At 43.3% G+C, this 288358-nt stretch overlaps 2 protein-coding genes, 1 non-coding gene and 2 pseudogenes across 4 annotated transcripts; 2 read left to right on the top strand and 3 right to left on the bottom strand.

The window, feature by feature from the left end:
- Positions 1 to 1373: 1373 nt before the first annotated feature.
- Positions 1374 to 1508, bottom strand: LOC112630862. Its single transcript, XR_003120991.1, has one exon. It is a non-coding gene; the product is annotated as a small nucleolar RNA SNORA70 (small nucleolar RNA).
- Positions 1509 to 67402: 65894 nt separating this feature from the next.
- LOC112630833 lies at positions 67403 to 67501 on the bottom strand (annotated as a pseudogene).
- A 2197-nt stretch (positions 67502 to 69698) lies between these two features.
- MFHAS1 (malignant fibrous histiocytoma amplified sequence 1) lies at positions 69699 to 178643 on the top strand. Of its 2 annotated transcripts, XM_025394513.1 has the most exons (4): positions 70174 to 73244; positions 165184 to 165310; positions 171935 to 172046; positions 175967 to 178643. In XM_025394513.1, exons 1-3 carry the CDS (start codon positions 70247 to 70249, stop codon positions 171960 to 171962), a joined length of 3153 nt encoding a protein of 1050 aa, XP_025250298.1. In that variant the 5' UTR covers positions 70174 to 70246; the 3' UTR covers positions 171963 to 172046; positions 175967 to 178643. The 2 variants fall into 2 exon arrangements, with proteins under 2 accessions (XP_025250297.1, XP_025250298.1); XM_025394512.1 differs by lacking the exon at positions 171935 to 172046 and having other exon boundaries at positions 69699 to 73244.
- A 10905-nt stretch (positions 178644 to 189548) lies between these two features.
- Positions 189549 to 190109, top strand: LOC112630650 (annotated as a pseudogene).
- Positions 190110 to 258791: 68682 nt separating this feature from the next.
- CLDN23 (claudin 23) lies at positions 258792 to 260739 on the bottom strand. The gene has a single exon (XM_025394485.1). It carries the CDS (start codon positions 260500 to 260502, stop codon positions 259633 to 259635), a length of 870 nt encoding a protein of 289 aa, XP_025250270.1. The 5' UTR covers positions 260503 to 260739; the 3' UTR covers positions 258792 to 259632.
- Positions 260740 to 288358: the final 27619 nt, after the last annotated feature.

Genomic DNA, 288358 nt, shown 5'->3' on the forward strand with positions numbered 1-288358 from the left:
CTTAATTTGGGTTTTAGTTTTTGGGGGCAGCTTTAGGTTTGCAGAAAAACTGAGCAGAAAGTCCAGAGAGCTCTCCCATGCATCCTCTCTCTGCCCAACAGTTAGGCTGTTACCATCTTGCGTTAATGTAGTACATTTGTTACAATTGACAAACCAATATGGATACATTATTATTAATTGAATCCGTCGTATACATTAAAATTCACTCTCTGTATTGTACAGTTCTATGGATTTTGATAAATGCATAAAGTCCTATATCCATCATTACAGTTTCATACAGAACTAGCTCCATTGGGCTAAAATCCCCCTGTTCTCCACCGATTCATCCTACTCTTTCACCCCTTCCCCAGCCTTTGGCAACCACTGATCTTTTTACTGTCTCCGTGGTTTTGCCTTTTCCAGAATGTCATATAGTTGGAATTGTATATCTGCAGCCATTGCTGACTGGCTTCTTTCATTGAGTAATATGGCTGTAATACCCTCCACATCTTTTCATGGCTGATAGCTCATTTCTTTTTAGCACTGAGTAATATTCTGTTATCTAAATGCACCATAGTTGCTTATCCATTCACACACTGAAGGACACCTTGCTTGCTTCCAATTTGGGGTGATTCATGACTGGTCTTTTGTGTGTATCTGTAATTAAGAGATTACAAATCACAAGTAATCTTCATACAGTATTTATTAGCCAAACATGATAAGTAATGGCTTTCTGCAGTCCAACACACTGGGACTCTGGTGTTCCTTGCATGTGGCTCTAATGCCTCCCTCCTCTGCATTCTCCCCTTGCACAGATTAGGCACACAGTGAAATATTTTTTGAAATTTAATTATTATAAAAATGATACCCATTTTGGAACAGTTTTTCAAACTTGGAATATGTCAAGTGAGAAGTAAAAACTCACTTCCACACCAGCCCTATTCTCATTCCCAAGAGGTGACTACCCTTTATCATTTGTTTTTAAGGTGGACAGGAAGTAGGATTTATTGGTGGGCATTAGGAGAGGGCAGCACAGTAGAAGCCGTCATGAGTGCAGGGCCCACCATTTGTCCAGAGGATCAGGATTGGGGGTGTACTTGACCCCACAGCTATCTGGGATAAGCTGCTTCTCAGCCATCATGTCTTCAAATTCATCCACATTGAACTTGGTAAAGTCCCACTTCTTTGAGAAGTGGATATTCTGGTGGCCAGGGAACTTGAACTTGGCCCTGCATAGGGCCTCAGTCACATGCTCCTCGTTCTGCAGTTTGGTGCGGATGGGCATGATGACTTGGCCACGGCACCCTGGGGCTTTCCAAAGGCACCTCGAATACCTATTTGGAGCCTGCACTGAGAGTAGTGCAAGGTCAGAGACATGAACATCCATCTGAAAGACCTGTCTCCAAGGTCCCTTGGAGCAACCCATACAAGAAACAGGCTGCATACACTACCAAGGAAGCTGCTGTCTGCAGCTATTGTACACTGGGCCCCCATGAGGAAAGGAACTCCATTAGCTCAATTAGCTGCAGCCCTTTATCATTTTTACATGTAGCCTACTATCTGTTTCTTCTTCGTTTACACCATATGTATATATTACCTTTTTATGGTAACAAAATATATATGCCAATTGGAATATGTGTAAATAATTTCTTTGAAAAGCATCTTGTATTTGTTTTTAAGAAAATGCGTTTGAAAATAAAATCTGATATGGTTTGGTCCTGTACCCCCTCCCAAATCTCATCTTGTAGCTCCCACAATCCCCATGCATTGTGGGAAGAACCCAGTGGAAGGTAATTGAATCTTGGGGGTGGGATCTTTCCCATGCTGTTCTCATGATAGTGAATAAGTCTCACGAGATCTGATAAAATAGGAGTTTACCTGCACAAGCTCTCTGGCCATCCATGTAAGATGTGACTTGCTCCTCCTTGCCTTTCACCATGATTGTGAGGCATCCCCAGTCATGTAGAACTGTGAGTTCTCCATTAAACCCCTTCCCTTTGTAAATTGCCCATTCTCGGGTATGTCTTTATCAGCAGTGTGAAAACAGACTAATACAGTAAACTAGTACCAGTAGAGTGGGGTGTTGCTGAAAAGATACTCGAAAATGTGAAAATGACTTTAGACCTGGGTAACAGGCAGAGGATGGGACAGTTTAGAGGGCTCAGAAGAAGACAGGAAAATGTGGGAAAGTTTAGAACTTCCTAGAGACTTGTTGAATGGTTTTGACAAAAATGCTGATAGTGATATGAACAATAAGATCCAGACTGAGGTGGCCTCAGATGGAGGTGAGGAACTTGTTGGGAACTGGACCAAAGGTGACTTTTGTTATGTTTTAGCAAAGAGACTTGATGGCATTTTGTCTCTGCCCTAGAGATTGTGGAACTTTGAACTTGAGAGTGATGATTTAGAGTATCTGGGGGAAGAAATTTCTAAGCAGCAAAGCATTCAAGAGGACACTTGGGTGTTGATAAAGGCATTTAGATTTAAAAGGGAAACAGAGCATAAAAGTTGGGAAAATTTGCAGCCTGACAATGCTGCAATGCTGCAATAAGAAAATAAAATCTTATTGTCTGAGGAGAAACTCAAGCCAGCTGCAGAAATTTGCATAAGTAATGAGGAGCCGAATGTTAATCTCCAAGACAATGGGGAAGATATATCCAGAGCATGTCAGAGGTTTTCACAGCAGCCCATTCCATCACAGCCCCAGAGGCCTAGCAGAAAAAGTAGTTTCATGTGCCAGGCCCAGGGTCCCTATGCTGTGTGCAGCCTAGGGTCTTAGTGCCTTGCGTCCCAGCCACTTCAACCATGGCTGAAAGGGGGCAATGTGGAGCTCAGGCTGTGGCTTCAGAGGGTGCAAGCCTCAAGCCTTGGCAGCTTCCATGTGGTGTTGAGCCTGCCAGTGCACAGAAGTCAAGAACTGAGGTTTGGGAACCTCCTCCTAGATTTCAGAGGATGTACAAAAATGCCTGGATGCCCAGGTGGTGGGGCTCTCATGGAGAACCTCTGCTAGGGCAGTGCAGAAGGGAGATGTGGGGTCGGAGCCCCCACACAGAGTCCCTACTGGGGCACTGCCTAGTGGAGCTGTGAGAAGAGGGCCACCCTCTTCCAGACCCCAGGATGGTAGATCCACCGATAGCTTGTGCCATGTACCTCAAAAATCTGCAAACACTCAATGCCAGTCTGTGAAACAGCTGGGAGGGAGGCTGTACTCTGCTAAGCCACAGAGGCAGAGCTGCCCAAGAGCATGGGAACCCACCTCTTGCATCAGCGTGAGCTGGATGTGAGACATGGAGTCAAAGGAGGTCATTTTGGAGCTTTAAGATTTGACTGCCCCACTGGATTTTGGACTTGCATGGGGCCTGTAGCCACTTTGTTTTGGCCAATTTCTCCCATTTGGAATGGTTGTATTTACCCAATTCCTGTACCTCCATTATGTCTAGGAAGTAACTAGCTTGCTTTTGATTTTACAGGCTCATAGGCAGAAGGGACTTGCCTTATCTGGATAAGACTTTGGACTGTACTTTTGAGTTAATACTGAAATGAGTTAAGACTTCGTGGGACTGTTGGGAAGGCATGATTGGTTTTGAAATGTGAAGACATGAGTTTTGGGAGGGGCCGGGGCAGAATGATATGGTTTGGTTCTGTGTCCCCACCCAAATCTCACCTTGTAACTCCCATAATTTCCATGCGTTGTGGGAGGAACCTGACGGGAAGTAATTGAATCACGGGGCGGGTTTTTCCCAAGCTGTTCTTGTGATACTGAGTAAGTCTCACGAGAACTAATGGCTTTAAAATCAGGAGTTTGCCTGCACAAGCTCTCTTTGCATGCTGCCATGCGTGTAAAATGTGACTTGCTCCTCCATGCCTTCCACCATGATGGTGAGGCATCCCCAGTCACCTGGAACTGTAGTTCTCCATTAAACCTCTTTCCTTTGTAAATTGCCCAGGCCCAAGTATGTCTTCATCAGCAGCATGAAAATGGATCAACATAAAGTCAAATATAATATGTATTTTAAATGATCTTTTTGATATCTTCAATGAGAGAGAGAGAGACTTTTGATTCCTTTTCTCCAAAATACAACTCAGTTTCACGATTCCTAGAGCTTCACTAAATTAATAAGACGTTGGTATCACTCCTGAGCAGTGGGAGAGTTGGGAAGGTGGCTTGGTTTGTCTCAACTTCAATTGCAAATTCTTAGGTCAACCATTATTTGTATTCTCTCATTCTATCTTCTTGGTAAAATCCCCCCATCCCAGGAAGCAGCTTGTCTCTTCTGTAACCAAAGTTCCACTCAGAGTTGCTCACTTTGTTTTTATAGAATAAACTCTTTTGGGGAGGGTTCCTTTACCTTTTCCCATGCACTGGTAGCATAAAGGCTGGCTTTTTTTGAAAGCCTAGGCACTTCCCTCAGCTGTCTGTCTTAACAAGAACTTTTGCAATTCTTTGGGAAATGGGAATAGGAAATAATATAAGTTCCTAAATTCCATTAGGGTAATGATGACCATAGAAGAGGTTCAAAGCATAACCAGTGTTCATCAATTTCATATGGAAGGCCTGGTTAAAAAACAGAAACAAAAAGACACTCCTTCTTACAAACCATTGCTTTTGCGGTAATAATTTTACAAAAAAAAATTTCTTGTGGAATAAAATATTAGTGTTTTTACATTGGATCTTTAAACTACTAGGAGGATGATTTTTTTTTTCTTTTAAAAGGCATCTTGATTACTCAGTTTGGATATCACTATAGTATCAGCAGGGAAAGAATCTTTTCTTGATCAATGCTCTGTAAATGAACAAGCACACTCGCTGGTGCTTGCGTTGAGTCCACTGGCAGACTCTTTCAGAGGGGACTTTGCTGGCTCTATGTTTTGGATATGAGCAAAACCATGGCTTAGTGATAAACCCTTTTGTATATTAATAGAAAATTCCTACCTGAGAAACTCTATTTGGTTCTTGTTAGTCTGTCTCACTAGGCTTTTGAGCATTTACTAAAGACAAACAAACAACAACAACAACAACAGCAAAACTAGAGAGAAGAGTGAGAAAAAGCCCCGTAACCAGTTAATCAGCTCTAGGAAATGGAAGCTCTCCAGGGACTGCACAATAAGCATAAGAATGACGGGCTTCATCTGCTGCATAGGGAATGTCACTAACTCATTTATTTAAATTGTATTTAAATGTGCATTGATAGGAGCTGGGGTAATCTATTTTTCCCCGAATTATCTAACACTGTTACCAGCAAATAATCCCATTTGTTCTGTTTCCAACCTGAAAGGTGTAACATAAGAGAACAAAAGTGGGCAAAAATACCAAGATGGTCCATCTTCTATCTGTAAAATCCCTAAACCCACATGTGCTGCAAGATTTGAGCCAATGGAAGTGATGAGGTGACAGAGTAGAACAGGCATGGCATATGCCAAATCAATACATCATCACATGGTCTTCTTAGAGTCCTAAATTCCTAAAATCACGTAGATTCGAGTCAACCATTTCCCAGGGCCAAGTCCTCTATAGGTAAATTACTAAACACTATGAATGACTTGGCCAAATGCTGTGTTACCTGTTTAGGTTATGCTTTGACATAATAGTTAAACAAGCACCTAGATCACTGAACAACTTATAAATAAGTACCTGCAGGCTATTCATTGGCATAGAAGATATTCTCCAATCCTGAGATTTAGGATAACATTGAGTTTCCCCAGGATGTCCACCCACTTGGTAGAGGCTGTCTAAAGTAGCCACCTACTCAGACAGCCCAGAGCAACACCGCAATTCAACCTAACAAGCATAAGTAACTTGAAGATTTGTTGCTATTTCTTATTTTTAAATATCTTCCGGTTCAAGAGCTCTAGCACTCCTGGATTCACCCAAGGTCATATTAACAAAATCAAACTCCTCGCTTCAACAGGTCAACAGGGTGCCATAACCAAATGTGCGTTCCACTTTTTGTGTCCGTTAAGAGGACATAGACTAGTAGGTAGAGGATATTCCCAATTTTATTTTATTTTTCTACTTATGTTTTTGTTTTGTCAGGAGAGAAAATGAGTTTAAAAAAAGTTTGGTTTTGATAGCTGAACTCAAAGCTAACTAAAAAAAATTAGAAAGGAAAAAACATTTTTAAAAAGTTTGGTTTGATTTTTGGTTTTTCAAGGAGACTTTACATATCTAGTTATGGCAATATACTATTATTTGTATAAAGTTATGTTGTATTTTCTATGTGGCTATTTATTTATTCATTTGTTACTAATATTCCATTCAGCATCAAAGATGTGACACATACTGTTCTAATTGAATTCAGGTATATTTTCTGATGATCATATTTCAACCATGTAATTGTTTTATTAAGCTATATATATGTGTGTGTATATATAGCTTAACCAATATATATGGATATATATATTTTGTTGTTGTTGTTGTTGTTGTTGTTGTTGTTTTGAGACGGAGTCTTGCTCTGTCGCCCGGGCTGGAGTGCGGTGGCCGGATCTCAGCTCACTGCAAGCTCCGCCTCCCAGGTTTACGCCATTCTCCTGCCTCAGCCTCCCGTGTAGCTGGGACTACAGGCGCCCGCCACTTCGCCCAGCTAGTTTTTTGTATTTTTTAGTAGAGACGGGGTTTCACCGTGTTAGCCAAGATGGTCTCGATCTCCTGACCTCGTGATCCGCCTGTCTCGGCCTCCCAAAGTGCTGGGATTACAGGCTTGAGCCACCGCACCCGGCCGTGTTATTTTTGTTTATTTGTTTGAAATGGAGTTTTTGCTCTGTTGCCCAGGTTGGAGTGCAATGGTGCGATCTCGGCTCACTGCAACCTCCTCCTCCTGGGTTCAAGCGATTCTCCTGTCTCAGCCTCCCAGATAGGTGGGATTACAGGCGCCTGCCACCATGCCCAGCTAATTTTTGTATTTTTAGTAGAGATGACGTTTCACCATGTTGGCCAGGTTGGTCTCGAACTCTTTACCTCAGGCGATCCACCCGCCTCAGCCTCCCAAAGTGCTAGGGTTACAGGCATGAGCCACTGTGCTCGGCCTTTTTGTTTGTTTTTTGTTTTGAGACAGAGTCTCATTCTGTCTCCCAGGTTGGAGTGCAGTGGTGCTCACTGCAGCCTCGACCTCCTGGGCTCAAGCAATCCTCCCACCTCAGCCACCTGAATAGCTAAGACTATACGTGGGCTTCACTATACCTGACTAATTTTTAAATTTTTTGTAGAGATGGGTCTCCCTATGTTGCCCAGGCTAGTCTTGAATGCCTGGGCTCAAGCAGTGCTCCCACCTCGGCCTCCTCAAATGCTGGGATTACAGGTGTGAGCCACCACGCTCAGCCACCTTAACATTCTCTACAATAATCTGGTAATTTCCCTTTGGACTTGGCAATACAATTGCAGAAAGGGGTTGGATATTAACAGAAACTATTTCAAGTAATTGGGAACAATTGGCACTTGCACATCTTCACACTTTTCATTTGCAAGGAGAGTAATAAAACCCCAAGTAATTACACTCAAATGGCCCTCCAGCTGTGTTCTTCTGCACATATCAATCACAGCCTTTCAGTGTTCTGTCAGTCAGACGGGCCAAATTGCCCATCTGACAATATGGCAGTTTGGGAACAGAGAACATGAAGAAGTAAATCTGATAAAGTTCTTTTTATGCAAATAGGATTTATTTTCAAAAAGATAAATAAGAATTCCAATAAAGATAGAAAAAGCTTGTTTCTTGTGACCCATTCTGTTGGCAGTCAGAGAGAAGACAGGTCACTTCGGTTTTCTTATGACTAGGCTGGACGGTCCCCTGATTTTGCTTGCAAGGCTTAAGGGAGAGGAGCCAATAATTCATTCTTTTTTCTTTTTCTTTTTTTTCTTTAGACAGAGTCTGGCTCTATCACTCAGGCTGGAGTGCAATGGCACAATTTCGACTCACTGTAACCTCTGTCTCCTAGGTTCAAGTGATTCTCCTGTCTCAGCCTCCTGAGTAGCTGGGATTATAGGCACCTGCCACCATGCCCAGCTAATTTTTGTATTTTAAGTAGAGGCAGGGTTTCACCATTTTGGCCAGGCTGGTCTCGAACTTCTGACCTCAGGTGATCCACCTGCCTCGGCCTCCCAAAGTGCTGGGATTAGAGGCATGAGCCACTGCACACGGCCTTTTTTATTTTGTTAAGACAGAGTCTCACTCTGTCGCCCAGGATGGAGTGCAGTGGCAACATCTCTGCTCACTGCAACTTCCGCCTCCTGGGTTCAAGCAACTCTCACACCTCAGCCTCCTGAGCAGCTGGAATTACAGGTGTGCACCACCATAACTGGCTAATTTTTAAATTTTTAGTAGAGATGGGGTTTCACCATGCAGGCCAGGCTGGTCTCAAATTCCTGACCTCAAGTGATCTGCCCGACTTGGCCTCCCAAAGTGCTGGGATTACAAGTGTGAGCCACTGTGCCCAGCCAGTTTTCTTATATGAGTAAGTTCTCTACTTAGAACTGTTTGAGAGAGGAGTCACTTGTTCACTGCCATAGCTACCAGTGTCTCTTCCCTAACACACTTCTTTACTCGCTACATTCTCCATGCTGCAAATCTTCTCATACACTGAATGGCACAGGTTTCCATTTGGTCCTCCCTGCTGCATGGTCAAGCTGTGTGACCACAGAAAAATGAGAAAGCCCCCCTCTCCCTGGTGCTCTATGCCCCAGTCTGAACCCCAAAACTGTGCTTATGTCTTGAGGCTCCCCAGTTAACACTTAGAGCAGCTTCTGTCTCTAACTCATTGTCTTAGTCTGCTTTCTGTTGCGATCACAGAATACCACAGACTGGGTAATTTATAAACAATAGAAGTTTATTTAGCTCACAGTTCTGCAGACTGGGTAGTCCAGGAGCATGGCACCGGTGTCTAGTGAGGGCCTTCTTGCTGTGTCATAACATGGCAAAAGGCAAGAGCCTGCCACTTCAACTCTGTCTTCTCTTCTTGTAAAGCCACTAGTCTCATCATGGGGGCCCTGTCTTGATGACTTTATCTAGTTCCAATTACTTCCCAAAGGCCCCACCTCCAATCAACATATTAAGTTGCAGATTAGGTTTCCAATACATGGAATTTGGGGGGCACTTTCAAACTATAGCTCCCATTTAACCACAGAGGCTCAAAACTAGTCCCAGAACCTCCATTGTCTTAATTTCTCTGGACTTTGGCACAGAAAACTAGGTCCAGTGGCATACTGTATCTAAAACACAGCAGCAAATATGGCAGCTTATTCAAATAAAAATTTGGAGTAAGGCTAAAGATGGCTAGATCCTCATTCCAAAATCTTAATTAGACTCACCCAAGATAAACTGATCATGATTCTAAAATCTGGTATTCTTCCAGGAAGCTTCGGTTCACAGTAAGTACTGACAGTGCTTTTTCTATTTCTTGTACAAATAACTAGCTGATCCAGCTACTGTTATTTATTAATGCCCCATCTGGGCAGTTCAGAATAATCTGTCAGAATATGCTGGACATCCAGGTGGTCAAGGAGTCATCTTTGGGGTGATGGGATATGAAGGAGTGGAGCACAAGAGGGGCTGGACCCCAGGAGAAGGGCAGCTAGAGGAGCTATAAATGCTTCTTCTATACCCTTCAGGCTTTCTTTTGTAAAGACCTGTGAATTTTGTGCCTGAAAAACATATATTCAAGACCTAACCACTGGTACATGTGAATCACTCGTACACAACCTTATTTGGAAACAGGGTCTTTGCAGATATAATCAAGTTGAGATGGAGGTCCTGCTGGATTTAGGTAGGCTTTTCCTATGGCTGGCATCTTCATAAGAGAAAGGAGAATGAAATTTGGATACAGAGACACAGGCACACAGAGGGGAAGGTCATGAGACAGCAGGCAGAATTTGGAGTGATACAAATATAAGCTAAAGAATGCCAAGGGCCAGGCTCGGTGGCTCACACCTGCAGTCCCAGCTACTCAGAAAGCTGAGAAGGGAGATCGCTTGAGCTCAGGAGTTTGAGACCAGCCTGGACAACATGGCAAAACCCTGTCTTTACAAAAAATACAAAAAAAAAAAAAAAAGAAAGAAAGAAAGCCAGGCGTGGTGGTGCATGCCGGTAATTCCAGCTACTTGGAGGCTGAGGCAGGAGGATTGCTTGTGCCCAAGGAGGAGGCTACAGTGAGCCGAGATCATGCCACTGCACTCCAGCCTGGGCAACAGAAAGAGACCCCATCTCAAACAAACAAACAAACAAACAAACAGAATACCAAGGATTGCCAGCAGCCAACAGAAGCTGGGAGGTCATGCTGGGACAGCCTCAGCATCCCCCAAAAGAATCTGTCAACACCTCGATTTCAGACTTCCATCCTCCTAAACTGTGAGAGAATACATTTCTATTGTTCTGAGCCACCCAGTTTGTGCTAATTTTCTATGGCAGCCCTAGAAATCTGATTTTAAAAACCCATGGGAGAAGATTTTCTCAGAACAAGGATCTAGAAAAGCTTTTCTGTGGCTTGCCATTTTACACACGATTTGAGTTTAGTAACTAGTCAAGTTTTCTTTTCTACTTGGGCCACCGCAAAGTTTTGCATAGATGTGGACCCAATTACAGGACATTAGGGAATAAATGTGTGGTGTTCATCTCTTTTCTCTTCCTCTGGTTTTAAAGTATCAGTATATATTTCTGTGTTACTATATTCATTTATGTTCATATGCTGCCACAAACTCTTTTATTTTTTAGACTGAGGAGAGGGGGAAAAAGTAGCAACTGGATATACCTGTTTTTTCCTTCCTTCCCCAGGGAAAAGAGCTGAAATGTGATTAGCCCAGATTATTAGCTCTGAAATAAGCCATACTACTTTTTCAACTGATATGACCTTCTCATTTCAGAGTTCAGAGTTCAACTTTTCATTTCAGAATCGAGAAAATGGAAGCCTAAGGTCATATGATTAGAAGCTAGTACAGGTCACCATCTGTGTCCCTGGTTATTCAAAGAACTTTTATCAACTGAGTACCAGGTGCAGAGATAGAAAGACAGTGCTAGTTGGAATTGCATACAGTGTTACAGATAATGATGCCAACTGAAATGATTTATCTTGTTGACTATTAATAATAAACATTTATTCTTTAATAAAATTAAGCAACCACTCACCTTTATTTTTATCAGCAGATTCTCAAAGCAAAAAACTTTTGAGTGATTCTACCTTTTGTTAATTACAAAGTTCAACATTTCTAGCAGAATACTTCTTTTTTTCCATAAAAGGAGGGCTAGGTTATTTGAATTGCCTTTAAAAACTGAAAAGCAGAAAAAGGTTGACAAGTGAGGACTCAATAGCCAGTTTTGGGATAAAGCCTGTTTTCAGAATAATATATTGAATGGGGTTGGGGGAGATCTAAGCTACATATTTCCTGAGGGAATTGGGGGCAACACCCAGTTGGCTAAGGTTGTTAGCCCTGTGGAGTGAGGGGGACAGAAGTGCAGCACAGGGGGACAGTTCCAAAAGTGTCCCTATAGCCCTTAACCACAGGTGCAACCCCAACAGCATAAGAGTTAAGCAGAACTAAACATGCTCTTCTGCCTCATAACCACAAGAGACTAGAAAGCGCTACCTTGGAACTGAGCAAAACAGGAGAAAAAAAGAAAAGGAAAAAAATCCTTAGAAATATTGGCCACAGACCAGCTCTCACATGTATTTGCATTCTAAGCATACAGAGTCTGAGGGAGCCAGAGAGCCTCATTTGGTTTGAGATGGTTCCCAGGCAGCAGTGTGTCTAAGCATCTGACAGCAGCACACGCACAGCCTCCCAGGGGAAGGCATATTCATTCTGAGCCTCAGGAAATCCTCATGTGTAACTTTCAAGAGCAGTGTCAAACATACAGTTAAAGAGACTCACACTTACATGAAAGCAAAAGCACTTGAGGGAGAATCAGCAGAAACAACAGATAATAGAAAAAGGCCACATGGACTTCAGGGATCAGAATTTTCAGACTCAGATGATAAACCCACTCTGCTTACCAGGTTTAAATAAGTAAATGACAAACCTGAAAATATTTTCAGAAAAGAAGAAACTATAAAAATAACATATAATTATATTCTATTTTATAATTTCATAAATTATATAATTTCAAAGTTACATAAACATGACTTGAATGTGTATGACCGGATGAATGTGATCTGAACATCACCTGTCTAGAGGGTCTCTGAGGATCAAGGGTAGATAATGAAAAGGGAAGTGGAAGAGAAATTTTTTCAAATAGAATTTCTAGCCATGTAGGTTTCATCGTTTTGTTCCCTCCCCGAATCTAGTCCTCCTCCTGTAGTCTTTGTTGTTGTTGTTGTTGTTGTTGTTGAGATGGGGTCTCACTATGTAGCCCAGACTGGAGTGCAGTGGTGGGATCTCAGCTCGCTGCAATCTCAGCCTCCCGGGTTCAAGCGATTTTCCTGCGTCAGCCTTTCTCATAGCTGGGACTACAGGCACAAGCCACCATGCCCAGCTAATTTTTGTATTTTTTAGCGGAGACAGGGTTTCACAATGTTGGCCAGGTCGGTCTGGAACTTCTGACCTCAGGTGATCCACATGCCTCGGCCTCCCAAAGTGCTGGGATTATAGGTATGAGCCACCACTCCTGTTCCTTCTCCTGTAGTCTTTATCACTAAGAGTCATCCTTGCCTCTCTTCGACCTCCTACATCCAGTTACTAATTCCTGCTGATTTCACTTTGTAAACATTTCTCAGATAAGTTCCCTCTGCCTTATCCTGCTCTCATTGCCATGTTGGGGTCTCATTCAATTCACTACCTGGACTATTGCATTAGCTTCAGGACTGATGTCCCACATAGCTCCCAAAATGATTTATAAGAGATATATATCTGGTAGTGTTATTTCCAAGCTTTCATCCAGTTCCACAAATACTTATTTAGTACCATTTAGGTGCTAGGTACCATTTTAGGTATTAAAGATCCATTAGTGAGCAAGATAGATCAGGTTCCTACACTGAAGGAGCTTAAACTCTAATAGGAATAAATAATTCAAAGCCATGCTTGAAAGCCTCTTCTAAGCCCTGACCTCCATGACTTTTATGATAGTTTCTGTATATACCCCTCCAGCCGCCACAGCCCAGTGTTTCCTGCCTCATGCTTTATGTTCAAACAGTAATCATTGTTTTGTGGTTCAACTTAGGTATCATTTTCCCCCTGAAAACCTTCATGAGCTTTGCATTTGCCTCAGTGGCCCTTCTCTGTGCTCCCATAGCATCCTATGTATAATTGTATCATAGCACTTTCCCCCCGCCTTTTGTCGTTGTTGTTATTGTTTTTTGTTTTGTTTTGTTTTTTGAGATAGAGTCTCACTCTGTCACCCAGGCTGGAGTGCAGTGACACGATCTCAGCTCACTGCAACCTCCGCCCCCCAGGTTCAAGCAGTGCTTCTGCTTTAGCCTCCCGAGTAGCTGGGATTATAAGCACGCACCACCATGCCCAGCTAGTTTTTGTGTTTTTAGTAGAGACGGGGTTTCGCCATGTTGGCCAGGCTGGTCTTGAACTCCTGACCTTATGTGATCCACTCGCCTCAGCCTCCCAAGGTGCTGGCAATACAGGCATGAGCCACTGTGCCCAGCCTGTTGTTATTTTTGAGACAGAATCTCACTCTGCCTCCAAGGCTGGAGTGCAGGGGTGCGGTCATGGCTCACTGCAGCCAAGAATTCTGGAGCTCAATTGATCCTCCCACCTCAGCCTCCCAAGGAGCTGGGACTACAGGTGCGTGCCACTACACCCGGCTAATTTTTTATATTTTTTGTAGAGATGGGGTCTTGCCATGTTGCCCAGGGTAGTCTCAAACTCTTGGGCTCAAGCTATCCTCCCGCCTTGGCATCTCAAAGTGCTGGGGTTACAGGCATGAGCCACTGTGCCTGGCTAAACACATTTTATTAAAATTAAATGTATATGTATTTGTCTCTTTCACAAGGCTGCAAGATCTTTGAGGAAGGAGACTTTGTCTTAATCATTTTTGTCCTTCCAAAACTCCATGCAATGGAGGTAGAAAAGATAGAAATCAGGATTAGTAGATTAAAAAGAGTTGGCTGTGATATTGGTTTTGCACACATAAGCTGAGGGAGTAGGTGGCATAGGAAGGCTTCCCTAGGCGGACGGTAGAAAGTCATGAGGAAGGCTGATTCAAAAAGAAAGAGCTTGCTCATGAGTGATTCTGGCACTTTCTCAACATTTGTTTGCTTATGACTATGAGGAGGGTGTGACTGTAAAAACAAGAGGCTGTTTGCTTTAAAGAGACAAAGCTCTGCAAATGACAAGAGTAAACCCCTTTGTTGTCCCACTGACTCTTGTCATTTGCCTCCAGGTCTCTTGGTCCCTGTGAAAGTTATGGGGACAGGGGAGGTAAATGCTTTCATATGGCCATAGAGAAATACGACACCCACAAAAGTTAAGGATGAGGTGCTCCTGTCCAAGTTTACGTTTTTTCTTACCTTAAACTATTACTAAAACTATTTGGCTGTTAGGCTCTTTAGTAAGTAACTAAGAAACATTAGGTAATTCACTAGGAGCAGCAGAAACCCAATGGTAATTATACTCAATCCCTAAATGGAGAGGCATTTGCAATAAAATACATTATAATTTTAGTGAATGAAGGAAACAGGTAAAGTGTCTAACCACAATTGCTGGTTAGGCCGCTAACCAAACAAAATCCATTCTCCCTTAGCAGGGTGACATTGAATGCCTGAAATGAGCTGAATCAAATAAGCATCAACAACACAACTAAAGGCCAGGTGCCCTGGCTCACGCTTGTAATCCCAGCACTTTGGGAGGCTGAAGTGGGTCAATTACTGGAGGTCAAGAGTTCGAGACCAGCCTGGCCAACATGGTGAAACCTCGTCTCTACTAAAAATACTAAAATTAGCCAGGCGTGGTGGTGTGCGCCTGTAATCCCAGCTACTCGGGAGGCTGAGGCAGGAAAATCGCTTGAACCCTGGGAGGCAGAGGATGCAGTGAGCCGAGATCACACCACTGCACTCCAGCCTGGACGACTGAGTGAGACTCTGTCTCAATAAATAAATAAACAAACAAACAAACAAAAGAAGGACCAAAGTGGCTCAGCAGTCTAGAGAACACTATGGGATAGACATGTGACCTGGTTACTTGGCTTAGGAGTGTTAGGGAAGAGAAATACCTTACCTTCCTATCTTAGGTTTGAGGTTCAGGGCTTAGACTCCTATAACAAAAGAAACATGAGAAAAGAAGCCAAAAAAAGCATACAAATTGAATATAAGTTTTACGTGACACGGGAGCCTTGATAAGGAAATGAAGCCCTGAAGAAGAGGGTAAACCCGTGTACTTTCACTCATGGATGGCCATGCAAAACTATGATTGGACAAAGCCGTATGATCTAATGGCAGTAAACTGGAGAGAATGTAGCCAGGCCTGTTTGTTCAGGTCCTTCTCTGGGTCCCTGTGTGGTCGGAGATTAGGATGTTCCTCTCCTCTGGGTATAGGGAGGGCACCTCTGGAATGAAGGCCTTATGACCTGCTTTAGAGCAACATCGGAAAAATCCTTCCTAAGTTTATGACCTGCTTCAGGGAAGAAGGGTAGGGGGAAGGTGAGAGCCACCTTCTTGTTTTCCCATTTTCTCAAGTTCTTTCAGCCTAAAACATTTTGGGATCGTGTGTCCTGAACCCCATTAGCAGCCACTGAGCCCTGTGAAGGAAGCAGGAGCCCAATCCTGGCAAGCCAATGTCACAGCTGAAAAGCGGAAAGGGACAGTAGTGACCCTGGACTTCATGCTGAGCACCTGGCCTTGGGTTCCTTCGATTCTCCTGAGCCTCAGAACATGATGAAATCCATGGGGAAGAGTGGTCCCAGGCTAAACTATTAAGGGGCTGCAGAGGCTGGAAAGAGAGAAGTTGGCAGGCTTAATATTCCACTATCTTCCATGAGTGATGTAGAGATTTAGTCTAGGAAACAGACATATACATTTTCTCACTAAAAACGCCAAAACTTGGTGGGGCACAGTGGCTCACGCGTGTAATTCCACACTGTGGGAGGCTGAGGCAGGTCTATCACTTGAGGTCAGGAGTTCAAGGCTAGTCTAGGCAACATGGTGAAACCCTGTCTCCACCAAAAAATACAAAAATTAGCCGGGCATGGTGGCGTGTGCCTGTAGTCCCAGCTACTTGGGAAGCTGGGGCAGGAGAATTGCTTGAACCCAGGAGGTGGAAGTTGCAGCTAGCCGAGATTGAGCCACTGCACTCCAGCCTGGGCGAGAAAGCAAGACTCGGTCTCAAAAAAAAATAAAAAATAAAAAATAAACACCAAAACTCTATCATTCTGGGATGACAGACTTTGAGACGACTGTTTCTTCCTCAGTACATTTATTCGGCTTATTAGTGACAAAGAACATTTCTAATCGCAAATGAAGGCCAAGCACGATGGCTCATGCCTGTAATCCCAGTGCCTTGGGAGGCTGAGGCAGGAGGATGGCTTGAGCCTAGGAGTTCGAGGCTGCAGTAAGGTATGTTTGCACCACTGTACTCCAGCCTGAGTGACAGAGTAAGAACCTCTTAAAAACAAACAAACAAACAAAAAAACGGATGGCACCTTTTGGCCTAGCTAAAGCAGATATGTCTATAATCCCTTCTATCACACAAAAACATAAGGATTTTGTGAGATTTTTATTTGTTTTGAGTCTCACACTCCTTGATTTTGTGAGATTTTTATTCGTTTTGAGTATGCTTTGTTTCTCCGGCTCACGTTATCCAAATGCACTCCGGACCTTCAGATTGCCCCTGTTCCAGTTTTACGTCTGGGATTTTGCTGTCATTGATGTGGGGAAAGAAAGTTCAGGAACATTTTCCTATAATGTTAAAAGTGCTTTGAAATTGAGAGCATAGTCCCAAAACACATCTTGCTTTCTGGCCAAACCCGTTCCGTAGTGATGTTTCCCCCGCTTCACTCACAGCCAGGCTGGGTGATGACAGCCAGGGGAAGTGGGCGGGACAAGGGGCAGACAGAAAGGAGGCAGGAGGGGAAGAAGAGAATAGTGGGCTTTGTTCTCTCCTCTCACCTCTCCAAGCCAGAGGAGCTGCAAATAAAGATCAGTATCTTTTAACCCTAGCAAACCTGGGTCCGCCCAGCTCACAACAAGGCATCAACTCAACACTCTTTTTTTTGAGACAGAGTCTCACTTGTGGTCCAAGCTGGAGTGCAGTGGCATGATCTTGGCTCACTGCAACCTCTGACTCTGAGGTTCAAGTGATTCCCCTGCCTCAGCCTCCCGAGTAGCTGAAATTAGAGGCACCCACCACCACACAGGGCTAATGTTTGTATTTTTAGTAGAGAAGGGGTTTCGTCATGTTGGCTGGGCTGATCTTAAACTTCTGACCTCAAGTGATCCACCTGCCTTGGCCTCCCAAAGTGCTGGGATTACAGGCATGAGCCACTTGGCCTCAACATACATTTATTTAGGGCTTACTATATGCCAGGCTCTGTTGTTGTATAAAGCATATTCCCAGTGAGAGGACCAAACTGTGGAAACAATTTAAATATCATTCAAGAATTATATAATGAATATTGGACAACCACAGAATTATTTTTTAAAAAACAGAATTGTTTGTAAAAGATGAGCTGGAACCCTCTGTATTGACAGGAGAAGGTATCCAAGATGCATAGCTGAAGGGAAAAAGTTTACAGAAAAATGTGCATACTATGAACACTGTTTTGATTGTTTTTAAAGTATAAATAATGATCAGAGGTAGATTTACGGAGCTAATGAAATTTAAGGCTCAGAAGCTCTCACTTGCATAAGTTTCTTTGATGACCTTGAACTTAATTTGATATTTTAAAAATCTGAATCATTCCATGGTATTTACATACATGACAAACATTATGGCCAACCCATATGTCTATGGGTTATCATAGACAGTTGGAGTATACTATTTTTTTTTTTTGAGACGGAGTCTCACTCTGTTGCTCAGGCTGGAGTGCAGTGGCATGATCTCGGCTCACTGCAACCTCCACCTCCTGGTTCAAGCGATTCTCCTGTCTCAGCCTCCCGAGTAGCTGGGATTACAGGTGCATGCCACCAATTCCTGCTAATTTTAGTATTTTTAGTCGAGATGGCGTTTCACCATGTTGTCCAGGCTGGTCTCGAACTCCTGACCACCTTGGCCTCCCAAAGTGCTGAGATTATAGGCCTGAGTCACCGTGCCCGGTCACTTTATACTTTTTTATTATCCAAAAAAAACAAAAAACAAAAAACCTTCTCATGATATTCCTTTATAGTCATCACTTCCCTCACCCATAACCCCTGGCAATCCAACCTGTTTCCTAAGTCTTATCTCTGAGTCAGATAATGTGTGGGCTTTGTAAATAGAAATCTATTACTCAAATAGTGGATATTATTACTACTCCTTCTACTGGAAAGGGGTCCTGATCCAGATCCCAAGAGAGGGTTCTGGGACCTCACAAAAGAAAGAATTCAGGGTGAATCCATCGAATAAAGTGAAAGCAAATTTATTAAGAAAGTAAAGGAATAAAAGAATAGCTACTCCATAGGCAGATCAGCAGGTTGGCTATTTTTGTGGTTATTTCTTGATTATATGCTAAACAAGGGGCAGATTATTCATGAGTTTTCTGGGAAACAGGTGGGCGATTCCCGGAACTAAGGGTTCCTCCCCTTTTTAGACCATATAGGGTAACTTCCTGATGTTGCCATGGCGTTTGTAAACTGTCAGGGTGCTGGTGGGAGTGTCTTTTAGCATGCTAATTCATTATAATTCGCATATAATGAGCAGAGAGGACAACTAGAGGTCACTTAGAGGTCACTTTTGTCGCTGTCTTGGTTTTGGTGGGGTTTTGGCAGGCGTCTTTCCCACATCCTTTTATCAGCAAGGTCTTTGTGACCTGTACCTTGTGCCAACCTCCTGTCTCATCCTGTGACTTAGAATGCCTAACCTCCTGGAAATGCAGCCCACTAGGTCTCAGCCTTGGCTTACCCAGGCCCTATTCAAGGTGGAGTTGCTCTAGTTCAAATGCCTCTGACATTCCTATATCTGAGCCAATCTGTAGGACAACCTCTGTCATTATTTTCCTCTAACTTATATTTTTCCCAGTTTTCCTACCTCTTTCTCATTGTGCTCATGTTTCATTCATAAACAAAGACTGAAAAATTACATCTATGTGTTTCTAGGACAAAGATTTTTTTTTCTTACTCGTGATAAAAAATTCTCTAGCACAATAAATGTGTCTAAAATCTATTTAAAACTTAAGACACATAAAAATAGCTAGTAAAATCCATAAAACCAAAGGCACTGCTTTTTCTTTCAGCAGATTATGGTGGTTTTTTTGGGGGGGTTTTTTTTGGGCATATGTTTTCCTGAAGGGGTAATCTTTGGTGCCTAGAGAAACATACGGCCTATTTATTGATCGTTGTCTAAAACTGACTTTTTGGGTCAACTGTATTTTCTTAAGCATCTTAATATTGTTGTTTCACATTATAATCAAAATGCTACATTCAGCCAGCACTTCAGAACAATTAGTAGGCTATAAACTATTTGGTCATCATAGAACTAATGCATTAATTGTCTCTAATTAAACTCATTCCTAAGAATGGAATATGAACAAAGTATAATTTAGCTACAACTTGTATCGGTTCAAATTAGGTTCAGCTTGGTATAACACTTGGTTGCTTTCTCTTGCAAAGGGATTTTGTAAGTAGGCAGTTTGGGGTGAGTGTGGCAACTTACCCCAAATTAATTAAGGACTCAATTTCCTCTGGCTGTCAGCTCTACGGTCTCTAGCGTGTGGTCCTTATACTCATGGTCCTTATATTCATCGTCCAAGGTGTCTGGTGCTCCAGTAATCTCTCCCATGGTTCAGGCTGGCAGCAAAAGAGAAAGAATAAACACAGAACAGTTTCAGAGCCTTGCTCTATCGACCAGGCTGGAGTGCAGTAGCACAATCTTGGCTCATTGCAGCTCCTGTCTTCTGGGTTAGAGTAATTCTCCTGCCTCTGCCTCCTGAGTAGCTGGAATTACAAGTGCCCACCACCATGCCCAGCTAATTTTTGTAGTTTTAGTGGAGACGGGGTTTCACCATGTTGCCCAGGCTGGTCTCGAGCTCCTGACCTCAGGAGATCCGCCTACCTTGGCCTCCCAAAGTGCTGGGATTATAGGCATGAGCCACCACACCCTGCCGGAACACGTTCTTTATAAGACTTCTCAGAAGACTATGCAGTATTTTGACTCACATCTCTATGACAAGTACTTAGATACCTCACTGAGTCAACTTCAAATGATTCTAGGAAATGTCATCTCTTGACTGGACTGCAATGCACCCACTAAAAATTAGAGATATGCTACTACAGAAAAGAGAGAGACTAAATAGGGAAAAGAAATTCGTATTTCTCGCCACTGTCTTAACATAAATAATATCACAATGATTGAAAGATGCTACAGCTCTTTTGTAACACTGAATTCTGTTAAAAATAAAGCAGATAAAAATCTGATTTAAAAATACAAACCCTTTTCAATCCATACGGTATATCTTCAGAATTTCAAAAATATAGTTTGATAGAAGAAATAAGACCCAGTTAGTGTTTGACATATCAGTAGGGTGACTATCATTTACAATAACCTATCGTATATTTTTAAATAGCTAGAAGAGAATAATTCAAATGTCTCACCTACGAAGAAATCACAACTATTTAAGGTGATAGAGATGCCAATTATACTGATTTGGTCTTTACAAACTATATGAATGTATTAAATTATGACACATCCCTGAAAATATGTACATCGATTATGTATTAATAAAAAATCATAAAATAATAGCTAGAAATAAATAAGCAATTCGTTGTATCACCAGTGATTGGGCTGCATTTTAAGAGTATTTGCATGGAGGGATGAAGACTATTTCGGGAGCAACCATTGTTCCTCATCTGAGCTATTACACTTACTGAGATCAAGATGGTTCATGCCACAACTGTGCCTGACTGCAAAATTCTGTGCTAAAGAACAGCAAGAAGCAGGAATTAGTGTCAGAGGCCTCAGAACCAGAGGGACTCTATCTTGAATAGGGGCTGGGTAAAATGAGGCTGAGACCTGCTGGGCTGCATTCCCAGGAGGTTAGGAATTCTTAGTCACAGGATGAGACAGGAGGTCAGCTACACGACACAGGTCAGAAAGGCACTGCTGACAAAACAAGATACAGTAAAGAAGCTGGCCAAAATCCGCCAAAACCAATCCAAGATGGTGACAAAAGTGACCTCTGGTTATCCTCACTGCTGATTATACACTAATAAAAAATGCATTTGAACGCTAAAAGACTCTCCACCAGCACCACGGCAGTTTACAAATGCCGTAGCAACACCCGGAAATAACCCTATATGGTCTAAAAGGGGAGGGACCTTAGTTCCGGGAAATCCTCACTCCTTTTCTGGAAAACTCCTGAATAATCTACCCTTTGTTTAGCATGTGATCAAGAAATAACCATAAAATTAGCCAACCAGCAGCCCTGACAGCTTTACTTCTCTAATAAACTTGGTTTCACTGTATTCTGTGGGCTCACCCTGAATTCTTTTTTGCTCGAGATCCAAGAACCCTTTCTTGGGGTCTGGATCAGGACCCCTTTCTGGTAAAAGCCTCCTGTCTCCAAAAGTATTTTCATTTGTGCTGAGGAATAAGTTAAATAAATTCTTCAGCTTTTAATATATTCACAGTACAAGCACTCTCAATACAATGATAAAAGAAAATTTACAAGACAGTATGTGATTTTTTTCTCGGCCTATCAAATATTATAAACAATAAGTGTTTTAAGTGATTGCATGTGGTTCCAGTGACGAGGAGGTAATGGCTAAGCTGTAACTAAAGGAACAAAAAGTGTGAGAAAGAATGGGTAAGAAAATCTAGACTGCAGATTGAGGAGTTAACATTCCTCAAACGCTGCTATGCAGCAGGCACTCTACTAGGCGCTTGGCATAGTACGTGAGAGAAAGACCATCTTGTTTTCAGATGAGGAAGCTGAAGCTCACGTAAGTAATTTCCCACTGTTGAACAGCCAGCTAATAGAGGAAGCAGAACTTGTCTTCAATAGTGTTCCAAAATCTATGCTGTTTCCACTACAGAATTCTACAGGGGGAGCTGCATAAACACATTGTAATCCAAGCCTCACCAGCTGGGACGTTCTGGATGAGGTAACATTTATATGCAGATTTCACTAGTTCAATGAACCTATCACTCACTCATTGAAGAATTCTAATTTATTTATTTATTTTTGCGATGAAGTCTCACTGTCGCCCAGGTTGGAGTGCAGTGGTGCAATCTCAGCTCACCGCAACCTCTGCCTCCCGGGTTCAAGCAATTCTCCTGCCTCAGCCTCCCAAGTAGCTGGGATTAGTAGGCACTCATCACTGCACTGGGCTAATTTTTTTTTTTTTCAGTAGAAACGGGGTTTTACCATGTTGTCCAGGTTGGTCTTGAACTCCTCACCTCAGGTAATCCCCTGCCAGTGCTGCTTCCCTACACTGGTCTCTACCACCTGAGAACACTGGGCCGCCACTACCCTTGACAGTTCCCTGTGGGCTTTAGCGCACAGCCTGTCGGCCATACTTCTTTCAATCCCGACAGTGCAGCAGTTTGTTTTAAGACGACTGCTTCTCCCTTTCTATATGATGTCAGCTGGTTTGGGGCCACAAGGGGGGCAGTGATTCCATGGCATAGCAAAGTTGATTGGTACCTCGGTTGATTGAGTACTATGTGTGTTTCATTCATTCAAATATTTATCAGGGGCCTCTGTGTGAGGAGGAGGTGAACAAGACCTACGAACCTTGTTTTTATACACAGACAGTTAGCTATTATTTTAATGAGAGGAGGCAGACAATGAGCATAATAATTGCTAATTGTGGTAAATGCTATTAGGAAAATAAACAGAGGGCTGCGATAGGAAATAATGGCAGGCAATAGGGAAGAGGTGGTAGGGATTGTTTGCATGGAAAGCATTAGAACATCAAATAAGATAGCAATTTCTTTTTGCAAACACAGCTTTGTTGGTTGGTTTAAACTCCCCAGGGCAATCACTCATACCAGGAGAGCTGAGCAGATTATAAAATAAAGCAGCAGCTCTGAGGCCTTACCCGGCACCATTATTTTCCTCTAATGCCCATGTGTGGTTGCAGAATCCGTTTCATCCTACCAACCTCCTTCCTCTCTGCAGATCAGTGGTTCTGAAACCTGACTGAGGTGCGGCGCAGTGGCTCATGCCTGTAATCCCAGCACATTGGGAGGCTGAGGCCAGTGGATCATTTGAGGCCAGGAGTTCACGACCAGCCTGGCCAACATGGTAAAAATCTTCCATCTCTGCTAAAATTAAAAAAAGAAAAAAAAATTAGCCAGGCGTAGTGGTGCGCGCCAGCAGTCCCAGCTACTCAGAAGGCTGAGGCACAAGAATTGCTTGAACTTGGGAGGAGGATATTGCAGGAGGTGAGAATACGCCACTGAACTCCAGCCTGAGAAACAGAGTGAGACTGTTAAAAAAAAAAAAAAAAAAAAGAAATAAAGAAAAAAGAAATCTGACTGAGTAATCAGAATCCCTGGGAGATGTTTTAAAAATTTAGTTGCCTTGGCCCTGCCTCTAGAGATTAGAGTTAGTGGATTTTGGAGGGGTCTTAGGCATGAAAATGTTTGGAGGGTTCCCAGGTGATTCTAATATGTAGATTGAGTTATAAATCACTGCTGGATAGCAGTGATTGTCACACTGGAGCATGCATCAGAATTTTCTAGTGGATTTGCTATTGTTCTGCTCACTGGTTTCCCTAATCTTGCCCTAAGGAAATGGCCTGGTCGCCTCGCTAAGCCCACTGCTGGCTCCTGATTTTGTTATCTGTGGTTTTCATACTTAGGGCAGGGCTTCTTCATCTTTAATGGGCATAAGAATATCCTGGGAATCTTGTAAAATGCAGATTCTGGGTGGTTGCCAGAGGCTGTGGGAGTAAGACATGGGGGTTGTTTAATGGGTATAGAGTTTCAGTTCTGCAAGATGAAAAGATTTCTGGAGATAGGTTACACAATGATGTGAATGCACTTAACACTCCTGAACTGTCCACTTAAAGATGGTAAATTGTATGTTATGTATATTACATGTTACTAGGATGTTTTAAAAATGCAGATTCAGTAGGTTTGGGACTGGGCCTGAGATTCTGAAGTTCTTGTAAGTGCCCAGTGACGCCCTTGCTGTTGTCCCAGGGACCACACTTGAAGGAGCGAGGGTATAAGGTGCACCAGGACTACCTGGGGGAACGTGGTTGAATGAAGACTCTCCGTCCCCATCTCAGAGATTTGATTCAACAAGTCTGAGCTCTCGGGAGTAGGTGCTCTGAATTCACTTTGAGAAACAATCTTCCCTGGGCTTCACTTCCAAGGTCAGACAGGGAGATAGATCATTTACAGATGGGAATTGATTCTGATATTTACTTTCTTTTTCAACACTCAAAGTTTCTGTGTTTACTGCTCTATGGAGTCAGTGGCCCACCCTCGTTCAGCGAGCTAGAAATAGAAAAAATTCTCCACTGGAGAAGGAAGTAGGTGTCAGAATCGAATCACCCAGGGCTCACTTTCGCAGGCTGTGGGTTTAGAGTTGCCCTGGAACTCCTGGAATACCATATCCCACAGCAGATCGACCCCAGGGGTCCGCAGTGTGCCACACCTCACCAGGTATCCCCCAGGCCCCCTGTGCTGTTACCAACCCACCCCCAACACCATCTCCAGTTCATAACAAGACCCAATAACCAACCAATCCAAACCTACTCCTGGCAAGTCTCAGAGCCCCAGAGTCACTCAAAGACACACAAAGTACTCTGTATATGCACCTGCTACATGACCAGACCTCAGCCCTCTCGTCTCATTTGCCAACAACTGTGAGGCATGTATTGTTATCACCGTTTTATGGGTGAGAAAACAGGGGCTCTGCTAAGATAGGTAACATTTCCCCAGTCATAGAGCCCGTGGGTGACAGAGCCAGGATTTGAAAGTAGCTTTTCCTGGCAAGAATGCCCAGGCTCTTTACACTGTGGAGACCTGTTTCCACGGGCCAGGAACCTGGGCCAACAGTGGATTGCAGCCCAGGAGCACTGATTAGCATTTGAGCTGTGGTCCGGATGCCAGGAAAGGGTACTCCATTCAAAGTCACATCTCTGGTGCTCACTGTCCCCAGCGAGGAACTCTTGGAGGAGGATCTCTATGTGGAATAATTTGCATCAAGGGATAAACGAGGCTTAGCCTTCCTAACAAGTTTTTAAAAGAGAAACTTGAGCCCGTGGTTGCTGGAATGTGAGGGAAATCCATGGGCCTATGTGTGGGGAATGGGGTCTTCAGGGGTGTTCAGGGACTCTCCTCTTACATAACATCTTAGAAACTGAAAGGAACCCTTTTTTGGTTCTCCTTTTCTTTGTTTCAGGAGAGGTCTCCATAAAGCAAGTTGAAGTATAAACATGGTTTAATATAAATTCCCACATGTCAGTTTACAAATTTCTTTTTCATTTAACACCTTCCCTCACCTTGTTCTAAGTAGGAATTGAAGATGAGATTGTTAGAACACAGATCTATGTATTTATACAGCGTTTACTGGGCACCTTTTTACCAGATTCTGAGCTCAAGCTTCAAAGCTTGAAATATAAAAATGAAAATAAAATGTTTGGCTCCAAGAAACTCAGACCCTTGTGGATATATACAGTTGACCCTTGATCAACACAGGTTTGAACGTGAGTCAAAATCTACTTATATGTGGATTTTTTTTCCAATAAAATTTACACTGAGGGTTGGTCATGGTGGCTTACGCCTATAATCCCAGCACTTTGGGAGGCCGAGGCGGGCGGATCACTTGAGGTCAGGAGTTTGAGACCAGACTGGCCAACATGGTGAAACCCCATCTCTACTAAAAATACAAAAAGTAGCCGGGCATAGTGGCACGCGCCTGTAATCCCAGCTACTTGGGAGGCAGAGGCTCGAGAATCACCTGAACCCGGGGAGATGGAGGTTGCAGTGGGCCGAGATTGCACTGCTGCACTCCAGCCTGGGTGACAGGCTGTCTCAAAAAAAATAAAAAATAAAAAAATAAAAACGTACACTGAGTGTGCCTGCCTCTCTTGCTCCCCCTTCCTTCCACCTCTTCCACTTCTTCTGCCGCTGCTACCCACCCACCCCAGTGCACGACCAACCCCTCCTCTTCCTCGGCCTACTCAACATGAAGACAACAAGGATGAAGACTTTTATGATGATCTCCTTCCACTTAATGAATAGTAAATACATTTTCTCTTCCTTATGATTTTCTTAATAACATTTTCTTTTCTCTAGCTAGCTTACTTTACTGTAAAAATATAGTATGTAATACATGTAACAAACAAAATACGGAGTTGATCAACTGTGGGTGCCATCAGTAAGGCTTCTGGTCAATTGGACGCAATTGCTAGTTACATTTTGGAGGAGTTAAGTTATATGCAGATTTTTGACTGTGCAGGGGCTTGACGTCCCTAACCCTTGAGTTTTTCAAGGGTCAGCTGGAATTGTCCTGGGTGCTGAGGTAGCTTGCAAGAGGAAACAATAAAATATCAGGAGGAGACATTTTAGCTGAGACTTGAAGTGTTACTGGAAAGGGGTCCCCATAAAGACCCCAAGAGAAGTTTCTTGGATCTCACACAAGAAAGAATTCAGGGCAAGTCCATAGAGTAAAGTGAAAGCAAGTTTATTAAAAAAGTAAAGGAGTAAAGAATGGCTCTTCCATAGGCAGAGCAGCAGCTTGAGCTACTCAACCAAGGATACTTAAGTATAGTTACTTCTTGATTATATGCTAAACAAGGAGTGGATCATTCAAGAGTTTTCTGGCAAAGAGGTGGGCAATTCCGGGAACTGTGGGTTCCTCCCCTTTTTAGACAAGGGTAACCTCCTAACGTTGCCATGGCATTTGTAAACTGTCCGTGCACTGGTGGTAGTGTCTTGTAGCACCCCGATTCATTATAATTACTGCATAATGAGCAGTGAGGACAACCAGACGTCAGTTTGTTTGCCATCTTGGTTTTGGTGGATTTTGGCCGGCTTCTTTACCAGGTGCTGTTTTATCAGCAAGGTCTTTGTGACCTGTATATTGTGCTGACCTCCTATCTCATGGTATGACTCAGAGTGCCTGACCTCTTGGGAATGCAGCCCAGTAGGTCTCAAGCCTTATTTTACCCAGTCCCTGTTCAAGGTGGCACAGCTCTGGTTGGAACGCCTCTGACCAAAGGATGGAAAATCTAGGCCAGCAGGCAGGGGCGAGAACCTTCTGGGAGGAAGGTCAGGGGAGGGCACTTGAAAGCCCATGGCAAACGGCTTTCCATGGAGCTAGGGGCTGCGTGAAGAGGCAGCAGGGTGTAGAACTAGACCAGCAGGCAGTGTCAGATTGAACCCCTAGCGAGGTTTCAGTAAAAAATTAAAGTATCGAGGTCAGGAGATCGAGACCATCCTGGTTAACACGGTGAAACCCCGTCTCTACTAAACAAAATACAAAAAATTAGCCGGGCGCGGTGGCGGAGCCTGTAGTCCCAGCTACCTGGAGGCTGAGGCAGGAGAACGGCGTGAACCCGGGAGGCGGAGCTTGCAGTGAGCCGAGAAGACACCACCGCATTCCAGCCTGGGCGACAGAGCAAGACTCCGTCTCAAAAAAAAAAAAAAAAAAAAAAAAAGTATCATCATACAGAGGTTATTAGCAGAGGTGAGCAGACCGGGTGAGACTAAGGCCCTTCAGATGGCCAGGCAACACTCCGGGTCCGGGACGGCGAGGACCCGAAGGGGAAGGGAGCCTCCTGGAGTCACACAAGACCCTGGGGTTTGCTTTCACTTCGCCCTCATAATACACCTCGTAGAAGCCGATCCTCCAGTGTGGGATCTGAGGCTCAACAGCAATGTCAAAGAAATACCAAAGGAATATGTCAACAAGGAAATGCAGAATTTGAGTCTAAAGAATAATGATGCCTTAACGACAAGTGGAAAGACTACAGTTTAGGTTTTAAAAGTATTAATGCACCTGAAGTAATATTGGAGTAAGTTAAAGGTTTTGGTGTTTTTATTTTTATTTTTAACCACCTCTCTAAATAGCTTTGCTGGCTATTTCTGAAAGTGCTAATAATGACACTAAGGGGTGTTAACTCAGCACATAATACATGCTGCGCGTTTGCCAAGTGCCGTGCTCACCCCTTTTTGGGCAGGAACTCCCGGTACGGCTCCTTTCAGCTTCTTTTCAGCTCTGCCAAAGATTCTGTCTCAGCAGCTTTGGATGGAGTTTTCGGACTTCCTGGCAGCGTCCGTGGGACCATGAGGTCAGGGTGGCCTGATTCCTGTTTGCCCAAACACAGGAGAGCACTGTATTTTTTTCAACCTGTTTTTTAACTGTTGCTGTAGACAGTAGGAATTTACTTCCACCCACGTTTCCCCGCCCGGCACCCACACAGGCAGCGCAGCAACAATCACACGACATTTGCAAAAGAGTCTTTAAGTCATTTGGCCTTCAGAAGATTACTTGTGTCATGGAGAAAGGCTTTTGCTCCAGATGAAATCACAGAGTGTTGGAACTGGACTAGACCTTAGATTCCACTTTGTACTTGAGAAAACTCAGGCCGAAATGGGTTAAGTAAGTTGGATCTGGTCAGCCAGTTAGTTAGTGGCAAAGCAGCACTCATGAATCAAATGTAACTTTCAGCCAAGGCTTTCCCGTTATTCCTCCTCTTAACTTCCCATCAAGCCATTTAAAAGAGAAGTGACTGGAGAAACAAAAGAAGGACAATAGAGCTAATCACTTAATAATCAATCATCCTGATCCCTTGGTAAGTGGTGTAAGTCAAATTCTTCTGAAATGTTTCATAGGGAAAGTTTCTACTGAACCATGCTAGTTTGGTCAGATATTTCTTCTTTGATTCCGCAATCATCTCTAAAGAAATGCCCAGAGAGAAGCAAAATTTCAATCCAAAAAGGCAGAAGCCTCTTGCCAATCTGAGAATTTAAGGCTACAAAAATGGTGTCAGATCATAGATGTTAAGAGCACTTATACTCCAGAAGTCTGGGAATCTGCATATACTTAAAAAAACTTTTTAAATGGGGTTTTGCCCTGTTATCCAGGCTAGAACGCAGTGGCAGGATCATAGCTCACTGCAGCCTCGACTTACCAGGCTCAAGTGACCCTCCTGCCTCAGTGTCCCGAGTAGCTGGGATTACAGGTATGTGCCACCATGCCCAGCTAATTTTCTTTCTTTCTTTTTTTTTTTTTTTTTCAGAGATAGAGTGTTATGTTGCCTAGGCTGGTCTTGAATTCCTGGTCTCAAGTGATCCTCCGACCTTAGCCTCCCAAAGTGCTGGGATTACAGATGTGAGCCACCACGCCTGGCCTGCATATACTTTTAAAATATTAATCTTTCTGGCTGGGTGCAGTGGCTCACGCCTATAATCCTAGCACTGTGGGAGGCCGAGGCGGACAGATGGCCTGAGGTCAGGAGTTCGAGACCAGCTTGACCAACATGGAAAAAACCTGTCTCTACTAAAAATACAAAAAATTAGCTGGGCATGGTGGTGCATGCCTGTAAACCCAGCTACTAGGGAGGCTGAGGCAGGAGAATCACTTGAGCCTGGGAGGTGGAGGTTGTGGTGAGCCAAGATCATGCCATTTGCACTCCAGCCTGGGCAATAAGAGCAAAGCTCCATCTCAAAAAAAAATAATAATAAAATAACTGATCTTTTCCAGAAAACTGGAACCACATCATGGAGAATACATTTTTGTATTTTATATACCTGCTGCACAAAATTCATCTCCTCGATTTTAATCTAAAATCCATGTAGCGAACTGTCCTTTACTAAAATGACTTTGCTCTGAATCAAAACCAACTGATGCCAAGGAGCTGGAAGCCTCACACGGGAAGGAACTGATCCTTTAAAAACCAGGTCTCCTGTAAAAAGAGGATGCTAAAACTGTAAAAGAAGGCTACTGAGTTAAGTCTTTGCATTTCATACTGTATTCTGCCACATTCCAAAAAAAGGATTTCACGCCATCAGGAGACATGTTCCATAATCAAAGAAACTATTCGCCTTTTGAAAATTATGATGATATGGTTTTATATATACCGGCTTGCTAACACCACCAGAATTAGTTTTAGTTTCTTAATTTGCCTGAATTATGGTACAGCATAATGAGCTAGTTTTTTGTTGGTACTAAGATGTATATCATCTAAGAAAGAATGTCTCAACTACCATTCGAACTCATTTATTCCACTTCCAGGAATTCCTCCTAAAGAAATATTTCAAAAGAGAAGAAAATGCAAACCATGCAGAGATGTTTATAATCAACTTTATTTATGACAGCAAAAAGAAAGAATGAGTAACAAGTAGACTACGGTTAAACAAACTATGACAGCAACTCAGAATAATATGCAACTGTTACAAGTAATACATAGAAAAACATAACAGAAGCAATTACATGTAACTATTATGTCTCATAATTGTATACTTTAGAGTTTACGAGTTTTTTTTTGTTTGTTTGTTTTTTTTTTTTTTTTTTTTGAGACGGAGTCTCGCTCTGCCGCCCAGGCTGGAGTGCAGTGGCCGGATCTCAGCTCACTGCAAGCTCCGCCTCCCGGGTTCACGCCATTCTCCTGCCTCAGCCTCCTGAGTAGCTGGGACTACAGGCGCCCGCCACCGCGCCCGGCTAGTTTTTTGTATTTTTTAGTAGAGACGGGGTTTCACCGTGTTAGCCAGGATGGTCTCGATCTCCTGACCTCGTTATTTTTGTATTACCTTACTTCGCTTGTTTTTCACAACAGCCCTGTGAAATAAAAGCAGTTATCTCCATTTGCTGGTAAGAAAATAGACAAGTGGAGGTGAAGTGGTTTGTCTGGGGTCACTCATGAAATATTCAACACGTGGACCACAACAATCTAAAACCATAGGTACATAGATCAAGATTGGAAATAGCATAACAATTTGCAACTAGTTACTCCATTAAATCAGTGTTTTTCTCCATGAGTACATGTGTATGTGTTATTTGTAAAACTTCTTTAAATACTGAATAGGTCTAAGATTATTTATCCTAATCATTGAAGTTCTTCAGCTTTCTTATGAAACATCAAAATCTTGAGATTACCTATGATATAAGTTCTCCTTGCTTTGCAGATACAAACAAATCATATTATTTCAGGGCCTGCATTCCCATGAAGGAAGGAAGATTCTCAGGGTGCCCAAACGGCAAGTGGCTTTTACATCTGGCCTGCCCACTGTCTCCCCAATTCCAACACTGCTATGGCCACAAAGGAGCCCTCCTCACTCAGTCTTGCTGGAGTCATTCACTTGTATACCCACTAAAGAGATTCCTCTCTGAAAATTAAGGCCTTGGAGTCCTTTGCCGCTGGATGTTTCCAGAGATGCTTTCAGGACAAGTGTCCTGCAGTAACCAGAATGATTTGATGGGTATATGTGATAAAGCTCTTGGCTTGTGCTCCTGTTGTATTGTGACAAATCTACCCTCACCGGTATGTTGCTCCCTCTGTGATATGGTTTGGTTCCCACCCAAATCTCATCTTGAATTGTAGCTCCCATAATCCTCCTGTGTTGTGGGAGGAACCCAGTGCGAGGTAATTGAATCATGGGGATGGGTTTTTCTCATGCTGTTCTCGTGATAGTGAATAAGTCTCACGAGATCCGATGGTTTTATAAAGGGCGGTTCCCCTGCACACGCACACGCTATCTTGCCTGCCGCTGTGTTAGACATGCCTTTGCTCCTCTGCCTTCTGCCATGATTGTGAAGCCCCCCAGCCATGTGGAACTGTGAGTCCATTAAACCTGTTTTTCTTTATAAATTACCCAGTCTCCGGTATGTTTTTATTAGCAGTGTGAGAATGAACTAATACACTGCTTCTCCTTTTTCTCTTTGAGCCTCGATTTCTTTTTTTGAGATAGAGTCTTGCTCTGTCTGTCACCCAGGCTGGAGCACAGTGGTATGATCTCAGCTCACTTCAACCTCTGCCTTCTGGGTTCAAGCAACTCTCCTGCCTCAGCCTCCCTAGTAGCTAGGATTATAGGTGCATGCCACCACACCTGGCTAATTATTTTTGCATTTTTAGTAGAGACAGGGTTTACCATGTTGGCCAGGCTGGTCTCGAACTCCTGACTTCAGGTGACCCACTCACCTTGGCCTCCCAAAGTGCTGAGATTACAGGCATGAGCCCCCATGCCCGGCCCTCAATGTCTTTTCTAGGGCACAAGCATCCCCCATGGGGAACACTCATTCTAATTCAAACACCTCTAAAGCTGGAACCACCAGAGCAGAAGGCAGTGCTCTGTTCCTTCTTGTCAACACAGAAACTGACGTTCACGCTCATCCAGATCATACCTTCTCCATGACAGCATGAACAATTTCTGTTTGAAAATGATCTTTAGGCCACGAGCAGAGGCTCATGCCTGTAATCCCAGCACTTTGGGAGGCCGAGGGGGCAGATCACCTGAGGTTGGGAGTTCAAGACCAGCCTGACCAACATGGGGAAACCCCATCTCTGCTAAAAATACAAAAAAAATTAGCCGGGCATGGTGGCCCATGCTTGTAATCCCAGCTACTCAGGAGGCTGGGGCAGGACAATCGCTTGAACCCAGGAGGTGGAGGTTGCAGTGAGTGGAGATTGCGCCATTGCACTCCAGCCTGGGCAACAAGAGTGAAACTCTGTCTCAAAAAAAAGAAAAGAGAAGGAAGGAAGGAAGGAAGGAAGGAAGGAAGGAAGGAAGGAAGGAAGGAAGGAAGGAAGGAAGGAAGGAAGGAAGGAAAGAAAAAAAGAAAAAAAGATCTTTAAAGGATTACTGCCTAGCTACAACTTGATTGTAAACACAAATATAAACAGAGGAACTGAAACTTGGAAGCAATATTCACTTAGAAGTGGGCATCCAAGGGACACTGTGTGTGTGTGTGTGTGTGTGTGTGTGTGTGTCTTTTAAAATTCTCAGGTCTTACGGACTGAGAATCTGTCAAGGATCCCAGTTGGAAAAGCATTGCTCTAACCTCACAACCTTTTGGCTACAGCCTTCTTTCTCTCCTTCCTTTCAGAATCAAGCATTGTGAAGAACTGGCTGGGTATGGTGGCTCATGCCTGTAATCCCAGCACTTTGGGAGGCTGAGACCAGCCCGGCCAACATGGTGAAATCCCGCCTGTACTAAAAACACAAAAATTAGCTAGGCTTGGTGGCACATGCCACCTACTCAGGAGGCTGAGACAGGAGAATAGCTTGAACCTGGGAGGCAGAGGTTGCAGTGAGCCGAGATCAGACCACAACACTACAGCCTGGGTAACAGAGTGAGACTTCGTTTAAAAAAAAAAAAAAAGTTGTCCCCACACATGATCTCTACTTCTGACTCTGAAGTATTCTGGCTTCAGTTCCTGTCGTTCCACTGAAATGGTCCATCCAGCTACTCCTTTTGAGAAATTGATGGGCACAGTTCAGTACTTGCTTACAGCATTATTGTGTAGCTTTTTGACCCTCTTGACCATTCCCTATTTTTCTCTTGTCTTCATGTCCCAATAGGTGGTCCCCTCGACCATCTGCCCTGTAACTCCTCAGACCTCACATTTCATGTGCACCATCCCAGGGTAAGTCCTCAGCCGATGACAGATGGGAAGTGGTGATAAATACTGGGACTTCCCCACTCTCAAGTGGGACAGCTCACAGGTCCATGTTCCTTACTATTTCCAAGATCTCGCCAGAAATTAAACTCCAATTGCCCACAAGGGTAAGTTGCTGGGTAACAACCATTTGTTTGGTTTCTTCTCTTTTCTGTTTCACTTCCTCATTTCCCTACTACACTTTCTTGGGATCATTTCCCAAATAAACTGCTTGCATTCAAATTATTCTTTCAAGTTCTGCTTTTGGGGGAACTCCAAAATTCTTGCTGGGAATTCTTTCTTCTGAATTTTTTCCGAGAAGTTGCTACTCCTTTGGGATGCCCAACCAGAAGGACCTGGGTGATACAGCAGGCAAGGGCCAACCGTAAGGGGATAGAGCATCACAGAGAAGGTTGGAAGGATGGATCTGGGGGAAATGGGCTGTAGATGATGGACATATTGTGCCGGCATCTTTAGAGGTTGACGTGCTACCCTGCCACACTTCTTTGGTAGAACTATGTGTGGCCATTTGTCCATGTGTGCCCCTAGGATTTATTCGGTCTGCGTGCGTTTTCTGATTTTTCTATAATGGCCAGGTTTTGCTTTTGCAATAGGAAATAACATTATGGTCAGTCACAGTGGCTCACATCTGTGATCCCAGCACTTTGGGAGGCCAAGGTGGCAGGATCACTTGAGCCTAGGAGTTGAAGACCAGCCTGGGCAACATAGACTCCCATCTCTACAAAGAAATAAAAAAATTAGCCAAGAATGGTGGTGTGTGCCTGTAGTCCCAGCTACTCAGGAGGCCGAGGCAGGAGAATTGCTTGAGCCCAAGGGCTCAAGGCTGGAGTGACCATAATCTCACCACTGCACTCCAGCATGGGTGACAGAGCAATACCCTGTCCCCCAAAAAATAAATAAATAAAAAAGAAAAGAAAAAAACAGCAAGACAAAAATGAAAGAAAAAAATATATAAAGATAAAAATCATACTTTTAAAATGAAGTCAGTCTTCTTTTGTTTTTGAGACCAAGTTTCCTTCTTATCGCCCAGGCTAGAGTGCAATGGCGTGATCTCGGCTCACTGCAAACTCCGCCTCCTGGGTTCAAGCGATTCTCCTGCCTCAGCCTCCTGAGTAGCTGGGATTACAGGCACCCACCAACATGCCAAGCTAATTTTTGTATTTTTAGTAGAGATAGGGTTTCACCATGTTGCCCAGGCTGGTCTCGAACTCCTGACCTCAGGTGATCCGCTCACCTCGGCCTCCCAAAGCACTGGGATTACAGGTGTGAGTAACTGCGCCCGGCCAGGATTTTGCTTTTTAGACACTGTGGTTCATTTTTCAGTACATGGGTGCACATTACACAATCTCCATAGCAGATTTTTCTTTTAGTATTGTAATGATCTCCCACTAGCTATGTGGCAAAATACTGGAACACGAGGGAAAATCAGAGCATTGTTAAAATTTGTCTGGACCAAATAAGCACATTTGTTTTTTTTTTAAGCTATGTAAGACATACATAGCATAAAATTGTCCGTTTTAACCATTTTTAGGTGTATAGTTGACTGCCATTAAGTACATTCATATCGTTTTGCAACCACCACCACCAGCCATGTCCAAAATTTTGCAGGAACAGAAAACCAAATACCACATATTCTCACTTATAAGTGGGAGCTAAATGCGTCTTCCCAGACTGAAAATCTGTACGCATTAAACAGTTACGTCCCATCGCACGATGCTACTTTCTGTCTCTGTGAATTTGACTCCCCTGGTTATCTCACGTAAGTGAAAGTGTACAGTATTTGTTCTTTCGCGTCTGACTTATTTCACTTAGCATAATGTCTTCAAGGTTCATCTATATTGTAGCATGTGTCAAAATTTTATTCCTTTTAAGGGCTGAATAATATTCCATAGTGTGCATACGTCACGTTTTGCCATCCACGAACAGATAGGTTGATTCCACCTTTTGGCTATCACACACAATGCTGCTATAAACTTTGGTGTATGAACATCTGTTTGAGTCCTTGTGAATATGATTTTTAGTAGATATCCCATTTCTACACATTCAGCATATGTGACATGTATTTATTTATTTATTATTATTAAAAAATTTTTTTTAAAGTCTCACTCTGTTGCCCAGGCGGGAGTGCAGTGGCACGATCTAAGCTCACTGCAACCTCTTCCTCCCGGGTTCAAGTGATTCTCCTGCCTCAGCTTCCTGAGTAGCTGAAATTACATGTGTGTGCCACCATGCCCGGCTAATTTTTGTATGTTAATTAGAGATGGGATCTCACCGTGTTGAACAGGCTGGTTTCGAACTCCTGCCTTCAAGTGATCTGCCCACCTCAGCCTCCCAACATGCTGGGATTACAGGCATGAGCCACCCATGCTCAGGCCCGGCCTCAGCATGTGTGATGTGTGTTTAAACCATATTGAGTGACTGCCCTTTGAGAGGTTAGAGCTCAAAAGACTTTACAAAGAAACTACATAGATGAAATATTCATTATGTTTTCGAAATACAGATAGAAAACAGGTATAAATAAGAATAGAGGTTTAACACAAAGGAAATAAGGCACAGCTTAATGACAAGATATAAAAATCAAGCACCACAAGCACTATAAAACATCCTGTGTTTCTTCTTCTTCTTCTTTTTTTTTTTTTTTTGAGACGGAATCTCACTCTGTTGCCCAGGCTGGAGTGCAGTGGGGAGATCTCGGCTCACTGCAAGCTCTGCCTCCTGGGTTCACGCCATTCTCCTGCCTCAGCCTCCCAAGTAGCTGGGACTCGCCACCACACCCAGCTATTTTTTTTGTATTTTTAGTAGAGACGGGGTTTCACCATGTTAGCCAGGATGGTCTTGATCTCCTGACCTTGTGATCCACCCGCCTCAGCCTCCCAAAGTGCTGGGATTACAGGTGTGAGCCACCGCGCCTGGCCCATGTTTCTCCTTTTATGGATACTTGTCTTAGTTTCCTGAAATTGAACATGAAGAGATTAAAACTTAAGAGGCAAGGGGTAGAGTGATCTTAGAATGATATTTAACTTTTGTGAAAATTATTTAACACTGACTTGAACTCTTCAAATGCATTCTGTGGGCCTAAGTAAACGATTAATACTCTTACTTAAAAGTAGACTTAAAAAAATTGTGACAGGTTCTCACTACGTTGCCCAGGTTGTTCTTGAACTCCTGGGCTCAAGTAATCCTCCTGCCTCAGCCTCCCAAGTAGCTGGGATATATTTTATTTATTAATATTTAAAAAATTTATTTGGGAATTTACATAGTTGCTATCACTTGACACCTAGGAGCTTTGAGAGACATTTTGTTTTGGCTCCAAATACTGTCTGATTTTTTTTTCACAACTTATTTTATTTTATTTTATTTTTGAGGCGGCATTTCACTCTTGTTGCTCAGGCTGGAGTGCAATGGGGTGGTCTCGGCTCACTGCAACCTCTGCCTCCCGGGTTTAAGCAATTCTCCTGCCTCAGCCTCCCAAGTAGCTGGGATTACAGGCGCCGGTGACCACCCCTGGCTAATTTTTTTGTATTTTTAGTAGAGACGGGGTTTCATCATATTGGCCAGGCTAGTCTCGAACTCCTGATCTCAGATGGTCAGCCCGTCTCGGCCTCTCAAAGTGCTGGGATTACAGGTGTGAGCCACCGCATGCGGCCGGGTTTTTTTTTTTTTTTCTTTTATAAACACAACAAGCACATTCATCTTGTCAAGGAATGGGACAAGACAAATAAAACAGATGGCCAGCTGAAGCATCAGCCCATATAACCCCAAAAGGTGATTCTTATTTGAAAATCACACAAATAAGATATTTAGCAGAGCAACTATGTAGCGCAAGCCGGCTTAACCATGAGCAGCTGGAGCTACTCCTAGCAGCTACCGCCTGGAACTGTTGCTAGGTAACCATTTGGAAATGGACACCGAGCAACTACTAACTGCCATCTTCCTTTTCTCTTTCTATTAACAGAAATCTTAATTCCTAAATCCAGTACTACATCAACGAGGAAGGGTGGCAGGGAAGAGACAGAGATGGAGAGATATTAGTGCCTATGTGTTAAAATGCTTAAATGATAAACAACATGCCATTCATAAGTAACTATTTTGTCAATATTTTCATTGTTTTAGACCCTGATATGGTTTGGCTGTGCTCCCACTCAAATCTTAACTTGAATTGTATCTCCCAGAATTCCCCAGGATGTGGGAGGGACCCAGGGAGAGGTAATTGCATCATGGCGGACGGTCTTTCCCATGCTATTCTGTGATAGTAAGTCTCACCGGATCTGATGGGTTTATCAGGGGTTTCCACTTTCGCTTCTTCCTCATTCACTCTTGCTGCTGCCATGAAAGAAGTGCCATTTGCCTCCCGCTGTGATTCTGCGCCCTCCCCAGCCATGTGAAACTAACTGTAAGTTCGATTAAGCCTCTCTTTCTTCCCAGTCTCTGGTATGTTTTTGTCAGCAACGTGAAAACAGGTTAATACAGTAAATTGGTACCAGTAGAGTAGGGTGTTGCTGAAAATATACCCAAAAATGAGGAAGCAACTTTGGAACTGGGTAACAGGCAGAGAATGGAACAGTTTGGAGGGCTCAGAAGAAGACAGGAAGATGTGGGAAAGTTGGGAACTTCCTAGAGATTTGTAGAATGGCTTTGATGAAAATGCTGATAATGATATGAACAGTAAAGTCCAGGCTGAGGTGGTCTCAGATGGAGATAAGGAACTTGTTGGGAACTGGAGTAAAGGTGATTTTTGTTACGTTTTAACAAAGAGACTGGCAGCATTTTGCCCCTGCCCTAGAGATTTGTGGAACTTTGAGCTTGAGAGTGATGATTTAGGGTATCTGGCAGAGAAAAGTTCCAAGAAGCAAAGCATTCAAGAGGTGACGTGGGTGCCGTTAAAAGCATTCGGTTTTAAAAAGGAAACACAGCATAGAAGTTTGGAAAGTTTGCAGCCTGACAATGCAATAGAAAGGAAAACCCCATTTTCTGGGGAGAAATTCAAACCAGCTGCAGAAATTTGCATAAGTAGCAAGGAGCCTAGTGTTAATCCCCAAGACCAAGGGGAAAATGTCTCCAGGCCATGTCAGAGACTTTCTCAGCAGCCCCTCCCATCACAGGCCCGGAGGCCCAGAAGGAAAAAGTGATTTTGTGGGGTAGGCTAAGGGCCCTCGCGCTGTGTGTAGCCTAAGGACTTGGTGCCCTGTGTCCTAGTTGCTCCAGCAGTGACTGAAAGGGGCCAACATAGAACTCAGGCTGTGGCTTCAGAGGGTGGAAGCCCCAAGCCTTGGCAACTTCTACATGGTGTTGAGCCTGTGGGTGCACAGAAGTCAAGGACTGAGGTTTGGGAACCTCCACCTAGATTTCAGAGGATGTATGGAAACATCTGGATGCCCAGGCAGAAGTTTGCTGCAGGGCAGGGCCCTCATGGAGAACCTCTGCTAGGGCAGCGCGGAAGGGAAATGTGGGGTGGGAGCCCCCACACAGAGTCTATTGGGGTACTGTCTAGTGGAGCTGTGAGAAGAGGGCCACTGTCCTTCAGACCCCAAATGGTAGGTCCACTGACAACTTGCACCGTGTGCCTGGAAAAGCTGCAGACACTCAATGCCAGCCCGTGGAAACAGCCGGGAGGGAGACTGTACCCTGCAAAGCCAAAGGAGTGGAGCTGCCCAAGACCATGGGAACCCACCTCTTGCATCAGTGTGACCTGAATGTGAGACCTGGAGTCAAAGGAGATCCTTTTGGAGCCCTAAGATTTGACTGCCCTGCTGGATTTCAGACTTGCATGGACTCTATAACCCCTTTGTTTTAGCCAATTTCTCCCATTTGGAATGGATGTATTTTACCCAGTACCTACATTCCAATTGTATCTAGGAAGTAACTAGCTTGCTTTTGATTTTACAGGCTCATAGGCGGAAGGGACTTGCCTTGTCTGGATGAGACTTTGGACTGTGTACTTTTGGGTTAATGCTGAAATGAATTCAGACTTTGGGGGACTGTTGGGAACACATGATTGGTATTTAAATTTGAGGACATGAGTTTTGGAGGGGCCAGGAGCAGAATGATATGGGTTGGCTATCCCCCTACCCAAATCTCAACTTGAATTGTATCTCCCAGAATTCCCATATGTTGTGGGAGGGACCTAGGGGGAGGTAATTGAATCATGGGGGCTAGTCTTTCCTGCGCTATTCTTGTGATAGTGAATAAGTCTCATGAGATCTGATGGGTTTTTCCGGGGTTTCTACTCTTTCTTTCTCATTATTTTCTCTAACTGCCGTCACTTAATAAGTGCCTTTCGCCTTCTGCCATGATTCTGAGGCCTCCCCAGCCATGGGGAACTGTAAGTCCAATTAAACCTCTTTTTCCTCCCAGTCTCGGGTATGTCTTTGTCAGCAGCGTGAAAATGGACTAATTCAAACCCCGTACTTGCCACCTTCTAAACCAAAGCAATTTGTGTTCCTTTACATTTTAATAGGTCATACTTCTTGGCATTTCTCCCAAAATTCAGTAAGTGTGTAATTTTTATATAAAGGAAACAAAAGCTAAATTTATACTGTTGCTTGAAAGCTCATTAAAAAATTCTCTTTTGTAAAGATGATGAGTTTATAAAAATTATGCTACTTATTATCAATTATTATTCCATGTAAGGGCATAATCTTTTTGCGAGGGAGAGTCGGCTTCATGCCCTGCTTTATTGACTAGAATTAGGTGCTTAAGAATACCTTAGGATATCCCACAAGGAGAGTTATATCATGAACAGTTATGTAGCCTCATTTTTTAAGGGATGCAGGAGTTGTTAGAGAGATAAAAGGCAGGGAGAAAAAGACGTAACTAAAATTTATATCAGTTAGGATTAGATTGATCTGTGAGTGACAGAAAACCGCAAATCAGAGTGGGTTAAACAAGGGAGAAGTTTACTTTTTGTTCCACATAGATTCAGCTGGCATAATGGCACCACCATCATGAGAAGAAGATAGGCGTCTTCCATCTTCTTGTTCCATCGTCTTCAGCCCTTGCGTTTCACTCCATGTAGTCCAAGATGGATGCTCCTTCCATGTCAGGCACCTGTCCTTGTATTAGTCAGTTTTCTGACTGCTATAAAGAAACACCTGGCTGGGCACGGTGGCTCACGTCTGTAATCCCAGCACTGTGGGAGGCTGAGGCGGGCAGATCACCTGAGGTCAGGAGTTCGAGACCAGCCTGGCCAACATGGCAAAACCCCTCCTCTACTAAAAATACAAAAATTAGTGGGGCGTGGTGGCGCATGCCTGTAATCCCAGCCACTCAGGAGGCTGAGGCAGGAGAATTGCTTGAACCCAGGAGGTGGAGGTTGTAGTGAGCCAAGATTTTGCCATTGCACTCCAGCCTAGGGAACAGAGCAATCAAAAGAAAAAAAAAGAAAGAAAAAGAAAAAGAAGAAGAAATACCTGAGACTGGGTAATTTATAAAGGAAAGAAGTTTAATTAGCTCACTGTTCTGCATGGCTGGGGAGGCCTCAAGAAACTTACAATCATAGCAGAAGGTGAAGGAGAAGCAAATACCTTCTCCACAAGGTGGCAGGAAAGAGAGAGAGTGAGGGAGTAACTGCCAAACACTTATAAAACCATCAGATCTTGTTAGAACTCACTATCATGAGAACAGCATGGGGGAAACCACCACCATGATCCAATCACCTGCCACCAGGTCCCTACCTTGACACGTGGGGATTACAATTCAAGATGAGATTTGGGTGGGCACACAGAGCCAAGTTATATGAGTTCTCCTTCTACCCAGTAGGAAAGGAGAGAGATGAGGAGAAAGGTACCCCTCCTTTACAGATACTTGGTGGAAGTCTCATATTCCACTTCTGACTACAGCAGTGTTTATGGACAATTTCTTTTGCTTTAGTCTGTCAGACTCCGCTCATTTCCAGAGTTACTTAGGTTAACATCTCTTCCCTCCACCTCTTCAGTGAGGTAGTTTCATACTTTTGTAATACAGTTAGATTGTTTTACTGCAGTCCACATTCCATCCTGGGATCTTTTGACCTCATGAATGATTTGTAAATGTGCGTTCATTCAGGTTTACTCTTGGTGCTATCACATTGTATGAGTTTTGTCATATATCATTTAAAATATTAATAGAGAATGTCATTTATGTATGATTTTAATAAATTATATTTAATACTTTAACATTTTAATATCAATTTAATATAAATAACAGCAATTAATTTGCCCACGGTCACATAGCTATTAAGTGGCAGAGCTAGGATCCAAATTCAGATGAATGAGTTTGCAAAACCCCCTTTCCTTTCACCGTGCCATTTTCTTCTTTCAAGAATCTTAAACTCTTGATCAGCTCATATTTTAGGGAAATCTTTAGCTTTATTATTATTATTATTTTGAGATCAAGTCTCATTCTGCTGTCCAGGCGGGAGTACAGTGACGTGATCGCGGCTCACTGCAACCTCCACCTCCCGGGTTCAAGCAATTCTCCTGCCTCAGCCTCTCAAGTAGCTGGGATTACAGGTGTGTGCCACCACACCCGGCTAATTTTTGTATTTTTCGTAGAGATGGGGTTTTACTGTGTTGGCCAGGCTGGTCTTGAACTCATGACCTCAGGTGATCTGCCCATCCTGGCCTCCCAAAGTACTGGGATTACAGGTGTGAGCCATCGCACCCAGCCTAGATGTTAATGAAAGTTATTTTTTAGGGCAGTTTTAGGTTCATAGCAAAATTGAGTGGAAAGTGCAGAGAGTTCCCATGTACTCCTTTTCCCCACACATGCCATAGCCTTTCCTGCTATCAACATCCAACACCACAATAATACTACATTTATCACAATCAATGAACTTACATTGAGATGTCATTATGACTACAATTTACTCTTGATATTGCACAATGTATGGGTTTTTGTTTTGTTTTTTATTAGTAGTAGAGATGGAATTTCACCATGTTACCCAGGCTGGTCTTGAACTCCTGGACTCAAGCAATCTGCCTGCCTCGGCCTTCCAAAGTGCTGGGTTTACGGATATAAGCCACTGCACTCAGCCCAGTCTATGAGTTTTGACAAATATATGATGACACACATCCACTATTGTGCAGACATCAGGTCAGATTTGGAAAGTGGACATGGGTTTGTTTTTAAATTGCCAACTGTCACTGGATGACAATATCATGCTGATGATTGATTTGTTCATAGCTCAATGAAAAGGCACAGACTAGTCAGAGATGTGTAATCTGTATCCCAACTGATATAAATGACAGTTGACTAATGGTCACCTGTAAATCCTGTCCATCATCCACGTTTCTTTCCCCTTGCTGTATTAGTATCTTGGATGAGTCAGCACCTATTTACTGATACATTTTTTTGTCCATCTATCCACCATCCATCCATCCATCCCTCCCTTCCTCCCTCCCTCCCTCCCTCTCTCCATCACCACTTGGCTACCCAGCTGTGCCCTCCCACCTCATAATGTCTAATGAAGTTGCTAAGGCTTCTCCCCTTACTTATGTTAGCGATGGCTGGCAGCTGTGGAGGCTGAAAAAAGATGGAGGCGATAAAGCAGCAAAGGAAGTGGCAAAGGAAGGAAATGAGCTTTGTGTCAAAAGTACCAAGAAGACAAAACCAACCCTTTCATAGAAACTCAGCTAAAATTCAGGTCAGGCATAGTGGTTCACGCCTGTAATCCCAGCACTTTGGGAGGCTGAGTTGGGCAGATCACTTGAGGCCAGGAGGTCTTAAGTAAATGATGATTGATGGTCAGAGTCAGACTTCTCACTGTTGGTAGAAGGGAAAGAGGCTAGAATGATCCATGAGGTAATGAGGTAATGGAATAGAGCTAGGACATCCCTATGAATGCGTATTTAGCTTGATATAGTTATAAATGGTCACACACAGAAATGTTTATGGATATATGTAAATACATGGGTTAGTATATGCACATATATTTCCTTTCTCTTTCAGCTGAGAAGCAAAGACTTCCCAACAGCAACAACCATATCTACCACCTAGATCTTGCTATTTAGTACCATTTTGCAATAAAAGGAACCAGGGCTTCTTGGAGAAATGGCTGATTCTACGAGTGGAGGAGAAAATATACAAGATGTCTGAAATATCCCATAGAGCCAGAAATTAAGGAAGTGCTCAAACACACACACACACACACACACACACACGCACAAAGGAGTATGTCATAGGTACAGAGAAGTCAACTGAAAGAGCTTACAGCATGGCCAAAGCTGGAAAATAAAGCAAGAAAACAAGAGAAAGAAAGAGAGAGAGAGAGAGAGAGAGAGGCAGAGCAAGGAAGGAAGGAAAGGGAAGGGAATTAAATTATAACTCAAAGCATTAAAAAAAATCCTTGAGTCCACGTTGATATAAATAAATGACTAAATAAGATCTTCCAATAATTTATGTAAATCCTCTGTCTTAAAGAGAAGGGCTGTAAGTCCCACCTCCTTAAGTGTGGGCCATACGTAGCAACTTCCTTCCAAAGAGCACAGAACAGAAGGGTTGGCGGGGGAGGAGGTCACTTTACAGCGGAGAAACCTGACTAACGCTATCTCAGCTGGGTGATCAAGGTAACAGCAGCAGTTATAAGCCATGTTGATAGTCTGTACCCTTGGCAGGATGTGATGAAAATGGCATTCGGCCTCTGTGGTCTTGCTCCCACCAACACTTAACTCCAGTCTAATGGGAAACACATTAGACAAATGTCAATGAGGGACATGCTACAAAATACCTGTCCAATATTCCTCACAACTGTCCAGCTTACGAAAAAGAAATAACTCTGAGAATCTGTCACAGCCAAGAAGAACCTAAGGATATGGATGACAAGAATGTCATGTTGTGTCTGGGATGGATTCCAGAACAGAAAAAGGACAACAGGTAAAAAATAAGGCAATAAAAATGAAGTGTAGATGTTAGTTAATCATAACATATCAATATTCATATAGCATTGCATTAATTGTAACAAATATATCATACTAATGTAGGAGGTTAATAATGGGGAACTTGAGTGTGGCATATATGGAAACTCTGTACTGTCTTCCCAATTTTTCTGTAAACCTAAAACTGCAGTAACATATACTGCATATAGTGCTTTTTTTTTTTTAGACGAAGTCTTGCTCTGTTGCCCAGGCTGGAGTGCAGTGGCATGATCTCAGCTCACTGCAGCCTCCACCTCCCAGGTTCAAGCGATTCTCCTGCCTCAGCCTCCTGAGTAGCTGGAACTACAGGTGCCTGCCATCACGCCCAGTCAATTTTTGTATTTTTAGTAGAGATGGGGTTTCGCCATGTTGGCAAGGCTGGTCTCGAACTCCAGATCTCCTGTGATTCACCAGCCTCGGCCTCCCAAAGTGCTGGGATTACAGGTGTGAGCCACTGCACCTGGCCATATATTGCTTATTTTTAATAGAATAATATATGAAAGTACCTGGCACATTGTAAACTTTTAACACGTGCATGCTGACTTAAACAACTTGTGTTCTTGATACAATTCCTCAGAGAACAGCGTCTTTCTTGTCCTGGCCATTCTGTGTATGGGCTGGAATTATCAGAATTTTCCCAAATTCCTGTGAAGTTAGCTCCATGCTTGGAAGGGAATACAGAATATGTTTTTAGAAAGAAAACAAACAGGTTAAATAAAACAGAGTCTGGAACCAACATAGACTTGAACATCAGAGAGCAGGGAGTGACACATGAGCACAAAGCCAAAGTTGAAACTGACTCACTTCACAGGAGATAACAAGAGATGCAGTGAACTGACTGATTAGTCATGCTGCCTGCTCTAATTTTGATTACAAAAGCCAAACTGTTTTTATGGGCAACACCCAATGAGCCAGACGAAACAGGAGGAATTATTAAGGGAGTGTTTGAATAGGGGTGCTGAATGATGACACCAGCCTCCTTGCTTCTGAGAACTTATACCGAATGTAAGCCCAACAGCCTGGAGCAAGGATGGGGAAAGCAACACTTTAAAGGAGCTTAAGTAATCAAGTGACAAGGACCCAACACCCACTGCCAGTCAAGGAAGGGATTCAGGCGATCAGGGTTCTGGAAGCATCCAGCAAGATGCAAAGGTTGAACTACGGCATCTTGCTATGTTGTCCAGGCTGGCCTCAAACTCCTGGGCTCAAGTGATCCTCATGTCTCAGCCTCCCAAACTGCTGGGATCATAGGCATGAGCCACTGTGCCCGGCCTAATATAAAAGTTTTCCTTATTTTGACATCCTTTTCATCTTAGCCCAATTTAACTTAAATCCTAGATTCTGAAAACTAGATCCTTTTGAGAAATAGCCCCAGCAGTGAAGAATACAGTAAGATATTACTAATGGCGTTCTTGAAAATTGTTTACAACACCTAGAATTAAGAGAAATCTAGAAACCATTATATTCAGGGTTCTCTGGCTTTGGGTCCTTCTTAGATTCCATTCTCAGGTCTTGTGTAGGGATTTCCATGGACTGAGCCTCTTCTTCAAGGGTCTCCATCTTGGTTGCATTTCGGATGCTGCCTTAAAAAATCACAATGCCCAGGCCACTCCTCAGATCAAATAAACTCACGTCTTTGCGGGTAGAATCCAGGAATCACTATTTATAAAGTTTCCAGGTGATTCCAAAGTGCAGCCATAGTTGAGAACCACTGTCCTCATATTATGATGATGATGATTATTACTATTACTATTTTTTTATACAGAGTCTCACCCCGTCACCCAGGCTGGAGTGTAGTGCCATGATCTTGGCTCACTGCAGACTCCACCTCCTGGGTTCAAGCTATTCTCCTGCCTCAGCCTCCTGAGTAGCTGGGATTACAGGAAAGCATCACTACACCCAGCTAATTTTTGTGTTTTTAGTACAGACAGGGTTTTGCCAGGTTGACCAGGCTGGCCTCGAACTCCTGACCTCCAGTGATCGGCCCGCCTAGGCCGCCCAGAGTGTTGGGATTACAGGTATCAGCCATGGTGCCCAGCTCCCACGCCCTGCCTTTTTTTTTGAGATGTCTGCATTTTAAAAGGGAATTCCTAATGAAAAATGAGATTGCATACAGAATTCTGGGGTCATACTTTCTAGTAACATTTGAATAATTAAAAATTAAATTAGACTTTGAGAATCTCTCTTGCAGACACGACACAAAGGGTTTCCCCTACATTTGCAGTAGATGCGGGGTGGCACAATCCATTTTAAAACAAAATGAGGAATGAACATTAATGAAACTTAACTGCTAAATTATTTACAGACCGTATATTTCTGCTAAAACAGTAACTTACTTTTTTTTTTTGAGACAGAGTCTTGCTCTGTCGGCCAGGGTGGAGTGCAGTGGCATGATCTGGGCTCCCTGTAACCTCTCAGGGTCAAGCAATTCTCCTGCCTCATGCAGTGGCATGATCTGGGCTCCCTGTAATCTCCCAGGCTCAAGCAATTCTCCTGCCTCAATCTCCTGAGTAGCTGGGATTATAGGTGTGTGCCACTACGCCCGGCTAATTTTTGTATTTTCAGTAGAGACAGGGTTTCACCATGTTGGACAGTCTGGTCTCGAACTCCTGACCTCTGGTAATCTCTCTGCCTCAGCCTCCCAAAGTGCTGGGATTACAGGCATGAGCCACCATACCCAGCTGCAACTTACTATTTTTAAAAATTCACATTTTATTCACTTAAGTTTACTTGCTCTTTTATCCTTATATAAATAAGTAACAAGATAATTTAATTCAGTGAGATTAGTGAGGTGACTATAGCTCTTTCAAATGAATTCAATAAAATGTTAATTTTGTGATGCTATTTATTTTGCTAAAGTTTCTACATGATAGGAAGCAAATGCAAATTTTGACCTATTATCATTCCTTAGTATTTCCAGTAGCAGAAAAACGAATCTATTAGAGTACCTGAATTTTACAAGCAAATTCAACATATTTTATACAGACAAACATAATAATGCCTTGGATGTAGTTATTCATAGTCCTAGATATTTACTGAGCTCTCACTCAGCATTTATTCATTTCATTTCTACGGAGTCAATTTTCTTGACACATTTTACCTTCTAAAGGAAGAACTCTGCTTCTGTTAACCCTTTATGCAACTTTTACACACATGTGTTTAGAGTGTGGCACAGTCAGATTGGGATTTTTTTATTTTTATTTTTATTTTTTTTGAGACAGGGTCTTGCTCTGTCACCCAACCTGGAGTATAGTGGTCCTATCTTGATTCACTACAATTTCTGCCTCCCGGGCCAAACAATCCTCCCGCCTCAGCCTCCCGAGTAGCTGGGATCACAGGTGCATGCCGCCACACCCAGCTGTGGTTTTTTTTTTTGTATTATTAGCAGAGATGAGGTTTCACCATGTTGCCCAGGCTGGTCCCAAACTTCTGGCCTGGATTGACCCACCCACTTTGGCCTCCCAGAGCGCTAGAATTATAGGCATGAGTCACCCTGCCTGGCCTGATTTGGGATTTAGAAAGACATTCTTGTCTTTCCAAAGGATGCCTGGCAAAACAAAGGACTGGAGGCAGAGAGATTAGTAGGAGAGCATTAGCTTGCTTTGTGAATTACTGTATCCAGATTGAGGAATGAGTTCCTGAATGAGCGTTTACAGCAACTGAATCACCTGCTGTCACAACAAACCAATTCCTCACTTGAAAGGCTTTTAAATTGGGGAATCGTAAATGCTTTTAAATGAGTTGTAACAAGCACAAAATATAGCTAAATGACTTTGGGGAATCAGTTGCTCAGAATTAAATATCCCAAATTCTCCTATTCATCTGGCTCTGACATTGACTCACTCATTGATCTTTAGGGATTTAGTTAGTCTATGCTTTAGTTTTCCCAACTATAAAATGCAGCATTAGCGTCTGTGTCATGGAGTAAAATAATTAATCATTTACATGCACTTTGAAGATGAAAAGTACAAGTAATTAAATTCCATGAAAGTTCCCAAGGAGGAGGTTGCTAAAGATATGAGTGAAGTTCATTGTTCTAGCTAGAAGTTAGAATTTCTTTAATGTTAGTGCCTTTTTAACACTTTATTCATTGACGCAACAAATATTCATTTGTGACCTACCATATGCCATGGCCTAGGTTAAAAGTCAGTGGTGAATAAAACAGTCAAATTTCCTTCCTCATGAGGTTATAGTCTTGTAGGGGAAGAAGACAACAAACAAACATACCAGGCAGTGGTAAGTGCATGGAGGGAGGAGATAGGAGATGGGTAAAGAAATAGAGAGGTAGACAAAGTAAGAGTAGGGATCCTATTGATCCCTGGTACCAATTTTCCATATTAGCTGGTTCTCGTATTGCTATAAAGAAATACTTGAGACTGGGGTAATTTACAAAGAAAAGAGGTTTAGTTGACTCATTCCCCAGGTTGTACAGGAAACATGATTCTGGCATCTGTTCAGCTTCTGGGGAGACCTCAGGAAACAATCATGGTGGAAGGGGAAGAGGAAGCAGGCACCTACCTCTTACATGGCCATAGCGGGAGCAAGAGAGCGAGGTGCTATACAATCTTTAAACAGCCAGATCTCACGAGAACTCACTCACTATCACAAGAAGAGCACCAAGGGGGAAATCTACCTCCATGGTCTAATCACCTCCCACCAAGCCCCACCTTGAACATGGTCAATTACAATTGAACATGAGATTTGGGTGGGGACACAGATGCAATCCATACTGGGGTGGCTAGAGCAGGACTCTAGGGAAGGTTACAAGAAAAAGCAGGGAGAGGAGGTTCTTGCAAACATCTTAAGAGAGCTTTCCAAACAAAGGGGGTCATAAGTAGAATGTGTGGGGCCTATAAGGTACAATACAAAGGCTTGGCAGCTGGGATGGCGTGAGTGGGGAGCTTGCGTTAAGTGAATATCAACCTGTGTGTCCTAAGAGTGAGAGTAATATAGGCAGACTTCTTTTCCAAGTAAACAATGATGGTGTACAGGGCAGCATAGGAATTCCAAAAATAGATAGAGTCCATTGTTTCTTCATCAAATATTTATTAGTGCCCTTTATTTTCTGGACTTTTTTTTAAAGATAAAACAACAAACTTGGTTCTCAAGAAGTATACAGTTTAGAGAATACATACACACATTCACTCTTAGTTTGGGCAAGCAAACTAAAGTTTAGATTCCAGTAGGTAACACATTTTGGTTAAAAATCATAGCTTCTGGTTTTATTTATGTAAGGTTAACAGCAATATGTGTTTATAGGTGTGCTTTTTTTCCCCTCTCTTTTTAAATTTAACTGACTCATGGTCGACACTGTTTCATCTCTACTCCCTTTGTTAGCCCTCACCAGATTTTTCTCAAGCAAATGACGGCATTATTTCATCCGTAAAGATTTCACTAAGTAGCTCTAAAAGAGAGTCTTTAAAAGAGATCAAAATTAATAATAATTCCTCTATATCATTGCACATCTAGTTAGTATTCAAATTTCCTTCACTATCTCACAATTTATTTATTTATGTTCCTTTTATTTTCTTGTGAGTCAGAGTCTCACTCTATTGCCCAGGAGTGCAGTGGCGAGTTCTCAACTCACTGCAACCTCTGACTCCTGGTTCGAACAATTCTCGTGCTTCACCCTCCCTAGTCGATGGGACTACAGGCATGTGCTACGACACCCAGCTAATTTTTGTATTTTTAGTACAGATGGAGTTTCACCATGTTGGGCAGGCTGATGTCGAACTCCTGACCTCAAGCTGTCTCCCTGCCTCGGCTTCCCAAACTGCGGGGATTGCAGGCGTACACCACCATGCCTAGCCTTTTGTTTGTTTGTTTGTTTTACAATTCAGTGGATTTTAAAAATTGTGATAAAATATACACAACATAAGAGTTACCATTTTAACCATTGTTAAATGTAAAGTTCAGTGACATTAATTTCATTCATATTGTCATGCAATCATCACCACCATCCATCACCAGAGTCTTCATCTTCCCAAACTGAAACTCTGCACGCATTAAACAGTAACTCCCCATTCCCCCACCCACCCAACTCCCTCAGCGGTGCGACAGTCAACATTCTGCTTTCTGGCTCTGAATTTGACTCCTCTAGGCATCTCGCATTAGTGAACTCATACAATATTTGACAATATTTGATCTTTTGTGACTGGCTTGTTTCACTTAGCATCACATCTTTAAGATCCCCCCACATTATAGCACATATCAGAATTTCCCTCCGTTTTATGGCTGAATAATATCCCATTGCATGAATATACTGGATTTTGTTTTTATCCAATCGTCTCATTGTTTTTTTTGTTTTGTTTTTTTTTTTTTTGAGACTGAGTCTCACTCTGCCACCCACGCTGGAGTGTAGTGGTGCTATCTCGGCTCACTGCAACCTCCGCCTCCCAGGTTCAAATGATTCTCATGCCTCAGCCTCCCCAGTATCTGTGATTACAGGCTCACGCCCCCACACCTGGCTAATTTTTGTATTTTTAGTCGAGACAGGGTTACACCATGTTGGACAGGCGGGTCTCGAGCTCCTGACCTCAAGTGATCCACCAACCGCGGCCTTGCAATGTCTTATTCTTTTTACTTGTTTTATTTTCATCTTAATTTGCAAATTGACTAAATTTGGGGGGGACAAAACTACATAAAAATACATGGTAGCAATATTTTTCAAAAAGCTAAAGAGATGAGCAATGTAAAGATTAGAAGACCAAATTTCACCTTTTGTAAGACTTTTATAAGAGCTCTAACAATCCAAGGTTAACCACTTTAAAATAAAAATGGACTGTGGTCCACAGTTGCAGGGCTGGTCTATTGTTTCGTTCTGTGGATGTGGTGTCTCTGTTGCACACTGACGTCATTGCAGATCACCCAGAACCTGGGAGATCAGCTCTGCATGCTCAGCGAGGCTGGTCAAAAAACAGGGTTGTTATCTAGCATCATGCTTCAGTGGCCCCTGGCAAAGACGCTCCCAGAGTGCTCCTTCCATACAGAATTTCCCAGCACATCTCTAGCTGGCTTCTAAAGTCGCAAGATGTTAAACGTCTGTATCATCATTTAGTTGCTTTTAATGTGGTCTCTTGAAAGAATAGGTAAATGTCAGAGAGACCGATGTGAATAGATACGTTACATGATTAATGTCAAGCAGGGAATGAAAATCCGGAGATTCTGAATTCATTATAGCTATATTATTTACATATTGATGAGGTTAGGGATCTTGGAATTACAGTTCTGTAACATTCCCCCACATCTTCCCAACCTATTCTTTTCTTGAGACAGGGTCTTCTCTGTAGCACAACCTACTCTGTAAAAATACTATGCTGAGGCCAGACGTGGTGGCTCATGCTTGTAATCCCAGCACTTTGGGAGGCTGAGGTAGGCAGATCATGAGGTCAGGAGTTCGAGACCAGCATGGTCAACATCGTGAAACCCCGTCTCTACTAAAAATACAAAAAAAATTAGCCAGGCATGGTGGCACACACCTGTAGTCCCAACTACTAGGGAGGCTGAAGCAGGAGAATTGCTTGAACCTGGGAGGTGGAGGTTGCAGTGAGCTGAGATCACGCCACTGCACTCCAGCCTGCATGACAGTGCAAGACTCTGTCTCAAAAAAGAAAAAAAAAATACTATGCTGGCCAGGTGTGGTGGCTCACAATTGTAATTCCAATAATTTGGGAGGCTGAGGCAGGTGGATTGTTCGAGACCAGCCAACCCCATCTCTACAAAAAAATACAAAATTTAGCCAGGCATGGTGGTGTGCATGTGTAGTCCCAGCTACCCAGGAGGCTGAAGTAGGAAAATCATGTGAGCCTGGGGTGGTTGAGGATACAGTGAGCTTTGATGGAGCCACTGCACTCCAGCCTGGGCAACAGAGTGAGACTCTGTTTCAAAAATACTATGCCAAGGTCGGCATCAGGATCATATAACTTTTGTATTTTTTGTACAGATGGGATTTCGCCATGTTGCCCAGTCTGGGCTTGAACTCTTGAACTCAGGTGATCCACACACCTTGGCCTCTCAAAGTGCTGGGATTACAGGCATTGGCCACCGTGACTGGCCCTTATAGATGCTTTTTAGATTAACTTTGAGCAAGATTAGATAGCTGGCTGTGATCAGAAAGGCTTCTGGTATGTAACTGTATTCTTACTCTATTTTCCTTCATCTTCTTTCAGCGAGGCAAGCTTTCCCTGAAGTCTCTCTCTTTCTGGCTCTTACTGTACTTCCTTGAAAGTCTGCAAGAACTGGTAACACTGTGTATAACTATCCTTAACGCACATTAAATTTAGAATTTTTTTTTTTTTTTTTTTTTTTTTTTTGAGACGGAGTCTTGCTCTGTCGCCTGGGCTGGAGTGCAGTGGCCGGATCTCAGCTCACTGCAAGCTCCGCCTCCCAGGTTTACGCCATTCTCCTGCCTCAGCCTTCCGAGTAGCTGGGACTACAGGCGCCCGCCAACTCGTCCAGCTAGTTTTTTGTATTTTTTAGTAGAGACAGGGTTTCACCGTGTTAGCCAGGCTGGTCTCGATCTCCTGACCTCGTGATCCGCCCGTCTCGGCCTCCCAAAGTGCTGGGATTACAGGCTTGAGCCACCGCGCCCGGCAAATTTAGAATATTTTAATTGGATGAACAAAAGCAGCAAACTGTGTCTAATTTCCCACAATTGCAAAATATCCTTCACTGACATGAAATACAACAGATGTTTAACTCTTTTAATACATTTTCCGTGTTTTGTAGCTCTTGTGTACCCATACATTTTCAAACCCTTTTTGTAGCAAAATTCCTTATAGATGAGAGAGGAAATACAATTTTCACTTCCCCCTGGAGTCTGGCCTCACCTGTTTGAAGTCTGAGTAAACCTAAACATGGCATAAAATAAAGCTTTCTATTTATTTATTTATTTTATTTAAAAAGGTTTTGTTATCCAGAAAGCTGAGATACAATCAAATAAAGTTTTCTAATCAAGTAAAAGTTCTACCCAAAATATGCATCAGTGGAGAATCCTGGAATGTTGATCTCGAATAGAATTTGAAGGTGCTGTAATTCAGTGGGTCATAGTCTCTCTTGGGTTCATGAATTGAGAATCTGATATAAGCTATGAATCTTTTTCCTAGAAAAATGCATATTATTTTCTGATAATTTTACCTGTTCATGGACCTTCTGATGCCCATCGTCAGACTGCACATTAAGAATCTGATGTGCATCTGTAATCCCAGCACTTTGGGAGACCAAGGCACTTGAGGTCAGGAGTTTGAGACCAGCCTGGCCAACATGGTGAAACATCATCTGTACTAAAAATACAAAAATTAGCCGGGCATGGTGGTGGGTGCCTGTAGTCCCAGCTACGCGGGAGGCTGAGGCAGGAGAATTGCTTGAACCCGGGAGGTGGAGGTTGCATTGAGCCAAGATCGCACCACTTCACTCCAGCCTGGACGACAGAGTGAGACTCCATCTACAAAAAAAAGAGAGCCTGATGTAATTCAACTCCTTCCTTTTATAGTTGGTGGAATTGACAGTCATGGTGGCTATGCAACTTGCCCATGGCCACAGAGTGAGGGAGGGTAGAGATTTCACTGTAATTACAATGTGGCTTTTTCTATCACTTGATTACGAAACTTCACCTAACTCAGATGATCAATGTGAGAGGTACCATTGCACCCGATGTATCTCCTTACCTAGTCTTTGATGATACCTCAAATTCTCACATGTGGGGTCTTCTGGTAGCATATTTGTATCACTTGGACAAGACATCAAGCACCATCTTCCATGCAAATGCCAGGTAAAGGCAAACTAGAGTATAATACGGGTCACTAGCCCAGGCTCTTTTCTCTCAGGCTGAATTCCCTGTGATGCTCTTGGTCTCTTTACCTGCTGTTAAGCTTGACCGCTACACACATTTGCCTATTGTCCAATGATCAGCTCTACACAGGGGATGAGGGGTAGAGAAGTAGGGTGTTTATAAAAGGGGGGGTGGGGCAGAAGAGTCTCTTTAACAGGATTAAAGTTAAGCAAAAACAGCATTTGCAGAACTTCATCTGCTTCAGTGTTTTTTTTTTTTTTCAGCTAGAAGTGAGAGTTCTGGAAATGTTTTGTACTGAAATACTAAGCAACCAGATTCCTGACATTGTTGAAATGTATTTTAAAATCCCCAATTTTATGAGTCTCATGCAATTAACTTGGAGAAACTGCACATGTTGGATAAGGATTGTGTTATGGCCAAGAAGGAAGCACAGAGTGATATTCCAGGAAAGAGGGGGATTTCCTTGTGAACATACTTGCTCTCAGTCATAAATTGAGATATAGAAATATAACGTTAACTATTACAATACGTATATTTTTGCATGAATTTCTTTGGATATATAAGTTATTCTGATAAAGATCATATGTATTATAGGAAATTTGAAAAATAAAAAAGAAAGAAAAGAAAATTGCTGTAATTTCAGTAAGCAGAAGTAACAACTACTCATAATCTAAAGCATACATTTTCAGGCTTTTCCCTAGGAATACATATTTACACATATATAATTACATATAGATCTATTTTATTTATCAAAGTGCGGTCATGTTTATATGAAGTACTGTAGTTTGATCTTTTCCACAAATATTACAGCATAAGTATTTTTAAAAGTTATTAAATTTTCTTGGAAAACAGTTTTTAATAGCTACATGAATTCCATCATATATCCATGCCAACAGTTATTTAATCATTTGGAAATCCAGAGTGTTTTCGGTTTCCCCCCTATATATCCTTGTGTGTAGAACTTTGGGTGCATTTCTATTTCTTTAGAATTAAAAAAAATTTTTTTCATAATTTTTAATTTAGTAGAGATGGAGTTTCACTATGTTGGCCAGGCTGGTCTTGAACCCCTGGCCTCAAGTAATCGACCCACTTCAGCCTCCCAAAGTGCTGGGATCACAGGTGTGAGCCACCATGCCTGGCCTTTTTAGAAAACTTTTTAATTTATCTCAGCTTTTTGGCTAGCAGAAATTTCTAAAAGCAAAATAATTCCCAAGAGTAGAACATTTTCTTAGGTTTTTGCTGTATGTTATTAAATGTTCTCTATACCGCTCTACCAATTTGCACCTCTAGCTGCAGTATTTGATAGTGTTCCTTTTGCCTACTCTCTGATTAATATTGGATGTTTAACAATTGATTCCAACTTGACAGACTAAATATGGTATCCTATGTTACTTTGCATTAGTTTGATTACTCTGGAAAGTTAAACTCCTAAAGATACGTTCACTAGCTATTTGCATTTCTCCTAATGCAAATTGTTTTGCCTAGTTTTGTTTTATGGTACTCATCTTTTGCAAATTGATTGGTAGGAACTCCTTATATATTTTTACCATAAACCCTATGTCGTATGTACTGAAAATATTTTCTCTATCATTTTCTTTAACTTATGATGGCACTTTTCTTTTTTCTAATAAATCATGAAATGTCACCTGTGCCCCCACGTTGCAAAGCTGTTGTAAAGCCGATTTGCTTTACAAGGGGGCAGGTCTCAGCATGTTTATCTGATGGGATGAATGGAATGAAACAGACATGTGCAGGGTTTTGGGAATCAAAGCAGAAGTTTTGAAGCTGAAGTCCTTAGGTCCTCTGGTTTCTATCAGATATTCTCATTCTAATTATGTTATACATTTTCCCAATAAACACCCCAATTTTAGTTTCAAAAGTGGTTCCAATAAAGGATCTGGTTGCTGCTAAGCATGATACATAATTAGCATGGTTAGTGTCCTTATAGATGTATTTCTTTTGAGACAGAGTCTCTCGCTCTGTCGCCCAGGCTGGAGTGTAGTGGCACAATCTCGGTTCACTACAACCTCTGCCTCCCAGGCTTAAGCAATTCTCATGTCTCAGCCTCCCGAGTAGCTGGGGCTACAGGTGCCTGTCACCACACCCAGCTAACTTTTGTATTTTTTGTACAGATGGGATTTTGCTATGTTGCCCAGTCTGGGCTTGAACTCTTGAACTCAGGAGATCTACACACCTTGGCCTCTCAAAGTGCTGGGATTACAGGCATGGGCCACCATGACTGGCCCTTATAGATGCTCTTTAGATTAACTTTGAGCAAGATTAGATGGCTGGCTGTGATCAGAAAGGCTTCTGGTACATAACTGTATTCTTTTTTTTTTTTTTTTGAGACGGAGTCTCGCTCTGTTGCCCAGGCTGGAGTGCAGTGGTGCAATCTCAGCTCACTGCAAACTCCGCCTCTCGGGTTCACACCATTCTCCTGCCTCAGCCTCCCAAGTAGCTGGGACTACAGGCGCCCGCCACCATGCCCAGCTAATTTTTTGTATTTTTAGTAGAGACGGGATTTCACCGTGTTAGCCAGGATGGTCTCGATCTCCTGACCTTGTGATCTGCCCACCTCGGCCTCCCAGAGTGCTGGGATTACAGGCGTGAGCCACTGCGCCCGGCCCATAACTGTATTCTTACTCTATTTTCCTTCGTCTTCTTTCAGCGAGGCAAGCTTGGCCTGAAGTCTCTTTCTTGCTCTTACTGTACTTCCTTGAAAGTCTGCAAGAACTACACACATGAAAACATACTGTTTCTTGGTTAGAGGACTATCCACTTCTCACCCCATCTGCTTTGATATAACAATTTTCTTTAATGGACTGTAACTTGTAAACTCACTTCCAGATAAAAATTTCTATGTTAAGATTCTTTGGGTTTTAAAGAAGAAAAACCAATTCAAAGGCACTCTAGCAAAAGTGGGAGATTTATTGTAAGTCTTGAAGGCAGGGAGAAGAGGTAGGATTCAAGAATACCAGTCAAGAAAGCAAAATGTTATTGGAAACCCAAGAAACATGGCCTCTCATATTTGCCATCTTCTTTCTTGTTGGACAGGCTTTTCTCTGTTCCTAAGTCCCCTTAATAGTCGGGAGTTGGCTGCTCATGCTTCCAAATTTACCATCTAGGCCCGGAGGAAGACTGGCTTTCCTTCTCTCATCCCCAAGTCCAAATTTCTTGCTTTTTTTTTTTGAGATGGAGTCTCGCTTGGTTGTCCAGGCTGGAGTGCGGTGGCGCAATCTCGGCTTACTGCAACCTCCACCTCCTGAGTTCAAGTGATTCTCCTGTCTCAACCTCCCGAGTAGCTGGGATTACTACAGGCGCCAGCTACCATGCACAGCTAATTTTTTTTGCATTTTAGTAGAGATGGGGTTTCACCGTGTTGCCCAGGCTGGTCTCGAACTCCTGAACTCAGGCAATCCACCCGCCTTGGCTTCCCAAAGTGCTAGGATTACAGGCGTGACCAAGTCCAAATTCCTAAGAAAGAGACTTTGGCCCCGTTTCAATTAAGCACCTACCTCAGGTCTAATTATTCAAAGGCAAGGATGTGGGGTCACATGCACAAATGGCTCCTGACAGCCCACTCCTCGGGGAGACAGGGAGCAGTTCAAGAACCACTGTGAATTTACACAGATACAAAAAAGCTGTACATGGCACCAACTGTATTTTTAAAATCATGTCCTAGAATCTTTTGTCAGGTTTAATGTTACGCATGAGGGTATTTAAAAATAAACTATCCATTTTAAGAACATCATCTGAAAGAAAGTGAACACTAAAATTTAAGAGGAAACCTGAGTTTGATTCCAGTTAAATCCAGTTGCTCTGTAGAGACCCAGCCTGTGACACAGTCACGATAAGCAGCAGGGACATATGATTATGTCCTAAGCTGCTAGGATAAGGCTTCTCTAATTTTTTCCAAATAATTTTGGAGGATATTTTCATTTAATTGGCACAACATGTTGAACTTGCTAATAAGAACTTATTAAAATAAGCCCAACTGAGAAAAATAATAGTGAATTCAGTGTTCCAGACTAGAACAAAACCAAACCTCTAGTACATAAACTTAATATTCCAAGTATTGTTTTGAAAATATAAATTAAATGTTAACATCATTGTATTCAAGATCCACCAAGGCAATGAAACAATGGAACAATATTATCTTACAGAGAAAGGGAAGGGCTTCCTCAAATTGTTCTTTAATACCAGAGCAGCCACTGTAGTTAGGGGACAAAGAAACCAGACAGAGGGGTCTGTTAGCTACTTCCATCAAATCAGAGAATTTTGAAATAGACTGTATCTTGTGAACTTATCAGAGGACCACAGCTTTGGAAGAGCACCTTAATCAATAGTGGATAAACGCTTTATGGTACGCTTTGAGGGAGAGAACAAAGATAGAAGTCTTCTTAAGTTGTCTCAAGTCCAGGCAGCTTAGCCAGAGCCTTACATAAATATTTGTGGGGTTAGTAATGAACTTATGACCAACGGTGATGCTTACATTATTATACACCATAGTCCCTTATGGCATTATTTCAAGGACCCTCACTATTTCATAGGATGACATTGAGAGTAGATAGAGAATTAGGTTTTCTTGTTTTGTTTTGCAGAAAAGTTTTTGCTATAAGAGTCATTGGTATCAGAAATAAATGATAACTTTGGTTTTCCTGGCTTTTAGTAAATACATGGCCTCATAATGTTGATGAAAAAAGTCAAATTCTAAAATATTTGAAGAAATATTGTAATTGGATCCCGATATGAGTGACCATAGTCGGTGACACAGCCCTCAGGAGGTCCTGAGAACATGTGCCCTAGGTGTGGGGCACAGCTTGGTTTATACATTTTTGGGAGACATAAGACATCAATCAAATTCTTTTTTGTTTGTTTTTTTGAGACAGAGTCTCACTCTGTTGCCCATACTGGAGTGCAGTGGCACGATCTCGGCTCACTGCAACCTCTGCCTCCCGGATTCAAGCGATTCTCCTGCCTCAGCCTCCAAAGTAACTGGGACTACAGGCACGTGCCACCAGGCCTGGCTAATTTTTGTAGTTTTAATAGAGATGAGATTTCATCATGTTGGCCAGGCTGGTCTCAAACTCCTAACCTCAAGTGATCAGCCCACCTCAGCCTCCCAAAGTGCTGGGATTACAGGCATAAGCCACCTCACCCAGCCAATCAAATACATTTAAGATGTACGCTGGTTTGAGTCAGAAAGGCAGGACAACGCAAAGCGGGGCAGGGGCTTCCAGGCTATAGGTAGATTTTAAATTTTTCTGGTTGACAGTTTGTTGCATATATCTAAAGACCTGGGATCAATAGAAAGGAAATGTCTGGATTAAGATAAAGGATTATGGTGACCAAAGTTTTCCCTGTGCAGAGGAAGGCTTCAGGTAGCAGGCTTCACAGGGAATAGACTGTAAATGTTTCTTACCGGACTTTAAAGGGTGCTAGACTCTTTCTTAGTTTATTCACTCCTGGATCCAGAAAGAAGTCTGGAAAAACGGAAAAGGGATTCTCTATAGAATGCAGATTTTTCCCCACAAGAGACGACTGTGCAGGACAATTTCAAGGTATGGCAAGGAAATATATTTGGGGTTAAAATATTTTGATTTACTTCCTTGTTATGTGATGTTACGCCAGATTCAGGTTGGAAGGCAGGCCACATTATACAGGGTTAAATATAACCTCTCAGATGAGACTTGATGGTTTGTAGGCCATGACTCCCCAGGCTTAGGGTAGGAATTTGGGCAAGAAAAGAAAAAAAGTCAAAGTTTAGTCTGTCTTCAATAATAATAATATTATTATTAATAATAATTATACTCATTTGGTAGGACTTCTACGTTTTCTTTTTTTTTTTCCCCCTTAGTTTTTTTTTGAGACAGAGTCTCTCTGCGTTTCTTAGGCTGGAGTGCAGTGGCATGATCTTGGCTGACTGCAACCTCCACCTCCCGGTTTCAAGCAATTCTTATGCCTCAACCTCCTGAGTAGCTGGGATTACAGGCTCTTGCCCTCACGCTCAGCTAATTTTTGTATTTTTCGTAGAGATGAGATTTCGCCATGTTGGCCAGGCTGGTCTCGAACTCCTGACCTGAAGTGGCTTACCCACCTTGGCCTCCCAAAGTGCTTAGATTACGGGCATGAGCCACCATGCTAGGCCAGACTTTATGTTTTCAATGCTACGCTTTATAATATGTGTTATGTCATTGTTGACTTTTCTGAAATTTTGGAACTATGATGTTCAAAAAGGAGGGCCCAATATCCCTGGGTCATTTTATTTAAAAAGTAGGTACTAGTACATTTATTTTTAAACATGGAAAATATTTCAAAACCTTGTGGGTGGAAGCAAGGTCTTAAACCATTTGTCTCACTGTGACTGCATCTCATTATAGTTCAGACTGGTAACTGAAACTCCAGTCCCAGGGCTACACAGCTTATGTTCTGCACACACACAGTTGGAAGGTGGCATGGAAGATGAGAGCACCTGAGCTTCACTCACCATGCCTAGGAGCATGGTTGGGTCTGTGGAGAGTGATGCCTTGCTCTCCCTTTCACTGAGGCACCATACAGGTCCTGATACGGTTTGACTGTGTCCCTACCCAAATCTCATCTTGAATTCCCACATGCTATGGGAGGGACCTGGTGGGAGGTAATTGAATCATGGGGGCAGGTCTCTCCCATACTGTTCTTGTGACAGTGAATAAGTCTCATGGTATGTGATGGTTTTATAAAGGGGAGTTCCCCTGCACAAGCTCTCTATTTTTGCCTGCTGCTATCCACATAAGACGTGACTTGCTCCTCCTTGCCTTCTGCCATGACGGTGAAGGCCTCCCCAGTCACGTGGAACTGTGAGTTCATTAAACCTCTTCTTCTTCCCAGTCTCAGGTACGTCTTTACCAGCAGCATGAAAACGGACTAATGCAGGCCCCTTTTGAAAAGCCCCACAATAGAGTGGCTCCCTGTCCAATGCCTGCCTTTAGCAAGAGACACGAAGCAGGGGATGATAAGGGCATCCTCTCTGCAACCCATTCTCCTCCTTCCCTCCTCCTGGACATGCTTCATTTCAAAATTCCAAGTATGCTACAGTTAGCCTCATGTGTCATGACTATTTCACAGATGTTTTCCATTTATCTTTCACTGGACTGATTTTCCTTGTTTTTCTCAGAAAGAGGATGTTTGCTCCAGAATTGGGTGGGCAGTTGGGGCTTGGGAGGGGACACTGCTGCTTCAGGACCCCCAGGAGAAGTTCTGGAATTCTAGGTGATGTCGAGGCAAATCCTTTGGCTTGCAGTGAAATGGCCTGGGTCCTGTGGAATATCTTCAGCTGAAAGTGCTTTCAACGGATGCTAAAAATACATTGCAGTTTATTTTCCCCAGTAGGGAGCATATGTGTTCCCACTTGACCTGGAAACACAAAGAGATCCAATGTTAAATGTAATGTTGCTCATTCCAAGATAAATGAGTTTTCTGGAGAGCAAGGGAAAGAAAAAACAACAGTTGTCTGGGTATAGTTTTGCCTCTGCTCTCTGGAGGAGTCAGTGTCTTGAACACATACTTTATGCTCCATGCTTGTAGTTAAGTGGCAAGTCTCAGGCTTCTTAGCCATTGCTGATCGGAACTGGCTTGCTTTCAAATCAGATGGTGAGTCCAAGGCAGATTTATTAAATTTGGGAAAGAGGGGTGAGGTATGTTTTAAATATTTTTTAAATAAAATTTTTAAAAATCCAAACAAAAGAGGTCAGATTCTTTGTACCTAATCTGAGCTTAATAAATTCATCTTCCACCTTTTTTCAAAAAATGAAGTCAATATATGAAGTCTGAACCATCCTCTAACTGGAGTGTAGATTTACGACATTGGTATTAAACCGTTTCTGTGTAAAACTAGCAAATTGAACAAACACAGCTGATCTACATCTAGCATAGACATTCTGTTGGTTTCCTGCGGTGACATTTAAGAATAGTTGTTAAGCCCAGTTTTTGTAGTTGGGGACACTTTGTTTAGAGCTTTGGATTGCCCAATATAATATTCTTCAATTTTGTAAGAGCTCAGTTCAATTTCTACTGAAGACTGGGTGGCAGCCCTGTCTCCAACTGGTACCTCTTTCCCTCTTCTCTACAGCTTAAAATACACAGTCTGCTTCCAGTCAGTTAAGAACCGATCTCCTCCACCATCCCGACCCCCCAAGAATTAGCACAGTGATTAAATACATGAATTTTACAGTCTGCCTTGTTTTGAGTGAATTTTGCCACTCAATAGCTCTGCTTTCATTTTTCTCCATCTGTAAATGAGACTAATGGAACCTACTATTCAGGGCTGTTGTGAAGATTAAGTGAAATATTGCATGAAAAGCACACAGCGCAGTGCCTGGGTGCATAGAAAACTTTTAAGAGATGTTAGCTGTTATGACTGGTAATTATTCTGAGATTTCTCAGTGAGCGATGCCCAGTGGCAGGAGAGAATGCCATGATCACCAAGACCTCCTTTGGCAAAAGTGTTTGATGTCAATTTTTAAGACTTTATTTCTAATTCCCTGCTTTGGACTAAGCCTAACACCTTTTGAAGGGATATCTCTTTCTGGTCAGGTGCAGTGGCTCACACCTGTAATCCCCAGCACGTTGGGAGGCTGAGGCGGGTGGACAACTTGAGGTCAGGAGTTCGAGACCAGGTTGGCCAACATGGTGAAATCCCGTCTGTACTAAAAATACCAAAATTAGCCGGGCTTGATGGTGTGTGCTTGTAGTCCCAGCTAGTAGGTAGGCTGAGGCAGGAGAATCGCTTGAACCGGGGAGGCAGATACTGCAATGAACCTAGATCACGGCACTGCACTCCAGCCTGGCCAACAGAGCGAGACTCTGTCTCAAATAAATAAATACATAAATAAATAAATATCTCTTCCTTTTCCTCTTTCTGTTTTTCCCTTGACTTTTTCCACTTCTATCTCCTCCAAAGACAAGCCAAGAAGGGTGTGGCCTAATTAAAATCACACAGGTGAGATTTTTCTTAGTTACCTTTAGCCACATAGGAGGAAGCATTGTTGTTGCTGTCATTTATTTAAAGCAAAATATGATTTAAAATTACAAGAAAGGAGAAATGTGGGAAGCCCTTTGCCCCTTTTCATGACACAGGCAGCATATCCTCAGCTTCTCCAGACTTCAAGGAGAAATCTCAGTTCATTTTCAAAAACTCAGTTCATTTTCTCATGAGATGTTGTAACCCAGCCCTGGGTCTCATTTGCGTGGAAGGGTTAAGCCATTGCCGACTTTTCTTTCAAGACTAGACGGGTAATTTTCATACTCCAAAGTCCGTTGGAACCTCCAGCCCGTGAATATCCTGTCTTCTAAGGTAGTGAACAGCTAGGTAAATGAAATCAGAACTAAAGTCTACATCAGAACTAAAGCAGCTGAAAAAGTGTTACATTTCCTGGAAGCTGTGCTTTCTGAACTCCTGAAGGGTAAAGGGAGAGCAAGTTAAAGGGTTTGTTTTAAAGACCAAGTCAGTTAGCAAATTGTACTAGCTTCCTAGGATTACCCCAATTTTAAGAACAGAACGTCTCCTATCCTGAGAAACCCCTCAGTCTGTGCATATTAGAACATTTTGTCACCTTAAAATCAAGACTTGATTAAATTGTGATAGATAAAATTAAAATTCAGTGCAAAAGAACACTCATATGATTTTCAAAATGCATCTTTAATAGAAATAGAATAATATAAATATAAGTGGAAAAAGCACTGACTAAATGTCCTCCTAAGAAGCCATCGTTATCTAGGCAAATCCTGGCCACTCTGCCCATGTGGTTACAGTGCTTCATTTGGTAGCACTTATTCTAATTGCAAACTTGATCCCTAGAATGAAATAATTAGCCTTTACAGGGACTCTTTTTGAAAACTCAAACCTTAAAGTGACACCAAATATCCTATAGACCAAGAAAGGAGAAAGTTTCCAAAGAATGTTGTTTAACATTTTCAGTGATGGGAGGTCAAGGAAGGAGAAAGGGGGAATTGACATTTTAGAGGGAAAGGCTGATGGCATGGTGGGGATGGAAACCAGTTTCCTGGACTGGTCCAAGGAGGGAGCCAGGGGAGAGGAGTCAGACTAGCATAGACCAATTATGGAAGATATTTGACAGAGAAAGGAAGTAAAGTCAGACAGTAGCTAGGGCATTAGCAAGGTCAAGAGAAGTCAGTCAAGATGGAAGAAGGTTGATTGAATATGCTGAAGACAGAGCAAAAGAAACCAGGATGAACGTTTACTTGGGGCTTGTTGACAGAGCAAAGGACAGGAACAAAGTACTCTTGCCCACCTCTGTTCAGACTTTTTTTTTTTTTGAGACACAGTCTCACTCTGTTGCCCAGGCTGGAGTGCAGTGGCATGATCTTGGCTCACTGCGACCTCTGCCTCCTGGGTTCAAGCAATCCTCCTGCCTCAGCCTCCTGAGTAGCTGGTATTACAGGAGAGTACCACCATGTCTGGCTAGTTTGTTTGTTTGTTTATTTATTTATTTATTTTTGTATTTTTAGTAGAGACGGGGTGTCACCATGTTGGCCAGGCTGGTCTTGAACTCCTGACCTCAAGTGATCCGCCCACCTCTACCTCCCAAAGCGTTGGGATTATAGGCGTGAGCCAGCACACATGGCCAATCCAGGCTGTTCTTGATAAAAAGACACTTGTCTGGAGCATCTAGGATTCTCCCCTCTAAACAGCCATGTTTTAAGGCCTCACTCAAGACACAACCTCTTTCCATGTAATCTCCACTCTCCTAAATGACTCTGCCCTTGCAGAGAGGGTCTAGATTCTGGGAGAAAGTCAATGTTCCTGGAATGTTCTTGCTATCATAAGGCAGCAACAAAACAGAAAACAATCTAAGAGTTAGAAAACAGGATACATTAAAAGGCTTCACCTGAAAAGGTTTTGGAAAGTTTACAGATCAGATCCATGACACTGGATAGACCTCTAAGGCAAGAAAACTTATAATAGAGTTCCACTTCTCCAAACAATGTTGTTGTTTTTGCTTTTAGAAAAACCCTACCATTCGCAGGGCCACGCTTATCCTTTGCAGGGCCTGGGGAAAGGGTGTACGTGAAGGCCCACATACCACATGCCTAAATATCTAAATGTGTCACATCACTCTGACAGATGTGGCGCACTCACAGTACTCACCCTAGCCTGGGTTTCATCCAGCACAGAGAAGAAATTTCGTGGGCACACAGCTAAGGTCAAGCTGCTGCACAACCCCCAGGCCTAGGAATGCCCACCTCAACAACTTCTTTTGAATGACTATGGGAGACTGCCCCATGCTCCCCATTCAGGCTTGATGCTATTTGCATTGGGAATTCAGGGTCCTCCATACCATGCGTGTTCTAGAAGGTGGAGGGGATATACCCCCTTGGCCCATCAGAAACTTAAGCACAAGGGCTACAGCATGGTGAGAGGAGGTCCAGGTTAGGTGCTCACAGCAGGAGTGCTTGCCTGGGTTGATACTTGGGAGGATCATTTGAGCATAGGAGTTCGAGACCAGCCTGGGCAACATAATCAGACCCTGCCTCAGTGAAAAAACAAAAAAGATGAAACTTTCATGAATCATTTCTTTCTTTTTTTTTTTTTCTTTCCGAGATGGAGTCTTGCTCTGTTGCCCAGGCTGGAGTGCAGTGGCATGATCATGGCTCACTGCAACCTTCGCCTCCCAAGGCCAAGTGATTCTCCTGCCTCAGCCTCCTGCGTAGCTGGGACTACAGACACCTGCCACCACGCCCAGCTAATTTTTGTATTTTTAGTAGAGACAAGGTTTCACCATGTTGGCCAGGCTGGTCTCGAACTCCCGACCTCATGATCCACCCACCTCGGCCTCCCAAACTGCTGGGATTACAGGTGTGAGCCACTGCACCCAGCCCATGAATCATTTCTATAGTTCTTTATGAAGCAGTTTCTTTGAAAGTGGAAAGCACAAAGAAAAAAATTTTTAAAGCTATATGGAACACGATATCTTTTCATAGAGTTTTCTTTTATCATTGAGTTATCTTTTATCATTTGACTTTCTAGTTTTTAGCATACTGACTTTCTTTTGTTGTGTTGTATTTTGAGACAGAGTCTCACTCTGTTTCCCAGGCTGGAGTGCAGTGGTACAGTCTTGGCTCACTGCAGCCTCCACTTCCCAGGCTCAAGTGACCTTCCCACCTCAGCCTCCTGAGTAGCTGGGACTACAGGTGTGAGCCACCATGCCCTACTCATTTTTGTAATTTTTGTAGAGATGACGTCTTGCCTTGTTGCACAGGCTGGTCTCGAACTCCTGAACTCAAATGATCTGCTCGCTTCAGCCTCTGGAAGTGCTGGGATTACAGGCATATGCCCCTGTGCCTGTCCACATGCTGACTTTCAAATAATTCATAGACAAGAATTCTTACAAGGGTTCCTACCATATTGACTGCAGCAGCTGACGGGCTCACAAAGAATTGCCCCCCTCAGCAGACTTATTCACACCTGGCTTTGGGGTTTCAGTGTGGGCTGAGGCCCTAGCGCAGGGTCCTATCCAGTTCTTTTTATCACATAAAGCAAATTATAGATGATCTCCTGACAAAGGAAGAGTACAGTTTTCCAAGGACATTTAAAATGGAAGTATAAGCTGGTCAGGGTGGCTCATGCCTATAATCCCAGCTACTCAGGAGGCAGAAGCAAGAGGACTGCTTGAGCCCAGGAGTTTGAGACCAGTCTGGGTAACAAAGCAAGACCGCATCTCTGAAAAAAAAAAAAAAAAAAAAAAAAGAAAGAAAGAAAGAAAGGAAAGTATAATTTTCTTTAGAGACAAAGTTTCACTCTGTCACCCAGGCTGAAGTGCAGTGGTGTGATCTTGGCTCACTGCAACCTCTGCCTTCTGGTTTCAAGCAACTCTCGTGCCTCAGCCTCCTGAGTAGCTGGGGGACCTACAGGTGCACACCACCACGCCTGGTTAATTTTTGTATTTTTAGTAGAGACAGGATTTTGACATGTTGGCCAGGCTGGTCTCGAGCTCCCAACCTCAAGTGATCCACCACATCAGCCTCCCAAAGTGCTGAGATTACAGGCATGAGCCACCATGTCCGGCCATTTTTCTTTTTTAAAATAATTTTTAAAATAAAAATATTATTTAAAAAATGAACACCATGAATTGCATGTCATCTTTGCACAGGGGCCATGCTTAATCCTCTCTGTATTATTCCAATTTTAGTATATGTGCGGCTGAAGCAAGGGTTTTCATTTTTTCAATCGATTCCAGCTTCTGCAGAAGGAAGTATAATTTTCTGATGGCTTCTAAAGAGGAACAGTTAGCAGTTATTGAGATATAATCCTGTAAGGTGGTGTAGGATGGTGATATGATGCCTACTCGTCCCCTTACCCAGGCTGAGTTTAAATTTGTGTTAGAAGGAGCTGCAGGATGGAGAATTTGGGGTCTGGCTCAAGAACAGTGTGAGTACAGGTGATAATCACAGGGGAATACATTGCACATGGGGAGTTAGCAGTCCTGCCTCTACCTTGCTGGCTGATTGAGAAGTCACTTTGAGCCCATTTCCTCCTCTGTGGGGGGAATAAAAGGTCAGCCTAGATAAAACAGAATATTTTTTGTAAATTTCTGACTGTCTCTGGGAGGGAGTGTGGGTAGGGCCACCCTGAGCCATTTGAACTCTTGGGAAGTCCTTCAGAGTGAACACAGATCAGCTCTCACTGTTCACTTACTCACATTTCACCTGTGGTGTCAGAGCCTCGGGTCCCAGCAGAACTGGGGAACATCCTCCAGTTACAGCATGTAGTCCCTGCAGCCTGATAACCATCACTGGGGTGGATTTCCAGCCTCAGATGTTCAGGTGCTCTCTTTGGAAACACAAACTTCTCACGTTACTGCACCAAATATGGGTACCCAAATGACAGCCATAGCGCATGTCGGGTAGAGCTGCATTGGGTCAAGTGGTGCCTTTAATCAATTAAATGTAGTTTTCGTCCCTGAAAACTATTTGCTTCCTTATCAACCAACCTGAAGGGAATTATGGGGGTGACATTGGGAGTCTTGGTGGGTTTCCAGGCTTTCATAAGTTCGGGAGAAATTATTGACTTAGCATAGATGTGAGCTCAAAAAAACATTTCCTAACAGCAAGAAAAGTAAGCATTTCAGCTGAAAAATGGACTGTGAGTGTTTCCTGAAATAGCTGTTTTCTTGAATCCACAGAGCAACATGTACTGTATTACTGGGGATATAGTATTTGTTTCACAGGGTTGTTGTGAAGATAAACGGGATACCCCAGATAAAACACCTTGTGTCCCCGCCATCTTAACAACCCTCCTTTAGGCTGGCGGGTCACCTGCTCAAAAGCCTTCCCCAGGGGGGTTAAAACCTGTGTTTTAGTAGGTTTGATACCGGTGGGCTGAGGGAGATCCTCTAACGCCAGTGCGACCTTGACCCCAGCCAATGTCCAGGCTCTTGACACTATCCAGAGAATGAGTTCAAAGACAACTCAGAAAATAGTGACAATATGGAGATTTATTGCAAAGAGAAAAGTACACACTCAGGAAAAAGGATTGTGGGTGTACTCAAGAGAGGGTCACGCAAACGGGGCTTGGGGCTGCTACCTCTATGGGTTTCTTTAACCAAGGGGTGAAATACTCATGAAAATTCCTGGAAAAGTGTGGCGATTTTTCGGGACTGTGGTGCCACCCATTTTTACTTCAAATATGGGTGTCCCCGGAACTGTCATGGCACTGGTGTGATTTAGGATGTTAAAGAGCATATAATGAAGTCTTAGGAGAAACCTAAGTCAAATCCAGGACCACGTTGCGTCCAGCCAGTCTTAGCCCGCCTGGTACACACCCTGGTTTTCAGGGTCGTATCAGCCCATAGACTCTAGTCAAGTGAAACTGCTGCCTGGAATTTTTTTTCTCCTGTGACCACCCTGCATTACTCCTGTCTCATGCTCAACACGTAATAGGGCCTCAGGAAATAGTTACCAAATGAATGAATGGTTGCCTATTCTGCTTTTGTTTAACCACACTCTTGTCTTAAGCTCCTATGACGATACCCAGGGCCCCCGAGTTCTGCCAGTTCCACTACGGCATGGATGCAGGGCGAGTGGCAGGTGAGCAGGTAAAGGATGAGTAAGGGAAGCCGGCAAATCCGACGCATTAGAGAACAAGAAAAAGAAATCCTTAGAGACTGGGGGCCAACAAAGAGCCAGGCGCGGGCGAACCCACAACCAGAACCCCGAAGCCCCACATCCGCTGCGGGGACGACCACCCCCCTCAGCGCGGTTCCGGGCGCGGTCCCGCCCCCCGCCCGGCGCCCCCGACCCCGCACGCGGCGCCCTCCGCAGCTCCCGCCCCCGGGGCGGTGCCGGGAAAACGCGGCGCCTCCGCCGGTCACGTGGGGGCCGCTCCGGCGGGCGGCGCTGCCGCTTCCCAATCGCGCCCTCCCAGCGCCGGGGACGCGGCGCCCGCGCTCCCGCCCGAGCCCGGGGAAACCGAGACAAGGAGGCGCCGCCGCCCCCTCCCCGCGGCTGCGCCCCGGCCCTGCGCCCGCAGCATGCCCGCCGCCGGGCCGAGCGCCGCCTTCCCCCAGGAGCTCGAGGAGGCGACGCCGCTGCCGGCCGCGGGGCCGCGGCTGCGAGGGTAGCGGGGCCGGAGCCGGGCACCCCGAGGCGCCGCGCGGCAGGCGGTCAGGGAGGAGGAGCAGGCATCCTCCGCGGCGCGCGGGCGGCGGCCCTGCTGCCCGGCGCGCCCATGGCCCGGCCGCAGGGAGAATGCGAGCTTCCCTGCACGCGCTCGGCGCCCCCCAGAGCCGCTCGCGTAGCCGTCGCCGCCGCCGCCCCCCAGCCGCGGGCGCTCGACCACTGGCTGCGCTAGGACCCGCGGCCGCTGGCCGCCAAGAGCGGGAGGGCCCGGGGCGCGGCGCGGCATGTAGCTGCGGGCTCCCGCGACCGCGTGAGGCTGTCGGCCCGGGGCCCAGCCATGGCTGGGATGGACAGTGGCAACCTGAAGACGGCGAGGCTGTGGCGGGACGCCGCCCTGCGTGCCAGGAAGCTGCGGAGCAACCTGCGCCAGCTCACGCTCAGCGCCGCCGGGGCCTGCCCCGGGGCCGGGGCCGACGCGCTCGAGTCCCCCGCCTCCCCCCAGCTTGTGCTGCCGGCCAACCTCGGAGACATTGAGGCGCTGAACCTGGGGAACAACGGCCTGGAGGAGGTACCCGAGGGGCTGGGGTCGGCGCTGGGCAGCCTGCGCGTCCTGGTCCTGCGCAGGAACCGCTTCGCCCGGCTGCCCCCGGCGGTGGCCGAGCTCGGCCACCACCTCACCGAGCTGGACGTGAGCCACAACCGGCTGACCGCCCTGGGCGCGGAGGTGGTGAGTGCTCTGAGGGAGCTGCGGAAGCTCAACCTCAGCCACAACCAGCTGCCCGCTCTGCCCGCCCAGCTGGGCGCTCTCGCCCACCTGGAGGAGCTGGATGTCAGCTTTAACCGGCTGACGCACCTGCCCGACTCCCTCTCCTGCCTCTCCCGCCTGCGCACCCTGGACGTGGATCACAACCAGCTCACTGCCTTCCCCCGACAGCTGCTGCAGCTGGTGGCCCTGGAGGAGCTGGACGTGTCCAGCAACCGACTGCGAGGCCTGCCTGAGGATATCAGTGCCCTGTGTGCCCTCAAGATTCTTTGGCTGAGTGGAGCTGAGCTTGGCACGCTGCCCGCCGGCTTCTGCGAGCTGGCCAGTTTGGAGAGCCTCATGCTAGACAACAACGGACTGCAGGCTCTGCCCGCCCAGTTCAGCCGCCTGCAGCGGCTCAAAATGCTCAACCTCTCTTCCAACCTCTTGGAGGAGTTCCCTGCCGCGCTGCTGCCCCTGGCTGGTCTGGAGGAGCTCTATCTTAGTCGCAACCAGCTCACCTCGGTGCCATCCCTTATCTCGGGCCTGGGCCGGCTTCTCACTCTGTGGCTGGATAATAACCGCATCCGCTACCTGCCGGACTCCATCGTGGAGCTGACGGGACTGGAGGAGCTCGTGCTGCAGGGGAACCAGATCGCGGTGCTGCCCGACAACTTTGGCCAGCTCTCCCGGGTGGGCTTGTGGAAGATCAAGGACAACCCACTGATCCAGCCACCCTACGAGGTCTGCATGAAGGGGATCCCCTACATCGCAGCCTACCAGAAGGAACTGGCTCATTCCCAGCCGGCAGTGCAGCCCCGGCTCAAGCTGCTCCTGATGGGGCATAAGGCTGCAGGAAAGACTTTGCTGCGCCACTGCCTCACTGAGGAGAGAGTGGAGGGATGTCCAGGAGGAGGGGACAAGGAGAAGTGCTACCCACCATCACCTCCCCCTGTGAGCAAGGGCATCGAGGTGACCAGCTGGACGGCCGATGCCTCCCGGGGACTGCGGTTCATCGTGTATGACTTAGCTGGGGATGAAAGTTACGAGGTGATCCAGCCCTTCTTCCTGTCCCCAGGCGCCCTATACGTGCTGGTGGTCAACTTGGCCACCTATGAGCCTCGCCGCTTTCCCACCACCGTGGGCTCCTTCTTGCATCGGGTCGGGGCGAGAGTGCCCCACGCGGTAGTGTGCATCGTGGGCACCCACGCGGACCTGTGCGGAGAGCGCGATCTGGAGGAGAAGTGTCTGGACATTCACCGCCAGATCGCCCTGCAGGAGAAGCACGACGCGGAGGGGCTGAGCCGCTTGGCCCAGGTGGTGGATGAGGCACTGGCCCGGGACTTCGAGCTACGTTCTGCCAGCCCCCACGCAGCGTACTACGGCGTTTCGGACAAGAACCTTCGACGGCGCAAGGCCCATTTCCAATACCTGCTCAACCACCGGCTGCAGATCCTCTCCCCCGTGTTGCCTGTTAGCTGCAGGGACCCGCGCCACTTACAACGCCTTCGGGACAAGTTGCTGTCAGTTGCTGAGCACCGAGAAATCTTCCCCAACTTACACAGAGTACTGCCTCGATCCTGGCAGGTGCTGGAGGAACTGCATTTCCAGCCACCTCAGGCCCAGAGACTGTGGCTAAGCTGGTGGGACTCGGCGCGCCTGGGCCTGCAGGCGGGTCTGACCGAGGACCGACTGCAGAGTGCCCTCTCCTACCTGCATGAGAGCGGCAAGCTACTCTACTTTGAGGACAGTCCGGCCCTCAAGGAGCACGTCTTCCACAACCTCACCCGCCTCATCGACATCCTCAATGTCTTCTTCCAGAGGGATCCCTCCTTGCTGCTGCATAAGCTGCTCCTAGGGACCAGTGGAGAGGGCAAGGCGGAGGGGGAAAGCTCCCCGCCCCTGGCGCTGCCCACCCCGAGCCAGGAACTGCTCCGGGCCACCCAGCTCCATCAATATGTGGAGGGCTTTCTGTTGCACGGGCTCTTGCCAGCTCATGTCATTCGGTTGCTGCTTAAGCCTCATGTCCAGGCCCAGCAGGACTTGCAGCTGTTGCTGGAGCTGCTGGAGAAGATGGGACTCTGTTACTGCCTCAATAAACCCAAGGGCAAGCCTTTGAATGGGTCCACAGCTTGGTACAAGTTCCCATGCTATGTGCAGAACGAGGTGCCCCATGCAGAAGCCTGGATTAATGGGACCAACCTAGCTGGGCAGTCTTTTGTGGCTGAGCAGTTGCAGATTGAATATAGCTTTCCTTTTACCTTTCCACCTGGGTTGTTTGCACGGTACAGTGTCCAGATCAACAGCCACGTGGTGCACAGGTCGGATGGTAAATTTCAGATCTTTGCCTACAGAGGGAAAGTTCCTGTGGTGGTGAGTTACAGACCTGCCAAGGGAGTCCTGCAGCCAGACACCCTGTCCATTGCTAGCCATGCATCACTACCAAATATATGGACCGCATGGCAAGCCATAACCCCCTTGGTAGAGGAACTGAATGTCCTCCTTCAGGAATGGCCTGGACTGCACTACACCGTGCACATTCTCTGTTCTAAGTGCCTTAAGAGAGGATCGCCCAACCCACATGCTTTTCCAGGTAAGCGGAGAGAGGGAAGGGGTTCTTGAAGATACTTGGTTCTCATTTGGCTTATGTTTATTTAACTTCATGGGTTCTCCAGGAAAGCTGCATAAGGAAAACAGGGAGATTTGGAGGCGAGCAAAAGGCAGTAAGTACCTGAGCATTATGAAATGCAGGCACAAGTGTCATCCTCTCCTGATAGACTCGAACTTCCCAAATGGGTTTCAGTCACAACATTTGCCATCTCCTTTGCCCTCTTGTCGATGTAGCCCACATTTGGTAGAAGGAAATTTCAGGTGATTGAACAGATGCTGGGCAGTGTCTGATGTTAGCTTCTTACTGAGCCCTGGCTAAAGTGTTTATTAGACACATCTCGAAGGGGTAGATGAGTTTGAGTTTCAAGTGTCCAGTGTCACAATTTTTAAAAAAACTTAAATGTTTGTGGGTACCTAGGTGTGTATATTTATGGGGTCCGTGAGATGTTCGATACAGGCTTGCAGTGCATAGAAATCACATCATGGAAAATGGGGTATCCATTGCCTCAAGCATTTAAGCACTCTGCTTACATTCAGAGTGTGTAATTAGAAAGTAAAAATTACCGCTCACTTTTCTTAAGAAATTCCAGAGAAGATCTTTTGTAATTGGAGTGAACGATGGATGACTAAAGACAAAAATTTCAGACTGTAATGCATGACTAAATCCTGGGGCTGCTGCTCGCCTCCGCCCACTCGGGCATGGAAGATAGATGACTGAAACCTTTGAGGGGCGTTTCCTTGGGAATTTCCTGGCAATTTCGAGTTTTATAGACGTCTTAAGGTTTGTTTTTTGGTAAGTGTTAAGCAAATGAAGCTTTCTGGGTGCTTAATAATTGAGATGGAAGGGACAAAAAGCGAAGAGTTTTCTGGGGAGTGTTTTCCAGTAGGCTTTTTTTTTTGTTTTCTTTTTTAAGCCATCATAAGCAAGTGGAAGAATTCCAGGACTAGTTGTCTGGTATTTTTTTTGAAGTTTTTTTTTTTTTCTTTCCCTTAGAGCAGTTTTAAGTTTATAGCAAAACTGAACAGAAGGTACAGAGATTTCCTATATATCCCCTTCCCCACATGTGTAGCTTCACCAACATCAGTATCTCCCGCCAGAGCGGTACATTTGTTTCAGTTGATAAACCTGCAGTGACACATCAGTATCAGCCAAAGTTCATAGTTTACACAGGGTTTACTCTTTGTGTTGGGCGTTCTGTGGCTTTGGACAAACGTCCAATGACCTGTATCCCCCATTATAGTATCATACAGAGTAGTTTTACTGCCTTAAAAATCCTCTGTGCTCTGCCAATTCATTCCCCTCGATCCTGGCAACCACAGATCTTTTTACTGTCTCCATAAGTTTTGCCTTTTACTTGTATGGGATTTTTTTTTTGTTTTTTTTGTTTTTTTTTTTTTTGAGCCTGGTTAATTGGTATCAAACTAGTTTTTAGTTGAGAGCATGTCCATTTCCTCATCCTTTGTAGTTCTTTAAACAACTGTTTTTGTTGTTGTTGTTGTTGTTGTGGTGTGTTGTTTTTTGTGGAGCAGGCTTGGTTAACAACATTCCAAGTGTCCTAAGCACAAACCAGACAGAACGATAGCATCCTTGCATGTTTCTCACCTGGGTCCTCACCCCCAGGGGACACGGAGGGGTGACGAAATGGCAGACTGTGTCCCACTCTGATCTTTGTCCTGGTCAGAGGGGGACAACAAGAATGCAGCTGGTAATAGTATCAGGAAGGAATTGAATACCAATATTTCCGAAGGTGACATCTTTCCGTTGCCCTAGATCTAGGTTGAATTTAATTCTTCAGCATGAAAAAAGCCACTGTATTCAGTTACCAGTCAACTGAGCCGTCCATTCTGTATGTTTATCTGGAATCTTGTCACAGTCCATGACTTGGTAGACTCTTCAGTTTGTTTTATATTTGTCAATGTGTGTTATTCATGGAAGCAAGATACTTCTTTATTGTGATACCAAATTGAATAAAGTGACTGGGAGTTACACATTCACAGGGTAGTTTACTGAAGGAGCTACCTGAAGCCATTCTTAAACCAAAGTAATTAAAACAAATGTTACTAACAACAAAAGGAGAGACATAGGTTATTGAGCAAGTAAAGATCTTCTAAGAACTTCGAGGAGTAAGGAATGAGACTGGTTTTTGTTTTTTGTTTTCTAACCTCAGCTCTTTATGTTTGATTTTTACCAGTCATAAATTACACAGACAAGCTTGTACTGAGATGCAGAAACAAACCGCTTGTCTTGTTGTTTTGTCTATTTGCCTTTCAAATGAGGCACACCTGGTTTGGCAATCAAGGCTATAAGGAAGAGATTTTTTTTCAACGTGGAAAACAAATGATTGAAAAAGTGTAAAATTATATATTGAATGGGAATAAATCATCAGTTGTTTTTAGAACACAATTATAAAATATATACATACAAGTATTGGTAAATATTTTTGTCTTATTTATAGTCTTTTTGTTTTTTTTTTGAATTGTGTTGTTTTTCAAAAGTAGCAAAGGGCATAGAAGAGTAGAACAGATGATTATAGTACATTTTTCATTACATTAAGAAGATGCAAAAAACATTTTCCTCTTCTGTATTTTTCTGTGATTGCCATCATTTGTTAGTAATAGTTACAGTTGCAAAAGACTTGGTAAGAGTTAAAATAATGAGTTAGAAATAAAAGCTAGATGTAGGAACAGAATTATGTTGAGTGTTTAAGTAGAGCATACATTAAAAATAGATTCATTGAATATGTAGATTATTAAAATATATATTAATTCAGCAGAAACCCTTTGAATCTATTGGTAGCCTTTGTCTTTTCGTGTTTTTCTGTTTGTTTGTTTGTTTTTTGAGATGGAGTCTTGCTCTCTTGCCCAGGCTGGAGTGCAGTGGCGTGATCTTGGCTCACTGCAACCTCCACCTCTTGGATTCAAGCGATTCTCCTGCCTCAGCCTCCCAGGTAGCTGGGATTAGAGGCATGTGCCACCACACCCAGCTAATTTTTGTATTTTCAGTAGAGACGGGGGTTTCGCTGGGTTGCCCAGCTGGTCTTGAACTCCTGACCTCAGGTGATCCACCCACCTCAGTCTCCCAAAGTGCTTGGATTATAGGCGTGAGCCACTACGCTTGGCCACCTTTGTCTTTTTAAGAAGTCATTTTGCTTTTGGGGACATTAAAAATTGGTTACTTTTATGTTTTATGAAAGTGTCAAGTTGTCCTATAAACTATAACAATTTTATATGCAATGCTGAAAAAGTTGGACTTTGAATTTTCTTGGGATGTTAAAGTGAGAGTAAATAGTAAATTACTGTCTCCCTTGATTTTATACAGAAAAAAGTAAATTTGCACTAATATCTTTTAAAATATTTTTATGTGAACAGTCTATTTTGGCCTTGTGCTATTGGATTTTCTGGTCTGAGCTGCCCTACGGTAGTTGACCATAGGAAGTATAATGATAAATTTCTCTTTTCTTATTTTGGTTTATACAAGAAAAGTAATGGGCAGTGTGCGGTGACTCATGGCTGTAATCCCTTTGCTTTGGGAGGCTGAGGCAGGAGGATCACTTGAGTCCAGGGTTCGAGACCAGCCTGGGCAATGTAGCCAGACTCCGTCTCTACAAAAAAAAAAAAAAAAAAAAAAAAAAAAAAAAAATCAGCTGAGCGTGCACACTTGTGGTCCGAGCTAGTCCGGAGGCTGAGGTGGGACAATCACTTGAGCATGGGAGTTTGAGGTTGCGGTGAGCTTTGTACTCTGATCCTGTCTCTTTAAAAAAAAAAGAAATGATTGGAAAACGCACAGCCAGCAATCACTAGTTTCAAAGTTTTTTGTAAAAATAAATCAGATTGTCAGAGAGATGACCTATATTTGTCTTATTTAAAATAGGTAATCTGATAACATGATTATCTTTTTAAGACATCTTATTTAAGACAAATGGGTTGAGTGACAGGAGATTCTTTTGGAAACTCAGAGATGGCTTGTGATGAAGCCTAAATGCCACTGTGAAAGCCTTGACCTGCTTTCTCCATCCTGGCCACCATCCCAGCCTGATCAACCTGGTGAAACCCCATCTCTACATAAAATACAAAAAAATTAGCTGGGCGTGATGGCTACTGGGAAGAATGAGGCATGAGAATCCTTTGAACTTGGGAGGCAGAGGTTGCAGTGAGCTGAGACTGTGCCACTGCGCCCCAGCCTGGGCGACAGAGCAAGACCCTGTCTCCAAAAAGAAAATCTTTACCTGCTTCCTGCAGGTACCCTTTCGTTTTTGCAGACTTGCTGCTCGTAGCAGGTAGCCAGGATTCCCTTCCTTTTGCTGTTTTCCTTCTCATTACTTGGTCCTGTGTACTTGTCTTAGAGCAAGTTTCTTCTTGTGGGGTATTTGCTTATGCTTTTATTCTGTTCTACCGATATGACCTCTAAACTCGAAAAGTTGACACTATTGAAGTTGAGCGATGATATATTAGGATGTGGTGGTTAGAACATAGGCCTGCAGCAAGGTTCGAGTGCTTTGATATTCCTTTTAAGCAGATGAGTGAATACTGTGTGTTGTTGAATTGGAAGAGTGTGTCTTAGTGAGTCAAACTTGCATTGACTGCAGATTTTCACTAAATATCCTACTCTCCAAATTATTTAAGGTCATTTTAAAAAATAATGAGAAAGCAATCCAAATCAGTAGATAGAATTCGTTTTGTGGCTTTCTTTAGCTTTACTGTCTTTCATGTACTCAGTAACTTGATGCCTTTCTATATCTCCTGCCAAATGTGTTCTGTCCTTCAGTTTCTTGCAGACGGAGTGTACCTCTCCGACAACACTCAGCATATTTGACTTGTTTTGTTGGTGTTTGGGTGTGTCATGATATCGCTTTGATTAGGTTGTTCACTTGCTTCTTCTGAGCCAGAGACACACCCCAGACTTTGTAGCCTCTTCAGAACCTCTCAGATGTTTGCTGAATGATAGTTTGGTCTTTTGTGAGAAATATCTTTTTTTTTTTTTGAGACAGGGTCTCACTCTGTCACCGAGGTTGGAGTGCACTGGGGCAGTAATGGCATACTGCAGCCTCGATCTCTTGGGCTCAGGTGATGATCCTCCTACCTCAGTCTCCTGAGTAGCTGGGACTCCAGAAATACCCTACAATGCCTGGCTAATTTTTATGGGTTTTTTTTGTTTGTTTGTTTGTTTTTTTTTTTGTAGAGACGGGGTTTCACTGTGTTGCTCAGGCTGGTCTCAAAGTCTACCTGCCTCAGCCTCCCAAAGTGCTGGGATTATAGGCTTGAGCCACCATGCCCTGCTTGAGAACTGTTTCTTTTTCTTTGTTATTCACACACTCAGTGAAAATCCCAGGTAGTACTGTAATGATTATCTGGCTTTGTTTCATTTCCCAACTCCCTCCCCCTCACAGTGTTCCTCCAGCATTCCCATTGTGCCTCTATGACTGGTCTTACCCTTGAATAGGTCCTTCATTTTGACCACTGAAGCAAAGCAAAATTCTTGCCTTATTATATCTAAGTTTTAGAATTACTGGAATTTGAGCATGACCTAGTTGTTTGGATTGAATTAGTCATTGTTTTTAATTTCACAAAGGTTATTCAATATCTCTTTCGTTAAACTTTATTAATATTGATGCTTCTTGGCTTTTCTTTTTATGAACAGACCTCTGAACTCCCTGGGACTTTGTTTTATGTAAAAATCAAAACCTTAATCAGATACTAGGATAAACAAATACCATGCAGAATAGAATTCTAGAAGGCTAGAAAGGCCTTTGGAGTATTTGAATTATTTTAAGTGTTGGGTGCCTTTTCTTTAAACCCTGGAATAGGTTCTCAAGTCCGTCCCCCCACAAGTGGTTTAGAATTTTCTAAAGTACTTTTTCTTTAAATTTTTTTTTCTTTCTTTTTTTTTTTTTTGTGAAATAGGGATAGGGCCTTGCTATGTTGCCCAAGCTGCTCTTGATCTCCTGGCCTCAAGTGGTCCTCCCCTCTCAGCCTCCCAAAGTGTTGGGATTAGAGATGTGAGCCACCATACCCAACCAGCATTTTTTATTTAATAGATATTTTATGTCATGCTCTGAAGTTATTCCCCTTTGTCTGTGAAGAGGTGAGGGGCTTTAGCTCCATAATATAGGATTGGAATGAGTGGGGAAAGCTGGAATTGGATATTTCTGGTTGTCTTCTCATCTACGCATTAACTTGCTTCTATCCATGGGAGCCCCCCCTCCTTTTTTTTTTTTGTTTGAGACTGAGTCTCGCTCTGTTGCTCAGGCTGGAGTATAGTGGTGCTGTCTAGGCTCACTGTGACCTCCACCTCCTGGGTTCAAGTGATTCTCCTGCCTCAGCCTCCCAAGTACCTGGGATTACAGGCATGCACCACCACACCCAGCTAATTTTTGTATTTCTGGTAGAAATGGGGTTTCACCATGTTGACCAGGCTAGTGTTGAACTCCTGACCTCACGTGATCCACCTGCCTTGGCCTCCCAGAGTGCTGGGATTGCAGGGGTGAGCCACTGCCCCCGGCCCATGGGAGCTCTTTTTGATTAAGGACACCTGACCATCCATCCATTAGGGCATCAGAATGCCTTTTGATTTTGTTTTGCTTTGTTTTGTTTTGAAAACCAGTGGGCAGGTGCAGGCCCTGTACTGCCCTGTCTTGTCTCTGACAGCCTTGGCGTCCCAGTTCCCTGGGGAGGGAGGTCTGCTTTGTGTTTCCAGTCTCTGTGGAAAGCACATCAGGTAGGGTCAGCTTGGGGCAGACCCAGGCAGGTCTCAGGCCTGTCCGGTTCAGCTTTTCTTTTCCTTTTGTTTTTGTTTTGAGATTGAGTCTTGCTCTGTCACCCAGGCTGGAGTGCAGTGGCACAGTCATGGTTCACTGCAACCTCCACCTCCTGGGTTCAAGTGATCCTCCTGCCCCAGCCTCCTGAGTAGCTGGGACTACAGGTGTGCACCACCATGCCTGGCTAACTTTTGTATTTTTAGTAGACACAGGGTTTCACCATGTTGGCCAGGTCTCAAACTCCTTACCTCATATGATCCTCCCTCCTCGGCCTCCCAAAGTGCTGGGATTACGGGCGTGAGCCACTGCACCCAGCCTGGTTCAGCTTTTCTGATTGCAACATTAGTTGCTGGGGGATGGTTGTCAGGTTTACCTTGTTCTTGGGGCTGGCAGCCTTGACTTCAACAGGGAGGGATTAGGAGCCCCTGTTTGGCCTGCCTTCTCCAAGGCTGCTCTAGCATGAATGAAGCTGGTCCCTCCCACCGCTTGGCTTTTGAAGTCTGTGCAGTGTGTAGAACCCAGAGTGACTGACGGGCATCTCAGTCAACCACAGAACATCTGTGATGATGTGTCATTGTTGAACTCTAAAGACCCTCTCATGTGTTAGGAGTGGCAGCATCACTGCATGGTGGGTACATACTGTCCTCTCTGCGTTCTCACATTTCACGTGATGATCCAGGACTCTGTGCAGTGCCTGGCGCAGGGCTGAGCAGGTAGAAGGGACTCAGAGCAGGTTGGTTATTTTGAAAGAACTCAAGAAACTCTCGTGTTTATTTTATTTTATTTATTTTTTTGAGACAGAGTCTCACTCTGTCTCCCAGGCTGGGGTGCGATGGCGCCATCTCAGCTCACTGCAGCCTCCACCTCCCAGGTTCAAGCCATTCTCCTGCCTCAGCCTCCTGAGTAGCTGGGATTATAGGTTCGCACCATCATGCATGGCTAATTCTTAATTGATGCCTGGCAAGTGCTTTTTTGGTTGTTTATGGTTTTGTTTGTTTTTGTTTGTTTTGAGACTGAGTCTTGCTCTGTCGCCCAGGCTGGAGTGCAGTGCCACTATCTGAGCTCACTGTAACCTCCACCTCCCAGGTTCAGGTGATTGTCCTGCCCCAGCCTCCCGAGTAGCTGGGATTACAGGCACGCATCACTATCCCCAGGTAATTTTTATATGTTTTTTAAGTAGAGACGGGGGTTTCTCTATGTTAGCAAGGCTGGTCTCAAACTCCTGACTTTAGGTAGCCTGCCCGCCTTGGCTTCCCAAAGTGCTGAAATTATAGGTGTGAGCCACCATGCCTGGCCTGTGATGTTCTTTATCTTAAAGTATGCATTTTAAAGGAAACCAGTGTCATTTTCCCATATGGTTTTTCTGGTGTACACATTGCTGTCCTCCATATCTATCCCCTAATTCTTACAGAAATGGGGGAAGAGTGGGCAAGGGGTGCTTAGCAGCAGGATGCAATTGTGCATTTAATGTAGGAGCTGGCCACGGAACGCCACTGACCTTGAGGCAGTGAACACTCCAACCTTCCAAAGCTGATGGTTCCCTGGCTGCTGCTTTCTTTCTTTTATTTTGAGACAGAACCTCACCCTGTCACCAGGTTGGAGTGCAGTGGCTCAATTATCCTGCCTAGGTTCAATTGATTCTCCTATTTCAGCCTCTCGAGTAGCTGGAATTACAGGCAACTGTCACCATGCCTGACTAATTTTTGTATTTTTAGTTGAGACAGGGTTTCACCATGCTGACCAGGCTGGTCTCAAAGTCCTGACCGCAGGTGATCCATCCGCCTCAGCCTCCCAAAGTGCTGGGGTTACAGGTGTGAGCCACTGCGCCTGGCCCCAACTACTTCTAACCGAGCCCCGACCCTCCCTTGACTTTAGCCTCTACAGGGGGTGCATATAGATGGTGAGGAGCATGAGGTCTGATGGTGGAGGTGGAATAGGTGCAGGAAGGAAGATGTTTTCAGTGGTTCCCAGAAAGTGTGGACAGGTTACACCTGCTGGTGTGAGTTCCTGGAAGGCCATAAGAGAGTGACTGGCGTAATGCAGAGATGATCGCATGTGTACTCTATATGATGGTGGCAGCATGGATAACAATTCCCAGATTCCACTGCCAGCAGGGCTGACTTATTCGTGGAGAGCAAGAAGGAAACATTCTGAGTTATTTTTATTTTTGGCACTAAATGTTTCAAAACATTTTTCCTTCCTCAATCCCCTAGCTGAAAATACTGGGGCTTTGTTTATTAAAAGACTAAATTTAATGAAAAGCTATCACCAGCAAGTTTTTTTCTTTTGCTGTACATTTGTAGAAGCAAAGAGTCTAAAAGTTCATGTTGGAGCAGGGGAAGACTGTGGGGCAGAGGAAGACAGAGGCACTGGGTTACTGGTGGTGGGCTTGCAGGGACATTGTGAGTTTGGAGCCTGTTTCACCCACTTTAGGAAGGGATGGTTCGGGCGTGGTGACTCACACCTGTAATCCTAGCATTTTGGGAGGCCAAGGAGGGTGGATCACTTGAGGTCAGGAGTTCAAGAACAGCCTGGCCAATGTGGCGAACCCTCATCTCTACTAAAAATACAAAAATTAGCCAGATGTGGTGGCGTGTGCCTGTAATCCCAGCTACTCGGGAGGCTGAGGCAAGAGAATCACTTGAACACAGGAAGCGGAGGTTTCAGTGAGCTGAGATCGTGCCACTGTACTCCAACCTGGGCGACAAAGCAAGACTCCATCTTGGGGGGGGGGAAAAAGGAAGGGATGTCCTGCCCTAGACCGGCAGCCCCCAGCACCCAGCCTATTGCAGTGGTTTCCTTCACTTTTGCAAATCTGAACAAGCACACTTGGGAGAAGGGTGAGGAGGCGGGGAAACCGGAGTCATATTAAGACTGCTGTCTGGAGGTTTCTGTTTTGCGTGTGCCATTCTGCTTTTTGGGTGATGTGGTTTAATGAGTCAAGCCCTGATGACTGATGCTGCTCTTCTTCCTCATCTTCCTCCTCCTCCTCCTATTGAGTGAAAGTCACATAATACGAAAACGTCATTTTAAAGTGAATTATTCCATGTCATTTAGTACATTCCCAGTGTTGTGCACCTGCCACATCTCAGCCAAGCATCTTTGGAGGGGTGGGGCAGATACATTGGTGGCATTCTTCTGGGGCCTGGGAATTCTTTTGCCAGGCTTTGTAGCAACTTTCTTTCCAAGGTATGACTTAAGAAGAGTAGGGGTTTTGGGGCTAGGCCTGAAGATGCAGTGTTGATTGGAGATCTTTGACTTGGTTGTGAGGATTCTTAGTGTGCATGAGAGGACAGAAAGGAGGGCATCCAGGCCTCCTGGTCTGTTCTGGGGTTTATGTGATTTAATGAGGGGCTGATATACACAGGCTCTGTAAAAAACACATAGAAGAGAAGTACAAATGAACGTTGTGTAATTCCTGTCTTCTGCATAGAGCTTTTTTTTAAACATAAATTTTAAGTTTAGCTCTGGAATGACTGGCAAGACCCAATTGAAGGTAGGGTGGCAGCGGGTGGTGATGGTGGCAGTGATACACATTTAGATGATTACCAAATTAGACAGATAACTGTCATCAGTCACTGTTGAATACCTGTTCTATACAGAAGTTTGTACTGAACTAGGAGTTCTAGGAAAATAAAATACATGATCTAGGGCATGGGGAACTGTGTTGAGATTTTGGTTAATGTCGTTGATTCTTGTAAATATGGAATCTGACCTCATATGGAGAAAATCATTTGCGTATTTGAAAATTACTTTGGGGGGAACCGTGGCTTTTGATTTTTCCAGAAAAAAAATGTGATCCTCCTGAGCAAAGCAGGCTGCAGCTTTGAATTTCCTTCATATGTATGAGTAGGTGGAAAGTAATGCTCAAGTCATTCTTTCGAGTTGACTTTCAGTTTGGATTATTTGTTTGCGAGAAATCTCAGGCAGAACTTGTAAGGATGCTGGAAAAAGAAAATTCAGTGTACATCAGGCTTTCTAAAAACTTTCCAAACGGATCAGCCTTTCCGAGGAAAAGAAATGCCTCTTCTTCAGGAGTCCTTACCTTTTTTTTTTTGAGATGGGAGTCTTGCTCTGTTGCCCAGGCTGGAGTGCAGTGGTGCGATCTTGGCTTACTGCAACCTCTGCCTCCTTGGTTCAAGTGATTCTTCTGCCTCAGCCTCCCAAATAGCTGGGACTATAAGCGCGTGCCACCATTCCCGGCTAACTTTTTTTGTATTTTTAATAGAGACGGGGTTTCACCATGTTGGCCAGGCTGGTCTCAAACTCCTGACCTCAAGTGATCCTCCTGCCTTGGCCTCCCAAAGTGCTGGGATTACAGGCACGAGTCACCTTGCCTGGCAGTAGTCCTTACCTTTCTTGTCATTTATAGACTTGCTCACATTTGGGGAAGGATTCAAATAATTAGTCATTTCCAAACACCAGAGATTACATGAACACTGACTCTAAAGACAGCATCCGTTAAAGTGCATACCATCATAATAAAAATATATGACTGCTGGATTTCTTTGCTGACAGATGCTTTGATGAAGCACTTTTCTACTATTAGCATATTAAATGTTGAGGAAATTAAAGAGTTTAATTTTCTTAGATCCTCCTTATTCCTAAAATGAAGTCTATGCTATTAACATTGTATTAGTACTAGGTTATAGTAGTAGTGAATTTTAGGCCTGTAGAATAAGCCTTCCTCTCTTACTCCTCACTCTTTCTGTCCTTCCTTCCCTCCTGTTTTCCTTTCTTTTTAAAGAAGGAATTTTTAAAAAGGTAATGGAAAGGGAAAATATAAAATCAGAAAAATATTTCCCCTGGGTGCCGTTGTTTGACTTACCAACTTTATTATTGTTTTCATATGATTCTTGTTTTTCATGTTATAAAGGTTATTGTTTTAATCATCATATCAGTCTCCCTATTTTTGAAGAATAATAGAAGAGGTGACAATGTTGACATTTTCTCATGTCGCAGAGACGGTGCTAAGTGCCTCCTAGGGGTGATCTCATTTAATCCCCACAGCAACCCTAGGAAGTAGGTATTATTACTGTCTTTGTTTTCAGAAGGAGAAGTTGACGTTGAAACCCCGTCTCTACTAAAAAAAAATACAAAAAACTAGCCGGGCGAGGTGGCGGGCGCCTGTAGTCCCAGCTACATGGGAGGCTGAGGCAGGAGTATGGCGTAAACCCAGGAGGTGGAGCTTGCAGTGAGCTGAGATCCGGCCACTGCACTCCAGCCTGGGCGACAGAGCCAGACTCCATCTCAAAAAAAAAAAAAAAAAAAAAAAGGAAATTAAGTGAATTCCGCCAGAGTTAGAGAACTCTGGGGTATCAGCCCCAAACCTCTGCTCTGACCCACCGTCGTGTGGGTCTCAGGTTGCCATTGATTTCCAGAATACACCAACTCACCTCCTCTCCCTTCATATTCTAAATTCTGGGCAGACAGGGTCTGGTACTGCACGGGAGCTGCCCGTGCATAGCTCAGCGGAGGTCATGGTCAGGTAGAGGTAAGGTGGGGAGAGCGCCAACAGGGGTCTCAGAAACAGGTTCCTGGAAAGGCCACACTGCAGTTGAGTGTCAGAGGCTGATTTCCAGTTAACCACCTGAAGAAGGGAGGTGGAGCATTTCAAGTTAGAATGCCATTTAAAAGGCAGGGAGCAGACAAAGACTTCAGTGGGCCTAGGGGTGGGCATGTGTGCACAGATGTGTTTTGCATTTAGAAATTATAATGAGGGAGAGGCTTCTTTGTTTAAATGACATTCATGGACTGGTAGACACTTGCCAGTGACCCACTGGCCCATCAACTAGAGTTTTGGAAGCATTGTTCTGGCCTGTCCCTTTGGCATTGGGCTGGGCTCTCTTGAGACCTTGGAAGAGATTTATGGCTGGGAAAACGGAAGGGTAGTTTTACATGATTTGCTCAGACTCATAATCAAGTTATTGTTAAGCTGAGAGAACACCTGCTCTGCCGAGCCATGTCTAAGCATGCTACTGGTCACTTTCACCGTGTCAGAGTAGAGGGAGAGGAGGAGCGTTGGTTACTCATTCTAACGTTAGCCAGAGAGCCGCATGCCTCTGTAATCCCTAGGAATGTATCCCAGAACATCGATTTTCCTTGCTCTAAATCTTACCCTAATAGACCCTGCAATGAAGGCAAATTCGGATCTGACACAATTATCATTTTATTGTGGGCTGTTAAGTTTCACTATGTATATTTTATGCTTTTTTGTGTGCGACACTACTCACTGACTGACAATGCCATTATTATTAAATTTGCATTAATGGAACACTATAGTTTTTTTGTTTTTGTTTTTGTTTATTTTTTTGAGCCTGGGTCTTACCTTGTCACCCAGGCTGGAGTGTGCAGTGGCACAATCACAGCTCACTGCAGCCTTGGCCTTCTGGGTTCCGGTGATTCTCCCACCTCAGCCTCCCCATTAGTTGGGACTACAGGCACATGCCACCATGCCCAGTTAGTTTTTGTATTTTTTGTAGAGACAGCATTTTGCCACGTTGCCTGGGCTGGTGTCGAACTCCTGGGCTCCAGCAATCCACTCACCTTGGCCTCTCAAAGTGCGGAGATTACAGGTGTGTGCCGCTGTGCCCAGCCCTGGACCACCATGTCTTATGCACTTCATTTGTTGGACACTACTTACCATGCTATGACAGTGGTTTCTTTTTTTTCCTTTTTCTTTTTTTTTTTTTGACTGAATCTCACTCTGTCATGCAGGCTGGAGTGCAGTGTCTGGATCTTGGCTCGCTGCAACCTCCACCTCCCGGGTTCAAGCAATTCTCCTACCTCAGCCTCCCAAGTAGCTGGGACTACAGGCATGCACCACTATGCCCGGCTAATTTTTATATTTTTAATAGAGATGGGGTTTCACCATGTTGGCCACGCTGGTCTCGAACTCCTAACCTCAGGCAATCCACCTGCCTCAGCCTCCCAAAGTGCTGGGATTACAGGCATGCGCCATCACACCCGTCCGACAGTGGTTTCTTGCATCTTACCGTCATTTGAGTTTGTCTTCCCTTGCCTGCCAACTTATCAAGTTTCCTCAATTACATTTAACCAAATCCTAGGAAGGACAAGATATTTTTAAGTGTTAGTTTATATTTTGTTTCTATTTGCTTTATAGTTTGACTTGAAACAGTTGGGATTTGGTGTTGTTTTCTAATTGAAGCATTATAATATGGTGGTTAGTTGCAAGAGCTCTTGCGGTAGACTGCTGGGCTCTACCCTGTGCCACTGCTTCTTAGTTGTGTGACTTTAGGCATCATAATAGTTTGTGTTGGTCCTGAGGATTGAGTTATATGTGTTAAATGCTTAGAACAATGCTTGAACCTGGCAAGAGCTCAATAGGAGTTTGCTGCTGTTTCCACCATTCCAGAAGGTACAAGAGTCTAAACATACATTTAGAAGAGTGATAAGTTTGTGGATAAAAACTATTTTCTTCATAGAAGAGGTGGAATACAGTATGATCTCTGTTCATATGAACACCTTATGCTCTTTTAAAAATACTTTTTCCTCTTTATAAAAACTTACAGGCCGGGCACGGTGGCTCACACCTGTAATCCCAGCACTTTGGGAGGCCGAGGTGGGTGGATCACGAGGTCAGGAGTTCGAGACCAGCCTCACATGGTGAAATCCCGTCTCTACTGAAAAAATGCAAAAATTAGCTGAGCGTGTTGGCGTGCACCTGGAATCCCAACTACTCAGTAGGCTGAGGCAGGAGAATCGCTTGAACCCAGGAGGCAGAGGTTGCAGTGAGCTGAGATTGTGCCACTGTACTCCAGCCTGGGTGACAGAGCGAGAGTGACTCAAAAAAACATAAAAAATTTGGAGGGTAGAAGAAAAAAAAAGTTTCTCATGGTGGGTGTCTAAAGTAATCACTACACATTTTGCTTTGTGTCTTTTAGCTTTGTTTCCTCCTTAAGCTTAGGTTTTAAAAATATGTAGTTATAATTGTGTAAATAATTCCAATATCAATTTTTAAACTTAGGCTAACATGAATATAATTTCCTGTGATTAATATTTATACAGTAATTAAAAATGTTTGCATAATAGTACATCAAGGTGATTTTTCACCTTTTTTTTTTTAACTTTGTGTTCTTTTTGTTTATCCAACCATTTGTGCTCTTGTTCCCAGTATTTTTTGTGAGTGATTCTCTGATGACTGTATTTCTTTATAAAAACTCTTTTTTATTTGGGCAGTAATCCCTGAAGTAGAGTCATCGAGTCAAAGGTAAAGAATGTCATTAAATCTCAATACACGTTTATGATGCTTCGCATGAGGGTGGGCACGTCAGATGCAAGATTTTTGTCACTGTACCTCCTCAACATTGGGTATCATCTATAAAATGCACTGACATTTAATGGAAAACAATATGTCACTGGTGACTAAAGATTTTCACTAGTGGATGTGAACATTTTCTTGTATAAATGTGGCCTAATTGTGTTGCTTCTTTTCTGAATCCTCTGATAACATCTTTTGGCATCATCTGGGTGGTTTTTCTTTCTTTCTTTTTTTTTTTCCAATCACAGTGTTTTATCTGTTTATATTAACTCTTCATATATGAAAGATAATAACCTTTTGTCTATCATACTTAAAGGCATTTTTTTTTCTAGCTTGTTTCCCTTTTTGCGTTAAAAACCTTTGATGTTTTGAAGTTTTAAATTCCATTCGGTATAGTAATAGCTTCCACTGTGCTTTCTTCTAGAGCTTAAAAAAAAAAAACCTTATAACAGTTTTCTAAATACAAAGGTGATAGCAGGAGTCACATAGTGATTCTTCACCCTTATGACTTTAACTAAATAAAGAATAAAGAAATAAAGAAAATAAAGAAAGTACTATCCATATGTGGATGGTAGATTCATTAGCAAAGGCCCCTTTTTGATAACCCCTCCCCAAACTGTCTCCTCTGTAAAATGTTTCTTGCTGATTTCTTCCAGGGAAAATAAAGCATGTATTTGCATATATTTTAACAGGAATGAGATCATGCTGTACTCATTGTTCTGCACCTCACATTCGATCACTTCAAAATATATTTTTGAGATGCCTCCATATGAACAGCTATAACCCTGTTATAGAAGATTGTGCGTGTGTGTGTGTGTGTGTGTGTGTGTGTGTGTGTAGAATGTTATAGTATATTCTACAAATATAGCCCAGTATTCTCCCAATGGATGTACTGTTTAGTCACACCTATACTGACAGACCTTTGACCCTTTCCAGATTCTTAAGCTAAGTATGTTCTCTACCTTCCAGAGGTTTAAGAAATACTCAGTTTTATTTCCTTCAGGGTTAATAATCCCTCTCTATGCTCGAAACACTCTTGAGATGCAATTAGAAAAAGACAAATCTCTAAATCAAAGTGGTGGGACCTAAAAAAAGCCTCGAGGGTTATGAAGGCTTCACTTTGTGATTTGAAACAAGGTACTTTTTTAAAATTGGCTTTGGTGATGCATATTGGAACACCATTGTTTTCAGCATAATTTATGCGTTTCACAGCTTAATTCAGCCATTACACGTGATGCAGTGTTTAGACATAGCAATAATTACAAATTGTACATGTTTACAGATAAACATACCTCTGATCAAAACAAAACAGTGGCAGCAAGAATGATGTTCTGTCCATGTAAGAAATCGATGAAGAATAATTAAGAATGAACTGTATCTCATTGACTCAAAACATCTGCCTTTCTGTCCCATCTGTTTTCTGAACAAAAATCTGCCTGTGCCACGTGGTTGTTTTTATTTGTATCCTATAACCAGCCTCTTAAGTTCCACACCGTTGTATTTTCTACACTTAAGCTTAGTGTGTTTTGCACAGGAAATGTTTCTTGGATGTTTTAGCCTCATACCAAGTGAGAATTTAAAATTTAAGAGATTACCCACACTCTTTGCTTTTCTGTACATGTGATGAAGAAAGAGTGGGTCTAACCCAGCACACTAAAATGTGTTTGACCTGTAAAAAAAAAAAAAAACCAGTAAGCAATTAAATCCTGTTATAGTTGCTTCTGTGTTTAAAACGTACTTAATGGCATATATATTTACTTGAAGCTAACAAAGTCCCCAGTCAGGTTCTTGGGAGTTTTTTTTACAGGGCTCATTGAAGTGTTTGGTCTTTAAAATCCTTCATCTCATGCTAACTGCCAAGTCAATGCAGACAATATGGCCGAACAGAGCTGGTCACATTTTCCCTGAACATGCTATTAAAAATATATTCGCTGGGATTCTTTTGACTCGTGGCATAGCTGAGGTGCCTTTGATTCAGGAGGGCTGTTGCTTATGAATTGCATGTGGAAGAACTAAAAATAGAAATGTGAATTTTCCAAAAGAACGCTATGATACCAAAAATGGCTCACTGGCTTGCCTAGAGCTGGGCTGTTTTGTGCCCAAGGTACAGTAATAAGAACTGGGATGCAAAGCCCTGCAGGGTGCATCTGTCCCCTTCCCTGACACCACTCACCCCCAGATGGCTCGTGAGTGGCACTGTGTGGTTGTCTCCGTCTCACTCTTGCGCGATGTTCTGCTGCCTGTCTGGTATGGAGCAGGTGTTCTTTTGAATGTATTTGTTAAGCCTCTGAAATGTATGCATTTCCCCCTCCCCAAGAAAAACACACATGTGCATGCTCTGTGCTTTTCCCTGGTTACTGTATTGTTCCCATCGCTTTTTTATTTTTATTTTTTCCCTTGGGATAGGGAAAATCCACTCATTTTCTATTTGGTCCCTTCAGGAATTTGCCTTAGGGGCTGTTGGGCCAGGCTTCACTGCAGCCAGACAGAGCTTATCAGCTGTGTGTTAACCTCTCCCAGACACTTCTTGAACACTGTTCTTGCAAGAGAGCCCATGCATCTGAACCTCCTCTGTGTAATGTGGTGCAGCACTAAAAGCTTACCCAAATAGCAGGGATAATTGCATCTTGTTGATTTCCAGGACTGATAACATTTTCTTGCTTAGCTAAAAAGAAAAGCCAGATGACTGTTTCCAGGAACTGATAAACTGCCGTGCATCTGGCCCCAGGTGGTCCGCATGAAGGAAGCTACAAGGTTGGAGTCCTCCTGCCGTCCCCTTTTACAGTTCATAAATCTTCTGATTTATGGGGCCATTTGTGATTGCAGACACATTTATTCATGGGGGATTTCCATCAAGATCATAACCCACTGTAAAGCAGGAGGAAGAATCAGGAATTAGAATGGTGTACATTGTTCTTTGTTAGAAAAGAATCCCGATTCTTTGGTCATAGACAAATATTTGCTTTTGAAGAATCTGGTGGTGTGTCGGTGGCTTTGTTCACATCAGTGCACAATCACATGCTCTCTTGCCGCCCAAGGACGCAGAAGCTTATGTTACACAGATCATTTTATAATGCTTGCCATCCAGGCATGTGTTATTCAAAGTGTGAGTAACTTTTTGCCTTATCTCCTCTTCCTTCCCTCCCTCTCCCTCCTCTGATTTAGCTCATTTCTGGAATGGGGCAGATTTGCATCTCAGGGAGTTGATAATGGTTTCCTAGGGAGGGTGACAGAACAAGTGTCACCTTAGCTATAGCTGGAGATGAATATTGCCATGCAGCTTACTTGCTTTATGTTAAACCAGCATTAGGGAAAGAGGCCTTGCATCTTTGATCAGCAGGATGTTAACCTCTCCCAGACACTTCTTGAATGCCATTCATCCATCTGAGCCCATGCATCTGAGCCTTGGATGAAATTAAAGGCAGTGGATTAGGAAGTTGGGGGCCTGGACCTCTGGGAAGCCCCTTGACCTCCCTGGGCCTCAATTTCTTCTATAAATAGAAAGAAATAATTCTAACAATTCCTAAGCATTTGCTGCTGCTGTCAGCGTCTCCTTAGATGTTGTGAGGGGGAAAGGAATGAATGGAGGTCAAGTCCCCAAGTAGTTTTGTGTTTGTCTGTTTGTGATCACTGTGTCGCCAGGCTGGAGTGCAGTGGAGTAATCTTGGCTCACTACGGCCTCCACCTCCTGGGTTCAAGTGATTCTTGTGCCTCAGCATCATGAGTAGCTGGGATTACAGGCTTGTGCCACCACGCCCAGCTAATTTTTGTAGTTTTAGTAGAAACAGAGTTTCACCACGTTGATGAGGGTGGTCTCAAACTCCTAACCTCAAGTGATCCATCCACCTTGGCCTCCCAAAGTGCTGGGATTACAGGTGTGCGCCACCATGCCCAGCTGCAAGTAGTTTTTACCATATAGTAAGGGCTCAGTAAACATTAGCTCTGATTACCATCATCCTGGTTTACAGATGAGGAACGGAGACACAGAGGAGGGCAAAGTCACGTGGCCAGGGTAACACAGCACGTAGCAGAGTCGAGGCTGTCCTCAGGAACCTGTGGTCTTTGCTGTCACCCTGTGCTGCTTCTCAGGAAGGTAGTAGCTTGTCACCCATTAAAAATGGGTAGTTATTTGAATGAAAAACAGAATAACCCCAGGAGGCAGAGGTTGCAGTGACGAGCTGAGATTGCGCCATTGCACTCCAGCCTGGGTGACAGAGCGACACTCCTGTCAAAAAAAAAAAAAAAAACAAAAAAAAGTAAGGACTCCTTGTGTGAAATGCACATGCTTGCTTTTAACATTGCAGTACTGGACTATAAACATTTGCCGGGGGCTGGCAGTGACCAGCCATGGGGCAGAGCATGGGAGGGGAGCAAGGCCCTGATCCTGGGAAGCTGCAGTCCAAGGAAGCAGTGTAGATAGTAAGCAGAGACTTGCAGGGCTGTGTAATAAATTCCAGGAGAAAAATAAAAAGATTTCCAGGGGCTAGAAGGGGCCTGTGGGATGGAATCCGTCTTGATCCAGGTGTGTGTGTATGGGGTGGTTAGATGGATGGCAGGTCTCCAGGGGAGGTGATGCTTAGGGACTTTATGTAAAACCAGGGCCCCTGACGTGCGATGGGCTGTACAAATGACTGGGAGCCTAACTAGTCATTTATCAATGCACGTCTGTAAATATTTTTGTTTTCTTTGTAAACCTGTTTTTTTTTTTTTTTTTACTAGGAGACAGAGTCTTGCTCTGTCATTCAAGCTGGGGTGAGGTGGCACGATTTCAGCTTACCACAGCCTCAAGTTCCTAGGCTCAAGCTATCCTCCCACCCCAGCCTCCCAAGTTAGCTGGGACTGTAGGCGTGTGCCACCGTGCCTGGCTAATTTTTTTGTTTTTGTTTTTTTTGTAGAGACAGGGTCTCACTATGTTGCCTAGGCTGGTCTTGAACTCCTGTGCTTAAGTGATCTGCCCCAACTTGTCCTCCCAGAGTGCTGGGATTACAGGTTGAGCCACTGTACATATCCTGTGTAAGTACTTTTTAGCCTGCATATTCACTAGCTAACACTTTTCACCAGAAGGAACTTTTGGCAGCTCGATGTTAAGCTAAATTAAAGCCTGTTGGTTTTTTTCAGAGGGTGAGAGGGAAATATTGAAGGGTCAGGGGGGGAAATGTCAAATTTCCATTTTGTCAGCATGCTCAGGGCAGCATTGTGCAAGATGGATTTCAGTGGAGTAAGAATGGAGTCAGAGGGACCACTTAGAGGTGATTCAGACAATAATAAACGATAGAGGCCTCCAGGTAGGTCCTTGGGGATGAAGGCAATTGAGTCCTGGACATTAGTAAGGCAGAGTCCTGGGCCTCCTCCTAACTCTGAGATCTTGAACCTTCCCAGGCTTCGGTTTTCTCATCCATCAGACAGAAAGCATGACTGATTTGAGTGTATGTTTCAGGCAAAATTTTAACCACAGTGGGAAGAAGACTGCGGCATGTTTTAGAAAACAGGAAGCAGAAGTGATTTGGTAAGATTAATTTCAGCAGGACTGATGTGGGTTGGCTGCTAGCTTAATTAGTCTTGTAGGCACCCTCTTATGATAGATACCAAGTGAATTCCAGGAGATTTATAGTCTTAGGTTTGTCAGTAATGCCATTTGCAGAGGAATAAGGTTCTTTATTTCTTAAATTTGGAAGGGTCTCGTAGAAATAAGATACTTCATAAATATCTAGTAACCTGTCACTGCTTTAAAATACCGCAAAGATAAACGATGCTGATTGCCGCGTGCTTGGCTTGATGAATTATGTATGTAGCCTGCCCTGGAGTTCTTTATGGCGGCGCCTAACGAATCAGCTTTTGTTCTAGGTATTTTCAGTGGTAGTGCTTGTAAAAGAAGAGGTCAAAGCAAATGCATTAAAGAGATGTGGTTGGTGCAGGATGATCAGGTTTTGCTGTCCTGTTCTGTGCATTGCTTCTGTTTGTGCTTTGATTTTTCATTATCAACTTTGGGGAGGGTGGGAGGAGCAGCCTTGTGGCATTAACAGCTGCGTAATAGTACAGAGCAGGCAGCGACTCTTCTTGGTTCATGCACCTCGAAAGCGGCTCTCTTTTTGCCTTTCTTCTCCTCCTCTCTGCACCTGCTTTGCATAGCTCTTAACTACTTTTCCACCTAGTAATAAAAAAAAATTGAAATAAATGGTTAGGAACATGCCCATGATCTTTTTTCTCACTGACTTTCTCTAGACTCTAGATGAAACTAGAGAGGATTAAGAAATATGAAACACAGCAGAGAATGTCTTGTTTTTCCTCTCCCTTTTTCTCCTCCCCTGGCAAAGATTTCTTTAGAATCTGAGTGAGATATCAGAGGTACTGTTTACATGTGAAGTAGTGATGACCATGGGTGGAAGCCAGTTGTAACATTGCGTTGTCATTTATAACTTCTTTCGATGTGAAGGTTACTACCGACTTTATGAGGAGTCTCCCAGACACAGGTGTCATGACTGACTCATGAGTAATTCATTAGTAAGGGCCAACCTGTGTATTTCATTGTGGGTTTGTGAGCGGCCTCATCTTCCATAAGATGATCATTTGTTGGGCTGATCCAAGGCAAAGATCCGAGTAGTTGGGAGTAGCTACAAATTGAGATGAGCCCAGGCCTACTGTTTGGAAGGGCACATCTGTCTACCAAGGGCTGGTTCCAGTATATTAGCAGAGTGACACTAGGCAATCAGTTTATAGTCAGTTTAAAAATGTTGAGGCTGTCCTCAGTGATTAATTATGGCTTTTAGCTCATACTGGATTAAAAAAAAATCTTCACATCTTTGCAAGAATAATCATTAACTTAGTTTGTCTATAATATAGCTGAAAGATGCAACACAATGCTCATGCAATGTAGAGAAATGAGATAACATCTAGAGTTTATGTGTAAGTAGCTGTTTGTCGGGATACTTATTCATTGATTCTAGATTCATTCGGTAGGAATTTCCAGAGGCCTTGCCGCAAGGGATAAGCACCTGGGAGATGCAGCTGAATCACCCTTAGAGTCTGTGTGTGGGGAACTTGGTCTAGAAAATGGATCAGGCTTGTGCACTATACCACTTACTATAATAAATGGTAAAAAGTAAATCTGGGCCGGGCGCGGTGGCTCAAGCCTGTAATCCCAGCACTTTGGGAGGCCGAGACGGGCGGATCACGAGGTCAGGAGATCGAGACCATCCTGGCTAACACGGTGAAACCCCGTCTCTACTAAAAATAGAAAAACTTAGCCGGGCGTGGCGGCGGGCGCCTGTAGTCCCAGCTACTCGGGAGGCTGAGGCAGGAGAATGGCGTGAACCCGGGAGGCGGAGCTTGCAGTGAGCTGAGATCCGGCCACTGCACTCCAGCCTGGGTGACAGAGCGAGACTCCGTCTCAAAAAAAAAAAAAAAAAAAAAAAAAAAAAGTAAATCTGGACAGAGTGCCGTGGGAGTTCAGACGAGAAAGAGGATCCTTCCAACTGCGCGGGGCCATGAAGAAACTCGAGTTCCATTTATCAGTGGTAGGAAAGGCATGTTGAGAATAAAGGATGGAGTTAAACAAATGATCTTTCCCTCAAATCGCAGGGTTTTTAACCTGTTACTGAAAAAGTATAGCAATTTATAATGTTTGAATTATTAGCCTATTGACATGTAATAATACTTTGTATACTTTTAAAATCCTGGGGTTGGATTAATAATAAAAGAGTGGAAACATTGTTTTTATAAAAAAAATTTTCTGTGTGACACAATATAGGGAAGTAGCTATGGGCCTCCTTTTAATTTTAGGCTATTTTAGGCATGTTTTATTTTATTTTTGGTGTCTTAGGAACTGTAAGAAGCATACTTTGAAGAACATGAGGGTATATTTTTAACTTTTGTTGTAAAAATGTAGCAAAAAGTTTATATGGTGAAGAATTTAGTGGATTTGCATATGCTAATACCATTGTGATTTTAATAAAACCACAGCCTGTGTTTAATTGCATTTCCTACTAGCACAGACTTGAAGAGTTCAATCCATCTGCTTTATTATCTTGTTTCCTTTAATCTGTATTAATGCACCTTAGCAGTATCAGAAATTTTGTTAATATGTGTAGCTGAACTGTAAGCTAAAAATAGATCATACCAACCCATCTCTCTCTCTCTTTCTTTTTTTCCCCACTGTGACCTTCAAATTTATTGTTAGTGACTTGCAAATTATGGGACTATACCTTAAAAATTGTCTTGTATCAGATATATATTTCCCCCTTCTCTAAAGAAAGCTAATTATGCAAGTACACTGTTCTTTCTTGATTCATGAATTCATATGATTTTATTTTCAGATTCCTCGAGGTAATTGCTTATTAGACTGGTTCACAAGATGAGAGATATCCAAGTAGTCACATGAACAGTTTCCATCCCATTCATGCCGTTCTTTCTTCTGCAGAAAATAAGTGAGTCAATCACTGTTTATGAGAATGTGTAAGAGACTGGGGAGAGAGAAGGGACTCAGTGGCCATTTTGTATCATGGATCCTTTTTACTAAGGATAAGAGTGATCCTTACTGGCTGGCTGCAGTGGCTCATGCCTGTAATCCCAAAACTTTGGGAGGTTGAGGTGGGAGGATTGCTTGAGCCCAGGAATTCAAGACCAGCCTGGGCAACATGGCAAAACCCCATTTCTACAAAAAATAAAAAAAAATAGCTGGGTATGGTGGTGGATGCCTGTAGTTCCAGCCACTGGGGAGGCTGAGGTGGAAGGATGGTTTGAGCCAGGGAGGCAGAAGCCTCAGTGAACTGAGATTACTCCACCGTACTCCAGCCTAGAGGACAGTGAGACCCTGTCTCAAAAAAAAAAAAAAAAAAAGTCATCCTTGCTAAGTCACCATAGATCCCTGTTCTAAGTTCCCATTCAGTGTCAGAGTTTTATCATCTGATAAAACAGGGATCAGTTAGAGAGCTTTCAGCAGGCAAAATGACACTGAGTTTACTGGACCAATGGTAAAAAGGAGTGCTCCTAGGTTCCCAGGCCCTCTTCTTCTATATTCTTCCTGCTTAGAGAAAGAGAATAATAAAACCACTTCAGCTAGGAGTAAAGCTTTCCAAAAACTGCCCAGCCAAGTCCCCAGGGAAAGCAGGATTTCAGCTTCTTTGTCATCACCTCTGTTTGAGCTTGGCATATGCTTTGGCACTTTTTCCGTGGCTCTCACTGTCAGGAGAACCAAGCCGCCTGAATAAGGAGGGGTGCGGAGGACAGTCATTCTGTAGCTGGAATAATCCCTGCCCTAGTTTTTCTGCCTTCCTGAGAAAAATACCAGATACCACTTGTTTTACATAAACCAGGCTTCTGGCCTTTTTGGACTATGAAAATTAAATTCTTCTAAGACACTAAATGTCAAATTTGGGAACCAAAAATAGTTGGACTAAGTGGCTGCCTGATTTAATAGTGGCAACTCAATTCAGATCATAATTACTAGAAATTTCAAAGAAGTTATAGGAGCCTCACCTTGAGTAGACTAGGATATGACAGCTGAGTGATATAAAATTGTACTTCACAGCCACTTTCTAAAATGAAGTTTTCTGGAGAGTAATGCATGTCACGTGTCATCTGTTGCTTTTCTATGTGATTCCACTTCACCAGGGCTGTCCTGGGAGGAGTCCCTGGTTGTGTTTAGCTTTCATCGAATTAGGGTAGTAACCCCTAGTCTCCTTCCTCTCCATCCTCTGTACCTTGTGTCTCTCTTCCCATTTTTGATTATTGTAAACAGGAGTGTCTAAATTTTGCCTTTTGAGTTTTGTTTCTTAAACTAAGTGGAGCTACGTTTTTATGGGGAAATAATTTCTCAGCCTGTCATCTTGAGAGTGAAACTTTTTTTTTTTTTTTGAGACAGAATCTCACTCTGTCATCCAGGGTTGAGTACAGTAGCACAATCTTGGCTCACTGCAACCTCCAGCTCCTGGGTTCAAGTGATTCTCCTGCCTCAGCCTCCTGAGTAACTGGGATTACAGGTGCACGCCACCATGTCCGACTCTTTTTGTATTTTTAGTAGAGATGGGATTTCACCATGTTGGCCAGGCTGGTCTTGAAATCCTGACCTCAAGTGATCCACCCACCTTGCCCTCCCAAAGTGCTGGGATTACAGGTGTGAGCCACCACACCTGGCCTGAAACATGTTTTTGATTTGTTTTTTAATCTAGATGGATTCCTAGTTGATTTGTTGGAAACTAGATATCCTTTCTAGTAACTAATATGTGGTTCATACCTAAAGCCAAAAGAAATCTCCTGTAATTTTTTGGATGAGACAATTTCAGCGCCATGTTATGTAACTTTATGATATCATCTTATCTGAGTCCTCTCTCCCTCCCTCTCCCCCTTCCCTTTCCTTTTTTCCCTAGTACCTATAGGTGTGAGTTTAAAGATAAAATGACTGCCAAGTGACCCAAAGTTCAAGGACTTTTGTCCTGGCATGCAACTGGAAAATTCAGTTTACATGATAAATTTCAAAACTGTCTGGTAGATAACTGCTACACATAATAGGAAGAGAGTAACTAATTTTATGCTCATTGTGGTTCTATAAGATGATATAAATATATGAGGATTTTAGGAGAAATAAATTAAAAAGTGATCTCACTGAAACAGTTATTTGTAGATTGCATTTTGACTTGTCTGAAACACGTCAAGGTTAATATAAGAATATTTAGGATATGAATTTGCTCCAAGGAACATTAAAAATATTTTTACTTGGTGATTCCAATAGGAAGATACTGTGTCTACTAATGTGGGAGGGTGGACAAAGAGGAGGAGGAGCGGGGCAGGGACATTTTGTTGCTTGGTGTGAATGGCACCTTTGAGTTGTGCAGTGGACAGCCCTCATGGCCAGTAGCAGCAGATTTGGTTGAGCATAGGTGTAGAAAATGGCTTTGTTTTTTAATTTACTCTTCTGTGTGTATGTTACTAAAACACCAGAGATTTGGTTTAGGTTCTGTTGCTTGCCTCACAGAAAGCCAATCACTGAGATGAGTGTTGCCGGGGAAGAAGGCTTTAATCAGGTACTGCAGCCATGGAGATGGGAACTCAGTCTCAAATCCATCTCCCTAACCGACTAAAATTGGGGGCTTATATAGTGGGAAGGCAATGTAACTACGTGCCGGTAAACAGGTATTAGGGAGGTATAAGGAAGAGGAGTTGGTCAACAGGAAGCTGGTGGTCACTGAGGCAGCCATAATGGGTGAAGGGTCTGGCGTCTCCTTATCCAAATGCAATGATGTGGTGAGTTTCAGCTCCTTGATATCTGGGAGACCTGATGGTTGGTTTTCTGAGAAAGGAATTCAGATAAAACAAATGTAACTTTCTTAAGTTTTAAGACAGGGAGGGTCAATTTCTAAGCTCATTATTAATATGTTAGTAATTTATAGTATTAATATATTATATTAATTAATATATTAGTTCTGTGAGATGATAGGGTGGGTTTCAGTTAGAGGTAAGGGCCAGACTCTGAGTGAAACAGGCCATGGTCTGGGTTAAGGACCAGTATGTTAGGGAAATGATTCTCTGAGGCAGTCCAAGTAGGTAGAAAGCAGATGATCAAAATAGAGGTTAGAAACCTTTTAATGATACGATCTGGAAGAATCTAAAGACTAGAGACCACGGGTACAAGGGGTTGTGGCTAGCGGAACAAGAGAAGAACATACGTGGTAGTAATATAGGTAAGAGTCCATTCTGGATGAGGTCAACTGGGCAGGAATTCTTTATGTTCTGTCTAAGCAGGAAATAGATGGAGGCCTTTGAAGTCCCACTGGCATGTGTGCAAGGAGCCACTGTTAATTTACAGAGAAAAAAGGAATGGAGGGAGTAACAGCATTAGTTTGAGGTCCTGTGATATATCCATTGGGGATGAATTGTCTCACAGTTACTAAATTATTTAAAAATCAGTACTGTATTCTAAGGTACACTGCCTGATTTTAGTGCTTGCTTTCAGGCTATAGTAATCAAGACAGTGTAGTATTGGTGTAAGTATAGACAGACAGATTGATGGAACAGAATAGACCCACACATACATGGCCAATTGATCATGGACAAAGGTATAAATATAATTAAATGAGGAAAAGAATATTTTCAAGTGGTGCCAAAACAATCAGATAATTGTATTAATAAAAATGAACCTTGAGTCATTCCTTGTACCAGATACACAAATTAACTTGAAATGGGTAATAGATCTAAATGTAAGTGCTAAAACTACACAGTCTTACCAAGGAAGCATCGGAGAAACTCTTAGTGACCTTCAGAGGGGCACAGATTTTTATTGTTAAATAGACTTTATGTTTTAGAGGAGTTTTAGGTTCGCAGCAAAATTGCACGGAAGGCATGAGATTGCCCATCTGTTCCCTGCCTCCACACATGCGCAGCCTCCCCCGTTAGTAGCCTCCGCAGCCCGAGTGGGACTGATTATAATCAATGAACCTGCATTGACACAACGTTGTCACCCGAAGTCCAGTAGTTCACACTAGGTAGGGTTCCCGCTTGGTGTTCTATGAGTTTGGACAAATGTGTAATTAGATGTATCCACCATTATAGTATCATATAGAAAAGTTTCACTGCCCTAAAAATCCTCTGCATTCTGCTTGTTCATCACCTCCACCCCTTAACAGCAGATATTTTTTCTTTTTAGCATAGAAACTGTGTAAGATTTTTTTTTTTACTTAATTTATATTAAAAACTTTGGGTCTTCAAAAGATCTGTTAAGAAAATGAAGAGGCAATCTATAGTCTAGAAGAAAATATTTGAAAAATATGTATCTGATTAAAAAAAAAAACTCTTATAGTTGAGACAGCTCGGTTACACATGAGTAAAATATTTGAATAGAGATTTTCCAAAATATGATGTATGAATGGCAGGTAAGTATAAGATGTCAACATCATTAGTCATTAGAGAAATGTAAATTAAACCACTAGGAGATACTACTGCATGTTCTCTAGAATGGCTAAGATGAAAAAGACTTACTATACCAAGTGTTGGTGAGGAGCTGTGACAACTGGAGCTTTCCTACACTGTTCTTGGGAGTGGAAAATGATACAGCATTTGGGAAAACAGTTTGCTAGTTTCATATAAAGTTAAACATATGTTTACTAGCTAACTCAGCAATTTCATTCCCAGTTAATTCACCCAAGGGAAATGAAAATAAGTTTTAAAAAGACACACAAATGTTGGTAACAGCTTTTCCCACAATTGCCACATACTGGAAACAACGTGTCTGGTGCATGGATAAACACATTGTGGTATGCAGTGTAGCAAGGAAAAGAGATGAACTACTGACAAAGCGACATGGATGACTCTCAAAAGCATTATGCTGAGTGAAAGAAGCCAGGCATGAGTACATATTGTGTGAGTCCATTTATGTGAAATTCTAGAAAAGGCAGAACTGATACAGTGTCAGAAAGCAGGTCTGGGGCTGGTGGTATGGGGAAGGGATTTACTGCAAAGGGGTACAAGAGAACCTTTTTGTGGTGATGGGAATATTCTCCCTCATGATTATAGTGGAGGTTACAAGACTACATATATCTGTCAAAATGCATCAAGTTCTACATTTAAAATTGGTGAATTTTATTACATGTAAAATGTCTTTATTATATCTTATTAATTTAAAAAATAAGTTTTGATTAAGCGATTTCCTTAGATGTCCTGAAACGTGTCCTTTTCACACTAATTTGGTATATGCCTTGTGATTGTATCCTTTGTATATGAATATTTTGGTAAGTGGAATATTGTTGTTGGAGATATATCCAGATTTTCTACCTTAGTTTGTGTGATTGACTATATTCTCTTAGACTGAACCACATGAAATTGTTGATATCCAATCATTCTTGACCTACAAAAGCAACAATTTCACATGGCATAAGTATAGTAGAAATTTTGTTTGCTTTTTAATTCATTGGAAAGACTTGGCAATGGTCACATCTCGATTGTTAAGTTTCAAGGATTTTGTAAGACAAAAGACCTCAGTGTTCTGTTTTAAATTACATGTTTTGTTTTGCTTTTATTCAGTTCGGTAGATGTTTTATATATCTCTACCACTTTTCAGGTATTCTACTTGAAACTACAGTGGGTGAATGTAAAGACGAGTTTCATATTACCTCAGCCCAAGAAACATTAAGAGATGAAATTAAAAGGCGTGTGTAGACTTTCTGTCATAATCGCTAATAGGGACTGTGAAATAGAACTCCCAGTTCTTGTCATGTCCATTGCAGTAATTATAATAAGGTATTTGGGCTTTTATAGTGATGAAATAAGTGGTTGTAGGTTTGTATATGTATGCATGCATATGAGCCCAGAAGAAATGGAAACGAGACCAGTGATTTAATTTGCATGAAAATTAGAACAGTCTGCCAAGAGCAAACGTCTCTCTCAGCCCTTTTTCAAGAGAAGAAAAGGTCGTGTAGTTCGGCATTACTCAGTGGATGACCTCACACTGACTCTCCTTTAGTTATTGGTTGAATGCATGGAGCCCTCAGTCCTAAGTGAGATGGTCTGGATGATGTTATGGTGTTTCATTTGGGAAAGCGGCTGTCACTTCATCCTTAAGCCTCCTGTTTGCTGTGACGTTGGCAGAGCCACACAGCATCACAGGAAGAGCCCCGGGGAATTCCTGAAGACACATTCTAGAGAATCTGGTACAAGTGTATGTAGGTTGGTCACCTTGATGCCATATTTTCTCAGACTTCTAGTAGAGATGCATCCCAGCAAAATGGAAAGGAACAGAGGGCATTCTTGAAGTTTCCTAACTGGCATATTTTTTCCTCCTCTTTTTCTGATAATTAAGTACAGGGGACTGAGAAGGCAGGGGATGTTGTTATTTTTACATGGAATGGACCTACCCTAGCAATCGGATGAGACTATTGACACGTAGCACAGTCTGTTGTCTTTGGGCGTCTGCCACCAAAGAGGGTATACCCAAGAAGGACTGTTGTGTGAGTGGGAGGGATTTCCATCTTTTGTTCTGTGCTCTTTCTGTGGAGTCTCAGGCTTGCGTGTGCTCCCTCTGACCATACCTTTGCACTTGATGAAGGATTTGCAGCCCTGAGAGGGAGCAGGCAGACCCAAATTAATTATTTCCACTTTTTGTGGCACTGTGGGACAGTGGGAGAGAATACAGGCTTTGGAACCAGCCAAATGTGGTTTCAGATTTTTAATCCTCTACCTAAGGTATGCAGTCCTGGTGGGCAAGTTATTTTAATTTGTTGGAACTGCCACTTACCTGAAAATGGGGTTAATACCAGATGTCACTTAAAATTAGTAAAAAATACAGTAAAAAATTAATAAAAAAAAATGACCCTTGAACAATGCAGGCATTGGGGCCACCGACCCCCCATGCAGTTGAACATCTGAGTATAACTTTTGACTTTGCAAAACTTAACTACTAATAGCCTACTGTTGACTAGAAGCCTTACTGATAGCATTAACAGTCAATAACATGTTTTGTATATTATATATATATATTATATGCTGTATTCTTACAATATAGTAAACTAGAGCGAAGAGAATGTTATTAAGAAAACCATAAGGAAGAGGAAATATATTTACTATTCCTTAAGTGGAAGTAAATCATCAGTAAAGGTCTTCATCCTTGTCGTGTTAAAATTGAGTTGACTGAGGAGGAGGAAGAAGAGGAGAGGCTGGTCTTGCTGTCTCAGGCATGGCAGAGGTGGAAGAAAACTGTTACGTAAATAGACCTGCACAGTTCACACCGTGTTGTTAAAGGATCAACTGTATTTTATTAAGCTGTCTTTGAACAGCACCAAGTATCTTAGTGTATGAGAAGGCCTCTGAGAAGTTCCACAGTTAGGAAGCATGTTGAGCTTTTTTGTGTGTGTGTGAGGGGCACAGAGTCTTGCTCTGTCATCCAGGCTGGAGTGCAGTGGTGTGATCTTGGCTGACTACTTCCAGTGATTCTCCTGCCTCAGCCTCCCGAGTTGCTGGGACTACAGGCATGTGCCACTACGCCCATGTAATTTTTGTAGAGACGGGGTTTCACCATGCTAGCCAGGCTGGTCTCGAATTCCTGACCTCAAGTGATCCTTCCATCTCAGCCTCCCAAAGTGCTGGGATTACAGGCGTGAGCCACCACACCCAGCCATGGTGAGCTTTGTTTAACCAAGCATTTTTCAAACGTACTGACTGAAGAATCTTTATGTGTGTGTGCGCGCGCGCATGTGTAAGAAGTAACATCCTGTGGAGCTGGTGTTGTGCAGAAAATATGCTGAGAAATACAAAACAGAGATATCTAGCTTATGTTCATCTATATAGTCTTTTTTTGACTGAGAATGCTTTATCCTTGTTGTTATGGATAGTTTCACTTTCTTTATTTCTATTTTGGTCTGAATCATGAGTGTCGTTGATCCTTGAACGACATAGATTTGAACTGCATGGGTCCACCTGTACGCCGCCTGTGCATACGGAGGGCTGACTCATCTCGTATGCAGGTTCCGAGGGCCACCTTCAGGACTTCACGCATAGATTTTGGTATGCTGGGCGTGGGGGCCCTAGAACCAAACCCCCCCATATATACTGAAGGAGGACTATTTTTGTTTTTTACACAGCTGTATTGAGGTGCATTTGTCATACAGTGAACTGCACACGTTTCAAGTATACAGTTTGGTCAGTTTTGACGTGTATATACCAGTGAGGCCATCACCACAATCAAGAGAGTATCACCTAAAAGGCATATTTTTAATATAGTTGTAATCGTAGCATTGCATAATGGTTTTCAGTAACATAGGTCTCATCTGTTGCTCCAGGTCTTAGTAAAATAAATCATTCTTACTGAACCTTCCTAGCCTCCAAAACTGGATGGGCCATTTAATAGAATTTTTTATATTTAATAGAATTTTAAATACTAAATTTAAATTTTCTTTCATTTATTAAAATTTTCAAAGGGTAGTAATGTTATATATTTAGATTTTGATGACATGGAGACATCTGGGACTTGTTTAGTTTTAAAAAAGCAAAATTTGTGTCATAGAGCTATTGTAAGGATTGAATAAAATAATGCATATAAAAGTGCCTAAGACAATGCTTGGCATGTAGTGGGTACTCACTAAACAATTTCCTTCCTTCCTTTCCTGGCTCCTTAACTACTCCCTGCCTTGCATACCCCCAGTGCTCTGCCCCAGTTTGTGTTCAGATACTAGACAGATGGCTGTTGCTTTGGGATAGGTCAAAGGCTGTCAGGCATGGAGGCAGGCAGATGACCCAGATCAGTGAACACCAGTCATTGTCTTAGAGCATTTTGTTTTGTTCAGCTCACCTATTTGAATCATCTGGGATTTTCTCATTTGTTTAGAAAAAGGTTTCCCCAAAATTGGTGGTATTGGGTTCCTGATAGCAAAATGTGTCAACAAGTGGGCAGTCAGCAGATGGAATTTGCCCAACTCTACAGGGAAACTTGCTTTAGGTATTTTGAAAGTTAACTTGTCAATGTCACTGTAGGACAGTTATATATCTACTGAGTTTACAAACAAGTGTTTTTTTTTTTTGTTTGTTTGTTTTGTTTTTTGAGACGGAGTCTTGCTCTGTCACCCAGGCTGGAGTGCAGTGGCGCGATCTCGGCTCACTGCAACCTCTGCCTCCCAGGTTCAAGAGATTCTCCTGCCTCAGCCTCCTGAGTAGCTGAGACTACAGGTGCGTGCCACCACACCCGGCTAATTTATACATATTTTTTGGTAGAGACGGGGGTTTCACCTTATTGGTTAGGCTGGTCTCGAGCTCCTGACCTTGTGATCCACCTGCCTGGGCCTCCCATAGTGTTGGGATTACAGGTGTGAGCCACTGCGCCGGGCCTGAACTCATTTTTAATTAGAATTATTATTTCAGTGGCCGAATGGAGGAAAAAAGAAAGGACCTAAGCCCAGAAAATTCACAGGTTTGTTTCAGGGTAGAAAAATTTGGCATGTTTTGGCCTGGAAGATGTCTGATTATGGAGTCAGAAATCCGAGAGGGATGTTAAATTAGGAGCGAACTTGTCCTGTGTTGGTTAACCATTGAAAGTTGCATAATTAAACAATAGGGCCACATGTGGAATTTACTGATCTCTCATGAACTTTCTGTTTAAATCTTTATTGCTTTGAATTTGAATTTATTTGAATTTATTGCTTTGAATTTTTCCCTCCTACTTTGCTTAGGGGACTGAATCTGTTGTTGGCGTTCGAAGACTCTCTTTAGAATTTGGCAGTGCCTCTCTAGGATGTTTTCTTCTGCGCTGCCTCCAAAACAAAATTATAAACAGGATGACTTTTTTGGGAATTTATTTTTTTTTAACTTTCCTGATGTAAAAGTGTCAGGTTTTGAGCAAGTTTGAAAGATGAGAACTAGAATATATTTTTCTGATCTAGAGAATCCTAGTGGCTTTTAGGGCAGTGTATAAACAAAGCCATGTGGCTGCAAGGTTTCCCGTGTGCAGCAATAAACTGATAAATGCCGATGACAGGGAATCTGGCTCATGGCCTTGAAACCATCCATTAACTCATTAATTGATCAGACATCATGGGGGTCTGCTAAGTGCCATGGTGACGCTCTGTGCTGGGAATGCAAAGATGAATAGTCTAGGAATAAAAGACCAACTTTATGTTTTAAAGTGTCAGTATTTTTAGTATTGAAATGTAGGACCTTATAAGTAAAATACTATTAAGCTAATTTTCCAGTTTGAAGTCTTTGAATTATTGTCTTGGATATTAAATATATTCAGTGTTTCGCACCAGTGGATCCCAAAGCCTCACCTGATACTTTTGGCAATGGTCAGACCCTCTTTTTTATACGCCAGAGGAATTCCAACAGGAAATATGTACACACCACCCCTTACCTCCCTTGCTGCTTTTCTTTTCTGCCTCCCACTTTCTTTGATCTTGAAATAAGGGGAAGTGCAGTAGCTTCAGGAGTGTCTTCTGGGCACGGGCTGTTTCTGTGCCAGGCTGTACAGATAGTGCTTGCCCCAGTGCCATGAGAAAGACACTCAGGTGAGCCTGTGACATCTCTCCAGCACTGTCCTGACTTGACCCCACCTGACCAGTGACTCTTGTACCTTGCCCAGCTCGTTTGGCTGCTGGTGCAAAAAGAGCTAGAGAGTTTGTTTTCCAAATATGGGCCCCAGATCGTACTTTCAGAACTCTGCATGTGAGGAGTTCATGGGGAATCCCTCATCTCAGCAGAAACGGGGAAGGCTGTCTTCTAAACCGTAGTTCTGAAACAGGTCAACTTTCAGTCCCCACTCGCTCTCAAAGCACAAAAGTGAGGAGGCTTATTCGGCATTGAAATAACTCAGCGTCTTTTCTCATCTGTGTTTTTGAATCTGTTATGGCCAGTGTTTTCTAACCCCCTTCACATTACCTTGTCAGTAACTTGCTTCAGGTGCAAATAACGGCAGAAAGCATAATTTCTTTTTTTTTTTTTTTTTTTTGCGATGGGGTCTCACTCTGTTGCCCAAGCTGGAGTGCAGTGGTGTGATCTTGGCTCACTGCAGCGTCAGCCTCCCAGGTTCAAGTGCTTCTCCTGCCTCAGCCTCCCAAGTTAACTGGGACTACAGGCTCCCGCCACTACGCCTGGCTAATTTTTGTATTTTTTAGTAGAGAGGGGGTTTTTGCCGTGTTGGCCAGGCTGGTCTTGAATTCCTGACCTCAAGTGATCCACCCGCCTCGGCCTCCCAAAGTACCAGGATTACAGGTGTGAGCCACCGTGCCTGGCTGAAAACACTTTAGCAAGTTCATGAATCAGGATTAAAGAATCTGTGGGGTGTAGAGAATGATAGAAAAAATTCCATAATGTTCATTTTCACTGTGCAGGTTAGAGACATTCGTGTGCATCTCAGTTAGGATTTAATTGCTCCTTCCCTGTGTTCTTGAAAGCGCTTGGTAAACGCCTCTCATCCTCCATTCTATGATTCTAGTTCAGATCTGGCTCTTTCACCAGACAATGAGCTCCTGTGGTAAGATACCATGTCTTAATTCATCTGTTTTCCCCTTGTCCTACTACAATGTTTAAGATTGCCAGATAAAATACAGGATATTGGCTGAGTGTGGTGGCTCACACCTGTGATCCCAGCACTTTGGGAGGCCGAGGCGGGTGGATCCCCTGACCCTGAACCCAGGAGTTGGAGACCAGCCTGGGTGACATGGCGAGACCTCTCTCAACAAGAAATAAAAAATAATTAGCTGGGGGCACACGACTGTGGTCCCAGTTTCTTGACAGGCTGAGATGGGAGAATCACTTGAGCCCAGGAGATGGAGGCTGCAGTGAGCTGTGATAGTACCACTGCACTCCAGCATGGGGCACAGAGTAAGATCCTGTATCTATCAAACAAACAGACAAACAAACAAAAAACCCAAAACCAAAAAAAAAAAAAAAACAGGATAGCCAGTTAAATCTGAATTTCAGATAAACAATAAAGTGTTGATTATGGGTGGGTCTCATGCATACATCTATTGTTACATCTGAATTTCACATAAGGAATGAATAATTTTTAGTCTAAATATGTTCCATGTGGTATTCTGATTTAATTAGTCATAATACATATTTTTCTTTTTCTTCCTTTTTTTTGAGACAGAGTCTCTCTCTGTCACCCAGGCTGGCGTGCAGTGGTGTAATCTTGGCTCACTGCAACCTCCACCTCCCAGGTTCAAGTGATTCTCATGCCTTGGCCTCCCGAGTTGCTGGGACTAGAGGCATGCACCACTACACCTGGCTAATTTTTATATTTTTAGTGAACATGGGGGTTTTGCCACGTTGGCCAGGCTGGTCTTGAACTCCTGACCTCAAGTGATCCTCCCACCTTGGCCTCCCAAAATGCTGGGATTACAGGTGGGAGCCACCGCACCCAGCCTATATTTTTATTTTGTAAATTGGGCAACCCTATATAATGCCCATGACTTAGAAACTGTTTTTTGCTCCTAAATCAGTGTAATGTGAACACAACTAAGACAAATCAAGGTGTTCATGGAGTTGGTCGGTCTCTTTTATGGAATGCAAAATGGAAATTGGAAATAGTAATTACCTTCCTTTACCAGTGTGTTAGTGAATATGGACTGTTTAACCTACAACAACTAGATAACCTTGACAATAGAAATATGTAGCTAAGCCAGGGGTGGTGGCTCCTAGCACTTTGGGAGGCCGAGGTAGGCGGATCACTTGAGGTCAGGAGTTCGAGACTAGCCTGCCCAACATGGGAGAAACCCTGTCTCTACTAAAAACACAAAATTCGCCAGGAGTGGTGGCGCACACGTGTAATCCCAGCTATTCAGGAGGCTGAGACAGGAGAATCACTTGAACCTGGGCGGTGGAGGTTACAGTGAGCCGAGATTGCACTATTGCACTCCAGCCTGGGTGATAGAGCGAGACTCCATCTCAAATGTAAATATGTAGCTAGGACCTGAACTAATGGGTGTGCCCACACTGTTTGCCTTGTATGTGCCAGGCACTTGCAATCTAAGTTTTGCGTGTTTTTTTTTTTAAGAATGAGCAGACATCTTATGCGATTGTCCAGGTTAACTAACAAAAATAGTTGTCTGGGTTTATGGAACTGTAATTAGGTGACAGATCCTGGTTCCCTTCTGCCTTCTCTGCTATTTCTGGTTGCTCCTTTTTATTCCCGAAAGGTAGAAAGGGGGAGGTAGGACAGGAGCTTGTTGCCTGTTGAGCTAGAGGGAGTAGCTTCAGAGCAAACTGTGACAACATGGGGTCTTTTAAGCCTCCCGTTTTTTTTTTGTGGGGTGTGTGAGTGTGTGTGTGAGTTGGTGTATATGTACACAGTGCAAGTAAATGAGCCTGAGTGGATGGCAAGAGCCTCGTTTGTATAGTAGAAGAAATGGAGCCTGTAGGGGCAGAGTCGGGGTCTTGAGAGCAGACACACGGGCTGAGTCAGACAGTTGCTGCTGAGAACAGAATTAGGACCTCCTGCTTCCTTTGGGTTATATTGGGTTTTTAGGCCACCTTCCCAGCCACAAAGTAAGACTCTGAAATACATCTGGGTATAAATGTATAAAATGTATAAAAGTGAAATGTAATCACTTCTGACTTTAAGTATGTAGAAGTGAGGACTCATACCCTTCTCCCAGAATGTAAATTTGACTCACTGGGGCTAATGACAATGATAGCCTAATATAAGAAACTGTTTACCGGACTTTGTTCTGATGTCAGCCAAGCTAGAGCTTTGCATGCTGGGAAGCTTTCTGTGGGCTGTGCCCTATTAGGGAAGGCAAAAATAGAAAGCTTTTTCTCTGGACTTCAGAATGAATCAATGCATGGTTATTAAAAGCATCAATGGCAAATGGCCATGGAAGTCAGAATCTCAGCCTTAATGAAGGGCGATGGTGTCCCCAGGACCCATTATTTTGCAAAGAAATAAAATAATAAAATCCTCCCATTGGTTTAAGAGTGGCTGAAATCAGCAGGCACCAGGTATAAACCCTCTTGCGGGGGGTGGGGTGTGTGTGTGTGTGTGTGTGTATTTGAGACAGAGTCTCGCTTTGTTGCCTAAGCTGGAGTGGCGTGATCTCAGTTTACTGCAGCCTCTGCCTCCCAGGTTCAAGCGAGTCTCTCGCCTTAGCCTCCCAAGTAGCTGGGATTACAGGTGCATGCCACCACACCCAGCTAATTTTTGTATTTTTAGTAGAGATGCGGTTTCACCATGTTGCACAGGCTGGTCTCGAACTCCTGACCTCAAGTGATCTGCCCGCCTTGGCTTCCCAAATGCGATTACAGGTGTGAGTCACCGCACCAGGCCATTGTGGTGTGTTTTAAGTAGTCATGCTAATGACATTTATACCTTGCCTGGCACTCCTGAAATCTCAGCTCTCTGGAGGACAGAATATCTGCTAAGGGTACGACTCCCATGGTGCTGGAGAGGGGTCTCCTTCGAATGGAATCCGGAGTTCCACCAGCCACTCCCTATGTCTCCAAAACTGGGCTTGGCATCGCTGTTCCTGAGGGAGCTCTCAGTCGTTATTCGGTATCCGCCTGGTGATCTGAAATTTACACTTAAGGTTCAACTTTGTCTAGAGAAAACATTTTCTCTCTATCACCGGGAGAATGGAGAACACTATGATTGCTTTTCAAGTCTCACCTGCCAGGAAGTCTTTATTTTGTGGGAGTAATCAAAACTTCCTCTTTTTCCATGTACCTTAGTTTACTATTACTTTAAGTGTTTTGGTTGGATTAACTTCCTGTATTTGTTCTTATTTTAAGTACATTCTTTAGTTAAAGTGTTACTCAGTGAATGGAAAGACAAAAACAAGGCAAGAGGAAGGGGTATAATATGAAAGAATAGGGTTTGTTTCCAGTTTTGTTTTGCAACGGTAGATAAGAACTGTAAACTTTCTAGTCCTGGTTTTTAAATAGTATATGGAAACTCCATTTTGTTGTACTACGTGGTAGGATGAATTTAATTAAGCTCCCAAGCAAACTTGTTGATTAAGATAACAACTTGACAGGTAGAGTTTGAAGAGGCTGTTTTGCGGTATCTAGACCTCACTTTTAAGAGTATTTCCCTGAACCTATCCATGCATTTCTGAGACAGTTTTTTGCTGACTGTTCGTTTTATGTTTGTGCAAAGCCTAGTGTCCTACTGACTTGTAGGGACTCATCGAAATGGCAGAAACTGTGTGCATATTAAATGCTGGAGGAACGCTCAGTGTTAATATTTGGGATCAACCACAAAATCTAGTTTCTATTTATAAGACTCCCAAGACTAAATAAACTGTAGGACAAATGAAATGTGCACATTCTTTTTGGTAAAATTCAGCATCCTGAAAACCACCAAGAGTTAAGAGAAAGAAAACTTTGTATTTTTCATCTTCTGTGATTCCTCTAGCCTTGGAATTTTCTCCTAAGCTCTTGAGGCACACTTACATACATGACCCTGTGTAAGACTTCTGGGTGGTAAAGTCGAGGAGATCCACTGAGGAAGAACAGAGCAGGCGTAGGTGATTAGCGTCCAGGGTGGTACCATGGATGGAGCTATCGGGTGAGTATGGAACCTGCTGGCTGGAGATGGGGAAAGAGAAGAGACCGCTGAGATTACGTGAGTGTTGAAGGGTTAGTTGAACTGGTGTGTAACAGTGCTGGCCTGGTCTTTCTGGGTGTTCTGATTTTTTTTTTTTTGAGATGGAGTTTCACTCTTGTTGCCCAGGCTGGAATGTAATGACATGATCTCCACTCACTGCAACCTTCGCCTCCTGGGTTCAAGCGATTCTCCTGCTTCAGCCTCCTGATTATAGGCACGCGCCACCACACCCAGCTAATTTTTGGGTTTTTAGTAGAGACAGGGTTTTGCCATGTTGGCCAGGGTGGTCTCTAACTCCTGACCTTAGTGATCTACCTGCCTCGGCCTCCCAAAGTGCTGGGATTACAGGCGTGAGCCACTGCACCTGGCCCTGGGTGTTCTGATTTTATCTCTATTAATAAACTCTGTGGGCCGGGCGCGGTGGCTCAAGCCTGTAATCCTAGCACTTTGGGAGGCCGAGACGGGCGGATCACGAGGTCAGAAGATCGAGACCATCCTGGCTAACACGGTGAAACCCCGTCTCTACTAAAAAATACAAAAAACTAGCCGGGCAAGGTGGCGGGCGCCTGTAGTCCCAGCTACTCGGGAGGCTGAGGCAGGAGAATGGCGTAAACCCGGGAGGCGGAGCTTGCAGTGAGCTGAGATCCGGCCACTGCACTCCAGCCTGGGCGACAGAGCGAGACTCCGTCTCAAAAAAAAAAAAAAAAAAAAAAAAAAAACTCTGTGGCTTTGGACATTTCAGAGTCTCTGGTTCTGCCTCTTAATCTTTAAAATGAGAAAGTGGATTAAATGATCTCTAAAGTCGATTCCAATTTTAAAATTCTGCTATCAGCACAACAGTCTATCTCTCTAACATGGGAAGTTTTTTCAGATTGGGTGTCAGTGAGACTGATATTGCTATTAAACATTTTATAAAAAGTGGGAAATTATTAGTGTGTATTATCACAGACATGTTAAGCTATTTGCATTTTAATGAATGAAAGAGAACTTTAACTGTTAACATTTACCAAGGGGTGTAGCTGAGAGCTAATAGTTTACAAGGGGTATAGGTGAGAGTTAATGGTTTGCAAATGTTAACTAGTTTAATAGCTGTCAGTTGCCTCTGGATTTAAAGGTATACACACTGATTTTTGGTTTTGGTGGCCTCAAACCTAGTCAAGAATCATACAAAATTACCTTCATTAGAACAAGCATAGTATTAGCCATCAGTGCTATGTAAGGTAAAGATTTCAAACTCTCTGTGAGGCTTCATTAAATTCCTTTGCTTTCCTGAAAGTTTCTACCATCCTGAGAAAGTCTAGCAGCTTCTTCGGAGACCGGGTTGCTTTCTGTCTCAGAATATTTAAAGGAAAGTACATTTTCTCAAAATGGAATTTTCCCTGGGTCATACCAGGCAATTAGGGCTTTGAGCCATGAACCGTCTTCAGGATTTGGTTGCCTCTGAGAGAAAGGGAAAGGAGATAACTTTTGCCCTTGCTAGAAAGTAAAGCTTATCTACCCTTACCTGTTTGCAGTTTAGACAAAGAAATAGTTTATTTATACAAAAGCATAGTTTCCCTTGACCACAATGAAGTATCCACTTAGACTGCTCTTTTCTTGACCAGGAGACACAAAATACATTTTCAGCCCAGGGGAGGCTCTTTGGGGCCACAGTTGGACTGAACAGGACTGTAGCTTTGAAAGTCTAATGTGCAACTGGTAAATATCTTTATAATAACCCCACATTTTTCTTACACAGAATACACACACGTGTAAGCGCACACACATTATGCATATGTGGGCTGGTGAAGGCAGAAAATCAGTGATCTGATAACTTTCAGGATTAATTGCGGCAAGACCGGGTGCGGTGGCTCACACCCGTAATCCCAGCACTTCAGGAGGCCGAGGCAGGCAGGTCACTTGAGGCTAGGAGTTCAAGAGCAGCCTGGACAGCATGGCAAAACCTCGTCTCTACTAAAAATACAAAAATTAGCCGGGTGTAGGGGCACACGCCTGTAGTCCCAGCTATTTGGGAGGCTGAGGCAGGAAAATCACTTGAACCTGGGAGGCAGAGGTTGCAGTGAGCTGAGATCGCGCCATTGTACTCCAGCCTGGGCAATAGAGCGAGACTCTATGTCTCCAAAAAAAAAAAAAAAGAAAAAAAGAAAAAGTAAAAAAGAATTAATTGCTGCAGAGCTGTTCTTTGCATTGTGTACCTTTACCCTGCTACTGGGAGGAAGTGGTCAATTCAATCACTTAGCAATTTAAGAAAAAAGTAAGTATAATAGTGTTTTGAATTCAGAAGTAAATCCCCCTTCCTACCTTTAGAAGAAAAAAGGTAATTTGACTTAATCACTTTTTAAAAACACCAGTTTTGAGAACGGAAGCCGGCTTCCCACTGTTTGATAAAAGCGGTTCTGTGGCTATTAAATTCATTTGTGTTAAGTAGTCTGTGGGCCAATGGCTTGCCATAGCAGTCTGTGTGCTTCATTTGTTTGCTTTAAAAAACGCGTCCTAATGTAAGGACCAAAATCTTTGTCCATTCTCCATTGAGTGCTTGATTTATGGTTTAAAAATAACTACCTCTTGCGAGATCTGGTTGTTTAAAAAAAAAATTAATAAACGCCCAGCTCCGTTAGTAGTAAAAGGGCTTGTTTTTATCTTATGAAGTATTTTAATTCAATTTCTAGTTAAATGATCAGGGGTTTTTGAGTTCTGCCTGAGCTGTTTGCCGTATACATGTGTCTCTTCATGTTAATGGCTTTCACTTTTATTCCTTTGCCTGCAATGGAGAAGAAAATGAAATGGGATGGCATGGCTTTTCCTCCCCGCCCCCTTCCTCTTTAGGCCTGACTGGCCCTTTATAAAATGGAAAGTAGAGGCAGTCCCTCCAAATGGCTGTCACGGGTTCAGCGGTGTGTAAATTGGAGTCATAATCCCTTCTTTGAAGACTCGGAGGAGGCTATTATGATAAATGTTGTAGAAATGATTAAAGAGATGAGAACAGCAGGATGCAAGTGGCAACTGCAAACCCCGTGGTGTCAGGTGGGACACCCTGGGAGCTTGGCTAAGAGGGACAGAGGAGCAAAGGGATTAGCCAGTGCAGCCCTGGGCGGGCTGGGTGGAAAGCGGCCATCCCACATTATTGTCCCAGCAGTTCAGCTGCAACCCAGTGTCTAGGCTGTGCTTTGTTTTTTCTCACGTTTTATCCTAGGATGGGGAAAATATCCCCTAACAGGGAAGGATGTTTGAATAATGCTTTTAATTTTACCTATGTGCATCATAGCAAGTATACTGCCTCTTTCAATATTTACAAATCTTTTTCTTAAGCATAACTGTGGTGTGAAATTGAGGTTGTTCAGCAACATGGGCTATACCAGGTATTGATTAGACTAAGCTGAGCATCCCTTAATGAATGAATTGACTAAACGCCTGCTGTCTGAAGTGGTTGGGAATAGAAACCTTTCTATCACTGTTTATGAGAAAATTGATTTTAGTCCATATACATTTTTGAAGGCCCAGAATGTGCAGGGAGTTTACTGCAAAGTTGTTTTATACATCTGTCATGAGATGTCTTCATCAGGTAGTTGGTAGTTGACAATTCTAAGCATAGGCTGTTTTTATTTATTAGTATATAACCACCAGCTGTCTTATCAATAATGAATTTCCATTCTGTCTTTTTTCAAGTAGATCCTACCTGCTTCTGAGTAGATCCTGCCTGCTTCTTTGTTTCTTAAGACATTTCTGGCCGGGTGTGGTGGCTCACACCTGTAATTCTAACACTCTGAGAAGGTCAAGGCAAGTAGATCACCTGAGGTCAGGAGTTCGAGGCCAGCCTGGCCAACATGGTGAAATCCCATGTCTACTAAAAATACAAAAATTAGCTGAGTGCGGTGGCACATGCCTGTAATCCCAGCTACTCCGGAGGCTGAGGCAGGAGAATCACTTGAACCTGGGAGGTGGAGGTTGCAGTGAGCTGAGATCAAGCCTTTGCACTCCAGCCTGGGTGACAAGAGCGAAACTCTGTCTCTCAAAAGAGAAAAAAAAAAAGATATTTCTAACTAGTCAGTATATACAAGTACCTGTGTCTCCATTCTTCCTGCCAATTAAAAAAAAATCTCATTGATGTTAGCCTCATTTTGGTGATTCCTCTGAAATCTAACAGTTGATTTGCTGAGTGTGTTTAGAGGAGGGATGTTGGAATTCACTCATTCATTTATTCATCCATTCAACAAATATTTATTGTGTCTGGCATATAGTAGATGCATAATAAGTTTATTCCTTCACTCTGCAAGCATTTGTTGAATGCAGCGTATCAAAGGTCATCGTAGACACTGTGCAAAGTTATTGTTTTTATGGGTTTTTCATACTTGTGATGAGAGACAGAATGATGGGCGAGGTGGGTGCGTGCTATTTTAGATAAAGCAGCCAAGGCAAACCTGTCTGCGAGGGATAATTGAGCAGAACCATGAATGAAATAAGGGAATGAGCAATCTTGGTATGTGAGGGAAGAGCATTTGAGGAAGGGAGAACAAGTGCAGAGGCCCCGAGACAGCTGTGTTCTTGGTTTGTTTGAGGCACGACAGGAAGGCTGCAAGCAGAGGGAGAAGGAGAAAAGAGATCAGAGAGTGCCAGCAGCAGAGGGAGATCCTGTGAGGGTTGGGAACTTTGAGCTGAGAACGTTTTAAATGAACTGGTTTTAAAAGATCCTGGAGAGTGTGTGGTGAATAGGTAAGGGTGAAGGCAGGCAGGCAAAGCAGGAGACTTCAGCAATAGTTCGGGCAAGGAACACTGGTACCTTGGACTTGCATAGTAGCAGTGGAGCTGGTGACTAGTGGTCATTTTCTTCTCCTCCTCCTCCTTCTCCTCGTTCTCATCCTCGTCCTCCTCCTTCCCCTTTCCCTTCTCCTTCCCCTTCTCCTTCCCCTCCTGCCTCCCCTTCTTTCCCTCCTCCTCCTCCTTCTCCTCCTGCTTCCCTTCCTTCCCCTTCTCTTCCCCCTCCTTCCCCTCCTCTTCCCCCTCCTTCCCCTCCTCCTCCTTCTCATTCTCCTCCTCCTCCCCACCCCCCCCCTTTTTTTTGAGACATAGTCTCGCTCTGTCAGTTGGGTTGGAATGCAGTGGCCTGATGCGGCTCACTGCAGCCTCCACCTCCCAGGTTCGAGCGATTCTCCTGCCTCACCCTCCTGAGTAGCTGGGATTACAGATGCATGCCACCATGTCCAGCAAATTTTTGTACTTTTAGTAGAGACAGGGTTTTGCCATGTTGTCCAGGCTGGTCTCAACCTCCTGACCTCAAGTGATCCGCCTGCCTTGGCCTCCCAAAGTGCTGGGAATACAGGCATGAGCCACTGTGCCCATTTCTAGATCTGTTTGGAGGATCGAGCTGAAGGGTTGTTTATGGATTTATTCTGAGTTATGAGAGAAAGAGGTAAAGACAAAGGTTTTTGGCCTGGCAACCAGAAAGATGGAGTTGCTGTTTATTGAACTGGGAACGCTAGGAAGAGGAGCAGATTTTGGGGGAAAATTAAAATTGGGTGTGGGACCTGTTTAGTTTTTTAGTGGGGTTGTTATGAAAAGCTATTATTGGCTCATTAAGTCTTCTCTATGCTTTTCTGTAGGGATAAGTGTGCTGTTAACAAATCTCAGAGTATAACACTAGGCTTAAGATAGGGAAATATTAAGTCAAAGAAAGGAAAATTCAGGATAAAGACTAGAAAAGACCACTGAGGAAGAAGCATTCCCAGGAGCCTGCCATGAGCCCCCCAGCAGGAAGGTCTTGTCAAAGGCCATTTAATGAAACTCTGAGTGTCTCATTGAGAACCTGTTCCGGCAGCCTCACAGATGCCACTCACAATCTTCTGTTCCTGGGTCTGCCTCTAGATAAGTGTGTACCCAGGCTTGGGTTTCACTACCTGATGTGCTCTGTGATACGCTAATATTACTAAAAAGGAATATGATTTTCTGCTGCTTCACAGATACATCAATTGTAATCTTGCCAATGTTGGTATTGACGATGAAAGCACCTTTTTAAAAAAGTTTTTAAGTGTTCATAGGACTGTTTCTGACTTTTATATGAACTAACCTAGAAAACTACCATTATTTGTTTAGCTGATTAAATCTGAAAAGGAATGGCAGTTGAAGCAGAACGTAAAAAATCCACTTGATTTTACCCTCTTTGCATAAAAATGACAGAGGGCCAGTTTAAATTTCTGTTCCTAACTCTAAAGGGAAAAAACACATGTGCATTCAGAATACTGAGGGTAGTTGGATCTTAATCCATTTAATAGGTCGTCTTAGTTTTCCTCTTACTCCAACAAAAATGAGTTCTTTTTTTCTTCTTTTTTTGTTGCTCTTGTTGATATCTTCATCCTAGGATTGCTTTGTCATGCTAATAGTTTTGGGCCTTCTTTTTAAAAATACAGCAACAACCTCACTGACGAGTATTAGAAATTAAATTTGCTTATTTGGCCAGTGGTTATGGCCTCTGTGCCAGACACTGTTTTGATGTAGTAGTAGTGCCAGGTAACACCCCTCCTCTCTAGGAGTTGAAAATCAAGTTGGGGAAGAGGAACCGTCAGTAATCCAATATGCCAATGTAGAATTTAAGCTTTGAGGAGATGTAAGAAAGGATCAGGGGATAGAGAGTGATGGGTGGTGCATGGGAGATTGTCTGAGAAGGAGGCGTCTGAAGCGGAGAGCTTACCTTGCAGGAGCCTCCCAGAAGGTGGTTTATGCCAGAGAAGGTGGACAGAAGCCAGCCCTGCCTCTGCAGAATTAGAGCACGCCAGTTGTGTCGTTTTTAGATCTTTTCAGATAAGAAGCTGGTGCAAGAGTCAGGCTCACTTTAGACAATGACAGGTGTGCTGTGTATACGCCTAGGCATATTTGTATTTTTGTCAACAAGACTTGCTAAGTGTGAATAGAGGCATGTTTTGAAGAAGTCTGGACTATTTCCTGAAATGAGCAAATGACACAGTTGAAGCCTGCATCTGGTGAGACTATCTGTGGGACATTTTTCCCGTTTTAAAGAGAAGTAGTAATATTGAGACAACGATTGTGACTTAGAATCATACAGTTTTTAGGGCTCATATGGAAGGACCTTTGGAGACAACGTTGACTGATTTTTTCCCGTTTCTTTGGATGACAAAGTTGAGCCTGAGAAACTGCCCACAGTTTCCCTGCTAGGTTAGTAGTAGAAGGGCTTACAGTACATTCTGGGCTTGCTGACTTCAGAGTTCTTTCTTCTCCACCTGTCATTCTTTTCCAAAGGATTCGAATCTGTGTCTCCATGCCTTTCAGCATGACAGCCATGTGGGTGGACTCCCAGAGAACAGTGGATTGTTAATTACTTAAATTGATCCCACAATCACTTATAAAATAGGATTCTGCTATTTTTTTATATTTTGTCCTCTTTAGGCAGGTAATTCTGCTTTGGTTAATGATAAAACAGAGGCAATTAATTCTTCAATTTCTACCTTTCCATTTTTGGACCTTATCGTAAAAGTTAAGTTTAAGAGAAATGCGACTCCTTTCTTTCCAGCCTGTTAGATAGGGATGAGTTTGCTGGTGTTTATGGGAGCAGGTGCAGGGTGAAGTGTGGGGAGAAGTGAGCCTCTGCCCTCTCTTCTGACCTGCTGCTTCTACACTGGACCCGCTCGCCTTTCACTTTCTTCTTTCTCTCTCCCAGATAGACCCCGCTCCCTGCTTTCTCTCTCGCTTTCTTTTTATTTATTTTTGAGATGGAGTCCCACTCTTTCACCCAGGCTGGAGTACAGTGGCGTGATCACCAGTTGCTATGGCCTTGACCTCCTGGGCTCAATCCATCCTCCTGCTTCAGCCTCCTGAGTAGCTGGGACTAAAGGTGCACAACACCATATCTGCGAGTTTTTAAATTTTTTGTAGAGATGGGGTCTTGCTATGTTGCCTAGGCTGGTCTCGAACTCCTGGCCTCAAGTGATTTGCCCACCTAAGCCTCCCAAAATGTTGGGATTACAGGTGTGAGTCACAGCACCTGACCCTCTTTTGCTTTCTTAGATGCTAAACCAGATACTACCCTTTTGTTTTCCTATTAATTCAAACCATGCTAATTTGGAAATGCAAATTGCCAAGTCCCAAATGAGAAACTGAAGAGATCACAGGGAGCTCTGTGAGCATCCGTCCATGTGTCCTGCAGCATCAGGTGGGAAGGAAGAGGAGGCAGCGTCTGGGATTTCTCCGTGATGGTACGTGGGTTACCAGGATTAGGGTGTTGCTTCTCCAGCTTTAATGTGCTGTCCAATCACCTGGGCACCTCGCTCAAAATGAATGATGCTGAGTCCAGAGATTGGGGCAGGGACTGAGGTTCTCCTTTCCTTACCAGCTCCTGGGTGGTGCCATGCTGCTGGTGCAGACCACACTTGATAGCAAGGCTGTATGGACGAGGCTTCTGGTGCAATTTACACGTGCCTCCTGCGTCACTTTGATGTTGAGAGTTACTGTGTACTGAGGAAGTATTAGCATTCAAAATCAGACATGGGGTCAGGCATGGTGGCTCACGCCTATTATAATGCCAGCACTTTGGGAGGCTGAGGTGGATGGATCACCTGAAGTCAGGAGTTCAAGATCAGCCCGGCCAACATGGTGAAACCCCGTCTCTACTAAAAATACAAAGATTAGCTGGACATGGTGGGTACCTGTAATCCCAGCTACTTGGGAGGCTGAGGCAGGAGAGTCGCTTGAACCCGGGAGGCGGAGGTTGCAGTGAGCCGAGATTGCACCACTGTACTCCAGCCTGGGCGACAGAGCGAAATTCCATTTCAAGAAAAAAAAAAAAAAAAGAAAGAAAATCAGACATGTAAAGTTACAGTCTCTCCGGAATAAGGTAGGGTGGGTTGTGCTGCTTCTTTCAGGACTTCCCTTGAAAACCTGCAGCAGGCAGTCTGGTTACTTAGATGATTTTAAAGGCACAGCCTTGTTGGCACTCAGCCTCCCACATTGCTTGGCTCTCCGTTTCATTCTTTCACCGTAGAGAAACCGGCCCTGATTATTTTTAACTGCATGCCGTGCTGAGACTGAGTAGGGGTTTTTATTTCTGGAGCTAATGCAGAACACACATCCCTCTTTCTTTAAATGCAGAAAATCTCACACAGGGTTGCCAGAGTAGGATGGCATATTTCCTAAAATTATGAAGCAACATAAGGGTGGTTTATTCTGGGATACGAGCAGGAAGATCAAGTCTTTTTGTCTCGTTCAACCCAAACGCTCGCACCAGTGGGGTGTGGCGTACGTGGGGTCAGGAAGGCTTCGTGGAGCAGTGAAGGGTAGAACCAGGGGCTGGCTTCTTATTCCTGGTCAGTCTCTCTGCAGCCTGGAAGGAGCTACTTAACTCCCTTTTGGCCTTACCGTTGCCATGTTTGAAAGAAGAGTCCTCCACTCGACTGTCTGACCAAGCGATTGCCAGCTCCCAAGGCCTCTTACATTCAGCATGTTTGCTTGAGGGGAGTGAGTGTTATGCACGTGGTGGCTCCATTCCCAGCAAATAACAAAAAGAAGTCTTTTTTTTTTTTTTTCTTTTGAGACGGAGTCTTGATCTGTCGCCCAGGCTAGAGTGCAGTGGCTCATTCCCGGCTCACTCCGCCTCCCGGGTTCAAGCGATTCTCCTGCCTCAGCCTCCCGAGTAGCTGGGATTACAGGCATGTGCCACCACGCCCAGCTCATTTTTGTGTTTTTAGTAGAGGTAGGGTTTCACTGTGTTGGCCAGGCTAGTCTTAAACTCCTGACCTCAGGTGATCCTCCCGCCTCGGCCTCCCAAAGTGCTGGGATTACAGGTGTGAGCCACCATGGCCGATCCAAAAAGAAGTCTTGAAGTACAGCCTGCCATCAGTATTTTTAGCACATTAAGAATATGTTAAAGAATATGTGAAGAAGATATCACATATTTAGCTTGACCTTTATTAAGGCACTTGGCAATTGCCCTACATTTTATTATTTTTTACTTATTTAAGGTTCAATGAAGACATTTAAAATATTACATGTGATGCGGCTTATAGTTTTACATACAATGTCGAAGTTTTTGTGCCTTGTTTAAAACAAATCCAATATGAGAATATACTTTTGTGTAAGAAGTGTATCATTTTACAAAAGGATTTATAAGATATTTAGAAGCAGGAATCCTGTAGTACTTTATAAAGTGGTACCTTCTACACCATCTTTTTAGGAGCATATTTATCACACAAGGCAAGGCAAATCACTAAGTTAGGCATCCAGGTACATAGAATTAGACTAGAAGTGTAGTCAGGTGTGAGATTTAGGGGGACAGGGATTCTAAGAACCAACGGCATCGAACTAGCGGACTTGTTCCTAAAGGAATGTTGAAGAAGTGATCATCCATCTTAAAAGATTGTGCCTTCGGAACAGTTGAAGGATATTTTTGCTCTTGTGTACAGTGTGCCGAGTTTGATGATATGTCATCACTGGGTAGGGTCCATGAATGACCAGCACCGTCATGGCTGCCACGTCCTTGAGATTTGAACAAGATGTTCCAGATGGTAATGAACCTTTTTTTTTTTTTTTTTTTTTTTTTGGTGTGTGTGTTGAGATGGAGTCTTGCTCTGTTGCTCAGGCTAGAGGGCTGTGGCACAATCTTGGCTCACTGCAACCTCCGTCTCCTGGGTTCAAGTGATTCTCATGCCTCAGCCTCCTGAGTAGCTGGGACCACAGGTATGTGCTACGATACCCGGCTAATTTTTATATTTTTAGTAGACACAGGGTTTTGCCATGTTGGCTAGGCTGGTCTCAAATTCCTGACCTCAAGTGATCCACCTGCCTCGGCCTCCCAAAGTGCTGAGATTACAGGTGTGAGCCACTGCGCCCGGCCAGTAATGAACATTTTGTTGTGTCCCTGGAGTCTTCCAAATAATGAGGTAATGGCAGTGGGGTTGGAACATTAGGTGCTTGGATATATCTTTTGATGGATAACAATTCTTTAGAAACACTGAGTTACACTGAAAATACACGTGTGTGTATATGTATTTTATATATATATGTATGTATGTGTCTATGTGTATATATATCTCCATTTACCAGAATTAAGAGAATGCATTCAAATACTAGTGAGTCTGTATCAATTTTTTTGTTCTTTTTCCTCCAATTATTGTGTTTATCTTGACTTGTTATCAAAGCTCTGGAAATACTCGTCTGAGACAGTCCAGGCATGGTAGGTTCTGGATCTTCCACTGTAATACTAAATGAAATGAGATATTGTTTCTTAGAAACAGCTGGATTCAGCCCAGTGATTGTTACTCTTTGGGCTTGTGTTACAAGGATATCATGATGGTGTTCCATTGATATATGTAATCAATAATATATTACATTATTTCAGCCAGACTCAGGAATAAATAATACTGAGAATTAATAATACTGCTCTCTTTTATTGAGAGCGGCTTGGTGATTTTCCATTTGTTTATATGCCATCATCAGATCTGCAGAGCAAGCTTATGAGATGAGGAAGGCATGGATTGATTGGTAGACATAAGAAATGGAGGGTTAAGGCAAGTGGTTACTTACCCACAGTCACTAAATTCATAATTGGTAGATTTGGGACCAGAACTAGGATATCTCATTTTCAGCCCAGCGTTCTTTCTTTCTGTGATATTTGTTAAAGGGACCGTCTGGTTAAAGGGACAGTCTGGCTCTTTAATGAGGATAGCTTTCAAATATATAACACTTTACAGTTTGACAGGTTTTTATATAGCTAGCACATTTTCTTCACAAAAAGACAAATAATGTCTTTACATTACATATGTTGGATTAAGATGTGGAGAAATTAGAGCCTTTGCATACTGTTGAGAAGAAAAATAACTATTTTTCTCTTTCTCAGTCAGTTTTTGCATCAAGTCTTTCGTAGTCCCCTTTTTTTTTTTAATTCTCTCCTCCCAGGTTTAATTTTCTTAAGAGGTGGAATTATAATACTAAGTAATGTCCAGAATAGATAGTTCCTGCAGGAAATGCGTTTATTGTTCTCATAAATTTTAGGGGTCTAGTTTGTCAATATTATTCTCATTTCTTAATAGCATTTGTCTTTCTGAGTAGTAACTTGTACTTGAGTTAAAGTCTTTCACATGTGTAGAGTGGAACGAAGAGACCCTGTGTGTATTATAAAATGGTACATCCCTTTGCTTAGTTGTCATCATGTTAGAGCAGAGAAAGTCCTTTAAACTATGAAAATAACTGGTACTCAGGAAGGGAGAAGAGAAGGTTGAAGATATGTCAAATTTTATTTTATTTTTTAAAGTAGGGTCTTGCCCTGTTGCCCAGGCTGGAGTGCAGTGGTGCAATCTCGACTCACTGCAACCTCCGCCTCCCAGGTTCAACTGATTCTCCTGCCTCAGCCTCCCGAATAGCTGGAATTACAGGCACCCGCCTCCATGCCCAGATAATTTTTGTATTTTCAGTAGAGACAGGGTTTTGCCATGTTGGCCAGGCTGGTCTCGAACTCCTGACCTCAGGTGATCTGCCTGCCTCGGCCTCTCAAAGTGCTGGGATTACAGGCATGAGCCACTGTGCCCAGCTGATATATGGAATTTTATGTGAGGCTTACTAGGACGTGTGGGGTATAGGGGGAAGAAGGGCAGCTTTGCTTCTTTTCATCTTTCTATATGAAAGCACAGCAGGATAATGTAAAATTTTTTTAACGATGTATAGTTTGCATACAATAAAACGTACCATTTTAACTGTACGTTTGGGTGAGTTGTGACAGATTTAGATACCTACCATCACAATCAAGAATATAGACCCTTCTCCTCAGTCCTGGGGTTCCTTCCTGCCTCTTCCCAGCCAGGCCTCCCTCGTGGCAGCCTCAGGCAACCACTGACGGGCTTTTTATCACTATAGATTAGATTTGCCTTATCTAGAGTTTCATAGAAATCCTAACAGATAGTCTTTTTCTGACCTTTTCACTTAGTGTAATGTTTTTGACATTCACTCTTGAGCTGTTGCACGGGTCAGTACTTAGTAGAGACGGGGTTACACCATGTTGGCCAGGCTGGTTTCGAACTCCTGATCTCAAGTGATCCGCCCACTTCGGCCTCCCAAAGTGCTGGGATTACAGGCGTGAGCCACCGCGCCCGGCCAAGCATCTTCTTATGTACTTACTGGATGTTCTTCTTTTTTTTTTTTTTTTTTTTTTTTTGAGACTGAGTCTGGCTCTGTCGCCCAGGCTGGAGTGCGGTGGCCGGGTCTCAGCTCACTGCAAGCTCCGCCTCCCGGGTTTACGCCATTCTCCTGCCTCAGCCTCCCGAGTAGCTGGGACCACAGGCGCCCGCCACTTCGCCCGGCTAGTTTTTTGTATTTTTTAGTAGAGACGGGGTTTCACCGTGTTAGCCAGGATGGTCTCGATCTCCTGACCTCGTGATCCGCCCGTCTCGGCCTCCCAAAGTGCTGGGATTACAGGCTTGAGCCACCGCGCCCGGCCTGGATGTTCTTCTTTGGAGTAATATCTGTTCAACTCCTTTGCTGCATTGCTTTTTAAAATCTTTGGGCTTGAAAGCCCAGCAAGGATAACTGTTTTGTTCTTCTGCTCTAAGAATATATAAAGATCTTGCTCAACTCAGCAGAACATTTGTATCATCATTTCAGAACTGCAGTGGTATGAACATCTAGCTGCTAATTACATATTTAGAATAGTTCATATTTCAGAATGCTAAATAAATATTTGTGGGCACTGAGCCTAGTTATTATGTTTTGCCAGAGTCACAAGTTCCCCCATTGCATGTCCAGATCCAGTTCAGCTTCTACAAAAATGCTTAAAATCTTTTTTGTGTGAAACTGTGTTTTGGTCATGACATTAAGAAGACAGAATGAGGCTTATATGTCTTTGAAGAGTCATTTTAAATAAACAGCAAGATGACTGTTACTGCAGGGGAACAAAAAGGAAAGAAGTAAGGTTAGTTAACTTAGAGAAAAAATGGCAAAATTCAGATGGGAAAGGGAATCAGAATTTTGAGACCCCTGTGAGTAGAAAGGAAACTAAAGAAAGTTATTTAGCTCTACTTCATTTGTTCTCCGCAACCTTGAGTTCATGGATAGAGATGAATTGAGATGCCAGGAAGTGTTTAAAAGGAAAAACCGAGTGGCTGGACCAGGTGGCTCATGCATTTAATCCCAACACTTTGGGAGACTGAGGAGGGAGGATCACTTCAGGCCAGGGGTTTGAGACTAACCTGGGCAGCATAGCAAGACCCTGCCTCCACAGAAAAAAACAAAATGGGCTGAGTGTGGTGGTAGACCCATCTGGTCCCCAGCTTCTTGGGAGGCTGAGGCAGGAGGATCACTTGAGCCCAGAAGTTCGAGGGTGCAGTGAGTTCTGATAATGCCATTGCACTCCAGCCTGGGCAACAGAACAAGACTCTGTCTCTAAAAAAGAAAACAAAACAAAAAGGAAAGCTGGGTGCTTTTTCTAAGAAGCCAAGAGCCATTGATAATTACAACTCAGGGAAGCAGACTTTTTGAGTGGGACACCACCCAAAACCTGAGGCTATTCAAACTATTATTTTGTCAGAAACAACAGCCTTGCCTGAAATTTGCATTTGAAACAGTATACTTTTCCCGCATACACAGCCTTTATGTAATTGTTCAGTTGTGTTTTAAAAAGAAATAACATCATTGAGGTGTTTGGTTTTCTCCTTTTCTTTCCTGTCTGTCTTGCATGGTTCAGCATGTTGTGTTAGGTCAACAGATATATTATAGAAACTTTTTCTGTGAAGGGCTAGATGGTAATTATTTCTCGCTTTGCAGGCCATAGTCTGTCTGGCAACCACCTACCTGTGCCACTGTAGTAGCACTGATTATCAGAATTGCACCATCTTGGAAAGCAATCATAGATAATATGTAAATAACTGGCCGTGATTAAGTTCCAATAAAACTTTATTTACAAGAACAGGCAGCAGGCCCTCTTTTGCCAAATTTTGTTCTAAATAATCACAAGAGGCCATGAAAAGTTTCATTTCCATACATGAGAAGTGGGTCTGAATATTGAGTCTTCTATGTAGTATAATTGGGGTCCCAAATACTCTTACCCAGTAAAGGATCTTTTAAAATTTTAATTTGAAACCATATTCAGTGGCAAGAATCCTGAGGGAGTGAGAGAGGAAAGCTTTGTAAATATTAATAAGTGCTGACAATTAAGTTGTTGAAAAAACTGTTCTCATAAAAGATTCTTATATAGCAAGTTTGGAATTTAGTTTCAATTTTCATTTCCTTGTAGAAACCTCTTCCTCGTGAGGAAAATCAGGGAATTAGTGAACATATGTTTCCTGAGTGTGAGCTGTGATATCTTGTAGTCACTGTGATGGCGGCTGCATGGTAGGCATCTCCTAATTCTGCTCCGGGATGCCCACCATCTAGAAAGATGCTCAAGACCCATGGGCTAGGATATTTTTTAGGGATGTGTGTTTTAAACTTTTCTTGCAGTGTTTTATTTCTAAATACACTTCATTAAGGTATACTTTATATACAGTAAAAACGCACCTATTATTGTAAGTGTATGATAGATTCTATGGGTTTTGACATGCATTCACTCCCAATCAAGATAGGGAGCATTTCCATTATCCCAAATGTACCTTCGCTCCCCTAATGCTCACCCTTGAACGGCCACTCATCTGCTTTCTGTCCATGTGAATTAGGTTCGCCTCTTAGAGAACTTCATAAACATTCAGTCATTTAGTATGTACTTTTTTGTGTCTGGTTTAGAGGTTTCCAAACTTGCTTGTTTCATAGCACCTTTAGAATCCATAATTTTTTCATGGTGTTGAAAGTTAAAAGGGATACCTACCAGTTCCATTAGATCCAGATAACTCATTAAAAGTGGCTTACATGGTGTCCCACAATTATGGCTGTTTCCCTCAAAAAGTTAAAATATTCAGTGGCATGTCTGTGAGTTCACTGGGAGCCCTGGGGTGATTTTGTGCACAGTTGAGGAACCACAGGTCTGGCTTCTTCTATTTAGCATAATGTTTTGGAGGTTTACTTATGTTGTTACATGAATGGTCATGTGTCCCTTAATGATGGGGATACTGAGAAATGTGTCATTAGGCAATTTCGTTGTTGTATGAACATCATAGAGTGGACCCACACAAACCTAGATGTTACAGCCTATTATGCACCTAGGCTATATAGTCAAGCCTGTTGCTCCTAGAATCCAAACCTGTGCAGCATGTTACTGTGATGAACAGGCAATTATAACACAATGTATTTGTATCTCAAATCTGAACATAGAAGAGGGACTGTCAAAATACAGTTTACAAGACCAAAAATAGTGCACTTATATAGGACGCGTCTCATGAATGGAGCCTGCGTACTGGCAATGTCTCTGGGTGAGTCAGTGAATGAGTCATGAGTGAATATGAAGGCCTAGTACATTACTGCACACAACTGTAGGCTTTATAAACATTGAACACTTGAGGCAACACTAAATTAATTTTTTTAAAAATTGAGTTATGGCGGCTATGATGTCACTCCGTGATAGGAATTTTTCCACTCCATTATAATCTTATGGGACCACCGTAGTATAAAATGTCATTATGGTGCACATGACAGTAGTCTGTTCCTTTTTTTTTTTTTTTTTTTTTTTAAAGACAGAGTTTCACTCTATTGCCCAGGCTGGAGTACAGTGTCACAATCTCTGCTCACTGCAGCCTCTGCCTCCCGGGTTCAAGTGATTCTCGTGCCTCAACCTCCTGAGTAGCTGGGATTACAGACATGTACCACCACGCCCAGCTAGTTTTTGCATTTTTAGTAGAGACGGGGTTTCACCGTCTTGGCCAGGTGGGTCTTGAACTCCTGACCTCAAGTGATCTGCCCACCTCAGCTTCCCAAAGTGTAGCCTGTTTCTTTTTATTGTTGAGTAGTATTCCATTTTAGGAAATACTGCAATATGTTCATTCATTTGATGGGACATTTGCGTTCTTTTCATTTTTTGGCAGTGTGAATAACCACTATGAACATACACATGTAAGGCTTTGCGTAAGCATATATTGTCCTTGTTCTAAGATTAGAATTGCTAGGTCATATGGAAAGTGCATGTCTGGCTTTCTATTTATTTGTTAATTTAATTTATTTATTCTTAGAGACAGGGTCTTGTTCTGTCACGTAGGCTAGAGTGTGGTCGTGCAATCGTGGCTCACTGCAGCCTTGAACTCCTGACTTCAACCAGTCTTCCTACCTCAGTCTCCTGAGTAGCTGGGACTTCAGGCGTGCACCACCATGTCTGGCTAATTTTTAAATTTTTTGTAGAGATGGGATCTCCCTATGTTGCCCAGGCTGGTCTTGAACTCCTGGCCTCAAGCGATTCTCCCGCCTCAGCCTCTCCATATGTTAGGATTACGGCATGAGCCACCACACTCAGCCCGTGTCTAGCTTTATAGGAAACTGCCAAACTTTGCCAGAGTGTTTGTACCATTACATTCTGATATGGTTTGGATCTGTGTCCCCACACAAATCTCATGTTGAAATGCAATCCCCAGGGCTGAAGGCAGGGCCTGGTGGGAGATGATTGGATCGGGGGTGGGGGGAAGGGGCGGTCTCTAATTGTGTAGCACCAATCCCCCTTTGGTGCTGTTGTCACAATAGTGAATTCTCATGGCATCTGGTTGTTTAAAAGTGTGTGGCACCTCCCTCTCTCTTTCTTCCTCTTGCTCCTGCCATGTAAGACACCTGCTCCCCCTTTGCCCTCCGTGATGAGTAAAAGCTCCTTGAGGCCCCCCTAGAAGCAGATATTTCCATGCTTTTTGTAAAGCCTGCAGAACTGTGAGCCGATGAAGCCTCTTTTCTTTATAAATTACCTGGTCTCATATATTTCTTTATAGCAGTGTAAGAATGGGCTAATACACACTTCGACTAAAAGTATGTGAAAATTCTTAGCCCGAGCAACAAAAAGAGACCTTGCCTCAACAAAAAATTAAAAGTAAAAACTTAGCCTGGAGTAATGGCGTGTGCCTCTAGTCCCGGCTACTCAGGAGGCTGAAGTGGGAGGAACGCTTGAGCCTAGGGGTTCAAAGCAACAGTGAGCTGTGATTGAGCCACCACTCTCCAGCCAGGGTAAGAGAGAGACAGACTCTGTCTTAAAAAAAACAAACAACAAAAAACAACAACAACAAAAAAGAAAGAATAAAGAAAAAAAAGAAAAGAAAATTCTGGTTGCTCCACATGTTCATCGGTACTTAGTATTGTCAGTCATTTTCATTGTAGGCATTCTAGTGGTTATGTCGTATATCTTAGTAAGGTTTCTGTGTGCGTTTCCCTGATAGCTAATGATGAGCATCTTTGCTCACTGTGCCATTTGTGTGGTTATTGGCTGTGTGTGTGTGTGTTTGTATGTGTGAGTGTGTGAAGCGTCTTGTTCTAATTTCTGCCCATTTTAATTGGGTTGCTTGTCGTCTTACCATTGAGCTGTATGAGTTTTTAAATACATTCTAGAAACACGTCCTTTGCCTCATGGATGTATTACAAACGTTCTCCCAGTTGGTGGCTGGCTTTTTCGTGTTCTTTAAGTGTCTTTTGAAGAGCAAGAGTTTAACATTTCAATTTGTCAGAGTCTTCTGATTAGTACTTTTTTTTTTCTTTCTCTCTGTCCTTCTCAAGGTTAAGAAGATCTTCACCTAGAAGTTTGTCATTTTGGCTTTTGCATTTAGGTCTAGGATTCATTTCAAGTTACTTTGGTGCATGTGTGTATGTGTGCGTGTATGCATGTGTGCACACGCCTGTATGTGTGTGTGTGCGTGCCTTGAAGTAAGGGTTGAGGTTTATTTTCTTTTCCATACAGATACCCAGTTGTTTTAGCACCATTTGTTGAAAAAAAAAGCTATTCTTTCTCCTTTAAATTGCCTGGGCTTTTGTCAAAAATCAGTGATGGCTGGGGGCGGTGGCTCACACCTGTAATCCCAGCTCTTTGGGAGGCTGAGGCAGGCAGGTGGATCACTTGAGGTCAGGAGTTCGAGACCAGCCTGGCTAACATGGTGAAACTCCATCACTACTAAAAATACAAAAGTTAGATGGTCGTGGTGGTAGGTGCCTGTAATCCCAGCTACTCAGGAAGCTGAGGCACGAGAATCACTTGAACCCAGGAGGCGGAAGTTGCAGTGAGCTGAGGTTGCACCACTCCAGCCTGGGTGACAGTGAGACTGTCTCAAAAAAAAAAATTGACCATTTATGTGTTTGTCTATTTCTGAACTCTGTTCTGTCCCATTGATCTGTATGTCTGTTCATATTACCTTGTCTCTTGTAGCTTTGTGGTAAATTTTGAAATCAGGTAGTTATGGAGATGTATTTTTCCCATCCAAGTACTAACCAGGCCCGACCCTGCTTAGCTTTCAAGATAAGGTAGTACGGCTGTAGACAAGAAGGTGTATTTTTAAGTTGGATTTATTTGATCAAACTTTTTATCAAGTACATTATTCTACTCATAATGAAAAAATGAAGTAAGAGTATCATTTTTCAAAGTTGGCATTGCTTGGGACTGATTTGTGACTCCCAAATTATATGGTGTAGCCCCAACCCCCAATGTATACTGGAGATAGAGTCTATAAGGGGGTATTAAGGTTAAATGAGATCGTAAGGGTGGATGCTGATTCAGGGGGATTAGTGTCCTTATGGGAAGAGACCCCAAAGAGCCCACTGTCTCTCTCTGTCGTGTGAGGGCATAGCGGGAAGGCAGCGTTCTACAAGCCAGGAAGAGGCCCTCATCAGAAACCAACCATGCAGGCACCCTGATCTCGAACTTCCCAGCCTCTAGACTGTGAGAAACTACATTCCTATAGTTTAAACTACCCAATCTGTAGTATTTTGGTATAGTAACTTGAGCAGACTAAGACAAAGAGCAAGCTGACTTTAAAGGAAAGAAAAGTATACTGAGAATATTGGCTGGGTGCAGTGGCTCATACCTGTAATCCCAGCACTTGGGAGGCTGAGGTGGGCAGATCACCTGAGGTCAGGAGTTTAAGACCAGCCTGCCAACATGACAAAACTCCGCCTCTACTAAAAATACAGTAGTTAGCCAGGCATGGTGGTGCTGTAATCCCAGCTACTCGGGAGGCTGAGGCATGTGAATTACTTGAACCCTGGAGGCAGAGGTTGCAGTGAGCCGAGATTGCACCACTGCACAGCAGCCCTAGGAGAAAGAGCAAGACTCCATCTCAAAAAGAAATATGTAGGACCGGATTCCTTGCTTTAGGGCCAGCTTTGGTGACCTCGGGTGTGTGTTTCCTTTCCTGTAAAATTAGAGAATTGGTCCAGAGAACTCTAGAATAGCCCCCACTAGTGTCCTATTTAAATTTAATAACCTGTAATTTTAGATGGATTATGAGTGATTTTCTCTTTTACTTGTACTCTCTGCCCTGATTCAGGTTTTAAAATAGCTGAAAAAAACAATACTGAAAGCCAAATCGTTTGATGAAAACAGTGGCTGGCACTTAATAATAACTTAGTCTTCTTTTAGTTAAAATGCTTCAGGAACATCCTGATGTAGAACCAGACTCTAGTTTATTTTAGGAGTTTTTAACAGGCATTCCTTCCCTGGGCCTTTTGCTTGGTGTTTCCTGACACAGAACTCGAAGCAATGCTTTCTCCTTAGTTAATGGTTCCCCAGGCCAGAGGTGTGGGGCCACCTCTCATATCTGTGTCCTGGGACAGATCTCAGGATTGGAGAGAAATTAGAGGTCATCTAGCCCCCTGTGTTTCAAATGTGGTCCCTGGACTAGCAGCTTCGCTCTCTCCTCGGAGAATATTAGGAATGCAGAATCCCAGGCCACACCCCAGACCTGCCGAAGAGGTACACTCTAAAGCAAGGCTGAGAAGCGCTGTTCTAGTTGAACAGTGAAGACTCTTCTGTATGGTCTTCCCAGCAGACCATCTGGCCTCTGGACACCTCTGAAGGTGACCTCATGTGAGGCAATCTGTTCCATTTGTGGATAGTTCTGTTCAAGTCTCTTTTCTGTATTTATCTGAAATGTATCTTGCCCTACCTTCTAGTTTAACCTGCTGTCATCCATTGGTCCTGCCAGTGTGTCAGGCATTGAGGATACCCCATGCAATCTCCTTTCTCAAAGATCTCACAGTCTTTTGTTTGTTTATCTGAGACAGAGTCTCACTCTGTCGCCCAGGCTGGAGTGCAGTGGCGCGATCTCGGCTCACTGCAGCCTCCGCCTCCTGGGTTCAAGCGATTCTCCTGCCTCAGCCTCCTGAGTAGCTGGGATTACAGGTGCCTGCCACCTTGCTTGGCTAATTTTTGTATTTTTAGTAGAGATGGGGTTTCGCCATGTTGGCCAGGCTGGTCTTGAACTCCTAACCTCAAGTGATCTACCCACCTAGGCCTCCCAACGTGCTCTGATTACAGGCATGGGCCGTGGCGCTGGACAGATCTCAAAATCTGATACAGAGATGTCCATGAATCAACTGGAGCACCGTGTGAGAAATGCAGTGAAGAAGATGATGTCCAGGGTGCTGAGTCTCACAGAGAAGGGTGCTGGAGAAGGCCTCCAGGTGGGGGTGCAGCCCGGTACCCATACTGAGTTGGAATCTGTGAGACTCGGTGGGGAAGGGGTTCTGGGAGGGCACTCCAGACTCAGAGAAGAGCTTTGCAGAGGCATGAGAGGTGACGTGTTGGGGTCCCTGAAAAGTCTGATTTCCTTATGTTAAAGTAGCAAGGAGCTGGAAAAGTCGGCGGGGGCTGGATCACAAAGGGCCCATTCTGCAGTGTCCAAGGAGTTCACTTGAACGTGGGAGGGTGGGGCGAATAGATTGGCATTGCAGGAGAAAGGCTGCTGGCTGCACTAAAGGAAGATGGACCGAAGGGCCGGAAGAGGGAGGCAGGGGTGCTCTCAGCAGATTGACAGAGCCTAAAGGAAAGACATGAAGGACTGAGCTAGGCGCAGGATCAGAGCTCGGCCCCAGGCTGTAAGGAATCTCCCTCAGAAATCTAAAGCAGCAAATCCTGTCCCCTCAATTCTCTACTTTTGCTCCACGCTTATTTATTAGGGGCCAGCCCTTTCCAGGCTATGCACGCCATGAGGAGTGCACGGATAAAGGTGGCATGAGCCTTGCCCGCATTACAGAGTGTCACTGCTTAGTGGGCAGCGGGCATCTCCAGTTATGCCTTCTTCACGTGGTATTGTTTTAAATGCCCTGAGCTTTTTTGTTTTTCCTCTCTGGGGTGGTCTAGTCGATATTCCCCTTAACTGGTCGTGTCTGAAACTGAATTGCAGGCTCTAGGTAGTGGTGTCAGCAATGTGGACTAGGGCCCGGGCTGTTACCTTCTTTCTGTGAAAATGGCCTAGGATACAGTATGGACCTGCATCTTTGAAGGCCATGTGAGAGCACTGCAGCTTCAGACAGCCCTAGGTCAGAGCTACTGGCAGCGTCCCAAGGAGGCCTTGGCATGTGTTCTGCCTCTCTGCTATTTCTCTTCTGTGTCTGATGCTTTTGATTTCACCACACCTGAGTGTAAGCTCAAACTATATCCTATTAGACATTATCTTGTTAAACAGTTCCTGTTGCTCCTGGCTTTTGAGATGTTTTTTAATCTCTGGTTTCATCCTGTTAATTCTATTCTCTTGGTTGTAAGCCAGACAAATGATTGACGAGTTCCCTTGTATATTTGCATCAGCATCATTCACTGAAATGTTCGCGAAGGTAGGGCATATGTCAGAGTCCTGGCAGATGGAGGCTGCTTCACACTGTGCCTCCAGATCAGGAAAAGGTGGCATTCCTGATCACCGGGGGAAGTAAATTCATCAATAATTGTGGTTTGGGACAGCTGAAGAGCTGTTAGAAAAAAAAGGGAGCTGGGGTCCCTCCAACATTCCTTAGATAAAAATAAACTACGTAGCAAAGAAAATCTCTGAAAAAAATTAAATTGGCTGAAAGATTTAGACTTAAATAATGAAATCATAAAAATTATTAGAAGAAACGTGAGTACATTTTAAATATATCTTGGAATGGAGGCAGAAGACTTTTTCCCCCCTAAGTGTGTCACAAAACACAGAAGCTGTAAAGAAAAAGACTAACTTTCCTAAGAGAAAAATTTCATGAGAAAATTTTAAAGTTCTGTTGGGCAAAAATTCCATAAATGAGGTCAAAAAACAAGGAATATATTGGAGAAAAATATTTGCCGCCTATGTGTCAGAGCTAATTCATTTCATCTGGAAAGAAGTCTAGACGTTAATAGGAAAAATGAAAAATGGAATAGTTAAACCAATGTTCATTGCTAGAAGTGAGCGTGTGAAAACAGTAAACTTCACTTTGTTTAAAAATACAAAGGAAAATAAAGAGATCTCATTGTTTTCACCTGTGAGATTGGCGGTGATTCAGTTTGATAGTACCCACCGTGCTGGTGAAAATCTGAGAAAACAGACATACTGAGTTGACCAGTGTTGTTGAAGGGCATTTCCACAATATCCTTAGACCAGAATTTAAAAGGTTCATATTCTTAGACTCAGTAATTCCACTAATGACCCTATAAATGTTTTCCAGCAAGTACACAAAAATAGCTACACAGATATTTGTAATAATAGCATTTATACTAGCAAAAAATAGAGGCAGCCTATATGACCATCTGTAGGTGTCCAACAAAATATAGTGTAGTGTTAAAAATGGCACAGTTCTGTATGTACTAACTAGGAAACATTCAGGATACTAAATGGAAAAGCAAATCATTACACATAGGAGGATATTATGTTAAAAAATTAAAAAGATATACAGGATATCAGGAAGATATTAGCTATAAATTAACAAAAATGAAGGGGACATATTTCCCTTGTACAACAAGACATCTGCATATGTCAGCGGTGCAGGGTTGGGACAGGGTCTCACTATGCCATCCCTGCCTTAGGTGCCATCTTTCTGCTGTGCAGTACTAATTATGTGGGCCCCTGTCCTCATGGCAGCAAGATGGCTGTACTGTACCAGATCTCACATCTTCATTTCTGATGGAAAAAAGATGTAAGGAGGAAAGTAAGAAGCTGGAATCAGAAAGCCTCAAATATTTCCAGAAATGTCCAACCAACTTCATTTTTTTTTTTTAGACGGAGCCTCACTCTGTCACCCAGGCTGGAGTGCAGTGGCGTGATCTTGGCTCACTGCAGCCTCCACCTTCTGGGTTCAAGCGATTCTCCTGCCTCAGCCTCCCAAGTAACTGGGACTACGGGTGCCCACCACCACGCTCGGCTAATTTTTGTATTTTTAGTAGAGATGAGGTTTCACCGTGTTGGCCAGGCAGGTCTTGCACTTGTGACCTCAAGTGATCTACCCTCCTGGGCCTCTCAAAGTGCTGGGATTACAGGCGTGAGCCACCATGCCTGGCCCAACTTCTGCTTACATTTCACTGGCTAGAACTATCCCATGGCTACCCAGACCTTCAGGGAATCTGTCAAGGCAAAAATTTTGATTAGGCACGTGTTCTTCCCTGACACACAATCCAGAGTTCTGTGAATGTGGAAGAAGAGGAGAAAGGATATTGGGTAGGCACCTAGCAGTGTGCAACACACACACACACCACGCACTCTGTGTTTGCATGCAGTATTTCTGGAAGGCGCCTGAGAAATGGGTAACAGTAGTTACCTCTGTGGAATAGACTGGCAGGAGGAAGGTGGACATTTATTTTTCACTTTACAGTGTTCTTTCCTGCAATTAAAAAAAACAAAACAAAACAAAAAAACAACGAATATGTGTTAACTTTAAAGGAAGGAAGTTGATAGGAAGCTGACAACAATCCATTATCAGAACCTCTTGGGTACAGCTGTCCAACCAGTTACTCAGAACCAGGTCACTTAACCTCTGTGGACTTCAGCCTCAACTGCAAAATGAGAGGCTAGAATAGATAATATCTTAGGCTCCTTTTACCTCTGAGCCTCCTCCAGTTAATTACACAATCTCCAGGAGCTGAAGGAGAGAACTAAGAGTCACCTCCTTTAGCAAGAAAAGACATCCAGCATTTTAAACAGGTTCTTTTTTAGCCTTTGTTGTGGCTGAATTGTGTTCCCTCTAAAATTCATATGTGGAAATCTTAATTCCCAGAAGGTGACTGTATTTGGAGTTAGGGTCTTTAAAGAGGTAATTAGGGTTCAATGAGGTCATTAGGTTGGGCCCAGTCCAGTATGACTGGGGTTCTTACAAGAAGAGGAAATTTGAACCCAGACTTCCACAGAGGGAAGGCCACGTGAAGACACAGGGAGAAGGCAGCCACCTGCAGGCGGAGGAGAGAGGCCTCAGAAGAAATCAACCCTGCCAGCACCTTGATCTTGGACTTCCAGCCTCCAGAATTGTGAGAAAATAAATACCTGTTCTTAGGCCGGGCATGGTGGCTCAAATCTGTAATCCTAGCACTTTGGGAGGCTGAGGCAGGTGGATCACTTGAGATCAGGAGTTCAAGACCAGCCTGGCCAACATAGCGAAACTTCGTCTCTGCTACAAACACAAAAATTAGCCAGGTGTGGTGGCGGGCGCCTGTGGTCCCGGCTACTCGGGAGGCTGAGGCAGGAGAATTGCTTGAACCAGGGAGGCGGAGGTTGCAGTGAGCCGAGATTGCGCCACTGCACTCCAGCCTGGGCAACAGAGCGGGACTCCATCTCAAAAAACAAAACAAACAAAAAACCCCTTTTCTTTAAGTCCTCCAGCCTGTAGCCCTGTGTTATGATAGCCTTAGCAAGCTGATACAGTCTTCTGTCCCTTTACACTTTTGTGAGGGGAGCTCTGCATTTTGCAGAATCTCTAGGACAGCATGAGGTTGCATTGACTTAGCTACTGCCTCTATTCCCTTCCCTGGTGAAAGCAGGTCCCCTCGGAGTCTAGCCTGGGAACTTGCAAATGCTCAATGTGGGCTGGGGGCAGAGAAGCACATCCGACTGGAAGAAGCAAATCTGTTCCCGTGAGGCCAGTGCAGTCTTCCTCCAGGGTCTGATCGCTGTGCACACCTCCTTCCTGGGCTCCTTGGGGCCTTGCCTCCAGCTTGCTTACCTGTTCCCTAATCTATTTTCTTTCCTTGAACTTTAGAATTGATGGATACCCTGTCTCACTCTTGATTCCTTGCCTGGCTTCTGACTGCTAAACCCATCTGGACTACAAATGGCTTATCTTTTAGAGATGATCTGTCTCTCTTCAGTTGGTGAGATTGGAGAGCAGGATCTCATGTTATATGAGTGACCTTATCATAGATATTGGCAAGAATCATTTTCTTCTTCTGATGGAGCAGAAAGGGGTGTGTGTGTGTGTGTGTGTGTGTGAGAGAGAGAGAGAGAGAGAGAGAGAAAGACTTGCATTGCCCTTTAAGCCCTCACCCCAGCACTGCATCTGAGCCAGAAGACTCTGAAATGGCCTGCAGTGTTCCAGGCCATTTAAGGGAGACTGGATCTTTTCTGAGGCTAAGTGAGGGCTGGTTTTCCTGAGCTGGAGTGGGTAAGGACTCCGGGGTACCCGGAGTGTGCTGGGAGGGAGGCAGGCCTGCATTTCTAACAGATGCTTAGATGATGGAAGGTAAGGAGAGGTTGGCCTCCAGGCAGCCTGCTCCCCGCAGAGCTCCTGAGAAGGTGGCCTTATTTATGGAGTTTCCTGTGTGTTTATTGGCTTCTCATGGGAGCATAGAGGACCCCGCTGGTCAGGTGTCAGACCAGAGAGCTGTACAGATGCATAGATGTAGTGCTGGCTCACAGGCAGGTAGCCTGAGCTCCTAGAGGGAACTGTTTTTGCTAAGTAGGGAATGAAAAGCATGTTTATTTATGCACAAAATTAAATCTCTCCTATTTTTATACGATTTACCGTTGTTTTCTTCCCTGTAGGGAAATCTGCTGTGATAGAGAACTGAGTAATAGGCCTTTTATGTGAGCACTCACTCATGCATTATGCACGACGTGGCTAAGATCTTTGAAGCCCGGGGAGACCGGCACATCTCTAGTGGAGAGATGCTTTCTTTTTTCAGCCCTCACTGTCTTCTGTGCTACGTCGGAGGTGGAGGACAGCCACCGTGGGTCTGTTGAAATTTCACAGATGATGCTTTTCTCGGTGCCCTGTGGGTTCATGACTTGTGTCAAAGGCTGAAGACGGGAGAATTAGGGAACTGGTGGCAGGTAGCCTGGGAGAACCAAGGACATGTTTATGTGCCCTATTTAGGAGATTGTTCTACTTCATGATAAATTTGTGAGGAGTTTTATGAAGCCTAGAAAATTAAGTAGAAAATATATTTTTACAGTGTTTTAAGCTGGAATAGACTATTTAAAGCAGGAAGAGACCCTAGAGATAAACCAATTCAGTCTCTTCGTTTCGCAGTAGAAGGGGCGAGGCCTGGAGGACTCTCGGTGTTTGGGGAACTGGCAGGGAGTTAGCGCAGCACCAGGATCGGAGCGCGGGGCTCTGTGTCCAGCTCCTTGCTCTTTCTGTTCTAGCAGCGATGCCCACCGCGCCTTCACAGTGCATTTCTCTGGATACAGAGAAAAACATTATTCGTCTTAAAGCCAAAGTTTCAGAAGCTGTTTTTATAATAATTTGTCAGAGCCACATAATAACTTGCAAATACACATTTACAGTTAATGAGAAAAGTGGATACCCCTGAGGAAAACGGTTTGTAGTTACTGTGTTCTAGTCAGAGCTCTTGAGCTAATTGAAAAGGAAAGTCAGGAGGAGGGCTGTTCCCAGATTCCAAGGATGGGAAAGAGAATCTCTCTGTGGACTGGAGTTTAAGACTGGTCTGGGTCCTTCTGTCTCTCCTTCCCGGTCTTCTCTCTGTGTCCTCTGTGTGGGATCCCATGCTGGGCTCTATTACCCACCCTCCCCGCCACGAGCCTGTCGGTACCTCCTGTCTGATTTTCTGGTTTTCAGTCATTCCCACCCCTTCTCAGTTCCCCTGACTTGGTCCCTGTCCCCATCATTCCCCTGAATTGGTCCCTGTCCCTGTCTCAGTCCCCCGACTTGGTCCCTGTCCCTGTCCCTGTCTCAGTCCCCCTGACTTGGTCCCTGTCCCCTTCTCAATCCCCCTGACTTGGTTCCCTGTCGCCGTCTCAGTCCCCCTGACTTGGTCCCTGTCGCCGTCTCAGACCCCCTGACTTGGTCCCTGTCCCCGTCTCAGACCCCCTGACTTGGTCCCTGTCCCCGTCTCAGTCCCCCTGACTTGGTCCCTGTCCCCGTCTCAGTCCCCCTGACTTGGTCCCTGTCTCCGTCTCAGTCCCCCTGACTTGGTCCCTGTCTCCATCTCAGTCCCCCTGACTTGGTCCCTGTCTCCGTCTCATTCCCTATCTCCATCTCAGACCCCCTGACTTGGTCCCTGTCTCCATCTCAGACCCCCTGACTTGGTCCCTGTCCCCATCAGACCCCCTGACTTGGGTTCCTGTCTCCATCTCAATCCCCCGACTTGGTCCCTGTCCCCATCTCAGTCCCCTGGTGTGGTCCCCTGTCTCCTGCTCCATCCCCTGCCCCCATCTCTGTGCCTCTGCCTTAGGCATGGTCACCTCTCTGCCATCTCACCCTCTCCCTGAGGACTTGCTCCATTTTCCTCTCCCCTCAGACCAGCTTCCTCTGCAGCTGCGCACAATCCAAACAACTGCTCCAGCCTCTCTTGGCTTCAGTCCCCCACCACAGACTAATTCTGTCTCTCACCCCAATTTCAATCCCCAAGGAGCAGTCTGATCCGCCTGCTTCAGCTCCTCTTAGCCTGCCTGGTGCTGCCACACAGAGGAACTGGCTGCCCGTGGCCGGGTGGACGGTCCTTGTCTTGTGTGTGGCCAGGGCCTCAAGGCCTCATGCTACACACTTGTGTATAGCCTAGCCTCTCATGCAGGTTTCACCACAGTCTTATGAGGCATGCAGTGACCTCGCCCTTAGACATGTGCAAACTCAGGCCTAGAGCTGTCAGAGCCATTTGCCGAGGGACCTGCTGCTAGGAGGTGGCAGAACTGGAGCCAGCCCCCAAAGCCAGCGCTGCGATGTTCTCCTTTTGATGCGGGCTTATCCAAAGTTAATCAGTGAATTCCTCAGATGTCCATATGTTCCTGTGCTTAGTAAACCCAACAAAACCTTGATGGAAAACCTGTATAGTATCTGCGAACATCTTTGCATGCTTGGGGGCAGAGGAGGATTTAATATATATCAAGTCTGTGTAGCAACATCAAAGGAAGATTTAAACATTGCTGGCTTTTTGGTGTGATATTTAAAAAGCACCCCCGCCTTTTAAGAAAATGTGAAGCTCTGGCATAAATCAAAGTGTGATTAATCAGTGATGATTGACTTGTATTTTCATAACCTCTGGCATTAGTAACAACTTTGTATGGACATAAGAATTGTAAGCAAATTTGGAAGGGAGGTGACTGCTTCTGTGCTGTTCTCCATGCCGATCTTCGTGCATACTTACTTGCATTCCATAAAATTCAGCATGATGAAATCCAAGAACCAAGACTTAGTAGTAAGTGACCTTGTATTTCCACTTCCCTCCTCCTTGTTAAGATTCTTTGACCTCCTGCCACAGGGGCCTTAGAGGCATCCCGTAAGCTTTGCACAGAAGCTGCTAATCCCCCGGCAGGCAGTTCATTCCGTTTCCATCTGGCAGCTGCTCCCTCTCACACCCAAGGACTCGCAGGGAGTGGCGGCTGGGCCTGCAGACCCCGGGGGACAGGCAGGGGGGAATATTTGTGGAACTGAGACCCAGAGGCCTCCCCACTTCCCTGTGCGGACTCATGTAGGCTCTCATCGCTGTTGGCTTTTGAAGGAAGAGGGGTAGGAAGGACAGTGAAATTAAAACCCTTGCCAGGTCTTGCCTGAGAGCTTCTCTCTCTCACTGCTGCTATTTTTTCTTCATCAAATGTGTGATGTGGGTTTGTTCAAAGCATCCAGTGGCTTCTCCACTTAGATCATTTAATTCCACGGTGCAAATGGCACCACAGCTTTGTCCTGGAATCACACTTTGCACTTGGTCAAGGCCACCTTTAACTGCCTGGCCAGGCGGCTAGAGATTTTCCCGGGGCACCCCTGGAGTTTTTCCCATCCTGACTAGAGAGAATCTCTGAGCAGGAGCCAGCCCCAAGTGGGAGGGCCTCTGAAAGACCGCGGGATGGGAACATGGACGTGTAGACTCGCTTCCTCAAGGGGATGCGAGGAGATTGATTAGGAAATGGGGGATTCCATGAAAAAAAAAAAATTATGATATTAGTCCACTTAAGTAAAATTGTTTGGGTGAGCGCGGGCGGAGAGCCAGGCTGGGGAAGAGAAAGACATTGAGATCAAGTGAATAAAGGAATTGGAACCAATACTGTTCTCACGCTAACTTGACCATCAGATAATGTACTGTCAGATGAAAGAAGAGAATGTTGCAGTTATGCTTATGGCATGATTCTGCTTGGAAGAAAAGAAATCAATACAAAAAATTCCTGATGTGTGCATGCGCTTTTGGAAAAAGGTGTAGGGAAGGACACACAGCAGTCTAACGCTGGGCACTTGGGAAGGGGGAGTAAGGGAAAGGATTATATCCTTTTCTTTACACATCTTTATATTTATTTACTTATTCAAACCAGCACTGTTAATTTTTATAATTAAATAAATTTAGAGAAAGACTTTTTAAATGTGAGAGAACTGTTCTGGGGGAAAAAATCAGAACAAAAACCAGATTTACACTGGGATAGATTATTTTAAGTTGTGTGTTTCATAGATGGTCTATATAGACTGGGTGTGGTGGCTCATGCCTGCAGTCCCAACACTTTGGGAGGCCGAGGTGGGAGGATAGTTTGAACTCAGGAGTTCGAGACCAGCCTGGGTAATGTAAAGACCCCATCTCTATCAAAAATAGAAAAAGTCAGCTGGGCATGGTGGTGCGCACCTGTGGTCCCAGAAACTCGGGAGGCTGAGGCAGAAGGATTGCTTGAGCCTGAGAGGCTGAGGCTGCAGTGAGCTGTGATCGCACCACCACACTCCAGCCAGGGTGACTCAAAAGGTACAAAAAACTCTGTGGGGAAAAGAAAGTTGTCTATTCTGTCCACAGCCATGTATTTCCCTTCCTGGAGGCAGCCACTTTGGCCAGATTCTTGGGTATTCTTAAAGAAATGCTCTATGTTTTAAAAAATCTAGATATTTGTTTACATATGATGTATATATTTGCATGTATATAAGTAGGGAAAGAAAGTTTCCCACCCCAAAATGGCAGTAGAATAGAAACAGTGTTTTGTATGCTTTTTAAAAGTTAAATATATATACTGCGAAATACTGGTGTATACAGAGCTGTTTGATTCTTTTTTATTGGCCGCATGATATTCCATTGTATAAGTCAACTTTATTTAGCCAGGCTTCTATTGATGAGCATTTTGATTGTTTTCAGTGTTTTACTCTAGAAACAGCACTAAAGACTTGAGATTGTATTCTTTGACACGTGTTAGTATATCCGTAGAATAAATACCTTGAAGCGGAATATTTTTCTCCAAAAAGGGGCTACAAATAATACACTTCCTTCGGAAACATGTGAAAGTGCTAGCTATCCTTTATAGAACATGGTCTGCGTTGGAAGTGGGATAAAATACAATGATAACGACAGGGACTTTAGAGAAGGAAGTAGGAAAGTGGCCCTTGCAGTTGCTTCTCTCATAGACACCTCTCTTTCCAGAAGTTATTTTTGCTCAAATTTTGGTTTTTATATTTCAGGGTAACAAGGGTGTGAGGAAGGAAATCAACATTGAGTGAGTCACTTTATGTGCCAGGCCTAGGGTTAAGTCAGTTGCAAGTATCGTTGAAGTCTTATAGCATTCCTCTAAGGTCCATGTTTGGCATTTACTATCTGCAGTTCACAGATGAGAAAAATGAGGCTCAAGAGGCTAAGTCAGTTCTGCAGGGTTATCCAGTGGATAAATGGCAGAGTCAACTTTCAGATTTCATGAAAGCACTCATGCCTTTTTACAGTCCTTCTCCTTCTCTTCCTCGTACACAAATAGAAATCTCTATAACTCTTGCATTGTGAAGGATCTGGGGATGCATGAACCATGAACTAGGTGGAAGACCAATTTCACCTGAGGTTGACTTGTGATGTGTGACTTTGCTTGTGCTTAAGAAGTCGCTTTTAATAAGTTTGTGGGGTGTGCAGAGAAAATTTACTGTTGGATTATGTGGATTGTCTTTAACCACAAAGGGCTCTGTTCCAGAAACTCTTTGGAGTCTACTGACTTTAAATGAGAAGAGCCAGCCCCAAAGTGTGATGCTCTGAAAGCTGGTTAGGTTTCAAGGTGGATCCACAAAGCCCATATAACTTAGAACATTCTGAAAGAGTATGGTGTATGGGTGGCCATGATTTCTTGGTGTTCTCAGTCCGTAATGGGATGCATAGGTGAGAATGTATGGATAGGTACACGCTAGACCTCAAGGTCTAGCTCAAGGGGGTGCTCAATCCCTGGGCCACAGACTAGTACCAGTTCATGGGCTGTTAGGAACTGGGCTGCAGGGCAGGAGTGAGCAATTTCATTTGTATTTATAGCCACTCCCCATCGCTCGCATTACCACCTGAGCTCTGCCTCCTGTCAGATCAGCAGCAGCATTAGATTCTCATAGGAGCATGAACTCTGTTGTGAATTCTGCATGCTAGGGATCCACGCACTCCTTATGAGAATCTAATGCCTGATGATCTGAGGTGGAGCAGCTTCATCCAGAAACCATCCCCCTCCCCCACCGTCCCTGGAAAAATCATCTTCCATGAAACTGATTCCTAGTGCCAAAAAGGTTGGGGACTGCTGGGTTAGAGCCACAGCAAGGAGAACAGGAGGGGCGAGAGTCCCCCCATCAGTGGGCTGGGATGGAGTCCAAGGGCACTGCGGCAGCACTGAAGGCTACAGCAAGGCTGGGGCTGTGGCCAAGGATACAGGGCAATAGGCAGCCTCTTAGGTGGAATTGTTGAAAGCCTCAGAGAGAGAGAGCACTGCGAGGAGGAATGAGGCCATTTATTATTTTTGAAAGTCAAGTATCTGTAGGTTGGCGACTGCCCATACTTTTTCTTTCAAATGGCTTTATTAAACGAATTACCTCGAAAAAATGGACATAAATTAACAAAGAGCTTGGATGTAATTTCTCAGCTCAAGAAATCAAGTGCTTTTTTTTTTTTTCCTTTCATAAAAGCCAGGGTAAATTTTCTCATAGCTGATAGAGATTATGATGGTAGTTACTCATTTTATCCGAAGTGTTATAATACCCAGTCTAGATGGAGAGAGGATGGTGCTCTTTGGAGCTAATTTTCAGAGTCTGCCACTAGATTGCTGTGTGCTTCTATACTGAAAGCAGCCAGTGTCCTGATCTCTGATTACCCTTAGCCTTGATGTCTCTTTGACGTTTGGAGGGGGATATGTTGGATGAACGAAAACTTGTGTCTCACTTTCAAGTTATAGTTCTCTGAACCTTGTAAACAGGTAGGGAGTCATTTCCTGAGGCTGAAGAAGAAAAGGAGAAAGAAGCCAAGCTTATATATGTCTTTAGTTGATTAGAGATGGGTAAGAGTATGTTAACCTTGACTTACCTTTCCCTAAATGTCAGCTCTTACATATGGGTCCTTCAGTCCGTAGGTGTGTTTCCATGCTATTGCTACTCCTTCAAAGCTTACAACCATCAACTATCTTTAACTACTTTGACCTACTGATGTAATAACCATTGGTAGGTAGTGTCATCTACCAATTATTATTAGATACTATCTAGTATTATTAATATTAGAACTTTCTACATGTTTGCATATAGCTTCAGCTTGAATTTCATCTCATACTTTTTTACAAACAAAACAGTGAGGCACAAATGAAATAATCATAAATATTTCGCAAAAAGATGCATGCTTATATGGCATTTCTGCCTGTGTGTGCATTCGATCTGTGAGATTTCCCTGATTCTTTAGCATGAAACTCATGGGATATGGTCAATTAAATTTGTCCCTCTCAGAACCCGTCAAGTATTTTGTTTTCTTGGGGAGGTTGGTCATGCCATAACCTCAATTGATATTTCTTAGTGATAGTTTAGGTGTTGGGTTAACCACAGGGTTTTGTGTTTTTGTTTGTTTGTAATTGAGATGTAACTGGCACACAGAAAAATGCATAGTTAAGTGTCCAATTTGATACATTTTCAGATATACTTACACCCGTAAAATCACCACCACAGACCCCATGATGAACATACCCATCACCCTCACTCCTTGCTCACTTCTATTCCTTCCTGGCTCCCATCCTCACCCCCAGCAACCACTGATCTGCTCTGTCACTCCAGGTTAGCTTGCATTTTCTAGAGTTTTGTTTAATGGACTCATCCAGTATGCACTCTGTTTTTGGTCTGGCTTCTTTTACTCAGCATAGTTATTTCCAGGTCATCGATGTTGGTGTTTATATACATGGCTCATTCCTTTTTCTTCCTGGATAGTAGTCTATTGTATGAATACACCACAATTTATCTGCCGACCTTTTAACGGACGCTTGTATTGCTTCAAATGAGGGAGTTTCTAGTTTTTGACTACTTCAGATGAAGCTGCTACAAGTCTTTGTATGGATGTATAGTTTCTTGTCTGTTGGGTAAATATCTAGGAGTGACATAGCTGGGTAACATGGTAGGTGTATGTTTCAACTTTTCAGGAAATGTCACCCACAGTGTAGGAGAGTTCCAGTTCCCCCACATCCTCACCAACACTTGATTATGCTGAGTGTTTTTCATTTTAGAAATTCTAGTAGGCATGCAAGAAACATATGAAAAAAAGCTCAACATCACTGATCATTAGAGAAATGCAAATCAAAACTGCAATGAGATACCATCTCACGCCAGTCAGAATGGCAATTATTAAAAAGTCAAGAAACAACAGATGCTGGCGAGGTTGTGGAGAAATAGGAATGCTTTTACACTGTTGATGGGAAGGTAGATTAGTTCAACCATTGTGGAAAACAGTGTGGCACTTCCTCAAAGACCTAGAACCAGAAATACCGTTTGACCCCGCAATTCCGTTACTGGGTATATACTTAAAGAAATATAAATCATTCTGTTATAAAGATACATGCATGTGTATGTTCATTGCATCACTATTCACAAAAGGAAAGACGTGGAATCAACCCAAATGCCCATCAGTGATAGACTGGATAAAGAAAATGTGGTACATATACACCATAGAATACTATGCAACCATAAAAAGGAACAAGATCATGTCCTTTGCAGGGACATGGATGGAGCTGGAAGCCATTATCCTTGGCAAACTAACACAGGAACAGAAAACCAAACACTGCATGTTCTCATTTATATGTGGGAGGTGAACAATGAGAACACATGGACACAGGGAGGGGGACAACACGCACTGGGGCCTGTGTAGGGGGCGGTGGGAAAGGGAGAGCATCGAGAAGAATAGCTAATGGATGCTGGGCTTAATACCTAGGTGATGGGTTGATCTGTGCAGCAAACTGCCATGGCACACGTTTATCCGTGTAACAAACCTGCACATCCTGTACATGTACCCTGGAACCTAAAATAAGAAAATAAAAGAAATTCTAGCAGGCGTGAAGTAGTATCTCAGGTGGTTTTAATTTACGGCTCCCCAATATGCATTACGTTGAGTGTCTTTTCATGCTCTTATTTATCATCGGTTTACCTTCTTTGGTGCCTGTTAGAACTTTACCCATTTAAAAAAATTCTTTTATTTATTTTCTTAAGTTTTGAGAGTTCTTAACATATTTGGTACACGGGTCTTTTATCAGATATATACTTTGCAAATATTTTCTCCCAGTCTGTGACTTGTCTTTTCATTCAGCATTTTGGAAGAGCTTAACTTTTTTAACTTTGATGACAGACTTACCATTTAAAAAGAAACTACAGTGATTCCTTGCTTAACAATTTGGATATGTTCTGAGAAACACACCCTTGGGCACTTGTGTCATTGCGTGAACATCACAGAGTGCACTTACACAAACCTAGATGGTCTAGTCTACTACACACCCAGGCTGTAGCGTCTAGCCTACTACGCACCCAGGCTGTAGCATCTAGCCTACTACGCACCCAGGCTGCAGGGTCTAGCCTACTACGCACCCAGGCTGCAGGGTCTAGCCTACTACGCACCCAGGCTGCAGGGTCTAGCCTGTTGGTCTTGGGCTACAGACCTGTACAGCATGTGGCTATACTGAATATTGTAGACCATTGTAACAGGATGGTAAGTATTTATGTATCTAAACATAGAAACGGTACAGTCAAAATACAGTATAAAGATAAAAAATGGTGGCTCATGCCTGTAATTCCAACACTGTGGGAGGCCGAGATGGGCAGATCACTTGAAGTCAGGAGTTTGAGACCAGCCTGGTCAACGTGGTGAAACCCTGTCTCTACTAAAAGTACAAAAATTAGCTGGGCGTGGTGGTGCACACCTGTAATCCCAGCTACTTGGGAAGCTGAGGCACAAGAATTACTTGAACCTGGGAGGTGACGGTTGCAGTGAGCCGAGATCATGTCCCTGCATTCCAGCGTGGGCAACAGAGTAATACTCTCTCAAAAAAAAAAAAAAAAAAAAAAAATTAAAAAATGTGGTATACGCATGTGTAGGGCACTTGCTATAAATGGAGCTTGAAGGAATGGAAGTTGCTCTGGGTGAGTCAGTGTGAGTAAATATGAAGGCCCAGGATGTTACTACTGCTGTAGACTTCAACACTGTACATTTAGGCTACATCCAATTTATTGAATCTTTATTTTTTAAATAGTAAATTAACCTTAGCTTACTGCTACTTTTTCTTTAAAAACTTTAAATATTTTTAACTTTTTGATTCTTACAATAACACTTAGCTTAAAATACAAACATTGTACAGCTGTACAAAAATATTGTTTCTTTATATCCTTATTGGATGCGTTTTTCCTGTTTAAATTTTATAGTTTTTTAACTTTTAAAACATTGTTTGTTAAAATGAAGACACACACACATTAGCCTAGGCCTGCACAGGGTCAGGATCATCAGTGTCACTGTCTTCCACCTCCACATCTTGTCCCCCTGGAAGGTCTTCAGGGACAGTGGCGGTGATGGAGCTGTCATGCGCCGTCATAACAATGCCGCCTTCTGGAACACCTCCCGGAAGACCTGCCTGAGGCTGTTTTATAGTAGTTTTTTTTTTTTTTTTTTTTTTTAAATAAGTAGGAGTATACCCTAAAAGAATGATAAAAAGTATAGTATAGAAAGCACATAATCCAGTAACATAGTCGTTTGTTATTATATACTGTACATAATTGCATGTGCTAGCATTTTATGACTGGCAGTGAAGTAGGTTGTTTACACCAGCATCACTGCAAACATGAGAATAATGCATTGCTCTACGACATCACTAGGTGCTAAGAATGTTTCAGCTCTTTTATAATGTTATGGGTCCGCCCTTACAAATGTGGGGTCCACCATTGATCAAAAAGTCATTCTATGAAGGCCACGTGCGGTAGCTCATGCCTGTAATCCCAACACTTTGGGAGGCTGAGGTGGACGGATCACTTGAGGTCAGGAGTTTGAGACCATCCTGGCCAACATGGTGAAACCCCGTCCCTACTAAAAATACAACCATTAGCTGGGCCCACACCTGTAACCCCAGCTACTCAGGAGGCTGAGGCCGGAGAATCGCTTGAACCCAGGAGGTGGAGGTTGCAGTGAGCTGAGATCACTCTGTTGCACTCCAGCCTGGGTGACAGCGAGTCTCTTATCTCAAAACAGCAAAAAAGAAGTCATTAGACGGTTCCTGACTATGTTTTATTCACTGTATCAAGCACTAAAAAACCTATGACAAAAACAAGCACAAAGCAAAAGCAAAACATGACTGTAGCCACACTGCCCCTTCCCGCCAAGGCAGTGTCAGGAACCATATTCATTCACACACCCAGGGCAGAAACCCCAGTCAAATATATGAAGTAATGATTTCCAAGACCATGAGCATCAGGCAGCAAAAAACAGTTATCCTGAGCTATGAGAAATGAAGGAGGCAAGCACTGTCTTTGCCCCAGCTTACTGTCTTGAGAGTTTCCAGGCTGTGGTGCCAGGAGGGTGGCCTAGATAGCTAACCCAGAGGAGAGAGAACTGCAGAAAGAAAGATCTCCAGAGATGTGCCCACCACCCTGGGACCCAGCAGGGTACTGACCAGCCCATCTAAGTAACCGAGACTGGGGGACAAAAAGGGGGATGCTAAGATCTTACTCCAGCTTCAGTCTCCTGCTACCCCACACCCCCAAACCACTAAATGATTCTTCGTATCTCTGCCTTCCCCCTCTCAAAGGAAGCCATTTGCAACTACGATTCACAAGAGGACATTTTGCACTACACTTACGGGCTTCCCCTAAAGAGTCCCTGAGCCATGTAATCCTCAAAATTGAGAAAATATTTTAAGAGGTTGGCATTAGAATCGCCTCAAAGGGAACTTGACTTTGTTATGGTTTTCTCTTTAGTTTGAAAAAGATCCAGTAATCTGGTAAGACAGCAAAGCAGGGTGACCACTTCCTGGAGTGCTTCTGGTTTAGGGGTTGTTTGCCCTTGGATGGCATGTGGAGAAGGTGGTACTGCCCAGGGAAGTCTGGAAGCTTCCTAGCTGGGCACTTGTGTACCCTGTAGAAGAAGAGGGTGTGGACTCTGGTCCCCACAGCCTAACCCTGCGCCACACCAGTGTCAGATTCTGAACCACACACCTGAGGGCACTTGAGAGACCTCTGTGTTTATGCACCAATGTATGGATTCAGGGTTGGATGAATTTAGTTCTTCAACATATATCTAGGGCCTGCAGCGTGCCTGGCACTGTTCTGGATGCTTGGGATTCAACAGTGATCAAGGAAAATTCCGCTTTTGTGGAGCTTACGTCCCTGCAGAGGAGATGCAGCATTAGCTAATATGCGTCAGGTGGACATGAGTTACCCAAAGGAGAATAACACTGGCATTGGCCAGGCATGGCAGCTTACGCCGGTAATCCCAGCACTTTAGGAGGCTGTTGTGGGAGGGTCACTTGAGATCAGGAGTCTGAGACCAGCCTGGGCAACATGGCAAGACCTCATCTCTACAAAAAATAAAAATAAAAAAATTAGGTATGATGGTGTGTGCCTGTGGTCCCAGTTACTTGGGAGGCTGAGACTGCAGTGAGCTATGATTGCGCCACTGCACTCCAGCCTGGGCGACAAAGCAAGACCCTGTCTCAAAGAAAAAAAAAATGTATTCTGGTTTGCAATGACAATTGTTCAGAGGTCGAAGAGGCTTAGGAGTGCTGGGTTTAAATTAGTCGTGCAATTTAGTGCTTTTCCTGTCATCATAGACGCTGTGAGTTTCACATGGTCTCAAGTCCCGGCTGGATTTTATTCTGCAGATGACATTTGGATGGGGGAGTAGATAAAGAAAAGCTGGTGTTGAGAGAGCCTTCCAGCTGGAATCCTCTCCCTGTAGTGCTGTGGGAGACATTTCCGCATGCGCGCGATACTATTCATGAGCAAAAGGAGGAAGTTGAGCCATTTCAAGGTTCCTTCTGGCCTCAAGGCCCTGTGGGTCCGGCTCCAAGCCTGTGGGTTTTCTCTTGTCTCCTAGGACCCTTCAGGGAGGACTCAACTCTATCAGACCTCCCAGCTACAACCTTCGCTCCTCCTCCTTCCTCCCTTCCTTGGAGAAAAATGAATTTGCAGAAATGTTAGGAGACAAGAAGCAAGTACAGTTGACCCTTGAACAACTCGGGGTTCAGGGGCATTGACTACCCCACTCCCATGGAATCACATCCACATTTAACATTTGACTCCTTGACTTAACTACTGATAACCTATTGTTGACTGGAAGCCTTAACGGATAACATCAATAGTCGATCAACACGTATTCCGTATGTTATATATATTATATACTGTGCTTTTACAATAAACTAAGCTAGGGGAAAGAAAATGTTTAAAAAATCATAGAAGAGAAAATGTATTTACCATTCAGTGGAAGTGGATCTTCATAAAGATCTTCATCCTCATCGTCTTCATATTGAGTAGGCTGAGGAGGAGGAAGAGGAGGGGTTGGACTTGCTCTCTCAGGAGGTGGCAAAGGTGGAAGAAAATTCTCCTGTAAATGAACCTGCACGGTTCAAACCTTTGTTGTTCAAGAGTTGACACTATTATGGCTTCCCGTCATTTTTTTTTTCCCCCAAGACGGTCTTGCTTTGTCACCCAGGGTATAGTTCAGTGGCATGATCTAGGCTCACTGCAGCCTCCACCTCCAGGGTTCAAGCGGTTCTTCTGCCTCAGCCTCCTGAGTAGTTGAGATTACAGGTGCCCGCCACGATGCCTGGCTAATTTATGTGTTTTTAGTAGAGATGAGGTTTTACCACGTCGGCCAGGCTGGTCTCGAACTTCTGGTCTCAAGCAGTCTGCCCGCCTCGGCCTCCCAAAGTGCTGGGGTTACAGGCGTGAGCCACCGCGCCCGGCCTGGCCTCTGATCATTAGTAAGGACTTCACATGATTCCCCTTAGTACTTCAAAGTCAGGTGGATTTTGATAAGGTCCCTGGGGGCTAGTGTTTCTCATGTCAGGTCGTAAAGGTTCCTCTCCTCTTATTTTCTGTTGAAAGGAAAATGAATGTTGGGAGGAGAACGTTGTGGTCTGAATGCTTTTATGCCGTCTGCAGTAACTTCTCTGAGCCTGGAACCATTTTCCAGTAAGAAGTAGGTGACAGGCTATCAAAATAAAGAGTAACCTTTTGAAAGCACTTCAGTGCAGCACTGTGGGCTTTTTATAATCTTGACTTGCGTTTTGTGAGAGGAGAGGGCTGAGCTAGGTTTGGGCTCTGCTCCTCCCCGTCTCCCTCTCCCCAACTCTCTTTGATCTGTGAAGCTTGTCTCATCCTTAGCCAAGTCTGCTGGAACTTTATCCAGAGCAGGAAAAGGGGAAATAGTTTTCCTTTCTTGGGTGGATTTGTATTTATATAAACCCTTAGCGAGCAAAATGGAGCCAAGTGGCACACGCATCTGCAGGGAGGCGTGGTGGGACGAGTGAGTGGGGGGAAGAGGCGGCTTTGACTTGGGTCCAACAGTGTCAGACCTTTTAAGGGTCAGTGAGGAGAGGATGGTGTAAGTCCTTGTGCACGTTTTCTTAAGGTCATACTTACATGTAGGGCCATTATAGAGCAACAAAGGACAGGGTGTGTGCGCATCTCACTGTATGTCTGTATCACCATAGAGCAGCTGTCTCCATCCTTGTTTGGCACTGCAGACGGTGGGATGGTTTCACCATGACTCAAGGGCATTACATTAATAGTACACTTTATTTCTATTATTATTACATTGTAATAGATAATGAAATAATTATACAACTCACTATAATGTGGAATCAGTGGGAGCCCTGAGCTTGTTTTCCTGTGTCTAGTTGGTCCTATCTCGTGGTGATGGGAGTGACAAATCATTAGGTGTTAGATTCTTATAAGGAGCGCGCAACCTAGATCCCTCACATATGCAGTTCACAATAGGGTTTGCCCACTCCTATGAGAATCTAATGCTGCCCTGATCTGACAAGAGATGGAGCTCGGGCGGTAATTTGAGCAATGGGGAGTGGCTGTAAACAGATGAAGCTTTGCCTGCTCACTTGCCACTCACCTCCTTCTGTGCTGCCCATGGACTTGTACCAGTCCATGGCCCCAGCGCTGGGGACTCTTGCTATAGAGTCGTTCCCCTAACACTTATCTGTGAGGGATACTTTCCAAGCCCCCCGTTGGTTACCTGAAACCACGAATGGTACAAAACCCAGTTGCCATCAGTTAGAAAATGTTTCCTGTCATGTCTTTCGCCCACAAATGTCACGCCTTTTTCATTTTAACTAAGCACTTAGCAGGTGCTATAACCACACCTTTTGCAGTTTGAGGTGCAGCAGCAAAACTAGCACGGATTTATTTTTCCTTTTTCACAGTTTCACAGATAGAATATTCACTCTCACTGTAGATGTAGTAATTTCAGCATACAATTTTTTTTGTTTCCTTATTAAGTCAAGACCTTTTAGCTTTTTACTAAAGCACTTAACAGCTTCTCTTTGGCAGATGCAAATCACCAGCGTCACTACTCTTGCACTTTGGGGCCATTATGAAGTAAAATAAGGGTGATATATTAAGTACTGCAACACTTTGACAGTGGATCTGATAACCGAGAAAGTGCCTAAGTGATAAGCGGGGGAGGGGTGTCTACAGTGTGGGGACACTGGGCGAAGCAGGGTTCCCAGGGGAGCATCTACAGTGTGGGGACACTGGGCGAAGCAGGGTTGCCAGGGGAGCATCTACAGTGTAGGGACACTGGGCGAAGGAGGGTTGCCAGGGGAGTGTCTACAGTGTGGGGACCCTGGGTGAAGGAGGGTTCACGGTGCTGGGGGTATGGAGCTGGACAGCTCGAAATTTCATCATGCTACTCAGAACAGTGCTAGATTTAAAACTGATGATTGTTTATTGCTGGAGTTTTTCATTTAATGTTTTCAGACCCAGATTGATGGCTGGTAGCTGAAACCTTTGAAAGCAAAAACCGCAGATTATGGGGACCACTGTATATCTAAATATGTCACTATATATAGTGATACATACAGATGAATGACAAGTTCAAGTTCATTTTACTTTTTTTTTTATTGTTACTAAGAGAATAATAATGTTGTAGAATCCTTAGCTCTCCTTTGCAACATTGACCTTGGAAGTTTCAGCTTCTCACAATATGTCCCACTATTAATTCACCTCCATAAATTAGTCTCAACCTTTCACACCAGCCGCTGGCCACTTCTTGTGGATGGGGAGGTTTTAAGTGTGCGCACCATCCACGCGAATGCTTTCTTTTCGTTGTAGGGGGTGCAGGGAAAACTTCCTTTGCTCTCAGAAGGTTCAGTGAAAATCAACTGATGAAAGGCAAATTAATAAGAATAAGAAGATTACTAAGGCAAATAAATTCATTAACATTCGAGGGGAATCACAGTAGGATACAGAAGCTATACCCTTTTTCATAGGAGGGGGGAAGAGATGAGAATGTAGACAGTTCTTTTGAGAGGCAGTAAGTGATGATTAGGGAGAATGAATGAACCACAAAGACCTAAATGAACTTGTAAGTGATTCTCTTTCGAATCTGAATGGGCCTGAGAGGCAGACTTTATCTTGGGAAAAAGTCTGTCAGGTGTGGTTCGTCAGGCTTTTTTCCTGAGATAATGAGATTCCAGGGAGGGCTTAGAAAGCTTTTATGTTTCTTTTGGTAAGCTTTCTTGGTCAGATAAGGACATTCGAGAAATAGTCCCTGCCCTTGGGATTTGGGGAGGCACAAGATGAGGTTAGAGGAACCTTCATTCTGAGGCTTATTTCTGAGGCTCAGCTTTCAAAAGCGCCCAGCGCACTCAGGTGCCATATTTTGAGGAATGATTTTTCTATATCCCCCAACACCATCAAACCACCTCATTTAAGCTTCGGGTGATAGCCCATGGTTCCTTTCTAGGTTTCCTTTTTTTTTTTTGTTTTTTTGAGACAGAGTCTGGTTGTGTCCCCAAGGCTGGAATGCAGTGGCACCATCTCGGCTCTCTGCAAACTTTGCCTCTGGGTTCAAGAGATTCTTCTGCCTCAGCCTCCCAAGTAGCTGGGATTACGGTTGTGCACCACCTCACTTGGCTAATTTTTGTATTTTTAGTAGAGACGGGGTTTCAACATGTTGGCCAGGCTGGGTCTCGAACTCCTGACCTCAAGTGATCTGCCAGCCTTGGCCTCCCAAAGTGCTGGGATTACAGGCATGAGCCACTGGACCCCGCCCCTTTCTAGGATTTTTAGAAATTCCAGAGAAATCTCGTACAAAATCTAAAGAAATCATTTATTGTTCTTGTGTTACTGCAATTTGTATAGTATCAGGGTTCATCTGGGACTGATGAAGATGCTGAGAACAGTAAGTTTAAAGAACTTTGATATAGAACAATATTTTACTTTGCTATTGTTCTGTCTTTTAGAACCAAAAATAAAGCCCTTCTTAGTAGGTGACTCAGCTTCCTGCAACCTCCCTGGGGAAATTTCTCCTACATATTAATACATGCCACGTAAGCCAGGTTCACTTGCTGGCCCTGGATGTTTATTCTGGCCCCAAGGAATATTTATTTTGTGTCTGGTAGAGCCTCACACTTCAAAGTGGAATCCTCCTGAAGTTTCCACCTGGCCCATCATCCCAGTGTTGTAATGGACACTTGGGGAAGGAAACGCCCCAGGGACTCTGGAGATGCCAAGACCCTGACGCTTTTACAGCAGATGGGCGTCCCGGAGGAAGAGTGGCCTGGAGGAGGGGAGATGGGCTCTCCTTCTGTTGCAAGTGTTAGAAACAGAATGCAGGAGGAAGAGGAACTGCAAATAAGCAGGCATGAGGAAGACATAGGGAAGAATGCTACAGAGGATTGGATGTGTATGAAGTGTTTTTAAACAAAACAAACCCCCAAAGAGGCTGAGTGCAGTGGCTCACGCTTGTAATCCCAGCACTTTGGGAAGCCAAGGTGGGCGGGTCACCTGAGGTCACAGGAGTTAGAGACCAGCCTGGCCAACATGGCGAAACCCTGTCTCTACTGAAAATACAAAAATTAGCCAGGCATGGTGGTGCACGCCTGTAGTCCCAGCTATTTGGGAGTCTGAGGCAGAAGAATTGCTTGAACTCGGGAGGTGGAGGTTGCAGTGAGCCAAGATCATACCACTGCACTCCAGCCTGGGCAACAGAGCGAGACTCCGTCTCAGAAAACAGAACAAAAAAAACCCTCCAAACAAAAGGTTATTATGAAAGGAAAGTACAGTTGACCCTTGAACACACACGAGTGTGAACTGTGCAGCTGCACTTACAGAAGGATTTTCTTACACCTCTGCCACCCCTGAGACAACTAGACCAACCCCTTCTTTTCCCCCTCCTCCCCAGCCTCCTCAATGTACAGACTGATGAGGAAGACCTTTATGATGGTCCGCTTCCACTTACTGAATAGTAAATATATTCTGTCTTTCTCATGATTGTCTTAATAGTATTTTCTTTTTTTTAGCTTATTTTATTGTAAGAATACAGCACATACTATATGTGACACACAAAATATCTGCTAATCAACTGATTACATTATTGGTAAGGCTTCCAGTCAATAGTAGGCTTTTCGTAGTTTGAGTTTTGGGGTAGTCAGAAATGATACATGGATTTTTGACTGCTTGGGGTGTTGATTGTTCAAGGGTCAACTGTATAAGCTTGTAATGTGAGGAAAGAGACTAAACTCTGGTAGAGATTTGAAAAGTAGTTTTAATAGCAGTTTTTTCCCCTTGGTTTTCTGTGGTTGAACGTTTGCCAGATGCATTGGAAGGGGCATTGTGATCTGAGGCCACAGCTTTTTGATCTCGAAGAGACCTGACTGACGATCCCTCAAGGGGCCCTTGGACCAAATGCAGCTCTTCTTGGTTTAGCAAACCTGAGATCATTTAATCATCTACTTCTCCCTCCTATCTTTCAAACCAAAAAATAATTTTTAACAAGCTTTATGTAATTAGCAAGCAAACATTACTGTCAGGACGATTGTCTTCTGCCAGGACTTGCACTAAACAAGGAAAAGCTGAACTCATGGGCTCCAGGTGGAGTACCTGCCATGAAAGGAAAACTGAAAGGCGCCTGTCATCCATGCCCAGCATGTGGGCCTGGCACGGCTTCCCTGGCGTTAATCATTGGGAGAATCTGAGAACCATTGTGTGAGTCACAGAAGTAATCAAGAGTGGGGCCTTTTTTCTTCCTTCTGCCTATAACCATTGCCACTTTGGAGGAGGTTTGGAAGAAGTGGAAGCCAAGTGCTGACATTGAGTTTGTTTAGCGTTGTCTAGTGACCAGGCCATGAATACTCGCTGAAGATAGGTGCTGAGGGCATTCTGACTTAAGGGCATCTCTGAGCGGCCCGACTGGCCTGGTTTGGTTTGCCCTGCCGATTGTACTCTGTGACTGATAAGACTTCACAAATGGTTTCCAAAGCTTCAAGGCACTGAAGCTAGGTGTTTCTGAGTGTTGGGTTTTTAAAAAATTTTTATTTTTAAAGAAGTCTCAGCATTCAGAATCAGAACCGTACTTGAGAATTCCACAAATGCCTGGAAATGGAAATGTCCTTACGTTGTTAAATTGCGCAGAACTCAGTGGATTCCTACATTGTGAAGAGTTGCAGAGATATGTGCTGAAAATGAAAACACAGTTCTAGGAGAGGGTCATAATTTTTGATTGTGTAAGTTTTTGTAGCTGTCGTTGGAACCATACCTTAAGATATATTCAATTATCAAGTGACCCTATCAGTTTGAGTCGTTTTGAAAAGGAATGATATCTGTGGGGCATTGGTTCCAGGACCCCCATGGGTACCAAAGTCTTTGATTGGTCAGGTCCCTGATAGCCAGTGACTTGGTATTTGCACATAACCTACAAACATCCTCCCGTATGCTTTATTTTATTATATATATATAGATATTTTTTTTTCCTTTTTTTTTTTTTTTTTTTGACAGAGTCTCACTCTGTCGCCCAGGCTGGAGTGCAATGGCATAATCTCAGCTTACTGAAACCTCTGCCTCCCGGGTTCCAGTGATTCTCCTGCCTCAGCCTCTCAAGTAGCTGGGATTACAGGCATGTGCCACGATACCCGGCTAAGTTTTGTGTTTTTAGTAGAGCCAGAGTTCCACCAGGTTGGCCAGGCTGGTCTCTTATTTGTGACTTCAGGTGATTTGCCCGCCTCAGCCTCCCAAAGTGCTGGGATTATAGGCATGAGCCACTGCTCCCAGCCTTCTCCCTTATACTTTAAATCATCTCTAGGTTACCTGTAATAACTAATACAATACAAATGTTCTGTAAATAGCTGTTATACTATATTGTTTAGGGAGTAGTGATGAGAAAAAAGTCTATACATGTTCAGTACAGATGGAATTTATTTTTCTTTTCTTTTCTTTTCCTTTTTTTTTTGAGACAGGGTCTTGCTTCGTTGCCCAGGCTGGAGTGCAGTGGCGCGATTTCGGCTCACTGCAACCTCCACCTTTCGGATTCAAGCAATTCTCCTGTCTCAGCCTCCCAAGTAGCTGGGATTACAGGTGCCTACCACCACGCCTGGCTAATTTTTGTATTTTTAGTAGAGATGGGGTTTCACCGTGTTGACCAGGCTGGTCTTGAACTCCTGACCTCAAATGATCTGCCCCCACCCCTCAGCCTCCCAAAGTGCTGATATTACAGGCATGAGCCACCACATCCAGCCCAGATACAATTTAAAAACATTTTTTTTTTTTTTGACCTGCAGTTGGTTGAATCCATGGATGCAAAACTCACTGATAAGGAGGGCTGAGTCCGTAATTGAGCCAAGAGCAAACCTTGTTCACAGGAAGAATGCAGCATCCCTACAGTTTGGGGAAACCACTCTTTGAATCCCCAAAACCGCCTAAGAGTGTATGTGGCTTAGTGCTGGAATATACCTGTGGGTACCCCAGCTGACTTGTTAGTGGCTCAGCAGGAAGATTGTTGCCGAATCCACCGATAGCCTGGATACCTTGGGTAGGTCCCTCACAGGTTCAGCAGCAACTCCGCCCCTTTAAGGGCGTTCCAGCTGCCTTCCCCGTGAATTCAGCATCCCATGTGGGTGGCCTTCCAGGGACCACAGCTGGTGCCTCATGTTTCCCAGAAAGTTCTACAGACTGCTTTCCGCACAGCCTGCTCCCTCACCCCCCAAGATAGCTTCCCAGGGAATTTTGTTGGCACCCAGAGGACAGTCCCCTGCCTGCTAGCTTTGGCCAGCTGATCATGGACAGTCTGGCCTAGGGCAGCCCAGCAAGCTTCTCCACCGTCCAAGGAGCTGCTCCGTACCCTACCCTTCATTACTTATAACTGGATAGCTTATAAGGAACCGAAATCTATTTCTCACAGTGTGGGAGGTTGGTTAAGTCCAAGATCAAGGCACCAGCAGATCTGGTATCTGGTGAGGGCTTTCTGATTCACATACGGCGTCTTCTTGCCGTGTCCTCACATGTGCGTGTATGAACTCTTTGCATATTTAGAAGAGTAAGCCTTTAGAGAATCTTCTCGTGACTACAGTAATAGTGTCAAGAACTTACTAGATGCCAGATACAGTGTTTAGTATGTTTCATGTATGTATTACCTAATGTAAACATCACGATATCCTTGACAGGATATCTGGTAGTGATGAGTTTTGTCAGTCCTGCTGTCGAAGTTCAGCACAGCCACTTCTTCCTGTGACCATTGGCAAATTGCCTCTTGCATCTGAGCCTCAATTTCCTCTTCTGTATATAATGAGGTTAATAATTGTCCCTACCTTCTGGTGTTGTCGTGAAGACTGGGATGGTACATATACAACATCAGCCAATAAGAAGTGCTCGCTAAATGTCAGTTGCTGCTGTGGTCATCTTTTCTTCCTCCTGGGTTAACTTAGGTTTATTTTGCAGTTTGACGTACATTACAGTAGGATGGTAAGGTACAATGCATGCATTGTTCTCCATTCTGATAACAGAAGTTGCTGGGTCCTTCGGCTAAGTGTTCCCCACTCTGAAGTCTTTCCCAATCCTGTGAATCAGTGTGAATCTCTCTTTCTCCTGACTCCTCCAGCGTCTCATGTACATTTCCTTGGGGACCTCATCGTACACGACTGCAGTTCTTTGCACACCTGGCCTCCCTTGTGGACACTGGGATCCTCCATGGTGGAGGCTGTGCCCTAAACTCTCAGACCCCTGCATCTTCTTCAGTCCTCACACACAGTAACGTCTCAGTAGTTAGTTACTCAGTGAAATAATCACTTTATTTTGAAGATGAAGTTTGTGTTAAATGTGAGAATGATTAGCTTCTGTTTTGCTAGATAGCACACACATAAACCATTCTTCATATCTGAATTAAGATCATTTTGAAAGGAAAAAGCTGTTTTTCTTATGTTCTTAATCTAGGAACTGTGCACATTTCTTAAATCCTAAGGATACTGGCACTGCGTAGTAGGTTGTTGGAGTATACAAACGTGCTGGAAATTATGGACTGTTCTTCTTGTTGCTCAGTATTTGTTAACATCAAGTGAATTTTTCACGTGTGTGAAACTTCTCAGTGCCTTCCACCTTCATGCTCTGTTTTCATGGATGGCAGTGCTACTAGAGATAAGACCCAAACAAAACCAGTTACCTGGCTGTGTGTGACACTGAGAGTCTAGGGTACAGTTAGAGTTGATAATTAAGTTGAGGCTTAATAGTCTGCTGTACATTCTTTCTTCTTCTTCTTCTTTTTTTTTTTTTTTCTGAGACAGAGTCTTAACTCTGTTGTCCAGGCTAGAGTGCAGTGTCGCAATCTTGGGTCACTGCAACCTCCACCTCCCAGGTTCAAGCGATTCTTCTGCCTCAGCCTCCCGAATAGCTGGGACGACAGGCGTGTGCCCCCACGCCCCACTAATTTTTTGTATTTTTAGTAGAGACGGCGTTTTACCATGTTGGCCAGGATAGTCTCGATTTCCTGACCTTGTGATCTGCCCACCTTGGCCTCCCAAAGTGCTGGGATTATAGGTGTGAGCCACTGCCCCCAGCCTATTATTTCAAATTCTCTGGCAAAATGATCTGACCACCGCAAGCTATGATATACTAGCCAAGAAGCCCACTGCACCAGGCTGGTGCCAGGGATGGGTGCTGAGGACAGGGACTTGGCATCCATCCACAGTTGTTATTCTGAGTGCCTAGGCAGATAAAAGCAGGTGGAGCTGGGACCTGTGTGGAATTCCAACCAGGAGAGAGTTTTCAGAGGAAACTAAAGAGGCCCCATCTGTGTTCAAGCCCTGGGGATGATTTTAGGACAACAGTAGAACTTGAAAATACCAGGCAAGGAGCTAGGTGAGGGCAGTCCCAGAAGTAAGGGTGTTAAGAGACTGGGGTGCCCACAGCACCTTCTCGTTGGAGTCCTAGCTCTTGTGGTGCATGGTAGGTGGGTTGGTTTACAGACGTGCAGCTCTCTGTGGGACTTGGAGCAAATCTGTTAAACTCAGCGAGCTTCTGACTTATTAATTGATGTTTGGACTGGACGCCTTCCAGGTTCCAGTCTAGCTGGAACATGCTGTTACTTGGGTTCATTTTATTACTTTGATAAGCATTTAACGTTTACATTTTGAGCTTGTATTTTTATATTTGGGGATCTTTTCCTAGCTGGTGTTTGAAGTATAGTTCTGATATCCACATATCCATGCTACAGGCTAATGATGCTAAATTAACTTTTGTAGCAGTTTGCTGTTTACGGGAGTTTGGTTAAGGAACTCAAATTACATTCAGTTAATATTGCGTGACACTATATAAAAATGTTCATATCAGGAAATTAATGTCTTTCATAAAAGTATGCCACTTAAGTTTATTAATTAAAAATAGTGTTTTTAGATTGCTCATTTAGGAAAGATGAGTTCTGGCATAAAGAAGCAGTCCCTGCTTTGGGAGGAGGCATTAGCCTGGGGGCAAAGAGTAAGGGCCCCAGAAGTGGGTTCCCAAGTTCATATCCCAAGTCTGCCACTGGTTCGCTCCTGACTCTGGGTACGTCGCGTAACCTCCCTGAGCATTAGCATCCTCATTTGTAAAATGAGAATAAACCATCTAGGGACATTGTGAAGATTAAACGAGGTGTACATTTAAAACTGCCAGCCCGGTGCTGACATGGGCCTGCGCTGTCAGTGTGGGCTTTGCGGGGGATGAGACATTTAGAAATACGGTATTTTTGTTTTGTTTTGCTTTTTGAGACGGAGTCTCATTCTGTCACCCAGGCTGGAGTGCAGTGGCCCGATCTCAGTTCACTGAAACCTCTGCCTCCCGGGTTCAAGTGATTCTCATGCCTTAGACTCCCGAATAGCTGGGATTACAGGCACCCGCCACCACGCCTGGTTGATTTTTGTATTTTTAGTAGAGACTGGGTTTCACCATGTTGGCCAGGCTGGTCTTAAACTCCTGGGCTCAAGCCATCCACCCACCTCGGCCTCCCAAAGTGCTGGGATTAGAGGTGTGAACCACCATGCCCAGCCGGAAATACAGTACTTTGAGGCAAAGGAATTGCATATCATGATATGTCAGCAGATACAGTGGTCCCCTTATCCATGGTTTCACTTTCTGTGATTTCAGTTACCTGCAGTCAACTGTGGTCCAAATACATGTGAATGCAGCATAATAATATATTTTGAGAGACTATATTCATGTAACTTTAATTATTAATACAGTATATTATCATTGTCCTATTTATTGTTGTTAATTTCTTACTGTGCTTAATTTTTAAATTAAACTTTATCATAGGTATCTACTTAGAGGCAAATACATAGCCTTTATAGTGTTTGGTACTGTCCTCAGTTTCAGGCATCCGCTGGGGACTTGGAACGCATCTCCCAGGGATGAGGGGACTGCTATTCTTTGGAGTCTCTAGAATTTCTTTTTTTCTTTTTCTTTCTTTCTTTTTTTGAGACAGATTCTCACTCTGTCACCCAGGCTGAAATGCAGTGGCACAATCTCGGCTCACTGCAACCTCCGCCTCCCAGGTTGAAGCGATTCACCTGCCTCAGCCTCCTGGGTAGCTGGGACTACAGGCACCTGCCACTAACGCCTGGCTAATTTTTGTATTTTTAGTAGAGATGGGGTTTCACCATATTGGCCAGGCTGGTCTCGAATTCCTGACCTTGTGATCCACCTGCCTCGGCCTCCCAAAGTTCTGGGATTACAGGCATGAGCCATTGCGCCCCGCCTGGAGTCTCTAGAATTTCAAGTCAGCAGTAGAAGTGGTTGGTGCATAGAGTTGAAGTTTTAATTGCAGTAGTGTCTTTCCCCAGTTGGCGTACATTTCACATCCTTGATTTGGTTAATTGACTTTCTAGAAGCCAGACATGGTGGCTCACACTTGTCATCCCAGCACTTTGAGAGGCTGAGGTGGGAGGATTGCTTGAGGCTAGAAGTTTGAGACCAGCCTGGGAAACACATCGAGACTCCCCGTCTCTACAAAAATAAAGGAAAAGGTTAACATTTAGCCAGATGTAGTGCTGCATACCTGTGGTCCCAGCTACTCAGGAGTCTGAGGTGGGAGGATCACTGAGCCTGGGAGATTGAGGCTGCAGCGAGCTATGATTAGTCCACTGCACTTCAGCCTGGGTGACAAAGCAAGACCCTGTCTCAAAAACAACAACAAAAAATTTAGTTCCTGTGTTTAAGTAGGGCAGTTTGAACAATAATGTGTCCCATCTTCAGCCAGGAGCTGTTTCTTGAGTACTCTCTGAGAAAGGGCACGGTGCCCTGGGTATGTGGATGAGAGAATGGAAGTCATCACTGCTTTTAGAGATTTAGTGATCTAGTTGAAGAGAGATTACATCCAGGGCATGCAGAGTAATAGCCTTCCTTTAGGTACTGTGGTGATCCATTAGGTTAATTATGTGTCTAGATAGTGTTGTGTTGGTGCATCCACTTCACACATACCTATCAGGGCAGTCCCCTTGCCCGGAGGAGGCTGGGCTCATCTTAGGCTGTTTGCCTTTTTAACACCTTTGGTCTGCTGTGTTTCCAGATCATTTATACAGGGCTTTGTTGAATGGTTGCTGTGGTCTGCTTGAGTCCCATCTGCCCCAAATCCTAATTATGAACACCTCCTTGGCAGCCCTTGCTTCAGTGGGCTCTGGGGACTCTGGCTCAGCCGGTGACATCTAGATAAAGATCCCTGGAGTCAGTCTGTTAGAAGGAAGGTGAGCAGAGCAGTGACAGATGCTGTCTTTGTCTAGTGTGGGCCTTCCTGCCATGACCACGAGAATTTTCTCCACGGTGACGCAGAGGAGAATGTAGGTGTTGGAGCCGGCGCCCAGGCAATTCTGCTGTTCTTGGTTGCACATTTGTTCTCAGACCCTTCGCTGCTTCACCTCTGCCCTTCTCCCCCTGCTCCCATCCCCAAGCAGTGCTTTCTTTGTAAAGTGAGCCCATTTTTAGGGCACATCTCCGTAACACATTTTTCTCTCTCCTCCTGCAGGGGAGTTGCTGAGTCAGCCCAGACCAGAAGGAGTGGCAGAGATCATTTGCCCCAAGAACGGCAGCGAGCGAGTGAATGTTGCCTTGGTTTACCCACCCACGCCGACTGTGATCAGCCCCTGTTCCAAGTGAGTTCCCAAAGTCCCTCTGGCCCCCGGACCCGGCTCCTGATCCCGGCCCCATAGATATGACAACAAAAATCCAGGTTAAACTGCATTTGCACAAACCTTGCAAAGTCCTCCTGAACAGACATAATTCTTCTGGGTAACATCAGCATCATGACTTATGCAGCAAAACAGGAACTTTTATTTCCTCTTTTTTGTGATTTTTTTTTTCATAAAGTCAGAACATTTTTTTAACAGCCTTTTTGAGATGTCATTCACATAACACAGTTCACTTACCTAAGTGTACAGTTCATTGGTTTTTAGTTTATTTGCAGGTATATGCAACCAAAAAGAAAATTTTTTTTTTTGAGACGGAGTCTCACTCTGTTGCCCAAGCAGGAGTACAGTGGCGCGATCTCGGCTCACTGCAAGCTCCGCCTCCCGGGTTCATGCCATTCTCCTGCCTCAGTCTCCCGAGTAGCTGGGACTACAGATGCCCGCCGCCACACCCAGCTAATTTTTTTGTATTTTCAGTAGAGACGGGGTTTCACCGTGTTAGCCAGGATGATCTTGATCTCCTGACCTCGTGATCCATCCGTCTTGGCCTCCCAAAGTGCTGGGGTTACAAAAGAACATATTTTTTTGATGGGCAGTCTTACTTAACTCTGTCATTGCAGAATTAAGTTGGCTCTCACATCCAAAAACAGTGCAGGCCCATTCCATGAGCACAGCCTGCAGAAAGTCAGTAGTAGATTGTTTTTTGTTGCATGGTTCTGATTTTTGAGTCAATCCCTGAAAATCAAGGGCTCTGCAGTTTGCCACCACCTTGCCCCCAAATGGGCTTGAAGACAGAGAATGTACACGTGCAAAGTACATTTTGGATAGAACATTAGGTTACTATTCTAGATAACACTCATCCTGTTTGTTTGGGTTTTGTGTATGTGTTTTTTTGTTTTGTTTTGCTTGTATTAAGAACCAAATAGGCCACTTTTAAGCTGAGATGAGATGCCTGTTTACCTCAGATCCTGAAAAGCAGCAGCCACAATATTCTCGGGTGAGGTCTCATTATCTGTGTGATGTCAGCACCATAATTTCTCTAGTACAATATTCATATCCATGCAGCAAACTCGACTTTTTCTTCCTAGCTGGCCACATGGAATTTTTTAATGAAAAAATTATATATGAATCTAAGCCTTTTTTTAAGGGAGGTCAGAAAGTGTGCCTTTGGGAATTGTGACCTGTCATCTCCTCTTGGGAAACTTGCTGTCCAGCCGCATTCCAGGCAGTGTGACAGGTGTCCGTGGCTCGCCCCTCACATGGCAGCTGCCCTGCCTTTGGTGTGCTCCCTGCAAAGTGAGGGTTCCCAGTGGCATTCTCATTCATTAGCTGCTGCCGTAGAAGTAGGGGGCACCCGGCTCAGTGCCCCGTTTCTCCAAACTGGGAAACTCATTACATAGAACATCCTTAATCTATCCTTGCTGGAAAATATCACTGAACACCCAAGGGAAACTCTTACCTAATGCCCTTGTGTTCAGAGTACTATTTAACTATCATGTGCGTAGTTTAATTTATCACTGACCCTGAGACATTGTGAATCTTGAAGTGCTTCTTAAATATTAAAATAGAACTACAGAGTAACTATTATTAGGTTGGTGCAAAAGTAATTGTGAAATTACTTTTAACCAGAATAACTAGAATAATCCCCTGTCCTGAACATATCAAACAACAGAAATTTTATTGTTTTTTTTAAATTTCTTTGAAATTGTACACATTGGTCCCTTTCTTTCAGATACACCTGGGTGAGGATGGATAAGGGGATATTATGTGTTTTCTTTTTCTTCTCTCTCTCTTTTTTTTTTTTAATACCCCGTAAGTTCTTAAAGCTCAAGGGGATATTACAGAACCAGCAAGGTATGAAACAGAGGAAACAAAAATTAAATATACTTTGCATTGGCGTAAACTTTCCAGAGCCATGAGAGACATGAACCTATTGTTTTGCCATAGCCACATGCCGTCGCATAGGTGCAATAGAGGTAGGAGTTAAAATATCCATTTGTACGAGAAACCTTCCCGGCACTGAGCCAGCTTTATCAGTGCTTTCCCGTGGGCTTCTTGTACTGCCACAGAAAGACCACCTTTATACCAACCTGAAACAAATGTTAGCAGCTTCTCTCTCAACAGCGTATCGAACCCGAACGAACAAGCAGCCTTAAAGGCTTGGATAAGCTGCGATACGTGGCGGCAGACATCTAGATGCTGAGGGAGCCTCTTGAGGGATTCAACCACTTTTGACCTAGCGATCAGAATCATTTTATTTTGAAATAGGTTAAAAAAGAAAGTCTCATGAAATGGACGACAGCTTTGCAATATAATTCTCAGCTCTAGATGAAGGAATGTTCTCCACATAGGAAAGTTTCATATTCCTGGCAAGACGTTTCTTGGACATTACCATATTTTACTGCAGCCGCAAGGGGTAAATGATCTCTTGTGTGACTTTATAGGAAAGCACACGTAGATGTGAAGCCTGTGCTCAAGATGCCCAGTGTTCCCCCACCTTCGCAGCCTTAAGCACCCACAGTTTACATCCATGAACACAAAAGGAAAACAAAACCATGTGGAGGCCAGACCAGCCTCCGGGGAAGGTCCCATTCATGGGTGGATGACAGTGGATTGGATGCCAGAGATTTGGGGTGATCCATGAGGATAGCTGGCAAAGAAGGTAGTTAAGTCAACACAGCTTGGGCCTGAACCTGATACTTGGGGTCTCAGCAGGCACTAGACATTGGAAGTCCGGGCTATTGCACTGGCTTTCAACTCCAGCCAAAGTAACTTAAGCAGGTCACCACAGAGGTCAGGCTTTTTTTTTTTTTTTTTTTTTTTTTTTTGACAAAGGGTCTCATTCTGTCACCCAGGCTGGAGTGCAGTGGTGCAATCTCAGCTCATGGCAACCTCCACCTCCAGGGTTCAAGTGATTCTTCTGCCTCAGCCTCCTGAGTAGCTAGGACTATAGGCACACGCCACTACATCTGGCTAATTTTTTGTATTTTTTTGGTAGAGACGGGGTTTCACCATGTTGGCTGGGCTGGTCTCGAACTCCTAACCTCAAGTGATCCACCTGCCTCAGCCTCCCAAAATGCTGGGATGACAGGCATGAGCCACCATGCCTGGCCAAGATCAGACTTTCTTAATCAGACATGTTAAGTTAGAATTTCTCAGGGAAGGGACCAGGCATGAGTCATTAAAAAACAAAAGAAGCCACCCAGATGAGTCTAACACGTGTACACAACTTTCTGATGGCTCAGTTTTCCAGTCCGTGCCTCTAAGGGTGGGCTCCCTGGCCAGTGGGGCCTTAAGACTGCTCTGTGGTCAATACCTGCTCTGCAGCCCAAAGGCAAAACTGTCCATGCTGTCAGCTCTCAGCCTCAGCACAGTCCCTGCCACTCTCAGATAAGGTGAACATATCACTTACTGTTCAAATCACGAGAGGATTCAGAGTGATGGGACGGCTGTCAGTCATCATGCCGGGATGATGGGTGCCCACCAGAAGGCTCCTAGGTACACCAGAATAATCACCCGAGGTGATTGCTGGCTGGTGTGGGGCTTAGGTGCTGATGGTTTTTAAAAAGACATTCCAAGCTCTTCTTTGACTGGTTTACCGCTCTCCTTTATTGGTCAAATCAGAGACTTGTCATTTTACTGCCTATCTTTGACTAATGGTGCCACAATGCTTTCTTTATAAAGAAGAAACCATAGATGACTGTTACCTGATTGGCCTTTTTAAATGAATTCCAAGCTTTTCTATTTCTAATTTTAAAAAATTTCTAGATGTTTTATTCCCCCAGGGGGAGAGACAGAGAATAAGGAGTAGGTAGTGATTTTTTTTTTTTTTTAAGAACATGATTTACTCTTATAACTTGTCTCAGTGGATTGGTGGTTGAGGTCTCCACCAGCGTTTCATTGGGAAGAGGTTTCAGGAACAGGAGGAAATGCCTCGCCTTCTGCACCTCCCCCTCCAGGGAGAAACAGGAGCTGAGTGGCTTCTTGTCCCCTTTGCTGATTATCAGATAGAAATGTGAGTAATTTCCATATCTTGAGTTGATTTTCAAGGATATCTGCATTTAAGATGAGGTGAACATTCACCTAGTAGCAGATTTGCCTGGGTTGCTCTGAAAAATTCTGACCTCCTCCAGGATACCGATTGTGACAGATACATTTTTAAAAGCTTTATTGATGTATAATTTCCATACCAGCAAACTCGCCCGTGCAATGATTACTGATGTATTTACAGAGTTGTACTTATACAACCATCACCACAATCTAATTTTAGAATGTTTTCTTCACCCCAAAAAGAAATCTCCTGCCTATTTTCAGTTAACTTGTGTCTTATCCAACACCTAGTTCATGCAGTCAGTAAGTTTTTTTTTTTTTTTTTCTGTTTTGTTTTGTTTTTTGAGATGAAGTCTCACTCTGTAGCCCAGGCTGGAGTGCAGTGGCATGATCTCGGCTCACCACAACCTCCACCTCCTGGGTTTGAGCAATTCTCTTGCCTCAGCCTCCAGAGTATCTGGGATTACAGACACGCGCCACTCACCTGGCTAATTTTTTATTTTTTGTATTCTTAGTAGAGACGGGGTTTCACCATGTTGGCCAGGCTGGTCTTGAACTCCCGACCTCAGGTAATACACCCGCCTTGGCCTCCCAAAGTGCTAGGATCACAGGCGTGAGCCACACGCCCGGCCAATAAATATTTTTAGTGTCACTTTCAGGAATGGTTTTGCTGGCTGGTGTGTTAGTATGAAGCAGATTTCTCAGTTTTTTGTTTGCTTTTGGCTTTGTTTTTGTTTTGTTTTGTTTTGAGACAGAGTCTCACTCCTTCACCCAGGCTGGAGTACAGTGGTGTGATCTCGGCTCACTGCAACCTCTGCCCCCTGGGTTCAAGTGATTCTCCTGTTAGCCCCCGAGTAGCTGGGACTACAGGCGCATGCCACCATGCCCAACTAATTTTTGTATTTTTAGTAGAGACGGGGTTTCACCATGTTAGCCAGGATGGTCTCGATCTCCTGACCTCGTGATCCGCCCACCGCAGCCTCCCAAAGTGCTGGGATTACAGGCATGAGCCATTGCACCCCGCCAATTTCTGAGTTTTAAAGAGGTTCTCATAAACACGTTATCCTTGGCACAGTTCAGTCTAAAGACAGTGGCTTGTCTTGCTCCTCCCACTGCCAGCCCCCTGTTTCCTGGATGGTGGAGAGGAGCTGGAGCTGCTTGGAGAGCTCCTCCTTTAGACCTTCTTCATGGCAGCCTAATTAGACCCTAGATATTTCAGGGGTAGTGAGCCTTGACATTAGGAGTCAAAACAGAGGGCAAACATATACTTCCGGTGGGCAAGGTAGGAAGCAAGTAGAACGCATAATCTTCTAAAGCTTTTATTCATGAATTCCTGTCTCTGTCCAGCTACTCTTCAGGGTGAGACCGAATATTCCAGTTCCCAGGGAGTGTGAGCTTCTCTGGACAAATGACAGCTTGCTGGTTGCGTTTCATTCACAGGGATCCTACAGAATGCTTCTCTTTCTCCTTCCAAAGAGCTTTAGAGCAACTCCCTCCTCCACCAAACTGAAGACTCTTCGATAACCTGCCAGATTACCCAGTTTATCTAGTGATTTTTGTGTAAAAGACCAAGAAAATTCAACAGGTCATCGTATGACAATGTTTTACCTTGAGGCATTACTGGAATGCGACCCACATTCTGACATGTGGTTTCTTAATGGACTGACCCTTGAATGTACAGGAAGTGGGCATGTGTCACTCTCGTTTCCTGATGGTTGACGTTTCTCCTGCAGCGATACCGTATCTGTCTGTGCTCCGATATGTGGGGAGTGGTGGGAGTTCTGAGACTGAAGAAGGAAGTTGATTCTGATTTTGGCTGATCATGTATTATAGAATTATCAAAAAAAAAAAAAAAAAAGGTGGGGGTGGTTTGAAAATTGTTGAGCTAAGCTTTCTCCTTTTTTAGGAAGTACTAATAATAATAGAGGGGAAGGCTGAGTTATTGCATTTCAAAATTCCCTTTTAAAATCTTGGATTATTGCCTATATACTGTAGAGTTCCCATTCAAGCAAGATCCCCACTAAATTCCAGTTACTTGCTGTTTGTAACTATTCTCAAAAGTACCGTGATGACTTTGCACAGGAATTTCGGCAGTAACATCGTTTTGACATAAAGACATTTAAGACCAGTTCCAGTTGCCTTTCATAAAAAGCAGGATGAAGTTTGTAGCCTTTATATCACCAAATAAACAGGCCATGTATGTCTACTAGCACACAAATTAGTATGAACTTGATAAAAGGTTTTTAAAAAGCAATGGCGTGAGATGAATTAGGCTTCGTCACAATGGAGAATTTTTCACTGACCACAGAATTTTAAAATACAGAGGGTGAGGAAGGGATGGTGTTTGATAAGAAAAGGCCGCTTGTGGACGTTGCCTGTGGGGCATTTCACATTGATTTGCATTGATTTGTTTTGTTCTGTGCAAGGAGTGAGACAGCTCTTTGCCTTGCTGTTTTAACAAGCTGGGAGGAATTGTGTTTCTTTAATTATTTAGTCTCCCATCAGCCACATTGATACTGGAATTTTTCCCTCTCTGCTTAGGTATCTTCATACTTTCTTGGAAAATTAAGTGGAAAAGATAGTGCTTCTTTTCCTTATGCCATCATTTATTACTGTACCCAAACTGTGACTTTAGGAGCACCAATTTTTAAGGGTAAGTCTCCATGAAGCAGAGAGAATTTCTTAAATAGGTAAGGCCCTCTTGAGGACTCAGAGAGATTAGAGGGGATATGGGGGTGTTGGGATGAAGAGATTTTGGAGAGCAGGAATCCTAGACAAACCTTATACTTCTCTAGAATCAAGTTGCTAATGGGAATTAGGAAGAAGGGAACTGCTTGATTCTTTTGCTTAATTTACTATGATATTGCATAGACAGTGATCTTAGATCCTTGTTCAAAAAAGGAAGTCATTTTTTAAAAATGTTACTATTATGCAGAAATAAAACATCAGGTGGGTCCACATCTTCAGGAACTACACAGGGAAGTACCGGGATGGTCACACGGAGGGAGAGGAAGGGACTGGGGGCATGAGGGGAAGAATGGGCAAGACCGGGTAGGCAGGTCTAGGACAGGCTCATCTGAATAATCTCAGTGGCCCTGGGGCAGAGGGGTTGCCTTAGTTGTCTGGCACCTGGCTCAGGGGCAGGTGGATGGTGGCCTACAGTGTGAGAGCCAGTAAAGGAGGTGTTCTGGGTGTGGGTTCAGGATTGGTTGGTTTGTATTTGAAGAGTGTACTCCGGGCAAGTTGTTTTACCATCTCTAGGAATTGGCTAATCCTGGGAGAGACAGTCCCTCCAGAGTCTGCAAGGCCCAGGATAGGAAAGCACCAGAATACAGAAAATAAAAGACATAGTTAATACAGCACGCCATGGCTTCAGTTTCAGCCTAAGCATCTCAGTACCTTGAGTCATAAGTTCTTTGTTGCATCCCGAAAGGGCAGATTTCGATTCCCTAACCTGGGAGGACTCGGGGGCTGGGCGCCCCCCAGGCTGGTCCCTCCCTTCAACTCCAGACCTCTGTTTCGAGTGTCTCACCTGGCATCATCCCTGGATGTCCTGTAGGCTTCACAGGTATGCAGCTGAATTTATTGCCTTCCTCCCCCAAAGTTCTTCCTCAATCTGTGACCTGTCTTTGGCAACGGCGTAGCTTTGCACCATCGGCCCCAAGCTAGGAGTCCTTGAGCCTCAATGCTTTCCTCTGCTTTGTTCCCTGTGTGTAGTAATTCTCCAACACCTTTTATCCCATCCCATCAGTGTCCTGACATGAATGAATTTGACCCATATCTTCAGCTCCAGCCTCGGGCTTCTTTCTAGGGCCTGACCCCCCCCCCCCCCAGCCACCACTTCCCCCATCTCTGCCAAGGTTCCTGTGACTGAGTCTCAGCTGGCTGCCTGCTCTCTTATCTTTTTGTCCTTCAAACCAACATTAATTATCTTTTAACATCAGACCCCATCATGTCTCTCCCTCTTCAAAAGCCTTGGATGGCTTCCTGGTGATAACAGGCTCAAGTTCAAACCTCCCAGCCGTGGCTCACAAGGCCCTGCACAATCAGACCCCAGGCACTCTGCCAACACACAGGACACTCCCTTTCTGTGGGAGGTCAACCATGGTGGGCCCTGGCTACCTCTCAGTCCCCTGGCTGGCTGCTGCCCTTCTCTCCTACCAGTGAAGGCCTATTGGTTGCTGAGGCCAAGGTCATAGGTCAGCTCCTCCGGGAAGCCGCCGCTAATCATCCTCACTGTAACCAGTCACTCTGTTCTTCACGTTTCCTCAATACTTTTTTGTTTGTTTGTTTCAGACAGAGTCTCGGTCTGTCACCCAGGCTGTGGTGTAGTAGCACAATCTTGGTTCACTGCAACCTCCGCCTCCCGGGTTCAAGTGATTATCCTGCCTCAGCTCCCCGAGTAGCTGGGACTACAGGCATGCACCCACGCCTGGCTCATTTTTGCATTTTTAGTAGAGACAGGGTTTTGCCATCTTGGCCAGGCTGATCTCAAACTCTTGATCTCAGTTGATCGTCTGCCTCAGTCTTCCAAACACTGGGATTACAGGCATGAGCTGCTGCACCTGGCTCTCCTCAATACTTTTTATATACCTCTTTTGGTAATAATCTCATAGTATCTTGGCTACTTTTTACCTGTGGCTTTTTCATCACATCTGACCCATCCGTTCAACAGATCTTTGTTGAGTAATTATCCTCTAGTAGGCATTGGGCCGGGTGTTGAGGATACATAAAGCACTAAATCAGATCCTGCCCTCCAGAACCTAATAGCCTCTTTGGAGAAGATGAGAATCAAAGCCATAATCAGACAAACTTGTCAGAGTCTAATTATAATTGAAACATGGTACCTGCCATGATAGGTGTATGAACAGAGTCCCATAAGCACAGGGAAGGAGGAACTCTACCAGGAAGAAAGAGAAAAAGTTCTAGGAAGTCGTATTTGAGGTGGGTCTTGAAGGAGGACGACAAGTTTATGGAGATAGAGAGGTGGGGAGAAACAGAGAAGGCTGGTGATTTTGATGGTGGTTTTCTCTAGGTCCCAAATGTGGAAAAAGGCATAGATGTGAAACAATTTTCAAGCTGGTTGAACAGTGGGATATTCCGTCTAGGTGCCCTTGATTAGGTATTCTTGTGTTTCTCAGTCTTACGTCTGGGCCGGGGAGCACACTGTCTGCATTTCCGAAGGTCTGTTAGATTCAGTGGGAAAATGTTTATGTAGCACATCTCTACGTGAACCCAAAACTCATACCACCAAAGTTAGCTGCTGGGTTGAAACGTGTGTTTTTACACTGCCGTCCTTACAGTTAGGTTGATTATATTATTGGTTGAATTTGAGGCAGTTTTCAAAACCCTGTCTTCTGGGAGTTTACTATATGAATAGGCATTAAAAAAATTCTCGTGGCAGAGTGCCGTAGAAATGTGAAATTCTTCCCTAGGGCTCCAAATATCCAACTTCTCTTTTAGCTTTGGAGTCAGATCACCCTAGTGAAAGGCCTGGCTCTGCCACTCGCTAGTATGCACCCTTGGGGAAGTTATTTCACCTTTTGGAACCTTAGTTCCCTTCTTAGTAAGATGCTGATAAGACGGAGCTTACATGGTGGGATTGTCAGGAGTTGAAGATATATAATGCGCTAGAGTGAACAACCTAACTCCTGGCATGTAGTTAGTAAATGAGAGGTTTTTGTTTTTCTTTGTTTGTTTGTTTTGGTGATGTCATTATTATCATGCTTGAACAAGCCCATGGCTGAATCTTGTAGGGACTGGAGAAGTGTTTAGGCAGATGCTGAATTATCAGTGTCCATGAAATCACTGTCTCTCCTAACGAGAGATGGGGGATTGGGGGAAACGAATCGTAACTCCTTTTTCCTTTCCTTTCAATGTCTTTGTATATTTTATTAAAAGTTGCTTAAAACACACACACACACACTTTACAAAACATTCCATCACGTGTCATTGTAGGGAAGCAAAAATGAGAAAAACACTTGATATTTTTCCTCTAACCATTTTACTGGAACTGAATGCCGCTTTGTTTATTTGCTGAGGCTGCAGTAGTCTCTTCATTCTATATTGATCAGACTCCAGATTTTCGTGGACAACTTAACATATAACATTTTAAGTAAAATCATGCATTTTAGGTGGACAGACATCTCACTTTTTAGTATATATTCCTTCTCCTAGAGGATTATTTGGTGTGTGTCTATGTGTGACTGTGCGTGTTTATTGAAAGGAAACAGTTCCGTGGTTAGAGTTTTGGGTTGTTAATTAGAGGTCTAGTTAAGCTATAAAATTACAGTGGAATAAGTGGTGACAGCCAATTAGTACAGTTCCCTCTTTATAGCTGAACTGAGCTTAACACACTAACAGAAATGTTTGGCAAATAGACTGCTAAAATGACTCTTTCCTTTGTGGGGACATTAGTTGCCTGACATTTACATATTTATAATGAGTCCTAGAAGTAGAAATGAAAATATGTGAGAAAATAGATTTCTATCATCACTTCCTTTTCTTATTGAGGGTAGCATTGTCCAGTACCTTTTTGTCATCTCTGTGCTTTCTTCTTGTCCACCCATACAGGAAGAACGTTGGTGAAAAGCACAGAAACCAGTGATGTTTGTGGCTGTGGAATTTCCATGGAGAAAAGAGAGCATCTGAACACCTGGACCATTTTTTGCACCTGGCAGACCCTCTGCACTCCCCCCAGCGTGTTCTGTGAACTTGAGTGACAACGTGTGCTTGCAGGATGCCTTTTGGAAGATTGGGGAAGAGGTGGGGAGGGGGTGGGGGGGAAGCATGGGCGAGAAGATGGAGCAAATGTTTTACAACCTGAACCTCAGAACTGTGATCCTCCAAGGAGCGCGCTACTTGAAGAAAAGAAAAAAAAAAAAAAAAGTCGAATGGCTTCTCAGGGATTTTGTTTTCCGTGCACATATAAGCCATAGTTACAGTACAGGTGGCAGTATTTAGAGCACTCAGATTTCAGTTCTGTTAAATGTGAAAGAGGGATCGACTGACGTTCATTGCTGTTCCATAACTAGTGTAAAATATGTATATGTTTATCTTTATTTTTATAATATGCAAATACATTTAAATTTATACAGTTTGAAGCTTCTAGCGTTAGTTCACACTGGGTGCAATATTCTGCATGAGAACTGTGCCAAGATGGGGCTGATTTCTTATTTTAGTATAAGACTTTTTTGTTTTTTCTTTATTCTTTAATCCTCCTCAGCTTAAAAAAAAAAAAAAAAACTGTGTTAGCCCATGGATTAAGTGTTGGTTCATAGAGATTGCCAGTAATCAGAAAGAACCTTAAATGTGCATTTAAGACCGTGTCCCTTCCCTTCTTTTCAATAAAGGTCCTGCCTATATAAATGATCGGGCACGCTGGTGGGAAATCCTTGCTTTCCACACGTTATTAGTGCCGGGCAGAGATGGGGCACACTCAGGGGCCAAAGAGGACAAAAAGTCCATGCAAAACTTGAGTCTTTTAATGGCTTAAGATAATCAGGAGTCAGTTCTGAATCTTACAAAGTGCTCTGCCTAATAAGTACCTTACTTAGCAGAGCACTTTGCAAACATATTACTTATTAGCAGAGCTCTTTGCAGACCTTTCACATCTGGCTGTCAGACCTTAAGGTTGTGAATTTAGACTCCAGTTATGCTCACTGGAGAGCATAATCCCACATGGGTTATTTATAAATACAGAACCTCTGATTGGACAGTCTCCTGCCAAGAACTAGTAAAACCCTCGTTTTAAAATCTTCACGAGGTAAAACTTAAAAAGCAAACCAAACAAATTGCTCTCCATTCTCCTTTTAATTGGGCCAAACAGCATATGCTACAGTAGTAACACGTTTTTCGGAGAGTGTAAAAAACTCTGTTTACATTTGCCTCCTCCGTGGGTTGATTGAAAATGTATAAAACTGACTGCTTCTTGCCAGCGTCAGACAAAAAGAGTGAGTTGCTGGTACTCACTACTCTTTTACTTCTTTCGTAAAGTATTGACTCTTGGAAGGCCACAGGCTCAACATGTTTTTTAGAAGAAATAACGAGCAAGCGGCTGCCCTGCTAGAAATCACACACCGATTTTTGTAGAATATTTTGTGCCCCAGGCGTTAATTTCACTGACTCCAGAACCTGCAGTTCAGAGAATGATTTATTGTGATCATAAAAATCAAACGGGATCAGACTATGTTTGCATTTTTTTAGTACTTGAATAGGACACCTGAAGTTTGAGAGTTTGTTTTCTTTTAGAACACAGTCACACGATCAATCTGGTGAATCCTTTTGTCACAGTTCTCGTGTGTGTGTGCGCGTCTGTGTGTGCGTGTGCATGTGTGTAAAACTGAATGGTAACATGTTATTGCTTTTTGGACCATTGAATAGTTGGGCAGTAAGAGTTTTTTAATTGGCATGAGACAGTTCCTCAACTGTCCAATTAACCAACTTTGACCCGTCTTTAGAAAAAGACTTATTTGTATGATTTTGGGCTAACTCCCGAGGGACCATATTGAATGACGAAAATGCTCCTTTTGGTGACACACCCTGCAAAGTATTTGCTGTTATGAACATAAACGCCCACCTTCATAATATCTAATATTTTTGACAAGTGATGTTTTGTGCTGTCATCTGAACCCTAGAGAAGCAGTGTCAGAAGAAACCTTGGTGTCACACGTGTCTTAGCAAAAGGGTTACCATGATAGAGGGTCATGTGACCAAAAGATGCTCCAGAGAAGCTTGCAAATTTGTTTCAGGGTGGGAGGAGGGTTGGAGATAGAAAAATCACTCTGCTCTACAGGACTCTTCAGCTGTCTATGCAAGAAATTCTGTTTTCTCTTTCAACACCTGGAAAGACGCAGCAGCCCACCGAGGCGACAGGCCATTCACTAAGCACAAGAGGAATGTTTTCTAAGCAAGGCGTCCCTTGCCTCTCAAACAAATGCCCTCCAAGTTTGTTAGGGTTTCTATTCCTGCAACTTGTGGTATCAAAACCACTTCCAGGAATTGTAAAGCACTGCCAAAATAAATGTTTTTCCCCCTTCTAAGAAAAAAAAAAATAGTGCTCATATTTGACACTTGTGTATTGGACTCTCTTTTGAATGAATAAAAAGGAAAGGGTTTGGTGTAATTCCTGATGGGGTGTGTGTGGTTTTTCATGCCATGATTTGTGAATTGTAATTGTGGTTTCCCATTTCGTTGTCGTAACTGGGCAGAAAAAAAAAAAAAATCAATAAAAATACAAAGAAATGGTTAAGCAGTTGTATTCCCAGAGCTTCATTATTTCTGATTTTGTTCATTTTGTTTTACTTTTAATTCTGTCAGTTAAGGAATGACTGTTTTATAGTTTTAGTTCTTAGTGGTACTGTTGGAGCTGTGGGAGGTGGGTGGTGGTAGCTCTCATCTGTTTGGTAATTGGTCCCCGAAAGAGTCCCTGTTTTAAAACTGCCTCTGTTTTAAGGCTGAGGATATAACTCTTGAATATCCGCTCTCTTAAATCAGTTTCTTTTTTTTTTTTTTTTTTCAATGATTCACTATATTCCTAAGTCACAGCTGTTAAATTTATGGTAGGTTTGGAAGTTCCCCTGATTTTTCTTTCAAAGGCTCTTAGCAGAAGTCCTACCACCACCTGCTACATATTGCCCCAGGGTGCCCTATTTGCAAACTGGAAGAGCAGGCCCCTCAGGTACCTGTCAGAGGATTTAGTCCTCCATATTGTTTAAAAGGCAAAGAGAAGGAAGGACCAAGGCCAGGGTGTTAACAGCAGTGAATCCATAACAGGTCTGCAGCAACCTCAATTCTTGCCTTGTCAGAAGAAAGAATTCAACCGAGGGGCACAAGACAGCGGGAGAGACCGAGGCAAGTTTTAGGGCAGGAGGGAAAGTTTATTAAAAAGCTTTAGAACAGGAACGAAAGGAAGTACACTTGGAAGAGGGCCAAGCAGGCGGCCTGAGATCAGGTGCAGAGTCTGACCTTTGACCTGGGGTTTTATACGTTGGCATTTTTCCGAGGCCTCCCCTGATTCTTCCCCTGGGGTGGGCTGTCCACATGTGCAGTTGCCTGCCAGCGCTTGGGAGGGGACGCATGCGCAGTGTGTCACTGGAGTTGTGCGCATGCTCACCTGAGGTTTTCTTCCCTTACTAGTTGAAGGTATAGGACCTAGAAGGTCCTATACCAGTTAAGCGCCGCCATTTTGCTTCTTAATGCGCATGCTTGAGCCCACTCACCCAGCTCCTGACCACTTATCTGAAAGCAGCTGATCACCAGTTTTAGGTGTTTTCTTTGTATTGGGAGCCTGCCTTTCCCTGGCACTGGCTGTAACCAATTATTATTTTAGAAACACAGTGTAACAACCACCTGACCTTCTCACCTGATGGTTGCTGGGGGTGTTTCTTCTGCCCTGCTCATGTCTGTCTGGCTACCTACTGTAACAAGAGGAGCCCTGCCCTGAAGACAGACCAATACAGGGAAGAAGGGATTGCCTCAGACCGGGAGGGCCTCGCTGCAAGACTCCTGACAAGGCAGGTAGAGCCGTGGGGTGCGAGAATTCAAAGCCCCTTCTGCCAACAGTACAGAGGAAACCATGAGGCAGTTAGAATTTCCAAAAGAGAAGTGTCACAAGAGGTGCATCCCACGTGGAAGAGGTGTGGCTCTACGGCTGCATCCAGCAACCCCAAGCACTCACTCTATGCCACTGCCTCCCTCCTCCTGGTGAAGGTCGTGCAATTAGCACACATCAATTTGGGCTTTCACAAAAAAAACTCTACCTTTCTATAATAATTTTCCTACAAATCACCTTAATTCTGACATTCATGGCCACAGAACTAATTATATTCTATATTTTATTTGAAACCACCCTCATCCCTACCCTAATTATCATCACTAAATGAGGCAACAAGCAGAACGTCTCAACGCAAGCACATACTTCCTATTTTACACTCTAACCGGCTCTCTACCCCTACTCATTATACTAATCTACACCTACAATAGCACAGGCTCATTGAATATCACGCTACTAACACTCACAGACCAAAAACTAACAACCACCTGATCTCACAACCTTACTTGACTAGCGTGCATAATAGCCTTTATGACAAAAATACCCCTATATGGCCTACACTTGTGACTCCCTAAGGCTCATGTCGAAGCCCACATTGCAGGATCAATAGTCCTTGCCGCAGTACTCCTAAAACTAGGTGGCTATGGCATAATACGACTCACTTCTATCCTTAATCCTTTAACAGAGTTCATAGCCTACCCATTCCTCATACTATCTCTATGGGGCATAATCACAACAAGCTCAATCTGTCTTCGACAAACAGACCTGAAATTGCTCATCGCATACTCTTCCGTAAGCCATATAGCCCTAGTAATCGTAGCCTCCCTCATCCAAACCCTCTGAAGCTTCTCCGGTGCAACTATCCTTATAGTTGCCCACGGATTCACCTCCTCCATATATTTCTGCCTAGCTAACTCAAACTATGAACGCACCCACAGCCGCATCATTCTACTATCCCGAGGACTTCAAGTCCTACTCCCATTAATAACCTTTTGATGGCTCATAGCAAACCTTACTAATCTTGCCATACCCCCTACTATTAACCTACTCGGTGAGCTCTTTGTAGTCGCAGCTTCACTTTCTTGGTCTCATATTACTATCATTCTAACAGGACTCAATATACTAATTACAGCCCTCTACTCTCTCCACATGTTCGTCACAATGCAACGAGGGACACTCACACACCATATAATCAACATAAAACCCCCCTTCACACGAGAAAACACATTAATATTTATACATCTTGCCCCAGCCATTCTTCTATCCCTCAATCCTAGTGCCATCCTAGGGCTTACTCCCTGTAAATATAGTTTAATCAAAACATTAGATTGTGAGTCTAACTATAGAAGCCTACCACTTCTTATTTACCGAGAAAACCTGCAAGGACTGCTAACCCATGCTCCCGTACTTAAAATTACGGCTTTCTCAACTTTTAAAGGATGACAGCTATCCATTGGTCTTAGGAGCCAAAAACACTGGTGCAACTCCAAATAAAAGTAATAATCATGTGCACCTCTATTATGATAACAACCCTCGCCTCCCTAACTCTCCCAATTTTTGCCACCCTCATTAGCCCTAACAAAAAACACTCATATCCAAACTATGTAAAGACAACTATACTATATGCCTTTATTACTAGTCTTCTTCCAACAACCCTATATATTTTCTTAAACCAAGAAACAACCATCTGAAGCTGACATTGAATAACAACCCAAACATTAGATCTAACACTAAGCTTTAAACTAGACTACTTTTCCATAATATTTATTCCAATCGCACTATTCATCACCTGATCCATTATAGAATTCTCACTATGATACATAAACTCAGACCCAAACATCAATCAATTCTTCAAATATCTCCTCATTTTTCTAGCTGCCATACTAATTCTAGTTACTGCCAACAACCTTTTCCAACTCTTCATTGGTTGAGAGGGTGTAGGAATCATATCCTTCCTTCTAATCAGCTGATGACATGCTGGAACGGACGCCAACACAGCAGCTATCCAAGCAGTCCTATACAACCGCATCGGCGACATTGGTCTTATCCTAGCTATAACATGATTCCTCCTACATTACAACTCATGAGACTTTCAACAAATACTGGCCCTAAACTCCAACCCAAACCTCCTTCCACTAATGGGCCTTCTTCTAGCAGCAATAGGAAAATCAGCTCAATTTGGCCTTCACCCCTGATTACCCTCTGCCATAGAAGGTCCAACCCCAGTCTCAGCTCTACTTCACTCCAGCACCATAGTTGTTGCCGGGGTATTCCTACTTATTCGCTTTCACCCTTTAATAGAAAACAACACATTAATCCAAAACCTCACACTACGTCTGGGAGCCACCACTACCCTGTCCATAGCCATCTGCGCCCTCACACAAAACGATATCAAAAAAATCGTGGCCTTCTCCACCTCAAGCCAACTAGGCCTGATAATAGTCACTATTGGCATTAACCAACCACACTTAGCGTTCCTACACATCTGCACCCATGCCTTCTTCAAAGCTATACTCTTTATTTGCTCCGGATCTGTTATTCATAACTTAAATAACGAACAAGACATCCGAAAAATAGGAGGTCTATTTAAAACAATACCCCTCACCTCAACTTCCCTAGTTATTGGTAACCTAGCACTCACAGGAATGCCCTTCCTCACAGGCTTCTACTCCAAAGATCTCATTATCGAAGCCACAAATACGTCATATACCAACGCCTGAGCCCTATCTATTACTCTCATCGCCACCTCCTTAACAAGCGCCTACAGTACTCGAACCATTCTTCTTACCCTAACAGGACAACCCCGCTTCCCAACCCTAACAAATATCAACGAAAACAACCCCGCCCTACTAAACCCAATTAAACGCCTCACAATAGCCAGTATAATTACAGGATTCCTTATCACCAACAATATTCCCCCTACCTCACTTCCCCAACCAACAATACCGTTCTATCTAAAACTCTCAGCCCTATGCGCAACCACCCTAGGCTTCCTAACAGCCCTAGACCTCGCCCTTATAGCCAACAAACTAAAAGTAAAAAATCCATCACAAATATTCAAATTCTCCAACATATTAGGATATTTTCCCACCACTGTCCATCGTATGGCCTCCTATCAAATCTACTTATAAGTCAAAATTTAGCCCTTCTCTTATTAGACTCAACATGACTAGAAAAATCTATGCCCAAAATAATCTCACAAACACATATTACTGCTTCCACAGCTGTAACCACCCAGAAAGGCATAATCAAACTCTACTTCCTCTCTTTCCTCATTCCTCTTGCCCTAACCCTACTTTTAATAATATAGCCTGTTACCCCAGGTAATCTCAATCATAATATATACACCAACAAACAACGTCCAACCAGCAACCACCACTAATCAACGTCCATAATCATACAAGGCACCCACACCAACAGAATCACCTCGAATTAACCCCGATCCCTCCTCCTCAAAAATCACCCAACTACCCATATTATTAAAACTAACCACCACCACTACTTCATCAAAACCTAAAACACATAAAACCAACCCCACTTCCATTATTAATCCCACCAAAAGACTCCCTAGAACCTCAAACCCTGAGCCCCATGTCTCAGGATACTCTTCAATAGCCATTGCCGCAGTATAACCAAAAACAACTATTATACCCCCCAGAAAAATTAAAAATATCATTAAACCTATGTAAGCCCCCCCATAATTTAAAATAATTACACAACCAATTACACCACTAATAATCAACGCTAAACCCCCATAAATGGGAGAGGGCTTAGAAGAAAAACCCACAAACCCCATAACCAATAATACACTTAATGTGAACAGAATATATGTCATTGCTTCCATATGGACTTTAACCATAACCAATGATACGAAAAACCATCGTTGTATTTCAACTACAAAAGCGCCAAATGACCCCAATACGCAAATCCAACCCTATCATAAAAATAATCAACCACTCCCTCATTGATCTACCTACCCCATCCAACATTTCCATGTGATGAAATTTCGGCTCACTTCTTGCAACTTGCCTAATTCTACAAATTATCACAGGCCTATTCTTAGCAATACACTACTCACCAGACACCTCCTCTGCTTTCTCCTCAATCGCACATATCACCCGAGATGTAAATTACGGCTGAACCATCCGCTATCTCCACGCTAACGGCGCCTCCATACTCTTCATCTGCCTCTTCCTACACGTAGGCCGAGGCCTCTATTATGGCTCATACCTTCTCCTAGAAACCTGAAACATTGGCATTATACTTCTACTCATAACCATAGCAACAGCCTTCATGGGCTACGTACTCCCATGAGGCCAAATATCATTCTGGGGGGCAACAGTAATCACAAACCTACTTTCAGCAGTACCATACATCGGAACCAACCTTGTTCAATGAGTCTGAGGTGGGTACGCCATTGACAACCCTACTCTGATACGATTCTCCACCCTACACTTCATCCTACCATTCATCATCGTCGCTCTCACAACCATACATTTACTATTCCTACATGAAACAGGGTCGAATAACCCCTGTGGAATCTCCTCTGACTCAGACAAAATCACCTTTCACCCCTACTACACAATTAAAGATATTCTAGGCCTAGTCCTCCTCCCCTTTACCCTAACAATACTAACATTATTTTCACCCGACCTCCTAAGCGACCCAGTTAACTATACCCCAGCCAACCCACTAAACACCCCTCCACATATTAAACCAGAATGATACTTCCTATTCGCATACACAATTCTACGATCTATCCCCAACAAGTTGGGAGGCGTACTAGCACTTTTCCTATCAATTCTCATTCTAGCAATTATCCCCATACTCCACAAATCTAAACAACAAAGCATAATATTCCGCCCACTCAGCCAATTCCTATTCTGATTCCTAATCACAATTCTACTAACCCTTACCTGAGTTGGAAGCCAACCAGTAATACAACCTTTCATTATTATTGGCCAAATAGCATCTACAATATACTTTATCACAATCCTAATCTTAATACCACTGGCCTCCCTAATCGAGAACAACCTGCTCAAATGAACCTGCCCTCGTAGTATAAATTTAATACACTGGCCTTGTAAACCAGAAATGGAATACTCTCCCCAGGGCAATCAGAAAGAAAGTACTTAACTCTACTACCAACACCCAAAACCGGCGTTCTAACTTAAACTACTTTCTGTATTTTATGTTGTACAAACCTCACAGCACAACTTTAGTATTAACCTATCTTTAATGTCACTATGTAATTCGTGCATTACTGCTAGCCAACACGTATAATATATAGTACTACACATGCTTGACTGTACATAGTACATATTCTTACATATTTACCCAACTTTCCTGAAAAACATGCTTACAAGCAAGGACTCTAATGAACACCCCAACAGTAGTACATGACACATCTCTCCAAAGTTCATGCATTACCCCTACACATACCAACAGAACCAGCTCTACATTAATCGTACATAGTACATTACATAGTTCACTGGACATAGCACATACTTCCCGAAAAGTCCTCCTCACCACGGATGCCCCCCCTCACTTAGGAGTCCCTTGTTCACCATCCTCCGTGAAATCAATATCCCGCTCAGGAATGCTACTCTCCTCGCTCCGGGCCCATAACTTGTGGGGGTAGCTATAAATTGAATTGTATCCGGCATCTGGTTCTTACCTCAGGGCCATAACAACTAAGATCGCCCACACGTTCCCCTTAAATAAGACATCTCGATGGATCACGGGTCTATCACCCTATTAACCAGTCACGGGAGCTCTCCATGCATTTGGTATCTTTTATCTCTGGTCCGCACGCAACCCCATCGCAGAATGCTGACTCCCACCACATCCCGTCCTGCCGCGCCTGCCTTTGATTCCTAGTCCATGCCATTATTAATCGCACCTACGTTCAATATTCTAGCCCCCCGCGGCCATCAGCAAGGTGTTATTTAATTCATGCTTGTAGGACATACCAATAACCAACTCCACAACCCTCCCCACCACGCCACAAAACCGCAATAAAAATTCCATCAAATCCCCCCACCCCCATCTCTGACCTTCACCTAAAACCCACTTTTGCCAAACCCCAAAAACAAAAGCCTCAATTTGCCCAGCCAGAGCTTGTATTTTCATCTTTTAGGTATGCATGACTTCAACTGCCATCCCCTCAACTAATATAAATTTACTTCACCAAACACTCTTGGCACCAACTCACGACCCCTCCCCCCGCCCACTACCAAATCCATACCCCCACCACAACCCCAAAGAAATCACCCCACAATCACACCCACATCCCCGTTTATGTAGCTTAAACCTACCTAAAGCAAGACACTGAAAATGCCTAGATGGGCTTGCACACCCCATAAACAAATAGGTTTGGTCCTGGCCTTTCTATTGACTCTTAGCAAGATTACACATGCAAGTATCCCCGCTCTGGTGAAGACGCCCTCCAAATCACCATGACCAAGAGGAGCAAGTATCAAGCACGCACACGCAGCTCAAAACACTTTGCCTAGCCACACCCGCACGGGAGACAGCAGTGACAAATCTTTAGCAATAAACGAAAGTTTAACTAAGCTATGCTATATTAAGGGTTGGTTAATTTCGTGCCAGCCACCGTGGTCATACAATTAACCCTAGCCAACAGAGATCGGCGTAGAGGGTGTTTTAGATCTGATACAATAAAGCTAAACTCCATCTAAACTGTAAAACCCTAGCTGATGTAAAATAAACTACGAAAGTGGCTTTATAATTTCTGAACACACAACAGCCAAGGCCCAAACTGGGATTAGATACCCCACTATGCTTAGCCTTAAACCTCAATAGTTAAAACAACAAAACTACCCGCCAGAATACTACAAGCAACAGCTTAAAACTCAAAGGACTTGGCGGTGCTTCACATCCCCCTAGAGGAGCCTGTTCTGTAATCGATAAACCGCGATCCACCCCACCCTCTCTTGCTCAGTCTATATACCGCCATCTTCAGCAAACCCTGATGAAGGTTACGAAGTGAGCGCAAATGCCCTCTCCCGCAAAAACGTTAGGTCAAGGTGTAACCTATGAGACGGTAAAAAATGGGCTACATTTTCTACCTCAGAAAACCCCACGATAGCTCTTATGAAACCTAAGAGCCCAAGGAGGATTTAGCAGTAAATTAAGAATAGAGTGCTTAATTGAACTAGGCCATAAAGCACGCACACACCGCCCGTCACTCCCCTCAAATATACTTAAGGAACATCTTAACTAAACACCCTAATATTTATATAGAGGGGATAAGTCGTAACACGGTAAGTGTACTGGAAGGTGCACTTGGATAAATCAAGGTATAGCTTAACATAAAGCATCTGGCTTACACCCAGAAGATCTCAACACCACTTGACGACCTTGAGCTAACACTAGCTCTAAGCATAATCAACACTAACATCAGACCTATATGTACACCAAACCATTCACCTACATAAAGTATAGGCGATAGAAATTTTAACCTGGCGCTATAGATACAGTACCGTAAGGGAAAGATAGAAAACCACCCAAGCACAAAATAGCAAGGGTTAACCCCTGTACCTTTTGCATAATGAATTAGCTAGGAATAATTTCACAAAGAGAACTAAAGCCAAATTCCCCGAAACCAGACGAGCTACCCAAAAACAGCTAAAAGAGCGCACCCGTCTATGTGGCAAAATAGTGGGAAGATTTCTGGGTAGAGGTGACAAGCCTACCCAGCCTGGTGATAGCTGGTTATCCAAGATAGAATCTCAGTTCAACCTTAAGTTTACCCACAGAATAACCTAATCCCCCTGTAAACTTAATTGTTAGTCTAAAGAGGGACAGCTCTTTAGACATTAGGAAAAAACCTTATATAGAGAGTAAAAACCCCAGTTACCATAGTTGGCCTAAAAGCACCCATCAATTAAGAAAGCGTGGCCGGGCGCGGTGGCTCAAGCCTGTAATCCCAGCACTTTGGGAGGCCGAGACGGGCGGATCACGAGGTCAGGAGATCGAGACCATCCTCGCTAACACGGTGAAACCCCGTCTCTACTAAAAAATACAAAAAACTAGCCGGGCGCGGTGGCGGGCGCCTGTAGTCCCAGCTACTCAGGAGGCTGAGGCAGGAGAATGGCGTGAACCCGGGAGGCGGAGCTTGCAGTGAGCTGAGATCCGGCCACTGCACTCCAGCCTGGGCGGCAGAGCGAGACTCCGTCTCAAAAAAAAAAAAAAAAAAAAAAAAAAAAAAAAAGAAAGCGTTCAAGCTCAACATCAACTACCTGAAAAATCCCAAACACATAACTGAACTCCTCACATTACATTGGATTAATCTATCACCCCATAGAAGTAATAATGCTAGTATAAGTAACATGAATACTGTCTCCACTGCATAAGCCTAAATCAGACCGAAAGCCTCACCGATACTTAACAGCCTAGTATTGATAAACACAAACAAGCCCATACTACTTTCACTGTTAATCCAACACAGGCATGCTTTCAAGGAAAGGTTAAAAAAAGTAAAAGGAACTCGGCAAACTTAACCTCTGCCTGTTTACCAAAAACATCACCTCTAGCATTACTAGTATTAGAGGCACTGCCTGCCCAGTGACATACGTTTAACGGCCGCGGTACCCTGACCGTGCAAAGGTAGCATAATCACTTGTTCTTTAAATAGGGACTCGCATGAATGGCAACACGAGGGTTTAACTGTCTCTTACTTTCAACCAGTGAAATTGACCTGTCTGTGAAGAGGCGGATATAAAACAATAAGAGGAGAAGACCCTATGGCGCTTTAATTTACCAATGCAACCAGGAATCATACAAACCTACGGACTTTTAAACCCCTATACCTGCATTAAAAATTTTGGTTGGGGCGACCTCGGAGCACAACTAAACCTCCGAATAATCCATGCTGAGACCACACAAGCCAAAGCGAACTAACATTCACAATTGATCCAATAATTTGATCAGCGGAACAAGTTACCCTAGGGATAACAGCGCAATTCTATTCTAGAGTCCATATCGACAATAGGGTTTACGACCTCGATGTTGGATCAGGACATCCTAATGGTGCAGCAGCTATCAAGGGTTCGTTTGTTCAACGATTAAAGTCCTACGTGATCCGAGTTCAGACCGGAGCAATCCAGGTCGGTTTCTATCTATTCTACATTTCTCCCTGTACGAAAGGACAAGAGAAATGAGGCCCACTTCACAAAGCGCCTTCATTATATAAATGACTTAGTCTCAATTTAGCAAAATATTATATACCCTACCCAAAAACAGGGTTTGTTAAGATGGCAGAGCCCGGTAATTGCATAAAACTTAAAACTTTATAATCAGAGGTTCAACCCCTCTTCTTAACATCATGACCACAATAAATCTTCTACTCCTTATTATACCTACACTAGCCGCCATGGCATTCCTTACGCTCGTTGAGCGAAAATTACTAGGCTATATACAACTACGTAAGGGACCTAACGTTGTAGGTCCCTACGGACTACTACAACCCTTCGCTGATGCAATAAAACTCTTTACCAAAGAGCCTCTAAAACCCTCAACATCCACCACTACTCTCTATATTACCACACCCGCTCTAGCCTTCTCCATTGCCCTCCTCCTATGAACCCCCCTCCCCATACCCAACCCCCTAATTAACTTCAACCTAGGACTCCTATTTATCCTAGCCACATCCAGCCTAACTGTCTACTCCTTCCTATGATCCGGATGAGCATCAAATTCAAACTAGGCTCTAATCGGAGCCCTACGAGCCGTCGCCCAAATGATCTCATACGAGGTTACCCTCGCTATCATTCTACTATCAGTCTTACTAATAAGTGGCTCATTCAACCTCAACATGCTTATTACAACACAAGAACACCTCTGACTTCTCCTACCATCATGACCACTGGCCATAATATGATTTACCTCCACACTAGCAGAAACAAACCAAACCCCTTCGACCTCATAGAAGGCGAATCAGAACTAGTATCAGGCTTCAACACTGAATATTCCCCAGGTCCATTCGCCCTATTCTTCATGGCCGAATACATAAACATCATCATAATAAATGCCCTAACAACTACAATCTTCCTGGGCACATCCTACTCCATCCATTCACCAGAACTATTCACAACATGCTTTACCATTAAAACACTCCTCCTAACTTCCCTATTTCTATGAATCTGAGCAGCATGTCCCCGATTCCGTTACGATCAACTTATACACTTACTATGAAAAAACTTCCTCCCACTTACACTAGCACTCCTCATATGAAGTACCTCAATGCCCATCGCAATCTCCAGCATCCCCCCTCAAACCTAGAAATATGTCTGACAAAAGTTACTTTGATAGAGTAAATAATAGAGGCTCCAACCCTCTTATTTCTAGGATTGCAGGCATCGAACCCACCCCTGAGAACCCAAACTTCTCCGTGCTACCCCTCACACTCTATCCTAGAGTAAGGTCAGCTAAATAAGCTATCGGGCCCATACCCCGAAAATGTTGGTCACACCCTTCCCGTACTAATCAACCCACTAGCTCAACTTATTATCTACACCACAGTAGTCACAGGCACACTCATTACAACACTAAGCTCACACTGATTCCTCGCCTGAGCAGGTCTAGAAATAAACGTATTAGCCTTCATCCCAATCCTAATCAAAAAAACAAGCCCCCGCTCCACAGAAGCCGCTACTAAATACTTCCTAGCACAATCTACCGCATCCATAATCCTCATAATAGCAATTATTTCCAACAACCTACTATCAGGGTACTGAACAATAACAAGTCACACCAATCAACTCTCATCCTTAATAATAACAACCGCCCTTGCCATAAAACTAGGAATAGCTCCCTTCCACTTTTGAGTTCCAGAAGTCACCCAAGGAACACCCCTAACCTCTGGCCTACTCCTCCTTACATGACAAAAACTAGCCCCCATCTCAATCATATATCAAATCCAGCCATCAATCAACACCTGCATTCTCCTAACCTTCTCAACCCTATCTATCATAGTAGGCAGTTGAGGAGGTCTCAACCAAACACAATTACGCAAGATCCTAGGATATTCTTCAATCACTCACATGGGCTGAATAACAATAACACTAGTATATAACCCAACTATCACAATCCTCTACTTAACTATATATATCATCCTAACAACTACCATATTCCTAACCCTCAATCAAACACTACAACGCTCATACTATCTCACACCTGAAATAAATCAACCTGTCTAATACCACTAATAACATCTACCCTCCTATCCTTAGGAGGCTTACCCCCTCTAACCGGCTTCCTACCCAAGTGAATCACCATTCAAGAACTCACAATAAATAATAACTTTGTCATCCCCTCCATCATAATTACTATAACCCTACTCAACCTATATTTCTACATATGCCTAATCTACACTATCTCCCTAACACTATTTCCCACGTCTAACAACACAAAAATAATATGACAATTCGAAAACACAAAACCTACACTCCTTATTCCCCCACTTATTATTGCCTCCACTCTCCTACTACCAATCTCCCCCCTAATCTTGTCTATTCCCTAGAAATTTAGGTTAAGCAAGACCAAGGGCCTTTAAAGCCCTCAGCAAGTAAAGTTACTTAATTTCTGAAATACATAAGGACTGCAAATACCTACTCTGCATCAACTGAACGCAAATCAATCACTTTAATTAAGCTAAGCCCTCACTAGATCAATGGGACTCGAACCCACAAAAATTTAGTTAACAGCTAAACACCCTAACCAACTGGCTTTGACCCACTTCTCCCGCCGCGGGGAAAAAACGGTGGGAGAAGCTCCGGCAGAAACTTAAAGCTGCTCCTTTGAACTTGCAATCCAATACGAAAATCACCTCAGGGCTGGTAAAAAGAGGGTTAGACCTCTGTCTTTAGGTTTACAGCCTAATGCCTACTCAGCCATCTTACCCCTCCCTCCTTTCTATTCCTACCTATGCTCATCAATCGTTGACTATTCTCAACAAACCATAAAGACATTGGGACCCTATACTTGCTATTTGGTGCATGAGCTGGAGTCATAGGTACGGCCCTAAGCCTTCTCATTTGAGCTGAGCTGGGTCAACCCGGCAATCTGCTGGGCAATGACCATATTTACAACGTCATTGTAACAGCCCATGCGTTCATCATAATCTTCTTCATAGTCATACCCATTATAATCGGAGGCTTCGGAAATTGACTAGTGCCCCTAATAATTGGCGCTCCTGATATGGCATTTCCCCGTCTAAATAACATAAGCTTCTGACTCCTTCCCCCTTCTTTCCTACTACTAATGGCATCAACCGTAGTAGAGGCCGGTGCTGGGACAGGTTGAACAGTATATCCTCCTCTAGCAGGAAACTTCTCTCACCCAGGAGCCTCTGTGGACCTAGTCATCTTCTCTCTTCACCTGGCAGGCATTTCCTCCATCCTAGGAGCCATCAACTTCATTACCACCATCATTAACATAAAACCCCCCGCAATATCCCAGTATCAAACTCCCTTGTTTGTCTGATCAATCTTAATCACAGCAATCCTCCTACTCCTCTCTCTGCCAGTCTTAGCCACCGGCATCACTATACTACTAACAGATCGCAACCTCAACACTACTTTCTTTGACCCTTTTGGGGGAGGAGACCCTATCTTATACCAACACTTATTTTGATTCTTCGGCCACCCCGAAGTCTATATCCTTATTCTTCCTGGATTCGGAATAATTTCCCACATTGTAACTCATTACTCTGGGAAAAAAGAACCATTTGGGTACATGGGTATAGTCTGAGCTATAGTATCAATTGGGTTTTTAGGTTTTATTGTATGGGCTCATCATATGTTTACGGTTGGTATAGACGTGGATACACGGGCCTATTTCACTTCTGCCACTATAATTATTGCAATCCCTACTGGTGTCAAAGTTTTTAGCTGACTTGCCACACTCCACGGGGGCAATATTAAATGATCCCCCGCAATACTCTGAGCCCTGGGCTTTATTTTTCTATTTACCGTAGGAGGCCTAACCGGCATTATCTTAGCAAATTCATCCCTAGACATTGTATTACACGACACATACTACGTTGTCACCCACTTTCACTATGTTTTATCAATAGGAGCTGTCTTCGCCATTATAGGGGGCTTTATTCATTGATTTCCTTTATTTTCAGGCTATACATTAGACCAGACTTATGCCAAAGCCCATTTTATCATTATATTTGTAGGTGTAAATTTAACCTTTTTTCCACAACACTTCCTTGGCCTATCCGGAATACCCCGACGCTACTCCGATTATCCCGATGCCTATACCACATGAAATATCCTATCATCTATAGGCTCCTTTATCTCACTAGTAGCAGTAATCTTAATAATCTATATGATCTGAGAAGCCTTTGCCTCAAAACGTAAAGTACTACTAATCAAACAACCCTCCACTAGCCTAGAGTGATTAAATGGCTGTCCTCCACCCTACCACACATTTGAAGAACCAACCTATATTAAACTAAATGAAAAAGGAGAGAGTCGAACCCCCTAAAACTGGTTTCAAGCCAATTTTATAGCCCCTATAACTTTTTCAATAAGGTACTAGAAAAATTATTTCATAGCTTTGTCAAGGCTAAATTGTAGGTCAAGTCCTATGTATCTTATATGGCTCACCCAGTTCAACTAGGCCTACAAGATGCCACGTCCCCTGTCATAGAAGAACTAGTCACTTTTCACGATCATGCCCTTATAGCTATATTTTTAATTAGCTTTCTGGTCTTATATGCCCTATCCGCAACACTCACAACAAAACTAACCAACATCAACATCACGGACGCCCAAGAAATAGAAACCATCTGAACCATTTTACCCGCAATTATCTTAGTCCTAATCACCCTTCCATCTCTGCGCATCCTGTATATAACAGACGAAATCAATAACCCTTCCTTTACTATTAAATCAATCGGACACCAATGATACTGAACCTACGAATACACAGACTACGGGGGCTTAATCTTTAACTCTTACATACTACCCCCACTATTCTTAAACCCAGGTGACCTTCGACTTCTAGAAGTTGACAATCGAGTAGTCCTCCCAATTGAAGCCCCCGTCCGTATAATAATCACATCTCAAGATGTATTACATTCATGAACTATCCCTACACTAGGCCTAAAAACAGATGCAGTGCCTGGATGCTTAAACCAAACTATATTCACCGCCACACGACCGGGCGTCTATTATGGACAATGCTCAGAAATCTGTGGCGCAAACCACAGCTTCATACCAATCGTCGCAGAACTAATCCCACTAAAAATCTTTGAAATAGGACCTGTGTTTACCCTATAACCCACCCTCCCGCTCTTAAAAATATTTCACAGATATTTCTCAGGCATTCGTAATTGAGGCACAGATGGCATCAAATCATAGAGAATCACTTGTCTTTTGCATTATGTAGGAGGCAGCTAGGTACCCTGACTCCTGCCTGCCTCTATTTGAATCCTGGCTATCCTGAGCCTCTCAAGGTCAGACAACCAGGTCCACACGTTTGTGTCTTTCCACAGTGTCAGACTGGTATTGATGCTATTTCAATCACAGAAGCCACGAGCTACATAGAATTACCAAGGAGGCGAGTCTCCTTACTATAACCCATTCACTCAGTAGTCAAGCTGTGAGGGTCAAACCATTCCACAAGTCAGTCAACATTGCAAACCATACATAGTGTGGTATGCTTATTGATATATAAATGTTATAGATTAAACATTCCACATCAAATAAAGTAAATTTTACATCAAGAGAGGCCGGGTGCAGGGGCTCACGTCTGTAATCCGAGCACATTGGGAAGCCAAGGCGGGCAGATCGCTTGAGGTCAGGAGTTTGAGACCAGCCTGGCCAATGTAGTGAAACCCTGTCTCTACTAAAAATACAAAAATTAGCCAGGTGTGGTGGTGTACGCCTGTAACCCCAGCTACTTTGGAGGCTGAAGCTGGAGAATTGCTTGAACCTGAGAGGCAGAGGTTGCAGTGAGCCGAGATGGTGCCACTGCACTCCAGCCTGGGCGGCAGAGTGAGACTCCGTCTCAGCAACAACAACAACAAAAAAAAAATCAAGAGAAAAGGGATGAGGGAAAGGGTTAACTAGTTCAGGAAGAGCAATGTAGACAAAAAGAATGTCCTGGCTTTGTCCAGGCTGTCCATCAAGATCTTGCAAGGAAGAGTCTTTTATGTGGGCACAGACTTCAGAGGTGGATGCCAGGTGCTTATCACAAGTGACAGCAAGACAGTGTCTGTTAAGATGGCTGTTTTGAGCTGGCGAAGTCCTGCTTTCCAGAGTACTCTGTGAGGACTGATAGTGGAAAAGTATGTCTGGTTTTGTCCTTATCTGGTTGGGTGCAGTGTTTGTTGATTAGGTGAACATCTGGTCCCTGTCGGCATGATGCCTTTTAAAATGTAAGATGGAGTCTTTTTCTAAGATGAAGTTGCTTATGTTAATGCTGCTTGACCCACTGCCTCTGCCATTTATTCTATCTTGTACCTCAGAGTATTAGTCCGTTCTCACACTGCTATAAAGAAATACTTGGCTGGGCGCAGTGGCTTACGCCTGTAATCCCAGCATTTTGGGAGGTCAAGGCAGGTGGATTGCCTGAGGTCAGGAGTTCAAGACCAGCCTGGCCAACATGGTGAAACCCTGTCTCTACAAAAATACAAAAATTAGCCAGACATGATGGTGGGTAACTGTGATCCCAGCTACTCGGGAGGCTGAGGTGGGTGAACCGCTGGAACCCAGGAGGCAGAGGTTGCAGTGAGCCAAGATCGTGCTACTGCACTCCAGCCTGGGCGACAGAGGGAGACTATCTCAAAAAAAGAAAAAGAAAAAGAAATGCTTAAGACTGGGTAATTTATAAAGAAAGGAGGTTTAACTGGCTCACCGTTTTGCAGGCTGTACAGGAAGCATGATGGCTTCTGAGACCTCATGAAACTTTCAATCATGGCAGAAGATGAAAGGGAACCAGACACATCTTATAGGACTGGAGTAGGAAGAAGCGGGGCGGGGGGCGCGGGGCTACACACTTAAACAACCAGATTTCGAAATAACTCACTCACTATGGCAAGAACAGCACCAAAGGGGAAATCCACCCCCATAATCCAGTCACCACCCGCCAGAACCCACCTCCAACCTCGGGTACTATAATTTGACATGAGATTTCAGGGGGGACACAGACCCAGTATCACTTAGCTTCCTCTTGTGTAAAATGGGGAAACAATCTACCTCATACAATGGTTATAAATATTAAATGAGGTACCATGTATAAAGTGCTTCTGACAGTAAGCACTAATCAAATACAGCTATTCTATTGCATAGCTCTCTTTATACAGAGAAAGCAGGCCTCAAGTTCAGAGCTTTTAACAGTATCTAGCTAGAATGTTTAATTTTTGTTTTCATTATATTTATTAATTGGCTATTTGCACGAGTGATAAAACATTTGCTTTAAAAATGAACGCATTTAGAAAGAAATACTTGGGTGGGCACAGTGGTTCACGCCTGTAATCCCAGCACTTTGGGAGGCCAAGGTGGGCAGATCATGAGGTCAGGAGATCGAGACCATCCTGGCTAACACGGTGAAACCCCGTCTCTACTAAAAATACAAAAAATTAGCCAGGCGTGGTGGCGGGCGCCTATAGTCCCAGCTACTGGGGAGGCTGAGGCAGGAGAATGGCAGGAACCCGGGAGGCGGAGCTTGCAATGAGCCGAGATTGTGCCACTGCACTCCAGCCTGGACAGAGAGAGACTCCGTCTCAAAAAAAAAAAAAAAAAAGAAGAAAGAAATACTTAAAAGTGTATTACAAAAAAGTTTTAATAAGTGCAGGCGATACACAGGTATAGAAAAAAATGTGAAGATATGGTAAAAATGATGAAAGTGGTATGTGAAAGTCTGCATAATATAATGAAACTAGACTGTCCAGGACTCCTGGTCTAATGTGATCTGACTGATGAATGCAACCCATGGGAGAAACCAGGTGATTTGCCTGAGTAAGTCTGAAGGAACACAGAAGCTTTTAAAGATGGCCAAGTGCAGTGGCTAATGCCTGCGGGAGAACTTTGGGAGGCTGATGTGGGTGGATCATTTCAGCCCAGGAGTTCGAGACCAGTCTAGGCAACATGTCAAAAACCCATATCTACTAAAAATACAAAAATTAGCCAGGCACGGTGGCACAGTCCCAGCTACTTGGGAGGCTGAGGCAAGAGGATCACCTGAGCCTTGGGAGGTCAAGGCTGCAGTGAGCTGTGATTGGGCCACTGCAGTCCAGCCTGGGAAACAGGGTGAGACCCTGTCTCAAAATAAATAAATAAATAAATGAAATCATAAATAAAAGGATACTTCCTCCAGTTTTAAAATTTCTGCCAGAAAGACTTATTGGGAGATTATAGAACAATTATTATATTATAAAACTAATATTTTTAAAATTTGAAAAGTAAAGGAAGTTGTGCATTCTTAACATTTGTTTCAGCACAGCCTTTTCACATCAGTGTAACTCTGAAACTTGGGAAAATGTATTGGATTTGTGAAAACTTTCACGTTTTTCAGGAGGTCCTTATGGGTAGAATACTTTCTCTTGGAATGTTTTACTGATGCCAAATTGAAAAAGTGAACCCGCATGTTTCCCTCATTAGAAATAAAAGCCAAGTCTTGCTAACCGATTCGGTACGCATAGAACAGAACAAATTGCTTGGGTTTATTTTATGCTCGGTGCTTGAGAAATCACGGCATGAAATGAAGTTGGGTACAGGCCACATACCCAGTGTGTGTGTCAAGGGGTTTATGTAATGTCCTGCCAACTAGAAATGCAGCCACTCTTTCCTACTCCAGAAAACATCCCTCGCTGGCGAATGAGCAGGACTTCCAGAATGGAAGGGACACAGAATGCAGCTCCGTTGAAATTCTCCCCAGCAAAACAGCCATTTCACTGGGGAAAAACATTTAATTAAATTAATTAATTAATTAATTTTTATTTTTGAGACAGAGTCTCATTCTGTCATCCAGGCTGGAGTGCAGTGGCATGGTATCAGCTCATGCAATCTCTGCCTCCCGGGTTCAAGCGTTTCTCCTGCCTCAGTCTCCTGATTAGCTCAGACTACAGGTGTGCACCACCACACCCGGCTAATTTTTGTATTTTTAGTAGATACGTGGTTTCGCCAAGTTGGCCAGGCTGGTCGCAATCTCCTGACCTCAAGTGATCTGCCCACCTGGGCCTCCCAAAGTGCTGGGATTACAGGTGTGAGCCACTGCGCCCAGCTGAAAAGTATTGTAAAAAGCAAAATACAAACAAGTCATAAAGTCTCCAGAAATTGTCCTAAAACACACAGCAGATGGAGAAACAGTCTTTGAGAAAATGTATAAACAGCCAGGCATGAATCCCAGAACTTTGGGAGCTTGAGGTGGGCAGGTCACCTGAGGTCAGGGGTTTGAGACCAGCCTGGCCAACATGACGAAACCCTGTCTCTACTAAAAATACAAAAATTAGCCAGGCATGGTGGTAGGCACTTGTAATCACAGCTATTTGGGAGGCTGAGGCAGGAGAATCTCTTGAACCTAGGAGGCGGAGGTTGCAGTCAGCGGAGATCACCAGCCTGGGCAACAGAGTGAGACCCTGTCTCAAAAAAAAAAAAAAGAAAGAAAGAAAAAAAAGGTACTAAACACTGGTAAGAGGAATAGCCAAAGTCTGTGGCCTTTGAGCCACGACCTTGCCTACCCCTCCTCCCCTACAGCTCCAGAAGCTCTATTCTGGGCCCCATGCTCTGGCATATGTGACCAAGAGATGCGATCAAGAAGACAGAGATTCCCGCTCCACTTAACACCCTGTCTGGGGCTGCAATTTCACCTTGGGAGTGTTAAAGCAAACTCAATATGGCCCGAGAAGGCCTCCGTACTTCTATATATGAGTCCCTGTGGATGAACTGCAACTTAGCTTAATACACAAGATTGAAAACCTAATTTAGGAGTATGCCCTGTTGTCATGCCTGTAATCCCAGCACTTTGGGAGACTGAGGTGGATTACCTGACGTCAGGAGTTCAAGACTAGCCTAGCCAACGTGGTGAAACCCCCGTCTCTACTAAAAATACACAAATTACTTTGGGAGGCTGAGCCAATCCCAGCGGCCATACTTCAACCACTCATAAACCGCTAAGTGTTGAAACTGTTGAAATAAGGCAAACACCAACCTGCTACCAATCCAGCTGTTCCGTACCTCACTGCCGGTTTCTGTACATCATTTCCCTTGTTTCGTCTGTAAATCTTCCACCGCGTGGCTGTGCTGGAGTCTCAGTGAATCCGCTGTGATTCTGGGGGCTGCCCGATTTGCGAATCGTTCGCTGCTCAATTAAACTCCTTTACATTGAATTCAGCTGAAGTTTTTCTTTTACCAGGAGGGAGGGGCTGCTGGCATTTCTCATCCGCCGCAGCTCCTTATTGCGGAAGATCTATTCCAAGCAAGGGGAGCTAACAGGACTAGGGCCTCCTTGCACTTAAAGGGCAGAAGCTCTGCAGCAGGCCACGAATAAGACGCCTGATTGCCCCTGCCAGCTCTCTCACAGGGCAGAGATTCTATACCAGGGAAGGCAAACCAAGAAGACCAGGGCTGCCACATTATCCTCCCTCAGTGCCCCGCTGTAGAGCAGGGATGTCATTCCAAGAAAAAGGCCCTGTGGTGGTGGGGTTGGGGGAGGGCATGCCTTCAGCCTAAAGAGCTTTGCAGCTCTGCCTGAGGGAACTGACTTTATCTGAAACAGCACCTGGAGAACTGCATGCCTAAGGGTGTTGTTAAAACGGTGGAGACCGCATGGAGAGCAGCGAAGGAGGCTGGAGCTCCAGAATCTGAGTGGAACGGCAGAGCAGCTTCATAGAACCAGGGCAAGAGCCCAGAACAGCGCTGCTGGGATCCCAATGAATTCCGGGATCCCAGTCAATTCTGCGAGTTGGGGAGGCTATGCACGTGCACTAGGTTTCACCCACTCAAGGCCAGTAAGAGCAGGATGTTGGGCAGACCTGAAAGCTTTCCCCAAGCTGTGCACAGACCAATCAACACAAGGCAGAAGGCTTGTAACCAAATGCAAGTCCAGCTGCTCATTGCCTGCACAGTCCAGTTCATAAGAGTGAGGGCTGATAGAAAGAAAGCGACTTTTATTCCAGAGCTCAGCTGAGGGGAAGAGGTACAGGCTTCTGCCTTCAGGGAACCGCTTCAGCTTTGGTGGCAGAAAGCAGAGCCTTTAAGGGGGACTTGGAGTGAGTGCTATGGAGAGGAGGAGGCGTGGGGTCTGCGTGACTTGCGACTCGCTGGCTGCTACCATCGAGGGCAGAGCTGGGTTGTAAATTGTCATCTTGAGGTAATTTCCTGGTGGGGGAGAATCCCAGAGAGTGCCTGGTTTGGTTCAACATTTGGTCCTTAGAATTTCTAAGGAAACATGTAGTTAGATAACCTCTCAGTGCAGGGAGTGCCTGGAGGAGAGAAGGTAAAGGTTAGAATTGCATTCCTAAAGAGCTAAGTAAGAGGTGAACACGCAGGGAAAAGAGAAAAGATAAAGATAAGTTTTAGGAAAATGGGGTAGTCGTTTACAGTCTCACTGGCACAAGAGGTGTGAATACAACCTCTGAGCAAACACTGGCAGAACAATAAGCTACTCCAACCCAGGGGTGAGGCCTAGGAAGCCAGGCTTAAAACTAAAATTGCTCTCATTCCTGACTGTCTGGAAGACTGTGTGCATGTCTGAGGCTGAGACATCTCAGGAGTGATTAAAGAGGGACTCCGAGTTACTAGTCCCTGGCTGAATGTAGAGCCAAACAAAATGTAAATTCCCCAATGTGTGATAGCAACCTCTGAACTACACACACATCCAAAAGTAAACGATGAAAATCTAACTAAGCGGCTTAAACACAACCTTTGACTAACCAGTGACCTATGCAGAGCCAAGAAGGGGAAATACATGAGCAGGGACATCAAAGAGCTTCAATAAAGGAAATTATGTAGGTAATGATAAAAGCTGCATAATTACATGTCTTCATTTTTCTTCTTTTGACTGATTTAAAAAAGCAATTGCACAAAACAATAGGTATCTAATTGTGGTGTTGGTCCTATAACATACAGAAATGTAATATATTTGACAATAAGAGCACAAAAGAGCCAGGTGGAACCAAGCTGTATTGGTGTAAGGAAATACACAAGATGGTATCAGTTAAATCACACACTCCTAAATAACTGAATCAAAGAAGAAAGCACAAGGGAAACTAGAAAATATTTTGAGATAGATACAAATTAAAACCACAACATACCAAAACCTATGGGATCTAGCTAAAAAAGTGCACAGGGGAAATTTAGAGCTGTGAATGCCTATATTAAAAAGAAGAAAGATCTCAAATCAATAATCTAAACTTGACCTTAAGATGCTTGAAGAAGAAAAGCAAACTAAATGCAAAACAAGTAGAAGGAAAGATAAAGAACAGAAATAAATGAAACAGAGAATAGAAAAACAGATAACAGCAACAAAATTAAAAGTTGGTTCTTCGAAAAGATCCACAAAATTTGGAAAACCTTTAACAAGATTGATCAGGAAAAAAGGAGAGAAGACTCAAATGTGAAGAAAAGAGAGAACATCTCTAATGACCTCACGGAAATAAAAAGGGTTATATGGAAACACTGTTGTACGCCAAAAAGTTAGATAACCTAGATGAAACTGGGCAAATTTCTATAAAGACAAATGTTACCAAAACTGGCTCAAAAAGAAATAGAAAATCTGAATAGACCTGTATGAAACAAAGAGATTGAGTTGGTCATTTTAAAACTTCTTGCAAAAAAAAAAAAAAAAAAAAGACTGGGACCAGATCACTTCACTTCACTTCACTAGTGAAATCTACCAAACATTAAAAGAACTAAGACCAGTTCTTCTCAATTTTTCCAAAAACGAGAGCACTTCCTAACTTGTCATATGAGGCTAATATTATCAAAACCAGACAGTGACATTACAAGAAATCTATAGACCAATATCTCCAAAGAATATAGAGGCGAATATAGAGATGAAATTTCTGGAAAAAAAAAAAAAAAAAAAGGGCTGGGCGCGGTGGCTCAAGCCTGTAATCCCAGCACTTTGGGAGGCCGAGACGGGCGGATCACGAGGTCAGGAGATCGAGGCCATCCTGGCTAACATGGTGAAACCCCGTTTCCACTAAAAATTACAAAAAACTAGCAGGGCAAGGTGGCGGGCGCCTGTAGTCCCAGCTACTCGGGAGGCTGAGGCAGGAGAATGGCGTAAACCCGGGAGGCGGAGCTTGCAGTGAGCTGAGATCCAGCCACTGCACTCCAGCCTGGGCGACAGAGCAAGACTCTGTCTCAAAAAAAAAAAAAAAAAAAGCTAGAAAACTGAATCCAGCCACACATGAAAAGAAGTATACACCATAACCAAATGGGATTTATCACAGAAATTCAATGTTGGCTTAACGTTTGAAAATTAATTTATGTAATATACTATATCAATGGAATAAAAGACAAAAACCAAAGATTTCAGGAAAAAAAAAAGCTAAAACCCATTCATGATTTTAAAACGCAGTAATAATTAAAAAAAAAAAACTAACCATCCAACAAAGTAGGAAGGGAAGGGAACTTCATCAATCTGATAAAGAATATCTATTAAAAACCCACAGTTGACATAATATTTAATAACATGATAATATTTCAGAAAGACTAAAAGCTTTTCTTTTAAGTTCAGGTATAAGATAAGCGTGTTTGTTCTCATGGACTGGCACATAGAATCATGGAGATTCTAGCCAGGCAAGAAAAAGAAATAAAGGCACCCAGATTGGAAAAAAGAAACAAAGTACCTCTGTTTCCATATACCATGACCTTGTACATAAAAAATCCTAAACAATCCACCAAAAAAAGAGGCATTAGAACTAACTATGAGTTCAGTAAGGTTACAGGATACAAGACCATACAAAAATCAGTTGTGTTTCTACACACTAGCAATGAACATTCCAAAAATTCAGAAAACAATTCAATTTTCAATAGTATCGAAAAGAATAAAATGCTTTGGAACAAAGTTAATAAAATGAGTGTAAGACTTGTATACTGAAAACTACAAAACATTGTTGAAATAAGTCAAATAAATGGAAAAACAATTCATATTCATGGATCACAAGATGCTAAGGTGGCAATACTCTTTTTTTTTTTTGAGACGGAGTCTTTCTCTCTTGCCCAGGTTAGAGTGCAGTGGTGCAATCTTGGCTCACTGCAACCACCAACTCCCAGGCTCAACTGTTTCGCCTGCCTCAGCCTCCAAATTAGCTGGAACTACAGGCACGTGCCACCATGCCCGGCTAATTTTTGTATTTTCAGTAGACACGGGGTTTCACCATGTTGGCCAGGCGAGTCTCAAACTTCTGACCTCAAGTGATCCACCTACCTCGGACTCACAAAGTGCTGGGATTACAGGCGTGAGCCACTCTGCCCAGCTGGCAATACTCTTTAAATTTATCTCCAGATTCAACACAATGCCTGTCAAAATTCCAGTTGTCTTTTTTTGTAGAAGTTGACAAGATGATCCTAAAATTCATTGGGAAATGCTAAAGACCCAGAATATCCAAAAAATCTTAAAAAAAAAAAAAATTGGAGGATTCTCACTTCCCAAACTCAAAAATTGTAACACAGCTACAGTAATCAAAACAATGTATTATAGTACTGGTATAAGGAGAAAAACACATAGACCAATAGAATAGAATTGAGATTCCCAAAATTAACCCTTACATTTAATTATGTTTATTGATTTTTGACAAAGGTGACAAGACAACTCAATGTGAGAAAGAATAGTTTCAACAAATAGTGTTGGGACAACTGGAATCAACATGGAAAAGAATGAATTTGGACCCCTGCCTCATACCACACACGTTTAACTCAAAATAGATTATAAACCTAAATGTAAGAGCCAAAAATGATCAAACTCTTTGAAGAACATACAGTAGTCAATCTTTGTGACCTGAGGTCAGATAATGTTTTCTTAAGATTCAAAACCAAAAGCACAAGTGACAAAAGAAAAAATAGATACATTGAACTGAACTGTATCTAAAAGTTAAAACTCTTGTGCTACAAACAAAGCTGTCAAGAAAATGAAAATGACACACAGAATGGGAGAAAATATTTACAAATCATACATCTGATAAGAAACTGGAATCCAGAATATATAAAGAGCATTTATCATTCAATAAAAGACAAATAATTCAGTGGAAAAATGGGCAAAGGATTTGAATATACATTTCTCCAAAGAAGATATCAAATGGCTAATGAGCACATGGAGAGATACTAAAAATCATTAGCCATTCAGGTAATGCAAATCAAAACCACAATGAGATACTACTTTGCACCCATAATAATGGTATAATAATGACTATAATGTAAAATATAACAACTGTTTATGAGAATGTAGAGAAATTGGAATCCTGATACATCGCTGGTAAAATGGCACAGACACTTGCAAAACAGTTTGGCAGTTCCTTAAAATGTTAAACATAGAGTTACCTTATGACGACTGGGCAATTCCACTCCTCCAGTTCCAAGAGAACTGAAAATACATATCCATCCAAACACTTGTCAACAAACATTCATGGCATCATTATTTATACTAGCTAAAAGGTAGAAACCCTCATACATATACCGATGAATGGATAAATAAAATGTGGTGTATTCACACAATGGAATATTATTTGGCAATAAAAAGGAATGACATGCTATCCCTTGGATGATCCAGAAAACATTATGCTAGGTTTAAAAAAAAAAAAAAAAAAAGCCAGTCATAGAAGACCACACCGTATGATTTCATTTCTAGAAAATATCCAGAATAGGCCAGGCATGGTGGCTCACGCTTGTAATCATAGCACTTTGGGAGGCTGAGGCAGGAGGATCTCTTGAGCCCGGGAGTCAGAGACCAGCCCGGGCAACGTAGGGAGACTCCATCTCCACAAAAAAATTTTTAAAAAAATTAGTAGGGCATGGTGGCACGTGTTGGTAGTCCCAGCTACTTGGGAGGCTTAGGTGGGAGGATCACTTGAGCTCAGGAGGTTGAGGCTGCAGTGCAGTGAGCTGTGAGCTATGATCACACCACTACACTACAGCCTGAATGACAGAGCAAGACCCTGTCTCAAAAATAAATAAATACATATCTAGAATAGGCAAATAGCTAGAGACAGAAAGATTAGTGGTTGCTTGCAGATAGAGCGAGAAGGAATAGAGAATGACTGCATGGGTACAGAATTTCTTTGGGGGGAACAAAAATGTTCTAAAATTAGATTGTAATGACGTAATGACAGGTGGACAATCCTGTAATTATACTAAAAAAATCACTGAATTGTACACTTTAAAAGGGTAGATTATATGGTAAAAGCAGTAAAATTATTTTTAAAAATGATAGATGAGCAAGATTGCCACTATATGAGAAGGTAAACTGCATATAGTCTTTAGTTTATTACTTACAACAGATTACTGGACATATCTGAAAACTCACTGGGGAACTTCTGTGTGTTATAAACACTTTGTTTAAGAATTTCTATCCTGGGTGGGCGCGATGGCTCACGCCTGTAATCCCAGCACTTTGGGAGGCTGAGGAGGGTGGATCATCTGAGGTTGGGAGTTTGAGACCAGCCTGACCAACATGGCGAAACCCCGTCTCTACTAAAAATACACAATTAGCCGGACATGGTGGCGTATGCCTGTAATCCCAGCTACTCGGGAGGCTGAGGCAGGAGAATTGCTTCAACCCAGGAGGCAGAGGTTGCAGTGAGCTGAGATTGTGCCATTGCACTCCAACCTGGGCGACAAGAGTAAAACTCTGTCTCAAAAAATAAAAATAAAAAATAAAAAATAAAATAAAAAAGAATTTCCATCCTATATGGTCATGGGAAGAAAGAGTAAATTTTACTTTTAATTGTTAACACTGCCTTGAATTTATTCTAAGAGTTTATATTTAACTTTTGTTAGGCAACTCCTTTGAACTTAGTTCCTGAAGTTCTTTCCTGTGTGAATGTTGCTGGAAAGAGGTAGCAGGTATACACTGCTCTCCATTTCTTTGTTTTGAACATTGAGGAGGTTTGGAAAAGTCAACTTGATGTCAGGTCACATATAGCAGCACAAATAGGAGTTCTGCAATAATAATAAGAGAAAGATGGAGGATTAAGAGGTTTGGAAATTAATTGCTAATCCTTCTTGTACTGATTCAAGTGTTTTAAGGGCCTTAACCAATTTTATCTTCCCAGTAACTGCATGAGGTAGTGTGTTATTCTGCTGGGAATGCCATAGCAAAGTACCATAGTCTGGGTGACCTAACCAACAGAAATGTATTTTCTCACAGTTCTTGAGGCCCAGACTCTGAGATCAAAGTGTTGGCAGGGTTGATTTCTTCCGAGGACTGTGAACGAAGGCGTCACTCTCTCCGTGGCTTGTAGACGGCTGTCTTCTTCCTGTGTCTTCACACAGTCTTCTCTCTGTACATCTGTATCCAGATATCCTGATCTTATAAGAACACCAGTCATATCAGGTTTAGGGCCCACCCTAATGATCTCATTTAAACTTAATTACTCCTTTAAAGACCCTATCTTCAAATAAGGCCACATTCTAAGGTACTTTGGGTCAGAAGTGCAACATATGATTTTTATTTTTATTTTTATTTTTGAGATGGAGTCTCCCTCTGTCGCCCAGCCTGGGTGTGCAATGGCATGGTCTCAGCTCACTGCAACCTCTGCTTCCGAGTCTCAGCTCACTGCAACCTCTGCTTCCGAGGTTCAAGCGATTCTCCTGCCTCAGCCTCCCAAGTAGCTGGGACTACAGGTGTGCGCCACCACGCCCAGTTAAATTTTTTGTATTTTTAGTAGAGATGGAGTTTCGTCATGTCAGCCAGGCTGGTCTCGAAATCCTGACCTCAGGTGATCCACCCACCTTGGCCTCCCAGAGCGCTGGGATTACAGGCCTGAACCACCATGCCCGACCTACATAAGAATTTTTTTTAGGAGAGAAATAATTCAGCTCACAACAGGCAGGTACTGTTATTATTATACATCCCCTTCCCTGCTGTTAGAAGAGGTAAGAGCACAGGTTTCTATGAGAAAGTCCTGGGGAACATAGGCAGAGAGTGATGAAGACATATTGAGGATGGAGTGATGATGTTTTCAGGTGAAACACAAGACTGAAATAAAGGAAAAGATTTGGAGTCACAAGTGGTTAGGCTGCTGGCCGGTGGCCTGGTAGAGTCTGAGGTCATGAAGGAATGTCGAGCCAGCAGTCTATGGTCTGATGAAAGCATTTCACAACATTGTGCCTACTGAATACAGCTCAAATTTCTTAGTCAATTGGCTTAAATCTAACTTAACTCTATTCCCTGTACAGGTGTACTTAAGATGGTGAGTACAAGCATACCTCTGCTTCCAAGGGGGATACCCTTGCCCACAGCCCCTGCTTCTCTCCCTGAGTCCAGCATTGCTGGTTGAAGTAGGCACGGGCATCTGCTGTCCTGACATGCAAAAATGGACCAGTCCAGCAAGACTCCTACTTTTAGGACTAGAAATGGGCAAGACAACAAAAAGTAGGAGCAGAGGGAATGTGATTCGGAGACAGGGGTCAGAGTGGCCACTAGGCCACTTCCAGGTCAAAGCTAAGATGGAACAGACCTGGATAAGGCAGAAGAAGCTGGCTGAAAGAGAACCGAACAATGCAGAAAAGCATGCCAGAGACTATAGATTCTGTGAGTGGATCTGAAGACGATCAGGGGTCTCCAGAGTCACATCCATCTCCCCAGTCCAAATATATTCTTAAAAGGAACCATCTTCCCCAGAAACCCACTGACTGCAAGAATTTGAATGGATCCTTTTATTTGCAATGACAATACCCAGTTGAAGCAATGCTCCTTTCCTAAGAATTCCTTCATTCCATTATTGGATACTGCCATGGTCTCAATGCTTGTGTCCCCCCAAAATTCATATGTGGAGACCTAATCCCCAGTGCACTAGTATTAAGAGGAGAGACCTTTAGGAGGTGATTAGGTCATGAGGGTGGAGCCCTCATGAACGGGATTAGTGCCCTTATAAAAAAGGCCTGAGGAAATTGTTTGCCCCTTGCATCATGCGAGATCACAACAGGAAAGTGCCATCTATAAAGCAAAGAGCAAGCCCTCATCAGACACTGTATCTGCTTGTACTGATCTTAGACTTTGCACAATCTAGTACTGTAAGAAATAACTTTCTGTTGTTTATTAAACGACTCAGTCTAAGGTATTTGGCCATGGCAGCCTGAATGGACTGAGACAGGCACTCATGTGCTAGGTGCTATTTGGGGCAATGAAGATTCAATACTAGATAAGACCCTTGCATAGAGCTGATTTGCTTGTGGTCGTAGATGGTAATGTTCGATACTCACTATTGGATTACTCACCACAGCTCCATGCCCCGCATTGGCCCATCCTGGCCACAAGCTTTTCACTCACACTGTTCACAGTATTTTCTCATCATAGAATTCCCCTCACCAGCTAAAATCCTACCCGATTTCCTAGTCCAGCTCAAATGCTACTTCTTCCTTATAGCTTTCTAGAATGTCTCAGACAAGGTTAATTTCCCTCTTTCCTACATCACTTAACACTTCTGTGGCCATCGTGGCTCTATGCCATTTGGCCTTAGAGTTCAAGTTATTTACATGCCTAATCATCTTCAGCAATGTAAACTCCTAAAGACCCAGAAATGAGCCTGATTCCCCCTCTTCCTAGGGCTTCTCATGGAACCTTCCCCATATGACCCATTCAATGAATATCAGTTAAAATTAAGTTCAACCTATGAGGAGCCAGTGAGGGAGAAAGTGAGCAGGACATTGACCTTCGTCCCTTATTCCCAGCTTCCATATCCAAGAATATGACCCACCCTGTCTCCTAAAGTAAAATGAAATGGTGATGCATAATGAAAGGCTTCAGTCTAGCTGCCCTCCTACAAATCTAAATTATCACCAGCTCATGGATAAGCTAGTTGTTTTTCAGCCTTGGCATGTGGTCAGAATTGCACAGCTAGGAAGAAAGCATAATAAAACACTTCTAAGTTCTTTGAACTGGCAAAACTGTGTTTATACAATTACATGAAAACAAGCTAATGTGATGGCACTGCGGACATTTAATGACGTTGGGGTCAGGAAATTACAGTTCCCTGGTTCTATGTTTTACTGCAGAGTGGTTTGCATCTCATCAGAAAAGAATCTCACTTTGGAGTTAGCCCTTCATGCATGGGGCTTGCTACAAATAAGGGGCTGGGGAAATAAATTCTTAAGTGAATTTTATTTCTTCCTGAGAGGTGAATATGATAAATGGGTTTAGCTTCTGGGATGCACCAGAAAATTCCACTACTGATGTGCAGGTGGCAGCAACGTGGAGAATAATAAAAGATACCTTCTGTGCCTTTTGTATGTGTGTCCAGGATTTTTTTCAACCACTTCTTCTGTGGAGCCCCACGGACCTTGCCAAGACCTCCTGGACATGGGCCAGAGATGAGCTAATGCAGTACTAGAAAGAGCATTGAACTCGCAATTGGAAGACCTAATTAAAGACTCAGGCACTGAGCAGTCAGGGGATCCTGGGCATCTTGCTGGACTTCTTTAAATCTTAGATTGTTCATCTGTATGCTCAATAATGGTTAAGGTCCCTTCCACAGTTTGAGCTGAATCTATGTCAGTTGGTTTGACTGTTGTCCCACATCTACAAAATTACTGCAGCTGACCCATCAACATGAGTGTTATTCTTCTAATTACACTGATTCATACACATGTTCTGACCTGGCTCCTTTTGTGACTAACGCTGCATCTTTCAAATGGTGGCCTGGGGTAATGCGATTTGGCTGGGACTGTGACACTGTGTCCATACATGGTATTAGGGGCACGGCTTCCAGGATTGCTATTATCTCCCTAGCAGCATATTCGAATACATAGTTCATTCATGTGATCATCGGCCTTCAAGGATTTTATCACAGTATTATTTTTAAACTCAAACGAACTAAATGTTCAAGTATTTAAGCTGAGAGGTTGGTTGAGGGATACATTTTCTGTGCAGGGGTGATCACTTGTAAAAATAAGGAGATTTGACACAATTATAGGAAAATGGTAAATCTGCCTTCAGAAATGTTTACCCCTTGGGCATCTCTAAAATGCTCTTCTTGGAATCCATGTCTTTGAAACATGGACCAACGAGACTATGAAGTGCAGCATTCCTGAGACCAAACTGCCCAGATGGAATCCAAAACAGATTTGCAATGCATTGGGAAGACTGTAGCTGGGAATGGCGCTGCATGCCTATAACCTCAGCTACTTGGGAGGCTGAGGTAGGAGGATCGCTTGAGCCCAGGAGTTCAAGAACAGCCTGGGCAACATAGCAAGATCTTGTCTCATAAAAAAAAAAAAAAAAGGATTATAAGATACAGATGCTAAGAGGGATTGTGTCAGTAAACCTACTTTATTTTTGACATCTAGTGCTATAGATGCTTTCAAACGCTATCCCTTTAAAGGTTGCCTTTTTTGGAGTCACAGGTCACAGCACACTGAGGTCGCAGCAGTGGAAGGTGGAGCGCTGTGGAAAGCAATTAGCAATATCTATTGAAAGTCATTAATGCATCCAAATCTCTTCATCAAGTAACTCTACTCTCAGAAATCTATCCCAACATTATAAAGAGATGGTCAAAAATGTACGTATAAGAGATGTTTCCAACAAAAATTAAAAGCAACAGGAAAATGATTCAGTACAGTATGTGATAGAAAATGTCACTAAAATGATGCTCCTGAAGACTGTTCTAATAAGATACAGAAATTTGTATGCAGTCTTAGTAAAGAAATGAGGTTGTGAGTTTTATGTACAATATTTTTCAACACACATGAAGACAAATGCAAGACAAAAAGTTAACAGAGGGGCCAGGCACAGTGGCTGACACCTGTAATCCCAGCACTTTGGGAGGCGAAGGTGGGAAGATTGCTTGAGCCCAGGAGTTCGAGACCACCTTGGGCAACATGGCAAAACCCTGTCTCTACAAAAAATAAAAAAGTTAGCCAGGTATGCTGGTGCACATCTGTAGTCCCAGCTACTCTGGAGGCCGTGGTGGGAAGATCCCTTGAACCCAGGAGGCGGAGTGCTGAGATCGGGCCACTGCACTCCAGACTAGGTGATGGAGTGAGACCCTGTCTCAGAAAAATAAGGCTGGGTGCAGTGACTCATGCTTGTAATCCCAGCATTTTGGGAGGCTGAGGTGGGCAGATCACTTGAGGTCAGGAGTTTGAGACCAGCCTGGCCAACATGGTGATACCCCATTTCTACTTAAAATACAAAAATTAGATGGGCTTTGGTGGCATGTGCCATAGTCCCAGTTAGTCAGGGGGCTGAGGCAAGAGAATCACTTGAATTTGGGAAGTGGAGGTTGCAGTGAGTAGAGATCATGCCACTGCACTCCAGCCTGGATGACAAAGCAAGACTTCACCTCAATAAAAATAAAATAAAATAAAATAAAATAAAATAAAGTAAAAAGCTAACAGAGATTACTTTAGATTTGGGAGGATGCGTGATTTTTCCCTTCTCCTTAATACTTCACTCCGTTTCACAAATACCCCCAATAAGCTTTACCTTAAAGTTTTTATAATAATAAATTTGTAAAATTATAGAAGTCATTTAAGAAAAACAGCTGCTGTTCATCCTTTAATTACTTGTTCCTTATTTGAGATTGCCTTGTCTCTCAGTTCATCACCTGCTTCTTCTCTCCCTGCAGAACATCAAAGCCACAGAATTGACTTCTGCTGGTGATGATTGCAAATCTCACAGCCCATAAAGCCAGGTTTAATGGAAAATCCCAAGATGGTGAGGACAACAGCCTATTTATTTTCAAATGATTATTTAAGGATAACAGAAAGAAACACTGCAAGATGGGCATTCATGGATAACTCTGGCTCTGAATCCCTGAGCAAAGTCAAGGACCAGAGAGAGCAGACCAGTGCTAGCACAACTTGATCCTACAGGAAGGCAAGGATGGTTTCACACTTTTTTGAAACAGGCTTTTCTGTGGGAGCTCCAAACTCTTGGAAGATTCCAATGTTTCCCCCCTAAATTAACCCATCCTAAAATAGTCAAGGTGGAGCCAAGGAAAATCAGAGAGCAGACTTAAAGCTTTGGATTTTGGGGCTACATCCAGCATATGAGCTTTTTCCACAAGTTTGTCTTGAGGGGTAACAGCGAGTGTGCTTTGAAGTGATATTTCCCAGGGTAGTTACATCTCTCAGTAATGAAGTTATTGGCAGTGTTACTTTCCTTTTGATGCTTTTCTGTATTTTCTAATCTGAGTGAGTTTGTGTTGCTTTTATAAGGAAAAGAATAATTTTTATTTTTAACATCATAATTGAGGGCAATATGTAAAAAAGGTGCATAGGAAAGAAGACTCAGAAGGTGGTGAAGTAAGATTTTATATATATACTTATTTATAATAAATTATATATATAATACTTTCTTTGCATTTCCTAATTGCTTTTTAATGGAACTACATTCCATTTCCCATCAGAAAAATACACATTTATTTAAACGTAACTGAGTCCTAAAGTTGCAAATGAACTCTAGAGAAATGTTTATTTTCACTGATGGATATTCTTTTATTTCTGGGGTAGGAGGAGGAATTCATTGGCTCCAGATCATTAGACATCCACATAACTCAAGCTGGATGCTGTCTTAAGAATTTACTGAGCATTTTACCTAGGACTGCACTAGTCTATTTGTTTCACTCATTTATTCGTGCAACATACATTTTGTATATTCTATGCTTAAAAAAAAATTGAGATGGAGTCTTGCTCTGTTACCCAGGCTGGAATACAGTGGCATGATCATAGCTGACTACAGCCTCAAACTCCTGAGCTTAAGCCATGCTCCTGCCTCAGCCTCCCAAGTAGCTGGGACTACAGGTGTGCTCCATCACACCTGGCTACTTTTTTATTTTACTTTATTTATTTCATTTATTTATGTTCTGAAGAGAAGGGGGCCTCACTATGTTGCCCAGGCTGGTCTCAACCTCCAGGCTTCAAGTATCTTCCCACTTCATCCTCCCAAAGTGCTGGGATTACAGGTATGGGCCACTGCACTCAGCCATGATAGTCTTTAAGTGTATTGATAAATACGTTTGTCTGTATGCTGAAGGAACTTTCTGTCTTGCTGAGAATATAGACTAATTAATCAACAATTATAGTTCAGCAGTGGTTCTTAAAATTAAGCATACATCAGGCCAGCACAGCAGCTCACGTCTGTAATCCCAGCACTTTCAGAGTGAGGTGGGTGGATCACTTGAGGTCAGGAGTTCGAGACCAGCCTGGCCAATATGGCGAAACCCCGCCTCTACTAAAAATACAAAAGTTAGCCGGACATGGTGACATGCGCCTGTAGTCCCAGCTACTTGGGAGGCTGAGGCAGGAGAATTGCTTGAACTGGGGAGGCAGAGGTTGCAGTGAGCCAAGATTGTGCCACTGCACTCCAGCCTGGGCGACAGAGGGAGGCTCCGTCTAAAAAAAAAAAATTACGTATTTACGTATGCATGAGAATCATCAGGAGGGCTTTTTAAATCACAGATTGGGGGGCTATACCCCAGAGTTACTGACTCAGTCTTCAGCCAGTCTGGGAATCCCAGGAAATGCTGCTATGGCTGGCCTAGGGCTCACACTTGGAGAACCACTGCGATATTAGTGCTTGAAAGAGAGGTATATAGGGTGCAGTGCGACCACCTCCAATGGTGTATTCGTGTTGAAAGCTGTGAAAGTGGAAATGAGATGGCAGAGAGCATGGGCCCACAGGCAGGATTTGCACTCAGCCCCTTAGAATCCTGGAAGCCTTAGTTACTAGGTAGCTCTTCTCTTTCAGGCCTGGCAACAGCTATCACCTCCTTCCCTGCTACGCTCTGGGACAGAATTCCGCCAACTCCATTTCTCTCCTGCCTCCTCTCAAGAAACTCTTTAAACTCCAAAGAAATCAGAAGGGGTTCTACATCCTCTGAAGAGGTTAGACTGCAGGCTGTAGGTGGCTAGGAACTGGCCTCAAAACCAAAAGGACCCCACATCATTAAAACAGTTCTGATGCCATTAGACATACAAGGAACATAACCTCACCACTCTTGAGTCAGGCACTGAACCACAAGGCCCTTCAAGAAGGAGGCTTCACTAATAATAGCATCATCAGCCCTGGCAGAGACTCTTCCAAATGCTTGTGTAGGTGGAGATGGGAGGGAAGAAAAGGGCCTACATCCCTGCGGCTGAAAATGCCTGTAACGTTGACTGTGTGGCATAGATCCTTTGCTGTAGCTGCAGTGACCCCCATTTAGTGACTCTGTGAGTACCTAATGTAACCAGTGGTTTTTCCTAAGTCTGTGTAATCATAAAATGTTGTAAAGCATTGCTATATTATTTAGTAAGGCCACATATAAAATACCTTCTGGATGAAGGTCAACTAGATGATTACAGTGTTCCCTGAGTGGACTTTCAGCTGTCAAACAGAAGTGGCATGAGCTTTAATTTCTGCAACTGTGAACCTTGTATTTTGTCAGCTGGGTAGATTTAAATGTACCAGGAGAGCTAGTCCTTTAAAGTGACTCACAGAATAGATAATCTTGCAGTAGTATACTCATTCTCTAGTCTGCATTTAATATCAACTTGGAGTTTTATGTATTGCATGCGAGGGGTTATGTCTGCAATTTTTAATAAGTCTATAAAGGCGAGAGTCAGTACACCACAATATTGTATTTCTTTCTTGAACAAATGTGTGTGTGTAAGGAATAAATGTGAGAATAAAAATAGCATATAGAGAGGCCAGGTGCGGTGGCTCACACCTATAATCCCAGCACTTAGGGAGGCCGAGGCGTGTGGATCACCCTCTGAGGTCAGGAGTTCAAGACCAGCCTGGCCAACATAGTGAAACCCCATCTCTACTAAAAATACAAAAAATTAGCTGGGCATGGTGATGGGCACCTGTAATCCCAGCTACTCAGGAGGCTGAGACAGGAGAATCGCTTGAACCTGGGAAGCAGAGGTTGCAGTGAGCCGAGATAGTGCCATTGCACTCCAGCCTGGGCAACAAGAGCAAAACTCCATTTAAAAAAAAAAAAAGAAAGGCATATAGAGAAGAAATTTGGGGTAAAATTCTTCGCAGGTTTCTCTTTTAATCTAGTACATTTTGCTCGTCACTTACTTCCTTCCCTTTCTTGTCTTGCAGTTGATCTCATTTTTCTTCCTCTGTATCTGAGGAATGGCCTATCCAGGGACTGGCAAAAGGAGAAAAACAAGATGCAGAGGAATGAGACCGAGAATATCCCAGTGTGAACAGTTCCCCCAAAGTGCTTCATTTTGGCTCCAGGTAAGTTATAATCAACTGAAGCTGTCTTTGGTACATTAATTCAGGGTGTCAGGTGTCAAAATCTATATTTCAAAGTGCTTTCCTTGCATGTAAGAATACACTAGGCCAGGCACGGTGGCTCACGCCTGTAATCCCAGCAATTTGAGAGGCCAAGACGGGCAGATCACCTGAGGTCAGGAGTTTGAGAACAGCCTGGCCAACATGGTGAAACCCTGTCTCTACTAAAAATACAAAAATTAGCTGGGTGTGGTGGTGAGTGCCTGTAATCCCAGCTACTCAGGAGACTGAGGCAGGAGAATCGCTTGAACCTAGGCGGCGGAGGTTGGCAGTGAGCCAAGATCGTGCCACTGCACTCCAGCCTGGGCGACAGAGAGAGACTCCGTGTCTAAAAAACAAAAACAAAAACGAAACAAAACAAAAAAACACTAGTCTGGCAGGACTTGAGTTCATGTTTTCTTTCCTTTTTTGAGACAGGGTCTCGCTTTGTTGCCCAGGCTGGAATACAGTGGCATGATCTTGGCTCACTGCAACCTCTACCACCTGGCTCAAGCAATTCTCCTGCCTCAACCTCCCAAGCAGCTGGGAGTACAAATGCGCACCACCACGCCTAGCTAATTTTTGTATTTTTAGTAGAGCCAGGGTTTCACCATATTGGCGAGGCTGGTCTCGAACTCCCGGCCTCAAGTGATCCACCTGCCTCGGCCTCCCAAAGTGTTAGGATTACAGGCATGAGCCACCGCACCCAGCTGAGTTCATGTTTTCTGTGTGCAATGCAATGATGAGGTGGAAATTGTTATACCCAGTTTACAGATAGGAAAACACAGATGATAAAAATAGAAATATTTGTTTTTTTTTTTTTTTAAATGGCCATTTAGTTTTTAAATAGCAAAAATGTCCTGGGAAATATGCTTGACTACATGTGGGAAAAAAGTTAGATTTTTCTTCTTAGCACATACCTAAGTAAATTCCAGAAGAGAATAAGGAGATTAACTGTAAACATCGAAAATACAAAACTACTAGATGAATAGAATGAATATTTACCTAATTTCAAATATAGTAGAATTTTCTAACAAAAGCCATGAAAAAAATTACTTCTTTTGATAATATGCATCTTTTAAAAGTTCCATTTAACAGTACTGAAAACAAAATATAAATGTGGAAAATAAGTTTAAAGAAATATTTGCAACATACATGAATAGAGAGATGGTGTACTATAAAAAGAAATTTTAAAAATTAGGGCCAGACGCAGTGTTTCACGCCTGTAATCCCAGCACTTTGGGAGGCCAAGGTGGGTGGATTATTTGAGGTCAGGAGTTAGAGACCAGCCTGGCCAACATGGTGAAATCCTGTCTCTACTAAATATACAAAAATTAGCCTGGTGTCATGGTGCATGCCTGTGGCCCCAGCTACTTGGGAAGCTGAGGCACGAGAATAGCTTGAACTGGGGAGGTGGGGGTTGCAGTGAGCCGAGGTCGAGCCATTGCACTCCAGCCTGGGCAACAAGAGCTATACTCTGTCTCAAATTAAAAAATAATAATAAAAAAAATTAAACTAAACAATCACCACCCGAAAGGGAGCATGGGGAAGTAAGCAAGTATTTTTGAACAGAAGAATTTGACTTTATATCCTCAGGTTAAAGACAAAAACTGTAAGTAATTATTGTAGCTAGTAGGTTTGTAGGTTTGTTTTTACAGTGTTATGTGTTAGCAGTTCTGAAACTATGTATATTCTAGGATTGACAAAATAATGGAATCCAGGGTTTTGTACTATCAAAGAATGGAATTACAAATACATGAAGGGAGAAAGCTACAAAGCATCTTGTAGTGTTGGATTGGAATTGGAGGTATCAGTCTAAATACATAGCTTTAAATATGTAGTTATAGAAATCAATATGAATCTCAGGACACAGACAAATACCTGGCTCTGTTTGCTGAGAGTGTCTAAAAGCAATGACATTTGGTAGCAGTGAGCACATTTAGTGCCCAGGCATGGTTTTTAAATACCACCCTCCACTGAAAGGAACCAGAGCTCCTTGGAGAGTTGGCTGATTCCAAAAATGAAACATTTTGCTGTGCAAGTAAGTAAAGAAATGCTCAAAGAATAATAGGGACATGTTACAAAGACATAGGAACCAGGTCCAAGAGGCTCCTACTGACCAACTCTGGAACAATTTGAGCATCAAAATAAAAGCGCAGCAGATTATCATTCATCGAATAAAATTACAATCCATGAGTATCTACATTGATATAAATGAATGAATAAATACATAAATAAATGGATGGAGAGAATAAAAAGTGCTTCCTTAGAGCAGGATTCAAACTAATAAACAAGGAATGTTGGAATGAGAGAACTGCCTTTCGATACCATCATAATAATAACTGATGCAGCAAGAATCATCAAAGGATGGTAAAAACAGCAAGTAAAATGTTATTTTAGTTTTGAGACAAGGTCTCGCTCTGTCACCCAAGCTGGAGTGCAGTGGTGCAATCTTGGCTCACTGCAGCCTCAACCTCCTAGGCTCAAGCAATCCTCCTACCTCAGCCTCCCGAGTAGCTGGGACTACAGGCACACACCACCACAACCAGCTAATTTTTGTATTTTTTTTGTAGAGACAGGGTTTTGCCATGGTGCCCAGGCTGGTCTTGAACTCCTGGGCTCAAGAGATCTGCCTGCCTTGGCCTCCCAAAGTGCTGGGATTACAGGTGTGAGCCACCATGCCCAGCCACAAGTACAATTTTAAGGATTTAACAGGATATTTATATAGTATCTAGTTGCTCCCTGTTAGATAGCTTTTAATTTCAAAGGGTAAAATGGCAACTTTTACAGTAGAACACGTTGGTAGGAATGACCTTAATCAAATGATGAGAGTTAACAATATCAGTAGTGTGTCAGAACCACAGCACGTGCCTCCTGCACTAAGAAAAACACTGCATCACTTCTGCAATATTCCAGCCAAGATGCATGACATGAACCTAATCAAGAGGAAACACCAAAAAACTCAAAAATCTTTTATAACATAATTGACCCTTACTCTTCAAAAGTGTCAAAGCCAGACAAGAAAGACTGAAGAACTACTCGGATTAAAGGATACCAAGGGTACAAATGTCATAAGTTTTCTTGGATTAGATCCTGGACCAGAATCTTTTATTTTGCTAAAAGAGCAATGGTGAACCAATTAGTGAAATTAAACAAATTCTGTGTAGATTAAATTCTACTATAATCTGAATGTTAACTTTCTGATTTTGATAAATCAAATCTGGGGGTATATGTAAGACTGGTCTTGTTTTTAGAGAATACACACAGAAGTATTTATTTCTTTATTTTGACTCAGGGTCTTGCTCTGTCTCCAGGCTGGAGTGCACCTCGTAGCTCGATGTGTGATCATGGCTCACTGCAGCCTCAAACTCCCGGGCTCAAGGGATCCTCCCACCTCAGCCTCCTGAGTATCTGGGACTACAGGTGTGCACCACCACACCTCAGCTAATTAAAATTTTTTTTTTTTTTGGTAGAGATGGGGTTTTGCTATGTTGCCCAGGCTGTTCTCAAATTCCTGGCCCCAAGCAATCCTCCCTCCTTGGCCTCCCAGAGTATTGGGATTGTAGACATGAGCCACTCTGCCCAGCCATATGGAAGTATTTAAAGGGAAGCGGGCATGAGGTTGGCAATTTACCATCAGATAGTTCAAAAAAAGTAATGTATGTAGGAGAGAGAGAGAAAGCTAGAGAGATATGAAGCAAATATGACAATGTTTGTATTTGGGGAATCTGGGTAAGACTGTATTGGAATTCTTTGTTCTATTCTTGCAATCCTTCTATAAGCCTGAAATTATTTCAAAGTAAATGATAGAGACAGTGAGAATTTTTTTAAAAAGTCTCTCCACAAACACACACAGAGACATACACATGCAAAAACATGACTGAAGGAAATTGAGCAAAAGTGTTTATAAGATTTATATCTGGATGGTGAGATTACATAGTAATAAAAACATTACATTTGAAATTAATCTTTATGTTTTTACATACTACACATGCTCAATCATGTGTATTTATTTTAAAAATGTCCATTTATTTAAATTTTAAAAAGCTCCAGCAGGGCCTGTGGCTCTTGCTCTGCCTGTCACGAAAGGCACCTTTGTGATGACGGTTGTTTGTCTTTGTTGCTGCTTGTCTATGCATGGACACACCCATCTGGGCTCCATCAGCAGCTGTGGTGGTGGCAGAATAGTTCTGGGTATGACCATGACAGCAAGACAGCTGTCATCTCATATGACTGAGAGTGTCACATGCTTTTCCCCTGAGGGGCTGAGTAGACCCTACACCAGAAGGAATTCTAAAAACAGCAGTGTGCATCCTTTTTGCTGCGGAGGCACCCTGTCACTTTCTTGTGTCCCAAGCATTCCAGAGTGAGAAACTTGGAGTGTGTCTGCATCGTTAAAATGTCCTTGGATTTTTTTTTTTTTTGAGACAGTTTCACTCTTGTCACCTAGGCTGGAGTACAGTGGAGTGCAGTGGCTGAATCTCAGTTCACTGCAACCTCCGCCCCCTGGGTTCAAACAATTCTTCTGCCTCAGCCTCCTGAGTAGTTGGGATTACAGGTGCCCACCACCATGCCCAGCTAATTTTTTGTGTGTTTTTAGTAGAGACAGGGTTTCGCCATGTTGGCGAGGCTGGTCTCGAACTCTTGACCTCAGGTGATCTACCCGCCTCAGCCTCCCAAAGTGCTGGGATTACAGGCATGAGCCACCATGCCTGGCCTGATTTGTAGAAAATTATTATTTATTACAGATTTATAGTGCATGCCCTGTTAATTGTTGTGCCTTGAAAAAGTGTTATTTTCCCTGTAGTTGTAGTTTTTAAAATAATTTTTTCAACAGCACATCTTATAGTATTGGGTAGAAATAACAGCAAATCAATACATACGAGTCTGATTGGCTCATGAAAATATAATAAGTGAGTCAAAAAGGTAAGTGGCTGGAGGGAGCAGAAAGCACTGCAGTTCTGGGCCTTAAAGTATAGATGATGCGATGAGTTCGACAGCTTCTTTGACCAATTTATTTCACAGCTTTCTAATTTCTGCCAGTTAGAAGTGACATAGGTGGGTAACTGAATATTCATTCCTCTGACCTCAGGCCAGGTGATTCTTAATGTCAGGATGTCAGAGGATAGGTCGCAACCCAATTTTCTTCAAAACTTCTAGAAAAGTCTTTCACAATTTTATGTAAGCAGACCTCCTGAATTTTTTATCAATCAAAATCCAGACCTAATTGATGAAGCTCTTTAAATCATAAAGCTGAGTCTTTTATTTACTTTGTGGTTTCAGAGAAAGTCACATGTCTAGTTGTTCTAGATTGTTCTACTTTCCTTCTGTTGCTATGAGAGATCATTTCCTCTATTTATTCTCAAAGGCTGCCACCATCCAAAACATGGAGAAAAACCCTTCGCCTCTCATTAGAGGAATGAGACTTGGAGTCTCTATTAACCCAATTTCTGAGCAACCTCTGTTGGACTCAGACAATTTAAGATATACTCATGTTAAATAGCATGCTCTTCGGGAAACCCACCTGACTTTCTGATATTTACAAAATATTTACAGAAAGAGAATAAAAAGCCTTTAGAGCAAAACCCTGGAAATATATAATTTACTTCCCAAATATTCAAAAGAGAACGTATGAGAGTGAAAAGCTTATCGTTCTGGATTAAAATCAGGCAATGTGTTTAGTTACTTTCCAGAAAATAAATTTAATTCAGGATGTGAAATTAAATACACAAATATAACAAGATTGGTGAATGGCTTTAAGGTCTTAAAATTCAAGTGTGTCTCTGTTGTTTACATTGTAATGATTTCTGTATTAATGGTATTAATAATTTCATCACCTTTTCGTAATAGTAATATCTAACACGTATAGTTATTTAAGGTGACTTATACGTAGGGATTCCTTTAACCCTTCCAGTAGCCTTACTAAGTAGGTACAATTATATCTTTTTTACAGATGAAGAGACAGGCACCAAGAATGGATTGCCCAAGTCTACACAGCTAATAAATGGCACAAGTACACATTTAAGTCCTAAATCCTGAATACAGAGTCCACATTTTTAGCTGCTACATTTGACTTTGTCCGAGTTACTATCAGAAGCAAATTGTAACGCCAAACTTTCCTCTTTTGCCTCCCAGCACAATTTATGGGCGGTCTCTCCTCACCCAGGAGTGTTGGGTAAATGTTTAACAACCAACCCTCCTAAGAACTAATTTATAGCATTTGCCGATTTCCATGGTGTAAATATTCCTCCATGGCCAATTTCAAGTTACCAACTTGGTGTCACTGACCATGAGGTTGAGAAAAGACGGACTAAAAATTTAGCAATTGGCTCTCAAGAGCCAGCTCTATCAGACAGTTCATTTTCTGGGTGTAATTTTCAGGGTAAAACTGAGGCAAGGGTGAAATGAAGGTCTTGGGTTACCGTTTCAACGGCGTCTGGCTCCACGCACTCCTCCAGACAAATTTCTGAGGTTACCGGAAGTCTCTTAGGGGAGAAGAACCAGGATGTGGATTTGCCTTGCGCTCCTGGGAGTTTGGCATTCTCTTGCGCCACCTGGTGGCTGTAACTGACCATTGCTGTTTTCCCTGCCGCTGTCTTGAATTCAGGCTTCAGGGTTCTTCTTTGCCCAGGGGCAAGTTCAGTTACTAATTAGGCTTCTGGTGGGTAATCGGGCTCTTTAATGGACAGTCTCCTTCACTGAGACCTTTAAGATGAATTCCCAGGCAACGGGCCAAAGGGCACTTGAATGACAAATCAGCAGCCTTGTTGTCCTCGCTGAAAACACCACCACAACTTCACAGCACCCCCAGGCTTGGTTCATAAACGCCAGAACATCCGGTGTCCCCGCAGATGTCCCAAAGTTCTTGTCACTGTTTTCTAGGAGGTTTAGAGGGTCCCCAGCAAATAGGTCTTCAAGTCTTCCACGTTGATATTCCATAGTTCCAAAAGCTCAAGGCATAATCCCCTCTGCCATCGCATAATCCTGCCCTTTGTATCACTGCATAATTTAAAGATTATATATAGATATATATATAAATTATCTACCTATATAGATTATATATACACATATAGATTACATATATAGAGAGATGGTAGATAGATGGGTGATGGTCTGATAGAAATGGTTTGGAGGTTACCTTTTGGTTGTGGTGATCCATACCGCCAATCTGCTCCTTAGTGTATTAGTGACTGAGTACTAATCCTATATTTGGGAGGTCCTCAAACATTCTTCCCTTCTTATTTTATTTTATTTTATTTTGTTTTATTTTATTTTATTTTATTTTTTGTAGAGACAGGGTTTCACCATGTTGCCAGGCTGGTCTTGAACTCCTCAACTCAAGCAATCCTCCTACCTCGGCCTCCCAAAGTGCTGGGATTACGGCGTGAGCCACTGCACCCGGCCACCTTCTTCATTTCTCTGTCTTCTACTTACTACGAATTTATTCATATAACAAGTATCTATTGAGCACAGCTATGTGCTAGTCACGTGGCTAGGATGTGGCCACAACGATGAATTAGACATAGATCCAGCCCCTGCGCTTGAGGGGCTGCCATGGTGTGGTGGAAACTAGGGAATACATTTGGAAGCCTTAGACAAAGCAGAATGCTGTGGGTGTGATGATGAGGGGCTACTGCACTCCAGCCTGGGACAGAGTGAGACCCTGTCCAAACAAACAAACAAACAAACAACAACAACAAAGCACATTCGTTGCTATAAATTACTTCAACAAACAGTTTCACATGTCCCTCTTCCTAAAGATTCCTTTTCAGCTGATTCGAGACACAGCCGAGGAATCTTCATATTAAACATATTAAATAAACACCCAGATAATATTTGATGCAGGTGGTCTAGGAAACCCATTTTGAAAAGCATCGACCTAGAGAGGTGGGTTGCTCCCAAATCCCCCTGGCATCTTGCCTAAACAGAGCTTCTGTCAGCAGCCTGGATGCTAAGCAACCACCTGCAGTCCTGGAGTTCTGAGTGAGTGGTTTTTAAACTGCGGCCTGCATCCCCCTGAGGTTACCGAGAAACTTTACAAGGGTTTCTTGCCAGGTGGTTTTCAGGGCATTCGTTTATTGACCCTCAGTTTCCCTTTGTACTATTTTGTGAAATCCATCCACAGAGGCGCTGCAGGGCCACCAGGGAGGATCTTCTCCCCACCTGCCCTTTTGTCCTCCCACTCTCAGCCTCAAGCTCCTGGGCTCAGGCGACGCTCCTGCCTCAGTGATTCTTCCACATTTTTGAATATTTGAGATCATAGACTCCATGGATTTGTAATATTAGGTCTCAAAGTAACACAGCTTGAGATTCATCTGGGAAACAGAGGATGAAATCAGAGTAGGGTAGACAGTGGGGAAGCAGGCTTTCTAGGACAGCAGAGAGTGGCAGGCGGAGCTGTCATTCAGGGCCATCTAGGCACAGCCTCTGCTTTCTACCTGGAAATGGAGGTGGCCTCGTAGATTGTGAGGCAGGTTCAGGAACAAGGAGAGGCCGATGCTTTCCAATACTTCCTCAAATGGAAGCGCATGGATTACCAGTGTATATTATTCCAGATTGGCAATGCCCGCCTGAGTCTAAAAGGGTTGTTGCACTACAAGGGTTTAGCTGTTTTCTCAACGTTGACGAGGCCTTACCTGGACAGAAAATGACACCAGTCCCTTGAATACTACAGGCAAGTCAGGGGCCAGGACAAACCTCTCCAGGTCTCTCACTCACTCTCTCTGGGAGCCTCCTTGTTTCTGTTAATTTCCCTCTTTTCACCTAATTGGGAAATATAGCAGGTGTATGGGAATGTGTGTTTCTGAGGGGGAATGTCATTTCTCACTGATCTACAACCCATCTTAAACACTGCAGCATTACATGATGAACAATTTCCTTGGTCAAAACACAACAACAACAACAACAACTCAGTCTAATGAATACACAAGATTCTACTACATGGCCATGTCATACTTTATTCTTCTAGAATGCAGTATTTTTTATATATATATATAAATATATATGAATATATAAGTATATTAAAATATATATGAATATATAAATATATACGAATATATAAATATATATGAATATATAAATATATATAATATATATAATTAGGTTTCTAAATTTTTATTGTTATATACAAAGTGCTCTATCTTTCAACATTTAGTAAGTTGCTGTACAAATCTTATTTATTCATTCAAAGAGTATTTATTTATTTATTTATTTATTTTGAGACGGAGTCTGGCTCTGTTGCCCAGGCTGGAGTACAGTGGCCGGATCTCAGCTCACTGCAAGCTCCGCCTCCCAGGTTCACGCCATTCTCCTGCCTCAGCCTCCCAAGTAGCTGGGACTACAGGCGCCCGCCACCTCGCCCGGCTAAGTTTTTGTATTTTTTAGTAGAGACGGGGTTTCACTGGGTTAGCCAGGATGGTCTCGATCTCCTGACCTCATGATCCGCCCGTCTCGGCCTCCCAAAGTGCTGGGATTACAGGCTTGAGCCACCGCGCCCGGCCTCAAAGAGTATTTATTGATATTTACTACGTGTAAGTCACTGGTCTGGGTAATTTAGAGAGTCCAAAGATAAATCACAATTAGACGCTGCCCCAGAGGAGCTTATGACTTACAAGGGAATTAGTACTCTATGGATGGAAGTTATGCTTTATCTCATCTTGGTAAGGATCCTGTGAGACGGGCAAGGCGGTGCTACCATCTTCATTGCTTTTGTGTGGAGGAACAGGAAGTGCAGACATGTTATGACCCTTGCCTGAGGTCACAGACAGTCTTCAGCCTAGCCTCACACTTGACTGATAGCTTGGCTATGGTAATCCAGGTAAATTGTTAAAAATAAATACATTAGGAAAATGTAATGGGATAAACATTTATAAACTTGTGAAATCTTAAAGTTATGTTAAATTGGGTAATAGATATTCATAAAATGTCCGAGCCATTTATAAGTAAGTTAAAATACTGAAACATAAATTGCTGAACATAAATATGTAAGTTTGTTCTTGGATTTTTGAGTTTTATATAAAGACTAAATATATTTCGGTTTATTAATACACACAAAAATTATGTTTTGGGGAAATGTTTTTAAAATGATAAAATGGTTCACATCTACAAAATACTGAGATGTGACAGATACTAAAAAGCATCTTATTTCCTAGGTTTTCACTAGAAATTAAAGTTATTAAGAGTTAAAAATTCGAACAAATATATATAATTCTGCATATAGAGTATACCAAAAAGTACGATATGTTTTGGCCGGGCGTGGTGGCTCAAGCCTGTAATCCCAGCACTTTGGGAGGCCGAGACGGGCGGATCACGAGGTCAGGAGATCGAGACCATCCTGGCTAACAGGGTGAAACCCCGTCTCTACCAAAAAATACAAAAAGCTAGCCGGGCGAGGTGGCGGGCGCCTGTAGTCCCAGCTACTCGGGAGGCTGAGGCAGGAGAATGGCGTGAACCCGGGAGGCGGAGCTTGCAGTGAGCTGAGATCCGGCCACTGCACTCCAGCCTGGGTGACAGAGCGAGACTCCGTCTCAAAAAAAATAAAATAAAAAATAAAAAAAAAAAGTACGATATGTTTTTAGTGAGAATTCTCCTTTTATGACCTTCTCTGGCTCTATATTTTAGAATTTTAAACATGTGACTGAATTTTGATTCTGACACCTTTCACACACCTGCAATGATCTTCTAATTTACTTACCTTTCACCTCCTGTTGTCTTTTTTTTTTCTTCTTGAGACAGAGTCTCACTCTGTTGCACAGGCTGAGTACAATGGCATGATCTTGGCTCACTGCAACCTCCACTACCCGGGTTCAGACGATTCTCCTGCCTCAGCCTCCCAAGTAGCTGGGATTACAGGTGTGCACCACCATGCCCAGCTAATTTTTGTTTTGCCATATTGGCCAGGCTGGTCTTGAACTCCTGACCTCAGGTGATCCACCCACCTTGGCCTCCCAAAGTGCTGGGATTACAGGTGTGTGCCACTGCACCCAGCCCCTCCTATTGTCTTTATCAAAAACTATCTGGACCATTTGACCGCAGCTGGCTAATTTTTTATTTTTAGTGGAGGTGGGGTTTCCCCATGTTTTCTAGGCTGGTCTTGAACTCTTGACCTCAAGTGATCCACCCACTCTGGCTCCTAAAGTGCTGGGATTACGGGCATGAGGCACCGTGCCCAGCCTCTTTCACTTTACTTTTATTTTAGCTCTCATTTTCCCCAAGTTTCCCCCAATCTGGCAAGTTTGGCCCAGCCATTTATGAGCGAGGCATACTTTTGAGCTGATTGTAGGTTGTATATCTCATGAGGTGTGTGTCTAGTGGTCTTTACTCTAACAGGGTTGGGAAGTGACTGTGCTGCTTTATTGGGTGACCCTAAGTGTTAATATCCCCAGAGAAGGAAGCATGCCCCTGTTTCCTGTCGGGAGAGTGTAAGCTTGGGTGCGGGTGTGATGGACCCGGGCAGAGGAGGAGGCTGGGTGGAGAAAGGTAGGTAGACTCTCACGTACTCCTTGTATTTTTAGATCTGGCAGCTCACTCTATTTTTGGAGAAATCTTGAGAATCATCTCTAAAGAAACGTGTGGCTGTTCTTGCGGGTTTCTTGATGACACTGAGTTATTAGGCTGGTGCAAAAGTAATTGCAGTTTTCACAATTTTAATGACAAAAACCGCAATTACTTTTTTTTTTTTTTTTTGAGATGGAGTTTCGGTCTGTCATCCAGGCTGGAGTGCAGTGGCGCCATCTCAGCTCACTGCAACCTCCACTGCCTGGGTTCAAGTGATTTTTGAGCCTCAGCCTTCCGAGTAGCTAGGGTTACAGGTGCCCACCACCACGACTGGCTAATTTTTGTATTTTTAGTAGAGGTGGGGTTTCGCCATGTTGGCCAGGCCGGTTTTGAATTCCTGACCCTTAAGTGATCCACCCACTTCGGTCTCCCAAAGTGCTGGGATTACAGGTGTGACCCACCACGCCTGGCCTGCAATTACATTTGCACCAACCTAATACTAATTTAGCCTGTCTGCATTGTTGCCCTTTTCTTTTCTCTCACTATCTTGTGACTTTTAGTCCATGTGGACATCAGAGGCACAGCTGTTGGTTCTGTGATCATGTGTCAGGCAGATAAGAGTAATGGCTGAATTAATATTTATACTCTGAGCTACTTAAATTTCAGTCATGATATATAAGGGAGAAAAGAATCAATAAAATGAACATATTATTGACAACTGCTCAAACACCTGTCAGTATAAGCTGTCAACAGCAATTATTTATAACAGATGATATTAAAAGTCTCATGGCATGAGAAAGATAAATCTGTTTAGAAATCTTTTTTTGGTGACAAAAAAAGTGTCAAGCACAGCAAATAAAAGTAGTCTGGCATCTTCTAGTTGTTGAAAGTAAAGTTTGAAATGACGCCACTGCTCATGGTTCAATGACTCTGAAAACCATAGGCCAGGAGAGCTGCAGCGGATCTTAGGGTCCATCTGGTATCATTTCCTCTTTTTATGAGAAGGAGACTGAGTTTCAGAGTGGTACATAAATTGACTGTTCCTCATATTAAATGTTACATACCTTTTTACAACATAGATGCTGTTTTTCTTTCTTTCTTTTTTTGTTGTTGTTTTAGACGGAGTCTTGCCTAGTCGCCCAGGCTGGTGTGCAATGGTGGGATCTTGGCTCATTGCAACCTCCGCCTCCCAGGTTCAAGCAATTCTCCTGCCTCAGCCTCCCGAGTAGCTAGAATTACAGGCGCCCACCACCACGCCCAATTAATTTTTTTTTTTTTTGGTAGTTTTAGTAGAAACAGGGTTTCACTATGTTGGCCAGGTTGGTCTCAAACTGCTGACATAGTGATCCGCCCATCTCGGCCTCCCAAAGTGCTGGGATTATAGGCGTGAGCCACCGTGCCCGGCCTGCCATTTATGTTTGACCCTCATGACATCTCCTTCATTTAGGCGAGACGATGCTGGGTCCTGCTGCTTTCCCAGGGGGCCACCCAGGAAATAGGGCCCAGGCTCCTTCTATGTGCAGATTCTCAGCCTTCTCTGAGTGCTGTGTCCTTGCTTTGCCCAAATACCCCTGTCTGTGGTTCACTCAGCAGCATTTTCCTGTTTGCTTCCCTTCTGACACCAGTGGCTATTACAAAGTCAAAAGGGCTGGGCGTGGTGGCTCATGCCTGTAATCCCAGCACTTTGGGAGGCCAAGGCAGGCAGATCATTTGAGGACAAAAATTTGGGACCAGCCTGGCCATCATGGTGAAACCCTATCTCTACTAAAAATACAAAAATTAGCTGGGCATGGTGGCGTGCGCCTGTAGTCCCAGCTACTCAGGAGGCTGAGGCAGGAGAATTGCTCCAGCCTGGGTGACAGAGCGAGACTCCCTCTCTAAATAAATAAATAAATAAGTAGTTAAAAAAAAAAAAAAAAGATGTTGGTGAGGCTGCAGAGAAAAGGGAACTCTTCCACACTGTTGGTATGGATGGGGATGTAAATTAAATCAATCACTGTAGAAAGCAGTTTAGAGATTTCTCAGAGAACTTAAAATAGAACTACCATTTGACCCAGCAATCCCATTACTGGGTATATACCCCCCAAAATATAAATCATTCTATCAAAAAGACACATGTACTTTTATGTCCATCACTGTACTATTTACAATAGCAAAGACATGAAATCAACTTAGGTGCCCATCAACAGTGGACTGGATTTTTTTAAGCTTATAAGCAACAGAAATGTATTTTTAGTTCTTAAATAATTTCAACTTTTATTTTAGATTCAAGAGGTACATGTACAGGTTGGTTACCTAGGTATATCGTGTGACACTGAGGTTTGGGATATGAATGATTCCATCACCCAGGTAATGAGTATAGTACCTAAAAGGTAAACCCCTGAGGCCCTCCTGACCTCTCTCCTCTAGTGGTTCACAGTTCCTATATTTATGTCCATGAGTACCCAATGCTTAGCTCCCACTTAGAAGTGAGAACATGTGGTATTTGGTTTTCTGTTTCTGTGTTAATTTGCTTGGAATAATGGCCTCCAGCTGCATCCACATAGCTGCAAAGGACATAATTTCATTCTGTTTTTATGGCTGTGTAGTATTCCATGTGTATATGTATCACATTTTCTTTATCCAATCCACTGTTGATGGGCAAATAGATTGATTCTATGTCATTGCTATTGTGAATGGTGCTTCAGTGAACATATGAGTGCATGTGTCTTTTTGGAAGAATGATTTATTTTCCTTTGAAAATATACCCGGTAATGGGATTGCTGGGTTGAATGGTAGTTCTATTTCAAGTTTTTTGAGAAATCTCCAAACTGCTTTCCATAGTGGCTGAACTAATTTACATTCCCATCAACAGTGTATAAACATTCCCTTTTTTTCTGCAGCCTTGCCAACATCTGTTATTTTTTTCACTTTTTAATAATTGCCGTTCTAACTGGTATGAGATGGTATCTCATTGTGGTTTTGATTTGCCTTTCTCTGATGATTAATGATGTTGAGAATTTTTTCATGTTTGTCTTCTTTTCAGAAGTGTCTGTTCACATCCTTTGCCCTTTGTTAATGAGGTTGGTTTTTGCTTGTTGAACTGTTTAAGTCCCTTATAGATTCTAAATGTGAGATCTTTCTCAGATGCATCGTTTGCAAATATTTTCTCCCATTCTGTAGGTTGTCTGTGTACTCTGTTGATAGTTTCTTTTGGTGTGTAGCTCTTGTGTTTAATTAGGTCCCTCTTGTCAATTTTTTTGTTGCAATTGCTTTTGAGGACTAATGGAGGACTGAGAAAACCAGAAGTTTTCTGAAATAAATTCTTCTCCAAGCTTGATGTCCAGAATGATGTTTCCTAGGTTTTCCCCTAGGAATTTTGTAGTTTGAGGTCTTACCTTTAAATCTTCAATCTGTCTTGAGTTAATTTTTTTGTATGGGGAAAGATAAGGGGACCTGTTTCATTCTTCTTTATATGGCTAGCCAGTTATTCTGGCACCATTTATTAAATAGGGAGTCCCTTCCACATTGCTTATTTTTGTTGACTTTGTCAAAGATCAAATGGTTGTAGATGTGCAGCTTTATTTCTGGATTCTCTATTCTGTTTCATTGGTCTGTATGTCTGTTTTTATACCAGTACCATACTGTTTTCGTTATTGTGGCCTATAGTATAGTATGAAGTTGGGTAATAACGATGTCTCCACTTTTTTTGCTTATGCTTACTTTGGCTAATCAGGCTTTTTTTTTTCTTTTTTAGGGGGAGGCTCTATGAATTTTAAAATAGGTTTTTCTAATTTTATGAATAATGACATTGGTAATTTGGTAGGAATAGTATTGAATCTGTAAATTGCTTTGGACAGTATGGCCATTTTAATGATATTGATTCTTTCAATCCATGATCATAGAATTTTTTCAATTTGTTTGTGTCATCTATGATTTCTTTCAGCAGTATTTTGTAGTTCTCCTTGTAGAGATTTTTTACCTCGTTGGTTAGATGTATTCCTAGGTATTTTGGGTTTTTTTGGTGGCTACTATAAATGGGATTGTATTCTTGATTTGGCTCTCAGCTTGAATGTTACTGGTATATAGAAATGCTACTAAATTTTTGTACATTAATTTTGTATCCTGAGACTTTACTGAAGTTGTTTATTGGTTCTAGGAGCCTTTTGGTGGAGTCTTCAGGGTTTTCTAGGCATAGAATCATTAAATCTGTGAAGAGAGATAATTTGACTTCTTATTTGGATGCCTTTTATGTCTTTCTCTTGCCTGATTGCTCTGGATAGAATTTCCAGTACTATGTTGAATAGGAGCAGCGAGAGTAGGCAACCCTGTCTTACACCTGTTCTTAAGAGGAATGCCTCCGGCTTTTGCCCGTTCACTGTGATGCTGGCTCTGGGTTTGTCATAGGTGGATGGCTCCTATTATTTTGAAGTATATTCCTTTGATACCCAGTTTGTGGAGGGTTTTTTTGTTTGTTTGTTTGTTTGTTTTTTTTTAATCATGCCCTCTGCTTCTATCTGTCAAGCCAAGGGAATCATCTCTTCTGGGGTTGAAAACCGGGTCAGTAGCATTTTTCTAAAATCTATTACTCATACCAGAGCTTTGGCTTTTGCTAAGTGCTTTGTTTGTATTTATTGTATTGAGGTAATAAAAGCACAGAAAGATTAACTGGCTTGCTAAATGCCACATAGCCTGTAAGTGTGGAGCTGGAATTTGAATGTACTTGATCACACTTCAGAAATTATACTTTTTTTTTTTTTGAAATGGAGTCTGCTCTGTCACTGAGGCTGGAGTGCAGTGGCATGATCTTGGCTCACTGAAACCTCCACCTCCCAGGTTCAAGCGATTCTCCTGCCTTAGCCTCCCGAGCAGCTAAGATTACAGGCACCTGCCACCACGCCTGGCTAGTTTTTGTATTTTTAATAAAGACAGGGTTTAACTATGTGGGCCGGGCTGGTCACGAACACCTGACCTCAAGTGATCTGCCCACCTTGGCCTCCCAAAGTGCTGGGATTACAGGCGTGAGCTACTGCACCTGGCCTTAGAAATTACACTCTTATCCACTCCTTGGAATCATCATTGACTTTCTTTTTTAGGGTAGACTTTGTTTCCTCAATTAACTTTTAACAATTTTAGGAACAGATGATCCAGCAAGTATTTATTTACTCTGTAAAGTTTATATAGAAGCTGGAGAGAGATTATTTGGACTTAAGAAAACATCTTTTTACCTACCCTAGAAGACAAAACACAGAAATGTTTTTTACCTGCCTAGAGTCATCACTACGTCTTTGGTCTGGAAGATCTTTAAGGGAGAATAATCTGACTTAGAGGTTTATTCAGTCACTTGCCATGAGGCAGAGGCTGAAGTAAGAGGGCTCTAATCTCTTTTGGCTGAGTTATGGAGTCTGGGAGTTCACTCAAAGGAATATACCTCAAAATGTTACAAGCCATCCGTCTACGAGAAACTCACAGACAACATCACAGTGAACGGGCCATGTTGCGCTGCTCAGGCTGAGTGCAGCGGGTGTTCCCGGGCATGACCATGGCTCACTGGACTCAAGCAATCCTCCTGCCTCAGCTGCTCAAGTAGCTGGGACTACAGGCATGAACCACTGCACCTGGATTTCAGTCTATGGATTCTGAGTGGCCAAAGGGTTATCAAACAATAGCCTTGAAAATTGTATGGGTACACATATAAAGTGGATTTGGGGAGGGGCTTTCCTCTCCAAATGTGTATGTATTTATATGACTCTACAGGGCTGTGTAAATGTGTAGTACAAAATATAATATTTATAATATGTTTTACTTTGGTAAGTGGGGTTACTGTGAGGGATGTGAAGAAAAAACAAAGACAGGGTGAAGACAAGCAAAGGAAAAGAAAAAAAAAAAACTGCCTTGAACCTTCCCTCAGTGATGTATGATACCATCAAATTAATGCATTTCAAGTTACATTATTTAAATGAAATTGAAAACATAAACTTGAAAGAAATAGAAACAGCAATGAAAAGAAAGGCTTTCATCGTCAGTGGATATATTCTTTGTAGTTTTTGTGAAAAAGGATTCCAAAGAAGAAAAAACAGAAACTGACTTTGGATTAGTGCTGTCAGGTGATATCAAACCCATAGCACACCCCAGGTTCCCCTTACATCACTGTGGATACAGCTACTCCATTGTATCGAGAGATGGTTTGGGCGGCTTGCATAGTTGCAGGAGCATGTTGGAATAACTGAATGAATGAACGAATGAAAGTATCTTTACCAGGCAGAAGAGCTCACTGAAGCTATTGTGGCCATTTAGTATGGGCCCTTACTAACTTTTCTTCCGAAGAATTTAGTAGTTTCATGTGTTCAGTTGCTGTAGATTTTTTGGGAGTTGGACATTGATAGCAACAGGAAAATACAGCATGAAAGTAACACATTTTACCCTTCTTCAAGGGTTGCTCGGCAATGGGGTTGATTTTTCCATGAATAAATCAAGGATGTCACACTCCAAAGAGCTGTTGAGTTTGAACTGCAAGATACGGGTTTAAACCCAGGATCTATCATTTACTAGTTGTATTTTTTTGGACAAGCTATTTGGTTTCTCTGAAACTCGGTTTGTTTCCTTGTCTGTAAAAAGCGATGACGAGAGTCATTATTTCATAGTATTGTTGTGACTAATAAATGACACAATGCATGGGGAAGATGCTGGGCACATGGGATGCATGGAATCAAGGTGGGTGTTTGCAGTGATGGTCACTGCGATTTCCATGTGGAAATCATATTGTATCATCCAGTTCAGGCTGTGGGAGGGCGCATCTCAGGCCCTTGCTAACTCCGGAGGAAAAGCAGGATTGACTGAATTGAAGTGATGAATTTCCAGGCTGGAAAGAGGGCATGATTCTGGGATTCCATGCTCTGTGGTCATCTCAGGGTCTGGCAAGGGAAGGTATTCCTGGTGAGAATTAATTGCCTTACCGCTGTCCCTGATATGTAGAAGACGTGTCCCTGTAGCTCCTGTCTGGGGATACTTGCCATATTCATGGAGGCTGGATACTCACTTTGGTTCCTTGTGCAAAATGCAATGTAGACACGATTTAAGGCACCTTTTGGTATGAGTCAAAAGTGGCATTGAGGGCAAAGTGTGCTGCCCAGATGGAGCCTGTAGGTGGCAGCAAAAACTCAGACTTGGAAAGCCAGCCCACAAAGCTCCAGCTGTTCCCTGGAGGGTTCGGCTTTCAGTGGTTTATGGAAAAGACCTGGAAGCTGGAAGCAGCTGTAATTTTAGTGAATTCAACACACCATTCGCAGCTGTAGTCTTTTCTCCAGCGTGAGTAGAGATATCTCAGATCATTAGAACAATCTTCAAAAAATCACGTATGCACGTTTCTATACGTTAAAAAAAAATCAGAACCGCCTTCTCGGCAATGGGAAATTATTAGGCTGTTAGTGAGATACCGTCCCCACATGATGACCAATGAAACCATCGTTAATACCCTTTATGCTGGAACAAAGAGGTGGACTGGGTTGCTAAGGAAACATGGCACACCCTCCTCGGGGTAGAAAGAAAATAGGGAGGTATCAAATGATTTCTCATCACCTGCAAACTCATGTGACTCTCCTACAGCTGATATAAAAGTCACTGCTTTTGAATTTCATTTTATTTAAATTATTTGGTTTGCCTGTGCTTGATTTATCTCTGCGTATGCCTTAAGTTTCTAATTTTCTGTGAAGTTTCAAGTGTGTGTCTTGTAGGAAGCATATAGTTTGATATTATGTCTTAATCCGTTCTGAGAGTCCTTATCATCTAGTACTGGTGTTCAATCCATTCACAATTCTCGCAGTATCTCATGGGTTTGAGTTCACATCTTCTTCTTACTTTGTATTTTACTATTTATTATATATATTGTTGTTCATGCTTTTCTCCTTTTCAAATTTCTTCCAGATTAATCAGGACATTAATTTAAAAAATTCTCGGTGTCCTCCTTCTAAAATATAAAGCAATACAAATTTTACTATATATCTTGTATATTTTTAACCCATAGGGTTAGAAGTCTCTGTGGATATGCGACTATACTAAAATAGTCACTCTGACTCTCTAAAGACTCAGCGTCATTCCTACTCCCCCACCAACTGAGACATTGAGAATTCAGTTTCCCATTGAGTCTTCCATTCCTAATCTCCACATTTTATTAATGAAGTTAAGAATTGAGTTATGGATAATTTTCATAACTTTTTTCTTTTCTGAGACGGAGTCTCACTCTGTCACTCAGGTTGGAGTGCAGTGGCACGATCTCGGCTCACTGCAGCTTCTACCTCCCGGGTTCAAATAATTCTCCTGCCTCAGCCTCCTGAGTAGCTGGGATTACAGGTGCACGCCACCACACCTGGCTAACTTTTGTATTTTTAGTAGAGATGGGGTTTCACCATGTTGGCCAGGCTGGTCTTGAACTCCTGGCCTCAAGTGATCCACCCGCCTCAGCCTCCCAAAGTGTTGGAATTACTGGTGTGAGCCACACCTGGTCAATTTTTATAACATTTTTCAAAACATTTTATAATTAGTAGAATAAAATAGTACAAAGAATATTGGTAATGCCCTTTACTCAGATTTACCTGTTATTAACATGTTATACCATTTTCTCTATTCATTTGCTTTCTCTCTGTGTACATATACACAATGCACACACACATGCAAACATGTATGATTATTTTCAAAACCATTTGAGGGTAAGGTACATAAATCATGGCCATTATCCCTAAACACTTAGTATGTACTTCCTCAGAAGAGTGACATTCTCTTACATATCCATAGTATAGTTGCAAATTTCATAAGTTTCTATTAATGTCATACTTTTATCTAATTTAAGGTCCATATTCATGTCTTGTTGGTTGACCTAATAACATCTTTCAAGGGACTCCCCACTCCTCTCCAGGGAGGATCCAGGCCAGGGTTAAGTATCACATTTAGTTGTCATGTCTCTTTAGCCTCCTTTGACCTGGAACTCCCCACAGTTTTTCTTAGTCTTTTATAACATCAATAGTTTTTAGGCGTACATTCCCCTCTGACATTTTAAAAATAGAATGTTGTTTCTTTTGCATTTTTCTGATGATTCTATTGTGACTGGATTCAGGTTACACATTCTCATGAAGGGATTTTGTGTCTTCGTCAGGACATTCTATCTGGAGACGTGCAGTATCCGCTGCCCTTCATGAACCATGTTAATTTTGATCACCTACGCAGGTTGTGTCCCTGATCATTTTAATTGTTTCTGATATTTATCTGAATGAATGTAGCCATTCTAGCTTTCTTTTAATTAGTATTTGCAAAATATATGCTTTCCATACTTTTATTACATTTGTCACGTTTTAACCTATCAATATTGTTGTATTTAAAGTGGATTACTTACAGACAGCGTATAGTTGGGACTTTTTGTAAAATGCACGTTTGTCAATTTCTGACTTTTAATTAGTTTGTTTAGCTCACATCTTAGTCTTCTGGGTTTTTATAACAAAATACAGTAAACTAGGTGACTTATAAACAACACAAATTTATTCTTAAGAGTTCTAGTGGCTGGGAAGTCCAAGATCCAGGTGCTGGCAGATCCAAAGTCTGGTGAGAGCCCATTTTCCGGCTCACATGGTGGGAGGGGCAGGGCAGCTGTCTGGGACCTCTTTTATAAGGGTATTAATCCCATTCATGAGGGCTCTGGTTTTCATGACCCAATCACCTTCCAAAGGCCCAACCTCCTAATATCATCACTTTGGTGATTAGGGCTCAACATATTAATTTTGGGGAGATGCAGATATTCAGACTATAGCAAATTAGTATAATTTACTGTAATTATTTATGTGGCTAAACTTAGGTCTACCATTTTATTATTTGTTTCCTGTTTGCTTTATCTGAAAAAAAGAAAAACCCTGGCAGGGGTGAAGGTTAATAAACACGTAAACCACGATACATGTGCAGGGAAGTTGAGCAATTAAGTAAATGCATGGCAGATGGTGGGAGCTAGTTTTCTCACTGCTGGAGTGAGATGTTACAGATAAGCAAGGGGAAAATGCTAGGATGGTCCATATGGTAATGGATTAGAGTTGCAGACATGACATCAGTATGAACTCATTTAGCTTAATACAGATACAGATGGTTGTAGATGGAAACATTGATAGATACGTGTATATATAGGGGTTAGTATACACACATATGTTTCTTTGCTCTGTCAGCTGAGGCGGCCTGTAAGCAATAACCTGCCAGTGGCAATGGGCATACGTTGCATCCAGATCTTGATTTCTAGTCTCATTCTCCAATAAAAGGAACTAGGGCTTCTTGAGAAATGGCTGATTCTAAGGGCCTGAGCAGGAAATATATAAGATGAGCCTGGAGGCTGGGCGTGGTGGCTCATGCCTGTAACCCCAGCACTTTGAGAGGCCGAGGTGTGTGGATCACCTGAGGTCAGGAGTTCGAGACTAGCCTGGACAACATGGTGAAACCCAATCTCTACTAAAAATACAAAAAAAAAAAAAAGTAGGCTCTTGTAATCTCAGCTACTTGGGAGGCTGAGGCAGGAGAATTGCTTGAACCTGGGAGGTGGAGGTTGCAGTGAGCCAAGATCACGCCACTGTACTCCAGCCTAGGTGACAGAGTGAGACTCTGTCTAAAAAAAAAAAAGAAAAAAAGGAGATGAGCATAGAGTATCCTGTAGCATCAGAAAGTGAGGAAATGCTCAAAGAACAGCAATAACAATGACATTAATGGAGGTATGTCAAAAGAGTGCAGGAGCGCTCTCAGAGGTCAACTTGAGCAACAGGTTTTCTTCTCATACTCATTTTTTTTATTTTCACATTTTTATCGTGTTGCTTAAAAATATTACAAGATTAGAACATATCCTTTTTTCAAGTGTCTTGGAGTATACAAAAATATTAGTCATCTCTCTACCTTCTAATACCACATAGTGAAGAATGGGTGTTAGTAGCTGATGCATCTTTTTGTATTTCTTTTAACTTTTATTTTAGATTCTGGGGTATATGTGCAGGTTTGTGAGTTGCATCTCTTTCAGGAAGGATTCGAACCCTCCGATTTTGCTTCAGAATTTTTTGCCTAACCTGGTCCAGCCTCTCTGTTGAAGCTGATCTGCCCACACCAGTTCTGAAACAGGAGTCAAAGTTACTTATCTTTCTTGCTTCTCCTAAGCAGTGATTTCTAATACCTTCCAGTGTGAAGACACCTTTATGATGTCTGTTTTAGAACAGCACATAGTCACTGTACTTGGTATGTTGACAGACTATGAGAAAGCTACCAGGAATTTAATATGAAAGTAAATACATTCATAAGTAAATTGCTTATGTATTCACAGCAAGCATTTACCTAAATTTGGAAAGTAAGGTTTGAGACTTGTCTGCAGATAATGTGTAGAATCCACATGCACTTTTGGTCCCTGGACTGAGAATCATCATTGTCCAAGTTGTCACTCACCTGATGTGAGTCTTTGAGGGCTGACTGCAACCTTGTGATCCTTCTGGAAGAATCTGTGGGAAGAGGGAGCAAAAGAGTTACTAGTTTGTGAGCATTTATGTGGTGGGTATTGTACCAAGCGGTTTTGTGCTAACTTAATTCCTGAATCCTCTTAGCATCACTTATTTACTAGCCTCATTTTATAAACAAGAAAACTGAAGTCCAGAGAACTCTCCCAAGGTCGTGCTTCTAGTAAGTGATCCAACTGAAACTTCGACCCAAATGGCCTGCTGACTGAGCCTGAGCTCCTGTGTTAGTTACTGACATCGACTGCTCTCAATTTAATAGTTTTCTTCAAGTCATGTGAGGTAGGAATGGAATGTGAGTAGATAGCGAAGTTGTTAGCTATCCATTAAAAACTAATATTGCCTACGTATTTTATTTTTAATGGTTTTTATAAGCCAGACTTTTAAAATCAAATGAGTATCTATACTAAGTACAACTTAGTAAGAATTAAGTACTGGTTTTTATAAGCCAGACTTATAAAAATAAATGAGTAACTCTACTAAGTACAACTTAGTAAGTACTAAGTACTAAGTGCTTAGTGATACTATACTAAGTACCACTAAGTATTTAGTACAAGTACAACTAAGTACAACTGAGACATGATCCCATACCAAGATACTTGAACACTGGTGTTCAAGAATCTGTTTGAATTTCTGCTTTCAGTTCTCTAGATATAAACCAGAAGTGGAATTGCTAAGTCATATGATAATTCTGTGTTTAACTTTTTGAGGGACCGCCAAACTGTTTTCTGTACTGCTTGTACCATTGACAGTCTCACAAGCAATACTTAAGGGTTCTAATGTCTCCACATCCTCACCAATGACTGTTGTCATCCTTTTTTTGGGAACTGCTGGTCAACTGTAGCCTAATGAGAAAACATTAAATTTAGCATATTTCTCTTATGGAATTGAAGCGTTTCTGTCATGGAAAAAAATAGATGTTTATTACTTTATGGCCATGTCTGAGGTCCACACCTGGGCATCAGAACAGATTCTGAAATTAGAACCCATTGTATGTTTATCCTTGCTTGTTTCTGCTGGCTGAGCTTCTCCAAATCTTCGAGTCTCATCTCTCCTGTTTGTATAATGGGATTCTTGTGCCAGAATGGTTGAAATAAATCTCATATATCTTCACCATTCATTAATAATGTGTAAAGGTTATGGCTGTATTGTAGCACTTGTCCACAAAAATACAGGATGGTATTTTAGGTTAAAATGTGTTCAGGAGGTTAAAGGATTTATTGTCTTTGCTTTGGCCTGTTGGGTAGATCAGTCTTGTCACCCTGAGCCTTAATATCAGTTACCCTTAATCAATAGTTCACTCTGTTTACAAGGGCTCTACCTGCATCCTTACCCATTTAGGTGGGAAGGTGTATTAGTCTGTTCTCACATTGCTAATAAAGACACACTCAAGACTGAGTAATTTATAAAGTAAAAGAGGTTTAATGGACTCACAGTTCCACATGGCTGGGGAGGCCTCACAATCATGGCAGAAGGCAAGGAGCAAAGTCATATTTTACATAGTGGCAGGCAAGGGAGCGTGTGCAGGGGAAATCCCCTTTTTAAAACCATCAGATCTCATGACTTATTCACTATCTCCAGAACAGCACGGGAAAGACTCGCCCCATGATTCAGTTACCTCCCACAGGGTCCCTCTCATGACATGTGAGAATTATGGGAGCTACAATTTGAGATGAGATTTGGGTGGGAACAAAACCAAACCATATCAGAAGGATACAAGAGAAAAGGCCCTGGTTTATTAACATGAGAGTTATACTCAATGATGATTTTTATATTGAGAATTCATCAATAAGTGTTCATCACATTATGAATAATTATTGAAGCCTATTTTGGATAAAACAACGTATTTATTCATTCTTCATTAGGAGTCTGAAGTCGATTTCTGGTCCTGACCCTGGAGGGGTCTGGGTTTTGTATTATGCATATGCCCGGGCTCCTGGGGCATCCTTCTGCAGGCATCCTGCAGCATTCCTGGCCCACTGCAGGACTTGACTGACCACTGAACTTGACTTGTAGCCATACATTGATTATTCTCCTGGGATGGGAAAGCATCATTCTATTTTAGAACCCAGTGGTTTTGGAGAAATGATTTTTTTTCTGGCAATGCCCCAAGGAACCACATTTCTTTCTGCCAAACAAACAAACAAACAACAAACACCAAAATAAATCATTCCTGGTCCTGTGACTCATATTCTAAAGGGTCCCTGCCACTGAGCTTTCAGAAATGACAACACTTGATCTAAATTTCACCAGTTACACCTGGGAAGCTTAAGTTGTTTCCATCATCTTGGACACATTGTGCTGTGGCACCAGTAGTGAAGTCCGGGCTGTAACATTTGTCATTCTGAGTTAGACTCTGGCCAGCTTGACATGTGACACATCCAAGAAATGTTGCTAAAGTAACATAAATCAATATTCTGTACCAGTCAAACTTCTGGGGTCCCTCTACTGATGTGTCTGTTAAATTACATTCATGTGAGTGGGAACTCTATAGAGAAAGAGACTATCTATTCCGGCCCCTGGCTCAGTGACTTTCACATAGTACATATTCAGTGAGCATCTGGGAAGTGGCTCCAGAGAACAAACATACTGAAGAGATTGTTCCTGGGTCATCTCTAACTTAGGGCTCTCTATCATCAGATGTAGACGAGTGCTCTCTGGCATGTGGTCCTAGTAACCAACTATGTCATGATACCCCAGGCTGTCACTCCTGTGACTGTATTGAAGGTCACCAGCTCTACAATGGCACCAGCTGTCAAGTTACAAGTAAGTTTCAATACCCGAGGCAAAGCCCAGCTCCTGCTCTGTTCTTAGCAGTACTAGATACAAGTGATATAGATGATTCATGTGAAAGTCTAGTATAGAAATGACTTTATTCTTTCCATAGGAAGCTGCTATTATAACATTCCTTGCCCTGTTTGAGTGTCAGTTGCTATTCAATGTCTTTAAAATGACGTAATCTATAAACTATAGAACTAGGTGCTCCAGAGACCCAATCAACATAATCTCACCTTGGCCTGGGTTTCTTTACCACTGGGGCACTTAACTACATTCAGGTACTGTGTATGAAGCATGGAGAGGACTTCTGTTGAGGTGGAGAGGAGCTGACTCTGAAACCAAGTAAGGCAATAAAGTTCCAAAGATGAGTTTTAGTGTGTTGGGGTTCAGAAGAAGGAGGGGGTACTAAGGTGATCAACTAGCTTTCTTCTGCACATACAGTCCAGACTTCAGGGCTAGGTAGATTTTGACATAGGAGATGGGAAAACACCTTTAGTTAAAGGAAAAAGTGTGAAGTAAAGCTTCAAAGTAATGTGTCACTACTTTTCTTCTACTTCTAGTACAGCTGATAATATTAAAATTCTTATAGCAGCAGATCGAAAGCTTAGTGTCTTGGATCAACAAACAGGCATCTGTGAGATTCTCATATCTTTAAATTCAAGGCCAAGATTGATTGCATATGATCTTGATAGAAGCATGTATATACTTCTGGGTGGATTTTTTTTTTTTCTTTGAGACGGAGTCTTGCTCTGTTGCCTAGGCTCTAGCACAATGGTGTCGTCTTGGCTCACTGCAACCTCCGACTCCTGGGTTCAAGCAATGCTCCTGCCTCAGCCTCCCAAGTAGCTGGAATTACAGGCACCCACCACCACGCCTGGCTAATTTTTGTATTTTTAGTAGAGACGGGGTTTCACCATGTTGGCCAGGGTGGTCTCGAACTGTTGACCTCATGATCCACCTACCTCGGCCTCCGAAAATGCTGGGATTACAGGCGTGAGCCACAGTGCCCGGCCTGGATGAAGTCTTAAATGTGTTTGTCCTTGAGAAGTTGAACTCTATTCTCCTCTATCCAAGTATATTTCCTGGTAGGAAGAGCCTTACCTTCTTCAAGCCCCATAACCATAGTCTAAGAAGCATATATATTTATCCGGACAATCTTCTTCTGTGACTCACCTGTCCTGAAGCATAAATGTATATATAATTTTGATTTGAGACTTCTATAATAAATATTGTCTAAAACTGAGGTCAGATTCTCTTGGATTCCTTGGTTATGTTTCTGCTAAGGTCCTCCTCCTTCCTAATGGCCCTCTGTATGTTGGAAACACCTTAGCACATCTCTGGCCATTATTCCTTGTGTCCTATTTCCCTCGCTGTAGTATGTGAAATTAGAAAATGTAGAAAAGTTGTGCTCTCTGCTATCCAGGCCCGTTGGTAGATGGCAGGGTTTCTGACAAGCCATCAGCATGTAGTTTTCAGCTCATCTTTACATTGAGTGTGCCAGTGTCAGTGTTGTTTTTCCCTGAGCATGTTAATCTTGTCTTCATATTGAAAATTGAGGCTAGAAAATGCAGATGAAATTTCTAGTGAAAAATGGGAGGCTTCCAAAATTCTGTTTTAGAATTAGAGTGCGTGCCTTTAAGAACCAGTGTAGCATCGCTCAAGGAACATTCTGTGACCCTGAGCTTTCAACCTTGAATCTGTGCAGTGCCAAGGTTAAATTTACAATTCCAGAGGAAGGCGCATGTTCTCTGCAGGTGGCAGAGCCCAACAAAGGGGTCAAACCAAATATGGCCAGCCTCATCTTAACAATTTCCCATAATTTGTAAGTCACTTCTCCTTTCCTGGGTAGGAGTAACTTCATGGATGTGGGAGAATGCAGAAATGTCATTTTACGAAAGTTCCTCCATATTCAAGTGTGAGAAAAAGGTAAAGAAATTCTCCCACTCTAACACCCAGTGTGTAGGAAGAATTTTACAGCACATCAAGCCCTAGGGGTACCAGCTTCCTCATTCTTCTACTCCACCCCACTTTCATGTTTTGCCTGTTTGTCAACATCCCTGGTAGTTAATATTTGAGTTCTTACCATAATACCTAGTGGTGTGCTGGAAAATGTTTAACAATCAGCCCTCTGGGAAACAAATGTGTGCACACATATACCTACATCTGTTTATAATTAAGCTTACTGATCTGTAACACAATGTACAAATAATAAAATACATGATATTCTTTTCTTTGCCTTTTGTTTTGTTTTCTTCTTTCTTTCTTTTTTTTTTTTTTGAGATGGCGTTTCACTCCTGTCACCCAGACTGGAATGCAATGGTGCAATCTCAGCTCACTGCACCCTCCATCTCCCAAATTCAAGCGATTCTCCTGCCTCAGCCTCCCGAGTAGCTGGGATTACAGACACATGCCACCACGCCCAGCTAATTTTTGTATTTTTGTAGAGATGGGGTTTCACCATGTTATCCAGGCTGGTCTCGAACTCCTGACCCCAGGTGATCTGCCCGCCTTGGCTTCCCAAAGTGCTGGGATTACAGGCATGAGCCACTGCGCCCGGCCTGTTTTATTTTCTTTTTGAGACAGAGTCTGACTCTGTTGCCCAGGCTAGAGTGCAGTGGCACAATCATGGCTCACTGCAGCCTTGACCTCCTGGGCTCAGGCAATCTTCCCGCCTTAGTCTCCTGAGTAGCTGGGACCACAGGTACATGCCACCACGCCTGGCTAATTTTTCTATTTTTTATTTTTTGTAGAAATGAAGCCTCACTATATTTCCCAGTCTGATCTCCAAATCCTAGGCTCAAGCAATCCTCCTGCTTCAACTTCCCAAAGTACTGGGTTTACAGGTGCAAGCCACTACACCTGGCCATGATATTTTTTATTACAAATTTCATATAGCTAACTGATTTTCACGGACTGCTTTTTTATTTGGAATTCTTAGATCAGAAGCCAATCTATGGTTACAATTCAAGATTTGACAAAAACTGTGAATAAATGCTTGATTACTATCTGATTAGGGAAAGAAGTCAGTGAGTGAGTATTCTTGACATGAATGTTTTTTGATGATTTTATCCCCATAAACAAGTGAGGTGAAAGTGAAGCAATGAAGACTTGTGGGGATTAGTCCATCAGTGACATAAATGACTTCTTTGCTGAACTGGATAATAGATTTCAAATGCTATGGAGATATTTCCTCAATTTTTATGGTATTTAAATTTTAATGGTTGTAGACACGATACATGCAGATTTTGTCTGCTTCATTAATACTTCATCACTTTCTTTAAGTCTAGACTAGAGATTGGCAAACTTTTTCTCCAAAAGGCCAGATAGTAAATATGTTAGGCTTGGTGGATGCTCTGCCATTGTTTCATGGAATTAGCGATTGATAACATGTGAGTGAATGGCCATAGCTTCATTCTGCTAAAATTTTACAAAAACAGGCAACAGGCTGAGTTTGGCTCAAGAGCCATTGTTTGTCAGTTCCTGGTCTAGAAAACAAAATGAAAAAACCAAGTGAACTCCCCATTTGTAGTGTTTGCCAATTATCAGGGTGCAAATCTCCCACAATGCCAGATTTCAAGCTACCAATGTAACATCATTAAACATACAGTTGGGAAGGGATGTGCAGTAGCAAACCCTTACATGGTATTTCCACCATATGGACACAAAAGACACAATTAAATGGTACCCATGCTTTCCCCTATCATCAGTGACTTGTTCAGTGTCAGTTCATAAGAACTTGACCTTAGGGTTGAAAAGTCTGAGTCGTCTTCTTCTTCTTCTCCTTTTTTTTTTTTTTTTGGAGATGGAATCTCACTCTGTCACTCACACTGGAGTGCAGTGGCAGGATATCGGCTCACTGCAACCTCCGCCTCCAGGGTTCAAGTGATTCTCCTGTCTCAGCCTCCCAAGTAGCTGGGACTACGGGCGCCCGCCACCACACACAGTTAATTTTTGTATTTTTAGTAGAGACGGGGTTTCATCATGTTGGCCAGGATGGTCTTGATCTTTTGACCTGGTGATCCGCCCGCCTTGGCCTCCCAAAGTGCTGGGATTACAGGTGTGAGCCACCATGCTTGAGTAGTCTGAGTCTTCTAAGAAATAGAACATACTCTTTAAACAAATCCTGGAGCAATGGGATTAGAGCAGCCTACGAGTCCTACCTGGTGACTATGGACAAAGCCGCTGTGGAACAAGAGGAGACAGCAGCCTTCTCAGTATTGAAAGGGCCATATATAAAGAAAACGATCATCTTGGCAGAGAACCAGGAGGTGGCCAGCTAGCCTTCCTCTGTGGGGTTATTCTTTGAGATCCACTTTACCTGACTCTTTTCAGTGTGTTTTTCTAGGATAAAATCCTGGGCATCTTTATGTTTGCACTGGCAGTGGTCCCAACCCACAGTTCTTCAGAGATTCTCTCTAAGTTGTCCATGTTCTGGAAATTTCCCAAAGATTAAAGTTAGTAGGATGGAAAGGAAAAAACACCTTGCCCAAATTACTGTGGGTTGCTGATAGGCTAATGTACCACACTTAACCTAAGGATCCAGGCTTTGGGTCAGTTGCACACTTTCTTCCTGTGAGATAGAAAAATGTACATACACAGCCATGACGTGGTTTTCTGAAGGAGGGGGACAGTAGGGGCACATGCCCATTGCTGGAACCTACTGGACTGACTTGCTGAAGCAGCTGTTTGCTCTAGATCCCGGGGTTGAAGGAGCAGCCCCAACCACCCCTCCCGCTCCTCCCGCTCCTCCCACTTATCCTCCACCACCACATCTGCTTTGCATCCATCTTCTGTTCCCTGTGGGAATGGGGAGGAACATGTTTCTTGGGAGCACCTCCATGATGGCACATGCACCCGTCAGGATGGCTCAGATAAAGAGCGATCCTCCCAGTCCTGCCACAGACAGGTCTGCCACCGTCTTCTCTTCTCAGGCTTCTGTCCAGGCACACTGACTCACCTCTGAGTGCATGGCATGAATTTCCTGAGTGTTTACTATGATCATACCAACTGTCCCTAGACAAATTAATGTGGATGAAAGCCATCACATGTCAGAATACTGAATCTGTGAGTGTTTGTTTTATCATAATTAAGTTAAGTGTTTTACCAGGTGTAACTTGAGGGGCGAAGAGAACTCACAATGTGGCCCTGAATGAGTCAGAATTCCCCTCAGTTTTTCTTAAGCCATCCAACATCTGAACTCCTAGGCTTCTAAAACCATCCTTTTCCATGAAGGAAGAATTGCCAGTCATTCAGTATCCAGTTGAGTAAAAGGAATTAAATTGAAGAGCCATCTAATTTGGGGAAAACATTTGGGTCCCATAACTCTGATAATGTATTTGTAAAAAATGTTTGCAGAAGACCTTTAAGAAACCTAATCTAACTCAATAAGCTTTTCATGGGGGTGGTGGGGATATTCTGTAGGTAGTAACAGCTGCTCAAAAGACCATGGAGGATGTGGCCATATTTGTTTCCCGAACCCTGAAGGACAGATTCTTAGATGTCCCAGGGAGTACTACAAGGCTTATGGCAAACACATGCACTGGAGCTGTTGGCTGCTTGGCACCATCACATCCTGTAAGGATGCTCAGACATGCATTTCCATGGAACAAGTTTATGATAGTGCTGCTGACTGTCTGGAGGCATCTGGTAACATGGGCTGGAGTAATTTATTCATCACCACACATGACTTATTTTTACTAATATCTAATTCTGCAATATTCCTCAAGTTTTCATCCTATAAATTATTACCTCATTATCACCATGAGTTCTTTAAACTGAACAATATGAAATATCTAACGATCAGCAACAGATATAGACTATGAGGACTCTAGAAAATTCATGTGCTCTCTGATTCCATTAAATTAAATTAATTAATTAATTTATTTTTTGAGACAGAGTCTCACTCTGACTCAGGCTGGAGTGCAGTGGTGCAATCTCTGCTCACCACAACCTCTGCCTCCTGGGTTCAAGTGATTCTCCTGCCTCAGCCTCCAGAGCAACTGGGATTACAGGCACGTGCCACCACACCCAGCTAATTTTTGTATTTTTAGTAGTGATGGGGTTTCACCATGTTGGCCAGGCTGGTCTTGAACTCCTGACCTCAAAAGTGATCTGCCTGCCTTGCCTTCCCAAAGTTCTGGGATTAAAGGCATGAGACACTGTGCCCGGCCTTGATTCTATTTTAGAGCAGGCAATAGGATAGTGAGTTCCAAAGGGCTAGACTATTTGTATGTTGTCTCAGAGAACATGCTTTTGATCTAGATTTGATTCAGTCAATTTAAATACATCACATTGTGACGACAGCCGGGGTGAAGGAGGTTGGACAAACTGACCCGTCTTGGTGTTCCACCTTTTAAAAGTGGAAACAGTACTTTCTGCCTTGTAGGGTTGTTAAGGAACACAAAGAATGTGGAGAAAGCTGTCCTGTTACAACTTGATACTGTCATGTTCGTACTCAAATACTAGTTGCAGATGGTTACAGAAATACCCTGCCAAGGAGAATCGCTTGAACCAGGGAGTCGGAGGTTTCAGTGAGTTGAGATTGCGCCACTGCACTCCAGCCTGCCTGGCAACAGAGCGAGCCTCCGTCTCAAAAACAAACAAACATAAAATAAATACGCTGCCAAATAGCATCTTCATGGAAAGGTGTTGTAATGGGCAGTCAGTTGAGCGACTGTAATATCCAATTCTTCTGTAACCACCATCCTCTAATTCTACAGCTCCAGCTCCAATGGTGTCTAAGATTTATAAGCTATAGAATAGAAGAGACAGTGAGCTCATTATTGAATCTGATCATAACTTGTAAAGAAAAAGATTTGGAATGGGAATCTTATACTCAATAGTTCTCATTGACTTCACAATTTAAATTCTCTTATTCCTAAAACTTCACTAGCTGGAAGACCAAGCAGTTATGACCCCAGTCACTTCATCTTAAATAGGAAAGAAAATGAATTTTGACTCCCAGAGTTGAATCTAGATGCTAGCAAATGAAGGTGCTTTTGTTGAAGACCCTGTGTTGCTGTCTCCCGAGGAGGGTCATTGAGTGGGGAATTGTTACCTTCACCACTTGGTTTTAAAACTAAACCAGAAATCTGATGCACTTCCACTTGCTTTTTCATTCCTGATGGCCTAGGCGAAAGAGTTGGCTCTGCTCCTTAATAATTAGGTCACCCTGAGTTTTACATAAAGCTTTGAGTGGGTAGAGGGGAAGGGTAGTGGGTGTATAAAGTTAGGCTGGCTTCCTCTGGATATACCCTGCCGCAGTGGTCCCCCAGCTGCACAGGAGTGGAAATAGCCCTGTGATACCAGCTTAAGGCAGAGGCAAGATGCAGTTTTATTACTAATACTGCTGTCTTCCTACCCAGTCCTTTTGCCTTTAGCGTTCACGAGGGGGAGTAATTCTTGTGCCAACAATAATAAAGAATATGGTGAAATAACTTAAACACAAATTTAATTTTTGGGTTTCTCTTTGTTAGAAGTACCCTGTTGGCTACTTCCTGCCTTATGTGTGCACCTTCTATCACTTCCACCAGATCCAGTTCCCTATCTGCCATTTGTAGATTTGCTGAACCTACAATTTACTTGGACTCAAAATATTAAAATAATTCCAGATACACCTACTTACATGGGGAAAGTATTCCTAGTCCATTTACTCACCACTTTGATCTACAACATGAATCCTTATAGAATATAACTTTGGTTAAAACTATGCATATGGTCATTTAAAAATAGATTGGTATGATAAATAGACTGCAATGGTCCTGAAACCAAACATTTTAAGTGTCTTAAGTTATACAGTTTTAAATATATATATAACCTTTTTATTGTTTTTCTGTTTTACCAAAAGTAATGGTAGTGATAATGATTTCATAAATTCAAACTTATCTAGTTAAGCTTACCAGAATTCTTGTTCTGAAATGGTTCTTTTGTTTTGTTTTGTTTTTGTTTTTTGAGACAGTATCTTGCTCTGTTGCCCAGACTGGAGTGCAGTGGGGCAATCTCAGCTCACTGCAACCTCTGCCTCTTGGGTTCAGGCAATTCTCCTGCCTCAGCCTCCTGAGTAGCTGGGATTACAGGCACACACCACCACATCTGGCTAATTTTTTTGTATTTTTAGTAGAAATGGGGTTTCACTGTGTTGGCCAGGCTGGTCTCAAACTCCTGACTCAAGTGATCTGCCTGCCTCAGTCACCCAAATTGCTGGAATTATAGGCATGAGCCACTGCACTCGGCCTGAAATGGTTCTTAACTAACAAATATGTATGCATATATATGCATACCTCACTACTTGTGTTTGTACGTACCTGTTCATTTAACACTAACACCTAAAAAGCCAGAGCCTGGAAAAAGATTGACTTCAGCCTCTCCAGGCTACCAAATCCACCAAGACTGGATATGCAGGTTGACAAGAGATGTGATATTCTGTCTGGAAAACACTAACCACTCTGTGTTTAGGCTCCAGTTTGAGCAATTAAGCATTGAGCAAAGTGAAACATGCATGAAATAGTGATCAAATTTTGCTTTTGGTGGACTTCCACAAAGGGTCCAATCCTATGGTGGGGTGGGCTTGGATGTTGTTAGGGTTTTGGTTGGAGTTACCCTTAAAACTTATGTCCCCGACCAGGCGCAGTGGCTCATGCCTGTAATCCCAGCACTTTGGGAGGCTGAGGCGGGTGGATCACAAGATCAGGAGTTCGAGACCATCCTGGTCAATATGGTGAAACCCCGACTCTACTAAAAATACAAAAATTATCTGGGCGTGGTGGCGGGCACCTGTAGTCCCAGCTACTTGAGAGGCTGAGGCAGGAGAATCGCTTGAACCAGGGAGGCAGAGACTGCAGTGAGCCGAGATGGTGCCATTGTACTCCAGCCTGGGCAACAGAGCGAGACTCTGTCTCAAAAAACAAAACAAAATGAAACAAACCAACAAACAAACAAACAGAAAACAAAAACATATGTCCGCTCTGCTAACTTTTGTGAAATCTGCTAACTTTTGTGAAATCCAAACCATCTCTGTATTTTTACTTTGTTTTAATGTAGATGCATTCTGTAACTTCAAGTCTCTTCTCCCACAGGAATTGTTAACTTCTTTACAAACTGATCTTATAAAAAAAGGAGCTGAAACATTTCAATAAAAATTGTTTAGACATTTCATGGTATATTGTTTTAGCTTCCTTCCTGGTTTGTGGTAAGTGAAATTGCTTATTAAAATCACAACTTTGTTAATTGAATGAAGTCATCTGGTTTTCTTACAGGGTTTAAAAAAGCTGAATATTCATAGGTGCAGTCAGATTTCAGTTCAATCTCCAGAAATTTTAGGTTATGGCTTAGCCATAGAAGCCTTCCAATCCCAAAGCTAACCCTGGGAATCCCAGGTTCCATACCAGTCAGAAGTGCTGGATTTGAATGTTGGCTTTGATGCTAACTTTGAGCTAGTTTTGTTCTGAACCTATTCCCCCATTTTACAAAAGGTAATGATCTCCATGCCTTTTGGGATAAAGATCAAATTTCTGCAGCATAGAAAAATGTTCAAATGTTAGTTTCCTACTTAGGTATATTTCTCTTAGGCAGAAATATTTCACTGCTAAGCTAGTCCTTTTGCTTAAAATTTATAAAAAGTGTTTTTTGTGCTCTCATTTGATTCCAAAATTCATAGAACTGATAAATATACTTTACCAATGTAGAAGCTCAAAGAAGTAATGTGCCAAAGGCTTATTTAAAATAAATTATGTGTATCCTGTAGTCTGCAACATAGAGTATAGGTGTGGACCAGGATTTCTCTCAACTGGTCTTGCTCGCTGGGGGAACATACAGATGCTTGGACTAGTGACACCTCTGGTTGTCTTCCCAGATTGCTGCTTTATCCACACCCACATAGGGAATCAAGGGCCTTCAATCTCTGATGGGAGACAGGGTAACGAAGCTGGAGTACGCTCTAAAATCCAGTAGTAACGACCTTGTGCAAGTCACTTAATCCTGTTTCCCAAGTGATGAAAGTAGGATTAACAGAACCTACATCAGGCCAATTGAGCGTTGAATGAAAATGCTTGTATACTGCTTAGCACAGTACCTGAGTTCAATAACATGAGTCCAAATTATAATAAATCTAAGTGGTCTTGGAAGACTTTTCTTGCTAGATCTTTTCTAGACTATTCATGTATATATATATATATTTTGCAGAATGAATTTGTGTAAATTGTTAAGCATAATTAGAAGTCCTAGGCTTATTGCTATGGATATCGTATACAAAATAAATTGCGCTTTGCGATCAAGTATTAAAAATTCCAAATCAAGATCAATTTGGCCTCAAGAACAAAGACTGGGGCTCCACCTTCCCTGAGGAGGCTGGGCTCTGTCTCTGTGGCCGGCGGACAGAGCAAGCATCATTAAGTTGCCCCAGAGGCTCCCCTGTATGTCAGAGAAACCATGTCAGCCTCACAGAACTCTCAACCCGTCATGCACAGAATGAATCTTACTATCTTCTCCCAAGAGCCAAGCTCACTGATCATTTTGCTCTTGGCAAGTCTCTCCCTATACATGAAATGTATAAAATGTCATGAAAGAATCAGGCTCAAAAACATGTACAAATGATGTACTACAGGATGATCACTTTCTGTGGACAGGTTTAAGTTAGTGCCTTGGCCTCCTTTGGACCTTAAACCTTCCACCAGCCTCTCAGGGCTTGTGTTCCAGCTAGCTCAGCTGACTTCCCAGGCTCTGTGGAAAATGTCACCCTCAGCCCCACTCTTGGACTCTGCAGGTCTCATTCCCTACTTGGATCCAAGAAACACCTGCCATTTCCTCTTCCTGGGAAGGTTGCTGACGATATGTAGCCACATCCCTGTATATCAGGTAAGTACCCTGTTCCCCTTGCTCCGTCCCTGGCTTATTTATACTATACCTTTTTTTCCTATCTTTGGTTTCCTCGGAGTGTATGCCTAGGTATTACCCTACCAGAATCTAGTTTCATATATCCTGTTATGCTTTCTCCATTCAAGAATTTACAAAACACATCCAAATGTCTGTTTTATCAGAAATACTTGATCTTATAGACAGATACTCAATATTTTATATTTAACAATTCCTAGCCATCCCTGCCCCCTAAATAGATTTTCATACATCAGTTTTGTAACTGTATCTATTTGTAGAAATGTTTTGTTATCAACTCTAAGAGTCTTCTATTGTGATCATCTCTACATTACGTGTTAGTTTCTTACTCAATTTCTCTACACCCAAGAGTTGGAGCAGTGAGCCTGTGGCAGATGTAAAATCTGAATTTCCTTCTAGAAGCTCAACTTCTGTAATACAGTAAGAGGTTTGGGTTTTCTTCTGGAAAAACAAGACGCTTCAGAAAAGTTAATTGGTTCGTGCATTAAGCTTAAAGAGCTCTACACAACGCTTGACTTTCTGTGTCTATCTCTAGCAATTAAGAGTTAGGTTAAGCACTTTACATTCATTCTTTTTAGGAAGCAAATGGGTGGCGGTCATGGACGGTGAGAAGGTAGTACTAAGTTTCTACTATGTTAACTACCGAGGAATACTGATGGAATTCAGAGAAACCAGGAACTAGAATATAGAGTTTGCTGGATTCAGACTAATAATTAGCTTTTGTTTGTTTTTATTATGTTTTGTTTTTGAGACAGGGTTTCACTTGGTCCAGCTCAGGCTGGAGTGCAGTGGTGCAATCATGGCTGTCTGCAGCTTTGACCTCCTGGGCTCAGGCAATCCTCCCCTCAGCCTCCTGAGTAGTTGGGACTACAGGTGTGAGCCACCACACCTAGCTAATTTAAAGGGTATGAACAGACACTTCTAAAAAAAAAAGACATATATGTGGTCAATAAACATATGAAAAATGGCTCAACATCACTGATCATTAAAGAAATGCAAATCAAAACCACAATGAGATACCATCTCATGCCAGTCAGAATGGTGATTATTAAAAAGTCAAGAAGCAAGGCGGGGCACTGTGGCTCACGCCTGTAATCCCAGCACTTTGGGAGGCTGAGGTAGGTGGATCACCTGAGGTCAAGAGTTTGAGACTGGCCTGGCCAACATGGTGAAACTCTGTCTTTACTTAAAAACACAAAAATTAGCCAGGTGTGGTGGCGGTCACCTATAATCCCAGCTACTCAGGAGGCTGAGGCAAGAGAATTGCTTGAACCTGGGAGGCAGAGGTTGCAGTGAGCTGAGATGGGGCCACTGCACTACAGCCTGGGTGACAGAGTGAGACTCTGTCTCAAACAAACAAACAAACAAAAAAGTCAAGAAGCAACAGATGCTGGCGAATGGTGAAGTTGCATAGAAATAGGAACACCTGCCGGGCGCGGTGGCTCACGCCTGTAATCCCAGCACTTTGGGAGGCCGAGGCGGGCGGATCACAAGGTCAGGAGATCGAGACCACGGTGAAACCTCATCTCTACTAAAAATACAAAAAATTAGCCGGGCGTGGTTGTGGGCGACTGTAGTCCCAGCTACTCGGGAGGCTGAGGCAGGAGAATGGTGGGAACCCGGGAGGCGGAGCTTGCAGTGAGCTGAGATCCGGCCACTGCACTCCAGCCTGGGCGACAGAGCGAGACTCCGTCTCAAAAAAAAAAAAAAAAATAGGAACACCTTTACATTGTTTGTGGGAGTGTAAATTAGTTCAACCATTGTGGAAGACAGTATGGTGATTCCTCAAAAATTTAGAACCGGAAATACCATTTGACCCAGGAATTCCATTACTGGGTATATACCCAAAGGAATATAAATCATTCTGTTTTAAAGATACATGCACATGCATGTTCATTGCAGCATTATTCACAATAGCAAATACATGGAATCAACCCAAATGCCCATGATAGACTGGATAAAGAAAATGTGGTACATATACACCATGGAATACTATGCAGTCATAAAAAGGAATGAGATCACGTCCTTTGCAGGGACATGGATAGAGCTGGAAACCATTATTTTCAGCAAACTAACACAGGAACAGGAAAACCAAATACCACATGTTGTCACTCAAAGTGGGAACTGAACAATGAGAACACCTGGACACAGGGAGGGAACAACACTCCCTGGGGTGTGTCGGGGGAGGATGGTGGGAGGAGAGCATTAGGGAAAAGAGCTAATGCATCCTGGGCTTAATACCTCGATGATGGGTTGATCTGTGGAGCAAACCACCATGGCTCACGCTTACCTGTGTAACAAACCTACACATCCTGCATATGTACCCTGGAACTTAAAAAAAAAAATTATCATAAAAAAAATTTTACACATCAGTCAGCTTCCTCAGGCTCCACTGTTCAAGTTTTGTTTCTCTCCTCTCAATCTCCTTTCTTAACTGTCACCCTCAGAATAAAGTTAGAGATGCCCTTGAAAATATCTAATTCAGTCTCCCCAGTTTTATGGATGAGGAAACAGAAGCCCAGCAAGTGCAAGGCTTACCCTTTTTGGAGGCAGGTATCATCAAAGTTCTAGAAAAATTGCAGTGATCTTGTCTAGCCTCCCTTAGCCCCGTGGTGAGAGGCAGCTCTTTGGGAGTCATTGTGAATAGCAAACATGGTGGTAGGGGAAAAGTGTCAGTGGCCTCAGGCTCCATGTCACTTTCTCTATGCAAAACAATAGAGAGGCATTTGGTACCTGTGAAAGGCATCTCCTGCCCTCCCAGGCTCTCAACCCACTGGTCACATTGCTTTACAAGAGGTGCTGCTGGCTCACCTTGTCAGAGCCTCGGTATAACTTGGGCCACCAGTAGGACAAGAGTTAAATGGGTTCAATCAAGTCTTAAGCCATTCTCTCCACATGCCACTGAAGAATCAAGTCCCCTTGTCAGCACTGTTCCCCCTGCTAAGCTCTGTCTATATTTTCCTTGATTTGAACAAATGAAACCTTGTTTTCACGTGTTCAGTCCTACTTAGTGGAGGACTATTCACACATGAAGTTGCTTACTTTTTGCTTACATGGTGGCTCACGCCTGTAATCCCAGCATTTTGGGAGGCTGAGGCAGGTGGATCTCCTGAGCTCAGGAGTTTGAGACCAGTCTGGGCAACATGTAGAAACCCCCTCTCTACAAAAAAACGCAAAAAAAATTAGCCAGGCATGGTGGTGTGTGCCTGTGGTCCCAACTACTTGGGAGGCTGAGGTGGGAGAATCACTTGAACCCGGGAGATTAAAGCTGCAGTGAGCCAAGATCATGCCACTGCACTCCAGCCTGGGTGACAGAGGGAGACCCTGTCTCAAAAAAAAAAACAAAACAAAACAAAACAAAAAACAAAACAAAAAAAAAAAAAAAAAGAAAAGAAAAGAAAAGAAAAAGAAATTGCTTATTTTTGATTCTGGAAATGTTACCCCCAAAAAGGGGTAGGTCTGATGAATAACAAACCATGCTCCTTGAGAATGCAGGTGTGTGATCAATAGGAGTTTTATTCCTTGGCACAAGTAAGAAGGGCTCTGGGATAATTCTCCAAAGCAGTGTCTCCTAGAGGGAAAGTGACAGGAGGGTTTTAAGGGGTGATGGAGAGGGGAGGGGGTGCATCGCATGCAGAGGAGGGGTCCCAGTGGCACCAATGCAGTGAGTCCTCATGCCAGCACATAGGTTGCATGTGGTTGCTCGTGAACCTGCTGCTCCCTGGGGTGGAGACTATAGAATGGCCATGAGGAAAGTTCACTCAGTTCATCTCTAAGTTGCTGGGACCTGTCAGGAGCTGCTTTTAACCAGCTGGGTGACCACACAGGGTCTAGGAAGAAACAGACTGCAGGGCACGAGGCTGCAAAACAGGCTGATTGCTCAAGTTGATTAAATTCCTAGAATCCCCAGAGACCCTCCCTGTCTGCTTACAGAAATATTCTAGAAGACAGGGTGAATTTGTTCCAGATGGTATTCCCTGTGAAAGAATCTGTTAGCCTGACAAAGAGTAGATGACAAGGTTGACTCAGGGTTACTTCATTGTACCAGCAGCTGCTTCTTGGCCTTCCCATCCAATTCTAGAATGAAGGAGAAGCAAAACTAGCTGTAGTGAGACTGAGACGCCCACCTGTTTTCACATTTTCTCTAGTGGAAACTTGAAGTTGTTCCTTCTGCCTAAAAGGCTCCTCTCTCTCTTCTTTCAGTTCTCTGCCCAATTACCTCCTTCTTCCTGACCACTTTTCCTAAAATATCACCTGTGGCCAGGTGTGGGAGCTTTCACCTCTAATTCCAGCACTTTGGGGGGCCAAGGTGAGAGGATCACTTGAGCTCAGGAGTTTGAGACCAGCGTAGGTGACATAGTGAGATTCTGTCTATACAAAAAAACAAAACAAAACAAAACATTAGCTGGGTGAAGTGATGCATATCTGTGGTCCCAGCTACTTGGAAGGCTGAGGCTGGAGGATGCATTGAGGCTGGGAGGTTGAGACTGCAGCGAGCCCTCATCATGTCACTGCACTTCAGCCTGGGCGACAGAGTGAGACCCTGTCTCCAAAAAACAAAACAAAACAAAAACAAAAAAACACCTTTCTTCCTCCATTCCTTGATTTCCGGCTTAATCTTTTTCATTTTATTTGTACACGATCACTGGAGAGTATTTAAGTTCCACACAGAATGGGCCTGGATAGTATTGTTTTCTGCGGTGCCCACAAACGTGCTGGCAAAATGTCAGACGCCCAAAAACATACTGAGTGAACGATCTACACAATGAAGGGGAGGATGGTTGCCAAAGCACCCTGACAGCTCCTCCTGCAGCCTCCACAGTGGAGAACCAGCTGTGTGCTCAAAGCCACACCCCTCCTTGGTGAGGGCGTGTGTCTAGATGAGAGCCAGACTGGTGAACCGGTAGAGCAGGGGTGCGTTACAGCAGTTTCCGCTCTACCTTCACAGATCTCACCGTCCTCTCAGCATCGCTTGAGTAATCTCGAAAAAGACTTCATCCATTACGATGGGGACTCCCACTTCCTATGGGGATGGGGAGGATTAAACATGAGTCTGGCAGGTCAGAAGGGCTTGATGCAAGACAGAAATGCTTTCAGTGTGTTCTCTGCGGGGCAGTTGCTGGGCTGGTCAGTGGTAAGTTTAGGACAAGTTTAGGATCAATTCTTACCCACAGCAGCAACTCCTGAGACTTGCTGTGGCAGAGAATGACCCTCAGGCCAAACGTGGATCCTGGAGTGATGCAGGAGTTTTTTCATGCTGTCCTGAATTTTTTTTTTTTTTTTTAACAGACAGTCTTGCTCTGTTGCCCAGGCTGGACTGCAGTAGTATGCTTTAGTTCACTACCGCCTTGAACTCCTGGGCTTAAGTGATCCTGCTGCCTCAGCCTCCTAAGTATCTAGGACTCTAGGCATGTTGCCACTATGCCTAATTAAAAAAAATTTTTTTTTGTAGACACGGGGTCTAGCTATGTTGCCCAGGCTGGTCTCGAACTCCTGGCCTCAAAGCATTCCTTCCACTTGGCCTCCCAAAGCACTGGGATTACAGGCTGTGTTGAACATTTCTATAGCAAAAAGCAGTTTGTATTTTTAAAGGGGGAGTTTGAGCTTTTTTGTCTTGATAGGGGAAAAGTAGAGTTTTCACTCTCAGCAACCGAATCCTAATCCTCAGGCGGAAATATTTTGCATATAAGGCAGCGGAGAATCATTGGGATGGGGAGAAAAGCAAAACACACAAAACATGAGTTTTGTTTGTTTTTACTAAAGCTTCCCTGGACACAGAATTACCACGCAGCCTAGACTCCGCATTTCCCGGGAGTCCGGTACCTGCATGGTGTCTGCTAGGTGCTGACTTCTCAGGACCCTAACTGCTGCCTTCGGAGGTGTTAGTGGAAAAGGGCCCTGTTGCACTTTCTCCATTCTGGCTCTGTGCCCTCGAGCAAGTCCCCAAGCTCATCTCGGTGGCAGGCACTCAAAGGTCTGAATACCAGCCATCAGTTGGGATTGAAATTCAAGTGAGACATAGTCCCAGCGAAAGCCTTGCAACTCCTAGTGTGGCCCATGAGCCGGCAGCATTGGCATCTCCCGGGAGCTAGTTAGGAAATCATTTCAGGGCCTCACTCCAGATCTACCCAAGCAGAATCTGCATTTGAAAGATGTTCCAAAGTGATAGAGCCTACACAGGAAAGCCTGGCTTCAGAAAGAGAGAAACAAGTGATTCTCGTACCGAATGGCAAGGGAAGTGAATCTCTATCATCCCTTCCATTCTAACAGGCAGCATGGGCTATTAAGTTAGCCCCATCATAGCTATTATCAGGGCTTGCTGAACTGAATGTTCCTACCTCTGACGGGCAGGTTTTAAAGATGAGATTCAGTTCAGTTAAAGGCACCCTTAAATTAACCACTTGGAATTGAAGCCAGCCCTGCTGGAGACCCAGTCCCCGTCATGGAACACATAGCTGCCTTCCTGTGATTCTAAGCACCACTGCTACAAAGGAAAAGATTTCCAGTCTCACCTCAAGTGGAAACTGGTGCTTCTTGTTCTCTCAACAATAGACTTGGCTTTGCACAGAAATAGCATGAACCTGAAAACAAAGTAATCAGGGACTTAAGTGGGGCCCGCTGGCTTTTTTTTTTTTTTTTTTTTTTTAGTAACCTTATGCTAAGAGGTGCAAAGATTTGAGTGCTAGATTTCAGACACAAGTGCCCAGGCAGCCAGGAAATTGTCAGTAATGAATGTTTAAACTCCCAAAGGTTGTACTGAAGACAAGAGAGCTTTTGTGGATATACTGAAACTATTGTTCTAAAATTTAATTTATAAATAAAATATATATACATATGTGCTTTAATGTGATTAACAGGTTCCATTTTGTACAAAATGTTAAACCTAGAGTCGTCTGTGTCCTGGACGAGGCGTCCAAAGGGTGGAATAGTACAGCATTAGGACCTTCATTCTCCTCCCGGCTTCTGGAAGAGAAACTCTTGCATGCCCTCAACTTTCACAGCAAAAATAAGTGAGAAAAAAGATCAATCCCATTTATGCAATGATATGTAGCTATGAGTTAATCACGTTATTTCATTCCATGAAATCTATTAAACTGCTGGCATTTGCATGGCTCTAAGTTTATTTTAAGAGGCTCATTCAAACATGGCCAGGAATATATTGGCCTCTTGAGAGTTTGCGTGGCAACGAGTTATACAGCAGGAAAAAGAAAAAAAAAAACCCAATGATTATATTGATGCAAGATTCATCAGTACTTTAGAATATTGTCGTTTCAAGGTGTTAAATTGTTTCTGAGCACTGCTGATTTCAACACTTGTTACTGTCTCTGGTCCACGTGACCCAAATGCCACCCTTTCCATATATGCTTCAGCAAAAAAAATACGAAAAGCCTGTCACTCCCTAAGAGGACCCTGATCCCTCTGGAGAGGAAAACTAAACTCTTTAAGAAGAAAACCAAACCCACCCTCAACTAATCGTCCAAGGAGTCCTGTTTGGTCCCACGAAAGGAAGATTTCCATCCACACCAGTGAGGGGCAAGTGTCCGGGTTCCAATTCGGAGCCAGGCGCGCCTGTGCGGGGGTGAGTCCTTTGCCACCCGGCGCCCCCCAGGCTCTACAGGCGTCTAGAGGTCGGAGTCGCAGGGCAGCGTGCTGTCGTAGGGGTGGCTGCTGCACGAGGTAGAGTCCTGGGACTGGGCCGCCTCCCACCCCTCCCCGGCGAGGACGTCCACCGAGTTGGTGTAGGCCTTGGGCGGCGGCCGGGGCATTGGGAAGCCGACCTTGGGCTTGGGCTTGCGGTGCTGGGCAGGCGGCGGTCGGTGCTGGCCGTCGCTGTAGTACTTGATGGCGGGCGTCAGCTCGGGCTCGGGCCACTCCACTCGGATGGTGCTGACGCTGCTGCGGCGAGGCCCGGCGGAGGGCGCCTTGGGGCGCTCCTTGCACCAGGGCGCGAAGCTGAGCGCCAGCGAGAAGCCGCCCAGCAGCAGCAGGCAGCTGCCCAGGTAGCCCAGCACCAGGCTGTAGCTGACCTGCACCGTGACCTGGCTGGCCGGGGCGGGCAGGACGTCGCGGTCCCTCAAGAAGTGGTTGTACCAGGACACGGGTATGAGGCTGAGGAGGCCGGCGACGAAGAGCACGACGCCCGAGAGTCCGGCCAGCACGAAGTTGGGCACGTCCTGCCAGCAGCGCACGCCCAACGACGCCAGCAGCAGCCCCAGGACCGTGACGGCCAGCGAGGTGACCATGAGTGCCCGCGCCACCAACACGGGCTGGGCCTCGAAGTAGCCCGACTTGTCCTGCTGGCCGCACTCGCGCTCGCTGCTGCTCTGCTCGCGACACATGTCCCACAGGCCCTGGTACAACTCCACGTCCACTGGCTGGTCCAGGAAGCCCTTCACCAGCCGCCAGCCGGGCGCCAGCGTGCTGGTCAGGTTGAACAGCAGCCCGCAGGGCGCGAACACCATGCCCAGCGTCATCACCACCGGCGTCCGCATCCCGGCCCGCCGCGCCGACGGCGCCCCTGCAGCCTGCCTTCTTTCTCTGCTGTCGCCTTCTCCGCCGTCTTCTTCTCCCTGCAGTGCCCCGGGCTCCGGGGACCCGAAGTCAGCGCGGACGCCCCGGGCTCCGGGTCGGGTTCCTGTGCCCAGATCGCTCCAGGGACGCTCTTTGTCTCCTGCGCGGGGACCGTCCCCACTCAGGCTAGTTCCCTCCTTGCGTCCCGGCCGCTCCGCCCTCCTACTGGCCCTAATCGAAACCAGCCCGCGGGCGGGTCTGACCGAAACCGCGGGTCTGGGCGCCGGCGCCCAGGGGCGGCCGCAGCGGCCAAACCCGGCCCGGGAGGGAGGGACCCGAGGTGTGCGCAGGAAGCAGCGGGGCCACCTCGCGCGCGGCAGGCGAGATGGGGATCCGAGCGGCGGGGACGCCCCAACTTGCAGCCGGGCGGCTGGGCCACGCCTGGCCTGGACTGCTCCAGGCCGGAGCAAAGGTCGCCCCGCCCCTGGCTCCTCGCACCGCCCAGAGCGGCCAGGCGGGCGGTGGGCGGGGAGGGAAAGAGGCGGCGCTGCCGGGACGCGGTGGCTGCGCAGCCCTGCCGCGCAGCGGATCTCGGTTCCTAGAATTTTTTTTCCCGTGCCTGCCCTTCGACCCTGCCCTTATAGCTTCGCCCTCCACTCCCAGAAGGTTCCCGATGGCCCCCAGGTTTGCTCAGCAACTTGCAGCCACTCGCAGAGAAGTGGGCGGTGCCCAGCGCTCCCGGGGGTTGGAGGTGCGCTGGGTCAGTGTGCCGCAGCCCACCCAGTCCAGAAGCGTGTCCCAGAACGTTGCACCTGATTGATTTCCTTAATAAAGGCTCCACATTCTGGATGAAATCCGTCTCTAAAGAATCCGTGCCAGTGTATTTTTGGGCAGAAGGGTTACATGAGGATTTTCCTTTCCTTTTTCCGCCTTGTGAAAGACTTTCAAGGGGACTAGAGGAGGGACGGGTATTCCTGGGTGTCCTGCTTAGCACTTTTTGCAGGTTTATTTAATTTTACAGGGTCCTGTGGCCTTTCCTCCTCTGTAGGTTCTTTTACAACTCTATACATTATGGAAAGCCGGTAGTATTGCAAATGACTTTTGTCAACATCAAAGCTAATGAGTTTGTCCCAGTGGAATGATTATTGCCCAGTGGATACTGACCAGTATGGCATTGATTTGTAAATTCATTTTAGCATTCCTGTTTGCCTGTGTATATGTGTCCTTTTGTTCTTTTCATTTTTTTTCTTTTTCTTTTGTTTATTTATTTATTTTAAACAGGGTTGGGGAGATTCGCCTGTGTTGCCCAGGCAGGTTGCAAACTCCTGGGCTCAGGTGAGTATCCCGCCTCAGCCTCTGGAGTAGCTAGGACTGCAGGCAAGTGGCCAGCTTCTTTGGTTTTAACATCATACTGGTTTCCTTATTCAATAAGGAGTTAAATAACATCTTTCACACATATTCATTTTATATTTGTGTGAAAGTCACGATGTTTACATTTTTTCTAAAAATTATCCTTTAACGACACTTTTTTGTATTTTCTATATTTTTACAATGAAAATGTATTACCTTTATCATTGTTTAAAATTAAAACTATTTTAAAAATTGAAGTTAATTTAGCGTTGGTTTGAAATAATTTTGAATATTCCAGAGCGGACAACACTAGGAATGGCAATGACTGCCTTTTTAAAAAGAATATTTTTAAATTAAAAAAACCTGTGGTAACATACATCTAACATACTGTTGACCATTGTAACCATCTTTAAGTGTACAGCTCAACGTACATTCACTTTGCTGATACCCTCACCACCATCCACTCCTGGGGCTTTTTCCTCTTCCCAAACTGACACTGTACCCATTAAACACTAGCTCCCCTTTCCTCCCTCCCCCACAGGCCCTGGTGATCACCATTCTACTTTTTCTCTCTATAACTTTAACTACTTTAGGTACCTCATAGAACTGGAATCGGACAGTATTTGTCCTTCCGTGACTGGCTTATTTCACTGAGCATGATGGCCTCCAGGTTCATCCGTACTGTAGCATGTGTCAGAATGTCCTTCCTTTTGAAGGTTGAATGATATTCCATTGTACATAAATACCACATTTTGTTTATCCAGTCATCCACCCATGGACACTTACATTGCTTTTACCTTTTGGCTATTGTGAATAATGCTGTTGCATCATTCATGTAATAGTGATATATACATCATTTTTAGTTTTTTAAATTAAAAAAGTGTTTTTCGAGATGGAGTCTTGCTCTGCTGCCCAGCCTAGAGTGCAATGGCGAAATCTCGGCCCACTGCAGCTTCCGGTTCCCGGGTTCAAGCAAGCAACTCTGCCTCAGCCTCCCTAGAAGCTGAGATTATAGGCACCCACCACCACGCCCAGATAATTTTTGTATTTTTAGTAGACACGGGATTTCACCTTGTTGCCCAGGCTGGTCTCGAACTCCTGACCTCAAGTCATCTGCCAACCTTGGCTTCCCAAAGTGCTGGGATTACAGGTGTGAGCCATCATGCCTGGTCTATACATCATTTAAAATTTGTCTTGTTTCACTATCTGTTTGGTGATGAACTATCTAAAGCAGGAATCAATTTGCCAACCCTCTTATACAGAAGGTATCATGTGCGACACTGCCACTTCATAAACACTTCATGTGATTTGAATCCTCTTCCAAAATAGTTTCCTTTTTGCTTAGATCTCTGTGGAATGAGTGAAGCCCAGGTGTTATTTACCTGTGGGGAGAAAGGGAATCCTGGGTGTTCTACCTCCTAAATCTGTCTTTCGTCCTTCCACATCTCTTTCTTCTCTACTGCCTCTTCCCAGTACAGGCCATTCTCCCATCTTTCTCCTTAAGCTGCTACCTGGTCTCCTACACTGGGCTTTGTGGCTCCCTTTTTATTAGCCACACCACCCTCACAGCTGGTCTCCATTAACGCTTTACAAGACCATTCCCAGTCCCACCCAGCCCTGCATTCCAGCCCTGTCTCTCCCTCCCTTCCCCCTCATCTCCTCACATTATAACCCAAAGAAACTGGATTTTCCCCCACATTTTCCCCAAGCATTGTGTGCCCTTTTGCTTCTAGACCTTTGCAAATGCCCTCCTCTTTTCCTAGTGTCCTGCCTATCACTTCCCCACTCCAATGCATCCTTAGATCTTTGCTTAAGTGCCATTTTCTCTGGGAGGGTTTCCTCATCCCCTAGATTTTTTTTTTTTTTTTTTGAGACGGAGTCTCACGCTGTGTCACCCAGGCTGGAGTGCAGTGGCGCGATCTCGGCTCACTGCAAGCTCCGCCTCCCAGGTTCAGGCCATTCTCCTGCCTCAGCCTCCGAGTAGCTGGGACTACAGGCGCCCGCCACCACGCCCGGCTAGTTTTTTGTATTTTTAGTAGAGACGGGGTTTCACCATGTTAGCCAGGATGGTCTCGATCTCCTGACCTCGTGATCCGCCCGCCTTGGCCTCCCAAAGTGCTGGGATTACAGGCTTGAGCCACCGCGCCCGGCCCTCATCCCCTAGATTAAGTTAATTTCCCTTTCATGTACTTCCATGACCCCCTTCTATTACAGCACTCACCACAACTCCCTAGTCCTTGAATCATCTTGTTTTCTAGCTGGTCTGGGAGTTCTCTGAGGGCAGGGACCACATAGATCTTGTTCTGTTCTGTCCTCCAAACACATCTTTGTGCCTGGGCCACCGCAGCCACTCAACAAATCAATTTTATGTCTTTCTGCCCTGTGTTCTTCCACACAGTACCAACAGAATTTTCCAACAAATGACCATCTGGCCAAAACAGATTGTAACATACATCTCAGTAAGCAGGTGGATTTGTTTGAATGTTTCTTTTTCCTCAGCATAGAAAAAATGGGTATGGGATAACTCCAGATATTTACGACAAATAAGCATAGGCCTGTGGGGAGTCACTTTCTGCGGCAATAAGGAAAGAAGTGATTGTGCTAAGCATCGCATCTGGGGATAGAGCTGACCTCTGTTCCCTGGCCTTCTGAGTTCATCTGAAGTCTGAGGGAGAAATAAAGCATGAGTCACTGTGTGGCAGGAATGAATGAATGATTGCTGAGATTAAGACCTGGGCTGTGTAAGTGGATACCCAGGTTCTACCATAGATTTCTTTTCTGAAGAAGGGCCCGGTGGTAATGCAAGAATCTGTTGACTATGCTGCAGGTTTTGAAATGAATAGTGAGCCCCCAGCAATTAAGTCTAAAGGAAGTAACGCTGAGTCCCCTGTTTGCCTACACAAGCTGGGCCTCTGCTACCACCTCGCACAGAGGTGCAACCTTCTGCAACAGCTTCATCTTGGAAAGTCACATTACCAACTTTGGCCAGGACAGAGGTCCACTAGATCATCGGTCCCCAAACTCTTTGGCACCAGGGACAGGTTTCATGGGAGGTAATTTTTCCATGGGGTTGTGGGGGGAAAGATGGCTTCGGGATGAAACTGTCCCACCTCGGATCATCAGGCAGCCTAGATCCCTCGCATATGTAGGTCACAATGGGATTCACACTCCTGTGAAAATCTAATGCCAACGCTCATCTGACAGGAGGTGGAGCCCAGGCAGTAATGCTTGCTTGCCCGTGGCTCACCGCCCACTGTGCGGCCCAGTTCCTAACAGGCCACAGACTGGTACTGGTTGGTGGCCCAGGGGTTGGGGACCCCTGCACTAGATCACTGTGCCAGGATAAGATGTCCTCAGAGTCCCTCTACCAGGTCTTTATCTTACTTTCTCCAAAGTCTATTTTCTCTTTTCTTCCTGGAACTCTGAACACCCCTTCCTGTGTTTGCTAAGCGATAAGACAATTTTGTTTACAATGTTATGCTATGAGAATTCTGAATATGAGTGAGAAATGAACACCACTGATAATCATCCTATGGTAAATCCACTACAGTGGGTTATAGAATAAAATTTAAACTATGAAAAAACTTAAACTATGATCTTTATTTTTAAATAGCATTAAAACCGCCTGAATGGAACCAAGCCCCTTCAATATTGTATTAGTTTTTCTTGCTGGCCAGTAGTCCAACGGCTGTTTTGGAGAGTGCCTAATGTTGTAGAGTGCCTAATGTTGTAGAAAATAAATCAATAACTCTTCACATCCAGTTTAAAGTAGCCCTCCTGTTAGCTGGGTATCATTTCACTCTAATTTGTTCTCTCTATAGAATTTATCACTGCCAGGTGTTTTCTAGTATTTGTGTACTGACTTATCTATATTGTTTCCTACCCTGCATTATAAGTTTCAAAGACTAGAGATGTTGCTTGTGGCTGTATCTCAGCTGCTGGAATAGTGCCTAGCTCTTAGTGGGTACTTGATACATATCTATTAAATAAATGAAAGAATTTTTGTGAAGTTCCTACATAGTAACACAATAGAAGAATATAGCATACATTGCTTTTTAAAAACTTATAGTAACATACACATAAAACTTACCATCTTAACCATGTTACGTGTACAGGTTACCTAGGTACAGGTCAGTAGTGTCAGGTTCATTCACCTTGTTGTGCAACCAATCTGCAGAACTCTTTCCAATTTGCACAACTGGAATTCTACACCCATTCATCAACTATCCATCCTCGCTATCCCCCAAGCCCCTAGCAATCACCTCTCTACTTTCTGTCACTGTGAATTTGACTGCTCTAGATATCTTATATAAGTGAACTCATACAATATTTGTTATCTTGTGACTGGCTTACTTCACTTAGTGTGATGTGCTCAAGGTTCATCTATGTTGTAGCATATGTCAGAATTTCCTTCCTTCTTATTATGGCAAGAAATAATACCCTATTGTCAGTATATTCCAGATTTTGTTTATCCAGTCATCCACCAATGGACCCTTGGGACCCTTTTTTGGCTATTGTGAATGCTGCTGTGATGTATATATCTTTTTTTTTAGATGGAATCTCGCTCTGTTGTCCAGGATGAACTGCGGTGGAGCAATCTTGGCTCATTACAACTTCCACCTCCCGAGTTCAAGTGATTCTCCTGCCTCAGCCTCCTGAGTAGCTGGGATTAACAGGCGCACACCACCATGCACGGCTAATTTTTGTATTTTTTTTGTAGAGACAGGGTTTTGCCATGTTGGCCAGGCTGGTCTCAAACTCCTGACCTCAAGTGATCCACCCACGTCAGCCTCCCAAAGTGCTGGGATTACAGGCGTGAGAGTATACAACATTTTGAAATTGTCTTATTTTGTTTTCTGTGTGGCAACTTTAGATGGCTACTAAAACAGGAATCAGCTTGCCACCCTCTCACACAAATCAGAAGGCATCCTGTGATACTATGCCACTGTTTCAAAAAATATGCTTAAATTGCATGGTGGTGCATCCCTGTAGTCCCAGCTACATGGGAGGCTGAGGCATGAGAATCACTTGAACCCAGGAGGCAGAGGTTGCAGTGAGCTGAGATCGCACCACTGCATTCCAGCCTGGGTGACAAGAGCGAAACTCTGTCTCCAAAACAGTAATAATAATAATAATAATGATAATAAATAAATAAATAAATAAAATAAAGTTTAATTTATATAAAAGGGAAAATTTTAGCCAAAAGATGTCAAATAAAACTGTGGTGGTTTATAAGAGAAATATTGCCCCATCCCATAGGACTTATTATTTTGGATGAAGTAAAAACTAATTAATTTAACAAGCCATTTTGACTGATGAATCCCCTGGAGTTGGGAAAGAAAAAGGAGTATAAAAGCAAGTGGCTCCTTCCATATTTTCAGGGCATAATAGCCCCCCTTCCCTGAACAGTAATACATTGTCATACTCTGAGTAGCAGGACAGACAAGTTGATTTTTCACCAGTCATTGCTAAGAGTGGAACACACTGCAAACCTGCACTGGAAAGTTCTTTATCCTGTCTCACTGCTGCTCTCAGTTATGTTTTACCCGGACAGAAAAGGACAAATTCCACTGAAACAGCTACAATATGAGAAATAGCGGAGTTACTCATTATTAAGATTGATTAATACATACTGATTTCAAAAGTACATCATATAGACACACGCAGATATGCATATTGCTTGCTTTATGGTTGACATAAGAGTTGTTTAAAGTCTAGTAAATATAAAGTGAATGTCGTAAAATAGAGACATTTCTAAGCATAAGCTTTTGAGAAAGACCATTTTGTCATCAGCTCAGCCTTCTCTGCCACCTCTACCTTATAGATGCCATTCAAAACGGAACCTGTTAAACTTGCCAAACTTGTCATTTGTTTGCGAAGCTTGATGCCATGGGTTAGGCATTTTATCAGGTTTTCAGTTCATTTGGATCAATAACAACATATAATGTTAACAATTGGACAGTTCTACTTTTGTTCCTGACCCTGTTACGTGTCAGAAAGACCTGGGAAAAATGCCCAGCAATAGGGAACTGGGCACACCTACTATGGTATGTGCAAATAAACCAACGTTGAGGCCGGAAGGACATTAGAGAGCATGTACTCTAACATCTTACTTTCCTAACGTAAGTACCCCGGTGCAGACAGAAGTGACTTTCGAACTGATGACATGAAGGTAATTAGCGGCAACTCTGGTAGCCTTTTTTCTTCAACAGTAAAATGAAAGCCAGGTGCGGTAGCTCACACCTATCATCCCAGCACTTTGGGAAGCCAAGATGGGAGGATACCTTCAGGCTAAGAGTTCAAGACCAGCCTGGGCAACAAAGTGAGACTCTGTCTCTACCAAAAATTAAAAAAAAAAACAACCAGTTGGGTCTAATGTTGGGCGCCTGTAGTCTCAACTACTTGTGAGGCTGAAAAAGGAGGATTGCTTCAGCCCAGAAGGTCAAGGCTACAGTGAGCTGAGGTGGCACCACTGTGTGCCAGCCTGGGTGACAGGGCAAGACCCTGTCTCAAAAAAAAAAAAAAAAAAGTAAAATGAAATGATTCGTTTCTACTCAGTAGGATTTCTATAAGGATGAGTGAGAAAACCTTTATAAAATACGTAACACATAAAAATCATTTTTTTTTTTTTTTTGGATGGAGTCTTGCTCTGTCACTCAGGCTGGAGTGCAGTGGCGTGATCTCGGCTCACTGCAACCTCCACCTCCCGGGTTCGAGCGATTCTCCTGCCTCAGCCTCCTGAGTAGCTGGGACTATGGTATCGTGCCACCGTGCCTGGCTAATTTTTTGTATTTTACTAGAGACGGGGTTTCACCATGTTGGCCAGGATGGTCTCGATCTCCTGACCTTGTGATCCACTTGCCTTGGCCTCCCAAAATGCTGGGATTACAGGTGTGAGCCACGACACCCAGCCAAAAATCATATTTTTTATTAATATTAGCAAAGCTGGATTAATCTATATTTGAGTAATATTGAGTTTCAGCCTCCTTATACTCACCATCTAGTGTTTCCAAAATTTATAATAAAAATGGGAACAAAAGTATATATACTACGAGAGTATAGCAGAGAGCAGTACGTTTGTATTGATGACGTTTATAGTGACTTGAGAAGGCAATATTTAGGTATATCTAGTTTTCTGTACCTATGGAATATAAGCTAAAGATTCAACATACAATGCAACATTTTTATTTGAGGCAGAGTCTCTCTCTATTGCCTAGTCTGCAATGCAGTGGCACCATCTCAGCTCACTACAACCTTCTCCCCACAAGTTCAAGTGATTCTCGTCATTCAGCCTCCCGAGTAGCTGGGAAGACAGGTGCACACCACCACACCTGGCTAATTATTGCATTTTTAGTAGAGATGGGGTTTCACCATGTTGGCCAGGCTGGTCTTGAACTCCTGGCCTCAAGTGACCTGCCCACCTAGGCCTCCCAAAGTGCCGGGATTACAGGCATAAGCCACTGCGCCAGGCCAAAAATATTTTTCTCAGTCATTGAAATTGTAATTGAATATTTCTGAAAGTAGAATTTTTAAATTTTAATTTTACTTATTTATTTTAGAGATGAGATCTTGCGATGTTGCCCTGGCTAGCCTCAAACTCCTGGGCTCAAAGGATTTTTCCACCTCCACTTCCCGAGTAGCTAGGACTGCAGGTGCATGCTACTGCACCCAGCAGAATATTTATATGTAATTGCACGATTTGAAGGTGAAATTTCAAACTGGAATGATAAAATGAAGCTGTGAAAAGGATACAAATTACAGTGGATAGAATGGGGAAGATAGAAAATCAAAAGAAAGCAAACACATTAGGAATTGGCAGCCTTCTTTAAGAAACCTAGAGTGGCCAGTCAACGCCCTATTCTGTTATCTGCCCCCAGCCACATGTTATTTGTGTTTTGATTTAAATAGGTTTTAAATCTCTTAGACGATTGATTCTATTAGAGAGTAATTCATGAACAGTAAATTCTAGTGATGATGTTGCTTGGTTGCTGACTCTGCTCTAAATATCAGATTTAATTAATTGGAAGATATGTGCTCCCTCTCTTGTCTGGGGAATACTTGCTGATCCCATTGGGAGGAGGTGGACTGTATTTGGAGGATTCGTCAGCTGAAAGATACGTGGGAGAGGTAATGACCTGTGTCACCTGTTAGTCACATTACCTGTGAAAAGTTATTTATTTTTCAGGCAATAAAAGTTACCTCATGGAGGCAAGAGTGCCTATCTATCACTGGCTGGCAGAGAAGGAAGTTGCTTGAAAGAAACCTACAAATATGTGAATTTTGAACTGTGTGATAAGGAAGACAGAAAGTAAGGGAGAGGACATGGGTAAGAAATGACATACCAGTGACAGGTTTGACTAGTTTAAAATAAAATCGCAAGAGACTAGAGAAGTTGGCAATCAGTTTCACTAATTAAATTGAGGACGGCCAGTGCTCACCATACATGTAGCTTGATTTCCATCTCAAAGACAGAGCATTGAGTCAGTTGGCCTGTGCTGCATAAAAATTATATCCAAATTTTGTGACAAAGCAACAATGGTTTGTTTTTTCTTTCGATTCTCTGGCTGGGCTGGGTAACACTTCTGCTGGTCTTGCCTGGGCTTAGTCATGGGACTGATGTCAGCTATGGGCTGGGATCTGGGCTTGGCTGGAATAGATGTGTGAGACAGCACGGCCTCTCTTTCTTTATGGCCTCTCATCCTCTAAAAGGCTGGCCTGGCTTCTTCGCTGGCGGTTCAGGGTTCCAACAGCAAGAGAAGGCAACTCTAATACACAAACACTTTTTAACCCTCTGCTTGCATTTGCTAAGTCTCGTGGTCAAACCCAGAGGAGAGGAGATTATCTGGGGCACGTATAGAAAGAGGTGAGAACAAAGCCAGGATGAAACTCTGACTATGGATCACAAGTATGTTCAACTATCTCTATTTTATTTTATTTTTTTGAGACAGAGTCTTGCTCTGTTACCCAGACTGGGTACAGGGGCACAGCTCACTGCAACCTCTGCCTCTGAAGTTCAAGCAATTCTGTGCCTCAGCCTCCCGTGTAGCTGGGACCACAGGCATATGCCACCACGCCACCATGCTCAGCTCATTTTTTTGCATTTTTAGTAGAGAGGGGGTCTCACCATGTTGGCCAGGCTGGTCTTGAACTCCTGGCCTCAAGCGATCTACCCGTCTTGGCCTCCCAAAGTGTTGGGATTACAGGTTTGAGCCAACATCCCTGGTCAACTATCTTTAAATAGGAATATCAAAATATCTTAGGAATATCTACAACCAAAGAGTAGAATTCCTCTAGATCAGTGATGTCCAATAGAGATATATATAGTTATGTAGGTAATATAATTTAAAATTTTCTAGTAGTGACATTAAAAAAGGTAAAAAATGTGAAATTAATTTTCATACTATATTTTATTTAATCCAGTATATCTAAAATGATTTCATTTCAACATGTACTCATATTAAAATTATTACTGAGAGGTCTATATTCTCTTTTTGGTGCTAAGCCTTCAAAGTCTATGTCTTTTACACTGTGTCACACCTCAATTCAGGCTCACCATATTCGGAGTGTTTAGTAGCGTCAGGTGGTATGTTGTCATTGGACTGGACCGCACAGAACTAGATGCCAACAGCTGGGGAAGAGGAAGAAGTGGAACTGGAAGGCTGAAATCCATTGACAGTCTGTATGCAGAATAATCATTTCTTGACAGCTAAGGGTAGGAGGCAGGAGAGGAAGGATCTGTATAAAAAACAGAATGAATGCTCGGTAGTAAGAAATCTATTCATAATACCTGTTATATTAATAAATTAAAAAATACTAACAGATTCTTTCTGTAAAATTTAAAATCTTTTTTTTTTTTTTTTGAAATGGACTCTCGCTCTGTTGCCCAGGCTGGAGTGCAGTGGCGTGATCTCGCCTCACTGCAAGCTCCACCTTCTGGGTTCTCACCATTCTCCTGCCTCAGCCTCCCAAGTAGCTGGGACTGCAGGCGCCCACCACCATGCCTGGCTAATATTTTGTATTTTTTAGAAGAGACAAGGTTTCACCGTGTTAGCCAGGATGTCTCGATCTCCTGACCTCGTGATCCGCCCGCCTTGGCCTCCCAAAGTGCTGGGATTACAGGCGTGAGCCACCGTGCCCGGCCAAAATCAATTTTTAAACTTTTATTTAGGTTCAGGGATACATGTGGAGGTTATTATATGTGTAAATCGCATGTCATGGGGGTTTGGTGTACAGGTTATTTAATCACCCAGGTAGTAAGCATAGTACCCAACAGACAGTTTTTCGATCCTCTGAGATTCTATTTTGTTAACACTCAACATGAATGACTAATTTAAACAACAACCACAAAAACCCATGGTGAAATAAAATAGAGGGATATTTCCCTCAGTGGTGAAAAATATCTACTTAAATCAATGGCCAACATTATAAGTAGTTTAATAGCACAAGCATTCCTGACAAGTTCAGAACTATGTTTTAAGCATTGAGCTGAAGGGCTAACCAATAAAATTAGATAAGGGCCTAAATGTAAGGGTAAAAATATTGACAGGAAGAGGCAAAAAAAATCCCATTTACAATGGTGGTGACAAGAAAATTAATAGGATTTCTATGAAGTTCTGGTAGACTAAAAATGACTACAAATTCTTTGCCACTTTGCTTAGAAAGAGGTTGAATCTAATTCACCCCTCAATGACTAGGCTTGGCCGTGTGACTTGCCTTGGTCAATGGGACACCAGTAAGTATGACATAGCAGAGACTTGAGAGTTGCTTGTGCATGGGAGCTTGTCCAAGTGAAAAAACTAGTCTAGTGTGTGGAGGATGAAAGGATGCTTGGAAGAGGACCAAGGCACCCAGCTGCCAGCTCGATCCAAGGCTCCTGACAAGTCCATCTTGGTCCCTGATTTGCAGCCAGCTGAATGTAGTCTCATGAATGAGCCCAGACATGAACATCAAATGATAGCAAAATAATAAATAGTCAATCATTAACTTCGGGGATGGACTGTCATGCAGCAATAATTAACTGATACAGAAGAAAACTGCTTTAGAATCCTGAAGTTGTAGTTATTTTAGAAATCATCTAATGGCCTTGCCTTATAACAAAGGGATACTGGAAACTGGGACTAGAGAGTTTAAGACAGGGGGTGACATGGGCAGGTCTGAGGCCAGCAATTTCATCTCCATTGATGCATTAATTTACTCATTCTTTCATTAAGCATTCTTTGAGTGCTCGCTGAGCTTGGTGCTCAGAAAGATGGAACAGGCTGAGTTCAGAGGGAGAGACAGGCATAGGAGGAAACAGCCATGATATCAAGAGATAAACAGTGTAATAAAAGTATACGCAGAGGGCTCTTTCCAGGGACATGGGGCCAAAGTGGGAGGGTCACTGAAGTGACATTTGGACTGGGTCATAAAGGATCTATAAGATTTTATGAGTCAGAGAAGGTTGGGGAAGGACATTTCAGGCAGAGTCAGGAATAGCAAAGGCCCAGAAATGTCTTAGTGTAAACAGAAGCAAGGGAATGGTGAGGGGTATGGACCAGTCTCTAGCCAGGTGATAAAAGGACATGATTCAATTTGACTTTTGTCCTTGCAGACCTCATTCTGCAAATCCATTTTGGATTGACTTCCAAGGAATCTTGATTTCAGCTAACTCTCCACCACCCTTTTTGCAACAGGTTTCCGCTAGGACCTACAAAGTGAAAAGGACACCCTCCTGTAATATTTAGCTAGAGGGTTCAGAATTTATACCTTGTCTCATCTTTGCTGTTCTCTCTTTAACATAGTGTAAGTTTCACTGCCAATTCATTTTATCTTAATAGACAGGTAAGCATAATTTTGCACATGACGTTTGGAGATGATCTGCGCTTGGAAAATGAACTGATGTGTTTTCTTCCCTGCAGAAGATGGGAAAGGAGAGCTCTAATAGTTTATAACCAGTTTCCTTCACCAGCTCCCCCTTTGGCATTGAAATAAACCTTTTAACTTCCTCGTAATATACCTGAATATCATTTACTAGAATTTGACACAAAGACAAGTGTTCTTCATTGTTTGTATCTGTAACTAGGGAAATATGTTTTCTGAGAGTTTTAACATTCCAATCCATCAGCTAGCTAATCCTTTTAATCCCTGTAGATACGAAAATAGAAAAAAAGTATCAATCATTGTTTCTATTTTTACTAGCTGGCACCCTCATTCAGAGGTTGCACTGTTGATGATATTAAGGCAATCAGGTTCTTTTTCAAACACCTGACACATTACTTGTTTCTGGTTAATATGGAAATAAATGGCTTTCTCTCTCTCTTTTTAATAAAAGGTTGGCTTGTGCTGTTGCAGTGCTTAAAGTGAAATTGAATGTCATGTGAAGCCACTTGAAAATAAAAAAGGACCTGAAATCATCTTGTCTCTTTATTTTGTGACACATTTCATTCTTTTCATTCCAGCGACCTTTAAAAAATTCATTCAGTTTGTTTCCATTTCTGTTATTTTAAAAATATTCCTCTTGTTTCTTTGATTTTCTTGAGTAGCAGAAGCCCTTCCTGCCCGTAGACACACACACTCACTCAGCCTTGTTGTGTTGGGCCATCAGGAGGAACCACTCTCAACTCGAGCTCGACGTGAGCTCTCTTCCAGGAAGTAATGGAGCTGGGGAGCTGGTACTTGAAGGATGAGACTTCACCAGGCAGATAAAGGAGAAAAGCGATCCAGGCAGAGGCAACGGTGGGAGCTAAAACATGAAAGAGGAACTCCGGAGGATCACGAAGTGTGTCCCACTATAAATGTATAAATGTGTGTGTGTGATCTCACCATCGCCATCACTGTGACGCTGCTGAGGCAGGTTCAGAAAAAACTTGAATGTCATGCTGGAGGGTGTGGTCTTTATTCTGCAGGTGAGAGAACTGTGAGTGGTTTTAAAGCCAGGTAATGCCATGCCCTGATTTGGTCTTGAGCCATCACTCTGTAGCAGAACAGAGAGAAAGGGGGGCTGGTTAGGAGGCTATTTAATTGCAGTGCTTCACGTGACAGATGTTAGACTTGGACATCAGTATTGCAGAAGAGAAGAGCAAAAGTAATGTGGTGTTGGGGGCGGCGGTTAGCCTGGGGACTGGGTGCATGGTGAAAGCCAAGTTTCACAGCAAGACAGGGAAAAGAGGGTGTGCGTGAATGGGGAGGGCAGGGACGGGGATGTGGGAGGGGAGGAATTTGACATCGGATGTTTAAAAAGTTCAGGGAGGAAGATTCCATAGATGACTCTGAGATCTGATATGGATCAGGGTGAGGTCTGATGCCTTTTGTTTGGTTGCTCAATTGCCAACATTTTTAGACACTTGTTTATCTGTTTAGGTGTTTTATCTTTCCACTTGCAGCTCACTAGATGTTTATGGTTACTTTTCATATATATACACACACACACATATATGTACATGAAATATATATATTTATAGATGTATATGAAATATATACATGTATGAATATATACACATATATGTATATGAAATATATACGTATATAAAATATGTAAATTTCATATACATATTTCTCATATATATATATATATATAGAGAGAGAGAGAGAGAGAGACAGAGTCTTGCTTTGTTGCCCAGGCTGGAGTGCAGTGGCATGATCTCAGTTCACTGCAACCTCTACCTCCCGGGTTCAAATGATTCTCCTCCCTTAGCCTCCTGAGTAGCTGGGATTATAGGCACGTGCCACCACACCCAGCTAATTTTTGTATTTTTAGTAGAGACGGCGTTTCACCATGTTGGCCAGGCTGGTCTCGAACTCCTGAACTCAGGTGATTCTCCCCCCTCGGCCTCCCAAAGTTCTGGAATTACAGGCATAAGCCACCACGCCTGGCCAACTTTTCAATTATAACAATGAAAATTTCACATTGCTTTTTTTAAATTTTTTTTTTTGGCTGAAAGGTACTCTTCTAGCATTTAAAGTCAAAATGAATAGAATGTCAGGTCAACCCACTTGAAAATAAAAGGAACCAACTGCCATAACAAGACTTAATAATATAGAACTGCTGCTTTTCCTATCTTTCATGTTTTATTTTTACCGTTATAATTTTCTCATAATTATCCACTTTGATTTTTTCTTCTAATATTCTTTTCCCATCTTCCCACTTAGAAGGAAGCAGTAGATATTGGGGTATTTTTCCTGATCATTTTCAGAGCACTGGTTCTGCACCGCAGGGTTAGTTACCTACTGCCTACCTAGGAGATAGTGGAAGTTACCTCCCCTGTCTCAGGCTGTCTCGGGGAAGTCCTTAGAAACTCAGATTTTCATTCCCATAGCTTGAGCTGTGAAACAACAAGATACATGAAAATATTCTTGGGATATCCTTACCCGTAAATGTCAGAAAATGCCTTCCTTAAAAAATAGAAATGTAAAAATTCTGCTTTTTATTGCAACACTTATCTATGGGCATGTAATAGCCCTTGATGAATATTTGTTGAACGAATTAAAATCTAAATTATTCATTATTTTATTATTATTATTTTTGAGATGGAGTCTCACTCTGTTGCCCAGGCTGGAGTGCAGTGGCACAATCTCAGCTTATTGCAACCTCCTAGATTGGAGTGTGGTGGTGTGATACCACCTCACTGCAACCTCCGCCTCCTGGGTTCAAGCGATTCTCCTGCTTCAGTCTCTCAAGCAGCTGGGGCTACAGGAGCGGGCCTCCACGCCCAGCGAATTCTTTATTTTTAGTAGAGACTGGGTTTCACCATGTTGGTCAGGCTGGTCTCGAACTCCTGACCTCAGGTGATCCGCCCGCCTTGGCCTCCCAAAGTGCTGGGATTACAGGAGTGAGCCACCATGCCTGGACTAAAATCTAACTTATTAAAAAAAGGTTTCTCAGCTCTACAAATGACTCCTCCTTTTTATTACACAGCACCTGTATCGTAACAAAATGATATTAGTTTTGATCTCTAAACCAGTTCTGTATAATGCTAAAAATTCATGATGATTCAGAGACATGTTGACTGTCATCTGCCACCAAATCACCCTATAAAAAGGTAAAGAGCCCTGTATTAGACAGAAAGAGGCCTCACATAGAGGATTCCATCCCCCAAAGCAGGTGCTCATCAAAATAGATTCCAGTAATGATGGACTGTACCTTCAGTGGGTGATAGGCTTATGTTACAGCAATCAAAGTGCCTTTTTCTAATTAGTACATGTTAAATAGAATAGGAAGGTTTGGGCTTCTCCATAATGACATGGTTATTAGTGATTTCTTAGCGTGTTGCAGTAATGGGCCGAGCATGGTGGCTCACACCTGTAATCCCAGCACTTTGGGAGGCCGTGGCTGGTGGATTACCCAAGGTCAGGAGTTTGAGACCAGCCTGGCCAACATGGTGAAACCCCTATCTCTACTAAAAATACAAAAATTGGCCAGGCGTGGTGGTGCACACCTGTAATCTCAGCTACTCAGGAGGCTGAAGTGGGAGAATCACTTGAACCCAGGAGGCGGAAGTTGTAGTGAACTAAGACTGCGCCACTGCACTGTAGCCTGGGCAACAGGGCAAGACTCCTTCTCAAAAAATAAAAAAATAAAAAAATAAAAAAAAGAGAATGTTGCGGTAATGTTAATATTTTCCAGCATTATTTTAACGAGGTTCAGCTGAATCAAGTTACCTATCCATGGTTTGGCATCAAATCAACACACCTGGGACAGGTTCAAAGTTTGTCTACATTATTTTCCCTTACGGAACTTTCCAAACTCCTGCTAGGCCACAACGTGAACCTGACAACTGTTTCTTTCTGAGCGAAGATCCTGTCAGGCAAGCGCACCATTGGGACTGGAACCCGCTGTGGGTTTGTGTGTCATATGTTGCAAAAGGCAGGGTCCCTTTGCATAATGGATCCGCCCGGGACTGAGGCTGGACTTGAGTGTGTTATTCACGATTTTCATTTCCATAATGAAAAACCACTTTCTTAAAGACAACTTTATTAACCAGAGAGTGGAATTTCAGATTGTAGAGACAATGAAAGATTTGGATGAATTTTAGCATCCATTCTGTCTGTAGTAAAATGAAGATGCTGTACCTTCCATATACCGTTTCCTGGGTGCCAGGCATTGTGCATAGTACTTAGCTCACATCAACTCATCCTATTCTTTTGCAATGGGGCATGAAATGTGACTTTTCCTGTGCCCTCCTTGCATTTGGCAGAGGCTTCAAAGCTCAACAACCGCAGGTGCCAGACCATCTCTGCAGAACCAGTTCAGCCACCATCACTCATCAGCCACCTCCAGGCTCCGTAAGAAAAAGTGCAAAAATTCCCTAGGAAGAGCAGGGCAGAGACATCCCTCTAGAGAGTCTTCTGCCATGGTGTGGCCTCCCCGTTTTCCCACTATCTCCCAGGGCTCTGTGTACAAGGTGGGCTCTGCAGAGAGATGCTAAAAACCAACCTGATTCTTCCTCAACACCATGTCATGTATTTTTCCAAGAATTGTTCTTGTCTGTCCTTGGATGAATTTCTGAGTTCGTTGATTTACCTATCACTTTCAGATATTTAAAAATCTAATACATAGTTGAAATCCCAACACACATTTATTTTTTATTTTTATTTTAAAAAATATTTTAAAAGTAAATACATGAAGACAGGATCTTGCTATATTGGCCAGGCTGGTCTCAAATTCTCAGCCCTGAGCGATCCTCTTGCTCTGGCCTCCCGAATTGTTGGGATTATGGGCGTGTGCCACCGTGCCCAGCCTCAACCCACATCCAATTCACCACAGTGTTTCCTCTCCTTAGACGCATCCTGCCTCCAGCTAGGAGGTCTACAGTGTGGCCAGGCCACAGTTAACTTCCTTCCTATCCCTTCATCTGTCTTCCACTAGTCCTTTCCCCGAACTTACTGTGCTCCTTTGGGATTCAAGGGAAGAGGGGAGAAGGGCTGAGGGGCTGAAAAGGCTGTCTCTGACTGGGGCAGTGCTAATCTGCCCATGCAAGTGTGGCACATGGCCACATATGGACTGTGTGTCTCCTGGGTCCCTCTTGTGGGGATCTTGGACAGTCCCACTGGGCACAACCAACGATCATTCCTGGGTTGGCCCCTTCATCTTCTATCCACTCTGACTCCCTGTAGGTGGGGATTACTGCTGCCACCTCCGCTCCTCCCCAGACGGTCTTCTCAGATGGAGTCTCCTTCTTTCTTTCTTTGGCCCAGATCAAGGTGACTCTGGCCCGTGGAAGTCATCACCCCTGTGATGCCCCTGGTGTGGTGCTTCCAGCTCCTCCTAGAGCCCACTCCCCCCACCTCCTCCAGGGAAGCTCAGTCACAGCCTCTGACTTTCAGCCTTTTTATGAAATGCAAGCGAGGCTGGGCACGGTGGCTTACCTGTAATCCCAGCACTTTGGAAGGCTGAGGTGGGAGGATCGCTTGAGGCCAGGAGTTTGAGACCAGCCTGGGCAACATGGCAAGACCCCCTCTCTAAATTTTTTTTTTTTTTCAATTAGCCAGGCACGGTGGTGCACACCTGTGGTCCTAGTTCCTCAGGAAACTGAGGCAGGAAGATAGCTTGAGCCCAGAAGTTCAAGGCTGCAGTGAGCTATGATCATGCCACTGTACTCCAGCCTGGGCGACAGAGTGAGACCCTGTCTCTAAAAAACAAAGCAAAACAAAAAACCACCAATGAGACGCCAGTCCATGCATACTCTCCACACTTCAAGTTTTCCAACATTTTCTAATATTTTCTGGTTTCTCTCTGTTCTGAAGCAGGTGGGTTGCAGAAGGGCACCCCTTTTCTACCTCCCTCCTCCCATTTGGGTGAACTGCATGGCACCCCAGCAATCCTCCACAAGGACACTGTCCCTGGCAGCCTCTCTAGCACATCTTTAATATTCTCTTTTATATCTTGAGAGGAGTAATTGGCTTATTCTGCAATGTTAGCAAACGGGTTTGGGGATAACCCTGTGGGTCTTGTGGAAATGGCCAAAAGCCTGCCTGAAAACGTGGGGGTGCTTGACGCTTCTTGTTTTCAGTTTTGGGTCCTTGGTCCAAACTCTGTTGACACTTAATCTGTGGATTAGGAGTTTACACATGTCCTTTTTACAAATGTTGAAACTAAGACTCAGAAAGGTTAAGTAAGTTGCCCAAGTTCGCGTGACTAAGAAATGGTAAAATGGAATTCTGCTTACTGCTGTCTCGTGATTTCCCAGAATCCATTGAGTGTTTACAAAGCCCGGGATGGGGTTAGGAGAGCATGGCTTCAGTTTCTTACTCAGCAGTTTTACTGCTAGTCATGTAACAGAAAACCATACTCTAAAAAACAGCTTAACAACTGCAACCGATCTGTCGTATGGTTCCGAGTTTAGCTAAAATTTTATTTCTTATAAAAACCGAGGCCATGTGGACTGTAGGTGAATCCTTTTTGGTTCCCAGAGTTTAGAACAAACAGTCAGGAGACTGACCCCACAATCTCCAAAGTCCATTTTTCCATCTGAACCGATAAGTAGGGTCCATTTAGGTGGTGGAAAATAAGAACATTTTTAACGTCTCTCTAGAATAAGAAACGCGAGGATATTGTATAATAGCTTAGGACTTTTGTTTCCCTTTTACTTCTCACATTGCTTTTGTGTAATGTTGGCATTCAAAGTTTGTTTATTTTTTGGTTAGCACTGTGTTTGTTTCCTAGGGCTGCTGTCGCAGAGCAACACAGAGTGGCTTAGAACAACAGAAATGAATGCTCCTGCAGTTCTGGAGGCTAAGTCTGAAATCAAGGTGTCAGCAGGGCTGTGCTTCCTCTGAGCCTCTAAGGGAGGATCCTTCCTTGTGTCTTCCAGCTTCTTTTGGCCTCAGGCAATTTTTGGTTTGCAGTGGCATAACTCCAATCTCTGCCTCCTTCATTGCGTGGCCTTTTCCTTCTGTGTCGGGGTCCAAATTTTCCTGCTCTTAGAAGAACACCAGTGATATTTGACTAAGGACCCACTCCACTCCAGTCTGACTTCATCTTCATTTAGCTCATTACATCTGCAAGGACACTATTTCCAAGTAAGGTCACATTCAGCTGTACTGGGAGTTAGAACTTCAGCATACCTTTCTAGGGGGACACAATTCTACTCGTCACATCTCTCAGTTATATATTTCCATCCCCGTGGAAACAGGAGCTACAAAGGGCATTTTTGTGAAAAAGCTGAGGTTGTCTTTGAAGCCTGCCTCCTTTTCCCAAGGGCAGAGGAAAACTTCCACCAGTCAACTCAGCATCTTAGCATTCCCAAAGCCCTCCGTTTGGGACACAAGGACTTTTATACATTCATGCATCCAAGGTACATTGGTTTAACTGTGTCCCCACTCAAATCTCATCTTGAATTGTAGCTCCCATAATTCCCATGTGTTGTGGGGGGACACGGTGGGAGATAATTGAATCACGGGGGCGGTTTCTCCCATACTGTTCTCGTGGTAGTGAGTAAGTCTCTCAAGATCTTTTGGTTTTATGAGGGGAAACCCTTTCCCTTGGTCCTCTTTCTCTCTTGTTTGCCTCCCTGTAAGATGAGCCTTTCCCTTTGCACCATGATTGGGAGACCTCCCCAGCTGTGTGAAACTGTGAGTCCATTAAACCTCTTTTTCTTTGTAAATTACTCAGTCTCGGGTATGTCTTCATCGGCAGTGTGAAAGCAGACTAATACATACATACATTGCTAGCCCTAAATTATTTTATGGTTATCCCTCCTAGAATCTTTCCCTTTTAAATGTTGGTAATTTGAGCTGAAGGAAAAAAAATTCCAGTTAAAGCAGAGATAGAGAAAGGGAGAAAGAAGCTGACCTTGAGGAAGCTTCCTTGGATATGAATATGCCATAAGAACAAATGAGGAACATGGAGCCAATGACTTCAGCTTTCTGTACACTGCTTCTTACAGAACCAGCAACCACTCTGAAGCACCAGGAGTGTAAAACGCCTCCTGGCTGTCATATTCTACCTCTGTTGACTATTTCTGAGTGCACACCAGCAAGTTGTGCAGAGCAATTAAGGACCGCCCTTCTCAGCTGGGCACCTGTAATCCCAGCACTTTGGGAGACGGAGGCAGGTGGATCACTTGAGGTCAGGAGTTTGAGACCAGCCTGGCCAACATGGTGAAGCCCTGTCTCTATTAAAAAAAGAATGCAAAAATTAGTCAGGCGTGGTGGTGGACACCTGTAATTCCAGCTACTCAAGAGGCTGAGGCAGGAGAATTGCTTGAGCCTGGGAGGTGGAGGTTGAAGCGAGCCAAGATTGTGCCACTGCACTCCAGCCTGGGCAAACAGAGCGAGACTCTATCCCAAAAAAAGAACTGCCCTCCTCAGCCAGAGACCAGCTGAGAGGGACCTGAATTTGGCAGTCGTGGTCAGCTGCAATTCTAGCACGAACAGTTTTTGGCATAGTGTATTTTTCTAAGAGTAACAGATTAGGTTTATTATCTAAAATTGAAACTTTAATATAAATAGAATATTACATGTAGTATGATTATGTATGCTATTGTGTTACATCATTTACATAATAATATAATTTTATCTAAAATTAAAATGATTTACTGTAACTAGTTCTATTCACAGCATATGTGTATATTTTATTCTAAATAGCTATATATTATTTAATATAAAATAGTTATAAATATAGGAACTTTCAACACGCTTTTAAAAACTGTAATTCTAGGACAATTGCAAATGAATAAAAATGCTGTCGCCTTCAGTGTATTTAATGAATCGATTGTTTTGCATATAAATTCAATAATAGAGTTTTCTCAGCTCATACCAAATAGGTTACTATTCGCCCCTTGGCAGATTTCTCTGGGCTTGTTTTCCCAGGGTCTCCAGTGGTTGCTCTGTCACACCACTGAAAGGGCACTAGCAACTTTGTGTTTTCTTTTCTTTTTTTTTGACAGAGTCTTGGGCTGTCATCCAGGCTGGAGTGCAGTGGCGCAATCTCAGGTCACTGCAACCTCTGCCTCTCGGGTTCGAGCGATTCTCCTGCTTTAGCCTCCCGAGTAGCTGGGACTACAGGTGTGCACCACCACGCCTGGCTAATTTTTGAAGTTTTAGTAGAGACGGGGTTTTGCCATGTTGGCCAGGCTGGTCTCAAACTCCCGACCTCAGGTGATCTACCTGCCTCAGCCTCCCAAAGTGCTGGGATTACAGGCATGAGCCACTGTGCCCAGCCTATTTTGTGTTTTCTACCAGCCTCCCTCTAACACCATTCCTGGCATAGAGCAGACACTTAGTACATATATGTCTTTTAACCTCAGTAAAATAAATGATTGAGTTTATTCCTTTTAAGGGTAATCTGTCATGGTTTAAGACAAAATTGAACTTTCTAGAGACTGCCAACTTTGATAAATCTTGAAATCTTGAGTTACCAAGTTACCAATTTTAAGAGTTAAAGCAACAATAACAGCAAAATAACTTTTGATGACCTAAAAACTTGTTGTGTCATTTCATAGGAAAGATTTGAGAGGTAGAGCTAGAAGAAAGACTGCCAGCTTGGAAACCAAATTCAGGCTCGATCAACGCAGACACCGACCAGTGACTCAAAAGTGACAGAGAGCTTCCTGTGTTTAATTAAAGATTCGAAGTCAACAAGTAACAGAAAGATAAAAACAAGGCCACTCATGCTGCTTGGCATACGACTGCATCATTCTGTTAAACAGGAAAACAAAACTACTTAACCTTTGCTTTTGTATTTTATCGGGAGTCATGAGGGTCCAGTGGAAACAGTTCAGGTCTCGTGTAGTAATAACATTTGCTGTTCTTTAGGTTTTAAAAATTTTGATGCATGGGGAATTCACTTTTCTGTTTCAGGTTTCTCATGCATAAAATGAGGACAATAATAGCTGTAGCATGGTGAGATTGTAAAAATTGAGATAATACAGTATTGTACGTGGTGCCATCTTTAAAAGTTCTTCTGTGGATCTCACATCCCCTTTCTGCTACTGCTCTAGCGCTCTGCTTCTGAACAAAGCATGTCCTCTCAAAAGACTCGATATTAGGCCTCCATTCTCACAGACTCTTGTCATCATCCTGCTACAATTAGTTCTTTGGCTGTAGCCCATCAAGTTCCACAATGACCTCCATATCTGTTAAATCTCTTGGTCAATTCCTGTCAATTTCCTGTCCTCAGAGTAGCATCTGACACAGCTGAACACCCTGCTTTTCTGGAAATGCAGTTTTCTCCAGGCTTCCAGGACTGCACCGTTGCCTGGAATTCCTCCACTGACGCAACTCTTTTACTTACTCCTTAGCGTACTTCTCCTTGGTGGATTTCTAAATCTGGGGGTGCTGCAGGATTTTGATCTGGGACATCTTCTCCTCTGTCTCTCCCTGCTGCTAAGACCATTAAGTCATCTTATGTATATGTTGAAGACCCTTAGCCTCTCATCTGAGCTCCAGAATTACATATGGAATTGTCCACTTGGATTTCTAAGAGGCATCTCAAGCTTAACATGATCAAAAGCAAACTATCCATCTGAACTTCTTCCCTGTCTTCATCCCACCCACTTCTTGCCTAGTCTTCCTTTTCTTACGCCATGAACCTCTCTTTTATTTAGCTGCTCAGGCAAAAAACTAGAAGTCGTCCTTTTTTTTTTTTTTTTTTTTTTTTTTGAGATGAAGTTTTATGCTTGTTGCCCAGGCTGGAGTGCAATGGTATGATCTCGGCTCACCGCAACCTTCATCTCTTGGGTTCAAGTGATTCTTCTGCCTCAGTTTCCCAAGTAGCTGGGATTACAGGCGCCCACCACCACGCCTGGCTGATTTTTGTATTTTTAGTAGAGATGGAGTTTCATCATGTTGACCAGGCTGGTCTTGAACTTCTGACCTCAGGTAATCCACCCTCCTTGGCCTCCCAAAGTGCTGGGATTACAGGCGTGAGCCACTACACCGGGCCTAGAAGTCACCGTTGACTTCTTTCTTTTTCTTTTCAAGTCCAATGCATCAACAGATTCTATCTGGGCAGCTTCCAAAATCTATCTTGAACCCAGCCACTCTTTATCATCTCCATGACTAAAGCTGTAATCCAAGCCACCATCACCGTTCATCTGGGTTCCTGCCAGTGTCTTGTACCTTGATGGCCCAGTAGCCATACAGAAGCTATAGTTATCTCCTGAAAGCATAAGTCAGATCAGGCTTGAAAAGCCTGAAAGCTCTTATTACTCTTAGAATAGAATACCAACTCTTTGGCCCGGCCTGCGGTCCAACATGACCTGGCCCCCCGACTTGTTCTGCACATATATCTTTCTCATTTTCCTCCTCACCCACCATGGTCTGGCCTCAGTGATGGTTTTTCTGTCTCTTTCACATGCTGTGCTTCTTCTTCTTCCCTTAGAGCCTTTGCAGACGCTCATCCCTCTTCTAGAATTTGCTCCCTGAGGTTGTCACACTGAGGTCCTGTCTCATCATTTAGAGCTCAGATGTTCTCTTCTCAGAGACTTTCCCTATTGTACTTTGCAAAAGGCGTCTCTCACACCATTCCAGCACTTCCCTATGGCCCTCTAGAACCTGGGGTTATATTTACTTTTTTTTTCTCTGTTTTCATTTGAGACAGGGTCTTGCTCTGTCACCTAGGCTGGAGTGCAGTTCACTGCAACTTCCACCTCCCAAGTTCAAGTGATCCTCCCACCACAGCCTCCTGGGTAGCTGGGACTGCAGGCACACACTACCAAGCCTGGCTACTTTTTTGTTGCATTTTAAATAGAGACGGGGTTTTGCCGTGTTGTCCAGGCTGGTCTTGAATGCCTGAGCTCAGGCCATCTTCCTGCCTCAGGCTTCCAAAGTGCTGGTGTAGCAGCCCAATGGGTTTACCTTGCTTGCTGCCTAGACAGAGCCAATTTGTCAAGACGGGAGTGCTGGGCATGGTGGTTCATGCCTGGAATCCCAGCACTTTGGGTGGCCGAGGCAGGTGGTTCACCTGAGGTCAGGAGTTTGAGACCATCCTGGCCAACATAGTGAAACCCTGTCTCTACTAAAAACACAAAATTAGCCAGGTCGGGGGCATGTGCCTGTAATCCCAGCTACTTGGAAGATTGAGGCAGGAAAATCACTTGAACCCGGGAGATGGAGGTTGCAGTGAGTTGAGACCACACCACTGCACTCCAGCCTGGGCAACAGGAGTGAAACTCCATCTCAAAGAAAAAAAAAAAAAAAAAAAAGACATAGGAATTGCAATGGGGAAAGAGTAATTCACACAGAGCAGGCTGTGCAGGAGATAGCAGTTTTATTATTACTCAAAGATCAGAGTTTTTAAAGATAATTTGGTGGATAGGGGCTTGGTAAGTGGGGAGTGCTGATTGGTCAGGTCGGAGATGGAATCATAGGGGGTCGAAGTGAGTGTTTCTTGCTGTCTTCTGTTCCTGGGTGGGATGGCAGGACTGGTGGAGCCAGATTACCGGTCTTGGTGGAGTGCGGGGTCTGCCAAATCTCTCCAGCACTGATCTTAGGTTTCCCAATAGTGATGTTATCCCCAGGAGCAATGTGGGGAGGTTCAGACTCTTGAAGCCAGACACTGCATGATCCATAAACCATGATTTCCAATCTCGTAGCTAATTTGTTAGTGCTGCAAAGGCAGACTGGATCCCAGGCAAGAAGGGGGTCTTTTTGGGAAAGGGCTGTTATCAATGTTGTTTCAGAGTCAACCCACGAACTGAATTCCTTCCCAAAGTTAGTTCAGCCTACGTACAGTAATGAACAAGCACAGCTTAAAGGTTAGAAGCAAGATGGAGTTGGTTAGGTCTGATCGCTTTCACTGTCATAATTTCCTCAGTTATAATTTTTGCAAAGGCGATTTCACAGGGATTATAAACATGAGCCACCGTGCCTGGCCTATACTTATGATTTATGTCATTTAGAATGTTTCCCATCTGTACAATATGTGTGTGTACTCTGTAAGGATAGAAGCTTTGTCTTCTTCAATGACATATCCCAGAGCCTGGCAGAGCAGGCATGCTCATTATGTATGTGTGGAGTGAATGAAATTTTAAAAATGCAGACAGTAAGACATCCAATAGATTGCGTTTCTCCTGTTCTTGTTTGAGTTCACATATGCATGTGTTTATAAGGAATTTAAAATCGACGATTTCTCTGTGTATTTTTGTATTTTTAATTTGATGTCATTTATTTATTTGAGACGGAATTTCACTCTTGTTGCCCAGGCTGGAGTGCAATGGCACGATCTCGCTCACTGCAACCTCTGCCTCCTGGGTTCAAGCGATTCTCCTGCCTCAGCCTCCTGAGTAGCTGGGATTACAGGCAACTGCCACCACACCTGGCTAATTTTTGTATTTTTAGTAGAGATGGGGTTTCACTATGTTGGCCAGGCTGGTCTTGAACTCCTGACCTCAAGTGATCTTCCCACGTCTGCCTCCCAAAGTGCTGGGATTACAGGCATGAGCCACCGTGCCCGGCCAATGTCATTTATTTTAGTTCCTATATGTTAGGTTCTGTGTTTGAAGTTGAGGATACAAAAATGAATTAGATCTGATACTTTGGGAAATTACAGTCCAATGAGTAAGTGAGGCACACAAATAGATTTTTTAAAATTGTAGTATTATGAAATGTACATACTATAAAATTTATCATTTCAGCCATTTGTAAGTATACTATTTATTGGTACCTCATATAAGTGGAATCATACAGTTCCTTCTATCCTTCTGTGTCTGACTTATTTCACTACGTCTAATGTTCTCAAGGGTCATCCCTGTGGCATATATGAAATTTCATCCATTTTTGTGGCTGTATAATATTTCATTGTACATGTATACCACATTTTGTTTATCCATTTATGTGTCAATGGGCACTTGAGTTGCTTCTATCTTTTGGCTACTGTAAATAAGCTGCTGTGAATATTGTTATACAGGTATCTGTTTAGACCCCGCTTCTAATTCTTTCGGATATATATCAAGGATTGGAATTGCTAGGTTATATGGCAATTCTATGTTTAACTTTTTGAGGAACCAAACTATTTTCCAGAGCAGTAACACCATTTTACATTTCTACCAGCCCTGTTCAAAGGTTCCAATTCTTCCACTTCCTCACTAGCACTTGTTTCCCATTTTAAAAAATGATAGCCATTCAAGTTGGTGTACAGTGGATAAATAGATGTTTACAATTCATTTTGTGCTGTAGATGAACTAACAGAGGAGTGAATTGGATGCTATGGAAGTTCTGAAAACTAGAATGTAAAGAGATGCTACTGATCCATCATAATAAGGTATACATTTTCAGCTACTTTTATAGTAGTAGAGATGAGTTGTTTTACTCTATCTGTGTACTCTCACATAATTCCCTTTGCAACTGATAGTATACATTTCTGAGATGGCTTAGTAGAATAGGAATACATGTAAATTGCTCCAGGAATGAATGAAATTGATTGGTCTACATGGGAACAAATCCTTAGTCTCAAAGCACCACATCTTAACTCACTCTATTTATTGCCCAGATTCTCACCCATCCATTCATCCACCCATCTATCCATCATTCATCCATCTATCCACCCATCTATCCATCCATCCACCCACC

The sequence above is a fragment of the Theropithecus gelada genome, chromosome 8 (genome assembly GCF_003255815.1).
Source record: "Theropithecus gelada isolate Dixy chromosome 8, Tgel_1.0, whole genome shotgun sequence".
NCBI classification, from domain to species: Eukaryota; Metazoa; Chordata; class Mammalia; order Primates; family Cercopithecidae; genus Theropithecus; species Theropithecus gelada.

Bases quoted from the DNA above. Each gene is read 5' to 3' on its own strand.
- MFHAS1 (XM_025394512.1), top strand. From the start codon at position 70,247: ATGGCTGGGATGGACAGTGGCAACCTGAAGACGGCGAGGCTGTGGCGG. The intron at 73,245-165,183 runs GTAAGCGGAGAG...CTCCTCCTGCAG, and splicing joins CAACCCACATGCTTTTCCAG to GGGAGTTGCTGAGTCAGCCC. The intron at 165,311-175,966 runs GTGAGTTCCCAA...CCACCCATACAG, and splicing joins GTGATCAGCCCCTGTTCCAA to GAAGAACGTTGGTGAAAAGC.
- CLDN23 (XM_025394485.1), bottom strand. From the start codon at position 260,502: ATGCGGACGCCGGTGGTGATGACGCTGGGCATGGTGTTCGCGCCCTGC.